The sequence below is a fragment of the Acomys minous genome (genome assembly GCF_964271855.1).
Source record: "Acomys minous genome assembly, chromosome: 15".
NCBI classification, from domain to species: domain Eukaryota; kingdom Metazoa; phylum Chordata; class Mammalia; order Rodentia; family Muridae; genus Acomys; species Acomys minous.
This window is the reverse complement of record NC_140497.1, coordinates 101,018,320-101,288,372: the sequence shown is the minus strand read 5'-3', so window position 1 is coordinate 101,288,372 and position 270,053 is coordinate 101,018,320. Positions and strand designations below refer to the sequence as shown.

At 56.8% G+C, this 270,053-nt stretch overlaps 17 protein-coding genes across 44 annotated transcripts in view; 6 read left to right on the top strand and 11 right to left on the bottom strand.

Annotated features, from left to right (window-relative positions):
* The window catches only part of KCNN1 (potassium calcium-activated channel subfamily N member 1), a 19,337-nt gene extending 3,568 nt beyond the window's left edge, over positions 1-15,769 (bottom strand). Inside the window, exons 1-7 of one of the 6 annotated variants that reach the window (XM_084760632.1) lie at positions 15,685-15,769; positions 13,294-13,375; positions 7,211-7,660; positions 6,731-6,826; positions 5,402-5,820; positions 3,444-3,585; positions 960-1,070 (exon numbers count right to left, since the gene is read on the bottom strand). In XM_084760632.1, the coding sequence (XP_084616758.1) occupies positions 960-1,070; positions 3,444-3,585; positions 5,402-5,820; positions 6,731-6,826; positions 7,211-7,579 (1,137 nt within the window). In that variant the 5' untranslated portion in view covers positions 7,580-7,660; positions 13,294-13,375; positions 15,685-15,769. Of the gene's footprint in view, positions 1-959; positions 1,071-3,443; positions 3,586-5,401; positions 5,821-6,730; positions 6,827-7,210; positions 7,661-9,083; positions 9,107-9,171; positions 9,279-13,293; positions 13,376-14,804; positions 15,342-15,684 lie in introns of those variants that run through there. The other 5 variants (XM_084760630.1, XM_084760629.1, XM_084760631.1 and 2 more) reach the window with 5 other exon arrangements.
* A 4,483-nt stretch (positions 15,770-20,252) lies between these two features.
* CCDC124 (coiled-coil domain containing 124) lies at positions 20,253-25,222 on the bottom strand. 2 transcript variants are annotated; one of them, XM_084759630.1, is made up of 5 exons: positions 25,176-25,222; positions 21,834-22,003; positions 20,943-21,117; positions 20,748-20,862; positions 20,253-20,674 (listed from the first exon to the last, which is right to left on the bottom strand). In XM_084759630.1, the coding sequence occupies exons 2-5, from the start codon at positions 21,990-21,992 to the stop codon at positions 20,470-20,472; spliced, it is 654 nt and encodes a 217-aa protein (XP_084615756.1). In that variant the 5' UTR covers positions 21,993-22,003; positions 25,176-25,222; the 3' UTR covers positions 20,253-20,469. The 2 variants fall into 2 exon arrangements, with proteins under 2 accessions (XP_084615756.1, XP_084615757.1); XM_084759631.1 differs by lacking the exon at positions 25,176-25,222 and adding an exon at positions 24,284-24,825.
* An 11,655-nt stretch (positions 25,223-36,877) lies between these two features.
* On the bottom strand, positions 36,878-48,064 carry SLC5A5 (solute carrier family 5 member 5). Its single transcript, XM_084760421.1, has 15 exons — positions 47,631-48,064; positions 47,009-47,074; positions 46,680-46,731; positions 46,508-46,575; positions 45,260-45,414; positions 44,689-44,829; positions 44,469-44,598; positions 44,037-44,125; positions 43,709-43,821; positions 43,564-43,634; positions 43,165-43,251; positions 42,906-43,087; positions 40,333-40,457; positions 38,985-39,100; positions 36,878-38,007 (listed from the first exon to the last, which is right to left on the bottom strand). Exons 1-15 carry the CDS (start codon positions 47,985-47,987, stop codon positions 37,903-37,905), a joined length of 1,857 nt encoding a protein of 618 aa, XP_084616547.1. The 5' UTR covers positions 47,988-48,064; the 3' UTR covers positions 36,878-37,902.
* A 2,309-nt stretch (positions 48,065-50,373) lies between these two features.
* Positions 50,374-52,828, bottom strand: RPL18A (ribosomal protein L18a). Its single transcript, XM_084760637.1, has 5 exons — positions 52,672-52,828; positions 51,119-51,298; positions 50,906-51,035; positions 50,592-50,701; positions 50,374-50,501 (listed from the first exon to the last, which is right to left on the bottom strand). Exons 1-5 carry the CDS (start codon positions 52,687-52,689, stop codon positions 50,409-50,411), a joined length of 531 nt encoding a protein of 176 aa, XP_084616763.1. The 5' UTR covers positions 52,690-52,828; the 3' UTR covers positions 50,374-50,408.
* A 14,063-nt stretch (positions 52,829-66,891) lies between these two features.
* On the top strand, positions 66,892-75,766 carry MAP1S (microtubule associated protein 1S). The gene is made up of 7 exons (XM_084760748.1): positions 66,892-67,071; positions 69,439-69,543; positions 70,211-70,293; positions 70,908-71,048; positions 71,221-73,327; positions 74,687-74,910; positions 75,315-75,766. Exons 1-7 carry the CDS (start codon positions 66,948-66,950, stop codon positions 75,468-75,470), a joined length of 2,940 nt encoding a protein of 979 aa, XP_084616874.1. The 5' UTR covers positions 66,892-66,947; the 3' UTR covers positions 75,471-75,766.
* A 5,900-nt stretch (positions 75,767-81,666) lies between these two features.
* FCHO1 (FCH and mu domain containing endocytic adaptor 1) lies at positions 81,667-99,715 on the top strand. Of its 4 annotated transcripts, none has more exons than XM_084760099.1 (28): positions 81,667-81,735; positions 85,325-85,365; positions 85,927-86,001; positions 89,130-89,221; positions 90,252-90,326; positions 90,467-90,608; positions 90,797-90,949; positions 91,072-91,176; positions 92,226-92,324; positions 92,432-92,528; positions 93,153-93,197; positions 93,303-93,375; positions 93,807-93,831; positions 94,061-94,118; positions 94,864-95,042; positions 95,134-95,158; positions 95,428-95,479; positions 95,814-95,908; positions 96,007-96,249; positions 96,933-97,039; positions 97,134-97,221; positions 97,322-97,430; positions 97,880-98,035; positions 98,233-98,365; positions 98,555-98,754; positions 98,954-99,009; positions 99,219-99,383; positions 99,486-99,715. In XM_084760099.1, exons 3-28 carry the CDS (start codon positions 85,975-85,977, stop codon positions 99,506-99,508), a joined length of 2,622 nt encoding a protein of 873 aa, XP_084616225.1. In that variant the 5' UTR covers positions 81,667-81,735; positions 85,325-85,365; positions 85,927-85,974; the 3' UTR covers positions 99,509-99,715. The 4 variants fall into 4 exon arrangements, with proteins under 4 accessions (XP_084616225.1, XP_084616223.1, XP_084616224.1 ...); XM_084760097.1 differs by having other exon boundaries at positions 97,880-98,107; XM_084760098.1 differs by lacking the exon at positions 81,667-81,735 and adding an exon at positions 82,102-85,057 and having other exon boundaries at positions 97,880-98,107.
* A 4,492-nt stretch (positions 99,716-104,207) lies between these two features.
* Positions 104,208-110,231, top strand: B3GNT3 (UDP-GlcNAc:betaGal beta-1,3-N-acetylglucosaminyltransferase 3). Its single transcript, XM_084759455.1, has 4 exons — positions 104,208-104,226; positions 107,036-107,096; positions 107,377-107,964; positions 108,113-110,231. The coding sequence occupies exons 3-4, from the start codon at positions 107,398-107,400 to the stop codon at positions 108,662-108,664; spliced, it is 1,119 nt and encodes a 372-aa protein (XP_084615581.1). The 5' UTR covers positions 104,208-104,226; positions 107,036-107,096; positions 107,377-107,397; the 3' UTR covers positions 108,665-110,231.
* A 242-nt stretch (positions 110,232-110,473) lies between these two features.
* INSL3 (insulin like 3) lies at positions 110,474-112,544 on the bottom strand. Its single transcript, XM_084758078.1, has 2 exons — positions 112,307-112,544; positions 110,474-111,498 (listed from the first exon to the last, which is right to left on the bottom strand). The coding sequence occupies exons 1-2, from the start codon at positions 112,506-112,508 to the stop codon at positions 111,305-111,307; spliced, it is 396 nt and encodes a 131-aa protein (XP_084614204.1). The 5' UTR covers positions 112,509-112,544; the 3' UTR covers positions 110,474-111,304.
* Positions 112,545-113,241: 697 nt separating this feature from the next.
* JAK3 (Janus kinase 3) lies at positions 113,242-125,967 on the bottom strand. 3 transcript variants are annotated; one of them, XM_084758442.1, is made up of 25 exons: positions 125,586-125,967; positions 123,529-123,721; positions 123,062-123,185; positions 122,806-122,917; positions 122,528-122,673; positions 122,047-122,332; positions 121,502-121,624; positions 121,250-121,407; positions 121,034-121,145; positions 119,976-120,162; positions 119,338-119,462; positions 119,111-119,242; positions 118,573-118,657; positions 118,133-118,260; positions 117,520-117,652; positions 117,244-117,395; positions 116,981-117,131; positions 116,299-116,438; positions 116,029-116,218; positions 115,760-115,884; positions 115,502-115,674; positions 115,114-115,231; positions 114,820-114,930; positions 113,634-113,751; positions 113,242-113,514 (listed from the first exon to the last, which is right to left on the bottom strand). In XM_084758442.1, the coding sequence occupies exons 1-24, from the start codon at positions 125,676-125,678 to the stop codon at positions 113,644-113,646; spliced, it is 3,405 nt and encodes a 1,134-aa protein (XP_084614568.1). In that variant the 5' UTR covers positions 125,679-125,967; the 3' UTR covers positions 113,242-113,514; positions 113,634-113,643. The 3 variants fall into 3 exon arrangements, with proteins under 3 accessions (XP_084614568.1, XP_084614567.1, XP_084614569.1); XM_084758441.1 differs by having other exon boundaries at positions 113,242-113,751; XM_084758443.1 differs by having other exon boundaries at positions 113,242-113,751; positions 125,471-125,606.
* A 3,923-nt stretch (positions 125,968-129,890) lies between these two features.
* On the top strand, positions 129,891-179,375 carry UNC13A (unc-13 homolog A). 8 transcript variants are annotated; one of them, XM_084759091.1, is made up of 43 exons: positions 129,891-130,026; positions 135,646-135,675; positions 136,235-136,334; positions 138,057-138,174; positions 139,181-139,304; positions 139,525-139,598; positions 139,870-139,924; positions 140,855-140,887; positions 142,084-142,291; positions 144,141-144,692; positions 144,836-144,944; positions 146,390-146,436; positions 146,681-146,759; positions 147,252-147,323; positions 147,426-147,645; positions 148,846-149,073; positions 149,703-149,844; positions 149,968-150,137; positions 150,281-150,396; positions 151,090-151,253; positions 151,864-152,014; positions 152,616-152,684; positions 152,925-153,014; positions 153,737-153,871; positions 155,053-155,186; positions 156,808-156,893; positions 157,227-157,353; positions 157,823-157,919; positions 158,115-158,258; positions 163,544-163,624; positions 164,455-164,532; positions 164,707-164,795; positions 165,280-165,432; positions 166,568-166,691; positions 168,584-168,622; positions 170,242-170,271; positions 171,474-171,530; positions 171,742-171,822; positions 172,207-172,354; positions 173,235-173,291; positions 175,113-175,205; positions 175,466-175,625; positions 176,449-179,375. In XM_084759091.1, the coding sequence occupies exons 1-43, from the start codon at positions 130,005-130,007 to the stop codon at positions 176,747-176,749; spliced, it is 5,187 nt and encodes a 1,728-aa protein (XP_084615217.1). In that variant the 5' UTR covers positions 129,891-130,004; the 3' UTR covers positions 176,750-179,375. The 8 variants fall into 8 exon arrangements, with proteins under 8 accessions (XP_084615217.1, XP_084615216.1, XP_084615219.1 ...); XM_084759090.1 differs by having other exon boundaries at positions 163,544-163,627; XM_084759093.1 differs by lacking the exon at positions 173,235-173,291.
* Positions 179,376-180,671: 1,296 nt separating this feature from the next.
* On the bottom strand, positions 180,672-195,399 carry COLGALT1 (collagen beta(1-O)galactosyltransferase 1). Its single transcript, XM_084759164.1, has 12 exons — positions 195,073-195,399; positions 194,262-194,372; positions 193,451-193,568; positions 187,340-187,474; positions 186,727-186,931; positions 185,620-185,739; positions 184,834-184,910; positions 184,647-184,753; positions 183,829-183,961; positions 182,954-183,081; positions 182,225-182,431; positions 180,672-182,046 (listed from the first exon to the last, which is right to left on the bottom strand). Exons 1-12 carry the CDS (start codon positions 195,315-195,317, stop codon positions 181,779-181,781), a joined length of 1,854 nt encoding a protein of 617 aa, XP_084615290.1. The 5' UTR covers positions 195,318-195,399; the 3' UTR covers positions 180,672-181,778.
* A 10,181-nt stretch (positions 195,400-205,580) lies between these two features.
* NIBAN3 (niban apoptosis regulator 3) lies at positions 205,581-218,238 on the bottom strand. 4 transcript variants are annotated; one of them, XM_084759153.1, is made up of 15 exons: positions 217,841-218,238; positions 216,651-216,781; positions 215,275-215,400; positions 214,856-214,970; positions 213,394-213,561; positions 213,176-213,291; positions 212,986-213,090; positions 212,723-212,885; positions 211,972-212,162; positions 210,493-210,651; positions 209,068-209,184; positions 208,886-208,993; positions 208,225-208,336; positions 206,731-206,814; positions 205,581-205,913 (listed from the first exon to the last, which is right to left on the bottom strand). In XM_084759153.1, exons 1-15 carry the CDS (start codon positions 217,893-217,895, stop codon positions 205,888-205,890), a joined length of 1,776 nt encoding a protein of 591 aa, XP_084615279.1. In that variant the 5' UTR covers positions 217,896-218,238; the 3' UTR covers positions 205,581-205,887. The 4 variants fall into 4 exon arrangements, with proteins under 4 accessions (XP_084615279.1, XP_084615278.1, XP_084615277.1 ...); XM_084759152.1 differs by having other exon boundaries at positions 213,176-213,561; XM_084759151.1 differs by lacking the exons at positions 205,581-205,913; positions 206,731-206,814 and having other exon boundaries at positions 207,830-208,336.
* Positions 218,239-219,151: 913 nt separating this feature from the next.
* PGLS (6-phosphogluconolactonase) lies at positions 219,152-222,456 on the bottom strand. Its single transcript, XM_084759223.1, has 5 exons — positions 221,992-222,456; positions 220,755-220,862; positions 220,277-220,378; positions 219,787-219,927; positions 219,152-219,344 (listed from the first exon to the last, which is right to left on the bottom strand). Exons 1-5 carry the CDS (start codon positions 222,277-222,279, stop codon positions 219,210-219,212), a joined length of 774 nt encoding a protein of 257 aa, XP_084615349.1. The 5' UTR covers positions 222,280-222,456; the 3' UTR covers positions 219,152-219,209.
* Positions 222,457-225,949: 3,493 nt separating this feature from the next.
* Positions 225,950-240,536, bottom strand: SLC27A1 (solute carrier family 27 member 1). 6 transcript variants are annotated; one of them, XM_084759163.1, is made up of 13 exons: positions 239,949-240,536; positions 238,098-238,265; positions 231,031-231,425; positions 230,767-230,928; positions 230,621-230,690; positions 230,151-230,242; positions 229,970-230,079; positions 229,118-229,327; positions 228,870-228,996; positions 228,646-228,783; positions 228,411-228,575; positions 227,962-228,108; positions 225,950-227,068 (listed from the first exon to the last, which is right to left on the bottom strand). In XM_084759163.1, exons 2-13 carry the CDS (start codon positions 238,262-238,264, stop codon positions 226,911-226,913), a joined length of 1,941 nt encoding a protein of 646 aa, XP_084615289.1. In that variant the 5' UTR covers position 238,265; positions 239,949-240,536; the 3' UTR covers positions 225,950-226,910. The 6 variants fall into 6 exon arrangements, with proteins under 6 accessions (XP_084615289.1, XP_084615288.1, XP_084615286.1 ...); XM_084759162.1 differs by lacking the exons at positions 225,950-227,068; positions 227,962-228,108; positions 239,949-240,536 and adding an exon at positions 239,241-239,262 and having other exon boundaries at positions 228,133-228,575; XM_084759160.1 differs by lacking the exons at positions 225,950-227,068; positions 227,962-228,108; positions 239,949-240,536 and adding an exon at positions 239,109-239,208 and having other exon boundaries at positions 228,133-228,575.
* Positions 240,537-242,366: 1,830 nt separating this feature from the next.
* On the top strand, positions 242,367-246,891 carry NXNL1 (nucleoredoxin like 1). Its single transcript, XM_084759233.1, has 2 exons — positions 242,367-243,227; positions 246,323-246,891. Exons 1-2 carry the CDS (start codon positions 242,902-242,904, stop codon positions 246,648-246,650), a joined length of 654 nt encoding a protein of 217 aa, XP_084615359.1. The 5' UTR covers positions 242,367-242,901; the 3' UTR covers positions 246,651-246,891.
* A 5,009-nt stretch (positions 246,892-251,900) lies between these two features.
* TMEM221 (transmembrane protein 221) lies at positions 251,901-256,980 on the top strand. 2 transcript variants are annotated; one of them, XM_084759218.1, is made up of 4 exons: positions 251,901-252,444; positions 252,943-253,028; positions 255,027-255,257; positions 255,858-256,980. In XM_084759218.1, exons 1-4 carry the CDS (start codon positions 252,125-252,127, stop codon positions 255,911-255,913), a joined length of 693 nt encoding a protein of 230 aa, XP_084615344.1. In that variant the 5' UTR covers positions 251,901-252,124; the 3' UTR covers positions 255,914-256,980. The 2 variants fall into 2 exon arrangements, with proteins under 2 accessions (XP_084615344.1, XP_084615343.1); XM_084759217.1 differs by lacking the exon at positions 255,858-256,980 and having other exon boundaries at positions 255,027-255,705.
* Positions 256,981-261,818: 4,838 nt separating this feature from the next.
* Positions 261,819-266,719, bottom strand: MVB12A (multivesicular body subunit 12A). The gene is made up of 9 exons (XM_084759221.1): positions 266,561-266,719; positions 266,388-266,486; positions 266,133-266,229; positions 264,329-264,455; positions 264,000-264,119; positions 263,814-263,920; positions 262,891-262,952; positions 262,289-262,345; positions 261,819-262,086 (listed from the first exon to the last, which is right to left on the bottom strand). Exons 1-9 carry the CDS (start codon positions 266,642-266,644, stop codon positions 262,024-262,026), a joined length of 816 nt encoding a protein of 271 aa, XP_084615347.1. The 5' UTR covers positions 266,645-266,719; the 3' UTR covers positions 261,819-262,023.
* Positions 266,720-270,053: the final 3,334 nt, after the last annotated feature.

Below are 270,053 nucleotides of genomic sequence, written 5' to 3'. Positions count from 1 at the left end.
GGTCATTATCAGGGGATCGAAACTTCTGCTGATTTCTAGAAAGCTCTGGAAATCCACAAACTGCCTGTCCGGGAGTCTCTGCACTGTGGGCACAGAGGCGTGGTTGCAGCCCCTTAGCTATTCAACACGGGTACTGATCGGTCCACATGAAAATGAAAAAATTCGCGACTCTGCACAAGCTATCTTCTGTAATAACTGTGGTTCTCAGCCTGTGGGTTGCGACTGCTTTGGAGGTCAAATGATCCCTTCATAAGGGTCACCTAAGACCATTGGAAAACACAGCAAAATTACAGTTATAAAGTGGCAACAAAAATAATTTTATGGTGGGGGCGGGGTCACCACAACATGAGGGACTATACTAAAGGGCTGCAGCACTGAGAAGGTTGAGAACCACAGTTTTACAGGGTTTTATATATGTAGCCCAGGCTAGCTTCAGACTCACTATGTAGCAGAGGCTGGCTCAAGTACTGGGATGACAGGCATGCAGCACCATGCCTGGCTCATGTGGTGCTGGGAACAAACACCGTGCTCTGTGCGCGGCAGGCAGCGCTCTGCAAACTGAGCCAGCCCCACATTCATTTACATATGAAGAAACCAAGGCACAGAAAGGGCAGTGGGTCCATGCTGAAGGGAGCGGGATGCGGTGGCGCACACCTGTAATCCCAGCACTCAGGGAGGCAGAGACAAGCCGATCTCTGTGAATTTGAGGCCAGCCTGGTCAGCAAGGGCTCCACAGAGAAACCCGGTCTCGTAAAACCAAATACTAAAAGCAACCAACCAACCAACCAACAACAGCAAAAGACAACCTAAGAAAACTCTGAGGCGTTTATGGTGTTGCCCTTAGCGGCTCGGTCCAGAGTGAACTGTGAAAACGGGGACACTGGGATGAGCCTGGGGCTGCTTTGGGGACCCACAGAGACAGGGATGCGCCCTGCAGGGGCTGGCACACGGGGCCTCACCCGCTTGGTGAGCTGCGTGTCCATCATGAAGTTGTGAACGTGTTTCTCAGCCTTGGTGAGCTCCAACTTCCTGGCCACGACGGCCACCACGAGTGCAGTGCAGCCTGCTCCCTGTGTGTGGGGTGGGTGCGCGTCAGAATCCCAATGCCAGGCACACCCCCCTCCAGGCAGCCCTCCCTGTGTCCCGGCCCCTCTGCGACAGCGGGAGGGGGACATGAGAACTTATATAGGAAAGGAGGGGGGAATCTGCCACAGCAAAACAGGGCACCTCCAACACCCAAGGACATCAGGCCGGGGACGCGGGAGACAGGCGCTGAGCCCAGGCATAGTGGGTGCAGCGCAGTGACTGCCCTCGAGAGCCTGTCTCCTTTCTTGTCGGGATTAGGGCCTTTAAGGACTCAGAAGCCTCTTTTCGGGAAAAGCCATATTGATAAGGTCAAAACGACTTGCTGGAAAATTCTGGAGGGAATGCTACAGGAGAAAGAGTGGGGTGTTGGGGGGGGGGCACGCAGAAGCACAAAGAAACACACGGCCATGTCTGCCCCCCAAAAAGTCAGTCCGGGAAGCCTCAGATTCAAGGAGAAAATGATGGCTGCTGGAAATGAGAAAGCCCAAAGTGTGACTGTCTGTGCTCAGAAAGGGAAACAGAGTGACAGGAAAGGGGGCGGAGAGGAGAGAGCTGCAAGCCATGCAGCGGAGAGTGCCAGCTATGCAGGGAGCAGAAGCAGGAAAATCGAGGGAGCCCAGTTAATCAGTTGCTGGGGGCGTGGCTCAGGGGTGGAGCCCCTGCCTAGAACCCCCCGAGGGAGGGGCTGGGGGCGTGGCTCAGGGGTGGAGCCTCTGCCTAGAACCCCCCCAGGGAGGGGCTGGGGGCGTGGCTCAGGGGTGGAGCCCCTGCCTAGAACCCCCCAGTGAGGGGCTGGGGGTGTGGCTCAGGGGTGGAGCCCCTGCCTAGGATCCCCCAGTGAGGGGCTGGGGGCGTGGCTCAGGGGTGGAGCCCCTGCCTAGAATCCCCCCAGGGAGGGGCTGGGGTCGTGGCTCAGGGGTGGAGCCCCTGCCTAGGATCCCCCAGTGAGGGGCTGGGGGCGTGTCTCAGGGGTGGAGCCCCTGCCTAGAACCCCCCCAGGGAGGGGCTGGGGGCGTGGCTCAGGGGTGGAGCCCCTGCCTAGAATCCCCCAGTGAGGGGCTGGGGCATGGTTCAAGCTAGTGATTAGAATTTTTTGGAAGAAGTCATAATTTTTTATTTTTTGGTTTTTCGAGACAAGGCTTCTCTGTGTAGCCTTGGCTGTCCTGGACTCACTTTGTAGACCAGGCTGGCCTTGAATTTACAGTCATCTGCATGCCCCTGCCTCCCAAGTGTTGGATTAAAGGTGTGTGCCACCACACCCAATTTAGGAGTCATACTTTTAAAGCTGTATCCATTAGCTGGGAGGTGGTGGGGCACGCTTTTAATCCCAGCACTCGGGAGTCTTGAAAAACCAAAACAAAATAAAGACAAAAATTTTAAAAAGCTGTGTTCATTGAGGCACTATGTTAGGGAATGTAGTTTTGTATTCCCTCCAGGGTTCAGCTCAGGGCCCTGGGACAGTGGGCCAGGGCCCTTCCTTACTGTTCCCTTTCTCCTGGTAGAACAGCCAGGTGAATTAGCCACAATGCCACGAAGCTGTTTAGGGAGAAAGGAAATGTGAGCTGGGCCTGGGTGATGGGGAAAAAAATTTTTTTTTAGATTATACATATAAGTGGTCTAGTTTTGTTTGTTTGTTTTTTTAAAGATTTGCTTATTTTATTTATTGCATATGAGTGCTTTATCTGCAGAAGAGGGTATCAGATCTCATAGATGGTTGTGAGCCACCATGTGGTTGCTGGGAATTGAACTCAGGACCTTTGGAAGAGCAGGCGGCGCTCTTAACCACTGAGCCATCTCTCCATCCTGAAAACCTTTTTATATTAGTTTAATTCTGTTCTGAGATAACATCTCATGTGGTAGCCCAAAGTGGCCTGGAAGCTGCCATCCTCCTGTCTCAGCTTCTCAAGTTCTGGGAATACAGGCGTGTGCTAGCGTGCCTGGCAGATGATCCTGTTTTTTGCAAAAGTACTGTGCTTCAACAAGAAAGGCGAGCCGGGCGGTGGTGGTGGCACATGCCTTTAATCCCAGCACTCAGAGGCTGAGGCGGGAGTGAGTTCAGAGCCAGCTAGGGGTACATAGTGACACTGTCCCAAACAACCAAACAAAAGACAACTGTATCTCAAATCAGGGGGGAAAAGAGCCTGATGTCCCAAGCAGGCACCAACCGTGAGAGCACTGAGGGCTTTTCTGCATGGCTTCGAGTGTCACTACAGACAACCCTTAGAGGCACCAGTGAGCCACGCGGGCTCCCCTGAAATCATATCTGGGGTCAGCTGGGACCTCTAGGCATGGGCGTGGCACCCCCAGAATCCATTAGAGAAATGCTTGCCACGTTAGAGCAAGGCGTGAGCACTCACCATGATGCCTGTGAGCAGACACACGCCCTTCCCACAGTAGGTGTGCGGCACCATGTCCCCATAGCCGATGGACAAGAAGGTGATGGAGATGAGCCACATCGCTCCCAGGAAGTTGCTGGTCACTTCCTGCTTGTCATGGTACCTGGTGTCGAGGGAAGGACAGACAGACAGGGCTCAGTCAGCCCACACTGTCCTCACTCACCACAGCCCTAGGGGTAAGGACAGGACTCTGGGGCATGTGTTTCCCTGGATGCTGAGGTGATGAAGGCCTGGGTGCAGGCTGGGATGGGGGCCCCTGCCCTCCGCTGCCTTGGTCCTTCCCTGACACCTGTGCTGTGACCGCCATGACAGTACTGAGGGTGGCCTAAAGGCACAGCCACACAGGCAGGATGAGGAGCATGTAGAGTAGACACACTACAAAGAGCTTCCCACATCACAGCCAGTGAGGCCTGAGGAAAGGGGACTGTGGGTGACAGTAGTGGCTGGCATGTCAGGAGAGCAGAGGGATGCTGGAGGAGGTGTCAGGCGGGGTACAAGAGGGACATGCCGTCCTCAGCCTGAGGCCTTGGGTGTGGGAAGGAGAGGGCGCTGGCTTTCCTTCCAGCAGAGCTGGATTTTGGCTTCTGCGGGAAAGGCAGCCTGAGGCCTCACCTACTAGAGCTGTGGAGACCGAGCCCTCTGACTGTGTGGGGGTGGGGCCAAGACTACTCAGGCAGTGGGGAAGAGCCTTACCCACAATCCCTAGCTTTTCAGAGATGCTTTTGCAGTTATTTTGCTTGTTATGGCTTTTCGAGACAGGGTTTCTCTGCGTAGCCTTGGCTGTCCTGGCCTCGCTTTATAGACCAGGCTGGCCTCTAACTCACAGCCATCCTCCTGCCTCTGCCTCCCCAGTGCTGGGATGACAGATGTCATCCCTATGCTGGACTATGGCTACAGGGTGCTTTGGGGTGACCCAAGTACAGAGATGGGGACATGCAGGGACAGGGCTGTGGGGGTGGCAGCAAGGCAAAGTGGCGAGTAGCCCTCTCCTGGGCTCCCATCCCAGAGGGGAGCTGCGAGGAGGGTCCTGAGGTCCCCGCTTTGACCAGTAGCAGTGGGCACAACAGACCCCTAGAGGGACGGGAAGATGCAGAGGGCATGGCTCTCCCACCAAGGCCTTTCCTGACTAGGGAGAGGGCAGGTGGCCCTCACTGTCACCAAGGCACTCCTGGGTCAGTGAGGCCCAGCTATATCTGCCTCTGGTCATCACCGGAGGCCCCAGGTAAGTCCTACAATCCTTGAGGACCCTGGTCGCCTCCTCTGAGGTGTCAGGGTGGGGGAATGACAACATTCCCTCCCTCACTCCACACCCCCAGCCAGGCCCATGGGTGACCTGAGTCTCTTGGCCTCTAGAGCTGACACAGACTCCGGGTGTCCCTTCCTCCCAGCCAGGCCCATTCTGGTGGCCAGTTCCCCGCCCCCCCCAGGGGAAGGTAGCTGGGTGGCTGGGTCCTGAGGGGGGTGGTGGGGCTGGAGGCAGCCGTGCTGAGGGTGGGTCTGGAAGCCAGAGATGGGGGAGGGGAGAGTTAACATTAAACTTGAGCCTGTACCTGGTGGCTCCAGCCCTGAGTTCTATATCAGCCCCCCAGAAACAAGAATGTGGGAGCATAAGTGTAGGGACCAAGATGGAGGGCAGCAGCTCTGAGCCTCTGGCCCCTTCTTCTGGGCTGAAGTCAGAGGCCAGTAGGGGAGCCTGAGGAAGGCTAAGAACTGAGCGATGGGTCTCCCGGGGTACAGCGGAGACTGAGGACACAGGCAGGGACAGACACCGTGGCCAGGCAGAGATGCTGAGGTCCACCCTGTGGGCTCCTGTGGGCTCACGGGTGGACAGAAAGGCTGTCTGGGTGTGAGCAGAGTGAGGTGGGGACCTGGGGTCTGGGTTCAAGGACAGGAGGGTGGCGGCGGCGGTCGGCAGTCACCTCTCGCACACGCGCACTGTCCAGGCAGCGACGATCCAGGAGGAGATGCTGAAGACCAGCAGCACGGTGCCGGGGCAGATGGTCATGAGCGTCTTGGTGACAAAGCGTGTGTTGAAGGTGACGCGGTTGAGGGCCCCGATGCTCCGGCTGGAGGCGTCGGTGAAGATGCGGCTGTGTAGCAGCATCACCCGAGCCAGCAGGTAGAGGCGCAGGAACATGGGGATGGAGAGGAGCACGTCCAGGTCCGCCTCGGCCGCCGACGGTGCCAGCGAGAAGGCCAGCCGCGCCGTCCACGTGAAGCGGTAGTGGCCGGGCACCGGGTGGATGGCGCACACAGCCAGCTCCAGCGAGATCAGGGACATGCGCTCCCACGTCATGGCGATGCGCCAGTCGTCCGCACCATTGTCCACCAGGAACAGCTGCAGGGACGCGTGTGAGGGTGGCTGAGTGGGTCCCCTGGGCATACGGCCACCCCGCAGTGGGAGCCCTGGCCTGGGCCTCAGACTCACCTGCCTCAGGATTTTAGACAAAGATTATTTCTGTTTGTGTGCTTTGGAGAGAGGGGCTCGTGTAGCCCAGGCTAGCCCTGAGCTCCTATGTAGGCAAGGATGACCCTGAAGTCCTGATCCTAACACATCAGCCTGCTGAATGTTTGATGATTGGTGTAAAACACCCCATCTGCCTGGTTTTGTTTTCTTTGTTGTTTGCTTTGTCTTTTTGAGAGAGGGTCTTATTATGCAGGCTGGCCTTAGACTATCAGCAATCCTCCTGCCTCAGCCTCTCAAATGCTAGGATGATGGGGTGCCGTGCAGGACACTTGGTTTCTCAGTTTCAGCCATAACTCAAAGCCAATCAAAAGCACTTGCCAGCAAGCCTGAGGACCTGGGTTCAAGTTCTGGAACTCAAAGAAACGACCTCCACATGTGCACATGCACAAAATAAAAGGGAGAAAAAGGAGGTGTTGGGAGCTGGGCTCTGCGGGAGAGTGCTTGCCTAGTTGTCCTGGGTCTGATCTCTGGACCGCAGTGGACACCTTTTCCAGTTTTAATTAATTTTTATCCTGCCCTGGCTGGAGACATGGCCTGACCCTGTCTCCTGATGCAGCAGTGATGGCAGTCCCCAGGCAGCCTCCCTGTCATCAGGAGGGGAGCCCCCCCCCTCAACTCTGCAGGGTGACGCCTCCTCCATGGCCCACCCGCCAGCCAACTTCTCCATTCTGGAACCTTCTGGGCAATGCAGACCTACACCTGTGGCTTTGGGTGACCCTCAGCTTCCATCCCAGAGGCCCCCCCAGGGCTGGGTCACGCCTCCACAGGGGTGAGTACCAACCTGGATCTCTCGGGCGTGGTAGAGGATGACAAGACCAAGCAAGATGACAGTGGACAGGCTGATGAGGCATTTCAGGGCAAACGAGTACAGTGACTCCTGCACACAGAGAAGGGACGCTGCAGGTCCCCGGCACTGCCACCCAGGCACCAGCTAAGTTGGGTCAGCCGCTGCCCAAACAGGGGCTGGTCCTGTGGCTTTCTCCACCCCAAGTCTCAGCTCCTAAGACTCCCATGCAGGGACAGAGAATGTCTTGTTGTCACGCACCCCTGTGGCTCTCGGCATTGCTTGCCTCCTCCCCCTCCTCCTCCTCCTCCCCCTCCTCCCACTCCTCCTCCTCCTCCTCCTCCCCATTTCCCTCCCCCTCCTCCCATTCCTCCTCCTTTTCTTCCTCCCACTTTCCCCCTCCTGCACCCCTTGCCCTTGCCCGTGGGGCTCAGCTGAGACCCCGAAGCCCAGGCTGAGCAGATGGGGGAGACCTACCTTGGTGTACACACCCCAGGACAGCTCTGTTTCTGTCACCATGACAACGATCCCAAACATGCCGAAGATGAGTGCGTAGTCACTGAGTCGTTTGCGTTTCTCGAAGAGGGCCCTCCGGTGGCCCAGGCGGTGGCTGACCGTCGAGGGCTTCCCTGAGCCCGGCCTGGCCTCCTCTTCTTCTTCCTCTTCTTCCTCCTGCTCCTGGGGGTGGCCCCTGGAGCCAGCAGGGGACAGCCGGGCAGGCTGACCCTCGGCCACCATCTGCAGGCCTGGGCCTTGGGCGAGCTGCAGGGGACGGCCTGCCTCGGGGTCCACAGGCTCCCAGCCCAGAGGCCGCCCCACACTGCCATTGTGGCTGCGGCTACTCATGGCCTCCTGTCTCCTTGGGCTGGTCTTGCAGCAGGCCCGTGGGGGCCCGGCATGGCTCAGCAGCGTGGCTCCCGGACAGACCTGTGCAGACAGAAAAGACTGAACATTATCACGGCCATTCCAGAACATTCCAAGGCTCCAGAGAATCCAGACAGCATTGAGCATCTGTAAAGAGTTCAAGTCAGTATATAGCTTCTCCTTCTCCCAAGTCCATCTCTGACCTCACAGACACCGGCAGGCCCCAGAACCGCCCCAGCTGGCCCACGAGCGCCACCCCACCCCCCACCCCCGTCCCTTCCAGCTGTACAGGCAGCAGGTGATGGCATGGTCTGTGGGTCGGCAAGGCGCAATGCACACCACTCTCTGTACCCGTGTGTGACTCAGCTGCCCAAGCACGTGTTAAGCGCAGCCCAGGAGCTGCCATGTTTGTCACCCTGAGATAGCCTCCTCCTGGGCAGCCTGGGCTAGCAGAGGGAATCCACCCTGGTGGTGACCAGGCCTGGACTCATCCTGCATTTTGAGCCTCCAGTTAAAAGGACTGTCTGTTGCCCCAGGCACCAGGGGGAACTCCCAATCTGGGTTTATAAAGAGTCAAGCCAAGGGAAGTCAGGGCAGCCTGCTGGGTTCTCAGCCAGCACCTTGCCAGGTGGTGGCTCGGGGCAGGACCTGCGGCCATGAGATGGAACCTGCCTGACCCTGCTCCTGAGAGGCTGTAATCTGGGGACACCGGGCTGGTGACTAACCAATGCTGTCCTTCACCTGGGCTGGGACACCAACTCAGCCCATTCCCTTCCAGTGTCCTCTGTGGTTTTATTTATTTACTTTAGAGACAGGTTCTCAGTCTATAGCCCAGGTTGTTGGCCTTGAGTTTGTGACACACACCGCGTGCTGGGATGACAGGTGTGAGTCACCAGGCCAAGTGCAGTGATTCACAGCTATCACGTAAGCAAGCGGTGAGGCTGAGGCAGGGCACGCTGAACTTCAGGACCAGCCTGCGCTATAGACCGAGTTTGAGGCCAACCTGGCCTATGCAAGACTCTGCTTCAAAATAAAATAAAACAAAACAAAACAAAACAAAACTAGATCAATAGGTGTCTCTTGCTGTGAGTCTCAAGGAGGGACCCACCTCCCCACACCTCTTCAGAGACCACAGTGAGAACAGCCCGTGACACCAGACCCCTGTGGGGTGACCTCCCCAGCAGGCAGAGGGCGGATGGGGCAGGGAAGGGCCCCAGACCCCCCCTCCTCAGCAGGCTCACTGGCTCCTTAGGGTGACCGGCTCTGCTTGCCCTTTGCCCACGGGCTGCCAGGGAACTTACTGGGCCAGTCTGTCAGCCCAGGCGCTGTCACTGAGTACCTTGACCCCGGTTCAGGGTGGCGGGCGAGCGCGTGCCCATGTCACCGCTGTGCTACCTCCACCCTTGTGCACGGACTTTGAGAACTCAGCATCTCCCACTCGCAACCTTCCCTCACCGGGGGATGGGGGGTGGGGGGAGACGCGCACCCACTCTTCTGTGTCCCTGACCCTGACCCTGTGGCGACAGCATCCCCAGCCGCGCGCCCAAACGCATGGCCCAGGGACTCGCGATTACCGGCCTCCCGCTTCCTCACGCCAGTACCTGCGGGCGACGGCGGGGACCTGGACCCGCGTGTCAGCGCGTCCCCGCCGCGGCTGGCCGGGGAGGGGGGCAGCTCCGCCCCAGAGGAGCGACGTCTCGGATTGGCTGAGCGCGCCAGGCCCCGCCTCTGTGACCCCGCAGGCCCCGCCCACGCTTAAAGCTCCCTCCTGGGCGCTCTGCAAGACCGGGAACACCAGCCTTGGACAGCTGTGCACCGGCTGTTGCAGGGCGTGCTGCACACTGGGAACCTCATCTCTGGGGACAGACAAGCTCACCACGGGAACTCCCAGTCCTGAACTTCAGCAGCCTTGCGGACAGGAAGAGCTCCAGGGAGGTGGACTCTTCAGGGCTGGGGAAACCCCCAAACCTGCTGTCCCCCTAGCGCACAAGCCAGCCCTACAAGGAGCTTGCTGGTGCAAGTTTTTGTCTTGAGTCGGGATCTCATGTAGCCTAGGCTGGCCTCAAATTCACTGTGAAGTGCAGGTTGCCCTAAAACTTACCAGGTAGCCCAGGTAGCCTTGAACTGGCTTTGTAGCCAAGGCTGACCTTGAACTCCTTCCCCGTCTGTGTTCTGGGCACTGGGACAGGCTTGGTCCATCCTTCCCAGCTCATACAACGTTTTTTTGTGGTCTTGTGGGGGTTGTTGTTGTTGTTTGTTTGTTTGTTTGTTTGGTTTTGGACAGGGTCCCACTCTGTACCCAAGGCTGATCTCAAACTCACTCACTGAAATCCTCCTGCCTCAGCCTCACCCTAGGGCGCTGGAGTGACAGGTGTCTCCTAAGACATCTGGGGACCAAAGGATAGGCCTGTTCTTACCCCCCTGCCCCAAAGTCATGCCATCGCTGAAAAGCTGGGGAGGTTGTCCAGGTTTGTGTGTGGCCTTGGATCCTGCGTGGGGCAGCGGTCCCTCCCAGCTCCTACTCGCTGCCTCCTGGCCCACTGTCTCTATGCAGCTCAGAGCTGCGGAAGTGGCTCGGGAGCCGGTGACAGTGCTGAGCCCCAGCAGAGCCACCGGGCACAGGGACAGTCCAGGTGTTGGGAGTTACTGCCACATGGGCACTATCCACACAGGTGGAGCCAGATACGACCAGCCCCGGGGTGACAGACATAAGTGTTCCAAGAGACACCACAGAGTGACAGGCCTTTACCACCCTGGTGGGGCCCAAGGACGCCATGTTCCATCGCCAGCCCCAAGCCTGGTGGGCCACCCCATCCTTGCAGGCACTGACCCTTCTTACTAGCTGGACCACCCAGGAATCTGGGTTTTGTTTTTTTTTTTTTCTAGACAGGGTTTCTCTGTGTAGCCTTGGCTGTCCTGGACTTGCTTTGTAGACCAGGATGGCCTCGAACTCACAGCGATCCACCTGCCTCTGCCTCCCGAGTGCTGGGATTAAAGGCGTGCGCCACCACGCCCGGCTGCTTTATTTTTTTTAATCTGGGCTGGAACTCACTATGTAGCTGAGGGTGGTCCTCCTGTCTCTCCCTGTTGGGTCCTGGGGTGACGGGCATGTGCCCCCAGTGATGATGCTAGAACCCAGGGCTCCCTGCATGACAGAGAAGCCCTCTACCCACTGAGCTTTAAGCCCTGAACCACGTGGTACCCACCTTCAGCCCCGCTACCACACACTGACTGAACAAGCCCCCCCCCCCGCCATGGCTTGTTGATGGGGGCCATCCCCCTGTGTCACTCCTGCTCACTGACCTAGCTAGCCCTCCTTGGGGTCTCTGTCTCAATATACACCCACCTCCAACGTGCCCATGGCCACAGTCAAGTCCAACAACGGAATTTACAGCCACAGCCACTTCCGCCTCTGAGATGCACCCCTTGACTTGCCGTCCAGAGCCCCTCATGGAGGTATCCTAGCAACCATGTGGGGTGGCCCTGAGGCCTATGGGAACCTCAGTCCTGGGGACCGATGAGGCTGGTGGTGTTAGCGAGTGAGCGAACAGACTGCGCCTTCATCCTAGGCATGGGCTTCAGAGGCTGTGGGGGCTGCAAGGGAGCCGAGGAGCCACAGATACACTCGGGACAACACTGGACTCCTGTGACAGGAAACGGCCTTGCAAGCCTGTCCTCCAGAGACTGCTGGACAGAAGGCCATCCCCTAGGGCCTGAGCCACCAGCCCTGGGCAGTGCCTGCAGGACACTGGGGATCCCTTTCAGGCCTGGTGGCCTGGTCACACACACACTCTCCTCTTTCCTCCACTGCCCCCCGTGGACCACTCTTCAAACTCGGACATCAGCCAGGCATGGTGGGACACACCTGTTACCCCAGCACTTGGGAGGTAGAGACAGGAGGGCCAGAAGATAAAGGCCAGCCTTCCCTACATAAGGGAGCTAGCCTGGGCTACAGCCCTGTCTCAAAATGAAAAGCAAGCAGAAACATTAAGAGGGTGTGCGGGAGGAAAGAATATGTCACAAGGCGACTGAGGGTGCATATCCTGGGGACTAACTCTGGCCTGGGTTACCTGGCCTCAGAGGTCTTGGGCGCCCCCACTAGCGTGCCTTGAGCCTCCTATATGCATAGCTTGTGTTCTCAGGGCCCCCAACAAGCCTGACCTCAAGTGCGGGAGAAGCAGCCCCTATCCTATGCTGGAAGTAGCACCCCAAGTAATAAGCAAGGTGTCCTAGTCAAGCTCCCGGGGAGGGTGCTGGAGGCCCAGTCCACTCACTCTGCAGCCAGCAGCCTCCATTTGTCCCCAGACTTTCACGATGTGACCTCTTGGCACTGGCTGTCCACCCCCGCTGGGCAGACAGAGCTGGAGGCTCTCACCAGCCACGGCTGTTGCTCTCACTACACTGCGACTGGTCCTGGGCCTTGGTCCTTAAGCTTTGGGAGTTTCTGCTATTGTTATAGGTTTTATTTTGCTTTCTCCTTGTTTTCTTTGTTTGTTTGCTTGCTTGTTTGTTTGTTTTGTGTTCTTCTTTCAAGGCAGGGTCTCAGGTAGCCCAGCTCAACCTCAAACTCACTGTGTAGCCAAAGGTAACCTTAACCATCAGATCTTCCCTTGGTATCGCACATGCCTCGCTTTTTCAGTGCTGGGACGGGAAGCCAGGGCGTGGCGTGGGCCAGGCAACCGCTCTACCAACTGAGCAGCAGCCCCGGCGCGTAGATACAGACTCAAAGGCCGGGCGTGGTGGCGCACACCTTAGATCTCAGCACTCGAGAGGCAGAGGCAGGTGGATCACTATGAGTTTGAGGCCAGCCTGGTCTACAAAGTGAGTCCAGGACAGCCAGGGTTACACAGAGAGACTTTCTCGAAAAAGAAAAACATTGAATTAAATTCAAACTTTTCTGTGTGTTTTGTTTATAGTGACAGGGTTTCAAGACACCTGGTCTCAAACTCACAATAGAGACAGGGCACCAGCTGAGCGCTCTGTATCTGAGACTTCAGGCCATACTGGCTTTATTTGTTTTTTATTAATCATTTTGTGTGTGTGTTTGTGCGTGTTTGTGTCTCTGTCTCTATGTGTCTGTTTCTCTCTCTCTCTCTCTCTCTCTCTCTCTCTCTCTCTCTCTGTGTGTGTGTGTGTGTGTGTGTGTGTGTGTGTGTGCATGTGGTGTCTCTGAGCAGGCCAGGGAGTGTCAGATGTGTGTGGCTCACTCTTAGATTTATTCTCTGGAGCCTGAGTCTCCCTGAGCCTGGAGCTGGCATTCTTGAAGCCTGCCATCCCCCTGCCTCCACCCTGTATAGTGATGAGATTACAGGCATGGCCACACCCTACTCTTCCTCTGTCTGCTGTGGATCTACAAACTCAGCCCCTCAGGCTTGCAGAGGGCCCCCTCTCACCACCAAGCCCCAGCCCTGTCCTCCCTCACCCCTGAGCCAGGGCCTTGTCCTCCCCACCCATCACCCAGCCAGGCTCTGTCCTCCCGGACCTCTGAGCCACTGCAGGGTCCTGCTTTTTTTGTTGCCATTTTCTGAGACAAAGTGTTGCTCTGTAGCCCAGGCTGCCCCCCTACACACACACACATACACACACACACACACACACACACACACACAGTCTTTCTGACTCCACCTCCCAAGCGCCCATAACCCAGGCCTGGCTGTCACTAACCCAGAGGGGTCCAAGGGGCTCTGGAAACCAACCTGAGACCCTTTGCTCTTCGCCCCTTCCAAACTGCGCTCAGCACCGAGACAACGCTGCCTGTGGCTCTTTTCTTCTCAGCACCTGTAAGGACCAGACATGGGGTTTGCTTTGCTTTGCTTTTGGTTTCTGAGAGAGTGTCTTCGTGCGGCTGTCCTGGAACTCCTTTTCTAAGACCAGGCTGGCCCAGAACTCCCTGAGATGCCCCTGCCTTTGCCTCCGTAGTGCTGGGGTTAAAGGCACCGCTGTGACCACTGTGGACCACAGTGCACTTTAAGGTTACCGGCTTTAGTAACTGGGCCCAGCATCTGAGGCAGGAGGCTCTCAGGACCCAGAACAGCCTGAGATTTACAGTAAGATATTGTCTTATAAAAGCCAAAGAAACAAAAAATTAAACCAAACAAACAAACAGGCTGAACAAGGTGGCCCACACTTTCAGGCGGAGGAAGGTGAGCCTCGGATTCAAAGCCAGCTAGGGCTGTGGAGCGACACTTTTCCGAAAATACAATGAAATGCTTCATTTGACAATGAGGCCTTGGGTGCCCCCCCCCCCAAGCTACCCCGGGCCCTTGCTGGAGGCCCCATCCCTGCCCCGCGCCCCCCCCCCCCATCCCTGGCCCTGCACACTGCTGTCCTCCGCTCCCCTTTCCCCCTCCACCTCCTGGTGTCTCCTCTCGCTGCTGTGAACTTGAATGTGACACTTCTCTTTTCCCAGGACGTGAGCAAGGGGCGGGGTGTGTGTGTGTGGTGGGGAGCTCTGTTTTAGGTTTCTTGGACCTGACATTGGCTGGGGAGGGCAGGGGCTGCCAAGGTCACTCTGCCCGCCTCTTCCCGGCACCTGCCCCTTGGGCAGCTTCCTTGAGTGACAAGATGTGGGACTGGGCCAGGCCCTCCCTGCTCCATCGTGGGCCTGAAGTGAGCCCTGGTTAAGGCTAACTCAATCCCCCCCCAAGTTCTTGGGCACTAGGTTGAGGGCCGTCGCACCCCACGCTCAGGGATGAAGCAAAAAAGCCCAGACAGGATCCCCCCCGCCCCGGGATGCTGGGTTCGGGACTGCTCTGGCCCCTGCCTTGTTAGGTGACCTTGGGTTGAGTACTAGCCTCCTCCGGACGTCCCAGCTACCCACCGCAGGGGGTGACCACAGAGAAAAAGCCCGAGGGTCTGGAAGGTCAGCTCGAGGCTCCCACCCGCCGCCGCTGAGGGGAATCCCCGCCAGATGTGAGGGCCAATGCCAGAGGAAGGGGCTGTGGGGAGTCTCGAGGGGAGCCGTGGGGAGTCTCGAGGAGGACTGCCACCCTGGGTGACTGCCTCATCTGGAGCTGAGCCCCTTTCTTCCAGGGACTTGGGGCTTGTTCTGGGATAGATGTCTCAGCTCCCATTTGTCTGGGGAAGATGAAGGGATACCCCGTGGTTCCCGCCGGTCTCCCAAGCATCGGTAGACTTAAGGGAGCCGGGCAACCCCCCCCCCACTACCCTAGCCTCCCACTCCCCCCTCTTATGTCTGTCCACTCACCAGCAGACTCCGGACGCGGCTGTGGAGCCCCTGCGTCCCGGCCCGAGAGCAAAACCAAGTGAACAAGCTCCCGGCAAGGGCGTGGGAACTGAGGTGCGCGCGCCGCCGCAGCGCGGACCCCCGCCCGCGGCCCGCTGGGGAGGGTCAGGTGTCCCCTCCACAGCTCCCAGCGCGCTCCCCACCGAGGTCGAGGACAGCGACCCAGCACACTCCAAGGATTAGGGCGACCCTCGGTGGCCGGTAGCTTCACGCGCGCAGTTTTTGCAGACAGGGAAACCGAGGCAGCGACAGGAACCGGGAATCCCTGCCCCTCACTCCAGTCAGGCACAGCAACCGTCGCCTCCCCCTGGGGACTGCATTCTAGGGAGAAGCTGAGGCCTGGGGCCCCCGGGGAGGGTCGGGTCGAGGGGAGAGACACCGGGAGGTTCCCGCAGCTGGTGACGCGGCCCAGGCTAGAAGGTCCCAATTAGGAGTGTGTGTAGGGGTCTAAGTGACCAAGATGCAGGCGGAGTAAACTTCTCCTTCCCTGTGTCTGGCTGGGAGGCGCCGCCCACGCAGTCGGGGTCCCCCCTGCGCCCCTAACGGCGGATGCCGGGGTGGCGGGACCGTGAAGGTCAAACCACCCTGCCAGAACAACGAGCCTCCTGGGGTCTGGAGTGCTAAAGGGAAACAGAGCCTGGGGCTGGAGAGAGACCAAGCCCGTTACGGTGATCTCGGCCGGATCCAAGCCTCAGTTTCCTCAGCCCACTCCTGTGGGCGGCGCTCCAAAACTGAGATGTGGGCCCCTCGCTTTGTCCTGCTTTGTCCTCTCAGTGTCGACCCCCACCCAGCCACTCTCGCAGCCCCTCCCTTCTTGCCCCACCCCTGAGCACCCACCCACCTTCTGCCACGGTCTGAGGCAGGGGGATTTCCTCCTGGCCGCCCGAAGGCTTCTAAGAGCCTCCATTATTTTCCGTTGTTGTTATTTTGGATTTTGTAATTTTTTCCCTCCCTTTTCTTCCATATGTTCTAAAAATAGCCGCTCCCCTCTCGCCAGTCCCCCAGCCCGCAGCATGTCGTGAGCTGCGCCGCGCTCCCGCGGTGGCCGGGGATTCCTCGCACGGGCGGGGCTGGGATGCGCCGGGGACACGCGCGGGTTGCGAGCGCCCCTCCCACCGCGGAGCGGCGGGCGGGCAGGGAGAGACCGCACAGAAAGGAAAGGGGGGACTTCGGGGTCTGCAGGACTGAGCTCGCCGGAGGGCCGCAGACTCAGGAGGCGTCGGGGACAAAGGACTCCTACCGTTTGTGGGAAACCGAGTGGAGTCCCCGAGGCGCAGCTCGTGGACCCCGTACAACCCCTGCCTCATGAAACACCTTGATGGCCTGGTGACAGGTCACATTCCCGTCCCGCATGTCTCCAACTCTCTCTCTCCTTGCAAAGGAGGAGAGCGCCATTGTCTCTTTCCCAGACCCCTGGGTGACACCTAGCCAACACCAGGGTCCCTTGGAAGCCGTCCAGCCTCGGGATCTTAGCATTCGGACCCTTTTGCCAGCTCCGCCCTGTGCCAACTGCTCCCATTCCTCTTCCAAAGTCTGAAGGTGACCGCTCCCTACCAGCGCCTCGGTTTCAGGTCCCCAGGGCCCTCCACTCCCGATTTTCCCATCCTCCTTCCCGAGCAGAAAGACGATGCAGAAGGCCACTCAGGGGGCGGGAGGAAACTGCATCTGGGGAGACTCTGCCTCAAATAAAGGGAAGGGGGCTATGCAGAGACATGGAGGACATTGGCGCTGCGTCCAAAGGCCCTTCCCAGGTGTCTGCATAGGCCTCCTTTGGGACCTGCCCGAAACGTCAGTAACGCACTGGGCTGCCCCGCCGCTGGGACCTGACCCCCCTTGGGGATCACTCTCCCCGTAGCCCCGTCTGTCACACACCCTTCCCACAAACAGAGCAGCAGGCATGGGGGAAAAAAAGGAAACTTTGTGCAGAGGACAAAGGCGCAAGGAAGGCGTGTGCACCCTAAAGAGAGGGTGCCCCGACCCAGGACAGGAGACTGCCCCTCTGCGCACTGCCAAGAGCATCTGGATGGTGCGGACGAAGGGAAACAGTCAGGGCCCCGGGTCCCCGAGGACACCAAAGGCGCAGCCCCAGGGCCAGGCACCGAGTTGAGGGGCGCGGAGTTAGGCGAGGGCGCCAATCGTTGCACATTCATGTACTCTGGGCTAGAATTCTAGGCCCGGGAATGGGGAGAAGCTGGGGACGTGGGGAAGAGGAGGAGGTACGGGGAGAGGCTGGGGGAAGAATTTGGGGAGATAGTTGAGGATGGGAAAGCCCACCGGAGGGGAGAGGGGGAGGTGAGGAGCCAAACTATGGCTGGCAGGCTCTATGCCCTGTGATCTATTTTTAATTTTTAGACCAGGTCTCACGGGAACCACATTAGCCCCGAACTCCTAATTCTCCAGCCTCCTCTAAGCGCCGGGATGACAGGTGTGGCCGCTGTGCGGGGCCGTCCCTGCTGTCCTCTACATCAGCGCGCGGGTCCCTTTGTCCCCGTCGCCTCTGCAAGGTCCCCGCGCTGAGGGGGAAACCCCGGCCCCGGCGGCGCACGCGCACACCCGCCCGGCTTCCCCACAGCCCTTCGTCTTCGGCCCCCGCACGGTTGCCATGGCAACCGCGAGGGCGGGAACACGGGGAAGACCCCGCCGGCAGCCCGCCCCCGCCGCCCTCGCCAGGAGCTCCAACTCTGGTTTGAGCCGGTTTCCCCGGACCGCGTGGGCGTTGGGGCGGTGAAGGATTCCCCTCGTCCCCTGGGAGGCGCAGCGGATAGCGCATGCGCGCGGGGCGTGCCCCCCGCCCCCCAACACACGCAGGGAAAGCCCAGGTGAGAGGAACAAAGCACTCCGCGCTTGCGCCCTGCGTGACTATTAGGCTCTCCTGGTCTCCTTGGCAACGGCGCGGAACTCCCCTCCCGCACCCCTCCCGAGGCCAGGGATTTCCCCGCCGCTAGTGCGCAGGCGCGGCCCGGGATTCCGGGCGACCGGGCTTTTCTACAGAACAAAGGCTGTCGCCTTGCCTTTTCCGCGCCTGTCGGCGTCATTTTTATTTTGACACAGTGTCTTAGTATGTGGCTCAGCCTGGCAATGCTCCTGCCTCAGACTCCACATTGTTGGGGTGCCCTCACTCTGCAGGGACTCGCTCTGCAATGCGGACCTGGGGCCCCTGCCCCTCCTGCTGGCTTTCTCCTTCTGTCCCCGGGAGGTCCCCGGTGCGTGCGCCCTACCCAGCGACGCCTCCCCGCTCCGCGTGGTGTCTCCAGTTCCCTGTCGTTAGTGGAAGGGACTTAAACGACCGTAGTCCCCGGAAGCTGGGTGTGGCGGGGCATCCGGGTGCCAGCAGAAGGGAGGCGCAGGGAGAATGGTTCAAGGTCAACCTTTGCCGCATCAGACTGTCTCAAACTGCGAGGTTTCGTTTTCACTGTTTATGTGTAAAGTGTTTTGTCTGGACACACACGTACGTACATATGTTCGTGCACTACGTGTGTATCTGGTGCCCTGGAGAGATCAAAGTGGTCACCGGAGCCCCTAGGCCTGGACTAACAGCCGTGAAGTCCCAGAGCCTACGGAGGCAACTCTCCAGCTCCCTGAATTCTTTCCTTCTTTCTTTTCTTTTCTTTTCTTTTTTTTCTTTGAGACAGGGTTTCCCTGTGTAGACTTGACCTTCCTGGACTCACTTTGTAGACCAGGCTGGCCTCGAACTCACAGTGATCCGCCTGCCTCCCGAGCACTGGGATTAAAGGCGTGCATCACCACTAGCCCGGCTTCCTTCCTTCTTTCTTTCTTTCTTTTTTTAAAGAGATGTTTTGTACCCCAGGCTGGCCTTGAACACCTGTCAGCCCCAAGAACGCAACCAAGATAACCTTACCTAAGTTTTAGCTGGTTGGATATAAACACCCCCTCACCCCCAAGACATGATTTCTCTGTGTAGCCATGGCTGTCCTGGACTCCCTTGTAAACCAGGCTGGCCTTTGAACTCACAGAGATCCACCTGCCTCTGCCTCCTGACTAAAGGCTTGCCCAATCACACCCGGCCAGGGACCTGTTTTCTAACTGAGGTACCTGGAGCCGCAAGCACGGTGGGTCCTTAGCCTCTCTGTCCCTGCTGCATAGTCACTGCAAGGGGGGAGAACCGCACAGTGGGGAGGGTGGGGGGTGGAGTGGGGGATGGCACCTGTGCAGGTGCAAGAGCTTCGGGCTGCTGCCTGGCGCCCCCCACCCACCCATCCCCCCCAACCCTCACTAAAGCTCCCTGCACACTGCAGTCCTGGTCTCCCCGCCGGCTTAGCGCACCACAGGACTGTCCAGCTTGGTAGCCTTTCTCCCCACAGGGCCTTCAGGATCTTGCGGCTCAAACTGGCCACAGAGTCACGGTAGAATGTGCCCATGACCTCCTGAGTGTTTTTTGACTTTCCAGTTGTGGCCTGCAGCCCAGGCCACACATGCTAGCCAAGCGCTGTCACTCAGCTGTGCATGGGCCCATCCTGAAACGCTGCTTACTGCCGCAGGCTATTTTTTCCGTCCTGTCCAGGGAGCAGTGTGCCTCTCCCTCCGCGGCTCTCTTGATTAGCAGAACTCTCACACAACCTTCAGAGCCTGCCTCCACTTGACCAAACTAACCCACTTCGTCCCAGCCCTGGCCCTTGAGAGCTGGGGACAAGAAACTAAGAGGACAGGTCTTGAGGGTGACACAGTTACTCTGTTGGGAGAAACCAAGAAAAAAACTAGAAGCAAGTGACAACTTTGTGTATGCTGATAAATTCCCCCACTTGCCCCACCCTTGTGTTGGGGTTCCCCGCGGCAGGCCTGTAGCCAGGGCCAGGAGTACAGATTGCTTGCTGACTGTGTGACTGCTTTTCCTATCCAACCTTTTTGTTTTGTTTTGACTTTTTGAGACAGGGTTTCTGTGTGTAGCCTTGGATGGCCTGGAACTTATTCTGTCCTCTGCCTCCCAAATGCTGGGATTAAAGGCTTGTGCCGCCACCACCACCTGTCCTATGCAGCCATCTTCAGATAGGGGCATGGCCCGGGTGCAAGCCAACTTTCTACACACAGTGACAAGCAGTGTGTGCTGCCCACGGGTTTCTGGGTCTCTCCCAGGCCGATGCAACTAGAGAAAACAGTTCTGGGTTCAAATCCCATATCTACTCCCCCCCACGACCCATGGCCTCAGCCAGCCCAGCAAACTCATGTTCCCTGTGCCTCAGGTGGGAGAAACCCACCGCGGGGAACCGGCCTTGCCGCTCAGACTCAAGGTGGGGACAGTCTGCCGCTTCCCGGCTATGTGACCCCAAGCCTCAGCCACCTCTTTGCCCTGCTATCCAGGGGGGCTGTCAAGTCAGAACCGGTGGATGGGGCATGGTCACCACACAGCCGCTTCCCTTACCCACGGTCCCCACCACACAGGCAGACATGGGCCTCAGGCAGCCTCGCCACAGACTTTATTGGGCGGGTGCTCAGCCAGGCTCCGCAGGGCACACAGGGGCTGGGATGTTGCTCGGAGCAGGGACCCTCTGGGTTGTTGGACCTATGTCACAGCAGGGAGAGCCCCAGGCCTGGAACTCTACGGATCCCCCGGCAGGCCTGGCTGGAGGGGCACAGCTGACTCGGGCAAGCTGGACTCCGCCTGGTTCCGTCACTTGGGCGCGTTGAAGGGCAGCGCACGCTGGTTCATCGGGTTGTCCGGGGAGCGCAACCACTCTTTCTTCAGCAGCTGCTTCAGCTGCGACAGCCGCATGTTGGGGTTCTCCTGCTTCAACCGTGGCAGATGCACCTCTTCGAATGCGGTGAAGGCTGCGCGCATGCGGCGCTCTGGGTGCCGGTCCGCGTCCTCTGCAACACTGCAGGCCAAGGAGTCAGGCCCCGCCCCCACCGCCCAGGCCCCGCCCCCAACCCTCCGCCGGCCCCGCCCACCTGAGCACAGCTATGGCGTCTTCTACAGTGCGCGCCTCCACGCTGCCCTCATCCTGCAGGCGCCGGTTCAGGTTCTCCTCCAGCGGCACCTCCAGGTGGCTCTTGGCCTTCTCCACTGCGGGGGACAGGGGTGCGATGTGAGCGTGCGGCCGTGGGCCAAGTCTCGGGGATCCCCGCTTGGGGCCCAGTGCGCACCTGGTTCCGCGCGCTGCTCCCGGCGCAGCGAGTCCTCGATCTGCGCGCGTGTGACCTTGGCGGGCGCCACCCGCGGGGCCTTGCCGCCCTTGAGGCGTGAGTCCTCCTCCTCCAGCAGGCGCTGCGTCTCCTTCTTGCGCTCCAGCTGCTCCAGGCGTCGCTTCTCCTTCTCCTCCTGCAGCAGCAACAGGGTCTCCATGGGAGGCTCCGCGGTCACACGCTGGCTGCGGCCCCGGGGTGGGACCCCGGTTCCCTCCTTCCCGACCACCCAGGGCACTAGTGTGTGGAAGGACCTGTGCAGCTAGTGTTTCACAGGGGTACGCTGTGTGTCTTCGCCCCAGGCACGGGGCAGGAGGGCCTGCCTGGGGTCTAAGTCAAAGGTATTTGACGGCGGCTAAGAGTCAGCCTCAGTTTCTCCGTTAGCCCGAGGCAGCTTCCTGAGGCTCCTCCGCCCCAGCCCTGTCCCACCACAGGGCCTTTGCACCGCAGCCTGCCCTGTGGGGTCCCTCCACAGTCTCTGAGCATCCCATTCCCAGTCTTGAGGATCTCTTCTGTCCCGGGGCGGAAGGCCCTGAAGGAACTCCGAGCTGCGGAGGAGGCTGAGGCAGCGGCGCCTGAGCGCAGGCCGTCCCGGTCCATAAACCCTAGAGGCAAAGGAAGCTGCTACCCGGCATCTCTGCGGCCAGCGGGGCAGTGACCCGCGGAGGGGACCGGGATCTCTGCCGCCACCTAGCGGGCTGCCCTGGCAGCACCTGCCCCAGGCCACTCCATGGACCCTGTAGGCCCCAGGGGCTCAAAGGTAGACAGACCTCTGACAGGCAGCCCCACCCCAGCCAGCCACCACGCGTCCCTCCAAGGCTACCCAGAGCCCCACGACACTGTCCCACCTACCTTGCGCTGCTCCTTCCGCATCACGTGTTTGTCCTCATCCTTCCAGTAAGCATCTTCCAGCTCCTTCTGTTTCTTGGCATCAGCTGCCGCCTTGGCTTCAGCCCTCCGCGCTCGGGCAGCTGCCGACTTACTGTTCTCGCCCTGGAACTTCTTGGGCATCCCTCAGCAGGCTGCAGGGGGACACCCAGGAGGGCTGCACTGCGACTGGGGCCCAACCCTCTCCACGATTTACACACCACACACAAAACTCAGTTTTGGTTTTTCGAGACAGGGTTTCTCTGTGTAGCCTTGGCTGTCCTGGACTCGCTCTGTAGACTAGGCTGGCCTCAAACTCACAGCGATCCGCCTGTCTCTGCCTCCCGAGCGCTGGGATTAAAGGTGTGCGCCATCACACCTGGCTACAAAAGCCATTTTTTAGACACGGTCTCTCTATGTATGCCAGATTGGGCTGACAACACAATCCTGTCTGACTCATGGCAGCCACTGGGATGGCAAGGGGCAACATGTCCCTCTGGTCAGCATTTCCTCCCATTTTAGGATATGTAACCCTGCACCCACAAAGCCTCAGCCACACCCCAGCCCCTCACTGGGGGATTCTAGGCAGGGGTGCTACTGTTGAGTCTCTCCAGAGCTTTTTGTGATTATTTTTTATTTTTTGGTTTTTTTTTCAAGACAGGGTTTCTCTGTGTAGCCTTGGCTGTCCTGGACTCGCTTTGTAGACCAGGCTGGCCTCGAACTCACAGGGATCCACCTGCCTCTGCCTCCTAAGTGCTGGGCTTAAAGGCGTGCACCACCATACCTGGATCGTGATAATTTTTTACAACTACAATCACAGTGATGTATGGTGACCACCACTGCCTAGTCCAAAAGGGCCCTTTCGTCTCAGCTGTCACTTCTGTCCCCTGCCACAGCCCCTGATCTACTTCCCCTGACTGTCTCTGGAGGCATTACTGTGTTGTGTCATCTTCTGTGCTGTACAATGCTCCGCAGTAGCCGTGCTGTGCAGCTTTATCTAACATCCACTGACACCACAGTGCCCTGCACAGTGCCTCCCGCCACCACCTGGTGTCCTAGTGTAGACTGTGCACAGAGCTCCTTCACTGTCTCCTGGTTCAGAATCTGTGCAGATTGGGGGATACCATGCGGCCTGTGAGCCTAACCCCGGATCACTGCAGATCCGTTGGGGAGACACTCCATAGACTAACTCAACTGGAGGGCCCAGCACCTTAACTGGGGTAGCCAGCCACTCGCAGTGTAAGTGACAGACTGCGGAGTCAGACCTGCTGGTGAGGCAGAGGCCATGCTGCTAGGCTGTCAGGGGCACCCCTCTTCTCGTTAGTGTGCTGAGGTGTGCCTGTGATCCAAACCCTGGAGAGGCTGAGGCATGAGGAGCGACAGTTTCCGGCCATCTTAGCTACACATGAGACCGTATTAAAAAGCCCAAAACGCACCTGCACAGGCCTGTAGCAGGCCGGCTCATCTGCAACTGCCTCTGCCTTCCCCACACCTCCAGCTCAGTGCCCCCAAATTAGGGTGACAGTCCCAAGTGGCCCAGGACCACCAGGACACCACCACCCTCAAGCCCTCTCCATGTAAGTTCCCCTCTCTGGTCCTACTGAAACCCCCATGCATCTGCAGCCACACACGGGGGAGGTTCCCACGGCGTGGAGCATGTAAGGCCCTGGGGCTGGAATAAGGCCGTGTTGACAGGGTCCTCGGAGGCTTCCGTGGGTAAGTGAGGAGAGAAGGGTGGCAGGGCTGGGGACACATTCTTTTTTGTTGTTGTTTGTTTTGGTTTCTCTATGTAGTACTGGCTGTCTTGGGCTCGTTTTGTAGTCCAGGCCGGCCTCGAACTCTCAGCGATCCACCTGCCTCTGTCTCCCGAGTGCTGGGACTAACGGTGTGCGCCACCACTCCCAGCTTGGGGACACACTCTTATCTGCCTTATAAGGCACCACTCAGCAGCTGTGGGTGAGGGCTGGGCTGGCTGCTGTGGGACCCACGCGGGCAGGGGTCCTGAGAGCTGGCTACATTGTCAAAGCCATCCATTCCTAGCAGTCTTGAGGGCACCGCCTTACTGGCCAGTGGTGACATGAGGCAGGTTCTTGCAGGGAAGTTGTACCCTGAGCTCCGCCCACCCGAACTGGAAACGGATCAACAGACAGGGGCAGGGCAAGGGGTGCACGGGGGCAGCTTGGCTCCCGGCGCTTGCTCTGTCCCTGTGGCCAAGTCACTCCTGTGTGCCTCGGTTTCCTGATCAGGGACACAGTGTGGATTCTGACTCCAGCTGGACCCCAGACAGTTCCCCCTGAACCCCTAGCTCCTCACTGGGCCGACAGCTTGGCTCGCCTGCAGAAGCCCCGAGCATTCTCTTCCCTGCTGCAGCCTCACCTGCCTCGGTTTGAGCCTTAAACCCAACCACCAGCCCTCAGCCCTGCCCTCCTCTTTACCCCTGGCCTGGAACTTTCCATCCTCCTGCCTCAGCAGGGCTGGGACGACAGGTGAGTATCTGGTTTGCCAGGTTTCCGTTCCTCTTCTGGCCCAGTAAACGCCAGTTAGAACGGCAGGCTGGGCCAGCAGAGGCAGGTGGACACCTCCGAGCTCCAGACCAGGCGAGTCTACACAGTGAGAGCCTGCCTTGGGAGTCACCCCAGCTCAGGTGCGGGCACGGCGAACGCCGACCGGAGCTCCCGGTCTTTCCCAGAGGCACATTAGTAGGGGTGTGTGTTGGGGCGGAGGCGGCACTTGGAACTGTTTTTCTCCGGTCGGGGCCCCGGCGTCTTGCCAGGCTGGGCAGGGCTCACACCCGTCCTGCCTGAGTGGCGACTGCACACTTATCACGTTATCGTTATCCCTAGGAAGCCGCGAGCACTGAAAGGGCCCTCACCACCTCCGCCTCCCGACCTACGAACCACAACCACCAGCAAAGACATTCCTATGCCGGACATCGCGGGCGCCCGCCTCTGATCCCAGCACCTGGCTAAGCTGAGGCAGGAGGATTACAACGAGAACGAGGCAGCCTAGGCCAAAAACTGAGCCCATAATTCCAAATAACCCCCTTCCAAAAGGTGTCCGCAGGGTTCCCCGCGGCTGCCAAGCTGCGCGGCAGGAGGAAAATCGCGGAAAACGCCGCCGCCTCCTCCAGGAAGCCCACCCGGCTCGACTCGGGCCCGGAAACGGGCTCGGCTTCCCGCGAGCCGCTGCGCCTGCGCGCTGGGAGCGCCCCACCACCGGGCACCCCACCTCCGGTTCCACCCTCCCGCCGGCGGGACCCCCGGCCCGAGCCGCGCCCGCCCAGCGTGCCCCACGGCCCGGCTCCGCCCGCGCCGCGGCCGCTCCTACCTCTTCCCCCGGCACCAGCCCGGTCGCGTGACGATGACGTCGACGCGCCTGCGTACTAACCTGTCGGCGGCGCGCCGCTCATGACGTCCCAGGTGCCGCCATCTTGGTAGAGGCAGTTCCAACCAATTTTTCTTTAAACCAAAGCACTCAGCCAATGCTGCCAAGCTCTTCGTCTCTTTTCCAAGCAAAATGTATCCTGAAATATCACGTCACGTGCCCATTTCAGATACTGATGAGCAAAGACGGAAGACGAAAGCTACAATCTAAATCGTGACCTTCCCAAGCTGGCCGCTGCCCAGAGAAAAGATGGCGTCGCCGGCGCCACGCCGGCCGACGGCCCGTACTGCGTAGCTGGGCCGCCAGGGGGCGTCGGTGGCCCGCGCAGGTGCCGGCCTGGTGGCTCCTGCGCACTTTTCTTGGCTAAGGGCTCCCGCAGCGCAGGGCGGAGAAACTGAGGCTCAGAGGGACTAGAAATGGAATTGTATTAACATGCGGCCGACCTAGCAGGGCATGGCATCATTCGTCCAGCACGGTGGGGCCCGAGGCAGGACGGCAAGCCTAGGCCGAGAGAGACAAACGACTTGCTAAGTGGGTCGCAGCTGCTCGGCGCCCTCCCTGCCGCCAAGGCCGACGATGGTCACTGTTTATTCTCTTCGCTTTTTCTTTTTCTTTTTGTTTGCTGGTTGTTGTTATTTTGGTTTTTCGAGACAGGGTTTCTCTGTGTCGACTTGGCTGCCCTGGACTCGCTTTGTAGACCAGGCTGGCCTCGAACTCACAGCGATCCACCTGCCTCTGCCTCCCGAGTGCTGGGATCACAGGCGCGCGCCACCACGCCTGGCGTCCCTCTTTGTTTTTTCTGTACTCACCTCCAGCTACGTCCTCTTTTTGGCCCTTCTGTTCCATCATTGGCAATTGAATCCATCTTCGTCTGCCACACTAAAGCTGTAGTGCGTCTCTGTCACAACCTGAGTCACCCCCGCTGGGTCCTGAGTCACCCCCGCGGGTGCCCCTGCTCTGCCGCCCACCGCGCGCCCCTTGGTCTTCCTCCACCGCCTCCTCCGAGCCAGCTTTCCTCACTTCCCCTCAGCCCAGCCCCTGCAGCCGCCTTCACAAAATTACCAGCCCGGGTTGTGCCTGCTGCTGCTTCCCCATGGCTGTGACGCTGGCATGAGGGAACCTGCGGCACAGGGTGGTGTTTGGCATCTGGAAAGCGGGAGGCACAGGGCAGGAGAGGGGCAGGGCTGGAAGGGGGTGCAGCTCCCCACTGTGCCCCGAAGCCCAGGAACTCCTGATTCATCCAAAGAACTTGACGTGGGTTAAAAAAACAAACAAACAAAAAAACCCGAGGTCCAAATCTACGCGGAGGAGCTCTTCAGGGTGAGCCCCTGTGACTAGGCTTAGAGGTTCACAACCAAAGTGAGAGGCCCACTGGGGTCACAGGCGAGGATTTCCAGGCAAGAGCCGCGCTTTGATAAAAAGACATTTACGTTTGTTTGTTTGTTTGTTTGTTTTGTTATTCGAGACAGGGTTTCTCTGTGTAGCTGTCCTGGACACATTCTGTAGACCAGGCTGGCTTCGAACTCACAGAACTCCGCCACCTCCCGGCGACATGTACGTTTTGAAGGTTCCATTTTCCAGCACTCGGGAGGCAGAGGCAGGTGGATTGCTATGAGTTCGAGGCCAGCCTGGTCTACAAAAGGGAGTCCAGGACAGCCAAGGCTACACAGAGAGACCCTGTCTCGGAAAACAAAAGAAAAAGAAAGAAAACAGAAGGTGAGGCGTCTATTGCTGTGAGAGGGAAAGATGGCCAAGTGGGACTAGGTGCCCCACACGCTGACCACAGCGGAAGCTGGCTCCGGACCCGTGTGGTGGAAGTTATGAAGGACGCGAAGGAAGGAGACACAACTGTCAAGACGGCAGTGTAGTCTGTGTAACACTAACGTCAGACCCCAGAGGGGACAGCCAAGCTGCGGGGTCCCGGCCCGGCACACAGTATTTCTGTTCTACGACACACTCAATTTGTCTGAGATCCACAGAAAAATAGTAGCTGACCAGTACCTGGTGTGGTAGCATTTGGTGGCCCTGGGAAGGCTGAGGCAGGACAATGATCAGTCTGAGACCAGCCTGTGCTGAATAGTACGATATGTGTATATAAAAAAAGTGGGTGCTGGGGCTAAGTGGATAGAGTACTTTTAGCTCAGTTGTTAGAGTACTTGGGGCTCAGTGGGTAGAGTGCTTGCACAGACAAAGCTTGAGCTCATAGCTAGACATGATGGCACCCCCTCTTTTTTTGTTTTATTTATTTACTAGGTTGGGCGCGTTGGTGTACGCCTTTAATCCCAGCACTTGGGAGGCAGAGGCAAGTGGATCTCTGTGAGTTCGAGGCCAGCCTGGTCTACAGAGTGAGTCCAGGACAGCCAAGGCTACACAGAGAAGTCTTGTCTCAAAAAAAAAAAACACGAACAAAAGAAAGAAAAATACTATGTTTGCTTCCTTGAGTGACAGGAGGAAAGGCTGGGCTCCATGACAGACAACAGTACCTTAGGGACCTAAAGAGAAATGCAAACGTTTGTTCCTGATAATTCATAGCCTGTGTTTGTTATCAAACCTATTCATTTTATCTAAATGGCAAAGTTCATATGTGACATTGGTTTGGCTCCATGATAAATTTGCACTTTGTTTGGAGACAGAAACTCAAGTTGCCATACTGACCTCTTCTTGCTGATGTTGAGACAGATCCGTGTGTGGGGCAGACTGATCTCCAACTAAAGGATTTGCTGCCTCAGCCTCCTGCGTGTTGAGAGTAAAACTGTGAGCAGCACCCTGTGTGTGTTGGGCATGGAACCCAGTGCTTCATGCATGCTAGGTAAGCACCCTACCAACGGGGCTACCATCACTCCATGCACTGAGCAACTACCACTCCATGCACTGAGCTAATAACACTCCATGTACTGAGCTAATAGCACTCCATATACTGAGCTAATAATAGCACTCCAAGTACTGAGCTAATAGCACTCCATGTACTGAGCTAATAGCACTTAATAGCACTCCATGTACTGAGCTACCAGTACTCCATGCACTGAGCTAATAGCACTCCATGTACTGAGCTAATAGCACTCCATGTACTGAGCTACCAGTACTCCATGCACTGAGCTAATAGCACTCCATGCACGAAGCTAATAGCACTCCATGCACTGAGCTCATAGCACTCCATGCACTGAGCTACCAGCACTTCATGCACTGAGGTAATAGCACTCCATGTACTGAGGTAATAGCACTCCATGCACTGAGCTAATAGCACTCCATGCACTGAGCCAATAGCACTCCATGCACTGAGTTAGAAGCACTCTATCCACTGAGCTACCAGCACTCCATGCACTGAGCTAATAGCACTCCATGCACTAGGCTACCAGCTCTCTACCAACTGAGCTGCTGCCCCAGGCACTAGAACTTTCTATGAAGTAGATCTGGCTATATAGGCCAGGCTGTCCTCCAGTCCTGATGTTTCATCTGCCAACGCAGGGACTGGCAGGAGGGGGCTCGTTCCTGGCTCTAAGTCAGTCAGGGACACAGCACCTCAAAGAGCACCTCACCCAGTGAGCCACCAGCACTCAGGAATAGGAAGAGGATCAGGGAGATCTCAATGCCCTTGTTCTAAGCCTTTTCCTCTGACACACCTTGGAAAACACCTTGAAGAACTTTCTATATGCTCCTCCCAAAAGGTACATTTTTCACACGCTTGCAAAACTCATCTGCTCAGGACCAGGCTGTAATCTTCTGCAAAAGAAATACTTCTGAGGTCACACCACCTCAGCCAGCAAGCTCGGGTCAGCCATCACAGCCAGAGTAAACTGTTCACACCCGGGACTACACTGAAGAGAGGGTGAAAGTGAAGCTCAGAAGTGGAGCCCCTGCCTAGAATCCCCCAGGGAGGGGCTGGGGTGTGGCTCAGGGGTGGAGCCCCTGCCTAGAATCCCCCAGTGAGGGGCTGGGGGCGTGGCTCAGGGGTGGAGCCCCTGCCTAGGATCTCCCAGTGAGGGGCTGGGGTGTGGCTCAGGGGTGGAGCCCCTGCCTAGAATCCCCCAGTGAGGGGCCGAGGGCGTGGCTCAGGGGTGGAGCCCCTGCCTAGAATCCCCTAGTGAGAGGCTGGGGCGTGGCTTAGGGGTGGAGCCCCTGCCTAGAGTCCCCTAGTGAGAGGCTGGGGCGTGGCTTAGGGGTGGGACATCTGCCTAGAATCCCCCAGGGAGGGGCTGGGGCGTGGCTCAGGGGTGGGGGCTAGGGACTATTCTTCGTTCTGTCCCAAGCAGTGGACATAAAAGAAAAACAAAATTAATGTGTTGGGAGAAAATGGTGTCAGTTCGGGTAAAATGAAATCCAAATCCAGTTTCGCATCACACAGTTAATGGCAGGAGACTCGTTGTGGCTTTGTCACCAAGCCAGCACCACTATACGAGAAGGGATCTCTGAGATCCCTGGGCTGCCCAGCCCCTCCTGCCACCCTGAGACCCAGAGGGAGGGCTTGCGTCCCTCCTTGCCTCACTGCTTCTGCTTTCTTTCTCTTCTTTCTTTCTTTCTTTTTTCTGTCTTTCTTTCTTTCGTTCTTTCTCTCAGAATTCAGGTAAAACACCCCAAACAGGATGAATCCCTATGATTTGAAATTTTCTTCATTTGAGTTTAGAGGCAGGTCTCTCTTGGCAGCCCAGGCTGACCTGGAACTTGCAGCAATCCTTCTGCCTCCACTTGGCCGTTGTGACTGCCTTGATTTTAGTTTTGTTGTTGCTGTGTTCTTGTGTGTCTCTGAGTTATTTGTTTATTCCTGTGTGTGTGCACCACGTGGGGCCCTAAGGATGGCGCTCGGGGGTCTTGGGACTCTTTCTTCTTTTCCTGAGGCAGGCTTTCTCACCGAACCGGAGGTCCCCGCTGTGCTGGATTGGCCAGCTAGTGAGTTCCCTGAGCGTTCTCTTGTCTCTATGGCCCCACGGCTGAGATGCCAGTGGCATGCCTGGTAGATTTTGTTTCTTTAAATTTAATGTGTATAATAGTTGTGCCTGCCGGTCTGTCTGCACAGAGAGAGAAGAGGGCACTAGGTCCCCTCAGCTGGAATTACAGACAGCTGTGAGCTGCCGCTGTGGTGCTGGGAGTCGAACCCAGGTCCTCTGCAGGAGCCCCGGGTGCTCTGTGCTGCTGAGCTGTCTCTTCAGCCCTCTTGTCTCATTTATTTGATCAAAGTTCATGTAAAATGAGACTCCAGTCCACGGGCCCTTGGTTTCTTCTCCTCAGAGGACCTCCCACCTCTGTCAAGTCTCAGAATGTTCCACTGCCAAACTGTTGCCAGTCACGCCGGCCCCTCCCCCACACTGTCCTGTCCTGGACCTTTCAAGTCAGTGCAGTGTGTCACTGAGGGGACTGTGTCACCTGTCCCCCGAGGAGCTTGTGTATCGGTTTCCTCCCAGAGCCTGGGATGGGACTGGCTGCAGATTCCTGCTCCGTGGCCTGACGCTGCACCACGTGCTGGTCCCACCTCAGGCCTCAGGACCACAGTGGCCGCAGATTCTCATCTGCCCCGGGGGCTTGTGCAGCTGCAGCCCAGCCGGGGCCCTCCCCCGTGAACTGCCCTGTCTGTGACTCACCTGCAGGCATCTTGTCTCAAAACAAATGTTTGAGAAAGGACCAAATCCAGCAATGGCCCTGCAGCCTAATGGGAGGTGGGTGGCCGGGCGGGCACGAAGCCCAGCATGTGACGGGGCCCCTGGGGACAAAGCGGAGGCCATGGCCTGTTTGCTTTCTGGAGTTGACCCCTCTCCTCCTCTCTTGCCACAGTTTGCTGTGCTGGATAACGTGGGCTGTGTAGCACTGATGCGGGGACAATCTGCAGACTTTTTGCCTACATCAAACATGGGCCAACAGCTGCCCGTTGGGGGCTGTTCTTGTGACAGGCACAGCTCCGGGGGGGAACTGAACCCGAACCCACATTCTTCCTTCCTTTTTCCTCCCCCTGCCCCTGCCCCCGCCATGTTTGTTCAAGATAGAGTCTTACTATGTGGCTCTGGCAGTCCTGGAACTCCCTCCGTACCAGGCTGGCCTTGAACTCACACACCATCCTGCCTCTGCCGGGGTTAAAGGGGTGCGCCGCCTTGTCCAGCTCAACAAATATAAATCTTGTTGATACTTGATTTTTTTCTTTTTAAAAAATATAAATTGTGTTATAGGTAATTATGTGCATGTGTGTGCCTGGCGCGGCAGGGGTCAGAGGTGGGCACCGGATTCCCTGGAGCTGTGAGACACCCGGTGTGGGTGCTGGGAACTGAGCCTGGATCCTCTGCAGGAGTGGCTCAGGCTCTTAGCTCCCAAGCCACCTCTCCAGACTGGTGGGGCTGATCTGGAGTTCCGAGGTGTTCCAGTGTCAGCTGCTTGCCCCACCCCCTACCCCACCCCACCCCCCAAATCCTTGTCCTGTGGACAAATTCTCATGCATTCAGGATGACTCGGTGTGAACCTTCCTCCCAAACTGTCCCTGACTGGAAAATAAAAGCAGCTTCCAAACCTATAGAGATGAGAGGGTTTTGTTTTGTTTTTCTTTTCAAATTTACCACTTGAGGCTGGGCGGTGGTGCACGCCTTTAATACCAGCACTTAGGAGGCAGAGGCAGGTGGATCTCTGTAAGTTTGAGACCAGCCTGGAAGATAGCGTGTGTTCCAGGACAGCCAGAGCTCAGAGAAACCCTGTCTCGAAAAACAAAACAAATTTACCGCTTGCGTCCTTTGTCCATCTCACGCTGTGTCCAGTGCGCCCTGCTTGCCCCTCCCCTCAGCCTTGTGCTCCCTTCTTTCTACTCCTCCCCCCCCCCCGAGATTTTTCACAGGAAATCATGATGCAACACGCCCAGCACATGAAGATTTTATACACTTTAGCTTCATGAGAACTTGTTCAAAACCCTACAAAGATTATCTTGAAAAGATGACTCAAAGGTTAAGATTGCTTGCTGATCGTCCTGGTAGAGGTGTGTGTGGGTGTGTGTGTGGTCTCTGGGAAGACTTGCACTCATTTGCACAGAAAAACACGCTTATACACATAACTAAAAAAATAATAATTTTATTTATTTTTCAAGATAGACTTTCTCTGTGTAGCCCTGGCTATCCTGGACTTGCTTTGTAGACCAGGCTGGCCTTGAACTCACATCGGCCCGCCTGCCTCTGCCTCCTGAGTGCTGGAATTAAAGGTGTGCCCCAACACGCCGAGCTAAATAATAATTCTTTTTAAGATTTATTTGCCGGGCGTGGAGAGAAACCCTGTCTTGAAAAGAATTTTATTTATTTTATATGTATATGAGTGCTCTATCTGCATGTACACCTGCAGGTCAGAAGAGGGCATCACCAAGTATAGATGGTTGTGAGCCACCATGTGGTTGCTGGGGATTGAATTTAGGACCTCTGGAAGAGCAGACAGTGTTCTTAACTGCTGGGCCATCTCCAAAATAATACTTTTTTTTTTTTAATTAAGCAAGCCTGTGGTGCTGCACACCTTTGATCCCAGCACTAGGGAGGCGGAAGCAGGCAGATCTCTGAGCTGGAGGCCAGCCTGGTCTACAGAGTGAGTCCCAAGACATCCACAGCTACACAGAGAAACCCTGTCTTGAAAAACCAATGATAACAACAAATAAAATTCATAGGCACAGAAATAAGGCTTCTCCAGAGGTTGGTGCTCCCACTGGGCTTATATCCCACAATAAGAAAAAGCCAAAGGCACGTAGGCTCACAATACATGTGTGTGGCCTCCTTAGCACTTAGCTTCTTAACTATGAGGCCGTATCTTGTGTGTTGTATGTTGTGTGTGGTAGCTGTTGAGAGCCGAACTCTGATAAAACAGGGTAAGCAAATCCTCAATAGTTCCTGCTTTGGAATTAAACCTATCAGATATACTGAGCCAGAAGGCTGAAAATGATGCCCCAACATTATAGAGAGATATTGGGTGACTGTCCAGGGGGCAAACTGTCTCTTTTTTATTTTTCTTGGAAGCTGCTTGCCTGTACTTCCTGCTTACTGAGGTAACAGTTTTATTCCTTCTCAAGTCTTTGATGGAGTTGAAAACTAGGTGGTTACAGTTTTACTATTAAGCTTAGTTGTTTAGGACTTAAGTTGCTTTTAGGAACTGGTTTGTTGTAATGCAGGAAAAAAAAAGATGTTTTTAGGCCTAGATAGATGTTTTTAAGTTGATAGAGATGAGATATGAGAGCGACTGATTTAGGTTCAGAACTTTAGACTCAGCAAGATAGGTGAACGAGATGTTTTCTTCAAGTTTGCCAAATACCAGTAAGCTAAACACTGTAAATATAACTTTTATAAATGGTTTTCCTGATTGCTTCATAAGTGTTCTGTTTTGTTTTGTTTTGTTTTGTTTCCTTTTTTTTTTCCAAGACAGGGTTTCTCTGTGTAGCCCTGGCTGTCCTGGACTCACTTTTAGACCAGGCCTGCCTCTGCCTTCTGAGTGCTGGGATTAAAGGTGTGCGCCACCACTGCCTGACTTTTTTTTTTTTAAATATTTTATTTAATTTTGATTTATGTGCGTTGGTGTGAGGGTGTCAGATCTTGGAGTTACAGACAGTTGTGAGCTGTCATGTGGGTGCTGGGAATTGAAACCGGGTCCTTTGGAAGAGCAGGCGGTGCTCTTAACCACTGAGCCATCTCTCCAGCCCTGCCCTTTTGTTTTTATTACAGAAGAAATGCTGGGATTGTTCTTGAAGTTTATTAAAAGTTCCAAAACCCTGGGCTCACAACCCATGTTGGATGAAACCAAAAAAATATCAACTCAGTGACGCCGTGTCCATCACTGGCTTGGGGCTGAGGGGGGTCGGGCCTTCAGGCGCCAGGCTGACACCCTCTTAAGCCCCACTCTAACTAGCTCCTGTCGGCCCTCAGGCCTTGTTTGTTCGTCCTGTCTCCTCAGCAGCTGCCTGGGGTCCCCTGCTGACCTCCCCGGAGTGCCATCTCAGTCGTGGGGAGTTCAGTGGGTGCTGAGCTCACACAGCCACCTACTGCCCTCCTCTCGCATTCTCTCTCACTCCCGGCTTGTTTGTCAGCCTCTGGCGGCTGAGGCTTGTCTGGAGCTGCACCCCGGGCAAGACTCAGACCCTACCGCAGTGTCAGCTCCGCACACAAGACCGGCAAGTGCTCTACAGCCGAGCCAAGCTGCAGGACTTCTTTCAGAAAAGCATTGTGTAGAATCTGCTGTGTTGCTAGGGCAACTGCACTCGAGCCCCTGCAGTGGAGCCCATTGGCCGGCCAGGTCATGGCGAGAACACAGTGTGGAGAGGTGCGACCCGAGGAGGAGGCTGCAGCGCTGGGGTTCTGTTTTAGCCGGTGATGTGGTGTGCTGGGCGCTGCATCTGAGGAGCCCTAGGTCTGAGGGAGGCCCCCCCAATTCTTCTTGCGCTGTGGGCAGGCCTTGAAGGCTGACTTTGTTCGTGGTGGCTCTACTCTTTGGGGGCTTGGGGCAGGCTCAGGTAGTCCAGGCTGGCTCTGTACTCACCCTGAAGCCAAGGATGACACCTCGGGCTACAGGCCCTCCCACCTCCACCTCCCGAGTGCTAGGATGATGGGTGTGTCCCACCCCAGCGGAGTGCTCCTTGGGTTCTTCAGGGCAGGTGTCCCTGGAGCCAGCCAAGCCTTACGCTGACTCAGCCAAAGGAACTTAACTGTTTCCTGCCTGGTGCGGGCTCTGCTCCTCCTGGCTTCCTGACAGGACCCCTGCTGCCCCAGAGCCAACAGGAATGTTCTCCTGAGCCTTGGATGCCGAGATCGGCAGGGAGCTGGACACAGCCATTGGCCCTGTTGGGGAGGTCGCACCTGGCGCCTCGGGAGGATTAGCGGGGGGGGGGGGGGGGGGGGGGAGGGGGCGCCGTGCTTTGTAGGGGAGGGCAGCAGGCTGCTCTTAGAGAGGGGCTGGAGAGTCTTGGGTGACTCAGCAGGTGGAGCTTCTAAAATTCCTGCTCACAGCCCCCGAGGCTAGAGCTGGGGAGAACAGTCGGGGGCCTGTGCGTGCAAAAATGCTAAAAACAATACTGGGAGACTGAAGTCAGCTGCTCTGTGAAAGGCGCCATACTGAGGGCTCGAAGCGCTTTCACCCCAGGGACCAGAGGGCCTGGAACATTCAAACACAAGAGGAAGAAAAGTTCCCAAAGAGCAGAGCACACGGAGGAGCTGATAACATGCGACAGCCTTTGTGCTAAGTGAGGAACCGGGGAAATCGGGCTGCTCCGAGCCAGGGCAGCACCTCATGATTGTGGGTGAGGCTGCGCTGCGCCTCCCTGCCTGGCCTCTAACGCTGCTGCGGAGATGTTTGCTGTTGAGATATGAAAAAAGAATAGAGGCCAGAGTGAAACAGAAAAGAGGGACAGGAGAGACAGCTCAGTAGGTAAAGGAGTTGCTGCCAAGCCTGAGAGCGTGAGATTGATCCTCCAGTCTCAGTGGAAAAAAAAGAAACAACTCCTGGAGCGTGGTGTCGCTGGCCTTTAATCTCAGCACCGGAGGCAGAGGCAGGCGGATCACTGTGAGTTCGAGGCCAGCCTGGTCTACAAAGTGAGTCCAGGACAGCCAAGGCTACACAGAGAAACCCTGTCTCAAAAAACAAAAAACAAACAAACAAACAAACAAAAAAGAACCAACTCCAGCAAGCTGTCCTTGGCTTCCACATGCCCTGCAGTGATGTGCATCTGCAAACAAACACATACAAGGCATCGACCTTAAAAAAAGAAAATAAGGGCCGGGCGTGGTGGCACACGCCTTTAATCCTAGCACTTGGAAGGCAGAGGCAGGTAGATCTCTGAGTTCAAGGCCAGCCTGGTCTATAGATGGAGGTCCAGGACAGGCAGAGTTACTCTGAGAAACTCTGTCTCCAAACAAACAAACAAACAAAAAAAAACCCCAAAAAAACCCATTAAATATTAATTGATTAATTTAAAAATAAGGGTAGGTGGGTTGCAGGAGGAGAGGGCACGGGAGGGTTCCCAAGCTTCTTGCTTGACAAACTGAGCACTGGGGATGCAGAGGCAGGAGGATCAGGCATTCAAGGTCATTCTGAGCTATAGAGCAAGTGGGAGGCCAGCCTGGGCTACATACAAATTTGTAACAGTCCTGACCCCTAAATTAAACATGCTGTGGCCATAGGAGCCAGCCAGGTCTCCATCACCCAAGAAATGAATTCCCCAAGAGAAATGGAAGTGTGGTGGCATACGGGGGGCGTGGCATATGGGGGCGTGGCATGCAGGGGCGTGGCTTCCAGGACCCCACACATCATACTGTGTTTGCACAGAGCCACTGGTGTTCTAGACTTCTCTGTTTGTACTGTGTGAGGACAGAGCCTCTGGCACACTCAGCAAAGTCTCCAGGTCACGACCCCAGCTGTCCACGTATTCGTTTGTTGTCCTGTTGTTTCAGACAGGAGAACACTCCATAGCCTGGATGAGTCTGGAACTCCTAGCATCCCCCTGTCTCAACTTTCTGAGGCCACTGCACCTGGCCTGCTCCTGGAGCGTCTGTAACAGGGTAGATGCATCTCTCTGTAGAATTTTCTTATACTATTTGTCTAGGGACCCATCAGTCTGAACTAAGGCCATAAATCTTCAATAAGAAAATAATTCTTTTTCAAATATTTTCCATCTATGGGTTCATGGAACACGGACAGCCAACTGATTAGGCCATACCCTATTGCACGTGAACACACACACAGCAGTTTTATTTGTTGTACTCAAAAGCTGAAAGCAATCTAGCAATCCACCTACTGGGAAAGGACATTGTGGCGTGTCCTTGCAATGGAATACTACTTGGCAGTGAAAAAGAACGAACTGTTGATATACACAAAAGCTTGGGGAGAAAGCTAGACAGCAGCCAGACTGCCTTAAGACCCTGTGTCTAAAAGAAAAAGAAAAGTAGAAATGGATGTCTGGGTGTGTAGTGCAGTGGTAGAGCGGATGCCTAGCACACACAAAGCCAGGGTGTGAAGGAGCAGAGCGGGGAAGTGCTGTCTACCCGGCCTCCTGAAAGCCGCAGTGAATTAGCAGAGGCCAGGTGGCTGATTGTAAAAGAACCATATTCCCCGATGGTCTGAAAACCGCAAATCCAAACTCAAGGAATCACCTCGTCCAGTGAGGGCTCGGAGAATCACTTCCCGGAAGCTCCAGCAATCCCTGGGGCTCTGTGTCCTGCAGTCACCCCATTTCTCCCTCTGCCTTGGTTTCCCCTGTGTCTAGGTCCCTTGTACTATTTTTTAAAATTCTTTCGTGTTGGTGGGGGTGACTGTGTGCCTGGCAAGCCCTTTATCGCCGAGCCACGCTGCCAGCCCAGATTACCAATATTTGTGTGTTTTGGCACAGGGTCTACTGTAGCCCAGGTTGGCCTCAAATACACTACATTGCGGAGATTGACCTTGAAGTCCCGAGCCTCCTGTCTCCACCTCCTTCGTGCTGGGGTGACGGCCCTCGGTTCCTCTGCCTGTTAAATGGGGAAAACCTCACGGTTCTCAGTCGCCAACCGCAGCTCTATAAGGTCCCGCAGGTTTCCCTTCGTGGACGTGGACGGAAAACCATCCCCTCCTAGTTTGGGTGCGGGTGGGAAACGCAGGGACGGCAGGGGCGGGGCCTGTGTCAGTCAAGCTTGTTTCGCACTCGTGTCCAGCCAACCAGGGAGGAAGCTGCTGGCCCGCGGCCTGCGATTGGTCGTCTGGGGCACCGCCCTCAGAGGTTGGTCTCGAGATCGCACCCCGGGGACAGCGGGTGGGCCTCGTCGCCTGGCCGGAGGCCAAGGGGCTTCTTGGTCGCAGCAGGGATGTCTTCCGGACCCTGGGAGAAAGGGGAGAACATCACATACCCGGTCCAGAGTTGGTCCCTGAGGACTAGCTCGGCTACGTGCAGGGTGGCCCAGCACCCTTCCACCAGCTCAGCCACTGCCCAGGCTAGCCTGGTAGCCTGGTCATCCTCTGCATCACCTCCCCGGGGCTGCGCACGCACTCCTGTCCCAGCTCTGTTTCGTTCTTTTTTTTTTTTTTTTTTTTGAGACTGGGTCTCAATTTGTATCCCAGTGTAGCCTCAAACTGGCAGTGATCCTCCTGCCTCAGTGCCGGGATCACCACCTGCCTACGCCCAGGTTCATTTTATTTTTATGTTAAGAGCCTGATTTGCCTGCGTGTGCAACCAGGTGCTTGGTGCCTCAGATTCCGGGGAACTGGAGTGTGACAGTTGTGCACACCATGTGGTGCTGGGACCGGACCGGGTTCACTGCGGGCACAGCGGTGCCTCCATCCCCCTTACTGTTGCTTGAAACAGGCTCTCCTGGGGCCCAGGCAGCCTTCAGGCCTGTTCATAGCTCAGGTTGGCCTCAAACTCCTGGCCCCGCATGCCACATTCCTGACTTTTGTGTCACACGCTGGAAAGCCTCTTCTTTCTTTGTGTCACCCTTTCTTTGTGTCAAGAGACCCGAGGTGATAGGGTTTCCCACTTTCAGGTCATAGGCTCTGCAGTACCCAGCCCAGCCCCACCCCCCACCCCCACCCGCCCCAGCTCCTTATGTAATTCTGAATTAAGTAACATTATCTTCAGAATATTCGTAAGTGTCTCTTTCGAGGGGAAACCAGTTTCCCCCGCCACAGGCAGGAAATACTTGTTTAAAAAAACAGAGAAGATAAAAATAAACAGTGCTCATGTGTGCTGGCCCCTGGGAAAGGGACAGCTTCAACCATGGAGAGGAATCTGCCGGCCCCCGAGGCCACACCCGCCAGGTCCCACAGCCTTGGCGCCCGGTGACCCCAGCTGGATCTGACCTTCATCAGGCTGTCCTCCAGGGTGATGGCGTCCTCCTTTGGGGCCACAGATGCTGTCTGCCGAGCGAGGTCCCACCACAGCAGTCCGGGGCCCAGAGAGCTACGTTTGGTGGGGCCTGAGAGACAGGAAAGACGGGGACTCGGGTTGGGTGCCCTCCCAGCCCTGATGCCAGCCATGGCTGCCCACCCAGTCCTCCTGAGTTGCTTTACCCGCCGCGTGAGGAGTCGAGTTGGTTTTAGTTTTTGTTTATTTTTCTCTTTTGAGACAGGGTCTCCAGCTATAGCCCAATCTGTCCTGGACCTTCCAGCAATCCTACTGCCTCTGCCTCCTGAGTGTTGGCATCACGGGTTGGCACCTCATCTGGCTGGAATGTCCAGCGTTCTGCCCACTCACTGTTTCTTTTCTTTCTTTCTTTCTTTCTTTTTTTTTTTTTTTTTTTTTTGAGACAGGGTCTCTCTGTTTAGCCTTGGCTGTCCTGGACTTGCTTTGTAGACCAGGCTGGCCTCGAACTCACAGCGATCTGCCTGCCTCTACCTCCCAAGTGCTGGGATTAAAGGCGTGCACCACCATACCCGGCTTTCACTCACTGTTTCAACCCTAATGTCAAGTCGCTAGATCAGAGGAGCAAGCCAGGCTGGGCTGTGGGTTGGTTTTCGAAGGGCTCTGGCTTGGGGGTAGAGAGCGTGCTTTGTATGGCACCCTTACTTCCGCCCCCAACACCACATAAGCCAAGTGGAGAGCGGAGATACACCCAGGGGCAGTTAAGCGGGGGATCCCAAGTCCAAGGTCTGCCTCAGCTACGTAAGGAGTTCGAGGCCAGCCTGGGCTACGTGAGATCCTGTTTCAAGTGGAAATACATGACTGAAAGAGAAGTTTAGCATCTGTTGAGTGTGGTGATGCCCACGTGCCACCAAAGCCCTTGTAAAGTTGAGGCAGGAGAATCTTCATGAATTTGAGGGTCAGCCTGTGCTACAGAGTGAGACCTCCATCTTATTAAACACAAGCCACGGGGCTTCCTAGAGCCCTGGAGCCTCCACAGGCTGAACTTCTGCTTCAGGACAGCGGACAGCACCCCACGTGCCTGCCCCCCCACCCCCCACCCCCTCAGGCTGCAGCACCGCCTCTCCTAAAGAACAAACCTACCTGCCTCCAGTTCCCAAATCTGCAAAAGACAGAACCGGCCTTGTGAAACTCGGGCGCCTCGAGGATGACTCGACTGTGCCAGCTCACAGGCCAAGGGGAGCCTCTTCCAGCTCCCCCTTTGGCGAGTCGGGGGGGGTGTGTGGAGGTGGAGGCAGGAGGACTAAAGGCGGACCCCAAGGAAGACCGCCCCCCCCCCGCACTTACCGGTTAGATAGCTGATAAGAGCGCCGCAAAGCACAGTGGTCAGCGTCCCCAGAGCCCCGTAATACAGATAGGAAATGGCGTAGAAGGTGTCAGCGAGCGCAGGGCGGCCCTCGTCCATTTCAGAGCTGGGGCGGGAGAGGAGGGCGTGAGATGCCTTCCTGCCCCCCACCCCCACCCCCACCCCCACCCCCGTCACCTGTCCACCCATCGACTGTGTCAGATGGGCCCTGCTTCGGCCATGCCTCAGCGGTGTGCAGTAGCCAGCTCATTCCGCCCACCCTGGCTGCCTATATTTACTGCAATTAAATTCACCTGAATGCTTAGAAAGAAACCTGGTCACGGCCTCCATGGCTGCGCACGAGGAAGAGGGGCCTGGATGCGCCCTCTGCAGCAGAGGCATGCTCAGAAAAAATGTCAGTGGGACCTCGTCAGAGAGTCTCAGAAGAGCATGGAGCTTTGTTTTAGTATTTCCTCCTCTTTCTAGAAGGATCCCAGGAGGTCTCCCCTGCTGGGAAAGTGTTCAACCACCGAGCCACATCCCAGCACAGGCCTCTTTTTGGGACAGGTATAGCTAAGTTGCCAGGAATGCCTTGAAGTCCTAGGCTCCTGAGTGCTAGGACGAGAAGCCTGCACACACTCGGCCTTGTGCCTGCACACACTCGGCCTTGTGCCTGCACACACTCGGCCTTGCGCCTGCACACACTCGGGCCTTGTGCCTGCACACACTCGGCCTTGTGCCTGCACACACTCGGGCCTTGTGCCTGCACACACTCGGCCTTGCGCCTGCACACACTCGGCCTTGTGCCTGCACACACTCGGCCTTGCGCCTGCACACACTCGGGCCTTGTGCCTGCACACACTCGGCCTTGTGCCTGCACACACTCGGCCTTGTGCCTGCACACACTCGGGCCTTGTGCCTGCACACACTCGGCCTTGTGCCTGCACACACTCGGCCTTGCGCCTGCACACACTCGGCCTTGCGCCTGCACACACTCGGGCCTTGCGCCTGCACACACTCGGGCCTTGCGCCTGCACACACTCGGCCTTGCGCCTGCACACACTCGGCCTTGTGCCTGCACACACTCGGCCTTGTGCCTGCACACACTCGGCCTTGTGCCTGCACACACTCGGCCTTGTGCCTGCACACACTCGGCCTTGCGCACAAAGCTGTTTATTGAGATTCTGCTCACAACAGCTCCAACTGGGATACCACCCACATGTCCATCAACCGATGAGCAGTTACACACAAGCGGTATGTCCATTCAATGGAGTATTACTCAGCCATGAAAAGCAAAGGAGCAATGGTGTGTCCTTCAATCGCAGACAAACATGGATGTACTTTCGAAACAAGGCGCGACCCAAAGCATAGTCTAAGATTTCTGTTCACAGAAAGCACCCAGTAGAGGTGGGTACTTAGAACATGGGTCCTCCCAGAAGCTGAGAGAGTTAAAAATAACAACAACAACAACAAGGAATTTATTAATGTAGCCTAAATTGTCTTCAAATTTACTCTGTAGCCAAATGCAGTCTACGGTTTTGCTTGCTGCCTCCGTCTCTAAGGTGCTGGGAAGACAGGTGTGTGCCTCTATACCCAGCTACACCTAAGTTGTTGTTGTTGTTGTTGTTTTAAAGATGTTATTTATTTATTATTTATACAGAATTCTGCCCCCATGTGTGTGTGCATGTCAGAAGAGGGCACCAGATCTCATTATAGATGGTTGTGAGCCACCATGTGGTTGCTGGGAATTGAACTCAGGACCTTTGGAAGAGCAGGCAGTGCTCTTAACCTCTGAGCCATCTCTCCAAGCCCCAAGTTATTGGGCTTTTTTAATAATTTTTTTAATGTGCATTGTATGTCTGTGGGTGTCAGATGTTAGAGTTACAGACAGTTGTGAGCTGCCATGTGGGTGCTGGGAAGTGAACTCGGGTCCTCCGGAAGAACAGTCAGTGCCCCCAACCACTGACCCATCTCTCCAGCCCTACACCTAAGTTTTTATGGTTAGTTGTGTAGCATGTGAATTACATCCCCAATAAAAATAAAATAATTTAAAAAGACAGATCTGTGTGAGTTCGAAGCCAGCCTAGTCTATAAAACGAGTTCCAGAACAAGCAGGGCTGCACAGAGAAAGCCTGTCTCAAAAAACAAAACGGGGGGGGGGGGGTGAGAGAGAGAGAGAGAGAGAGAGAGAGAGAGAGAGAGAGAGAGAGAGAGAGAGAGAGAGAGAGAGGGCGAGATGGGGACATGTTGGAGCACATCTGTCATCCCAGCTGGCAGCAGGTACAGGCAGGAGGATCAGCAGTTTGTTCAGGGTCCTCTTTGGCTACATAGAGAGTTCTGGGGCCAGCCTGGGCTACATGAGATTCTATCTCAAAGTACTAAATAAATAAATAAAAGCAAAAGTAAGTCAATTCCTCTGCCTTTGGCCTTTCTACTCTCCGTAAGCTCTGAACTTGAACGTGGCCTTTGCACAGACTGTGTTTTTTGTCCCCTAGGAATTCTCTTTTACTGGCTCCCAGTCCCTTCCGGTTAACACCCTGACATTACACCCGAACCCTGAACTCAGGCTGCTCACCTGGGGACCCCGCTGGAGGCATTGGTGACTCCGGATGGGCCCAGGAGGACCGAGGCGTTGGTGCAGCCGAAGGCTGAGGTAGGCAGCACCCCCATGGTCTGCTCTCCAGGCGGGTACAGTGTGGCACCCACGGCCACCCACAGGGATACAGCCAAGCCCGCTGCCAGTCCGGAGAGGACTCCCTGGGGGCGGAGTCACAGTGAGGGGCGGGGTCTCCTCACTGGCCACCCACAGGCCACCCACCGCCCTCAGCACTCACCGGCGTGTTGCAGGCTGGGAGCAGCACGCCCAGCGTGAAGGCTCCTAGCAGAGGTCCACTAATGACGCCCATCACGGTGAAGGAGCCCTGCGAGGCAGGTGGGGAAGGGTTGGGCTTAGCCAGCACCTTTAGGGACTCAATTTACCCTATGAAATCCCACTACTGCCCTTGAGACTGCTCTGTGCCCAATTTCCTCAATTCTGTTTCTTCCCCAAGGCTGATGATAGACAGAGACAGTGCGCCCTTGATCTCTCTATGTACGTAGCTAAGGCTGGCTTTGAACCCCTCCTCTGCCGGACTCGGCGGCAAGTCCCCCACCACCAATGTCCCCAGTGGCCCGAGCATCTCCGGGAGGCTGGGACTGATTTTCAGGGTGCAGGGCAGGGTTGGGAGTCTCACCTGGAGCACACCGCCTCCCAGCAGGGAGGACAGAGCAGCCACGGTGAGGCAGGCTGAGCCATAGATGAATGCTGTGGGGGGTTGGGCGTGGCACAGTCAGTGTTGGGTACCACCCTGGTGCCAAACCCCAATGTCCCAAACTTACAGAGCCCTTTAGAGATGAAAACTAGCTTTCGAGGTGCCAGGTGAGGCATCCTTGGCTTGACGAGGTCTTCCACGGTGACGGCTGCCATGGCGTTGATGCTGGTGGACGCGGTGCTTTGCGTTGGGGAGAAACGGGTGTAGAGCTTCAGGGCACAGCTCAGGCGGCGGAAGCGCACGCCCTCTGCCCGGCGCCACCCCTCATAACTGATGAGCGCGGCCAAAACGTGGCATCCTCTCAGGGGGTCATGGCCAGTCAGTAAAGAGCAGAGCCCCTGGGGGCTGAGCTGCAGGTGGGGGACAGGGGGGCTGGCGGGGAGCAGGGTGCTCACCTGAGGGTTCCACTGTAGGCACAGGCCAGAAAGAGCCCGGGGACTCCGGGGAGGTCCTCAAAAATGTCCAACACGAGCAGCGGCATGTACTGCGGGAGACACGAGGGATGAGGGTGCTGCTTTCTTTTTTCTTTTTTTTTTGTTTTTGTTTTTGGTGTATTGGGCAGGTGGCCCTCGGCTACACAACCCCTCACCCCCTCAACAGGAAGAGTCCTGTCATGGTGGCCTGAGGTTTCATCTCTCCTTAATGTCGTCAGGGGTATTTTTGTGACCCATAGTACAAATGTCCCTCTTGCCTGTTCACACCCCCCCACTATGGCTCCCCACCCAACGCTCCCCACCAATCACCGCCCCATCCTCCCAGCCTGTCCTCAGGATGTTTGCAGGGGCTGTGCCTTCTATAAGAGGGAGGGCTTGATCTGGTGAGCTCACCTGGTCTGGGGCTGAGATGCGGCCTGTGAGGAGGGGGTCACAGTCTTTGTAGTAGGCAAACATGATGATGCCACAGCAAGCTGCACTGGCCACAATCAGGAAGAGGCCCAGCTGGTTGACAAGCAGGGCCCTGGGGGGATGAGGTGGCCTTAGGAGTGTGTGGAAAGGCGCCAGCCTTGTCCCGGAAGCCTCTGCGTGGGTCCCTCACCTGCATACTCACAGCTTGGCCTTCCTCTCCGTGTGGCAGGCCACATAGCGCTGTACCTGGGCTTGGTTCACACCATACATGGAGAGCCACACCATTGTGCCACCTACTATGAAAGTCCACAAGGTGTAGCGTCTCCGAGGATCAGGGTCAAAGCTGGGTAGGGAAAGAGGCAGGTTAGCAACCGTGTGAGGCTGTCACCCTCCCCAGACCATCCATGGTGATTCTAGATTCTAAGGGGACATTTGCAGTGGGTTTTGACATATAAGTAGGAGTTTTCTATGTAGAGGGGTTTTTTTTGGTTTGGTTTGGTTTTGGTTTTTCGAGACAGGGTTTCTCTGTGTAGCCCTGGCTGTCCTAGACTCACTTTGTAGTCCAGGCTGGCCTTGAACTCACTACTATCTGCCTGCTTCTGCCTCTCCAGTGCTGGGATTAAAGGCGTGCGCCTCTATGTAGAGTTTTGTCCCCCTCTGAGACACCTGCGTGTGAGGACTCAAAAGCTACCATCCCATCACCACAATGCCGGGGAGGCTGAGGGCCAGATATGGGGCTAGCCTGGGCTGCAGAGCGAGGCCCCGTCTCTCACTCCATCAGGTTGATCCGGGAATGGTTCTGAGCGAGACTGAGCACGTTCCCGGGCCCTCCCATGAGCATGGCGCCTCGGGCCAGGATCACCCAGAAGCCGAGGAGCATCACCACAACCTGGAACACATCGGTCCAGACCACAGCCTTCATACCACCCTGTGTGGGAAAGGAGACACAGTCACAGGGCTGCTGGGACGGGGCTGAGCGGGGGGTGGGGGCGGGGCAGCGGGGGTGTGTGTTGGAGACGGAAGACCTGCCCCAGCTCACCCAGCCTGGCTTCCCCTGTAAAATAAGGTTAGGGTACCTTCCCATGCTTGGATGCAGGGCTAAGCGAGATAACAGATGAAAAGGGTGGGCTGGGGCTGGAGCGATGGCTCAGTGGTTAAGAGCACTGCCTGTTCTTCCTAAAGGACCCGGGTTCAATTCCCAGCACCCACATGGCAGCTCACAACTGTGTTTAACTCTAAGACCTGACACCCTCACACCAATGCGCATAAATTAAAAATAAATAAAATATTAAAAAAAGAAAAAAAAAAGAAAGAAAGAAAAGGGTGAGCTGGCCCTGGCCGGCAAACATGCCAACATCTATTATGATCTTTTTTATTTATTATTTGCCCTGTGTAGCCCAGGCTGGCTTAGAACTAACAAGCCTCCAGCCTAGGCCTCCCCAGCGCTGCTGTGACTGGAGCCGGCAGCTATGTCTAGTTTTCACATGTCGTGAGTTCTCCCCACCTTTTCCTGCCATTCACAGAAAGCTGAGCCCGCAGTGCCAGGAACAGCAACACGCCAGCCCCTCAGGTGGCACAGCCAATCATGGGACCAGGAGAAAAAAGCGGGCATAAACTGGGCGAGGTGGCGCATGTCTTTAATCCCAGCACTTGGGAGGCAGAGGCAGGCGGATCAATGTAAGTTCGAGGCCAGCCTGGTCTACAAAGTGAGTCCAGGACAGCCAAGGCTACACAGAGAAACCCTGTCTCAAAAAAAAAAAAAAAAAAAAAAAAAAAAAAAAAGGAAAAGGCAGGGCAGAGTCTCAGCCAGCTCCAGCTGAAACCAGTTAGCCGCTGGGTAGGAGCCAGGAACGGCACAGGCTTGCTGATATCTTGGGAAGGCAAAGCCCGGCAGGCCAGGATGCTGGATCCAGCCACACCTGACGCTGGCCCGTCCGCAGTCCCTACCTCGGGAGCCGGGAAGCTGGAATGGTGCTGCCCGCCCGGGGTCTCCCGTGCGTCAGTGGCCACCACCCACTCACCACGGTGGTGTACAAGGTGCAGATGATTCCCGTGGACAGAAGTGACGCCCAGATGTCCAACCCGGTCACTGCAAAACACACCTCCTGTCAGGCCTCCCTCACCCTGCCTGTTCACTTGGGGTATAGCCTGGGCTCCTGTGTTCCCGGCCCCTCCCCTACACGCCAGTCAGACCTTGGTTCAGGATGAGAGCAGGAGCGTAGATCACGATGCCTGTGTACAGCATCTGTGGGTGGGGAGGGCCGTGAGCACAGGGGCGGGGCCAAAAGGAAGAGGGCGGGCCACACAGAAAAGGGGCGGAGCCAGGATACAAGAGGGCGATTTTAGGTGGGATTTGGGTAGAGCTGGACTGCAGGACGAGCGCCGAGGTGTGGGCGTGGTCCCGGTAGGACCCACGGGAAGCCGAGCGGGGTCTGGCAGGATTGGGGTGTGGCGTGAAGTCAGGTTGGGGCGGGCCGTGAGCGCGGCTGGTATGGGTGTGGTTGGGCAGGCAGCTCGCTTACCGTGGCCACCAGGTATTGCAGCGTCCCGCAGAGCCGCACCGCTCGGCTGAAGCGCAGCTCTAGGTACTGCAGAGGGAGCGAAGGACTAGATGTCACCGGACAAATGACGCCTCAGCCACCTTTCCCGGGTGCCTAACTGCGCTAACAGAGTCAGGGTCTCTCTGTAGGCCAAGCCGGCTTTGGGACCCGCTAGCACTGAGTTGTCTGGCATGTTCCTTCAAACTGTCACTACCCTTGTTGGACGGTTGCGGGGTGCCCAGTTGTACCCACAGACTTGAGATTGGGCTCTCTCTAGTGAGTCCAAGCTGGCCTGGATCTCCTGGCAATCCTCCTGCCTCAACCTCCCTAGCGCTGAGACTAAAACCATCCCGTTTTCACTACAGTCGTTGAATGGTTGGGAAATCCTGCGGGGCCCTGCGCCTTGCTGCAGACGTTTGAACCGTGTGCGGGTGAGAGTGGGTGGTTGGTTAGTCGGGGCGCACACGGGGACAGGTGTCAGCGTGAGGCCACCGACCCGAGGCTGCTCCAAGCTGCGGGACCCGGAGTCTCGCTTCCTCCTTCCTGGCTGTGACTGGTGCCCGCGGCTTCTTCCCGGAATATTCCAGCGGGACCGGTCCCCTACCTGGTAGGTGCTGGTGAGGCCCAGGCGGTAGAAGATCGGCAAGAAGAGAAAGGCGGTGAGCAGCGAGTTGAGCAGCTGGCCCGCGCACATCCACAGGAATTTGAGGCCATAGCGCGCTGCCTCAGCGGGGACCCCGAGCACCTGCACAGCGGACATGAAGCTGGCGGCCAGCGACAGCCCCACTGGCACAGCTGCCAGCCGCCGGCCCCCAGTGAAGAAGTCGTCGGCGCTGCGCTGGCCGCCGCGGGCCAGGCCGACCCACAGCCCGATGCCCGTGGACACGAGCAGCATGGTCGCGAACACGCCGTAGTCCCAGGCACCGAAGCTGGCGCGCGCCCTGGCCTCCGCGCCATCCATGGAGACAGGTGACTCGGCGCGGGGAGGATGCGGAGGACGTCGGGGACCCTCTGAGCGTCGCAGTGCGTGTACCTGAAGGGCCGTCGGTCCCCTCGCTCTGCGCGGGGCGGATTTATTGGGCTCCCGGGTCAGTGCGGCTCCGCCCCCCCGTCTGGGAGGCGGGCGCGACCCGCACCCTTTATGTCCTGGGGCGAGCCGGCCTGCAGAGGTGCGGGCGGCGGGGCGACGCTCGGGTCTCCAGACATTTTCGCCCACATCCAGGGCTTGTCCCGTGTAGGGTTATGGACAGACGGGGAGGACCACGGAGGGTTCAGACCCGCGCTGACACATTCTGCAAGGCCTTGGTACCGGAGCTACGAAGAACCTAGCATTGGGGTTCACTTTGGGGGGGGGCCTTCCGGGATCCGTAAGGAAAAGTGAGGGACCCGCTCCCCTCCCGTAACGGGCGTCTACCTCTCTCCCTGTGTGGGAGAGGGAACTGTCCAACCTTGCCCTCCAGCTAACCCGCTGGGAGACATCTACCACCACTTGAAGAATTTCTTCCTTTTGTTTAGGACTCAGTTTCCCCATCTGTACAAGGGCAATCTGGACCTATCGTGTGCAGCTCAGGATGCCAGGGAGTCCTGACCTTGCCTGGGCCTACCCGGCAGGGACAGGGACACTGCACCACACCTGGCCTGGCCCTCCTCCCCTTCCCTCCCCACAGGCTGGCTTCGAAGCTGTAGCAATCCTCCTGCCTCAGCTTCCCTAATGCTGGGATGACAAATGTGGCCCCCCTGCCTACAAGCTTTCACTCGTTTTCTCCCAAGTGCTAGTACTTTGAAGAACTGGGTCCAGAACACGAGTTTGCTGGTAGTGGCTTTCAAGGGACCCAGGACTTGACCGGGGCCTGGGGCGGTGCAGAAGTGTCACCGGGGGACCCTCCCCTGGTGAAGTAGTTCTGGGGTATCCATGGTTGATTCGTGGTAGAGCCCCCGGTTTGCGGGCCTGGCCCGCAAACCTGAAGCTCGCGCCCTCTAGTGGCCTCATAGGCTCTAGACCAGCATGAAAACCACCACAGCAGGGGGCCCAGGGCATGGGCCTGGTGGCGGGAGCTCGAACGGAGAGCTTGCAGGTTTGTGAAATGCTTCAGAACGGGTACAAGAGATGGGATGGGCACGAGGCTCCCGGCGCCACGGGGAGCAGAAGGAGCAGCCTGGCACAGGAGGGAAGTGGAAGGCTGCAGCCGACCTGCCGCTTGTGCTCCACACTTGCAGTCATGCCCAGTGAGGAGCAGCCAAGTCCTGCGCCCAGCATTCCAGGACCAGGTAGTTGGGGCTGGTTGTGCAGCCTTGGCTGAACTGGGCAGCTCAGTAGCCAGGCGCATGTGTGCCTGGGCATGCTGGACTGCAGGTGTGCACCACTGCTTGCTGTACTCACTGATGTGGATGCAGGCGCCTGCAGAAACCAGAGGCATTGAGAGCCCTGAGGCAGGAGCTACAGATGTGGGCCTAACGCAGGTGCTGCGGACCAAGCCGGGTCCTTCACCAGAGCATCTCAGCAGGTTTCCTCAGGGTCCAAGCTCCAAGTGGAACTCAGACCACTGCACCCACCCTCACCTTGTCCACAGGGAACCTACTGCCTCAGAGTTTGGGGGGCGGGGCAGTCACATCAGAATCAGTCACTACTAGACAGGGGCAAGAGAATACAGCTAAAAAATTTTTGGAGGTTAAGGAATGGGGCCATGACCAAAAAAGACAAGCAGCTCTCAGAAGGGTCCCCAGCACTCGCAGTGCAGGCCCAGGGTACCAGAAGCCCTCTCCTGGTCTCCTGTACACACACAACTTTATTTTCTGATAGTGTCTCACAGTAGCTGCCACTGGATGGCCTGAACTCAGGAGACCCATCTGCAGTGGTGGGATCAAAAGGGTTCGTATGCGGGCAGACCACCTTCCCCAGAGCTAGCAACCACGGCTGTCTGGAAGCTCAGCACTGTCCTGACTGGCTTCCATAGCAGCCCTCCTCCATGAGACTGGCAGATTCCAGGACAGCAGCCAGCGGGGTGTCCCCAGATGGTGCTATGGCTGACACTAACCCGCCACACCTTACACTCCAAGATCCACCCCCGACACTCCCGGCTCCCTAGCACACTCCTGTGTAAAGCCTGAAGGCTCAAGGACCCCCCTGGGCTTGGCTGGTCTCCTCCCACCCAGAAGAGGCTTAGGGCCAGCAGGATAAAGGGCTCAACCAGGCCCTGGACTCGGATTATGTTCATGCCTGGAATTCTCAGGCCTGAGCCAGCGGCACAGCCAGCAACCTCAGTGTCACACACAGGGCGGACAACCATAGAAGAGGCCAGCGTGTAGCCACCAGGGAGCTACTCAGGGACACAAGCACACAAGCAGGAGGCGCGCTAGCGTTTTATTCAGTGCGTCTCTGGGTCTAGAAGAAGGTGTTGGGCCTCTTGGTGGTGAAGCGCGGCTTGTGCTGGCGCCGCAGCACGCGGTGGGGCAGCGGGAACTTGATCTTGGAGTCCTGTGGGGAGAAGAGGGATGAATGTCCAGGGACCATCCATGCGCAACCACCCCCCGCAGGCCTGCGTCAGCCCCCACACGGGCCACTCACGTGGAACTGCTTGACGGCAGGCCGGCGGCACTTGCCAGCTGCAATCTCCTCCACCTTCATGATCTGGATGGAGTGCGCGCGGGCACGGTGCCGGGCACCCATGTCGCGGTCTGTGGAAAGAGAAAAAGGTCAACCCCAGCCACACAGAGCGCCCTCAGAAGTGTAGAACCTTCTGATTCACTCTGGGGGGCACTGCACAGCCCCCCAAAGGCGACGAAGCCCCTTTGCTGTGGGCACCACTGCTGAACAGCCGCTACAGGCAGCGGCAGTTCTTGGGATGGGTGCCAGAGGTGGGCCAAGGGCTGCAGACTCACAGCACTGGGTGACGGCGCCAGCGGTGGTCAGGTCCCGGTACTCCCGGTACATGTTGTGCGTGCCACTGCGGGAGTCGTAGCGCAGCCAGATGCCGAAGTTCTTTACACGGAGCGGGGACTTTTCAAACACCTGTGGGTCATAGGGAGGCCGTGAGGTGTGCTGTCCTAGCTCCATGGTGCCCAGGGACTGTCCCGTGGGGCCCCAGGCCGTACCTGCCCGCAGTACACTATCTCCCCGGACGACTTCTTCATCTTTTTCAGCTGCGACACGAAGTACCAGAAGCGGGACTTGGCCACCACATGGTTGGGCGCAAAGATGCGCATTCGGTACAGTGGTGGCGTATGGCATTTCGGGGTGGGCAGGCAGCGCCCCACCACCTTGTACTCCCGAAGCTGAAAAGGCATGTCAGGGAGAGGCGGTCGCTGGGGGAGGGAACTGTCTGGGGCTCATCACCACTCCCAAGCGGCCACCCTCACCTCACCCATGGCAGCCACTTCAGAATTCACCTGCCCTGCTGTGGAGCTGCCTCGGTTTCCCCAGCTCCACAACCTAGTTCACATGGGGGGGGGGCGGGGGGGAGACAGGACACTACCCTCCCCGAAAACTGCAGGCTGTGCCGGCACATGCCTTTAAAGCCGGGCGTGGTGGCGCACGCCTTTAATCCCAGCACTCGGGGGGCAGAGGCAGGTGGATCGCTGTGAGTTCGAGGCCAGCCTGGTCTACAATGTGAGTCCAGGACAGCCAAGGCTAACACAGAGAGACTTTGTCTCGAAAAAAAAAAAAAAAAGAAGAAGAAGAAGAAGAAGAAAAGAAGAAGAAGAAGAAGAAAAGAAGAAAAGAAGAAGAGAAGAAGAAGAGAAGAAGAAGAGAAGAAGAAGAGAAGAAGAAAAGAAGAAGAAGAAAAGAAAAGAAGAAGAAAAGAAGAAGAAGAAGAAGAAGAAGAAGAAGAAGAAGAAGAAGAAGAAGAAGAAGAAGAAGAAGAGGAGTAGCCGACCGTAGAGTTTCAGGGCGCAGGGAAACCCTGTCTTTGGGGGGAGGCGACAAGGATAATGGCTTCTGAGGACGGCGGCCCTGCTCTGGTGCCTCCAACAGACAAGCAGCCTGGGCAGCAATCCCGCCCACGGGGCTAGCCTGAGATGCTACACCTCAGTTTACAGTTTGTTTTTCTGTCCTTCCTAAGCGTCTGGCAGCCGGGCCTGTCCTCCAATTTGGAGGAGGCTGAGGATGACAAGCGACGGGTTATGTCTCTGCGTCAAGCTCCAGGCGTTCGGTGCTGGGAACAGGGCGCAGCTCGTGCTTGCCAATGCTCTCTACACCGAGGCACAGGTCCGCCTCCGCTTCCAGGGTACCCCAGGGTAGCTTCGAATTGGGGGGGGGCTGCCTCACGCTCCTGATCTCTCCAGGCCGTATTTCTCCTGTTCCTGGACACAGCGCCTTTTTCTACACTGCTAGAACTCGCGATAATCCTCCTGCCCCAGCTTGCCAGGAGCTGCCTGCACTGCGTGCGGCACGTCCTCGGGGAATGTCTTCCCTCTCTCGGGCAGGAGGACCGTGATCGGTCGGGGAAGCTCCTGCCTGGGCTGCCCGGGATGCACGCGGCGGCCGCCATGCTGGCCATCCCGGAGGCCCTGCGCGCGCGGAGAGCTGCCCGCGGGCGGTGAGCGCGCCCCGGCCGCCGCACACGCCGCCATCCCGGCACACGCAGACAGCCCGCAGGGCCCCGTCCCCCCTCCGCCGCGCCCCGGCCGCACCGCGGCCGCCTTACCGTGCCCGACGCCTTCATGGCGGTCCGTCCTGCTTCGCCGCCACTCACAAAAGGAAGTGTGGCTCTCCGCGCAGGCTCTCACCATGCACGCTGACGGAAGTCCCGCCCCCCGACGCCGTGCGTCCATTGGACACGTACACCAGCGCTCTGAGTTGTTATTGGCTGTATTGGCTGCAGATCAGTAGGTAGCGCCCTGACGCCCCTCCCGGTCAGACTACAATTCCCATGAGGGAGCGCGACGGGCGCTTACAAGTTCCTCCGGGGTCATGACCCTGCGTCTCCGCGCGGGGGGTGCTGGGAATGTAGGGGCTATGAGGGCTCTAATTCGAGTCCCGCGTTCTTTCTTCCTTCTTTTCTTCTTTTTCTTTCTCTCTCTATCATTTGTTTTCTACCCATCTTTTTCGGAAATTGTTGTATTAGTTCTTATTTTAGGCGAGTGCGTGTTTTGCCTGCGTGTACATCTTGTGCTTACGGAGGCCGGAAGAGGGCGCCGGGTCCCGTGGGGTTAGATGGGCGCGAGCGGCGCTGTGCCTGCCGGGTAATCGGACCCTGGTCAGTGCGCTTAGTTGCTGCTTTTTTCCTTCAGCCCCATCTATCTTCCTCCCCCCGCTCCCCGGTTTTTTCAAGACAGGGTGTCTCTGTGTAGCCCTGGCTGTTCGCTTTGTAGACCCGGCTGGCCTCGAACTCACAGCGATCCTCCTGCCTCTGCCTCCCGAGTGCTGGGATTAAAGGCGTGCGCCACCACGCCCGTCCTTTTTTTTTTTTTTTTTTAATTTTTAAATTTTATTTTATTAATTTATTCTTATTACATCTCGATGATTATCCCATCCCTTGTATCCTTCCATTCCTCCCTCCCTCCCGTTTTCCCCTTACTCCCCTCCCCTATGACTGTGACTGAAGGGGACCTCCTCCCCCTGTATATGCTCATAGGGTATCAAGTCTCTTCTTGGTAACCACCGCCCGTCCTTCTCTTACTTTTTGTTAAGACAGGATTCATGTTCCCAAATTAGCCTGTAACTCACTGTAATTCTCCTGCCTCATGTTCCTGATTGTTAAAATGCAGGAGTGTGCCACCCGCCGGCCCTCGTAAGCAGCTCTTTTCATAGGATCGAATCACAATTGTGTCCACTGTCTTCTCAACTTTGTCCTTTTCCTGACCAGGGTCCCTTACTTGCCGGAAAGCGGCCGCTTTATTCACAGTGTCTCCGCTAGCGGCCTCTAGGTGGCGCGCGCCTCCCTCTGCCTCAGCAGCCAGGGTGGGGGGGTGGCTTACCTGGTCTCTGCGCTGCTAGGTCCCCCACTCCCATAGAGCACAGGCACAGAAAGGTGTGGGGCCTCAGTTTCCCCAGCCATACTGACACTCCTCGGTCCACAGGATAGTTGTAAGATCTAGAAATCGGACGTGGTGGTGCATGCCTGAGGTCTTACAAACGGGAAACTGAGGCAGGAGGCCATTTTACAACTCCCATCCCGAGCCCCACCCCGCTCCCCGGCAGGCACACATCGCGAACTAAACAGCATATGAACATCACGCTGTGCTGAAGTAGACATTCTGTAAGACGCAGGACAGATCCTGGGGTGCAAGCTGTACCCTGAGAGAGCACCAGAGGGAGTAGAGAGACAGGAGCGGGAGGAAGGAGGTGGCGTCATATACTGGCCTTGAGCAGGGCCTTGGTGTGAGTTCCCGTCTACAAGGCCACAGCTGGAGACGGGACAGGGTGCTGTAGTTCTACCATGTTTGGCAGGTGACCCTTTGACTTCTCCTGAGTGGTGACAGACAGGCTCCAGCCTTCATGGACCCCCCTCTCCAGCTGGGCCCCCTGTTGGTGTGAGTTTGTCACACATTCCTGTGACCACAGGTGTCAGTATTCTGGACTTGAAGGCTGCTGACTGGCCTGTCCCCTCTGCCTCTGTCCTTGTACAGTGAGTACAGCCTGTTAATCTGGGATCTCAGGCACCCCACTTTGATCCCTAGGTCATCAGGCAGAGGTGTCCCCGCTGGGTTCACTCCAGTCCCTGCGCCTTGCAGGATTCTGCAGCCAGCCCTCAGAGCCCCAGGGGCCTTTAGGTTACTGCTTGGAGCACCCACTTGAGACCGAGGAGGTTGAGCTATTGGCCAAGTCTAGGAAAGCAGGCTGTTAACCTTGCTGTCCAGGCCACGTGGGGCGACCCCTCCGGGCTCTATAACACACATTCCAGGGAGCGCCTGGCCACGCCTGGCCACGGTGAGTCGCTGCTGCACTCTGCAGTTGATTTGAAGTGAAATAGACTCAGAGCAGAGGTAAAGTCAAGGAGTTCCGGGGAAAATGTCGCCTTGGGTATGTATTTGAAACTTCCAGGCCATGGTCTGAGTAGTCAGAGGAGAGGAGTGCGCTGGTCTTCGCTACTTTGTGGGTTCTTCTTTCTTCCATCCTTTCAACCCCCAACACTGGACAGGGGAGAAAAAAGGATGGACAGGAAAAGAGATCCCTGAATAAATTCGGGGGTCAGGAAAGGAGCACCTTTTTTGGGAGGGGTTTCAAGACAGGGTTTCTCTGTGTAGCCTCAGCTGTCCTGGACTCGCTTTGTAGACCAGGCTGGCCTCGAACTCACAGTGATCCACCTGCCTCTGCCTCCCAAGTGCTGGGATTAAAGGCGTGCGCCACCACGCCTGGCTGGGAGCATCTTATCATTAGACCACTTCCCACCGACTTGGGGGATTGCGTTCCTTGGAGCAAGTTTGAGCCTCGCTATCAGGAAATCTAATTTCTTCCTGTATTTGATTCTTCTTTGCACATGGCTCCTTAACAAACTGCAACCAACCAGCAACCCCACCTCTCGGGGCACTAGCGTTTATATACTCTCTGAAAAGTCCCCAGAACTCCGAACATCACACACTCGTAGAAACAATCTGCAGCTGGCAAAACCGCCCCAGGCAAACCATAGTCGGCTGCTGCGAAGTAGCTGCATGCCTGGGATTAATACAGAAGTAGAATCTTATAATATTTCTGTTTATTTGTTTTGTTTTGTTTTTTCTTTTTCTTTTTCTTTTGTTTTTCAAGACAGGGTTTCTCTGTGTAACAGCTCCGGCTGTCCTGGACTCATTCTGTAGACCAGGCTGGCCTTGAACTCATGGAGATCCACCTACTTCTGCCTCCTGAGTGTTGGGATTAAAGGCGAGCGCCACCACCGCCTACCCCACCACTGCCTGCCTATTTTTGTCTTTTTTCAAGACACCTCTCCAGACCCAAATTATGAACTTCTGAAGTCTTAGTATAATAACAGTATAGAGAGGGAAAGAGATCGGAAACGATTTCCCATCATTCTGTCTCAGCATTTCTGTGCCTTAAGTCATTTTTAAATCCTCATAACTTAGATTTTTACATTCTGAGATCATAAAACATGTTCTTAGACCTTTATAGCTTGTATTTACATATCTTTACATATTTTTGTTTGTTTTGTTTTGGTTTTCTAGAAAGGGTTTCTTTCTGTAGCCTTAACTGTCCTGGACTCACTCTGTAGACCAGGCTGGCCTCGAACTCTCAGAGATCCACCTGTCTCTGCCTTCTGAGTGCTGGGATCAAAGATGTGCACTGCCATGCCCAGATATTAAAATATTTTCTTAAAAATATTTAGGGGCTGCTGAGATGGCTTAGAGGTTAAGTACACTGGTTGCTCTTCCAGATGTCCTGAGTTCAATTCGCAGCAACCGATTGGTGGTTCACAACCGTCTATCTATGAAGGGATTGATGCCCTCTTCTGGCCTGCAGGTGTACATGCAGGCAAAGCACTCCTGTATTTACAAATAATAAATAAATAGATAAGAAACTTTAGCCAGGTGTGGTGGCACACGACCCTAACAATAGCTTTCATATCCTCCGCACTTTTCAACTTGAATTTATAAGCCTTACAAGGTTTTCCCAGTTGTCATGACTTCAGGCCTTTGTAACTTGGAGAGTGGGAAAGGCTGGGGGCGGAGAGTGGAGGTGGCTGGTCCACCAGTCACAGATCTGGGTTAGTTTATGAGAAGGCCTTTCGCAGAGACAACGGCAGCACTAGCGGAGTGAGGTGCTGGGCCAGGTGGCAGGTTTTGCTGAGTGTTGTAGGATGGAGAGGTGGGGCCCTAAAAGCAGACAGAAGGAAGGGGCTGGATGCGTGGATGGAGGCCTCGGCGGCGGAGTGAGGTGTGGGGGGCTGGGGTTTGGAGATGCAGGCAGAAGGGGCTCTGGGTGTAATAGAAAGAGGCTAATGGGGGCTGGAAACACAGCTCAGCGGTTCCGAGCGCTGGCCGATCTTCCAGGGGACCCAGGTTCAATTCCCTGCACCCACATGGCGGCTCACAACTGTCTGTGACCTCAGTTCCAGGATCTGACACCCTCACACAGACATACATGGAGGCAAAACACAGTGCACATGATTTAAAAAGAACATTTTTTAAAAAGAAGAAAGAGGTTTATGACGTGCAGTGGGGGAAAGAGAGGTGGGACTGGCTAAGGAAGTAGGGATGGGAGCCCAGGTTTTGGGACTTCAGAGAGTGAAAGGGCGGGGCAGGGAGGGGTGAGTGAGGGAGAGCTCGTGGGAGCTGTTGTTTGGGTAGAAGGCAAAATTCATGAGCAAGGGAGTAAGGAGAGGCACAGAGGAAAGAGAAGGAACAAGGTAGGGGTGGGGCTGGAGGGGTCAGCAAGGTAGGGGTGGGGCTGGAGGGGGTCTGCAAGGTAGGGTGGGGCTGGAGGGGTCTGCAAGGTAGGGTGGGGCTGGAGGGGTCTACAAGGTAGGGGTGGGGCTGGAGGGGTCAGCAAGGTAGGGTGGGGCTGGAGGGGTCAGCAAGGTAGGGGTGGGGCTGGAGGGGTAAGCAAGGTAGGGGTGGGGCTGGAGGGGTCTGCAAGGTAGGGTGGGGCTGGAGGGGTCTACAAGGTAGGGGTGGGGCTGGAGGGGTCTGCAAGGTAGGGGTGGGGCTGGAGGGGTCTGCAAGGCAGGGGTGGGGCTGGAGGGGTCTGCAAGGTAGGGGTGGGGCTGGAGGGGTCTGCAAGGCAGGGGTGGGGCTGGAGGGGTCTGCAAGGTAGGGTGGGGCTGGAGGGGTCTGCAAGGTAGAGTGGGGCTGGAGGGGTCTGCAAGGCAGGGGTGGGGCTGGAGGGGTCTGCAAGGCAGGGGTGGGGCTGGAGGGGTCAGCAAGACTGGGTGCAGGAGAGGAGTGAAGGTGATGAGGTGACCTGACCCTAGAAGTGAGACCCTAGGCTTCTGTAGACCGAGCCGCGTGGGTTTAGGCAGCTCAGTCAAGGTCATCAGAGATGTGAGAAGGACGAGCAGTGACAGCAGGAGGCGTGACCTGCACACCCCTCGGTCTTCTTTGGAGACCTTAGCGCTCTCGTTAGGAAGGGACAAACCTATCATGGGGCACTTAAACATTTTAAACGTCACTTAGATTTTTGAAGAGTCTGAGGATCATCTATTACGTAAGTTCAGGCTTAACCTTGAAAACTCACAGAGGAGGCCTAATAAACCTGTCATTAGACGAATTGCACAGCCGAGAGCAGAAGGGAACAGGTGGGAGCAAAGGAAGATCACGGGCGGAGAGAACGTGCGCTGGGACAGCAGGCGGGACTGCAGCAACTGGGGGGCGGGGCTGGGAAGTGGGGGCGGGGGAGTGAGGGCAGGGGCGGGGAGGGGGACAGTCGCCCCGTCAGGCCCTCTCCGGGCTCTCCTATTTTTATCCTCTCAAGAGTTCCCAGAATTCCAAATGTAAACTTTCTGCAGCTGGCAAAAAAAAAAAAAAGAAAAAAAAAGAAAAAAAGAAAAAGAAAAAGAAAAAAAAAAAGAAAAAAATCACACCCCTGCTAGATCACGAGTCAATCATAGTCAGCTGCTGTGGACAGTCGGCAGCAGCCCCACATCCCTACCCCTGGGATTAAGACAAAAACATAGTCACATAACATAACTGGGGTTTTATTGTTTTATTTTTGGTTTTTCATACACACACACACACACACACACACACACATTTGGTACCTCGAGACAGGGTCTCTCTGTGTAGCCTTGACTGTCCAGGACTCACCTTGTAGACCAGGCTGGCCTCAAACTCACAAAGATCCGCCTGCCTCTGCCTCCCGAGTGCTGGGAATAAAGGCGTGCGCCCGGCCATCATAACAGGTTTTAAAGAAACCAAAATTCTCACTGTAGGAAAGGGAGCCAGTGAGTATATCTTTAGTGTAGCAGGTCAGAGCAGAGATGTTAGGGTGTGCCTGTGTGCGGGGGTGGGGGGGGTCTGGGGGCTGTAGAAGTATCTGGGAGGTGGGAATCATTTCTGGCGTAGACAAGGAGCACACGGGTGGGAGATATGGCTGAGAAGGAGGACTTTAGAAGCAAATTCGGTGGGTGGCAAAAGCCAGCAGAAACAAACGACCTGTATATTCCTTAGGGGAGTCAGTTTGGCAGCTTGATTCTCAGTGGCCTGGAGGGTGCGGACCTTGCAGGTGGGCAGGCTGGGTGGCCCGGTGGCCCAGTGGCTCGGGTGGCCTGGTGGCTCGGGTGGCTCAGGTGACCCCAGTGGCTCAGGTGGCCCAGGTGGCCCGGGTGGCCTGGGTGGCCCGGCCAGAAGAAACAGAGTGAGAGGAGCTGAGGAGGGCAGAGGCAGAGACGGCTGGGAGAGTCCCTAATGGACCTGAGCTAGGCTACGCCAGGAATGGGGGGAGGAGCCGCCGACCATGAGGGGCGTCTGACCAAGATGGGGGAGGGTGGGGGGCTGGAGGAGGGAGGGAAAGATTAAAGATGAGGAACTTGGCTTTCTTAGGGGAGGGAGCCGGCGCAGCTGGGACAGCTGTGTGGAGACCCTGGAGACTGGCCCACAGCACCTGCCCGCAGTCAGTCAGGGAAACAGAAAGGCAGTGGAAGGCTTGGATCAGAGGTGGAGGCAGGCTTTGGCAATTCCAGAGAGGGGAACGGGGTACCTCCTTCCATCCTTCTGTGCCCACAAAAATTGTAAAGGTCTCTTTCTTTCTTTCTTTCTTTTTTTTTTTTTTGTTTTTCGAGACAGGGTCTCTCTGTGTTAGCCTTGGCTGTCCTGGACTCCCTTTGTAGACCAGGCTGGCCTCGAACTCACAGTGATCCACCTGCCTCTGCCTCCCGAGTGCTGGGGTTAAAGGTGTGCGCCACCACCGCCCGGCTAAAGGTCTCTTTCTTTTGTTTGCTATCTAGGGGTTAGAAAGGCCATCTCGGTTAGGAGACATCCCAGAGGTGTATCAGCCGGGATGTGGGGATCAAGAGCCACTGGCGTCCCTGGTCGGGGAGGGGCCCCAGTGGCCTATGGGGAGGTCTCTGGGGGGAAGGAGGTGTCATCACCCCAAGTTCAGTCACCTAGAGAGAGACGCTGTGGGTTGAGGAGAATCTGGGGACCTGTCACCAGGAGTTTTAGATGGTTAGGAATGGACACTGGTTTCCGCTGGAGCACCAACAAAGCAAAAGGAAAGCCAACAACCAAGCTGAACAGAAGGGAATGTGTCTGCCTACCCCACGTGACAGCAGGGATGGCACACCCTCCAGGGTCACCGCCCAGTGTCCTGGGGAATGTTTAGGGCTGCTGTTGGAGGGAGCAGGCGTTGGTGGTCTAGAAAGTGTGAGAACCGGATTGGGGTGGGGGTTGGGGGGTTGGGGTGGGGGGCAGGGAATGGGGCGCTGTAGACCTATCTGAGTCACAATCCAGTAGCCACATCAAATCAAGGGGCTTGGGGAGTCCGCACAGAACACACACAGACAGCAAATCCTTAGCCAAAGGACATTTATTTATCCTGAGGGGCAGGTTGGGTGGGGGTGCCTCTGGATCCTGCAAAGACAGCAGCAAGTGTCTCTCACAAGTGGGTTTTAAGGAGAGAGGGGTAGGGTGGTGAGCCCCCATAGGACACGTGCGGACCTTGGAGTTTTAGTCAGGCATAAGGAAGTGGCCAAATGAGGGGACAGACCTTGCTGGCTAGCTTTAGGAATGTAATCTAAAGGATTAAGGATCGGGCAGGGGAGAGGCCAGGCCTGCTGCACTGTGCTTGCAATGTCTGGCCCTGTCACAGCCCTTCCCTGCGTGTGCTGGGCCAGGGCACGTGTTTTGCCAGCCTGCCCATTCTGCTCTGCGGAGGCTGCGGAGGTCTCATCGCTCTTGTTTTTTGAGACAGGGCCTCCCTAATACAGTCCAGGTTGGCCAAGAGCTCTCCATCTCCTCACCTTCTGCATGCTGGGGTCATAGGCCACCCACATTTACCAGAAAGCTTTTGTTTGTTTTTGTTTTGTTTTTCAACACAGGGTTTTTCTGTATAGCCCTGGCTGTCCTGGACTCACTTTGTAGACCAAGCTGGCATCAAACTCACAGAGATCCACCTGCCTCTGCCTCCTGAGTGCTGCGATTACAGGTGTGCGCCATCAGGCCGGGCCAAAGGACACTTTAAAAATATATTTATTTATTATGTATTCAGTGTTCTGCCTGCGTGTACACCTGCAGGCCAGAAGAGGGCATCAGATCCCATTATAGATGGTTGTGGGCCACCGTGTGGTTGCTGGGAATTGAACTCAGGACCTCTGGAAGAGCAGCCAGTGCTCTTAACCTCTGAGTCATCTCTCCATCTCCAAATTTATGGTTTGTTTGTTTTTTTGGGTTTTTTTTTTTTTTTTTTGGTTTTGGTTTTTGAGGGTCTAAGAAAGTGTTTAAATGTTGGTAAGTGCAAGTTATAAAAGTTAAAGGATCTTAAGAAAAGTTATAAGGTACATAAGTACAAGTTATAGATTTAAAACGAGATCAATGGTTATAATAAGCTGGTGAAGTACTGGCGGCTTATTAATCAGTCCCAAGCTCAAGCTTTTTTTTTTTTTTTAAAGATTTATTTATTTATTATGTATACAGTGCTCTGCCTGCATGTACACCTTCAGGCCAGAAGAGGGCATCACATCACACTACATTATAGATGGCTGTGAGCCACCATGTGGTTGCTGGGGATTGAACTCAGGACCTTTGGAAGAACAGGTGGTGCTCTTACCCACTGAGCCATCTCTCCAGCCCCAAGCTCAAGCTTTTAATTTCCCTTTGGTTATATTCTGAATATAGACTTAAGGGTGCTCCTCATCATGCGAATCTGTATTTCAAGTCTTCTGGACTGAGAAAAGAATGTTCATGCTTTTACTGGGTTTCAGAGGCATATGCTTACTCCAGCTGTCTTATAGACACAACTTTAACCTCGGCCCCTAGTCTGTATTTGTCTCAGCAGATTTTTACCTGGCTAATAGACTCCATCCAGAGCTGCTCTGCTGAGATCTGAACCTGCTGGAAGCTGATGTAAACCAGCCCCGCAGATATGACTACTCCCTGTCTTTTCAGCTGGATCGGCTAAACAGATGCTTTTGATGAGTGCCCCATTAGCCTTTTCAGCCCTTCTAGGCTCCGATAACAGCGCCCCTAATGTCAGCAGGAAGGAGTTACAGAAGAAAATGACTGCCTGTTTTCCCACTTTAAAGGCTGAAATGCTATGTCCAGGGCAGCTCTCTGGCATGAGGGACAAATGGCTATAAGAAAATAGAGCCTTAGTTCTGTTTAAACCAGTCATGCTTTGTGTCCTCCTTTATAGCAAGCAGAGAGTGGGTGCCATCCAGCTAATTAATAGTCATGAGGGCGCACGGAGTACCTGGCCCTACAACAGGCCAGCTCAGAGGAGTAAGTTTCAGGAATGGTGAGCCAAAAACAGGAGGCGGGGCCTTTTGAGACTTGGGATAGCTTTGCTCCACTTCGAGATGCTCCTAGAGAGAACAGCTCGAGGGAAGGCTTCAGGGCTCCGGCTGAGGTTCTGGGTTCTGGTTGCTCAGGTTCCAGCAGAAGAAATCCTGCTGATTACACCAGGAGAATCGTTCCTCAGGACTGATATCCTTACGGTTTCATTATTGTATTCTTTAATTTTTTTCTATTGTTTAGGTTAGTTGGGTTATAAGTGAGGTGCTCTCAGTTAATAAGTTCATAATGAGATATATTTGTTAAGAAAATTGAGCCTAAAAGGAAGACCCAATCATGGGTCTTCAATGAACCTGTCAGAGGGGGGAATGTAAGGGCAAATTCAATGCCATATTCTATATGTAATGTATATTCTGCAACTAATGTCGTGGGCTGTGAATGTTCTGTGAGAACTTGTCCTCCAGGCGACTTCACTTCTTCCTGTGTTCCGGAAATGACCACGCACTGCCATAAACTAGACCTGTCAGCATTCTCCAGAACTCGCCCAGTGATCCTCTGAGATAGAACAACTTCCCTAGAGATTCAGCCTCCTGGACCCAACCTGCCTGAAGGTGGACATTCCTGTGACCCACAACCCCGCTTACTGCTTTTTTCCTTACTTCCCTGTGACCCGAACCCCCAATTACAGTTCTTCCCCTTATAAGCCCACTGCCCTTGAAGCTCGGGGCCACTCTCCTCTCCTGCTGCGTCGTCAGGAAGGATTGTGATCTGAAGCTTCAGCCCTGTGTATGTTGCATCGGTATCGAGTCCTGGTGGTCATTTTGGGGGTCTCGCGATCTGGGTGATCTCGGTATTACACTGGGCGACCATAAATAAATCTTAAAAACTCATGTGTGCTCATGGGTTGTCAGATATTAAGATTATTTTTTAAAAGTCCTAAATGAAGGTGGGTAGGGGTGGTGCAGGCCTTTGTCCCAGCAGTAGGAGGAAGAGGCAGCTGGGTCTTTGCATAGTGCTTTGGGGCTGTGCATAGAGACCCTGTCTCGAACCCCCCTCAGTTGTTAAAAACAAAACAACCGAGTCCTGTTGACTGGTGACTGTCCGTGCGGGCCATTTGTATGTAGCTCGCTCACTTAACACTAGTAGATTTGAATCCAAACCCAGGAGGAATGTGGGGCGCAAAAATCAATCAGCCATTACAGCCTGTGAAATAAAGGGGGGAGGAGGGAGAATGATGGAGAGGCTCGTGGTTGGTGCAGACGGGAGGGGGCGTGGCCTAGGGAAGAGAGGCTCGCGGTTGGTGCAGACGGGAGGGGGCGTGGCCTAGGGAAGAGAGGCTCGCGGTTGGTGCAGACGGGAGGGGGCGTGTCCCAGTGAAGAGAGGCTCGCGGTTGGTGCAGACTGGAGGGGGCGTGGCCCTGACTCAGCTGAGCTATTCCTCGGCCGCGGACCGCAGGGGTCGCGTGGGGCTGATGGTGGCTTGGGTTGGAAAAGACCAGCGTGGGGTGTGGAGGTGCGGGTTGTGGGGGGGAGTGGAGACGGTTGTGGTAACGCTGTCAGAGCGACGGCAATTGCTCACAAAGCTCAACGGGGCTGGGCTTGGTGTCCCACGTCTGCCAGCCCATCTTTGGGAGATGAAAGCAGGAAGATTTTAAGTTCCATGGGATCTGGTTTACGCCTTCCGAAAACCCAGTGGCTCAGGCGCTGGGCTGGGGGCGTGGCTCAGGGGTAGAGTGACAGCCCCAGGGAGGGGCTGGGGCGTGGCTAGGAGTAGCTGGTCTTGTAGAGGCTGAGACCTGTCCCCAGCAGTGGAGAGGGCTGTCTGGCTAAACTGCTTGGGAGTCTGACTGCCCGAGGGCTTACTGGTTCCTCCACCACCCTCCTCCATCTCCGTAGGGACCAGACAGTTGATCCACTAGCTGGCTGGATCTAGGTGTGGACAGAGGTGAGGGACATGACCTGAGCCTTGCAGTCCCGACACCTGGACACCTGGACACCTTGGGGACAGAAAAAACTCAAGGACACTTTATTTTTTTGAGCACCTGGCAGAACACCTGAGTCACCGGCCCACAAAGGCAAACAGGAAACCTCTCCCCAGCTGCCTCATGGCAGAGATGTCCCTCACCGCTCCGGGCCCTCGGACAGCAGCAGATGATAACACCCACACCCACCACAGGTGTGACAGTGCAGGCCTGTCATGGCCACAGCCAAGCAAATGAGGCAGGAGAATTGCCAGTTTGTGGCCACTGTGGGATACAGTGGGAGATGGGAGAGGCTCTTTTGTTTAAAAGAGCCTTAGGCGGCCGAGAGAGCACAAACTTCAGCCAAGGGAACTGGGTTCAAATCCAGAGTCTGTGAACGTACGTGAGAAGACTGAGCAAAGGAAAGCGTGCAGAGCGGGCGAGTGGGCTGCGGGGTCTGGTCTGCAGATCTCTCAAGACCTGCTCAGTGTCCCCTGTGCGGAACAGAACCCAGAGGCACAAGCCCGCTGCTCTTCAGCTCTCTGGCGTTTGGGTAGGATCTCACTATGTAGCCCTGGCTGGCCGGAAACTGTCTACGGAGACCAGGCTGACCACATACCGAGAGCTGCCTGCCTCTGCCCGCCATGTGGTGGCATTAAAGGCTTGTCAACATGACTATCTTCTTTCGTTTTTAGAGATTTCTTTCTTTTTGTTTTTGTTTTTCGAGACAGGGTCTCTCTGTGTAGCCTTGGCTGTCCTGGACTCGCTTTGTACTCACAGAGATCCACCTGTCTCTGCCTCGATGAGTGTGCTGGGATTGAAGGCATGCGCCACCACACCCAGCTCTTTAGAGATGCCCTAGTGTTGGTGTGCACACGAATGCACCCATGGAGGCCAGAGGCGGCGACAGATTCCCTGGATCTGGAGAGTCCCTGGCAGTCTGGACCTGCGCTGTGGGTGTTGGGAATGGAACTTGGGTCCTCTGCAAGAGCAGTTCAGAGATTTTAGGAGCTGAGCTTTGCAGTCCCTTGTGTTGATTTTTAAAGACTACGGCTGCCTGGCCTGAGATTTGCTCTATAGTCCAGCTTAGTTTTGAATTCCCTTTGTAGCTGAGGCTGTGCTGGGGCTTTGCTCTGTAGCCCCACGTGGCCTCAAACTCTCCACGGTCGTCCTACCTCAGCCTTCTGTGATGTGTGTGGGATGGGGTGCATCGGCCATTCCACGCTTGATCTCAGCCAGAAGGCCGAGAATGGATCCAGCCCAGTGCTGTTTCCGTTATAACAACAGAGGAAATATCATAAGCCGCCAGCCTAGGCAGGCTGACGGGCCAAGGGGGAGGAGCCTTCCCAGGCCGGCTGGCCAAGAGGGAGGAGTCAGGATTCGGGAAGGATACTGGTATCCCCTCCCAAACAGGGAAATTGGTATCCAGGAACCTCAGACTGTGGCAGGAGGCCATGGCTGTTGCTACACACTGATCAAGGAGGAAGTTGGCTTGGAAAAGTGCGGGACAGAGCGTCAGTCAGCAGCAGGGACAGAGCGTCAGTTAGCAGCTGACACAGTTCTGCTGCCTGGTGCTTTACATCGGTCCTGATTTGCATTTTGCTTATTTTTCGTTTGCTTTGAAACAGTCTGCGTGGTCCTAGCTGTCCTGAAGTTCACTGGGTAGACCAGTGTTGGCCTTGAACTCACAAATGTTCTGCGGCCTCTGCTCTTGAGATTAAAGGGGCAGAGCAGCATTATTAGATCGTCGTTTTTGATACATGGTCTGATGTAGTCCAGGCTGGCCTCATAATTGCTAGGTAGTGGAAACTGACTGTGAACTTGTGATCCTCCTGCCTCAGCCTCCTTTGAGAATGCTGAAGCCCCTGACAGGGGGCCTCACTGCCGAGGAGCCAGCTGGTTCTTCTTGGGATGAACAGGATTTCAAATACTTAACAAGGAATGACCATAAAAGATGAAAGATTGCGGTGAGAGTGTTCCAGAAGGCCTGGATGGAGCCGCATGGGCAGGCAGTCTCCAGCCGACCACAGCCCAAGTGAGTCCCAAGCTGCCGGCTGGCTGTCCCGGGGTGGGGGTTAGCAGAGGCGGCAGGAGGCTCAGGGCTCTCCTGGGAAGCAGTAGCCACGGCCAGCGGAAAACGTGCCTGGTGTCAGGTAGACTCTGAAGCTGAGCAGCCCTGATGACGTCACCCCTCCAAAACGCCCTTTCTTCCAAAACGGCAGGAATGGTGCCCGCATCACTCATTGTCACATCTGTCTCCCTTGACCTCGGAATCCTATCTTAGGAAGCTTGCAGGACCCATGAGGCTCTGGTTCTGTGTGGAGCCACTGGGATGTGATGAGGTTCGGGGGGAGGGGGCAGAAATTCCAAAAGTGTCGCTGAGTGGATGGATGGATGGATGGATGGATGGATGGATGGATGAATGAATGAATGAATGAATGAATGGACATTTGGGAGGGACAACAGTTCCTTAGTTCGGGGCCACGGTCAGCCCTCTACGGTCTCCCAAGGCCTAGAAGGCGTTGACAGGGTGGCGGGGAGGAGGGGGCGCTTCCGGCCGGGGTCTCCGGTGCTTCCGGTACGCTCCTTGAAGGGGCGTGGCCAGCGGGGCGGGACGCTCAGAGCGTCGGGGCGGCGCGAAGATGGCGGCGGTGATGGCGGCGCCCGAGGCCGTGGAGGCGCCGAGCTCCCTGCTGCTGCTGGTGGTGGGCGGCGAGTGCGGCCACCCGGGGCTGCTGGCCTACGTCCTGGAGGAGTTGGAACGAGGTCGGTCCCCGGGAGCCGAGGGGCGAGGGCGGTGGGGCGGGGCGTCCGGGGCTGGGGGTTCCGGCGCGCGGAGGGCCGGGGTCCGGGTGGGGTGCGGGGTCCCCGGACGCAACGTTCCGGGGCGCGGTCCCGGTCCTTTGGGGGGTCCGCACGTGCCGGGAGGCCGCGTGGGCAAAACAGTGGCGTGGGTCACTGTGTCGGGTGGGCCGGGGCCGGCGGGGCTCCCCGTACCGCACGGCACGTAGGGCGTCGGATTCCGGGGGCACAGGGTTCATGGAGCGGCCTGGGGCTCCGGTGGTCGCTGCGTCCCTGGTTTTGGGGTTCCGGCGGGGTGCGGCCTTCCTCCTCCGGCCCCGCCCCTCGCCGGGCTCGCACGTTCCTGCGGCGCCCCGGGGCCTGCTTTCCCGGGCTGCTAATTGGCGCGTGGGTGGCGCGGAGCCCTGGGGATGCTTGGCACGAGGGGAGCTGACTCAGGAGCACCTGCCACATCGGGGCATCGGGGCGGGGCCGCATCGCCTGCCACGGGGCAGCGAATGCAGCGAAGTCCCCGGCCGGTCACCCCGGTAGTCGGGAGCTGAGGCCTGAGGCCGGAGGAGCACTGCCAGTTTCAGGCCAGCCTGGGCTAAAGGCAGCCTTCTCAAAAACAAGTGCAGGGGGGTTCCGATCCGTAGAGTCGCTGCCTGGCATGCACAACCCTGGGCTGCATTGGTAGCATCCTTCATCATCTCAGCATCTCAGAGATGGAGGTCGGATAAGTGGCCTGTCCTTAACTTCGTAGGGTATTTGCACTCAGACATGAGATCCTGTCTCAAAAAATAAAATCTCCAGAAGAACACAGAATGCCCATGGGCTGGAGAATGTTCCTGAACCTAAGTGTGACAGGCTCAGCACATAGCTGGCCTTCTGGGGAATGGTGGTGTGCTGGGGGGGGGGGTGAGGACCCCAAAACAAACCAGACTTCCCTGGGGTCGGGGGACTCAGGGATTCGCCCGGCCTAGAGCAGTGGTTCTCAGCCTGTGGGTCATGCTGACAGGGGTCTTCCCTCAGACATTTACAGTTTGCAACAGTAGCGAAATTACAGTTATGAAGTAGCAACAAAAATAATTTTACGGTTTGAGGGTCACCACAACATGAGGAAAGGTTAAAAGGCTTGCAGCATCAGGAAGGTCGAGACCCATTGGCTCAGGGGAAAGCCTGTCTTAGGGCCTGAAGGGGGGTGGGGACACACAGGGACTCTGATTATTGGAGATCAGCGCAGAGGGGTGCTTCTCAGGCGAGAACAGCCCGAGAGAGTCAGGTGTGTGCACACTTGTCATCTCAGCCCTTTGGAGTTGGAGGCGGGAAGGTGGTTGTGCAATCCAGCCAGTGCCAGTGAGAGACGCCCACCTCCAATCCGGTGGCTGAGATGCCTGAGGAGGTGGAACTGCTAAGCGCCTGCGTCTCATCAAAGCTGGCCTTGGCAGGAGGTGCCTGTAACCCAGCTCTGGAAACAGAGCAGGGTGGTCCCGGTGCCAGCAGCCAGCCTCACTCAACTGCATGAGGGATTCTGTCCCTGGGTGTAAGGAAGTTGAGGAAGACACCGAGTGCTGGCCTCTGGACTCCACATGCTCATGCACACACATAGACAGGGCCATGCATGTGCATATGCAGACCTGTGTGTGTGTTGATAAATCTAACTGGTCGCTTTAAAAAAGCAGAAATATTAGCTGGGCAGAGGTGGTACACATCTTTAATCGCAGCACTTAGGAGTCAATGGCAGGTAAATCTCTGAGTTGGAGGCCAGCCTGTTCTACAGAGTGACCTCCAGGACAGCTCGGGCTACACAGAGAAACCCTGTCTTGAAAAACCTTTAAAAAAAAAAAAGTAAAAATAAAGAAGAACCAGAAATATAAGAATGTGGTTTAGTTTTAATCCCAGGTGTGGGAATATGGGGCTGCTTCAAAGTAGCTGGCTATGATTTCCCTCGTGCTCTAGCAGAGGCGTGGTTTTACCAGCTGCAGATATGTTTTTTGCGATGTGACATTTGGAATTCTGGGGATTTTTCAGAGGGTTTATAAATGCTAGGGCCCTGATAAGAAGGAGTTGGTTGCAATTTGTTCATAGTCATGCTCAAAGAAAAAGGAAGAAAGAAATTAGGTTCATAGCTCTCCCCTCCCCCCATTCTTCTTTCTCTTCTATCTAGTTATAGGGGTGAAACTGGGGGGATAGGGGGTAGAAAAGAACCCACTATGTAGCTGAGGTCAGGGGTGTGGATAGGGCCTGGTCATCTTGCTGGTGAAGTGCTGAGGCGTGCCTGAGCCCCTCTGCTCCCCTGGGATCACGCGGAAGGGGGCGCTGGAGCTGAGCTCTGTCTCCCGCCACCTTCAGGTGTTCGCTCCTGGGACGATGTGGACCCTGCAGTCTGCAGCCTGGACGAACAGCTCAAGGCCTTTGTGTCGCGGCACTCGGCCACCTTCTCCAGCATTGTGAAAGGTGAGCTGGGCATGGAGTGGACGCCGCCGAGGCCTGCACAGTGCTACCCTGACCTGCAGGTGCTGCTCTGCTTTGGGGCAGCAGGAGCAGGGCGCATGCTCCGTCCCTGTTTACAGAAGGGTGCAGCAACGCTAAGGAGGGGCTGCTGTGGCCCAGAACCTACAGGGTGCTGTTAGCCAATAGGGATGTGGAGATGGGGTGCAGGGCAGGCTCCCTGAATGAGGGGTCGCAGAGCAGCCTGAGCAGCCCCTGGCCCCGCTGTAAGTGTTGCTGGTAGCCCGGCCCCTGGCCAGCGGGTTGAGTCACCACCTCCAGCCGCAGGAGGGGAAGGAAGTGTCCGTCTAGCTGCCCCTCTGGGTCACAGTGGCTTCCTGATCCTGGTGGGGTGGAGAAAAGCTGGAAATGCCACACACTATGGCCTACTGTGTGCTGCAGCCCCTTTGAAAGTCCCTTCTGGATGGCCACATGTTCTCCGGCTGGGGGTCCTGGAGCCCCAAGAGCTGCTTTGAGAGAAGGCCTGATGCTGCCCTGTCTGCTGCTGTGCTTGTGCGAGTGGCCAGTCCAGCACCTCTGGCTGCTTGAGGCCCCAGGGCACAGCTCCACCAGGTGCCTGTGGTACCTGAGGGTCCCCTGATCTGAATTGGGGCCTGGACCTGTCATCCCACAGGCCAGCGGAGCCTGCACCACCGTGGAGAGACCCTGGAGACCCTGGTCCTGCTCAACCCCTCAGACAGGTCCCTGTGCGATGAGGTAAGGAGCAGGCGCCCTGGGGACCTGCCCTGTCCTGTCCTTATACCTTCCCAGCAGTGTGCTTAACACTTGACCTCTGCTTCCTGCCTCGCAGGAAGCGGGTGTTGTGTGTCCAGCTGGAGGCAGTAGGAACTTGAGTGAGGCAGCGGCTGCAGCCTGACCTGAGAGCTGCCCTAGGTGGCTAGGAGTCCTGGCTTTGGCCAGTCTGCACCTTCCTCTCAGTCACAGGACAGCGGAGGGCCAGGCAGCTCTGGTACTCCCCGCTGCATGCCGCCAGTTGATCTGGAAATGTCCTAGGCCTGTTGTCCTGTAGCAGGAGGAGACAGAAGCAGGATTAGGAGGTGAAGGGTGCCCCGTGCTTTTGTAGAGGAAAGCACATGCTCTGGCTAAGAAAGCAAAGAAAGAGAAGGCTGTGTGCATCTCCTGAGTGCCATGGTGGAGGAGCCGAGCCAGCTGCACAGGCAGATGCAGCTGGTGCTGGGAAGCTGAGGGCTGCGGGGTGCGCAGCGGGCGGCTCTGCTCTCGCTTACCTCCACAAGTGAGTTCAGAGCTGGGGCATGGCCCAGCACTGCTCACAAGGAGCTCACCCCACCCCCCCACCCCTCACCCCACAGCTGCGGAACCTCCTGATGGACCCCGCTCCTTACAAACTGCTGGTACTGGCAGGGCCTTGCCTGGAGGAGACCGGGGAGCTGCTGCTACAGACTGGGGGCTTCTCAGCCCACCACTTCCTGCAGGTGTTGGGGGACAAAGAGGTGAGCTGCCCCCTCTGCGCGGTCCTTTCCGGAGCATTGAGTAGAGAGCTTGGACAGAATAGGGGTGACTACCCCGGAGAACTGGGTGGGCCTGGGGTGACCAGCGAAGTTTGGGGATTAGGGGGAGTGCCGCCAGCCCTCTGGTCCAGGTGATTCTGTGCTGGTCCTACAGGTCCAGGATGCGCTGGCCTCAGCACCCGCTGCCCCTCCGGTCCTCACCCTGACCTGCCCGACCTTCGGGGACTGGGCTCGGCTGGGCCCCGCGCCCGGGCTGCAGCTGCGGCTGAACCCACCGGCACGGCTGCCGGCCTCCGAGGGCCTGCGTGTCTTCCTGGAATATGTGGCCGAGTCACTAGAGCCACCGTCACCCTTCGATCTGCTGGAGCCCCCAGCCGCGGGCGGCTTCCTGCGCCTGGCGCGGCCCTGCTGCTACGTGTTCCCGGGCGGCCTGGGCGACGCTGCCTTCTTTGCAGTCAACGGCTTCACGGTGCTGGTGAACGGTGGCTCCAACCCCAAGTCGAGCTTCTGGAAGTTGGTGCGCCACCTGGACCGCGTGGATGCTGTGCTGGTAACCCACGCGGGCGCTGACAGCCTGCCGGGCCTCAACAGCCTGCTGCGCCGCAAGCTGGCCGAGCGGGAAGCGGCCGCGGGGCCGCAGGGACAGCGTGAGGAGCGGCTGCGCCGCCTGTTGTCCCCGGCGCTGGGTGTGGTGTTCCTGAACGCGCGCGAGGCCGTGTCGAGGCTGCGTGGAGGCGAGGATGAGGCCGTGTGCGCGCGGAGCCTGCTGCGGAGCCTGGGCATCGTGCCTCTGCCTCTGCAGCGTGGCCCGCAGCCCGCGCGCCCCACCGTGCTCTTCGAGAAGCTGGGCGTAGGCCGCCTAGAGCTGTTTGTGCTGCACCCACCGCCCGGGGACCCCGCCGCACCTGCCTGTGCCCTGCTGGTGTGGCAGCCCGCAGCGCCCGGCGACAAGGTGGTGCGTGTGCTGTTCCCGGGCCGCACACCACCTGCGCGCCTGCTGGACGGGCTGCAGCGCCTGCAGCACCTGCCGTGCCTGCGCCGACCCGTGGTCACTGCGCGCGATTTGGACTCGCCTGCGAGGGCCGACAGCCAGGACAGCCTGGCCTCGCGTGACAGCGCACGCAAGGAACCCGCCCGCAGCGCTGTTGGCTGCGCACCCAGCAGGAGCACAGTGAGAAAGGAGCCTGCCCCGGCCACACAACACCCAAAGAAGGACACAAAACCTGGGCCCACGCGGCCTACAGCTCGCGACACTCGCCGCTCTGGACCTGGTGTCACCAACACGAAGACCCGCACCTTACAGAATGGGCCTCGTGCCCCGATTTTGGCAGGGCCACCAACATCCTGTGTGCCGCAGTGCCCGGGAGAATCGGGGAACAGCGTGGAGCCTGAGCGGCCACCTGCCCCATCCCCAACCCTGTCCCCAGCTCCATCCCCACCACCTAAGGCACCTGGCAACAGCCCTGAGCGCCTGTCCCTCAGCCCGCTACGGCCGGAGCCCGCCCCTGACGCCTCACCCTCGGCCACAACACCCACTGCCACGACGCCCACGCTGACCACGCCCTCTCTGCCAGCGGAGCTGGGCTCACCACACTCAACCGAGGTGGACGAGTCGCTCTCTGTGTCCTTTGAGCAGGTGCTGCCAGCAGGCGAGTCAGGGCTTAGCCTTCCCTTACGCCTAGCGCGGCGCTCCACGTCCCCACACGACGTGGACCTGTGCCTCGTGTCACCCTGTGAGTTTGCGCACCGCAAGCCACCTCCTCCTGCCTCCCCGGGCAGCTCAGACAGCAGTGCTCGTTCCCAGGAGCGGCCACCCGAGACACCACCCACGTCGGTGAGCGAGTCCCTGCCCACACTGTCTGACTCTGACCCCGTGCCAGTCGCAGACTCCGATGATGACGCCGGCAGTGAGAGTGCGGCCAGGGATCCGCTGCCCACGCCTCGTGTGCCACCACCGCTGCCCGACGCGCCTGGCATCTGCATGGTGGATCCCGAGGCCTTGCCGCCCCGTGTCCGGCAGCCTCCCAACCCCACCAGCTCCAGCCGTAGTCGCAAGGCCCCTGCAAGGCCCAGCTCTGCCTCTGCCGCCTCCAAAGCTGCAACCGTAACTGCCAAGACCAAGGGCCCTGCGGGGGACCGGGCCCGGCCACTCAGTGCCCGCAGTGAACCCGCAGACAAGCCAGGCCGTGTGCCCCTCACCAGGAAGCCCTCAGTCCCCAAGACTGTTTCCAAGACGGCCTCCTCCACGAGGCTCTCTTCGGGTGAGTCCCTCCCGCCCACCTTTCTGCTCTGGCTGTAGCCGGCTGCTGCCTCTGAGCCTTGTTCCTGCTCGGGGACTGCCTTGCTGGGAGGGAGCAGCCGGTTGAAGTGCTTCCCTACCCTGTACTTCCTGCCCTCAGAAGTCTTCTGCTCTGGCTTTCCCTGTTTGCTTTCATTGTTGGGATGATGGTATTTGAGGCACTTCTGTCTTGGTCCCAGAGTGGCCCCTGCTGGGCCCGGGTGTTGCTGACAGGGTGTGGTGAGGTCCGCCTTCTCTAGTCCTCGCCTGCCAGAGGTGCACTTGCCTGGTGTTTTGAGATGGCTGTATGCAGAAGGAAGCCTTGAGAGGCTGAGAGGCCGGGCTGTCTGCCAGGCTTGGCTCTTTTAGGGGTTTTGAGCAGGTTTGCCAGGCGTGGTAGTGCAACCTTTTAATGTCAGCATTCGGGAGGCAGAGGCAGGTAGTTTGAGGCCAGTGGAGAAAGACCCTGTCTCTGCAACAGACTGAGAGCGTTTTGCACTTTAGCCCAGGCTGACCTAGAATTCTGACTTGACAGGTGAGCACCTGGCCTTGGTCTTGCATGTGGGTTCCAAGGACACCTGGACCCCCAGGCAGGCGGTACCAAGGCCATCTCTGGGCCTGTCCCCAGCAGGGCTCTGGCCTTAGGCACTGCTGCAGGCTACAGGTTGTGGCTGGGGGTTTAGGTGACTGGGAGACTCAGCTCTCTCTACCCAGAGTGGCTCCTAGTGACCCCACTGGGTAGGCCACACCGAGGACAGTGCACAGCTAACCACGGCACCAGCCCTGTTGATGCCAGATCTGGGCAGGCATGGCATTTGTAGCTTGTCAGGCCTCACACATACCCAGTATGGCCTAGGCTCAGAAGTGCCTTGCAGTGTCAGCGACACTGGTCTGCCCTGTCCCTCTGTAGACCTCAGTGCCAGGGGGACCCCAGTGTCCCCAGCAGGGCAATATGTCCTACGGCAGGGCTTCTGTTGGCTATACTAAGGCAGCTGTGGGCATCTCTGGTCCTCCATCCCTCAGGTCTGCATCCTCTGCTGTCCTGGCTCCCTGTTACCTGGGAGTGGGAGCAGGCCTTTGTGTCTCAAGTCACAAGCTGTGAGCACCCTCAGTTGTGTGTGCCCTGGGTCTCGCAGGCTGCTCTTGTTCTCTGAGCACCTACCTCCATGGGCCAGGAGGGGTGGCCTGCACTGGCCCCTTGAGCTATAGCCACACAGGCAGAGTCCCAGGAATACAGGGTACAGGGATCTGGGGTGTCTGTCCCTAGTGGAAGGGAAGAGCCACTTATTAAAGAGGTGCCCTACAGCCACATGATGCCACCACCAACCTGTACCTCCCACAGGGCCCAGCGCCCGCCCCTCCCCGCCCGCTGCTGGCTCCCCTGTCTACCTGGACCTGGCCTACCTGCCCGGGGGCGGTGCGGGCCACCTGGACCAGGACTTCTTCCTGCGTGTGCGCGCTCTCTGCTATGTCATCAGTGGGCAGGGCCAGCGCCAGGAGGAGGGCCTACGCGCCGTGCTGGACGCCCTGCTGGCTGGCAAACAGCAGTGGGACCTGGACCTGCAGGTGGGTGAGGACTCAGGTCTCACTTTTTTCTAGGACCCCAGGGCATGGGGCCTAGGTGCCCTGTCGCCTGCAGGACAGCTCTGTGGAACAGGGCGTGCCCGTGCAGCTGAGAGGTGTCAGCAGAGGGTGGGTGCTCCCCAAAGCCGGGAGCACGGCAGGGTGTGGAGGCACACCACACACCCAAGCAGGTGCCCCCCAGAACACTGTCTGCTTTGGGAACAGTGGGAATAAAGGTCCCACGACGCAGCTGCTCTAGTGTGACAGAGGCCGCAGCCCCAGGGACATGTGCATGGAGTGGCAGGCCAGCCTGGCCACGTGCTGACCCTGGGTTACAAAGAGGTTTGGGTACTGCAGGGGTGATCGGCCATTGGAGAGGACTCACCTGTCTGCCTGTTGTCCCCCAGGTCACACTGATCCCCACCTTCGACTCTGTGGTGATGCACAGATGGTATGAGGAGACGCATGAGCAGCACCAGGCGCTGGGCATCAGGGTGCTGGGCAGCGGCAGCATGGTGTCCATGCAGGACGAGGCCTTTCCTGCCTGCAAAGTGGAGTTCTAGCCCTGCACCGCAGTGCACCCTGGGAACAGTTCCTGCGGTGGGCTCTGTGCTCCACGCAACAGCCACACACCATGCTAGAGTGAGCCACTGTGTGACACCCCAGCTTCCACCCCCAGCAACAGTGCCGCTGCTGTCACGCGCTGACGCCTCGTCACGTGCAGGCCCAACTGTCCACGCGCTCCATCCCAGCACTCAGGGTGCAGAGGCAGGAGGATTGGTGTGGGTTCCAGGCCAGCCTGGTCTACACAGTGAATCCTTTCAAAAACCACAGAGAATAAAGCAGGTGGGCGACTCTGGTTCGGCTTCTGCTGCAGTGTAAGCGCCGCGGCATGAGCAGCTGGGGAGAACCCCGGCTTGTCCCCGCCGTTGCTCAGCCCGCTTTCTTCCACAGCCGGCTGGCCTGCTGCAGGCATCCCCTTCATCCGTGTTTCCTCTTCCCAGCCGGCTCTAGCCATCACTCACCCTTGGGGAGAACCTAATAGGAGTGAAGGCTGGCGTGCATAGTTTAATGTCCACTTGAGACAAGCTAGCCTTGTCCGAGAGGAGGGAGCCTCAGCTGAGAAAAGGCTTCCTGAGGATCAGGCTGTGGGGCGTTTTCTTAACTAGGGATTGAAGGGGGAGGGCCCAGCCCCCTGAGGGTGGTGCCTTCCCTGAGCTGGTGCTCCTGGGTTCTGTGAGAAAGCCGAGCAAACCCTGAGGAGCAAGCCCCAAGCGGCACCCTCCATGGAAGCGTAAACCTAGCAAACCCTTTCCTCTCCAGGCTGCTTTTGGTCCTGGGTTGATCACAGCGCTGGTGCCCTAGCTAAGCGTGGGTGTGGCCAGCTTTGGCTTGTGGGAACACCCGACATCATGGTGTTTCACGCAGTGGTGCCCATGTCCACGGCAGTGAGATTGGCACCCACTCTGCAGAGCCTTGGTTCTGGCCTCACATCTCCAGACTAAGCCTGTTTGAAGCAGACACGGGCATTGTTGTGTGCCACCTACAGGCAGCTTTAGTGAAGGCTCTGGTGGCACAGGCCATCTGCAGTCCAAGCCTCTGCCACCACACAAGGCCCTACAAGTGTGTTCCATGGGGTAGTTCATACATAGTCCACAGGAGTGCGCTAAGGAGCTACAGCCCCCTTTAAGTCCAACTGCTCCCCTGACGCACTGTCCCCTGCAGACTTACCCTTCCAAGGTGACACCTACCTGTCAACCTTCACTGATGACAGGAGCCACTGTCCCAGGACCCACTCAGACAACAACTTGGAAGGATGGCGCTCCTCCGGCTGCCATATAGGTCCAAGGATTGAACTCAGGTTTTCAGGTTTGGTTGTAAGCACCTTTACCAGCTGATCCGTCTCACTGGACCATTTTGAGGAGGTGGGTTAAAGCCCGGGCTGACGGGGGAGACAGTCACGTGGCATGGTGATGAGCCACCCTGTAGGCCTCTCCAAGAGCAGCCTGTGCTCCTTACGCACCAGCCCTCGGACTCTCCTTGCTGCTGTGGTTTCTGGGCCTCACTCCCTGTGGCTGTCAGGTTCTCAGTCAGCGTGGAGTCTGTGGAGCTGGCGGTTGCAGGCTGGACTACAGTGGCCTTGGTGTCAGCAACCAGGCCATCACCTGGCCCAGGGACTGCCCCGTTCCATGGGCAGCAGAGCTTGGAGGGGCGTGTGGCCCCGCAGGGACCGCAGGTCAGGAGTCCTGGATGAACCCTGATAAGCCACGCGTGTAGATCCGGCGTCCGGCACCCGAGCTTGGCAGTGCAGCTGTCAGCGCTTGGGCAGGCCATCACAGCCGCCACCTCCCAGCTACTGCAAAGACAGGCAGTGTGAGTGACAGGAAGGGGCATCCACAGAGCCTCCCAAGCACTGGCAGCAGCTGCCGAGCTGTGAGCAGGTGGTGACCTCACTAGAGACAAGGACACTGCACCTGGTAACTCCTCCCAAGGCGAGGCCCAGAGCAGGTGGGGAGCCCTGGCTGGCCTGGGACCCGGCTGACCCTGAGCTCAGAGATCTGCCTGCCTCCGCCTCCTGAGTGCCACCAGGCCCACTTTAAGTGCATCCCAGCACTTCGGAGGCAGAGGGAGGTGGATCTTTGCATTGAGGGCCTCAGGCCTGCACAGAGAGCACCTGTCTCAAAACAAAAAGTAAACAACAAACCAGGAGGTCTGCCACTCTGGTGTGCTGGTGCAGTGCTTGGGGCTGAACGGACCCGTTCTATAGCCCTGACTTCTCTGCCGACAGGGACCCTCCTGCCTCTGCCTCCCAAGTACAGGGTATTTTCCTCCGGCTGTGTGGTCACTCTGCCCAGCACCCGTCAGTGGTCAGCGCTCCAGTGACTGGCCAGCCTTCTGCAGAGACTCGGCGTGGCACGGCCAAGGCCAGCAGGCTTTGTCTAACCGCCTAGAGCCCCAGCCAGACCCTGGGGCCAAGGAGACCGATGAGTGGGTGCTCTGTCAGTCCTAGGCCACGGCCTGGCTTCCGCCCTCACAGCAGGTCCTCGCCCCCGGCTTACCCTCCCCTTCCCTCCGCGCTGGCACGGCCCACCCAATATGGCTGAAACACCACAGCCCCCAGCTACATCCACGTCTGCTCAGCAGGGGCTCAGGACCCAGGGGGCTGCTAGGCCAGGCTGATAGCCCAGGGCACCAGGGGATCCGGGTGAATGGGGTGGGGGTGGGGCAGGCAGGGCCATGCATAGCATGGGGCACTGAGGGGTGCTGGGAGAGACTGACACGGAAGGGGGACTGGAGGGGTGGGGAGGGGGACAGTGACCAACATGGAGTCTCAGCCAGGGGTCAGGGTCAGGTGCCTTCACAGTGCCCAGGAGGGTGAGGCAGGAGGATGTTGACATTGAGGTCAGCATGGGACACGCAGTGAGACTGTCTTAAAACAAAAAACAAACAGACCCCAAGAGCGTCTTTTGTGGACTGGTGCTCAGTGAGTAAAGTGCTTTTTTTTTTTTTTTTTTTTTCATGCCTGAGGACCTGAGTTCAATTTCCAGAACGCCTTTAAAAAGCTACTCTCAGCCGGGCATGGTGGCACACGCCTTTAATCCCAGCACTCGGGAGGCAGAGGCAGGCGGATCACTGAGTTCGAGGCCAGCCTGGTCTACAAAGCGAGTCTAGGACAGCCAGGGCTACACAGAGAAACCCTGTCTCGAAAAACAAAACAAAACAAAAACAAAAAAAGCTACTCTAGCTAACACTGAGGGAGGTGGAGGGAGACAGGAGGATGCCCAGGATTCTGGTCCCCAGGTTCAGCAAGAGACCCTGTGTAGGTGCATGGGCGCGAGCTGGGTGGGAGCCTTCAGGGGACTCGCGCTGCCGCCTGGGGCTGTACCTTCCCCGCCTTGGAGTTCCCCAGGCTGCAGCGAGCGAGTCTCGCTTCCTCTCTAGCTCGCCGCTAGCCTAGGGTTGAAAGAAGGGTGGGGTGTGGGAATGCGGGTCACACTTCGCCTGTGTGAGCTGCCACATTCCCTGGGGTTCCCGGCCTGGAGGGAAGGACAGAAGCCACACCAGGTACCCAGGCGGCTTTGGAAAATCCGGAAGAGCTAAAGACGAGAAAATGACTAATCAGAAGGGGACCTGGCAGGTGGGGGCGTGGCTCGGCGTCGCACAGCAGCTGAGTGTGCGCAGACACCCCAATCTCACCTTATACTCCAAAAGAAAAGAAAAACAGTGCAAGAGCAGCCACCCTGAGGCGGGAGGGACGTGAAAGAGACTGGGCTGGGCCCGACGTGGGTCCAGTGTTGAGGCCAGATTCACCTAGTTTGCCAGCCCCTGTCGTAGCGGAGCATCATGGGAGAGCAAAGCTGCTCATTTCACTGAGCCCAGGAAGGGGAGCTGGGGTGACCCCTCCCTCCAATTGAAGCCCCGCCTGCTAATGTGTCAGTCATTTCCCAGCCCCTTAACTGGACGTTATTGGTAGATGGTGAGTGATGGCCAAATCCTCAGGACCAACCAGATGCCTCCCAGAAGTGCTGGGATCCAGGCTGGAAGTACTAGGTAGTCTGGGGTACCCTCTTCACTGCTGCATGCGGTGAATGTTCGAAACACATCCAAACCTGTTCCCACTCAGGGCCAATTGCATTGTGATGAACGTAAAGCAATTGGGGGCTGTAGTCCCTCGTGAAGGAAGTCAGGCCAGTGGCTCAGCAGGAGCTGGTGCAGAGCCATGGAGGGTGCTGCTTACTGGCTTGCTCAGCCTGTTTTCTTTCTTTCTTTAGATTCATTCATTCCTTTATTTATTTCATATACAGAGTTTTCCCTTCATGTACGCCTGAAGGCCAGAAGAGGGCACCAGATCTCATCCTAGATGATAGTGAGCCACCACGTGGTTGCTGGGAATTGAACTCAAGACCTTTGGAAGAGCAGCCAGCGCTCTTAATTAACCTCTGAGCCATCTCTCCAGCCCTCAGCTTGCTTTCTTAACCCCGGACCACCTGCTCAGGGGATGGCACCGCCCACAATGGGCTGGGCATTTCCTCATCAATCACTAATTAAGAAAATGCCTTACTGGTTGGGAGTGGTGGCTCAGGCCTTTAGTCCCAGCACTCGGGAGGCAGAGGCAGGCGGATCTCTGAGAGTTCAAGGCCTACAAAGAGAGTCCATGACAGCCAAGGCTACACAGAGAACCCCCTCCCCCAAAAAAAAGAAAAAAAAAAGAAAAAGAAAATGTCCTATAGCTGGATCTCATGGAGGCATTTCCTCAACTGAAGCTCCTTCCTTTCTGATGTGTGTATAAGTGGTGTACACACACACACACACACACACACACACACACACCATGACTTCATAGGCTGGGATGAAAATCATGTAGAGAATACAGGGCCGGTGGGGGAGCTGTAGGGGCACACCCCCCTGGGAGCCCAAACACCAAGGCTTGGTGTTCCAGGCCAGCACGCGCATCAACAATCAGTCAACGGCGGGTGAGATCGAAGCACGTTCCATCCCACTCCAATGACCCTGACTTCAGGCCCTGGAACCCACACCCACGCCACCTCTGGGCACAAGCAATGGGATATGTGCTCACGTGCACGTGCATGCACGCACACAGACTAGTATAATTTTACTAAAATGACACCTTTCAGGACTGAATGTCACAAGGGCCCGTGGAGCAGCAAAAAGACACTTGGAAAATGTGAGCAGTGTCGGTGCACACATGGAGAGCGAGGCCCTTCTACCGCTAGCTGGCTGCGCACGGGGCCTCTTAGGATTCCCATGAGCACCCCGCTGCCAACTAGCTCTCAAGCCAAATGTGTGACCTTTATTGTTTTGATTGATTGGTAACTATTGCGCACATGCCACAGGCCGGAGGACTTGCAGGACTCCCTCCTCTCCCACCGTGTGGAGACAAACCCAGGCTTTGCCACAAGCGTCTTTGCCCACTGAGCCATCTCAGTGGCCCTAAAGCGGGTGTTGAGAGGTACATGGTTGCCATGGGAACCCAGCATCATCTGGGTTCAAGTAAGAAGTGAGGACAGGCTGGAATGGGTCTGGATTTGATCCCCAGCTAGAGGAAAATGCTCAGACTGAGGGTGTCTGAGGCCCAAGTCTGTAGGTCCGAGACTGGGCATGAAGGGCATTTGGTTTTTTGGGCGTCCCCAGGCTGGTGGTCCTGCCTCCTTGGAAGTGCTTCCGGGGCAGAGGGTGGAAGACTCAGTAGTCCTGAGGGCCTTCAATCAGCCATGTGTCCCTGAATGGAAGGTTAAAAGGAGCCCAGGCCAGGGAGTTGTGAGTCTCTCAGTGTTGTCAGCCCTGGCCCGGCCTGGGTTCATCATCAGCACACACAGCCTGAATAAATAAGAGAATGAGGTGTAGTGACCTCCAAAGCAACTTCCAGCTCTCTCTGTTCTTCAGCGCCTTTGGTTGTGAAATGAGGATTATTATTATTATTATTATTATTATTATTATTATTATTATTATTATTATTATTATTATTATTATTATTATTTAACCTCACCGGCAGTATCGGGGGAGATCTCCAATGAGCCATACACGCAGTTGGTACTCAAAAAATGGTGCTCCCTCCATCCGTCCCTCCCTCCCTCCCCGCCCGACTGACAGGTGCAGAGAGCTAGGAGCTTCTCCTTTCGCTTTAAAATATGCAAATAGCCTGCGGGTGAGTGGCGCGGATCAGCCAACCAGCGCACGGGTTGTGAAGCACCGCGGGGCGGAGCTCCCCTGACCACACCCCGTGGGCGGGGCCAGCAGCGCGCTCCGCAGCGCGCGGGGAGGGCGGGGCGCGGGTCCGGAGCGCGCAGGTGGCGGCGGCGCGAGGTGGTGAGTGTCCCCGGGCGCGGGGCGCGGGGCGCGGAGCTGGGGCCGGGGGCGCAGCCTCCATCCTGACCCGACCCGAGCGCAGGTGTCGCCTGCAGAAAGGCGGCGCGCCGCTCCGCTGCATCCTTCAATCCGGGGCTGGGAGGCAGCGACCCCCCCAGGACCCCCAAATCCCTCCTCTGGGTCTCCAGCATGCAGCTCCCTGGCCCTAAGGCGGGGGGGGGCCGCCTCCCTCACTGCCCGTGTGATCTCCCCATCCTCGCCTGTGAGCCGGGGTCCCCTCCCTCTCATTGCACCCGCCCTGGGTTTGACAGGCAGGTGGGGGCTCTGCGGGGCGAGTGCGGTGGGGCCGCGGGGGGGGTTGGGGTGTGGAACATGGGGTCCCCTCCCTGACGAGCGGGGCCTGGCGAGGCCTGGAGCCCGCACCGGGGACTCCCGCGCTCTGTGAGGGGGGCGGCCGCATCTGCTCCCAGGGACAGAATTAGTCTAGGTGAGTGAAGATGGGGTGCGGAGGAGGAGGTGGGGGGTGGCCGCCCCTTCACTTGCTGGCAGCATCGAGGCACCTGCTTCATGGTGACCTTGGGCAGGTGACAGCACCTCCCTGACCCTCGCTCGGTCTCCTCTTTGAAATGTAGAGGTTGAAGGGGCCAAACCGTCTGTCTTAGATTCCCAACACTAGGGCCCCGTTTTTTTGCCAGATGAGGACCGAAGGTTTTGGCCGAAGGTTAGCAGAGTCTCAGTTAGCCTGGTCATTCCAGTCCTCGGGAGGCTGAGGCCAGAAAGGCTGCAGCTTGAGGCCAGCCTGGGCTACATAGCCAGACTCTGCCTCATTTAAAAAAAAAAAAGCATAAACAAAAACAAACCGTGATACTGACTGATGGGCGCAGTCTGGCCTTGGTGGTGCTGGGGAGACCTTGCGGCCAGGAGGAGACAGTTCCCGCCTGCAGCAAGACAGGGATTCTGTCACGCTGGTCCCACTGGTGTGGCTGCCCGGGTTACACCCTGACCCACATTCCATCACCTACGCAGGGGCCCAGCCAGTTCCTGGGCGGGGTCCCAGGTGGGTGGTCAGACTCTTAATAATCCCTGCCCTTTGCAGGACAGTGGGGTGACTCCTAGGCAGGAAGCCTGACACCCCCAAATTTGTGTGCTTGGACTGGACTCGGTGAGCCTTCTGTCAGATGGGCCAAAACCCTGTGGGAAGATCAGAGGTGGCTGTGGGAGTGAGGGTGTGCTGTAAATATTATTTATGATATTAATTATGATATTGTACTCATTAAACGGGGTCACAGCTAACGAGGAAGTGGGATGTCTTTGAAGGGTGTGACCAGAGTCATCAGCACCCATGGCCTGGGGTACACAGTAGGTGCTCAAGGTGCATGTGGTGAATGACAGGGCTCAGGCGAAGGCTGTCACAGGGGCCTCAGTTTCCCCATGGAGTGCTGGCTGATTATGTGGGGGGCAGGCGTGAAGGTCACGCAGCAAGGGGCTATGGGCTGCGGGCACAGCCAGCCTGCATCCAACACCCAGACCCAGCTCTGGTCTGGTCTTGCCTGATACCCAGGCATTGGTCACACACCCGAGCCACAGGTTCTGGAGAATTAGTATCATGGGGTGGAGTGCTGTGTGACACCCAGCAAGTGTCTGTCGGTCTCTGGGCCTTGTTCTAGTGTTGCAGAGGCCAGGAAGCCGTGGGTCTCACTAGCTGAACTATCTCAGGCCAAACTATTTTTAGGGGCCTCTGGTGATATTTTAATCTCTTTTCAAATCACATAGGTCATAACAAACAAAAACCCCATGTAGCATTTGGTATTTGCATATCGAAGCTGGACCCCAGCACCCAGAGGAGGAAGCAGGGGAAATCAAAACTTTGAGATCATCCTCTGCTATGTAGTTAATTTGGGGCCAGCCTGGACTACATGAGACCTTGCCTGAAAACAAACTTTACTCTGTGGCTCCTAAAGTAGCTATAAATAATATCTGAGTTTCCCTTTCTGAGCAGAAGGCGTCGCCCATCTCCAAGCCTTGGTTTCCCCTCATGAGCATCTTGGCCCAGCTTGGGCCAACATAGGGGCTCTGTGGGAGGACGCCCTCTGGTAATGATCAGTCACCCCCCAGCCTGCTCCCTCAGCTCCCCGACTTGTGCGGCCGCCCTGTGGCTGTGGGGAGGTCCCAGGGGTGCTCGGCGGGGAGGTGACGGTTGGGTGGCAGGCAGGGCGGGCCAGGCTTCCTGTCCTACCCAAGAGACACCGAGGCCTCCCGTCAGCGCTGGAGGAAGTGTCCCGGGCCCTGGCCTCCCCCCCACCCCAGCCCCTCTCGGTGAGTTTGACCCCAGCACCCATTTTGGTCAGCCTAGAACAGGAAGGCAACCCACAGCTGTGAGCTCCGTTGTGGAGCCAGTGGTAGCTATCACTTCCTGGGCCAGGTGGCAGTATCAAGGCCTATCGTTGGTGCCACCTCCTGCCACCCTTCCCCAAGTCGGCCCTGACCGGGGTACAGATTGTGGTCCATCAAGGGCTGCTGGCTGGAATAACGGGCAGTCATGGCTCTGAGAGCTGGGTGGGGTGGGATGAAGTGTGACCCCGTAGCGCAGCTTGTATGTGCCTTGTAACATGAGCTCTGGTGACATTGATGGCTTCCGGACACCGGCACCCAAGAGTCTTTTGAACCTGGCAGAAGTTTATCTGGCCTGATGCAGACGGCCGCCACCTCCCTATCGTGGTCCCCAAGTATGTGTGTGTGTGGGCTTGGCCCGCGAGGGAGATGGATGAAGTTGCCACATGGGTCAGGTCCCCTGTACTTCAGCACACTTTAGGGGGCTTAGATAAGCCACCTGGTCCCAACCAGGCACCCGGGTACCAGCCTGTTACCCCAGTACTTGGGAGACTGAGGCAGGGGGACGGCCCTGAGTTAAGTAAGACCCTGCTTCACAAGTCAAGCAAAAATCCTCACCACGTGGGCATTTGGGGCTTTCGTCCCTGGAGTGCCGGCTTGTTTCACAAGGGAGGCATTGCCTAACCCGAGGCTGGAGGGCATACATTTGAATATAAAATCTCTTTTGCCCAGTGGACGCGACTTGAGGACCTCAGCTGCCAGACCCTCCCATTGGACCTGGCACCCCAGTGTCCTCTTTTTATCTGGGACACACTGCCTCTCCATACCTGGCCGGGAGGAGAAAGGGGGGAACGGGACGTGTGTCCAGCCCCCTTCTCCTCAGCAGCTCCCACCAGGCACAAAGACAGGCAGGCAGCTCAAGCCCCTGCAGGGCCTGAGACAGGAGGAGCCCTGAGCGGAAGTCAAAGGGGACAGCTCATTTCAATGTTAGGTAAACTGAGGCTAAGGGCTAAGTGGGCCCTCTCCCAGTGGGGCCCGGATGGTCTGGTCCTCGGTCTGGCGTTGGGCCTCCTGGGCTCCAGCTGTCGCAACCGTGCAGCCGGGCAGCTCATGGATTATGTATGAAGGCACGGGCTCCTGTGACAGGGGCCTCGGTGTGCTGAGGAGGCCCTGCATGTCCCTGGTCTCTCCCGTGCTCCTGGCTCCGCCCCTGTGCACAGTGACCTGCAGTCTCTTCTGGGTTTTCTGTCTCCTACAGATGGAGAAACTGAGGCACAGAGCTGAGTGACGTGGAGCCAGGTGAACAGTGGCTTCTGAGGGGTGGTTGGTACTCGTGGGACCCCAGGTGTGGGGAGGAACTGGCCGTGACCCCTCAGGGGACCCTGACCCTCCAGGCTCATCTACCCAGCCCTGTCCCACAGAGACCGCCCAGCTATTTGAGACATCACAGCCACTGTCCCTTCCTGCCATTTGACCTTGCTAAGCAGCTTCCCCTCTTGGGAAGTGACTCAGTTTCCCTAAATCTGAAATGACCTAGAACCATTCTGTCTAGAACTCAATTCACTACTACTCTGGCCCTTACCCACAAACTCGTATCCATACTTAGAAACCCTACCTGCCATGCCCCCCTCCATCCCAGCTCCTGACCTACCCATGCCAAGGCCTGTGAGACTGGGGCATGTGTATCCCTGTTGCCTACGGCATCAGGACCAAGGCCGAGGCCTCTTGGGGGCCTGGCCTGCTCCTGGCCTTGGGCCTTCACTTCCTTAGTCCTCAATGCAACAGGGAAGGTAGGTGGTTGGAATTTCCCTGTTCGAGCCCGTGTGGTTATGACTCAGCTCCTCAAACCTCTCTCTTCAGACATACACAGGACTGAGGCCAGCAGGGGTCTCCACAGAGGCCACCAGGATGTCATATTTTGGGGAACACTTTTGGGTAAGACCCACTACTTCTTCTGTTTCTTTTTCATTTTGTTCTTTGTTGCTTTTATTTTGGTGGAGGCTCATAAAGATCTACAGGGACTTTTATGGTGCAGGGGGGACTGGACAGATAGACGGTACGATGTAATGTCTTGACCCAGGGAAAGGAACAGATTGTAGCACTGAGAATCGGGAGGGAACAGCGTGTGTAGTTGAGGATTGCACAGTACAACAGTACTATGCTGGGAGTCGGGGTCCACACCTGGGATCCCAGACTCAGGGAGGCTGAGGCAGGAGAATGGCAGTTCTAAGCCAGTAATGTGTTTCCAACGATAACATGTCAGAAAACATGGCCTTGCCCGCCGCCGCCCCCCCCCCCCGGCCCCCACCCCCCACAGGCCAGGCTGAACTCCCCAGATTTGGGCCAGTCCAGCCCGGGAAATTCCATGGTCTTTTTTTTTTTTTCTTTCTTTCTTTCTTTCTAACAATCTTGGGGAGTTTGGGGATTTTTTTTTGTAGGGGATTGATCCCCTCTGACCTCTGCACGGTTGGCCATCTAGGCCTGCTGCAAACCAGGTTTGGGGATGAGCGACTATCACAAAGCCATAGCTGAGCCCTGAGAGAGGAGCATCCATTGTTGGGGACACAGAGACAAGCAGATCCTACAGCTCAGCCATTCTCGGGGCTCCCCCGGCCCAGTTTGCTGAGGCCCCTGAAGGCTGCCTTTCCGGGGTGTGCAAAGGCCATTACAAAGCCAGGAAATATCCCGAGTCCACCTCAGAGGTGTGACGCTGGGTGGCAGTCAAGGACGGAGGGCTCCTCCTTGGTTGGTTGCGCCTGGGAACTGGGGAGCCACCGAGGATGCAGCAGCAGCCCGGGATGGGAACCTAGAATCAGGAAGGCACCAGGCTGAAAGGCCCCTTCCTCCCCAGTAGGCCCACGGCTTGCAAACTGGTAGCTGGTTGCTAGGCAACCGGTTGCCCCTAGCAACAAGCCCCACTCCCTCTCCAGCTGGGGCTCCTCTTACTTGCCTCGCTTTCTTAAAGGGCCCCCTATCCCTTGCCACCTGCAGGGCTCAGGCTTCTCCTTAAGGCTCCGGTTCTCCCAGGGCCTCTGAATGACTGTGTGACCCCCTGGAGGTGTCCTCTGGGCTGTCATAGAACCTCTGTCCAGCAGCGGCAGTCCAAAAGACACCCACATGAGTGAGCACTCGCAGCAGCTCCTACGTGGATTGTCAGTGTTTTATATTCCATGAGGTGTGAAAATGGGGGGGAGGAGATGTCAATGAGCGAAGAGAAAAATAGAAGCCACCCCAACTTCCCTCCCATGCACACCCCAAGATAGCATGGCTGCGAGGTGCTCAGACCTTTGGTTCAGGATCCCACTGACTCAGGTTTTCCGCAGGAAGGGGTTGGCCAACCAGCCTCAGTTTCCCCAGGTGGGACACTAAGTGAATGAGCCTTGTGTCTTCTGGGACATGGGTTCTGGCTCCTTTTCTGTTTTTCCTCTGCTATGGCCAGAGCCCAGGGCCTCACATGTAATAGGCAAGGGCCTCACCCCTGAGCCACGCCCCAGCCCCTCACTGGGGGATTCTAGGCAGAGGTTCCACCCCTGAGCCACGCCCCCAGCCCCTCACTGGGGGACTCTAGGCAGAGGTTCCACCCCTGAGCCACGCACCCAGCCCCTCACTGGGGGACTCTAGGCAGAGGTTCCACCTCTGAGCCACGCCCCAGCCCCTCACTGGGGGATTCTAGGCAGGGGCCCCACCCCTGAGTCACGCCTCCAGCCCCTCACTGGGGAATCCTAAGCAAAGGCTCCACCCCTAAGCCACGCCCCCAGCACCTCACTGGGGGATTCTAGGCGGGGCCCCACCCCTGAGCCACGCCCCTAGCCCCTCACTGGGAATTCTAGGCAGAGGTTCCGCCCCTGAGCCACACCCACAGCTCATCTTTAGGAGCTCAGTTGCTTACTGGTATTAGAGGTGCCCCAGTTTCTTTGAGGTGAGTCAGGGTCAGAAGCCTGGAGAGCCCTGGGGATCCTCAGCACATGTGTGAGCAGTAGAGGGGTATCAAATCGTGTTAGAACCCCTTTGGCTGTCACCCCGGGGGTTCTGACCAGAGATACATGCTCTGGCTGTCCCTCCTCGGACCCTCACTGCCCACCCACTTAGGCTGAGGCAGACAGTGCTGAGGGCTTGCCAGGTCTGGGAAACAGGCCAGTGGTTGGCTCTGTGTTGGCCTCAGATAATGGCCTGGGCGGCAGTGCCTGGTGCAGCCTCGCCCGCGGCTCCCCAGCCATGGCTCAGTGGGAGCTGTGTGTGGAGCGCTCGCTATTACCCAGAAGGGCGTTGTGTCTAGCAGGGTGCCAGACACATCTCACCCATAAAGCCATTGTGTGGTGGCCGTCACCACCATTTTTCATACGAGAGAACTAGGGCTATGTGAAATGCAGCCACCACCCCAAGTGGCCCAGTTGGAAGAGAGAAAATATGGGATGGAGGGACAAACCGTTGACCCCGTGGGAGGCTGGGGCTCTGAGTAGCTGCAGAACCGTGGAGTGGCCGGTAGGGACGCTGGCCGGGGCGGGAGGAAGCTGTAAGGTGGGGTGCAGGAATGCACTGTGGACTTTCGGGGTGTTGGCAGCTGACCACCAGTAGGGAGCCACTGAGAGCAAAGGCCCTACAGTGAGGGGTGGTGGCCGAGGCTGGGACTTTTGGGCACCAGGCTGGCCTGCGTTTGCCCATCCTTCGCTTTGGTTGTAAAAGTTCTTGTCATTGAAAGAATTAGGGTTTGGGTTCAAGCCCTCAGCAGCCATGTAAGAAGCTGGTGTGCCGGACACGTCTATAACCCTCCACCGAGGCCGTGGAGGCCAGAGGACGATACAGGAAGACCCATGAAGTCGACCTCTGGCCACAGAGAGATCCAGGAGGTGATGGCCTCAGGGCTACAATCAAGTCCCAGGCTTCTCTCTGCAGAAGCCAATCTCTGTGGCCAACGGAAAAGGGCAGCTGATCCAGTTAGCTCTCACCCCATCTCTGGAGCCATTTGGTTCCTCGGTCTCCAAGGCCTGTCCCTGTTGCTAGGCAACCTGGATGCCATGCCTTTCTCTGCGCCGTCTACATCTCTTCTCTCATATCCCTTACAGGGTGACAAAAACCATGGCTTTGAGGTCCTCTACCACTGTGTGAAGCAGGGTCCCGTAGCCACCAAGGAGCTGGCTGACTTCATTAGGGAAAGGTGAGGGCCAGGCCACGCCCACTCGGAGGCTCGCTCACTTAGGACACGCCCATCCAGGGACCTGCCCACCAAGCATCGTCTCCCTCAAAGGTTCTTCCTTGGTACTCACGGAAGGATCAAGAAAGCGGGTCTCCTGGGGTTCCAGGAAGCAAATGATTTAGGCACCTCAAGTCCTCCAATCCCACGGGCCCATTTCTGCCTCAAACCACTCTTTGTTGATTTTCATTTTATTTTCTGTTTTGAGCCTATCTATGTGGAGGGGGCGGTGCTCTTGCCATGACTTACTCGTGAAGAGCAGCTGGCGGGCAGCTCAGGGTTGGTTCAGTTCTACCACCATGCGGGTCTGGGGATTGAACTAGGGTCACCGGGTGTGGCTGCCAGTGCATTTATCCACTGGGTCGTCTCATTGGTCTGCAGGATCCTTCAAATCCATGTACCAGGGTCTGATGCTGCTTCTACTGAAAATCAGATCAGGCACTCACACGGGGCAGTTACGATCCCCAGAAGTGAAAACATGTATGCTGCAGGCACAGTGATGGTGCACTCCCATGATCCCAGCACTGGAGATAGTTGAGACCGGAGAATTACCACGAGTTTGAAGCCCGCTTGGCCACATAGCCAGACCTTGTCTCAAAAAAAAAAAAAAGAAAAGAAAAGAAAAAAGAAAAAAAAAAGAAAAAGAAAAAAAAAAAAAGAAAAAAAGGCAAAGCATCTAAATAAAGTAAAAATATTACTTAGATTACCCACATGAGACCCAGGCATGTTGTCACACGCCTTTAAATCCCAGCACTCGGGGAGGCAGAGGCAGGCAGATAGCTGTGAGTTCGAGGCCAACCTGGTCTACAAAGTGAGTCCAGGACAGCCAAGGCTACACAGAGAAACCCTTACTCAAAAAAAGCAATTAAAGAAAATTACCCACAGCAAATACATATATGTAATTAGATTCCAAAACTCCTTTTTGAGAGTAAGAGAGAAAAGGCCTTTCTCGGGTACCATAGTCTGCTTAATCTTTGCCCCTCCTCTGACCCAGGGCCAGCATCGAGGAAACATACTCGAAGGCCATGGCCAAACTGTCCCGGCTGGCCAGCAACGGGACCCCCATGGGGTGAGTGCAGCTGCTTGTGTAGGTGGGGGGCACCCAAATGACCTCAGTCTGGGACGTGGTGGACACAGCTGCCAAGTTCCGTATCAGCAATGACAGCTGTGCTGTGGGTATCAGACGCACTGGACGCTGCCTGTCCTTAGGACCTTCGCCCCGCTCTGGGAGGTCTTCCGTGTGTCCTCGGACAAGCTGGCACTGTGCCACCTGGAGCTGACTCGGAAGCTGCACGACCTCCTCAAGGATGTGCTGCGTTACGGCGAGGAGCAGCTCAAGACCCACAAGAAGGTAGCGGGCCGCCCCAGTAGGCACGCAGGGGCAGTGGGGCACCCGGGACCGCAGATGAGTCTACGTGTACGCTGCAGCTTAGAGTGTGCGTGGGTGAGCCCACGCACCAGCCCCTCACTGGGGGATCCTAGGCGGGGTCTCCGCCCCTGAGCCACGCTCCTTCTCCCACCCCTGCCCCCCTCCCCCAGTGCAAGGAGGAAGTTCTTGGCACTGTGGATGCAGTGCAGGTGTTGGCAGGCGTGGGTCAGCTCCTGCCAAAGTCTCGGGAGAATTACCTGAGCCGCTGCATGGACCTGGAGCGGCTGCGCAGAGAGAGCACCAGCCAGAAGGAGATGGACAAGGTTTGTTGGCATGGTAACCAGAGACTGTGCCTCACGGTGCTGGGCACTAACCCTCCTGGCTGTCAGAGGTGGTTTGGCAGGGTGGTAGAGCCATTTGACTGTCCCCTGTCTATGATTCCCAGGCAGAAACCAAAAGCAAGAAGGCAGCCGACAGCCTGCGGCGATCCGTGGAGAAGTACAACTCAGCCCGCGCTGACTTCGAGATCAAGATGCTGGACTCAGCCCTGGTGCGAACCCCACCTTGTGGGTGCGGCACTCCCTGCCTGGGCTGCTCTGTCCTTGGAGGAGCCTGTCTCCCAGCTCTGGGAGCCCTAGGGTCGTAGGCTGGGAAGCCAGGCATGGTGGCACACACCTGTTATCACAGCACCAGGGCCAAGGCAGAGGATCAGGAGTTCCAGGTCTTCCTGAGAGTTACATACATACATACATACGTACATATGTACATCATATGTATATGGACAGCCTGGGCATTCTGAGAAAAAAAGCAGAAATCATCACTTAAACCAATTTATCTAGGTCAGTGGGCACAGTGGCGTAAGGCGTGATCCAGGCATTCCAAAGGGGTCCTTAGGAATCTCTGTGGCTGGTCGCGGGTTTCTAGGAACTTGTAGGCTGACAGGATATTCTGCGTGTGCAAAGCGTAGCCATATATAATCCAGCGGGGCCATTCTTCTTTTCTTTCTTATTTATTTATTATGTAAAGATATTTATTATGTATAGTTTTAAATTTTTTATTATGTAGTGTTCCGCCTGCATTGCATGTGCACCTGCAGGCCAGAAGAGGGCATCAGATCTCACTATAGATGGTTGTGAGCCACCATGTGGTTGCTGGGAATTGAACTCAGGACCTCGGAAGAGCAGCTCTTAACCTCTGAGCCATCTCTCCAGCCACACCATTCTTCTTTTCTTCAGAAGAGTTTCACTATGTAGACCAGGCTGGTCTCAGAGATGCCTCTGCCTGGGATCGAAGGCTGGCGCACGGCAGGGGGTGGAGTAGCACTTAGGTCAAGAATCCTAGGCTAGAGCCACCATGGTGGCGCACTCCTATAGCCCAGCACTCGGGAGGCAGAGGCAGGTGGATCGCTGTGAGTTCGAGGCCAGCCTGGTCTACAAAGCGAGTCCAGGACAGCCAAGGCTACACAGAGAAATCCTGTCTTGGAGAAAAAAAAAAAAAATCCTAGGCCAGAATCCCCTTGGTTCTCCGTAACCTAGTGAGAGTGAACAGGAGCTGGGCTGATCTGATTGGTCAGCCTGAGTCATGCCCCTCCCACCTCAGCGCTTTCAGGCCATGGAGGAGGCGCACTTGCAGCACATGAAGGCCTTGCTGGGCTCCTACGCACACTCCGTGGAGGACACCCATGTGCAGATTGGGCAGGTGAGCACTGGCCTGTGCAGCCGCAACAGACGTAAGCTGGGAAAGCCAGAGGCCCCGCCCACGCCCCGCCCACAAAGGCCCCGCCCCTTATACCCCTCCTCACTCAGGTGCACGAGGAGTTCAAGCAGAACGTGGAAAATGTGACCGTGGACATGCTCCTCAGAAAGTTTGCGGAGAGCAAGGGCACCGGCCGCGAGAAGCCTGGTGAGTGACAGCAGGATTTCCCTGACCCTGGGTTTCTTCTTTGGAAAAATGGGCAGGTGGCAATTTCACATCCCCCCCCCCCAAGGCATCTGATGGCTGATCTCAAGGATCCTAAAGGGGTCATGAAGGGTCAACTCAGAGTCTGGCTATTTCTCTGCGCCACAGCCTAAGGAGCCATTGAGGGTGCTGAACGCCTTTGTTGAGTGCCAGGGTTTTATAGCCAGGCTGGGTTTGGGGGTCTTTTCTTTTTTTGTTATTTTGAGACAGGGTTTCTCTGTGTAGCCCTGGCTGCTCTGGACTCCCTTTGTAAACCAGTCTGGCCTTGAACTCACAGAGATCTTCTTGCCTCTGACTGGGATTACAGGCGTGCAACACCGCAGCCAGCTTTGGGGTTCTTTCTTCATGCTTGCTGTGTGACCTTAGTCACATCTCTTAACTTCTCTGAGCCTGTTCCCTCAATCCCCTAAATGCTGGGATGGTGTCTGCCCAGGTCCGGGTGACCAGGGAAGCCATGTTCTCCTTGCTGTCTCCTGTTGTCAGCCCGTGGTCTGCCATGTCTAGGTCCCTTCTCAGACCTGGCAGGCCTGGTTTTGTCCTCAGACTTTCTCATCCTTTTTGTCCCAGGGCCTTTGGACTTTGATGCATACAGCTCAGCTGCCCTGCAGGAAGGCACGTACGTCTGGGCCTGGATGCCCAGGCTAGATCCCGGGGGTGTGGCAGGGGGAGCTGACTAGAGAGGGAAGACCCAGCTCAGCTGCCATCCTCTGCCAACAGCAATGAAACGTCTCCGGGGAGCCAAGGCCTTCCGCCTTCCAGGACTGAGCCGGAGGGAGCCCCGTGCATCTGTGTGAGGAAGTGCCCCACCCTGGCCCAGGCTAGCCCAAAATCCTGCCCATGCTAGCACAAAAAGTCCCCTATGTAACTCTTCCTACCTTAGGCTGGCCCAGCATCGCCTCTGCCTGGGCCAACTCAGAAAGACATCCCAGGCTAGCCCAGTAGGGCCACTCCCCAAGCTAGTCTAGAACTCCTGTTTTTACCTAGGCTGGGCTGGAAGCTGCTTGGCCCATGGTGGCCTAGGCTGGCCATGATCCCTTCCTTTGCCTAAGGCTAGCTCTTCACCTACTCTACCATTTGAAATATCTCTGACCCAGCTCCCTCTGCCCCCCCCCACCCACAGCCTCAAGGAAGCCCAAGGGTACCTATGGGCTAGCTTGGGGTATTATGGTGGGCACCCCCTCTGGGGCCTCTGGCCACTCATCCCTGTTCCTTTGTCCCCAGTGACTTCCTGGAGTCTGATTCTGGGGTGAGTACTGTGGGGGAGGCGGGCAGTAAGTGAGCTTGAAAAGAGGGCCTCCCCCCCCGCCCCCCACCCCAGGAGGCTCAGACTAAAGTCTCACTTCTGTGGCCCCCATGTGTGGGACTGAGAGCTCTGCTGTGCCTCAGTTTCCCCCCTTGGATTTTCCTACATGCCTGGAGTGTATTCCAGCTCCTGGAGTAAGCAAGGTGAGGGAGCCTGACCCCCACTTCCCCAGGTACCTCCTGAGGTGGATGAAGAAGGCTTCACTGTGCGCCCAGATGTGTCTCAGAGCAATATCCTTTCTGTGACTCTATGTCCCCAGCAGGCGGGGGAGGGGCCTGGGCCTCGAGATGGTAAAGATGTGCAGTGGTGAGAGGCCCTTTAACCCTGCAAGGGAGGCAGAGGCAAGCTGGTCTCTGAGTGTGAGCGCAGACTGCGAGTTCCAGGCAACCAGGGCTGTGTAGAGAGATCCTGTCTCAGAACAAAGACAGACAGACAGACACAACAGATGGACTTTTTAAAAAATTTATTATTATTATTTTAAAATATATTTTATTAATTTATTCATATTACATCTCAATTGTTATCCCATCCTCTGTACCCCCTATTCCTCCCTCCCTCCCATTTTCCCCTTACTCCCCTCCCCTATGACTGTGACTGAGGGGGACCTTCTCCCCCTGTATATGCTCATAGGGCATCAAGTCTCTTCTTGGTTATTATTATTTTTTGAAACAGGGTCTCTCTGTGTAGCCTTGGCTGTCCCGGACTCGCTTTGTAGACCAGGCTGGCCACGAACTCACAGTGATCCCCCTGCCTCTGCCTCCCGAGTGCTGGGATCAAAGGTGTGCGCCACCACCACCCTGCACCAGGTGGACTTTTATGGCGGGATATCCAGGGGCGGGGCCTCCCTGATGGAAGAACACCAGTGTTGGGGTTTGGTAGTTGAACAGAAACTCTCCCGTTAGCCTCCTGAGCATGAGGAGCTCTGGGAGGGAGGGGTGGGGGCAGACCCACGGTTGCTCCTTGACAGCGGCCCACGCGCAGCCGAGCCCCCACGCTTCTCCTCTAGCGACTCTGACTTTGACGACGAGGAGCCTAGAAAGTTCTACGTCCACATCAAGCCCGCCCCCACCCGTGCTGTGGCCTGCAGCTCCGAGGCTGCGGCTGCCCAGCTCAGGGCCACAGCTGGCAGCCTTATCCTCCCTCCAGGGCCAGGGGTAAGGGGGGGGGGCGGCGGCATGTGGGGCGCCGGGACCAGCCGGATACTACTGAGCCTGACTTTGCTTGGTTTTCTGCTTTTTTCCGCAGGGCACCATGAAACGTCACTCATCGCGTGAGTTGCTGGCCAGCCGGGGGTTTAAGGGGCCTGGGAGGGGTACTGTCTGTGAACGCCGCCTAGAGTGGGTGAGAGTTGCTTGGAGATCGTCGGACAAAGCTGCAAGGGCAGTGGAGACTTATGCCCTGGCAGGGGCAGGGTTTTGAGCTAGGCCAGGGCAGGACACGTCCTCCCGCAGATGCATGAGGCTCCCATTAGTCCCTCTGGCCGCTTTGCTGGTCATCTTGGGCCTCTGGAACAGAAACTCAAGGCTCTGTCTGTCCTAGGAGACGCATCTGGGAAGCCTCAGAGACCCCGGTCAGCCCCACGCACCGGCAGGTGGGTCTTGTGGGGACAGGTCCTTCACCCTGGCCTAAGGCCTATTGGACACTTATTAAGCGTCTGCTGTATACTTGTGCTGCGCTGGGTCTGGGAGGCTTGTGGACAAGAGTCAAACTTCCTGAAAGCATGGTCTTAGCACAGCCATACAAGGGACTCTGAGAGGGAAACAGGGCTGCGATGGGTGGGCGGGGCCCTGAAGGCGTGAGTAACGCCGATCCCTGAAAGGCAGAGGAGTTGCACCCGTGGAACCGTATGCTGGGGGCAGGAACAGCCTGTGGGGAAAGCCTCAGGTGCCAGGCTCTGACCCATCCCTGTCTGTCGTTGTCCCCAGCTGCCCGGAGAAGCCGCTGGCCTCTGAGGAGCCGCTGTCCAAGAGCCTCTTCGGGCCGCCGCTAGAGTCCGCTTTTGACCACGAGGACTTTACAGGTAGAGGGGGTGTGCGCTGCAGGGGGCCCGGGACTTGGGAGCTGACGGCTGGGCGTGGACTACGCTGACCACGCCCCTGACCGGCTCCTCCCTCCTAGGCTCCAGCAGCCTGGGCTTCACGTCCAGCCCGTCCCCTTTCTCATCCTCTTCCCCTGAGAATGTGGAAGACTCTGGCCTGGACTCTCCGTCGCACGCTGCCCCTGGCCCATCCCCTGAGTCCTGGGTCCCCCGGCCGGGTACCCCGCAGAGTCCACCCACCTACAGGGCGCAGCACCCTGAAGCCAGGGGCCCAATGCCCCGTGTGCCCTCCCCAGGTCCTTGGGGGCCAGAGGCAGGCGCAGGTGAGCTAGAGCCCACCGGGTGTCCCCGGGCAGGTGTCCCGGGCAGGCTGGGCACAGGTGGAAGCCTTCCTAGGTGGGACCGTCTGATGGCGGAGTGAAGGGCCCTGGGTGGGAGGTCACAGTGTGGTGCTGGAGTTGCCCGGGCCATGAAGCTGGGGGTGAGCTGCAGCCTAAGACAACTGTATTGAAGGCGGATGGGTGGACCCTGTGGGCACTGAGTGAGGATGTCACGGGAGTGGGAGTCTGGGCTGAGTGAGGATGTCACGGGAGTGGGAGTCTGGGCTGAGTGAGGATGTCACGGGAGTGGGAGTCTGGGCTGAGTGAGGATGTCACGGGAGTGGGAGTCTGGGCTGAGTGAGGATGTCACGGGAGTGGGAGTCTGGCCCAGGCAGCTAGCCTGGGAAAGACTTCGGTTCCTGGCAGAGTTAACTAAGTGACTGAGGCTGGGCTGATACCGGGGACTCTCACCCTCTGGAGATGGAGGTCCCCAAATCACCAAATCTGTGGCTTACCACCTCCTAAGCCTTCAGTCCTTCCTTATACAGGCCCAAGTGTGATGCCCCCTTTCCTACCCACCTGCCTGTCTGGGGCCCAAGGTGTTACTCAGAAGCCCTGGGAACACTGTCTCCTCTTGAGGGCTCCAAGCCCTGGTGAGTCTCAGCCCAGTGTTGTCCTGACTCTAGACTCCATGACGCCCGCTGACTCCATCAGGGAGGGGCTGGCTGCGCCACCAAGGAAACCTCGGTCCAGGAAAGTGTCCTGTCCCCTCACCAGGAGCAATGGCGACCTGGTGGGTGACATATTGGCGAGGCAGTATGGGGAAGGGGCTGCCCCTGCCGGGCGCTCTGGGCGGTTCTCAGCCCCTATTCTCCTGTGCCCTACAGTGCCGGTCACTCAGCCCTTCCCCGCTGGCATCTTCTGCCCCCAACATCACCTCAGATCGGCCCAGCTTCTCCACCCAGATGGGACACGGTTTGTGGGGGCCTTTGGGGCCTTAGATTCCCCTTCCCTGCCTGGGAAGGTGGCTAAGTGGGTGAGAGCTACCCTGTTTCTGACCTGATCCCCCCCACAGGCATCTCCCGCGGCCCCAGCCCTGTGGTCCTGGGATCCCAGGACACCCTGCCCGTGGCCACGGCCTTCACTGAATACGTCCACGCCTATTTCCGAGGCCACAGCCCCAGGTAGGCGGTCACAGGGACATCCCTGCCAAGTGCAGGGTCAACCAGACGGTATGTGAGTGAGGCTAGTCTAAGGAGGCCATGGTCATTGAGCCGAAGGGACTTGGGGTAGAGACAGGTCAGGGTTGAACTGGGGACCCTGAAGCTGGCTTGCCATCTATGGGGTTGACATCTACAAGATGACCCCGAGCCGGGGGTGTTCAAAACTCCAAATTTATTCTGGTTTGAGGTTCCTGGTGGCCCAGGAGAAAAGGGAACTAGGAAAGATAGTTTCCTTAGTACTAAGCCCAGGCTCTGGCAGAGGGGTTGGGGGGAGTCATCTTGGGGAGAGGTGCTGGAAACCATCGGACCCCCTTGAGAGCTTTGGGCTGCAAGTGGGACCAGGCATCCTCAGGCACGCTGCCAGGCAGAGAGAGCCCTGATCCCACAGCCAGTCTGTCCCTGCTCCCCAGCTGCCTGGCTCGAGTTACCGGGGAGTTGACCATGACCTTTCCTGCGGGCATTGTGCGTGTGTTCAGTGGGACCCCACCCCCACCCGTCCTCAGCTTCCGCCTGGTGCACACCGCCCCTGTGGAACACTTCCAGCCCAACGCTGATCTGATCTTCAGGTGCCTTGCACGGGCGGTGAGGGGCCCAGATGCAGGCGGGACCCAGGGCCTTAAATGCCTCCAACGTCTCCTGCTAGTTACCATGTGGTATGGGGCAGGTGGCTTTCCTTCTCTGGACCTACCCCCCCAGGGCAGCCCAGGCTGGAGTGGGAGGGCGTCTCCTGAAGGGTAAGGATGCTCTGTCCCCGCCTCTGCAGTGACCCCTCCCAGAGTGATCCGGAGACCAAAGACTTCTGGCTGAACATGGCGGCGCTGACAGAAGCCCTGCAGCACCAGGCGGAGCAGAATCCCACCGCCTCCTACTACAACCTGGTGCTCCTTCGGTACCAGGTGGGTTGGGCTCGGCACGCCTGGGCCTCTTTGCGCTCCCCTGCCCTCTGCTGGCCGCGCGGGGTACTGAGTGTGGTCCTGGTTCTAGCACTCGGTTTGGACCCGGGTGGGTGGGGGGTTGGCGGCTGCGTAGCCCACGTGATGGGAACAGGACGATGTCGCTCAGCCATCTGTCTTCTCACTCCTAAGTTCTCCCGACCTGGACCCGAGTCAGTGCCCCTGCAAATGAGCGCCCACTGGCAGTGCGGGCCCACGCTTACGCGGGTCTCGGTGGAGTACAGCTACCGTGCGGGCGCCACCGCCGTGTCCACGCCGCTCACTAACGTCCAGATCCTCCTGCCCGTGGGGGAGCCAGTGACCAGCGTGCGGCTCCAGCCTGCCGCCACCTGGTGAGTCACCCAGCCTTGCTGCGTGACACAAGCCAGCAAACAACAACTGCTTTCCAAGCTCTGGGGCAGCTGTGCCACTCTCTACACGGGTTGGGGAAACTGAGGCTCGGCTGAGAAGTTGGCTTGCATGGGCCACACTGGTAACTCACTGCCAGAGTCTTCTCCATTGAAAGTCTGACCCTGTTTCTCTTGCCCCCAGGAACACAGAGGAAAAAAGGTTCACGTGGAAGCTGCCAGATGTGTGTGAGGCCGGGGGTGAGTCACTTCTGTGATAAGGGCTGCTACATGAGAGAAGTTGCGAGTGGGCAGCACTTGTTAAAACTCTTGCGCATGGGACCTGACGAAACGCAGAGTAGGAGTGTCAGGGGGCAGGACTGGCCTGTGCAAAGGAGCCTGGGTCAAGGGGAGGGGTGTGGGCTTGGAAGATCTGATTTAGCCGAGGCTAATCCCCCGGGCCCCCGCAGGCTCGGGCCACCTTTCCGCCAGCTGGCAGCCGCAGTCGGGGCCCAGCACCCCCAGCCCCGTAGCTGCTCAGTTCACCAGCGAGGGCGCCACGCTGTCCGGCCTGGACCTGGAGCTGCTGGGCGGCGGCTACCGCATGTCCCTGGTGAAGCGGAGGTTCGCCACAGGTAGTTGCAGGGAGCTGGGGGCCCGGTGTGTGTGGAGGGAGGTAGGGATGGGGTGTCGGGGGCGGGGAGCCCACGCGAGGCGCCGCTGCTCTGTCCCCGCAGGAATGTACCTTGCCAGCTGCTGAGGTGCTTGGGTCGCCTGCCCTCCTGCCACTGCTCCCGGGCTGGACTGTGTGGACAGGGCCCCCATCCCAGCCTGGCTGAGCCAACTCCTCCATCCTTCCGTCCTCCCGTCCAGTCCGTCCGTCGGGTCTGTCCGTCCGTCCGTTCGTCCATCCGCAAGCAGGCTCTGGCCTTTTAGTATTCTTTAAATAAACAGTTTTCTAACAAAATACAGAGGAATCCTCTTGCCGGGTCTGTTTTCCAAAGCCAGCCCAGGAAGGAAGGGATGGGGACGGTGGGGGGCGGGGGGAGAGGGTGCTGGTACCCACAGCGCCTTCTATCTGCCGGGACCTCTGACTCACAGCTGGGGTACAGGGAGGGGAGCGGCTCTCCACCCTCCTAACGCTGTGACCCTTTAACACAGTTCCTCATGCTGTGGTGACTCCCAGCCACAAAACTCTTTCGCGCCTACTTCATAACTGTAGGTTTGCTACTGTTGCGAATCGCACTGTAAACATCTGATATGCAGAATGTGTGATGTGCTGCCTCCAAGGGGGTCGCGACCCACACGTTGAGAACCTCTTCCCTCGAGGCTTCTGAGGTATACACAGGAGTGTGTAAACTCCTGGAAAGACATTCCAGGGAGCTGTGGGCTCGGTGAGGAAGCATCAACAAACCCAGGCACTGACGGAGCCTGGGAAGTAGGCTAAAGCTCCTGGTAGCTGGAGCTGGTGAGCAGGCTCAGTAAAGAGCCAGGACTGAGGCCAGGTGCAGTGGCGACGCCTGTAATCCCAGCATTTGGGGAGGCAGAGGTGGGCAGATTTCTGTGAGTTTGAGGCCAGCCTGGTCTACAAACTGAGTCCAGGACAGCCAAGGCTACACAGAGAACCCCTGTCTGCAAAAACATAACCAAACCAAATCAAACCAAACCAAAAAAAAAGAGCCAGGCCTGGATTGTGTTCCCAGCACCCTCAGTGCCAAGGGATCCTGCGCCCTCTTCTGGCCTCTGCAGGTACTGCACCCGCGTGGATATAGACCCCCCACAGACACACAATTAAAGTAGAACAGTTAATCTTAACAGACAGAGCAGTTCTTGGAAGCCACAGGGGCTAGAATGACAGGATCGACTCCGGTCTCTAGTTTGCCTGCGCCTGGCTAGTCAGAGTCTGTGGGGAGGCTGCGCACTTGGCATATGTACAAGAGAAGGCCGGATGCCATCCTAGTCAGGGGTGACGCCAGCTTCCGAGGTAGATTGTGGGTCTCAAAGGACATGTGGGGACTTCTGATTCAACCCCGTGGCTCTGAAGACCCCTGGCCAAGCCTGGATTGCTGATCCAGAAGCTAGAAGCTGTGGCCGTGGCTCTGGGGTGGGGCCCCCGCCTGGTGTTATGGACAATAAAAAGGAAGGCTGTGGCTTGAAACCCTCTGGTCCTCTGGCCTTCCCATCTTTGTTTGTTTGTTTGGTTGGTTTTTTGAGACAGGTTCTCTCTGTGTAGCCTTGGCTGTCCTGGACTCGCTTTGTAGACCAGGCTGGCCTCGAACTCACAGTGATCCACCTGCCTCTGCCTCCCGAGTGCTGGGACTAAAGGCGTGCGCCACCACGCCTGGCTTGTTTGTTTGTTTTTTGAGACTGGTTGCTCTGTGTAACCTTGGCTGTCCTGGAACTCTCTCTGTGGACCAGGCTGGCCTCGAGCTCAGAGATCCACCTGCCTCTGCCTCCGGGCTGCTGGGATTGAGGGCCTGTGCCACTGCCCGGCACTGGCCTGGGTTGCCCTGGTCTATCTTGAAAACTGTTACTCATACCTCAGAGTCCACTTGTGTCCTCCCTTCCTCAGCTTCTGGAAAGTGGGTTCGCAGCAGGTGCCACCAGGCTCGACCCTCACCCCTTCTCATGTGTGCTTGCAGCTCGGTGGCTGGTACATGTCAGCGTCTCTGCGTGCGGGGTACACTGGCACGCCACGTGGCAGGTCACATCAGTGCCCTATGCCTGGGGTCACCAGCACCACCCCGCACGCAGCACAGGTTTATCTGGCCTGGGCCTCACTGCCCTGCGATAAGTCCTGAGAACGCGGCACCTCCTGGTGGCTTTAATTTGCTCTCCTCGGGGGGTGCGGGAAGGCAGGGCACCTTTAAAAACACAAGAGTCCTTTTTCTCACGCCTGGCTTTTCACAGCCGGCCCCCTAGAGCCAGAGGGTGTGTCCCAGCAGGCAGGGCACGGCTCTGGGCGGGGTGTCGTTGCCTGTTTATGATGCTGTGGTCATTTCCATCACAGTGACATCCCCACCCCCCAACTGTGCCTCGGGGTGGTACGCAACAGGTAGCTGCAGGCTGAGTCACTGGCATACTGATCAGGTGTCACAGGAGGTTTTCAGTAACAGGGAACTGAAGTGACAGAAAACAGATGTTTCCCAAGCTGACAGTGTAGTGAATGGCACTTGGCATGACTTTCTCCCACCCCCCCACCCCACCCCCCCACCCTCCACAAGGCAGCCACCCCTCCTGTTTCTCCCAGAAGACCATCCTTCCTTGGCCCTGGCAGCCCCTGATCTGCTTCCTCCTTGTCTGTGGATTTTTCTGCCCTGTGACTTTCTTGTGAGTCCACCACACACCCGATGCTGCAGCCACTCAATGACACGGAAGCTCTGTTCCCTTTTCACGGTTGACTAATATCCCAGCGCCCATGAGTAGGGCTGCTGTGACCTCCCGGCACAAGGGCCTGGCCAGGGTTTGAATTCTCTGGGTGTTGCCATCAGGGAGGGACTGCTATGTCATTTGACAATAGGTTCTGAATTCCACGCTGGAGCTGCCTGCTGTGTCCTGGTCCGGGGAGCCAGCATCTGGAGGGTTCCGTTTCCAGTTTCAGGATTTCCTGCCTCTCCCTCCAGCAGGCTACTAGGGCTGCAGATTCAGAGTTTAAGACCCACTAGTTTGGGGGGTAAACCATAAGGGGGGGTGCATGGGGACTCTCCCAGGGATTGACACGTGATCCTGGTGTTTAGGACTCTGAGGAACTACCAGCAGGTTTTAAGATTCTGCACTCAGCTGAGCGGTGGTGGCACTCAGGAGGCAGAGGCAGGTGGATCGCTGTGAGTTCGAGGCCAGCCTGGTCTACAAAGCGATTCCAGGACAGCCAAGGCTACACAGAGGAACCCTGTCCCAAAAAACAAAACAAAACAAAACAAAACAAAAAAAAGATTCTGGACTCTTCTAAGTGTCTGGGTTCACGCTCTTCCCGGATAAATGTTTCTTCAGGCTGCAGGGGCTGAGCTGGGGGAGGCTTGCACAGCGCAGAGCTGGGAAGCTCCTGACCCCTCACAGTGGGGTGGGAGAGGGGTGGAACAGAGACCCTAAGTGAGGGACAGAGCTAGGCCCGGGGGAGGGAAAGGTAGGACCTGAAAGGGGTCTGGGTCCGTTCCGCATGGAGGTTCCCCAGGAGGGAAGGGCGGGGCCAAGAAAGAGGAGTGGTCGGAGTCGGGGGGTGGGGGTCCAGGTGCAGATGCGGAATCTGGGGGGATATGGGGCGTAGAGGGAGGGGCCTCATCACAGTCCGGGTGTGAGGAGAGGTGAGGAAGGAAGAGCCCACAACGGAGAATAGAACCGACAGGGAGAGGCGAGGTAAAAAAGCCAGAGGTACTGGGGGGAGCGGGGAAGGGAAGGGGCACCTTCTCCTCGGGCCACGCAGGATTTAGTTTGGCAGGAGGAAGGAGCCCCCGCGGGCGGGTGTTGGGTGAGGACAGGAAAGAGGCGGAAGGAGGCGAGTGGCCAAGTGCCAGGGCGGGGCGGTCGTCCAGGTGAAATCCTGTAGCCTCCTGGACTGTCCGGAGCGGCGCCCGCGGTGAGTGCCCTGGGTCCTGGGTGGGCCTGGGGCGAGGTTGGGTCTGGGGTGAGGATGGGTCTGGGGTGCTCTCTAGCCGGGTGGCACTGAAGATGCTCTGCAGCCCCAGCCGGGGGGCCGACCCAGCACCCCCACATTCCGGGGTCAGGAGCCCGCGCTTCTCACCAGTTCGTGTTCCCGGCTACGAGCGCGATTCAGTTTTTCCTGTTTTGTTTTGGTGTGTGTGTGTGTGTGTGTGTGTGTGTGTGTGTGTGTGTGTATGTGTATGTGTGTGTTCTGCCTCTATGTATGTCTGTGTGATCGGTGTCAAATCCCCTGGAAGTGGAAATACAGACAGTTGTGAAGTGCCATGTGGGGTGCTGGGATTTGAACCCGGGTCCTTTGGAAGAACAGCAGGTGCTCTTAACTACTGAGCCATCTCTCCAGCCCCGGGATTTTTTTTTCCCCCTCTCCTCACGGTGATACCGGGAAGCTCGGGTGAGAAGCGTTAGTGCTGCAAACCTCAGTTTCCCTCTACAGGCGTGAGACTGCGGTGAGGATCAGTTATGAGGCGCGGTGGCCACTCGGTGGGCAGTCACCTGTCACCATAGCTAACTTGAGAGACTGTGTTGCTAACTAAGGTTCTGACGCTTTGGGGTAAATTTCCTTTTTCTTTCTTCTCTCCTCCCCCCGCCCCTTCCCTCCCTTCTTTTCTGAGACTGGACCCCCAGTTTCACTTCCTCACCCTGGCCTGTCATTTCCCTTGGAGTCAGGAAGCGAAGGAGTGGCCGTCGAGAGGACATTAGTTGGTCCCCATCTGGCTCTGGTGTTTGCGCAGCCCGCCCAGGCCGGATCCCCTCCCCCCCCCCCCGCCGTGCCGTTTCCCCTCTACGCTGAGGCTGCGAGGATCCCGCAGGGGCCCTCAGGTGACTTCCCTGGGGCCCCTTGCGAGGTCCGGAGCCCGCGGGCCTTGGCTCCCCGCCCCTCACGCGAGGACCAGCCGGGGTCCAGGTCTCTTGGCTGAGCTCACCCCCCTGCCAGGGGTCCCCTCTGGAGGCGCTAACAGCCCAGCAGGGGTGTGGCCTCTGAGCGGGGTGTGTCCGGTGTGTTTACTTTAATTTGATTACTCCGATCTTTTTTTCTGTGACATTTATCTTTGCTTGAGAAAATGAAAGATATTATTGTAACTCTGACATAAAAGGCACCGGAAGAGGGAAGAGGGCTTGGGCCCCGCCCTGGAGGGTGAGGAACTAGGGTGACCCCAGGCCACTCTGCTAATTGGAATGGACAAAGATACGGGCCACACTTTAACAGCCTCAGTTTCCCCGTCTGGGAAGTGGGCCGGGCTGGGCTGGTGCTCGCTATCCTGGCTTCTTTCTTACGGGTTCCAGGGACGCGGGTGAGGGGGTGAGGGGTGAGTGGGCTGGGCGACAGAGGCTCGAAGGCCACTGACTGGGAAGCTGGCGTGGGAAGGTGGGGCACGGCCTCCACAGTATTATCTTTATAGGAATTCTCTTTGTTCATAAAAATCCTGGCTCCTCATAAAAGAAACTTGCCCAACGTTAAAAGGGAAGACAAGCTGGTACAAGCCAGAGGAACCCACCCTGGGATCAGGTGACCAGCTTGCTCCTGCCAGCCTTGTGCTGGGTGACCCTGGCTCACCGTCATGTGGACCCCATGCTGGGCCAGGGCACCCAGAAAGGGCTTTCCCAGAAGCTTCCAGCGTCCTCTGCGCCCCTCACTCTATGGGAATATTCCAGAATGTCCGAGCATGTGCCCATCCACCCTGATGCCTCCTTGAGCCTCTGTGTCATTCCCCTGCCTCAGTGGCCTTATGAAGGTTGCAGCCAGGTCAGGGCCAAGGGCAGGAGGCCATTGCCAAGGAGATCAGGAGAGCCAGGGGGCTCATGAATATTCATGACGTAGTAGCACAGCCCAGCATTAAGATGCAGTGTTTGAGCCACAAATAGTAATGAGTATTCAACAGTTCATCAATATTAATGAAACTTATTAATATTAAGATAAAGCTCGTTAATATTAAAATAGATCCATTAATATCAAGACTAAACTCATTAATACTAAAATTGAAGTAGTTAGTATTAAGATTAACTCATTAGCTGGGCATGGTGGCGCATGCCTTTAATCTCAGCAGGCAGATCGCTGTGAGTTCAAGGCCAGCCTGGTCTACAAAGCCTGGTCTGCAAAGTGAGTCTAGGACAGCCGAGGCTAGACAGAGAAAACCTGTCTCAAAAAAAAAAATTAACTCATTAATATTTACAGCATCACTATGTAGCATGGGTTCTACACAGCCAGGTCTTGGTCTTGGATACAAAGGTGCAGGCAGCTCAATAATCAGGTCATTGGCTGTCCATGCACACGTGTCAGCCAGTGCAGCACTGAGTTCAGGTTTGATACTTTTATTAGCTGGTACCTCTTAATATTCAAATGGCCTTTCATTAGTAAGCAGCATTTTCTTTATGCTTTAACATTTGATGGGTTTGTAGTTAGTGACCACTAATACTGATGGAATCCTGGTGTCTGTGTAGAGGGTGTCTGGGAACTGTGACATTCGTAAGGACAATACTGTCAGCATCCGCCAGGCTCCTTGGTCCTGCGGGAGCTCAGCCCCGAGGGAGAGTTCTGTGCGCTGTTTCCTGGCTACTTAGTTATGTTTAGCTCTAGCTTCTTGGGCAAGGTGACGCAGCTGCTGCGAGTCACTCGGGTTTAGGGACCATTCAGATATTTGGGGATTTGTCATGGTGTCTGTGGAGCACACATGTGGCTTTTTATGTTTTTGTGTTTTGGCTTTTGTTTGTCTTTGGTTTTCCAGACAGGGTTTCTCTGTGTAGCCTGGCTGACGTGGAACTCGCTCTGTAGACTAGGCTGGCCTGGACCTGAGCGATCCCCCTGCCTCTGCCTCCTGAGTGCTGGCATTCCAGGCGTGCGCCACCACTGCACCCAGGAAATGCAGTTTTTATTTCTTCAGGCCACCGGATGAGATGAGAGCTGCACCCAAGTGTTTCTATCTAAGCACCCCTAGCTAGGCCTGGGCCTGGAAGCTTCTAGTCTCCCTGCAATCCAGTCTTCTGCAAGCCGAGACCTTGAAGGCTTGTTTTTTCAAGACAGGGTTTTTCCATGTAGCTTGTCCCTTTGTAGACCAGGCTGACCTCACACTCCCAGACGTCTGCCTCCCCGGGCATCCCCAAGTGCTAGGACCAAGGGCCGGCCCGGCTCCCTGCGCCAACTTGCCCGGCTCCCTGCACTGCCTTTAAGTAGTTTGTCACTCCTGTCTGTTCTCATGAGAATTGGGTGACTCATTCTGTCAAATCTTTCTCTGATTTGTCACTTCATCTGCTTAAACCTCATTGTTAGAGATTAAGGAGGTGTGCTAAGGGCGTGGCTGTATTGCAGCAAGAGCCAGGTCTTTAGCTGTGATGGTGGCTGCACATAGACTCTGTCCAGAGCCAGGGAGGAGAGTGCAGCGGACAAAGCGTTTCCTGTGCGAGGAAGGGTTTTTACAAATCAGTAACAGTCTGTGCAGGAGACTTCCGTGGTACAAGGGGTCCCTCTTGGTTTACTTGGAGGTTCAGAGAGGTCAAGCCACTGGGTTAAGGTCACACAGCATTACCTGGGGCACAGAACCAGGAAGGCACCTTAGTCCAGGCACTAGCCTTGCAGGTTTGCTTGAGGCCTAGAGTCTCAAGGACATTTGTTAACCGCACATCATGGTTCCAGGTGCCACTGGGGAGACCAAAAAACATCCTGGCTCAGCGCAGAAACCCCAAGACAGACGGAGGTAAGGGGCAAGGCTCAATAGTCATTCAACAAACACTCGTTGCTGGAAATGCTTTGTGTGCTGCGACGAGGGGTGACATAATATCCCTTCTGTACCAGCAGATGTCAAGGGCAGGGCAGGTGGGGCACACAACCAGGGGGCGGGGGGCGGGGCCTGGCCTCCAGGGGTGAATGTGTGCTTCTGGGACAGATCTGGGTTAAAGTCCAGCGAGAGTCATTGAGGGGTCGGGAGGGAGGGGGGACTGGAGGACGTGATAGCCCCGTGACCTTCCTTGCTCTAGGGTCCCCCTCACCCCCATGCCATGCGGCTGCTGCGACTGCGCCCCGAGGTGAGCCTCGTCCTGGCTTTGGCCGCCCTGCTGTTGCTGCTGCTGTTCCTGATCCGTGTGTCGCCGCCTGGCTGCCCTGTCCCCGAGGAGCCCACGGAGCCGGAGGATGAGTCCACGTGGCCCCTGGCACCCTCGCGCGCGCCCCCTGCCCGGTGCCGGGCCAACCTGTCAATGAGCGCGCATCCAGACTTCGTGAAGCTGCCCGCGCACGTGCGCGACTTCATGCTCTACCGCCACTGCCGCGACTTCCGGGCGCTGAGGGAGCCGCCCGCGGCCAAGTGCGCGCGGCCGGTGTTCCTGTTGTTAGCCATCAAGTCCTCTCCTGCCAACTACGGGCGCCGCCAGGTGCTGCGCGCGACGTGGGCGCGCGAGCGGCGGGTGCGCGGGGCGTCGCTGCGCCGCCTCTTCCTCGTGGGCTCCGACCGCGACCCTCATCAGGCGCGCAAGCTCAACCGGCTGCTGGAGATGGAGGCGCGGATGTACGGCGACATTCTCCAGTGGGACTTCCACGACTCCTTCTTCAATCTGACGCTTAAGCAGGTGGGCGCGGCGTGGGGGAGGGCGCGGTGGGTGGGGGTTTGAAGTCTGCGTATGATACCCACCCTGAGAAAGCAGGGAAAGGTTTGCATAGGTGCGTTGCCGGCCTGGAGGGAACTCACAAGACCTCGTGTACCCCCTCCCCCCGCAGGTCCTTTTCCTGGAGTGGCAGCGAACCCGCTGCTCCGACGCCAGCTTCGTGCTCAACGGGGACGACGACGTGTTCGCGCATACGGACAACATGGTCACCTACCTGCAGAGCCACGACCCTAACCGCCACCTCTTCGTGGGGCACCTGATCCAGAATGTGGGTCCCATCCGGGTGCCCTGGAGCAAATACTTCATCCCGACGCTGCTGGAGGCCGGGGACAGGTACCCGCCCTATTGTGGCGGCGGCGGCTTCCTGCTGTCGCGCTTCACGGTGGCCGCGCTGCGTCGCGCCGCGCGCGTCCTCCCCGTGTTCCCCATCGACGACGTGTTCCTGGGCATGTGTCTGCGGCAGCAGGGGCTGGCGCCGGCCTCCCACAGCGGGGTGCGCACGGCGGGGGTGTTTTCTCCCAGCCCGCGTGTGTCCTCCTTCGACCCCTGCTTCTACCGGGACCTGCTCCTGGTGCACCGCTTCCTGCCCTTCGAGATGCTGCTGATGTGGGACGCGCTGAGCCGGCCCCAGCTCGCCTGCGGCAGGCAGGGCCAGGCCTACTGACAGGTTCCTGTCCCCGCTCGCCGGCGAAGGGGCCACTGACGGACAGGATTGATGTGGGGAGCAGCAGGGCGAGTCTGGGGAGCCTATAGGTTGAACTCCTGAGTATGCTTTGTTTTGGGAGGGGGGCTTGGTTTTTTTTTCGAGACAGGGTTTCTCTGTGTAGCCTTGGCTACCCCGACTCGCTTTTATTTTATTTTATTTTGGTATTTCGATACAGAGTTTCTCTGTGTAGCCTTGGCTGTCCTAGACTCGCTTTGTAGAACAGGCTGGCCTCGAACTCACACCCATACGCCTGCCTCTGCCTCCCAAGTGCTGGCTGGACTCGCTTTTGAACCCTCTTGGTACTGTTCACAGCCGGTGCTCTGGATCAAGCCAGATGTGAGCTGGTCCTTGGAGTGGCCGCTAAGTGAGAGGTGCTGCTGGCCAAGCCCTAAGGCCCCCAAGGAAGTGGGGCAGGGGAGAGAGGTGGATTCCAAACTGGGGACCCTCAGAGATCTTGACTTAACCCCCTCTGGTGTCCCCAAGAACTCAGAGAATTGTATAGAGGTAGGAGGGGTCCTGGGTCCCGCAGATACGGGTGGCAGGAAATAAAGCCTGTGGAAGGCGGAAGGTGCTGTTTCACAGTGGGGGGCAGGGGCGTGACATAACCTGGCTCCGCCCCTTTTCATCAAATTAGAATTATTGTTCTATGGTGTATGCCATGGCCCTGGGCGGTGGTCAGAGGAAGCAGGGAGCTGGATCCACATGGCTCTTGGGGCTTGAACTCATATCCTCAGGCTTGGTGGCAAACATTTCTACTCCCGGACCCCTCTTGACAGCCCCCTGTCATTTTTTCAGCACCACTCACGTGTTAACAGCAGCTGCTCTACCCCACGTTTCCTGAACTGGTAATATTTTATTAACACACAAAATCAAGCATCACTGTGACATCTCCACGTGGACAACACTGCAGTACTCGGTCACGGGGACAACACTGCAGTACTGGGTCACATGGACAACACTGCTACACTGGGCTCGAGTCCCTCTTGTTCTCTCTCTCTCTCTCTCTCTCTCTCTCTCTCTCTCTCTCTCTCTCTGTTCTTTTCCAAAGTTTGTGGTGGACACAGTGTGGCGAATCCGGCCACATCTTGACTCTTCCCACCCAGGCTCTTGCACTCTCTGGGGCCCCTTATGCCTCAACTTGTGGAACAGGGAACCTTCCAGAGCCATCTGGTCTCCCCACTTGGCTGCCTCAGCCCTGGGTGACCCCAGTTCTGACCCTATGACACCTTCTGCCTTGCAGTTAGTTGTTCATTTGCTTGCTTGCTTGTTTGTTTTTCCTTTAGAGACAGACTGTATGTAGCCCAGGTTGGCCCTGAGTTCCTCCTATAGCCAAGGATAACCTTGAACTTCTGGTCCCCCTGCTTCCCACCCTCCCCAAGCTGGGATGACACTGTGCTGTGCCACACCTGCTGTGTTTGACACTGAGCGGGAACCCTCAGGAGTGCCAGGCCCCAGCCCTGGTGGAACTGTCTGTCTGTTGCCTACTGTGTATCTCACAGGCTTGGGAAGGGCTCCTGACACCTCAGAGGTGATAGGGGAGGTGAAAGCTCAAGGGGGCAGTGGGGTGGGGCAGGAGGAAGGAGGAGGCTCATGTCCTCAGTGTGCTGCCTGTGTAAGCGATGTGGGGCAGAGGGGAGGGTTGAGTGAGCAGGTTCAAGGAAGGGGGCAGGTCACTGGGGAGGGGAGGGAGGTGGCAGGAGGAAGGGGGAGAGCCACAGGGTTCAGGAGTCACATGGGAGAACTTGACAGAGGAGTGAGGGTGGGCACTGCTCCCAGTCTTGAGCTCTCTCTCTGGCTCCCTATTGCCCACATGGAGATACCCAGCCCAGACCTACTTGGGACCTCGGTTGTTGCTGGCACAGCCCCAGGCTCTGCCACACACTGTGAAATGCTCACAGAAGCCTGAGGTTACATCTACAGCTGAGCTCGGCCCACCATGTCCATCAGAGCCCTAGCCCAGAGCCTGAGGTTAATTCCCATGGAGAGGATTCAAACCCGCCTGATTTTCCAAAGAAGCAAGGCCCCAGCCTCAGCCTCCCCAGTGAATCCGGGTGGCACCTCAGGTCTATGTGTGACCCCGTCAGAGTCCCAGCCTGCTGTCCCCTCCTCAGTCTGTGTGTGACCTCATCAGAGTCCCAGCCTGCTGTCCCCTCCTCAGTCTGTGTGTGACCTCGTCAGAGTCCCAGCCTGCTGTCCCCTCCTCAGTCTGTGTGTGACCCCGTCAGAGTCCCAGCCTGCTGTCCCCTCCTCAGTCTGTGTGTGACCCCGTCAGAGTCCCAGCCTGCTGTCCCCTCCTCAGTCTGTGTGTGACCCCGTCAGAGTCCCAGCCTGCTGTCCCCTCCTCAGTCTGTGTGTGACCCCGTCAGAGTCTCAGCCTGCTGCTGCTCCCCTCTGTGATGTTTCTTTTCCCAGGCAAAAATGTATGAAGTTGCTTTTTTATTTAGACTTTGGGGGACTCAGGGAGGAGGGGCATAAGCTCGATTTCTGGCATCTATGAATAACTGGGGATCCTCCAAGGCAAACCGGGGTGTTGCATTTGCACAGGCCAGGAGGAGGTGGGCAGCAATCAAGGACGCACCGCCTGGGCCCCTTGCCGCTTCAGTGGGGACACAGGCTGTGCAGTTCTTGCTGGGTGCAGCCAGTGAGACAGCAGCGGTGCACAGCGTTGGTGGCCTGGCTGCGGCGCTGGCGCTGAGGAGCCTGGTGAGGAAGCTCCGGGTCCAGCGCAGGGTCCGTGTCAGCCACAAGCGCATGCAGGAGCTGCCGCTGCTCCAGCCACTGCAGCAGCTCCCCTGCGGGGTGAGCAGAAGTCAGCGTAAGTCCCTCCCACATGCCCCGCGCACATTAATTGTGTGCCTAAGAAAAAGCACATATATGGTGCCTGCTGATACTAAGTAGCTCTTAGTAATACTATGTACTGCTCATCTGCCAGCTGGGGGCCCCAGTGTCTGGCCATGGGAGGGTGGGGGTCCCTAGAATTGCAAGCTGACCTGGGTTCACCTTGTGGCCTCCTGAGCGGCACCCCCCAGTGTCAGGAGGGGGCCACAGATTCCTGCAGGCACCACCCACGGTTGTACTCAGGGACCTCTCCACATCCCAATGGTCCCAGCACTGAGGATGCCGAGGCAGGAGGATCCCTGTGACTTAAAGTCACTTTTAAGTTTGTAGTGAAAGTTGTCTTAATAGACAATCAACGAAATGGCTCATGTCATTCATATAAAGACGAAAGCCCAAGGCAGGAAGTTCAAGGTTATCACCGACTAAATTGGGAGTTTGAGTCCAGCTTGAGCTATGTGAGACCCTGTCCCAAAAATCCAAACAGAGGAGGTGGCACACACCTTTAATCCCAGCACTCGGGAGGCAGAGGCAGGTTGAGTTCCAGGCCAGCCTGGTCTACAAAGTGAGTCCAGGACAGCAAGACTACACAGAGAAACCCTGTCTAAAAAACAAACAAACAAACAAAAACAAACCCAAACCAACCCAAAACATAAAAAGCCATGGGGGTTCCAGTCTTCGTTTATCAGGAGGGGGCACCTCCGTGCTTATATCTCTCCTCTTGGTTATCCGCGTGTCCACCCGCCCTGCTGTCCCCCCACTCACGGTCGCTGGCGTCCACGGGCTGCGTGGCATCCGGGGACCAGCGCGGGCCGCCGCACACCCGCACCAGCGCGCGCACCAGGTGGTGGCCACAGAGCTTCGCGCGCACCTCGGGAGGCTGCTGGGGGCGCAGTGCGGACCCCAGAGCGGGGAGCAACAGCAGCAGCAGCAGCAGCAGCATTGGCAGCATTAGCAGCACGCGCATGGTGGCGGGAGGCGGCACGCAGGGACACCCCTTATAGCCGCCTCGCGCCGCCCAAGGGCCTTGGCGGGAACACGGCGAGCATCACCGAGAAGGCCGAGAAGGCCGAGGCTCGGGTCACGGCCAGGGGCTGTGTGTTCAGCTCGGGACGCTGAAGTCCCTCCTCTCCCAGATGGAGCACTATGCCAGGAGATGCCCCCAACACTTTAAAACAAGCCAAGCGTCCCTCCTGTTGTAAGGGTGGCGCCCACATGTCTGGCTGGCACTGCAAAAGCTGAAGCAGGAGAATTGCTGTGAGTTCGAGGCAGTTTGGGCTGTGAAGGAGCTGGGAGGCGGGATTTATGGCCTAGTCTCGTCAAAAAAGGAAACTAAGGCTGGGAGAGGGGAGGATAAAGCCCAAAAGACCCCTTCCCCTGTTCCTATACCTTGGGGGCTCTTGTGGGTGACTGCGGAGCCCACGGGGCTGGCTCTGCAGCTCCGGGCCTTGGCCTCTGACTGCCCCTCCCATCGCCCCTGCTGGGAACCAGCTCCCCTACCGAGAGCCAAGGACCGCAGCTGGGCAGGAGGGGAGGGGCTGTCCTTGGGGTCTGGTCAAGGCCTCTCCTCTGTCAGCTGTACCCCCCCCCCCCAGGCTCACACTTGCCCCTCCCCCTCCCCCGTGAGCCTGAACTACACTCTGTAAGTCAGTTCTCGGACACCCGCAACTCCAGTCACAAACCATCTTTTTTCTACTGACTTTATTTATTCATTCAACAAACACTCCCGGAGCACAATCTGCAAAGAGGTCATGTTGAAGCCTCACACGCCCAGGAGCCCGCGGACAGGGGGGCAGGGGACTGGACACAGATGCTGGGGTCAGGACTTTGGGGGTAAGGCTGGGTTTCTGGCCAAGGTTGGGATGGTGTTGGGACGTGGGCTTTCGAGGGTCCCTGAGTTCTGCAGGAGGAGGACGGGCCAAGAAAGCATTCGCAGAGGCGAGAGCCTGAGATCATATATTAACATCCTCGTTCTGGGAGGAAAGAAAGGGAAGGTGGGAAGAGGAAACAGAGGGGGCCAGGGGGCCCAGAGAGGGACAGTTCTCTGCCTGAGGTCGTACAGCCAGCCCATGGGAACCGGGCTCGCGCTCACCCCCTGGCTGCTATCCGGGGCTTCCGCGCCACAGCGCGTCCAGCTGTGGACTCAGGGTGCCAAAGGCCGGCCGGTCCTGCGGGCTGGGTGCCCAGCACAGCTGCATGAGCTCCTGAACCTGAAGTGGGGGAAGCGAGGTGGGCGGGGCCTGTGCTGAAGGGCGTGGCTTCTGCTCACAGGAAGCCAGCTCACTCTGCCACACAGCTCTCCATGGCTCCTTATGGATCTCAGAACCGAAACTAAGTCAGCCCGTTGCCATCCCCTTGTCTATCTCTGGACACAGGGTCTCAGTAACCTTGGCTGGCCTCGAACTCGTGGCAGCCTTCCTGCTTCAGCCTCCAGATTGCTGGGGTGACAGGCACGTATCCCATACCTCGCCCAGGGTTTGCTTCTGTGTATCACCCCATCCCGCCCTACGGCCCTGTGTTCTACTGGGAACAACTTCTCCCAGCTACTCCAACAGATGTCATTCACACCCGGGAGAGACCTGTGAACCCCCTAAAAACATAGTAGTGTGGGGCGCTTGGTAGCTCAGTGGTGGGCACTTGCCTAGCGTGTGTGTGTGTGCGCGCGCTTGCGCAGCCCTGGCTTCAGTTCTCAGCACTGTTAAAAATAAATAAGTAAGCTGGGCGTGGTGGCACACACCTTTAATCCCAGCACTTGGGAGGCAGAGGCAGGGGGATCGCTGTGAGTTCAAGGCCAGCCTGGTCTACAACGCGAGAAAAAAATCTAAAAAAACTAAAAAAAAAATTTTTTTTTTGAAATCCGGATCCAGAAGCGGTCACGTATGTGGCACACGTTTTTGCTTTCTCAGTACGTGGGCAGGAAGATGTCAAGTTCCAGGCCAGCCGATACTACATAGCAAGACCTTATCTCAACAAACTTTGAAGCCACCGTTTATGATGCACCGATCCTGTGAAACAGTGGCATTCCCAGCCAAGACCCCTGCTGTCAATCAAGAATGAGATGGCTCAACGGTTAAGAGCGCTATCTGCTCTTCCAGAGGTCCTGAATTCAATTTCTGGCAACCACACGGTGGCTCACAAGCATCTATAATGTGATCTATAATAGCCCTCTTCTGGTGTGGAGGTGCACACGCAAATAGAGCAATCATATACATAAAATAAATAAATAAATAAAATTAAAAAAATAATGAAGACTGGGAAATCGAGTCGACCTCCCTCACCTTGGGAGGGCAGGTGGGTGGCGGCGGGAGGCGGCGGCCCTCGGCCAGTAGCTCCAGGAGTCGGCAGAGCGCAGACCCGTCATGGTCGGGCCCCATCATGCGTAGGAACTCCTGCGGGAGAGGGGCAAGTGTGACAGGGCAGAGGGGAGGGCTGGAGGAAGCCAGAGGGGCTGGTAGCCAGCAGAAGAGAGCTGGGGGTCAGGAGGAAGAGCTGAGGACAGGAGAGAGGACTGAGGTCAGCGGGAAGGGCTAGGGGTAGGAGAGGGGCTGCAGGGGGCGGGACAGGCGACGCACAGCAGAGGGGCTGCAGCGTTTGTCGCTGTAGGTGAAGAGCTCGTACAACACCACCCCGAAGCTCCACACGTCAGACTGGCGGGAGAAGACGTTGTCAGACAGGGACTCGGGGGCGTACCTGCGGGCGGGACAGGGGCGTGGTCGTCAGGCTGGCACAGGCTGCCTGGCGAGGGCGCGGTTAAGTGTGGGGTGTGGTCAAGCTGGGTCTAGGAAAGGATGCATCTACAGAGCCGTGGGCCTGGCCTCGTGGGGGGCGTGGCTACAGGGCGGAGTTTTTGCTGTGGGCGGGGCCTCTACGAGGGCAGGGCTAGAGAGGTGGGGCTGGGCCTGGGCCGGTCTGACGGGCATGCTCTCAGTGGGCGTGCCGTCCGGGGTCTCCGCCTCGCACCAGAAGATGGGGCTCTGGCCCGGTTCGCGGACCACGTAGTAGTCCTTTCCGTGCGGCAGCAGCTTGGCGAGGCCGAAGTCCGCGATCTTCACATGCGACTCGCTCTCCACCAGGATGTTGCGCGCAGCCAGGTCGCGGTGCACGCAGCGGCGCGCGCCCAGATACTCCATGCCCTGCAGGAGGCCGTGAGAGCACGTAGGCCCTGGATCTCTGAACCCAGAACCCCCTCCCCATCCCCGACCTCGGCGGTGGTCGCACCTTGCAGATCTGCCAGGCGAACAGCAGCAGGCGGCCAGTGTGAAGGCGCGCGCGGTGGCGCTGCAGGAAGTCCCTCAGGCAGCCGCTGGGCAGATACTCCATCACCAGCCGCAGGCTCTGGCGACCTGTGTGGACAGTTCAAGGCCCAACTATGGAAGCTGAGGCTTAGAGGGTGCGGGGGTGGGTTAATGGCCCATCTCAACTCAGCCCTAATGGGAAGGGGTAAAAGTGGGATTCGAACCCGCTTCCGGGCCGCTGCCCCCGCTCACCCGGCCCATAGCTGACTCCCCGGTACTTGACGATGAAGTCACTGTGCAGAGCCTTGAGGATCTGAATCTCGCGCTGGAAGTCCCTCTGCTGGTCTGGCCCGCTGTGCTGTAGTTGCTTCACTGCCACCAGGGGTCCTGTATTGTCCCCCAGAGGGTCGTAGCGGCACAGCTCAACGCTGCCGAAGTTGCCCTATGGGAGGGTGGGAGGGCAGCTGGCACGCGTCCGGCTCCGCAGGCCGTGTCCACGCCCACCCCGCCCCGCCCACTCACCTTGCCTAACAGAGAGATGTATTTAAGGTGTCGCTCCTCGAAGATGGCCGGGTCCTGGCAGGCATAGAGCTGGGCGCCACCGCACAGCTCATCTCGGGGACTCGGGCTGCCGGGTGTGGGGTCTGATAGGAGCTCGTAATCTGGGGTGGCGCAGTCACGTGAGTTAGTGGGATCTCTCTCTCTCTGTCTCACCCCCGGACTGACTTGTTGTGTGACCTCCACCTGAGCATTGCCCTCTCTGTGCATTACGACTCGCCCACGGGTACCTCGTGGGGAGCGGGAATGACCACTACCTGGAAAAAAGCACACTCTGCGGGACCCCAATGGCTACAGACACAAAGGGGACCCGAGGGACTGTCGCCCGGATGCCCTCAGATGAGAACATGGTGCTGACAAAAATGTAAGTTAATAATACCAAATCCCAGCACCCAGGAAGGTGAGGTAGAGAGAGCTCCAGTTTGAGAGGCTAGCCTGGGCTACACTGTAAAACAAATGCAGATTGAGTCTTAGTCAAGGGGCCTGATTGTTAAAGTAGCTGTTTTAGCTCTTGCTGACTGCTGGAGACCTCCCTGCACTCAGTTCGGCAGACCCTTCTCCCCTCCCCGTTCCTCACCCTCCAGAGATCCTCTCCGCCCCCAGGTGACTCTCCCATCCCCCGGGGGACAATCCCCGCTCCCGGTACCTGAGGTAATGAGGCCGTTGAGGTCCCTGAGGATGGCGCGGAAGGAGGGGCGCCGGCCAGGGTCATACTCCATGCACTGCGCGATGAGCCCCGCCAGTTCCGTCCACTTCAGGGCTGGCAGCTGCCGGCGTTCCTCGTAGAACTTCAGCTTCTGAGAGACGAGGGAGACGTCAGTCACGTGGTCTAACCTTACTACGACTCTTCCCCTCACCCTCAAGCCCCCCCGCCCCCCCCCCCAGGGCCCTGCAGGCTGATGCTCTGACCTTGGAGGGCTCCAGCGAGGTGATGTGGGCGGGTCCACCACTGAACACCTCCCACGCGGTGGCGCCAAAGCCCCACTTGTCAGCCTCCAAGCCGAGCGTCTGGGCTTCCTGGAGACACTCGGGGGCCACCCAGGGGATCCTGTCGGTGAGCACTAGAGGACATGGGATTGGGAATGGTCACCTAGATCACCACCCCCTTGCACGCACAGCGCAGTGTGCGTGTGAGTGCCGACAGAGGACACAGGGTACAGCCAGGTAAGGCTAGCCTGTACTCACTCTCCAGGCTCAACACGGTAGGGCTCACACCAGGGTCACTCAACTTGATGAAAGGTGGACTCCCATCAACCCCCTCACGAGCCAGGAGCACCTTCCGGGCTGAGACGTTGCCGTGAGGGAGGCCCTTGTCCTCCTAAGTGTTGCAGGCATAGGAAAGTGTGGGGAGCGGTTGATGAATGGAGTTAGGCGAACTCCTCTGCGTCCTTCAAAGCCTATGTGATGCTCGCTGCCCAGACAGAGCAGCCTGTGGCTACCGCTGTAGGTCCCTGACGTCACGTCTTGTAGCCCCGCCCCTCCCCTCCCCTTATACTGATCCGACCAGACGCTCTTCTAACAGCTGTCCCTCCTGTGACCTTCCCACGGCTTTAGGGACCATCAAAGCCCCTCAGCCTGCCACTTAACACCTGCCTCTTCTCACCACTTCCCCGCTCCCCCCCTCAAGCCTGTCTTCACCACTCGTTGCTTTGCTTGACACCCGTGGGTGCGCTTGTTCTCTCTCAGCCCTCCGAGCCTGCTCATGTCCTGCTGTGGCATTCTGGATGGCCACTCTTGTGTTCTTACCAAACTCCTTTCCACCTTACAGAGCCTCCCTAGGGACACAGGGGACACTCACCAAGTAGTTGAGGGCATAGGCCAGCTGCTTGGTCACCTGCAGCTTCCAGCTGGCCGGCACCAGGTGGCCACGCTTGCGCAGATATGTGTCAATTGCTCCTAGGTACACAAATTCCTGCACCATGATGCCTGGGGACAGGGGGAGAGAAGAGTTGGTGTTGTGACACTGGTGACACCATGCTCGGGTGGCTCTGCCCCCCCCCCCCCGCATCCGCCCTCTGCTCTTAGCCTAAGATGGATGTTACTATCCGCTAGTTGAATATAATACAGCCAAGATTCAGAGTGGATGTGCGAGAGGTGCAGGGTTGCACAGCAGCTAGCCAGCAAGGGGGAAAAAGAAAGAGGTCTCTGGGGGTGGGTCGGGGCCGTGAGGTGGGGGGAGCATGTCAGAGGCGCCATGCGGGTCCAGTGAGGTGGGGGAGGGGCTGGGGCTGGGCTCACTGTCTCCAGCCATGCAGACGCCATGCAGCAACACCAGGTGCGGGTACGATACTTGGCTCATCAAGCTGGCGGCTTCCAGAAAGGACTGGGGAGGGAAGAGCAAAATGGTGCATTGGGGTGGTCCCCAGTGGGGTGCTCAGCAGCTCCCGTCGGGCCCAGAGTGGGTCTGAAGTCCTGCTAGAAGCTACCTCAAATCTCTCACGATAGGATGGGGTTGGAGAAGAGCTGATGTCTCACCATCCCTGGATCGTGCCCTTGGAGATGTCATGTCCCCTGTCAATCAGTCACCTTCCCTCCTTCCCCTCCAGCCCTGCCTCAGGACTTCAGCATGTTGTGTCTGCAGCTGCTGTTTACCGCCTGGCTCAGTGTGGCGCTCTATTCCACTTTGGCTTGATGGAGCCTGGCTAAATCCCTTAGTCTTGCACTTCTAGGTTCCAGCGATCCTCCTGCCTCAGTGACCCCCCCTCCCCAAGTGCTAGGACAACAGGTTGCAGCTCCATGCATGTCACATGGCCTTCTGCTCCGGTCCCCGACACACCTCCGTGCAGTTGCGGTGTCTGGCATCCATGACTTTCAGGAGGACTTCCGTGTCATGGGTCTCGCCGTCCACGGCCTCCCGCCGGCAGCCACGGTAGATCTTGGTGAAAGACCCGTGGCCCAGGTTCTCATACTGCGGGACAGAGGACCAAAGCAGCGGCATTGACAACAGCCCCCATGTCCCCGCAGGAGGGCGCTGGCCCCCAGTTCCCACCCCGGGACCCTCACCCACTCCAGGCTGTCCGCGGGGATCGTGTGGAAGCTTAGCTGCGTCAGCGCGCTGCAGGACAGGGAGCGGCTGGGCGCAGGTGTGGGGGTGCAGCCCCTTCGCACCACGATCAAATTGGACTTTTCTGTGGGGGAGGGGGGGAGGCAAGAAAGCAGAGATCAGAGGAAAGGTTTCCATATTTAGACTCCTTCGACTTAGCCTGGGGAGCCCCCAGAAGTCACTCCGGAGGTGCGGACTCTGGGCTGATTTGAAAGTGCGGGCCAAACCAGGCTGCGGTGGCGCACGCCTGTAATCCCAGCACTCGGGAGGCAGAGGCAGGCGGATCGCTGTGAGTTCGAGGCCAGCCTGGTCTACAAAAGTGACTCCAGGACAGCCTAGGTTAACACAGAGAGACCTTGTCTCGAAAAAGAAAAAGAAAAAAAAGAAAAGAAAAGAAAAGGTCACCAACGTCTATATCAACAGCAGGGCTTCGCCTCAGCGACTTTCGCTCACAGAAAAAAGTGAGGAAAAGGAGAGCAACTGAGAAGAAGGGACTTTGTGCCCGAAGACTGTGGTTTCTGTCCTAATCCCCTTGCTCCTTGGTTTCTGCCACCACCCAAGAGCTGCTGGGATGGTGAGGGAAGGAAGACAGGCTCACCCTTCGGTCTCGGGGCACAGCAGGATGTGAGGTTGAGGGCAGCGCCATCCACGTGTAGCCCAGAATGCAAGCAGGCTGTGAGCAGCTCCCTAAGGCTTCTGTGGGGGTGGTTCAGGCCAACCAGGGAGAAAGCCCCACTCGGGTCCCGGCGGATGAGGCAGCCCTTGTAGTCCGGGCCAAGGTGGGTCTGCAAGGCAGAAATGAGCTAGGTGAGGAAGCAGAGGGTCCCGCCCCTTCCGTTTTCCTTAAGGACTGTAGCCGCTGCTACTCCAGATGCTGGAAATGTGTTCCCTGAGCTTTTTTTAAAAATTACATTTATTTGTGTGCATTTCTGTGTAGATGTGTGCCACTATGCACATGTTGAGGTCAGAGAGCAACTCATGGGTGTTGGCTCTGTCCTTTCACCACGAGAGTACCAGGCACCCAACTCTAATCCTCAGGCATGATGGGGAAAAAACCCTTTCCCCCGGGGCTGGAGAGATGGCTTAGAAGTTAAGAACACTAGCTGCTTTTCGAAAGGTCCTGAGTTCAATTCCCAGCAACCACATGGCAGCTCCTATCTATAATGTGATCTGGTGCCCTCTTCTGGTGTGCAGGTGTACATGCAGGCTGAACAGTGTATAGATAATAACAAACAAATAACTCTTTATAAAAACAAAACCTTTCCCCCATGTAACAATGTATTTATTATTATTACACACACAGTGCTCTGCCTGCACGTACACCTGCACACCAGAAGAGGGCACCAGATCACATTATAGATGGTTTTGAGCTACCATGTGGTTGCTGGGAATTGAACTCAGGACCTCTGGAGGAGCAGCCAGTGCTCTTAACCTCTGAGCCATCTCTCCAGCCCCCCCTCCCCACAGTTTTTTGATGCATAATCTCTCTCTGGGTAGCCCAGGCTGGCCTGTAATTTTGATCCTCCTGCCTCAGCCTCTTAAAATCTACGACTACAGATCAATGCTCTTCAAGGAAAAAACGGACAGTCCTTATTCTGCCGCAGCTAAGGTGTCACCTCCTTCAGGAAGCCATCCTGGCACCAGCAGGGAACCAACCTGGACGCAGACGGTAAGAAGAAAGCTGTCATAGTCCTGCGGGCTGCGGCGGAGAATGTAGGAGCCCGGGAGAGAGCCGGCGGCCTTCAGCTTGTGGATGGCAAAGTCTAACCTAGGCAGGGACAGAAGCCAGGTCAGACCCGGACAACCCCTGCCGCCCAGCCACGCCCCCGCTGTGACCCCTTCCTCCAGCCCCCCCCCCAGCCCGCTCCTCACGTGATGGGTCCGTGGCACAGCTCCGCTTCCTCCTCCAGCAGCCGCGCGGGCGCCACCTCCTTGCAGAAGTAATGCCTGGAGTCGCAGGTCAGGCGGAAGTAGCCATCCACCAGGGCCACGAAGGACAGTGCCTCGGGCAGCCCTGGGAACTCCGCTTCCTGCGCGGGAGAACTCTTCAGCGACGAACGGAGCCCCCACGGCGCCCACCCGGCTCCCAGGGTCGGCACCAGAGCAGCGGGTCCCAAGACCCACCAGGATGTGGCTGTCCATCCTGGTGATGGTGACCAGGCGGTGTTCTCCTGCTGGACCCACGCGTGGGGCTTGCTTGATGCTGACATCCACGATTTCGGGAAAGTCACAGAAGGTCTGGAAAAGCTGAGGAAGAGAGGTCGGGCAGAGGCCGGGGGATTACCGTTTGGATCCAGCCCGACCTCCTTCCCACCCTCATCTCCCAGAGAGGGACTGAGACTGGCCGGGATAGGCTGCGCCCAACGACTCAATCCAGACCATCACCTGTCTGACCCCACCCCCTATATAGTCCCGCCCCCACGTCCCCGGGACCGCCTCTAGTTATCTCCAACTCCGTGGTGCGGCCAGTCCCGCCCCGATTGAGCCACGCCCATTCAATTGCCCCGCCCCTGGATCAGTCCAGGTAGCCCCGCCCCGACTGGCCCCTTTCCTAATTGATTCCATCCCATTGGTTCCACCCTACCCGATTGGCTTCTCCCTGGTTGGCTTCTTTACTGACCGCCCCGCCTCCCCGAGGCCCCCGCCCACCAAGGCCCCGCCCCCAGCACCTCCTGGTCCCCGGGGCTCCAGGCGATGCCGCTGCCGCCGGCCACGCGCAGAAGCCCTGGCTCCTCCTGGGCGCCCGGGAGCCCCACGCGGAAGGTCTCGGCGGCGGCCGCCGGGTGCAGCCGCTCCAGGTCCAGGATGTACTTGGCCATGAGCACGTAGCGGTCGGCCTGGCAGGCGACCACGCGTTGCAGCGCCTGGAGCACCGTCCTGCGGATGCGCCTGCGCGTCACGAAGCTCAGGTCCTGGATTAGGTCGCGCAGGCTGGGCGGCAGGCAGGCCTTATAGCTGTGGGTAGGGGGCACGCCGGGCACTCAGGGTGGGAGGGGACCCGAAGGACACACGAGACAGACATCGGGCACCTTTCGGCGGAGGCAGGCTGAGGGAGAGGGTAGCTGTAGGAGTCAGCATTGGGAAGGAGGTGTGTTTTTGGTATGGGCTGCAACCATAGGAGCCCGGGAAGAGGTGGCCCGAGGCTCTCACCTGACGGTCTTCAGCAGCGCGCCTGGCCGCTGGGCCTGCTGACGAGCCATTTGGGCCAGATCCAGCACCGCCAGGCTCAGGAACTCTCCCTGCTCTTTCAGGCTGAGGCCCACTGGGAAGCGGCCACTCACCAGGTCACTGCGGTGCTAGAGCGGCCACAGGAGTGTATGTGGTCAGGTGAGGTCCTGATCAGCCTGGAGCTGCCTTGGTGCCTCCCCCATCCCCCCCCACCCCTCCCCCGTCCCCGGGTTGAGCTTTCCCTACCGAAGACTACCAACCTGGGCAAAGAGGTGTTCTAAAACGTGTAAGTCAAGGATGGCGCTGGTCAAATCTTTGCGCAGCCCAAACCGGTAACACGTCTCCGTCCAAAACCAGTCGGGGAAATAAAAGCTGTGGGTTCCACAATGGGGTGGCACACTCAGCTCTGGCTTCAGTGATGTGCTGTGTGACCTACAGCAAACAGCCCACCCTCTCTGGTCTCAAGAGCCTCTACCATAGACTGAATAGGTGAGCCCCTCCGGGTTCACTCCCTACCGGAGCCTGTAGACCAAGACTTGAGTGTCCATGTCCTCCACGGAGAAGATGTGGCTTGGGGGGAACCAGCAAGACAAGTCCTCGGTGGCCAGAGCGAAGAGGGAGTGATAAACAGGCAGGATGCCTGAAGAGATGGGCCCAGGTCACCCAAGGGAAGGCAGGCGTGATCCTCCCTCACCAAACTTCTTTTTTTTAAAAAAATATTTTATTTAATCTTAATTTATGTGCATTGGTGTAGGGGTGTTAGATCTTGGAGTTACAGACAGGTGTGAGCTGCCATGTGGGTGCTGGGAATCGAACCCGGGCCCCCTGGAAGAATAGGCAGTGCTCTTAACCACTGAGCCATCTCTCCAGCCCCACCAAACTTCTATACGTCCTTCAATGCCCCAGCGTCAATGCCGACCTTCTCTCAACAAGTGCCTTTCTCAGCCCTACTAAGTGGCCCAGTCACCTAGGGAACCACTCACCAGAGGCCTTGGCAGCCCTCACACAGAGGTCCTCGGCCAAGTAGTCCCCAAAAGAGAACGACAGTCGCTTGGGAGGCCCAGGTCCCCGGGAAGGAAGGACCACGTGCAGGGCTCCTGCCTCTGAGGATGAGAGGCTGCAAGAGCGCTGAGAGATCAGAGGTGTCTCCTCATTTGGAGGCGCCATGAGTGTATCCTGGCGAGACAGAGAAGGGGTTTTGACTGAAAGACAGAAGAGGCGCCACAATCCCCCCTGCCCCCGCAAGTGACAAGACAGATGTCTTCTGGTTGTGTGTGAACAGCCCTCTCATGCTGCTCTGCACTCAGGGCAGACATCTCCAATTGATCCACAAGCCTCAACATCCCATCCTAGGCAGCCAAGCCAGGCAGGCATGAGCAATCAATGGCCGATACAGAAACAAGTCTGAACAGGAAGCAGAAGGGGTTTAGAGAGATGAGGACAACTGTCATATTCTCTGTGGGTCTTCAGGTCGCAGCACCACCTGAGTCGGGACCAGAGGCTTCCGTGACTGGCGCCCTGTGCGCGAGTCTGTGGCTAACCATTCAGGGGCCTGTGCTGTCTCCAACACATTTTGGTCTCTCTTTACCCTACTTAATTCCTCTTTGGTCCCCACAGCCAGGATGCTCACTGCATTGGCCTGGGTGAGAAAAACACCTTCCCACCCCTTGAAGCTGGTGAGGGCAAGGGGCGGGGCTACCCCGTGAGATAAAACACAGAACAGATGCTCAGACCACAGCCCTACAAACCTCAGGGCCAGGAAGGTGGCTCACAGCCAAGCCTTCCATCTCCGATGCTCACATGGTGGAAGAGGCCCGCTGACTACACAGAGTTGCCCTCTGACCTCCGCGTGTGTGGCCCTCCCATAAAAAAAGACAACAAAATCGAGCATGGTGGCGTACTTGTTACCACAAAACTCAAGAGGTGGAGACAGAATGCTACAAGTCCAAAGCCAGCCTGGGTTGCGTGAGACTGTATTTCAAAAAACAAACAAACAAAAACATAGATCCAGGCATGGTGGCACGCACATTTAATCCCAGCACTCGGGAGGCAGGGACAGGGCCAGCCTGGTCTACAGAGTGAGTTCCAGGACAGCCAAGGCTACATAGAGTGACCCTGTCTCGAAAACCAAACAAGACCAAAAGACATAAGTAGATAAATGAATAGAGAGCTGGAGGCGCAGCTCCGCGGCTGAGAGCACCGGCCCCGGCAGCTCGCAGCTGCCTGTCACTCTTGCGCTTGTGGATCCAGCGCCCTCTTCTGGCCTCTGCGGGCACCTCACTCAGAAGCTTATGTTCCCACAAACCAGGGGAGGCGGCTCCCCTCCTTTAACCTCAGCACTCAAGATACAGGTAGGAGGATCTCTGTGAATTCGAGGCCAGCCTGGTTGACAGTGAATTCCAGGACAGCCAGGGTCACACAGAAAAACCCTGTCTCAAACCAAGAAAATAAAGAAAAAAGTTATTAACCTGTTACTGGAGTTGGTGGGACACAACTGTAATTACACGTTTAAGGTCAGGCCCTGTCTCAAGAAACAAATTAGGGCTGACAAGGTGGCTTAGCTGGGAAAGGCGCTTGCCGCCAAGCCTGACAGTCCGCAGGGCCCACGTGGTGAAAGGAGAAAACCCACTCTGGCAGGCTGACCTCTGACCTCCGAACGCTCGCAAAGCGCATACACGCACACAGAATAAAACTAATAAAAATATTGTAAAAATATATAAAGATGAAAGTATACTCATCTTCCCCAACTCTTGTTCCTGCATAGGCTGCAGGAGGATTGCTGTAAGTTTCAGTGTACAAAGGGAGAGCCAGACTCAAAATACAAAATGAAAGACATAAAGCAACAAAGCGGATACGAATCTTAAAGGAGTATGAGCTTTTACCAAAGGGAAAGTTCGGAGCCCTCTCCCCTCCCGCGCCTGGTACCTGAGAGTGGGGGCGGGGAGTCCGAGGCGCATGCGCGCTGCTGCGGCCGCCAGTGCGGTGTCCAGGCTGCGCCCCGCGCCCCGCGCCCCCCGCCCCTCGCGCCCCGCGTTCCTACCTGCAGCCGTGCCGGGGCAAGGGCAGTCGGGGCTGCGACAGGAAAGTCCCCGTTCCTTCCTGTGCGGCCCCTGAGCTTCCTGGCCGCCGTCATTTACGGAAAGTCAGAGCGCCCTGGGGGCGGGGCGGGACAGGAGGCCCCGGGGTGGGAGACTAGAAACCTGTGCGACCGGGCCACCCTGCGGTGGTAGGAGCCTGGTGAAGAGCTGGGACAGGAAGGCCGGGGTGCTGCTGGGGACCTCAGTGCACAGAGCCCCCACCCCCACCCGGTCCCAGGCTTCCGTACGTCAGTGTCCTTAGGGCATCCGGGGCCAGCCCGGGCCAGGACCTGCTGCAGGCAGAGCACAGGCTTCGGACTTAAGTGTCCACTCCGCCCCCAACCTTTAACCTCAAAAAGGACACTCTGAGCAATGTTAAAAACACGGGGGGGGGGGGCGGGGGGCGGGGGGCGGGGAGGAGGTGTGTGTGTGTGGCAAACCTTCTGGCTCCTTAGTCCTAATGAGCTAAGAGGGGCCCCGCTCCTTGGGGACCCCACCCGCGGCCTGGGCAGGCTCACACTTCCTCTGAGAACCTGGCCTTCTATCTATCGTTGTCCTGTCCTGCTCAAAAGCTATGAAGCCTGCAAGACAGCTGGGTCCCGTCCCTGGGAACCACAGGCACAGCCTGGAGGTTTCTGAAAAGAACTTATCAGGCCGCAGAGGATAATGGCAGGAGCCTGGCCTCGTGTCCTCCATGCCTGACTCTGCTGACACCCTAACTTGCTATCAGGCTGTGGACCCACTTGTGGCCTGCACCCCAGTGCCTCCCTTTATTCCATCTGTTGCCGGGGGGGGGGGGGCGGGGGGGGCTGCTGCGTGGGGGCAGAACTGAGAGTGAATCTCGCGGGAGGGAACTGCGCAGCTTTGTGCAGCAGGAGCTGGTTCCCCTAAAGCACGCCAAGTTCTGTTCTCAGACGGCTCTCCTGAAGCCTCAGACCCAGAGCACCAGCAGCTCCTGAAACACCACGCCCAGCAGGCTAGGCTTCTTGGCTTGCGGATATGTCTGGGAGAGGCGGAAGTGAGGAACCAGGCATTGGGAATGGAAACATGAAGAGAGAGCAGGTGTGACATGGAGGATGAGGTAGAAGATTGACAGAACAAACCAAGATGTGCCACACAGCTCACTGGTGGAGCTTCTGCCTGGAATCCCCCAGTGAGGGGTGGGGGCGTGGCTAAGGGGTGGAGCCCCTGCCTAGAATCCCCCAATGAGGGACTGGGGGCGTGGCTAAGGGGTGGAGCCCCTGCCTAGAATCCCCCAGTGAGGGGCTGGGGGCATGACTCAGGGGTGGAGTCCCTGACTAGAATCCCCCAATGACGGGCTGGGGGCGTGGCTCAGGGATGGAGCCCCTGCCTAGAATCCCCAGTGAGGGGCTGGGGGTGTGGTTCAGGGGTGGAGCACTTGTTGGCCATCAGCATAGCTCCAGGCAATGAGATATCCTGTCTGTAGGGAAGAAGGTGGAGAGTGACACAGCAGGACAGAGGAGGATGTCTCTGTCCTCCACACTCATAAATATAGGATATGAGGAAGGCTACAGTGCTATTGTCACTGCGTGGTAGCATATGCGTGAAATCTCGGCGCTCAGGAGGTCAAGCAAGGCGAGATTGATTGCTGCAAGGCTGAACCTATCCTGACCCACATGGTAAGTTTCAGGCCAATTAGGCTACATAACTAAAACGTCTTTAAAAAACAAACAAACAAACAAACAAACAAACCATGCTGGGCTTGGTGGTGCACGCCTTTAATCTCAGCACTAGGGAAACAGAGGTAGGTGATCTCTGTGAGTTCAAGTCCAGCCTGGTCTACAAAGTGTGTCTAGGACAGCCAAGGCTACACAGAGAAACCCTGTCTTGAAAAATCAAAATCAAGCAAGCCAACAAAAAAAGTCATTAAGAATAGAAAGAGGGGGCTGGAGAGATGGCTCGGAGGTTAAGAGCACTGGCTGCTCTTCCAGAGGTCCTGAGTTCAATTCCAAGCAACTACCTGGTGGGTCACAGCCATCTATAGTGAGATCTGGTGACCTCAATAAATCTTTTTAAAAAGATATGCTTTATTAAAAAGAAAAGAGAGAGAATTGGATCCCTTAGGATTCCTGAGTTCTTCAGGTTTTAACCCAAATAAATGAGTTGTTGCAAAAAACACAAGGTCTGGGGGCTGAAGAGATGGCTCAGAGGTTAAGAGCACTGGCTGCTCTTTGACAGGTCCTGAGTTAAAAAAAAAAAAAGAAAAGAAAGAAAGAAAGAACAGTCCCGAGTTCAATTCCCAGCAACCACATGGTGGCTCACAACTATCTATAATGAGTTCTGGTGCCCTTTTCTGGCCTGGGGCATACGTGAAGGCAGAGCACTGTATAAATAAAAAATAAATCTGAAAAAAAAACCCCACAAGGTCCATTTGTTATGCTCCCTCTTCTCAAGGTGGAGAAACTGAGACGCCAAGTGTTGGGTGATACTTTAGAATATAGGGGGGCCTGGGACACTCTGCAAGCCAGGCCCCTCGCCCCTCGCAGGGGGGTCCTAGCCAGGGGTCGGTGTGGGTTTGCATAACAATGGCTCCATAGGCTTGTCACCAGGAGGAGGCACCATTGGAAGCTGTGGCCTCCTTAGAGGAAGTGTGTCACCAGGAGTTGGGCCTTGTGGTTTCAAATGCTCAAGCCAGGGCCAGTGGCACTCTCTTCCTGCTCTCCGAGGATGCCCAGGGAGGACTCTCAGCTCCTTCCCCTGCCCCATGCTGTTTGCACACCACCAAGCTTCCCGCCATGACGGTAATGGACTAAACCTCTGAAACTGGAAGCTAGCCCCAATGAAATGTTTTCCTCTGTAAGAGTTTTTGTTGTTGTTGTTTTGTTTATTTGTTTTTTTTTGTTGTTGTTTTTTGGCCGTGGTGTCTCTTCACAGCAATAGAACACTGACTAAGGCAGGGTCTGCCCCTGAGCCACAACCCCATCCCTCACAGGGGTTTCCTGGGCGGGGCCTGAATGAGGCTCCTATTCCAACCACACCCTGCTCAGAGAAACTGCCACATCGTCCTGGGACGGAGAGTCCATGAGCTCAGCCTGGCATTGCATAGATTTTTCAAGGCCCCAAAAGCAGAGCCCGGTAGGTCGCATGGAGGTAACTGGTCATAGCAGCACTGCAGTCAGGAGCCAAGCACACACAGCGAAGCCTCTCAGGCTGGACTGAGAAAGCTCTGAGGTGGCTGTGGGCCTGTACTGCAGCCACTCAGGAGGCCATCCCGGGCAGTGGGGGCCACACACATAAAAAGTGAGGTGGATTCTGGAACGTGCCCTGACATATAGTCATGCATGTGTATAAAACGTGAAGTGACCAGGAGGACAAAGAGAGTAGGGCGGGTGGGGGACTGTGGGGTGTGGTAGCTCCTCCAGAGGTCCTGAGTTTGATTCCAGGCACCCACATAGTGGCTCACTGCCACCTGCAGTCCCAGTCCCAGCCACCTGACACCCTCTCCTGGCCTCCCTGGGCACCAGGCACACAAGCGAAACACCCCCACACAGGCCAGCCTGAGTAAGCAGGGAGCCCCAGGCTTGTCAGACACTGCCAACAACCACCACCACAACAACAATAAATAGGTGACCTGTGCATGAGGGACAGCAGCCGAGGCTGTCTTCTGGGCTTACATGCACAGGTGTGTATGCAAACTAACACACAGACACATACACACAGACACACACACACACACAGACGCAGACACACACACACACACATACACACACACACACACACACACACACACACACACACACACACACACACACACACACACCACCAGTGAGTCCGTGCACGATGACTCAGTGAGCCCTTCCAGACAAGCCTGAGGACTCGCATTGCATTCCAGGAACTCACATAGTGAGGGAAAAACAGCTATGGGAAATTACCCTCTGACATCCACATGCGCGCTGTGATACATGCGTGTTCACTCCCATACACATACATGATGTAATTTTTAAATTTTAGATTGATTTTATTTTCTGTGCATTTTCGGGAGGCATTGAAGATTGGGATTTGACAATTAAATAGGAGTTTTATCACCCACGAGAATGTAAAAGAAGAGCACAGGTTAGGTGGTTCCAAGAGAGAAATAGACGCGGAGACTAGACAGGTGACCCGTTGAGGCTAAGCCTGGGACAGAGAGCGATGGAGCTGGAGAAGCGACCTGGCTTGGGCTCCCGGGCGCTCCCGGGCCCTTTAAGGCGTCCGCCCGGCCCCGCCCCGTCACGCGTCCCCGGCCCCGCCCACGCCGCAGCGTCAGCGCGCGTCAGGCGCTGTCCGCGCCCCCGGTGCTGAAGCGACATGGCCGGCGGCCGGGCCCCGGCGTGAGCCCCGAGCCCCACGCCGCGCCCGCCGCGCTCTGACTGCCCGGAGTCATGTCTCTGCTGTGCGTGGGAGGTAGGAGCTGCGTGGACGCGGGCAAGGTGTAGGGTCCGCGTGGATGAGCCAGGCCGGGCTGCATTGAGGAGGGGACCCCCGGTGTGCGCCGCAGGGCGCGCACGGATCAGCTGTAGGGGTCCTGTCTGTCGCACACACGCGTGGATGCGGGGCTCGGGGCGCCTGGGTAGACGCAGTGTAGGCGCTGGTAGGGGCCGAGCAGTCGCGGGAGGGTGGGGGGACATGGGGGCTGTGGGTCCGGCCTAGGCGTGGGGACAAGCCCTCCGGTCCCTAGTGTCCCTCAAACAGTGCAGTGGGCTTCGCGGAAGCTCGTGGTTCCCTCTCCGCCTCACCCCTAGGGCTGGAGGGAGAGAATGAGACGTGGGGGGGGGCAGCTATTTTGGGGCCAAAACGCCATCTGCACCGAGGCCCACGCCCAGGCCCGCGCTCCGCGTTTGAGGGGGAGGGCGGGAACCACGGGAGAGGTGTGACCCCTGCATCCCTCGAAGCACCAAACGGGGCCAGGCTCAGCTGCGGGGTAACTCTGCTGCGGGAGACCTTGGGCGGCTGGCTGGCCACGTAGGGGTGCGTGAGGGCTGAGTCTGTGGGGGGTTGGGGGGCCCCCTGCACCCTGTCCCCTTCCCACCTCCAGGAGGCTGTGTGGGGCGGAGGGCGAGTCTCCATTTGCCTCTGATCTCAGGCTGCGGGAGACCTTGGGCGGTGGATGTGCAGATTTGATCTCCGCGGCTGCGTGGCCCCAGATGGCCCCGCCCCTCTGCCCCTCCCCCTCGCCCCCCCCCCCGCAAGCCCCCCCCCCGCACGCCGCTCCATTCACAAACCCGGCCCCGCCCGCCCGCGCCCCACGGTGCACCGCTGGAGTCTAGTGGACGCGGGTGTTCTTAAAGGCGCAGGAACCCTTTTCTCGGAGTACGTCCGGAAGGGTTCGGGCCACCCAGGGTCACCGAGCAGCCCTGGCCTCCAGGCACAGGAAGTAACTGGAGCTGAACGTGAAGGGGACCCTCTCTCTGGGCAGCCCCCCACAGATCCAGCCATAAATGGAAGGGGACCTCGTCCTCAGTTGCTCCCTGCACTCGGCGTCCTCCCATCCTGCCTCACGTGGGGGGGGGTCACCCCAACTCTGACGCAAACCGGAGGCTTGGCTGCGGGGGTGGAGGGCGGGCAGCGTCACAAATGAGACTTCCAGAAAGCCTGGCCTGGGCGGGCGACGTTTGTACACCGGACGCCATGGTGGGGAGATCTGGGGGTGAAAAGCAGAGCTTTGGGGAAAGGAAGCTGACAGGGAGGTGCAGGTGGGGCTCGCAGCGGGGAAGGGCCGGGCCTGGTCAAAGCTGCGCGTGGAGGCGTCCAGTGCATGTGAGCTCAGACTCACAGAGGGGGATACCCTCGTGGCAACTACCCTCCGCCCTTCCCTGCGGTCGGGTATTCTGGGGCTCCAGTCTCCCCCGCAATCGAAGCTGCCGTGCTGCAGATACAGATCGGGACTGTGCACACCGGATGATTAGGGATGTTTAGGATATACACATAGAGGGGCAGGGGCTGACACACCCGGTGTGCGGGGTGCTTGCCGCTCAATTAGTAAAGTGCTTATAATAATGCTTGCAGCACAGTTGGTACAGTGCTTATAGCTCAGCACAGTGTTCCCAGTTCAGTTGGCACAGTGCTTGCAGCTCAGTTGGCACAGTGCTTGCAGCTCAGTTGGCACAGTGTTTGCAGCTCGGTTGGTACAGTGCTTGCAGCTCGGTTGGCACAGTGTTTGCAGCTCAGTTGGCACAGTGCTTATAGCTCAGTTGACACAATGGTTGTAGCTCAGTTGGCACAGTGCTTATAGCTCAGTAGGCACAGTGCTTATAGCTCAGTTGGTACAGTGCTTATGGCTCAGTTGGTACAGTGCTTATGGCTCAGTTGGTACAGTGCTTATGGCTCAGTTGGTACAGTGCTGATAGCTCAGTTGGCACAGTGCTTGCAGCTCACTTAGCACAGTACTGCCCACATGTACAAAGGCCTGGATTTCATCCCTAGCACCACAGAAGCTAGGCCTGGTGGCCCATGCCAGTCATCCGAGCATCTGGGGGCAGCGGCAGGAGTTCAGGAAGGAGTTTGAGGTCATTCTCAGCTACACAATGAATTCGAGGCCAGCCTGGGTTATGTGGGCCCTGTCACAAACAGAAGGAAGGTCCCCTCCCATGACCACAGCTCCCAAACCATATTCGTTGGCAGGCAGATAGCTGCACCAAGTGTGTCTCCTTCCTGTGACCTCACCTGACCAGCAGGAAACCATGTATGTGCCTATGTGGCGATCAAAAGACAATATTGGACAGCCAGCCTTCCCCTCCCACCACCCAGATCCCAGTCTGTTGAGACAGCCGCTCTGGAACTCTCTGATTGGCCGCGGGACCCCAGATCTGCTTCTCTCTGCTTCCTGAGAGCTGGGGTTACAGTGGTCAACACTCAGGCTCCCTCTTTCCAGGGACCTGGGGGTCTTGAAGTTTTAGTTCTTGTGTGGCAGACCCACGAGCTAGCTCCCGGCTTCTTCCTCCACTTTCTGAAAGAAAAAAAGAAAGAAAGAAAGAAAGAAAGAAAGAAAGAAAGAAAGAAAGCCATATTTTAGCTGGGTGCACATCTTTAATCCCCACCCCCCCAAACCCAAACCAAAATGACAACAATAAAACAAAACAGAGAGACAGACAGATAGGGGAGTGCACCCCCAAATGGCTGGACCTTCTCCAGCGCCACCCTTAAGCACCATTTTTAGTTTCACTGTGAGCAGAGGCTGGCTTTGAACTCCTGGAGTGCTCAGATGAGAAGTGTATGTCTTTAAGGCTATATAAATATTTCACAAGGATGGACAGAGGAGGGTGGGTGTGTTCATGTGCCCGCACATGTATGTGTGAAGTCTGAGCATGAAAAATACAAGAGTTGAACCTGTCTGTCCACTTCATCCCACTTCACAGATGAGGAAAACTGAGCCCCAGAGAGGTTCATCCGTTTGCCTAAGACCACACAGCAGGGAGGAGCTGAGGACTGCCAGGCTGGCTGTGTACTGGGGAGGAAAGTTAGGTCAGGGTCTGTTTCCTTCTCATTTCCCAGAATCCTTTGCAAAACTGTCGACTACAGCCAGCAACAGGGACCTACACCCTGCGACTGTCTGTGCTGCCTCCTTTACAAGGAGATAGAGGGTGACAGCAGGATTTGCAGGCTGTTGTCATCCATGGCTCACGGAAGGTCTGTTAGCCTGCCTTGGTACGCCCTGTTGCCTTTCAGAGGCTCCCCAGTGGCCAGGTTCCCCACCCCGCCCTCTGGACCTGGACAAGTCTCCCCAAGAGGGCAGCCTTTAATCAGAAAATGGATCTGAACATCCGAGGCTGCCACAGAGAATAAAAATAGTGCGGGGTGGGGGGAGGGTAAGGGACCCCAGGGAGAGGCAGCTCCACCCTCAACTAGGTGGGGAAACTGAGGCCATGGAAGGTTGCAGGCACTTGAATCACCTGCGGCCTCGCCGAGGGCTATAAATAGCTGAGCGGACGAGGCGCTTCCGCCACTAACCCAAGCACGGCTTTGGGAGGTGGCGGGATGTGACGAGGCGGTGACTGGGGACGTGATGGGACACACGCGCGCGCGCGCACAGCAGCTGCTCTACCCTAACCCCACCCTCTACTCCCTAGACACCCTATGCCGGAACCGTAGACCTTCCTCCTGCTCTGACATCCCCGCCCCCCCCCCCCCACCGTGCCCCGAACTCTCCCCCTCCGGGACACTCTTCCGCTCCCCAGCTCTGATGCACTCTCCCTCCCCACTGCTCCCAGATGCCCTCCCCCAAGACACACCCGCAGACACCTCTATTCTTTCCCTAGACACATGGACTCCTTACAGAGACACCTCAAATCCTCTTCTCAACACCTCCGCCTTCGCCCCCTTTCAGACTCCGTTCCTCGCCCCGGAACTCCCACACCAGGCTCTGCTCCAGACCACACTCCTACCCACTCCCCTCTAGGCTCCGCCTCCGCCATGGCTGCCCCCCAAGCCCCTCCCCTCTACAGGCTTTTCCCCCACCGACGTCCTGGGTCTCCTGGGTCTTGGCTCTGACTGAGTGTGGCCCTGGGCTGTCAGAGAGGCGGGTGCTCCACGCAGCATGGGGGTCGGTGGACCCCACTAGCCTTCACCCTCCAGCCACAGAGGCTGCAGCGTAGGGGCTGAGGATCACGGAGGAAGAGAGGGGACATGACAGAGAGGTGGAGGAAGAGGGGGAGACAGCAGCCAGGAGGCCCCGGAAACTACGAGAAAAGCGAGCAGAGACCTCGTTCGCAAGCTGCTGGCCACACAGTACTAGGATGTGAACACAGCGTTCCTCAATCTAGGCTGAATCCCTCTCCCTCCCCCCCCCCCGCCCCCTCTCCCTCCCCCCCCCGCCCCGCCCCCCGGGCGTTCTGTTCTTCATTCATGCTACTCCGTACCCCCAAGTGTGCTGGGCAAATTGACAAACTCATTGCCATTTTAAAAAATGAGTTTTAAGCCGGGCGGTGGTGGCGCACGCCTTTAATGCCAGCACTCGGGGAGGCAGAGACAGGCGGATTGCTGTGAGTTCGAGGCCAGCCTGGTCTACAAAGTTAGTCCAGGACACCCAAGGCTACACAGAGAGACCCTGTCTACAAACAAACAAACAAACAAACAAGTAAAAAGAGTTTTTCGGCCTGGAGAGATGGCTCAGAGGTTAAGAGCACTGGGTGTTCTTCCAAAGGTCCTGAGTTCAATTCCCTGCAACCACATGGTGGCTCATAACCATCTATACTGAGATCTGGTGCCCTCTTCTGGTGTGCAGGTGTATGTGCAGGCAGAATAATAACTAAATCTTTTTTTTTTTTTTAATGAGTTTTCCCTCTAGGGCTTGGTGATGGCCTAGGAACTCACATACTGAGGACCTCCTGGTCTGGTTCGGGGGTGTGGTGCTATTTGTAGAGTACAAATCACTCCTGTGTACAAGATAGCGTCTCATGAACTGTCCCCAGTGTCCCCAGCAGCTGTGTTGATGGCTTCTGGTAACAAGGGTGGCAGGGCCTAGGAGGACAGGAGAGCCTGGTCTTCTGAGTGTATTATCACTCCTTCTTTGGGTGTTCTCAGGTTCCTGTACTCTGTGTACACAGCCCTAGGGAGGGGAGGGAACCTCAGCTGGGATGCTGAAGAGAGGACAGAGGGGGCCCACAGGCTCAGCCTCCACCCGCCTCCGGAGGGTTCAACACTAAGCCCTGTGTGCCTTTGGACTGAGTGAGGTGACAACCGAGTCAGGGTCTCTGACCCTGCAGGTGACAGGGAATGTCCCTCACCAATCTGTCCATGACGTACTGGAAGGCTTCCTGCCACCTCCTCGGTTCCAGCTTTATTTGAGTTGGGGTGACGGGCCCACAGGGAGACGGGGGGGGGGGGGGGGAGGGGGAGGGGTCTGCCCACAGGCCAGATGCCTCATGCTCTGGGCCTACCTGATGGCCTGTTCCCTCCTCCTCCTCCTCCTCTCTGCCTCTGACCTCCTCTCTCTCTCTCTCTCTCTCTCTCTCTCTCTCTCTCTCCTCCTCCTCCTCCTCCTCCCCACAACACTCCTCGCTTGCTCCTCTGTCTCTCTCTTCACAGTCAAAAAAGCCAAGTTTGACGGTGCCCAAGGTAAGTGTCCTGTCCTGGCTGTCCTGCACTGTCCCCGTCAACTGTCGTCCTGTCTGTTCTTACCTGGTCTCCTGGGCCTGAGGAGGGACTTAGGCACCTGCTGCCATGCACAGGGCAGGTTCATCTCAGGAGTGAGCCTCATCCCCAAGCAGGCCAGAGGTCTTCCTGGGGAGGGACCCGGGGCAGGTAGCGCCTGAGACCAAGGGGAACCCAAAGCCTGCACACACACACACACACACACACACACACACACACACGGAAACTCCATCGTAGCCCCATCTATCTCTATTTTAAGATATGGTCTAGTTAAGCTGCCCAGGCTAGCTTGGAACTCATTCTGTAGCTAAGGCTGGCCTTGAACTCGCCATACTTCTGCATGGCCTCCTGGAGCCTCAGTTTCCCCGGCTGAAAACTGCTTCCATTCCCCCTGTGTAATTGTAAGAATGAATCATAACCAGTGGTTCTGGGACCCGGGCCCCCTGGTCCATCCTCGGGGGTTGAGGTGAGGACTCGGACTCGGAAGGGGACATCCGGCCATTGCCCCACTCTTCCGCTGCAGAGAAGTTCAACACATACGTGACGCTGAAGGTGCAGAACGTGAAGAGCACTACCATCGCTGTGCGTGGCAGCCAGCCAAGCTGGGAGCAGGACTTCATGTTGTGAGTGTGTAGCCCCGCCCTCCCCAGCCCCGCCCACCACAGCCTCTGAAAAGTTCCGCCCACCACTGCCCCACAATGACAGGCCCCGCCCACACAAATCCCCACGTCAGGAGAAGGCTCCGCCCACAGCAGGCCCCGCCCACGCTCTCCAGGCCAGCCCACAGAAGACTCCACCCATGCCCGACCCACCACAAACCCCACCCACCCACAATAATCCTGCCCATGTAGAACCTGCCCATCATACGCCATTTCAGACAGGACCCAACACCATTGCCCCGGACCCCTGTCCCCGTCAGTCCTGATCTCCCCATCTCACCCCAGTCCCCATGCACAGCGGACCCCACAGGTCACACCCCAGGACGTACCCCCACAGGCCCCGCCCGAACAAGCCCTACCTTAACAGGTCCCGACCCTGTCCTCACCCGAAACCCTACTCCCAAATAGGCTCTCCTCTTAAGCTCCTCCCCAAGCAGGCTCCGCCCACAGACTCCACACCGCTGGCCCAGTCCCCAATCCCTCACCCCACCCTACCCCGCCCCCACCCCGCCATTCTTCCTGCGGAAGCCATACCGGACACGCCCCCTCACTCACTACTCCACTCGCACCTGCCCTCACAGGCCACACTCAGCCCGCTGCCACGCCCCTCTGACCCAGCCCCGCACCCCAACCTCCCTTTACCCCGCCTAGCCTGCTCCCCAGGCCTAGCTCTGAAAGCCACCTCAGTGTCACTTGGAACGGTCACTGCTCCCCATGGCCCCGTCCAGCGGCTCCTTTACTTCCATGGCCTCAGCCTTTGCACCGTCCCTCTTCAGCTGGCCACCCCCTCCTGGACGCCTTCCCTGACTTCCCTACTTCACTACTGAGGGGTTCGACACCCCTCTCTTGTTCAGCTCCTGGCCTCCGCCATAAAGAGGGTGAGAGTCCAGGGTGACCTCAGAGGGTACACCGCACAGGAAAGGGGTGGGGGGCGCAGGACAAATACCTGCTGCCGATACCTGTACCCTCCCGTCACCCCCAGCCAGGCAGGGCAGAGTCCACTTTTACAAAACAGTCTCTCCACTAGGCTCTGTTTTATTTCGAAGGGGCAGGATCTTACGTGTCCCAGGCTAGCCTCACTGTATCACTAAAGACAACCTGATCCTCCTGCCTCAGTCTCCCCAGTGCGGACGTCACAAGTGTGTGCCAACACACTGGTTCCTTGTCCCGTCTGTTCTGATACCCAGCGACCTGGGCTGCACCCTACTCTGCGATTTTTCATTCTTTTTAAAATCGACTGTGCGCATCACCCTGAGGGGTGTCGCTACGATGAGTTCCATTTTGTGGACAAGGAATAGTGTTTCGGAACCCCAAATTATACCCTGAGATGAGTCTGGCCAAGAACTGTCAGGGAAGTGTGTGTTTCTCGCCTGCCCAGTGCCATTGGGGCCTCATGACCCCACCAGGGTCTGGTTATAGGCGGAGGGTGCAGTGGTACCATTTCTTTCCACTTCTCTCCTGGATGCAACTCTGGCTGCCTGTGTGCCAACACACTGGTGATAGCCTGTGCTACATGCTCCTTCCTGTGGCCTCAGTTTACCCTCCATTGATGAATCAGTGTGTTTCCTTTCTCGGCACGGGCTCCTCCAGGCCTGGCTTCCTAGCGCTGTATGCTGGGTGTCTTCAGGGCAGTGCCCTAACCTCTGTGAGTCTGTCCTTTGCCGTCCCCACCCCCTGTGCACACAGTGAGATTAACCGCCTGGATCTGGGCCTGACAGTGGAGGTGTGGAACAAAGGTCTCATCTGGGATACGATGGTGGGCACCGTCTGGATCCCGCTTCGAACCATCCGCCAGTCCAATGAGGTGGGTGACGGGCTGAAGAAGAGGGAGGGCCTGGCAGTGGGCCAGGGGCAGAGGGAGGGCCTGGCAGCGGGCCAGGGGCAGAGGGAGGGCCTGGCAGCGGCCCAGAGGCAGAGGGAGGGCCTGGCAGTGGGCCAGGAGCAGAGGGCGGGCCTGGCAGCGGCCCAGGGGGCAGAGGGAGGGCCTGGCAGCGGCCCAGGGGCAGAGGGAGGCCCTGGCAGCGGCCCAGGGGCAGAGGGAGGGCCTGGCAGCGACCCAGGGGCAGAGGGAGGGCCTGGCAGCGGCCTAGGGGCAGAGGGAGGGCCTGGCAGCGGGCCAGGGGCAGAGGGAGGGCCTGGCAGCGGCCTAGGGGCAGAGGGAGGGCCTGGCAGCGGCCCAGGGGCTTGTAGAATAGAGAAAAGGAGACTTAGCCCACCTGCCCCGGCAGTGCTCAGTTTGGGCGACTACCTCGTGATTCAGAGCCGGCCACCGGAGGCTCCCCATAATGGCTGCATCCTGACCCCTGCCCCACGATTTATTCTCAGTTGTGGGCCCAACCTGCTCCTTGGGTCTTGGGATGTGTCATCCAGCTTTGTGTCTCCAGAGCCAGGCTAGTGACCAGGACCTCCTGGGGACCCCTAGCACCGCCCGGGTGGTGGTGGACCAGGCTTTGACAAGGCTCCAGTGTATGTTTGTTTTTTAATCACCAAATGAGAGAATGCAGAGAGAGAGAGAGAGAGAGAGAGAGAGAGAGACAGAGAGAGAGAGAGAGAGAGAGAATGCGACTTCCATGAAAGCCAGAGCTGGCGGCAGCTGAAGGGGACTCTCGAAGTTCTCAGTGGCCCAAGGTGTGACAGCAACCAGGTCCCCTGGACGCAGTGTGTGTACTGAGGGACTGACAGACCTTTGCTGTCTGGTGACGGGGGAGGAGGGCACCTCACGAGAGGCCTGCCTGTGTGCAGCCAGTGTTTGGGGCCAGCCCTTTCCCTGGGGGTCCTGACCCCTATCCCGTGCCTTCGCCCATGTCCAGGAGGGTCCAGGAGAGTGGCTCACACTGGACTCTCAGGCCATCATGGCGGACAGTGAAATCTGTGGGACCAAGGACCCCACCTTCCACCGCATCCTCCTGGACGCACATTTTGAGCTGCCTTTGGGTGAGTCCCAGGGTGACGACTCAGGTCACAGGGCCCGCTTGGGGGCTGAGCTGGAGGGGAGGTCTGTGGTCTTCAGGCCCTCATAATCCCTTCTGGAGCCCCTCCCCCCACCCCCTCCACCTCCATCTGTTCCTGGGGTTTCCCAGGCCACCAAGCCAGGGCCCGAGGGAAGGAGGCCAGGGGTCTCCGAAGTCCCAGGACATGGCGGCTCTGCTTGCAGACATCCCAGAAGAGGAGGCGCGCTACTGGGCCAAGAAGCTGGAGCAGCTGAACGCCATGCGTGACCAGGACGAGGTGGGTGGGTCGGCCCTCAGCACCTGTCTGCTCCCTGCAGCCGCCTTCCTGACCCAAACCTCTCCAGGGACACATAGGAAAGAGACCCACGCGGTGTTCTGGGTGGGGAGAGGTGGGAGGGGACACAGCAGAGGGCGCCCAGTCATGCCTGCTCCTCCTTGGCTGCCTTCTGTCTCCCCATCCGGCTTCATGGCTGTGCAAAGTCGGGCTTGGTGGGCTTGTCAGGGTGAGCCCTGTCCCCACTGTCCCTGACACACCGTCTCCTCCCCAGTACTCCTTCCAGGACCAGCCGGACAAGCCACTACCCGTGCCCAGCAGCCAGTGCTGTGAGTGACTCTTGTCCCTGAGACACTACGGTCACCATGTCTAGAGGGTCCCGCTCTGAGGCCTGGCCAAGGGCACACAGGAGGTGGTGGCAGATTTCAGCAGAGCACCCTAAGTCTGGTGTGACCCAGCCTGGCCTGAGCTCTGGCTATCCTCCTGCCCCAGCTTTCTGAGCAGCAGTAAGCCATGCTGTACCCTGTGCCTGTTCATTGCTGAGGTAGCTCTTTGCCCTGCCCGGTCCAAGCTGGTTGGAGAGCCCAAGAGCCAGTGAGGGACCCCATTCAGTGCCTCAAGCCTGGAGGGGGAGGGGCAATGCACGACCCCTGTGGGCTTTTTTCTTTCTTTCTTTCTTTTTCTTTTCTTTTCTTTTCTTTTTTTTTTTTTTGAGACAAAGTTTCTCTGTGTAGCCTCGGCTGTCCTGGACTTACTTTGTAGACCAGGCTGGCCTCGAACTCACAGCGATTTACCTGCCTCTGCTTCCGGAGTGGCCCCTGTGATTAAAAAAAAACTCTATGCTGGAGTTGATGTGGGTATATGAGGGCACGCTGACCTGGGTGGACAGTCTGAAGGCTGCCACCACCCCAAGGTGGCAGAGTGGAACCCTGAGAGCCTGCCATAGCAGGGGCCCGGGTGGAGGCTAGCATGGGGGTGGAGGCTGATGTGGGGGTGGAGGCTGATGTGGGGGTGGAGGCTGATGTGGGGGTGGAGGCTGATGTGGGGGTGGAGGCTGATGTGGGGGTGGAGGCTGCGTGGGGGTGGAGGCTGGCGTCGGGGTGGAGGCTGCGTGGGGGTGGAGGCTGGCGTCGGGGTGGAGGCTGCGTGGGGGTGGAGGCTGGCGTCGGGGTGGAGGCTGCGTGGGGGTGGAGGCTGGCGTCGGGGTGGAGGCTGGCGTGGGCGCACGGCTGGAGCTCACTGTGTCTGTTCTCTCATAGGCAACTGGAATTACTTTGGCTGGGGAGAACAGAGTAAGTAACACACGCAGAGGCTCTCGGGGATGCAGACACCTTGGGGTCCCCGAGGCCCCTCATTGCCCACATGTCCCTGTCTCTGTTCCCCTTGGCACCCTGGAAGTGACCCCATGTCACACACATGCGGGAGACTGGGGCCAGGTGCCTAACAGCAGCCAGACAGAGACCCCCTGGCTGTGTCCTTGAGGGAACACTAGTTCCCTAAGCCATCCCCACCCTTCTTGTCCCCTAACACCGGGCAATGTGACGACAGCGCCAGCTGTGCAAGCTGATACTTTTGGTCAAAGCTTCAGTCTGGGTGGGTCAAGGGGAAGCTAATGGATCCCAGAGCAGATGATGCTCTCAAATCCAAAGTGGCTGAAATGGTGCAGGCACATATACAGGCAGTTTGGCCGGAAGTCATAGGTTGGGGCAGAGAGATGGCTCAGTGGGTAAAGACAAGTAAACTCCACCTGTGTTTGATCCCCGGCACCCACAGGTAGACAACCGACTGCTACAATCAATAAATGGTCTTGGTTTTGGTTTTTAATATTTTGGTGCAGCCCTGGCTGGCCTCGAACTCACAGTGATCCACCTACCTCTGCCTCCCAAGTGCTGGGACCAAAGATGTACATCACCATGCCCTGCGTAATATAATAATCTTATATACAATTGATAGAAAGCAGATACTTCATTTGGAATGGCTTTCCTGTTCAAAATAATGTGTTGTTTTAAAAAAAAAAAGTCATAGTTTGCTGAACATGCACGACTTGAGCTGAGAACATTTGAACCAGTCTAGGGCAGTTTAGGTAAAAGAATGTCGCTTTGGCCAAAAGCAAAAGCCACATAGTGAAGGGACCTGTTTGGCACCCGCAAAGATCCTGAGTGTCGGGGACGTTTGTCTAGGGGCCGCCAGAGGGCGCGCTCCGCTAGGAAGTGGGCGCGAGCGGCTCAGTGAGCCCCTAGTCTCCTTCAAGGCACAACTGGGTCCCGGTCCTCCCAGGTGGCACACCTGAGTCCCTGTCCTCCCAGGTGGCACAGCTGGGTCTCCGTCCTCCCCAATGGCACAGCTAGGTCCTCGTCTTCCCAAGAGGCACGGCGGAGCTTCCGCCCTCCGTCCTGCGGTGATAGCAGAGGATGAGGACGCCGCAGTGGGAGGTTAGGTTAGCCTCACCGTGTGCTCTCTCCTGTCCCCACCCTCCTCTCCCCTGCAGACGACGACCCCGACAGTGCGGTCGATGACCGGGACAGTGACTATCGGAGTGAGACGAGCAACAGCATCCCGCCGCCTTACTACACGACGTCCCAGCCCAACGCCTCGGTGCACCAGTACTCCGTGCGCCCGCCCCCTCTGGGGTCCCGGGAGTCCTACAGCGACTCCATGCACAGCTATGAGGAGTTCTCCGAGCCGCGGGCGCTCAGGTGGCTGTGGGGCCGGGGAGTGGCCGGGACTGCGCGAGTTCACCTAGCTCAAGTCAGGCCCATCTCACAGAACATTTTTATAATTACATTTGTTTATTTTGTTTTGGGGGCATGTGTGTTATGCCGTGGTGTGTGTGTGACAACTTGTTGAGTCCTGCTACTTAGTGGGTCACCTGTACACACTGAGCCCGATAGCTGGTTCTTGGTGCTTTCTTGTCACACTGGAGCCTCTCGTTTAAGATGGAGGCAGGGGATTAGGAGTTATAGCTCTTTCAGTTATGGAGAGAGTTGGAGGCTAGCCTGGGCTACGTAAGATCCTATTTTATACAAACAAAACAAAAACAAGGCTTAACTGCCAGTTCTCACCTGCGGACCAGCCTTTTAAAGCTCTAGCGCCAGGTCTTTCTGGCCCTCACTCCCACACGTGGCAGTGACAGGCGTGCACGCCACGCCAGGGATGGAAGCCAAGGCGTCACGCGTGCTAACGAGGCACTCCACCCCCTGAGCGCGAGCACTCGCGCTTTCCGCACGTCTCTGGTGATGTCTTGGGAGGGCCCATAGTGGGACAGGGTAAGAGAGACCCCTGCGCTTGGCTGTGGGGAGGCTGCCTGTGTGCTGACACCGGCCTCGAGCCCTGACGCACTGCCTGTCGCAGCCAGTGCTGGCTCATTTAGCTGCAGAAGACACGAGCAGACCCGAACCTGCTGTGGGGTCCGGCTGGAGACAGGGACATTAGGGGTGGCTTTCTGGAGCATGGCGCTGGGATCGGCCCCTCAAAGGCAAGCAAGGCTTCTATCAAAGCCCGGAGATCCTGGCAGGGAGGCAGGGGCCCCGGATCTATTGGAATGGATTCAGATTCAGCCTATGGGAGCCAGTGGGGAAGGATCAAGCCTCACCCCAGCAAGCAGAGGAACCCAAACCTGGGGTGGTGGGCTCCAGCCTTGCCTGCCCGGCGGTGCAGTTTGGAACCTCACCACGAGGGGGCGTGTGAGCATCGCCCCTGGTTGACATCCAAATGCCATGTGGCAGACACATCCAATTGACAAATAAAGCTTTGAGGGCGGTCCCTTACTGCAATGCCGCTCCACGGGATAGCTAGGGAAGAGGCCCCAGCAGTGTTTAAGATGGGGAGCAATCCCAGGTAACGTCTGGGATGATTGGGGTGGGGGTGGGGGACATTAGGAGCTTCTAATGGATGGCTGGACATGGCAGAGTGTCGGGGCTGCAGGAAAGGGAGGGGGTTCTGAGGCCGGGATTGTGGAGATGGCTGAGGCTGTACCAGTAGCGGAAGGTGTGTTTCAGTCAAGCCAGTTATTCTTTCTTGTTTTGTTTGTTTATTTGTTTTTTGAGACAGGGTCTCTCTGTGTAGCCTTGGCTGGCCTAGACTTGCTTTGTAGACCAGGCTGGCCTCGAACTCACAGAGATCTGCCTGCCTCTGCCTCCCAAGCGCAGGGAGTAAAGGTGTGTGCCACCACGCCCGGCAAGCCAGTTATTCTTGGTGCATGGACAGCAGCAGCAAGCACACAGTAGGTGCTCACTTCATGCCGAGCAGATGCCTGGCTCCTGTGCCCCGTGTTCCTGGTGTCTAGAGCTGGAACACACACGTACTAGGTGCTTAACCCAGGATAAGTGTGTCGGGTCTCCAGTAAGGTGCTCTACCGATGATGAGCAGATGTGTGGCCCGTGTTCCAGCAGCAAGCACACCACACGCACTCAATCCGTGCTGATTACATGCCCGGGTGATGCACCCTCGTTCCTGGTCTCTTGAGCAGGAGCGAGCACATAGTAGGCGCCCTGGTTGTGCGTGCAGGGTTGGTGGCACGCCTGAGGGCTGACTGCTTCCTCGCAGCCCCACAGGCAGCAGCCGCTATGCGTCCTCGGGGGAGCTGAGCCAGGGCAGCTCCCAGCTGAGTGAGGACTTCGACCCGGATGAGCACAGCCTGCAAGGTTCAGAGCTGGACGGCGAACGGGACCGCGACTCCTACCACTCCTGTCACAGCTCCGTGAGCTACCACAAAGACTCACCCCGGTGGGACCAGGATGATGAGGACTTGGAGGACTTGGAAGATGAGGAGCTGCCGGAGGAGGAGGAGGAGCTAGAAGAGGAGGAGCTGGAGGAGGAAGAGGAACTGGAGGAGGAGGAGGAGGAGCTGGAGGAGGAGGAGGAGATACCGGATGACCTGGCTAGCTATGCCCAGCAGGAGGACTCCACCGTGGCCGAGCCCAAAGAGTTCAAGAGGGTCAGCCTTCCACCGGCCACACCTCAGAAGGATGACAAGGTTCCAGCTGTGCCCACAGAGGCCCCCGACGTGGCCAAGGGCATCCCCAAAGCGGCCACGCCTGAAGAGATGGCAGCTGCCGAGCATGCACAGGAAGCTGAGCCCCCCAAGTCTGAGGAGAGGTATCTGGAGGGACTGAGGTGCAGGGGGTCGTTAGAGAGCTCTGTGGGCTTCGGGCAGCAGCATGTGGCATAGGCAGAGCAGGAGAGGGAGGCTGGGGTCCCACAGAGCCGTTCTGAGCTTCTGCCTGCCGTCCCTGGCTTAGTTTCAGGCCTCGAGAGGATGAGGAGGTCCAGGAAGGTCAGGATGCCATGTCCAGGGCCAAAGCCAACTGGTTGCGAGCCTTCAACAAGGTGCGCATGCAGCTGCAGGAGGTGAGTGACGCGTCAGTCCGTGGCCACGCCCATCTACGTCCACCATGGAGGCCACGCCCACCAAGAACTGCCCATCATCCCACACACCAGGAAGACCGCACTCAAACCCCACCCCTCCTCAAATCATGCCCGTCATTTCACCCATACTCATCACCCTCCCCCACACAGAAAGAACCCACCCAGTGAGACCACACTGACACCCAGCAAAGGCTACGCCCACCAATACCCAGCGAGACCACACCCACTCGCACCCAGGAAAGTCCACCCCTCCCATCCAGTAAGACCTCATCCATCACCACACCCAACAAGATCACATCCAGCAAGATCACACCCAGCAAGACCTTGTTTATCACCCAACAAAGGCCACGCCCATCCCAAGAAAGACCACGCCCACCCACACCCCAAACTCAGCTAGCTCTATGGCCCCTTTGCAGACAGATGTGAGGGTACCACCTCATCTCTCCTGACACTGTGGCTCCATCCGCTGGTCCTACTGGCCCAGCCTCAGCCTCCTTGACGGAAGTGTGGACTTTCCAAATCTGTAGTGATCAGAATTGGAGGCCGGAGACAGGCGGAGGCTTGTGAATTTCAGAGGTCAGCGTTAGAACTGGCGTTGTTTAGCAGGTGCAGTCACCACCACCTGCAGGAAGAGTGACACGATGAAGTTGGAGGTCCCAGTGAGTCTTCAGTAGGCTCCTTAACCCCAGCTGAGCACTGAGGCGTGTTGATATTGGGGTGACCATGCACACTGGGCTGGGGTGTCGGGAAGTAGGGTGCTAGGAGCATCCAATGTCGCAGCACAGCCATTCCAGTGCAGACTTCCTTGCCCGTTGAAAAGCATCTGGCTGCTCTCACAGAACACCTCCCAGCACCCACATGGCAGCTCACAACTGTCTATAACTCCAGTGCCAAGGGACCCAACGCCCTCTTTTGGTCTCTGTGGGCACCAGGCACACATGTGGTGCACAGACACACATGCAGGCAAAACATTCCTACACATCCACACAATCATAATAAAAAAAATTTTTTTTTAAAGATTAGATGTATTCGGTTGGATGTGATGGCACAAGGCTGCCATCCCAGCACTCCAGAGGCTGAGGCAGAGGGATTGCAGGTCAAGGCCAGCTGGGGCTACGTAGCAAGATCTAGTCAAAAATAAAGTTAAACTTAACAACAACAACAACAACAGAGTCCAGCAAGACTGTATAGGGGAAATGATGTCAGGTGTTCAGATTGACAGAGGAAGTTTGATTGACAGCTGCATCTGCCACTTGCAGCCTGTGTTCCAGGCCAGGGCCCAGAACCCCAGAGGGGCACAGGGAGGTGTAGGACCTGGGTTTCCTGATTCCTCACCCACACGGGAGGCAGAGGCGGGTGTACAGCTTGCCCTGGGAGTAGAGAGGTGACCAGGATGTCTGTCTTATGTCTGTCTGTCTGTCCTGCAGGCACGGGGAGAAGGAGAGATGTCCAAGTCTCTATGGTTCAAAGGCGGGTGAGTAGAGCATCCCTGTTACCCTGGGGGATATTTTAAAGCCAGAGCTTAGGGTTGGTTCATGCCTATCACTCTTGAGGGGAGAATGTGCGTCTTTCTCCTGACAGTTGAACTCCTCAGCCCGCGGGGAGGGCAGGGCTCCTGCCTCTCCCTTGGGTGATGGGTGTAAGGCTGGGAGCGTAGGCCCAGGACCCTCAGCTGGGAGCGCAGGCCCGGAGCCTCAGTGTCCCCCTGTGTCTTGCAGTCCTGGCGGTGGCCTCATCATCATTGACAGCATGCCAGACATCCGGAAACGGAAACCCATTCCCCTCGTGAGCGACCTGGTGAGCTGCTCCATGCTCCTACCCTGAGGGCGACTGCTGGGAGCGGTGTGCAAGCTGCACAACTGCCTGCGGCGGCCCTGAGGCTGGGGGCTGCCCAGGCGGCAGTCCTTGGGACTAATGTACCCTGGTTTCCACCCCCATGCATCCTGGACCTTAGGCTATGGTGAGTGATGGTGAGCATGTGTGTCTCCCCAGACACCCTCCTTTGGGTGGATCTTTCAGCTGTGCCCCTTGTGTGGGTTCCAAGGCTCTCGAGTGGGAAAGCAGGTGTTCTCACGCTTGGAGCTACCTTGATTCATGCCCGGCTGAGAGTTTTGCTCAGTGGATGTCTCCCAAGTCCTGCCTTTGGGGTGTGGGAAATTCACCTCCCAAGATTCCTTCTAACCTAGTCCCCTTGCCACTGCCCCTTCCACCCCTGTCCCCCCATCCCCGCCCCGGGCACTACAACCTCCCCTGTGCGGCCGGCACTCACTGGCGACCTTCCTGCCACAGTCACTGGTCCAGTCGCGGAAGGCGGGCATCACCTCGGCCTTGGCCTCCAGCACGTTAAACAATGAGGAGCTGGTGAGTCAGGGGTCTCTGGAAGTGGCCCCGTGACGATATAGGAGCGGGGGTAGGGTGGGGTGTCCGGGACACCCTTGTCCCACGCGGCCCTCATTCCCTCAGAAAAACCATGTTTACAAGAAGACCTTGCAAGCCTTAATCTACCCCATCTCCTGCACCACGCCGCACAACTTCGAGGTGTGGACGGCCACCACGCCCACCTACTGCTACGAGTGCGAGGGGCTGCTGTGGGGCATCGCGCGGCAGGGCATGCGCTGCACGGAGTGCGGCGTGAAGTGCCACGAGAAGTGCCAGGACCTGCTCAACGCGGACTGCCTGCAGCGTGAGGGGCGGAGCCAGGGTGGGAGGGGCGTGGCCGAGACGGGTGGGCGTGGCCGGACTTCACCAGACCTCTCACTATGTGAGGTGCAGGTGGGGGCCCCCAGACAGGAGGGGAAGGGCCAGGCTGGAGTGGGCCAGGGCTGAGCAGTGTGGTCAGCTTGGGTGGGTGAGCTGAGGGGGCGTGTCGGGGCTGGCTGCAGAAGCTTAATGGGGTGGGATGCCACAGGGATAATAGCCAGAGGCAAGGCAACGGGCATGGTTATGTGGGCGGGGCTTAGGCTAGGGGCGCGGCTCCTCACGGTTTGTGCGTAGCAGTTCTCAACGCGTGTGCCATGATCCCTTTGGGGGACACAAATCAGATATCCTGCATGCTTACCGTACGATTCGTAAGAGTAGAAAGATTACAGTTATGAAATATCAACGAAACACCTTTATGGTTGGGGTCACCACACCGTGAGGAACTGTATTATAGGGGGTCGCTGCATTGGGAATGTGAGAATATTAAGTCCTGGGACAGGAGAAGGGGCCTTAGAAGGGGCCTTAGTTAGAGGAGCTGAGGCGGTAGAGGCAGAGGGTGCTGGTCTGTGCAGGGCCTTTCAGGTGAGAAAGACATGTCTGCCCTACAACTCTGCCTTAGAGAAACGAGGCCCTCAGGAGGGGAGGGGACCGAGGGATAGCAAAGTGCTGGTGCTCTAACAGGGCGGACCTTAGAAAGGAAGGACGCTCACCTGACTGGAAGGCTGTGGGTGAACAGGCTCAGACACCGTGATTGGTCATTGACAGGAGAGAGAGGGAGGAAGAGAGGGCTCGGAGGAGGCGGGGCCTCGCTAAGGGTGTGGCCCAGAGGGCGGGGCCTAGAGGGGGCGTGTCTCGTAGGATGTGCCCTCAGACACTACGATTTGTAGGTAGGCGGAGACTTCGTGTAGGCGTGACTCCTCGTGAGGCCTGTGGGCCAGACTCAGTGGGCAGGGAATTCAGAATACGACAGAGAGGGAGCTGCTTAGAGTGGAGGCCGGAGGTGGGCGGGGACTCGGGGTCCCAGAGGCTCAAAGGATTGGGTTCTGGGAAGGTGGGAGACTTTGGGGCCCTGGCCAGGCCGGAGCAGCCTCAGAGGTCTTGGCTTAGCCAGAACCCTGTGGGAACCGGCCTGGGATGGAGCCTTGGAGGCAAGCACCAAGGCTAGGTGCATCTGCGACGGCAGGGGCTGCGGAGAAGAGTTCCAAGCATGGCGCGGAGGACCGCACGCAGAACATCATCATGGTACTGAAGGACCGCATGAAGATCCGCGAGCGCAACAAACCTGAGATCTTCGAGCTGATCCAGGAGATCTTCGCTGTCACCAAGAGCTCGCACACGCAGCAGATGAAGGCCGTCAAGCAGAGCGTGCTGGACGGCACGTCCAAGTGGTCCGCCAAAATCAGCATCACGGGTGCGTGTGCGCAGACAGCCCCCGGTGTGGGGGGTTGGGGAGAGAACCGAGGGGTGCATGGAACTGAGGGAGCGCGCTCCGGCTTGAGGACCTTAGGGCATGCCAGAATGGTCCCACCTATGGTGCATAAGTGGGTGGATGGGTGAGTGGGTTGATGGATGGGGCCTGAAGGCTTGGATGTGTGAATGGATGGATGACAAGCCTTAGATGGATGGGTGGGTGGGTGAGAGGGTGGGCGAATGGGTAGGGGGGCCAGATGCTAGGCTAGATATATCGAGAGGAGAGTGGGTGGGTGGGTGGAAGGATGGGTGGGTGCAGGCTTAGAGGGATGGGTGGGTAGGTGGCAGATGGAAAACAGCAGAGAGGAGTGGATGGGTGGATGCATGCATGGATGGGTGAATGGTTGATGGGTAGGTAGATGAATAGGTGGGTAGGTGGGTGGGTGACAGGAGAGATAGATAAATGGGTGGACTCGTGAGAAGGTAGGTGTAGCAGCTCAGGAGCCCTGCGGCAAGGCTCTGGCAAGACTAGCTGGGCTGTGTCTGTGGCTGCCCCACGTCACTTGCTAGTGGCCGCTTTTGGTGAGTTCACCCTTTTGAACACACGTTTGTGTGGTGTGTGTCTTTCAGTGGTCTGTGCCCAGGGCTTGCAGGCCAAGGACAAGACAGGCTCCAGTGATCCTTATGTCACCGTCCAGGTTGGGAAGACCAAGAAAAGGACAAAAACCATCTACGGGAACCTCAACCCGGTGTGGGAAGAGAACTTCCACTTGTGAGTCGCTGACTGGTTCCCGGCTCCAACCTAGGCTCGCTTGCGGGTCAAGCTTACAGGGGCCCCTGCAGCTGGACGCTGGGCAGCCCCCTGACACCTGCCCCTTCAATCTCCCCCACACAGTGAGTGTCACAACTCCTCCGACCGGATCAAAGTGCGCGTCTGGGATGAAGATGACGACATCAAATCCCGCGTGAAACAGAGGTTTAAGAGGGAGTCCGATGACTTCCTGGGTCAGACGATCATCGAGGTGCGAACGCTGAGCGGCGAGATGGACGTGTGGTACAATCTGGGTGAGTGCGGGGAGGCCTCAGGGAGGGTCGAAATTGGAGAGAGATGTGACCCAGGAAATGCAGCACAAGAGACCCTGGGGTCAGGCCGCAGAGCTTCGTACGCTGCCCTGGAACCTTCTAACGCCATGTCTCACAACGCACAGACAAGAGAACGGACAAGTCCGCGGTGTCGGGGGCCATTCGGCTTCATATCAGTGTGGAGATCAAAGGGGAGGAGAAGGTGGCGCCCTACCATGTCCAGTACACCTGTCTGCACGAGGTAAGGCCCTCAGTGCCAAGCACAGTCAGCTCCTTCATCACCGTGTCCTGTGCAACCATGCACCTCAGGTGGTTCCCCACTCGGTCCCCTCCCCCTGAGAAACGACTATGCGTGTACCAAGGACCCTCTCGTGGGCCTCCAGGCCAGCTCTCAAGGCTGCACTCCTGCCTGGCCTTCTGGGGAGAATGCTGTCCCCGAGTGGCGCTTCCCAAATGAGTGTGGCCCAGTGACGACTAAACAGAGGGACAAAGAATAAGATCAACATTCTTGGGGGTGACCGGGGCGTGGCCAAGGGAGTGGGTGGGTGACACAGGGTGGGGGATGCAGAGTTAAGTGATCTCTAGTGATCTCCAGAAATAAACGGAGTGCTTGGGGGGCTCTGGGGGGAGTCGGATACACAGAAAAGTGAACAATGGATGGATGGGGGGTGTGTTCAGGCAGTGGATAAGATATGTGGGATAGTCAGATGGGTGGGTGGACGGACGGATGGATGGACAGATGGGGGTTGTGGGTGGGTGAGTGGTGTGTGTGTGTGTGTGTGTGTGTGTGTGTGTGTGTGTGTGTGTGTGTGAAACCCGGTGCTGCGGAGGATGATGGATGACAGCCGGTGGATGAGTGGCTGGAAGGAGGGGTGATGTGAGCCTGTCCTCCAGGCCCCCTCCTCACTGCCAGTGACGTGTCTCTCCGATGCAGAACCTGTTCCACTTCGTGACAGACGTGCAGAACAACGGCGTGGTGAAGATCCCTGATGCGAAGGGCGATGACGCGTGGAAGGTTTACTATGACGAGACCGCCCAGGAGATTGTGGATGAATTCGCCATGCGCTACGGCGTGGAGTCCATCTACCAAGCCATGACGTGAGGGCGCAGTCGGCGGGCGGGAGCCTGGGCTGACCCTGGCAGGCCTGGGGAAGGGGGTGCGCGTCACATCCCCAGGAGATTATCAGGGTGCTGCTGCTATAGGCGGGTGGGGACCAGGGAGCCAGTGAGGGGCGGAGAGAAGCAGCAGCCGAGACAGACGGAGATGGGTCAGAGGGTGGCACGCACCTGCGACATCACCGCTCGGGGCCACGGCAGAAAGATCATCCTTCGCTAAATACTGGATTTGAAACTAGCCTGGGTTACATGAGATTCTGTCTCAAGAAACAGAATTTAAAAATGCGGGAGATCCCAGCACTGGGGAGGCAGAGGCAGGTGGATTTCTGTGAGTTCAAGGACAGCCTGGTCTACAAAGTGAGTCCAGGACAGTCAAGGCTACATAGAGAAACCTTGTCTCGAAGAACAAAAACAAACAAACAAAAAAATGTGGAAGAAAGGGCATGGGATTCACAGAGGTAATCAGAGGACTGAGCCAGGCCAAGGGAAAGGAGATCAGGAACAGGGGCCATCTCCCAGGTGGTGTCTTGGAGTTCTGGGGACCCCACAATCTTGGTCCCTAGACCCAGTGCCTCCTGCTCCCGCCCGCCAGCCACTTTGCCTGCCTCTCCTCCAAGTACATGTGCCCTGGGGTACCCGCTGTCATGAGCACCCTGCTTGCCAACATCAACGCCTACTACGCTCACACCACCGCCTCCACCAACGTGTCTGCCTCCGACCGCTTCGCTGCCTCCAACTTCGGGGTCAGTCTGAGGGCCCAGGGTTGGACAGACTTCCTTAGTCCATAGCAGCATGTCTGTGTGCCTCTGCCCCAGCGTCTGCCTGTCTCAGAGCCTCAGTTTGCTCAGCCGTAGAATGGAGTCTGACATTAAGAGTGGGTAGAGTGGCCAGGAGGTGGTGGTGCACGCTTTTAATCCCAACACCTGGGAGGCAGAGGCAGGCGAATCTCTGAGTTCAAGGCCAGCCTGGTGTACAGAACCAGTCCCAGGACAGCCAAGGTTATACAGAGAAACCCTGTTTTGAGAAACCAACTCCTTCCCCCAAGGTAGAGTTGGTAGAATGCTTGAAGCTCTTCTGTAGGATAACTAAGGCCTCAGTTCACTCCTCACACCACGTGACCCAGTTATGGCGACTTACATGCTTGTAGCCTCAGGAGGCTGAGGCAGGACGACCTTCAGTTCCTGGCCAGCCTGAGCTACAGAGACCCTGTGTCAAAAGGATAGAAAGATATGGGGTGTGGTTGGGTGGCGGTTCTTGGTTAGGGAGCACCCAGCCAATTAGCAGCCATCATTCAGTGACGTCACCGCAGCCCTGACCCTCCACCCTCCCCCATCTTCCACTTAGAAAGAGCGCTTTGTGAAACTCCTGGACCAGCTCCACAACTCGCTGCGAATCGACCTGTCCATGTACCGGGTGAGAGGCGCTTGTGCCTGAGTCTGCTCCCTGGAGCTTGTGTCCCTGTGGGGGACAGTCGCCCAGAGCAGAGAGAGGGCCAGGGACCCAGGGCAGCCTGCACATGCTCCTGTGTCCCCACGTGCGGAAGCTGGGGACTGTTTGCTCCAACGCAGCACGGGGCACTGTCATGTCATCCCCGTCCCCCGTCCCCCCACCCCCCACCCGCCTCCGTCTCTCATCACCTGCCTGATCCGACAGAACAACTTCCCGGCCAGCAGCCCGGAGCGGCTACAGGACCTCAAATCCACTGTGGACCTTCTCACCAGCATCACCTTCTTCCGCATGAAGGTGGGTGTCCCCCAAGGTGTGCCCTGCCTGTCCTCACCCAGCCGTGGGAAGAATTCTAGTGGCTCGACCGTGGCCACTGCTACAGTGCGTCCTTAACCACATAGCAGGGGCTGGCAACGTGGTGCAGTGGCTAACGGTGCTCGCCATGGAACCTGGCTATGCAAGTTCCATCCCCTGGACCCACATGGCAGAAGCAGAGAGCTGACTCCGACAGGCTGTCCTCTGGCCTCCAAATGCACTTGTGCACACGCACGCACACACACATACACACAACATGCACACACAGGTGCTAAAAATGTATATGATCAAAAACTCGGAAAAATGGGCTGGTGAGATGGCTCAGTAGTTTTAGCTGACCTTCCAGAGATCCTAAGTTCAACTCCCAGCAACCACATGGTGGCTCACAGCCATCTGTAATGGGATCTGACACCCTCATCTGGTGTGCATGAAGACAATATACTCATATACATAAAAAATAAATTAATTAACAACAACAAGCCAGGAAAATCATTTAGATGTGGTAGCACACACTTTTACTCCCAGCCCTCAGGAAGCAGAATTGAGCCTTTTCTAGGAGTTTGGGGCCAGCCTGGTCTACATGGTGAGACAAATAAATAATAGACAATAGAAGCACTGTGGGAAAACCGGTCAATCAACAGGTAGCACCTAACACCCCCGCCCTGCGAGGCCCCGCCCCCTTACCCAGCCCGCCATGCTTTCAGGTTCAGGAACTGCAGAGCCCGCCGCGTGCCAGCCAGGTGGTGAAGGACTGCGTGAAGGCCTGCCTCAACTCCACCTACGAGTACATCTTCAACAACTGCCATGAGCTGTACGGCCGGGAGTACCAGACAGACCCGGTGAGGCCTGGAGCGTCACCTGCCCAGGCGCCTGGGGACACGTGCTTGGTTCTGAGTCCAGGGCTTAGGGACCACACGTCAGGGCTGGGGAACAATCTCAATAAGAAAAGAGTGGTTAGCCGGGCGTGGTGGTGCATGCCTTTAATCCCAGCACTCGGGAGGCAGAGGCGGGCGGATCACTGTGAGTTCGAGGCCAGCCTGGTCGACAAAGTAAGTCCAGGACAGCCAAGGCTACAGAGAGACCCTGTCTCGAAAAAAAAAAAAAAAAAAAAAAAAAAAAAAAAAAAAGAAAAAAAGAAAAGAGTGGTTGGTGCCTTCAGTGGAGGACTTAGCACCGAGTACTCGACAGGCACTCAAAAATGAACTTGTCAGCCAGGCGTGATGACTCCTGCCTTTAATCCCAGCACTCGACAAGCAGAGGCAGGTGGATCGCTGTGCATTCGAGGCCAGCCTGGTCTACAGAGTGAGTCCAGGACAGCCAAGGCTACACAGAGAAACCCTGTCTCGAAAAACAAAACAAAAAAAATTTTTTAGATGTGCATGTTGGGTTTGAGGTAAAGCTTCAAGACTAGGGGAGAGTCTCTACTTTGCAAAGGTTCAGTGAGTCAAGCTGGGGAGGCCGCTCAGGGTTAAGAGTCCTGACTGCTCTTCCAGAGTTCCCGAGTTTGGTTCCCGGCACCCACCCGGCGGCCCAGGGCAGCTATAACTGCCGTGCCTCTGGCCTCCTTGGGTACCCACATACCTACAGTGTACTACAGATGAGCAGAAATGCATGTAAAATTAAAAAGGAAAAGAACGGGAGGGCGGGCTGTGGGGAGGGCGGGCTGTGGGGAGGGCGTGGGCTTGCCGCCAAGCCTGCTTATCTGTGGCTCAGCCCTGGGACCCACCTGGTGGAAGACGACAGCCCATCCCCCTCGTCCTGGCCCTCGGGACAGTGAGACATCAGGAGGGAGCGTTCCTGGCCAGCCTGAACCACATCTTGAGTCTCCAACTCAGGAAAGAAGCCAGCGGTTTAGGCTGGCCTGAGGCTGGCACCGCAGTCTGGAGCGGGGAGGTGGGGGGGGGGCAGCTGCTGTCTCTGTGCCTTCGCCACTCACCAGGCTCCTGCGGCCGGCGCCCTGCACCAGGCTTCCCGCCCTCTCCACCCCATGTGGAAACATTGTCTCCTCTGTGTCTTTCAGGCCAGGAAGGGCGAGGTGCCCCCGGAGGAGCAGGGCCCCAGCATCAAGAACCTGGATTTCTGGTCCAAGCTGATCACACTCATCGTGTCCATCATCGAGGAGGACAAGAACTCCTACACGCCCTGCCTCAACCAGTGAGCGCCACGCGGGGCCGGCGGCAGGCGGCCTGCTCCCTATGTCACAGAATGGCCGTCTCTGGAAGCTGCGAATGTGTGTGTGCGCGTGTGTATGTGTGTGTGTGCGTGTGCGTATGTGTGCATACATGTGTGCGTATACGTGCATGTGTGTGTATGTGTGTGTGCATGTGTGTGTGTGGTCCTATTGGCTGGCTTTTTATTTTGTGGTTGAGTCTCCGTAAAGCTCCTCACTCTAACTCACTCTGTAGCCCAGGTTGGCCCTTAGCTTGAAATCTTCCTGCCTCGGTTTCCTGAGAAGCTGGGAAGACAGGCCTGAACCACAGGTCCACCTGTGGAAGTTAGAGTCGGACTACAGGAGTTTGAGTGTGTGTTTACAACTGGGGCATGAACTTTAAATTTTGTATTAATTAACATTTATTTTACTTTATTTTTTAAAGTATGTATTATGTTATGAGTTTGGGTGTTGTGCCTGCATGCTTGGTACCTACAGAGGACAGCAGGGGGCGTTAGAGGCCCTGGAACTGCGGTTATAGATGTGTCTGTCTGTGTGCATGTATGTGTGTGCACATGTGTATGTGTTGTGTGTGTGTGCACGTGTGTCTGTGTGTGTCTCTGTGGTGTGTGTGTGTGGCAGGCACAGGACAGCTTATGGGAGTCAGTCTCTCCCTTCACCATGTGGATGATCCTAGGGACTGAACCCAGGCCTTCAGGCTTGGTGGTGTAAGACTGAGACCTCCAGAGAGATCTCTAGTCTGTACCCGGAGTCCCCAGAGAGAAATGGAGTCCGATGTCGATGCAATACACACAGGAATTTCATTGTATCGATGCGCACTGCGGTCTGACAAGCTCTTTCAAGCTGCAGAAAGTAGCTACCCCTGAAAGCAGGCACAAGCGGTTTTTATATCTTTTTGTAAAAGCAGAATTTAGCAGGCTAGCTAGGAGGGGTAAGTACATTCCAGGGGTAGGGGCAGTGGAATATTTTTAGATACAGCTGGACCCCCAGCGTAGGCTGGCTGGCCTTGAGTCAAGCTGGACCCTACAAGGGGCCAAACAGCTACAGAACACACATAGTGATTTGATATTGATACCTTGGTTCAGTATCAATATTGCTTTCTGGCCCCTCCAGTGGCAAGCGCCTCTACCCACTGGCCTAGAAATAAACCGGAGTATAGACTGCTGGACTGGCTGGGCCGCACACCTGCTGTCCCAGCTGCTCGTCATGCTACAGGAGGGGCTCGGAGGGTGGCCTTGGCAACGCGGAGGGACCCCATCCCAGCCCTGCGCAGTGTGCAGTGCTGTGCGGCGTGCGACTGTGGGGACGCGGCCTCTTACGGATTGGCCTCTGTGCGATACTTAACAAATAGCTGAAGGAGCCACTGAATCGGTTTCTTTCAAAGTGAGCACTGGAGTGAGGGTGGGAGCGTCAACCCTGACACCTCATGGTGACGTAGGTGTGGGCTTAAGACAGGTACTTACAGAGGCCGCTGCATCCCGACGGGCAGGCGACTGGATGCGCTGGCGGCTGATGGGCTAGCCTGGCCTTCAGGCCGTCTGCCCTGCAGCAGGAGGTCCGAGTGCAGCCGTCCATCCTAGCTCCGGGTTCCGTGTCTTTTCCCAGGTTTCCACAGGAGCTGAACGTGGGGAAGATCAGCGCTGAGGTGATGTGGAGCCTCTTTGCCCAAGACATGAAGTACGCCATGGAGGGTGAGTCTCTGAGCCCACGCGGGCGGGGTGCCGGTGGGTGCTGACGGGGTGCTGCCGTGAGCTTAGGGGTGTGCTGGCGGGGTGCCGGCGGGGTGATGGGGGGTGCCAGTGGGATGCCGGCGGGTGCTGCCGTGAGCTTAGGGGTGTGCTGGCGGGGTGATGGGGGATGCCAGTGAGATGCTGGCGGGGTGCTGCCGTGGGCGAAGGGGTGATGGCGGGTGATGGTGGGGTGCCGGTAGGATGCTGGCGGGGTGCTGCCGTGGGCGGAGGGGAGTGCCTGCGGGGTGCTGGAGGCGCCAGGCCTCCGGGTTGAGCCTGTGTCCCTCCTGGCAGAGCATGACAAACACCGGCTGTGCAAGAGCGCCGACTACATGAACCTGCACTTCAAGGTCAAGTGGCTGTACAACGAGTACGTGGCCGAGCTGCCCGCCTTCAAGGACCGCGTGCCTGAGTACCCTGCGTAAGTCCCCGAGGCCCGCCCGCAGGAGGGTCACCAGACCCCGGGAGGCTTGCAGGGCCTAGGGTGCCGGGCCCACCTCCCTGACAGCGGACCCAGCATCCGCATCGCGTGGGTCAGGGTGAGAAGGAAGCCATCGTGTTGAGACAGAAGCGGTCACTGCAATATTTTCCCTCTGCGAAAGCTGAAAGCTCCTTCCTCTGCCTCCCCCATCCTCTTCCTCAAACTCTTCCTTCTTCCGAGTCGTCCTGGGGTACATAGTGAGTCTGAGGGTAGCCTGGGCTACGTCAACTCCTTATTTAAGAGAAACTCTAAGCAAACTGAAACCACAGGGGGACAACAGGCGGGGGCAGAGCCTCAGTCACCAGGTCCCGAGAGCTCAGACTGAAGCCTGCACCCCTGCTCCAGGTCAGAAGCGGGTCCAGCAGGCAGCGGTGGGCGGGCGGGGCGCAGCTCATCTGTCCCTTTTCAGGTGGTTTGAACCCTTTGTCATCCAGTGGTTGGACGAGAACGAGGAGGTGTCGCGAGACTTCCTGCACGGTGCGCTGGAGCGGGACAAGAAGGACGGGGTAAGGAGGCCGAGGGTGGTGGCCATGGACTGTCGGTGTGACTGTCTGGATGCCCCACTTGTGGGTGCTCTCCTCTGGGCATTCGGCGGCGGCGGGCGATGAGCTATGGCGGCTTCATCCAGCCCTCGGCTTCCGCCCTCCTGCGGCCTGGGCCTCCCCAGCGCGCCCCAGCCTGCTGCTGTCCTCTCCCTGCAGTTCCAGCAGACGTCGGAGCACGCCCTGTTCTCCTGCTCAGTGGTGGACGTCTTCTCCCAGCTCAACCAGAGCTTCGAGATCATCAAAAAGCTGGAGTGTCCCGACCCCCAGATCGTGGGCCACTACATGAGGCGCTTCGCCAAGGTTCGGCCTTGGGAGGGGTGAGGCGGGATGGGTGGTGGGGCCGAGGCTGGGTGTGGAACGCAGCTGGAGCGGTGGTGGAGGTGAGGCAAGGCGGAGTTGGGTGCTCTCAGCCCTGGAGATGAGCTGCACACGGGGTGGTTGGAGTTGATATGGAAGGTGAGGAGTGGGGACCCAGTTTAGCAGGGAAGCACTGGCCAAGGCCCTGGAACACCCTCAGCACCTCAAAAAGAAAAGCAAAAGGGGCAAAAATGAGGCTTTCCTAGTAACCCGAGGAAAAACGAAAGGCTGAGAAGGGTCAGTGAGATGGCTCAGTGGGTGAGGGGGCACCGGGACCCACAGAGTGGTAGGAGAGAATTGACTCCTATACAGGCACACACACACACACACACACACACACACACACACACACACACACACACGCACACACACATACACACACACACACGCACACACACATACACACACACACACACACGCACACACGCACACACACATACACACACACACATATACGCACACGCACACACGCTCACACCCACTCACCCACCCACCCCAACAAACTAATTAAATTTTAGCTGGGCCCAGTGGCGCATGCCTGTAATCCAGCACTCTGAGAGGCAGAGGTAGGGGGATCTCTGTGAGTTCAAGGCCATCCTGGTCTACAACTGTGAGTTCAGGACAGCCAAGGCTACATAGAGAAACACTGTCTCAAAAAACCAAAAATAAATAAAAAAGTAAAATAATAATAATAAATGATGATGATGATGGCTTAATTTATTACTTTTTTTTTGGTTTTTTTTGTTTTTTTGTTTTTTGAGACACGGTTTCTCTATGTAGCCTTGGCTGTCCTGGACTCACTTTGTAGACCAGGCTGGCCTCGAACTTACAGTGATCCACCTGCCTCTGCCTCTTGAGTGCTGAGATTAAAGACATGTGCCACCACAACTGGCCCATTAATTACATTTTAAAAATCTATGTTTGGGAGGTGGGGGTTGAAAGACTGGGCATGTAGCTCCGTGGTGGAGAACTTGCCTTAGGTGCAAGGTCCAGGGTCTCATCCCCAGCATGACACAAAGAAAAGTTAAACAAAACAGAAGTAGACAAAACACAAAGGCAATTATCAACTCCAAGGAAATCATAAAGTGAGGAGGTGAGTGTTCTGACTTGGGGCTGCAGGCTGGGTTCTGAGTTGCATGAGGATCCACAGTATGGGGTGCACGCAGGCAGAGCTGAGGCTAAAGGCTGGCGTCTGGATTCCACGTGGGGTCAGGTCACGCTGGACACCAGGGGTAGGTTAGTGTCACGATTAGTTCCTTCAAAGCAGAGCAGGGTGTGTGGGGCATAGAGGACTTGCATTTAATCTTTGCACTGGGAGGCCAAGGCCAACCTTGGCTACATAACTAGACCTTGTGTTTAAAGAAGGAGTTAGTGTAGCTGGTCTTTGCTACGTTGTTGGGTCTTTTCCGACCCTTCATCCCTCACTTTCACCCCCATCACTAGATAGGAGAGAAGTGAGGAGAGAGGAGAGAGGGGAATTGGGAAAATTCCTGAATCTAGTTTCTTTCCTTTTGTTTCTTCTTTGACCACAGCTTCTAACAAAGCACAACCAACCTCCCTAAGCAGCCAGCAACTATCAACCCTGTCTATCAGGGCTCCAGCACTTATATATCCTCTGAAAAGTTCCCAGAATTCCAAAGTCACACAATTGCAGAAACTATCTGCAGCTGGCAAAACCACGCCTCTGCTAGAGCAGGAGGCAAACCACAGCCAGCTGCTGCACAGTCTACAGCAGCCCCACATCCAACTCCTGGGAGTAAAACAAACACATTTTTAATATTTCTCTGATTTTTTTCCTGTTTTTTGTTTTGTTTTGTTTTGTTTTGTTTTTGAGACAAGGTTTATCTGTGTAGCCTTGGCTGTCCTGGACTCACTCTGTAGACCAGGCTGGCTTCAAACTCACAGTGATTCACCTGCCTCTGCCTCCCAAGTGTTGGGATTAAAGGTGTGCGCCACGAACACCTGGCTTTATTTCTGTGTTGTTGTGGGATTTTTTGTTTGTTTTTTGTTTTTTTGTTTTTTTAAAGATTTATTTATTATTATGTATACAGTGTTCTGTCTGCATGTACACCTGCACACCAGAAGACGGCATTAGATCACATTATAGATGATTGGGAACCACCAGGTGGTTGCTGGCAATTGAACTCAGGACCTTTGGAATAACAGGCGGCACTCTTAACCGCTGAGCCATCTCTCCAGCCCCCCCCCCTTTTAAACAAAATTGTTACTACATTTTCCTCCTTGTATTTGAAACTTTTAATTATGCTGGGCGTGGCAGGAAATCATGAACACAGACATCTTCAATGAAAGAAATGGTTTTCTGGTCAGTGGCCAGGGTTTTGGGCCTGGCTCTTTCCCCTGGGGCAGCTTTGCCTTCGACCATCAGCTGAGCAACCCCACCACCTGCCCTGCACTGCATCTCTCTTCTTTCATAGGCCATAATTTTAATTTGTCTTTTTTGAAACCATCACCTACATCCCTGGATGCACAGTGGGTCCCTGGGGAGTCCGTCCAACCCTTCTCAAGGTCATCCCTACTGTCCCTGAGGGCCAAGGACAGAGTAAGGTGTTTACCTGTGGCCCGCGGTCGCGCGTGTATTAAGTCTGCAATGCCTGCTTGACTTCTTCTTCCTGCTTGTTGTTTCCCGCCTGACAAAAGGCAAACAGCTTGTGATTTTTGCTGAGGCCACCAAGGCCATTTCCCAACAGTAAGAAATTACTTGCATATCTCTTTTGGATCTGCACTCAGTTGTGACCTTTGCTGCACTGAATACACACCTACCGATACCTAGGCCTTCTTTCTGTTTGACATGTAGAAAAATGATTCTCCTTAGAGATGCCGAGTCCACATTTTTGTTGCAGATGACTACATTTTCCACAATTAAAGCCCTGGAGATTTTTGAGATCTGAGACTTTTAGCAGCTTGGTCACAGCCTCCTTGCAAATGGCCATACTTCCTTCAAATGGATCACTGGGCGTTTTGATATCGGAGACCTCCAGCTATAGCTTGACCTATGATATTAGCCTGGTACACATTAGAATCGATATTGGCCGTATCCCTTACGCACACGTTCATAGGTGCTGCTCGCACCTCTAATGGCCTCATAACCTTTTTACATTCTGTGTTTGCATTTTCATATGCCAAGGTCTCTCTCAACACCCACCTTGCATCAGCGTCTGATACAGCCTTGTTCACTGCTGAGACTAATCTTGTTTAAAAACAAAAAAAAGTCAGTGAAGGAGCCTTGTGTAATCTTTGCAAATAAGGTGGACTTCCCCCCCGCTCTGCCCCCACCTCCACCCTAGGCTCCTCAGCTTCGTCCCAAGCTCTTAAAGCCACTAAATGGCATTGTCCTATAGTAATGTTACCAAATTAAATCTGTTCTTTTATATCACAGTACTGCCCTTCACTCACCGACTGAGCTGTTACTATATTCACTCCCCTCACTATTTTGCTGTTCAGTATTCACAGGTCCCTCCCTCCACCGTGTCCGCGATCGCAATTGCAGACCTGCTGCTAGTACAGGTGTCACCAAGCCCTTACAGCCCCGGGGAATAATTCTATTTTGAGTAGCCCAGTTATTTAGAATTTGTTTCACGTAAGTCAAGTGCATCCCATATGAAATCACGGCCTCTCTAAATAAAATGCCTCAGAGCTACCATTTCTAGTAGGATGCTGTCCTATCTCACCATGACCTTGTTCCACGCAGCTAGCAGACATACGCTTTATGACTTCTGAGAAAGCTGATGGTGATGAAGCTGATGATGTCGTAACCCTGGGCTGCTCCCCCTGGTAGCACAGTTGGTTCAACATTAACCCCCCCCCCCTTTTTTTAAACAGTCTGTCTCAGTCAGATTGTCCTCCCACTTTTTCGGCTTTTCTCTGACCCGTCCACCAACTGGCACAGTTTCTTTCTCTCTTTCCTTCTGCAGGGTACTCCTGCTCTCTTGCTCAGTCACCAAGACTGATGCCTTTTGGTGTCTTTTTCCAGTGCTCCCGGCTTCCCATGTCCTTAACCTCCTCCCACAGGCTCTCCAGTTGTAGAGCCAACCCTACAACCCTTTCAAAAATGAGAGAGCAGATGACCCATTTTGTTTTCATATTTCAGCTATTTTTTCCCTCAGACCCATCCATTTCCACCTGTAATTTTTTTCCAACTGCTCTGCCAGTTTTCATCCGTTTTTTTTTTTGAAACAGAATATACGAAAAAAAAAAAAAAGATAAAGAAAAAAAACCAGAAATCTCCCCCCTCCCACTCCCAGACAGTAAATCAGGGAATAGCCCACCAGTAACAGCCACAACTAATTTTTTTATTGGCCTCTTGAAAAAAAAATCTATTCTTTTGTCCCCTGCCATTTCCTCTGTGGCTTTTGAAATAAATATTTCCATTTTTTCCCCTTAACTTTTGAGTCCCATATTGGACGCCAAATGTAGCTGGCCCTAGCTACATTGTGGGTTTTTATTTTTCCCACCCTTTAGCCCTACTCCTCACTTTCACCCTCTAATACTAGATAGAAGAGAAGCAAGGATAGAGGGGAGAGAGGAATTGGGAAAACCCTTCAGTCTAGTTTCTTTCTTTTTGCTTTTTCTTTGAGCATGGCCACTAATAAGCCACAGCCAAGCCCCACCTATCCAGGCTCCAGCATTTATATATCCTCTGAAAAGTTCCCAGAATTCCAAATGTCACACAATCGCAGCAATTATCTGCAGCTGGCAAAACCACGCCTCTGCTAGAGCACGAGGAAAACCATAGTCAGCTGCTGCAGATAGTCTACAGCAGCCCCACATCCCTGCCCCTGTGATAAAACAAAAATATGTTCTTCTTCTTTTTTGTTTGTCTGTTTTGTTTTCAAGACAGGGTTTCTCTGTGTAGCCTTGGCTGTCCTAGAACTCTCTCTGTAGACCAGGCTGGCCTCGAACTCAGAAACCTGCCTATTCCTTCCTAGTGTGTGATTAAAGGCACGTGCCTCCACTGACTGGCCATATTCTTATAATATTTCTGAGTTTTAAAGAAACCGAAATCCTAGAGTTGTCACTACAAGTTGTGTATGGAAAACAATCCTCTCACGGTGCGGTGCCTTCTCTGTGGGATGGGTGATCCCGTCCCAGCCTGATGTCCACCCCACACACTGCAGCACAAAGTCACCATAGTGTCTGCAGTGGACGGTGGTGGCGGTGACCAGGGTCACCCAGGGTTCAGCCTTCTCTCCCCTTCTGTGTCTTCTCAGACCATCAGCAATGTGCTGCTCCAATATGCTGACATTGTCTCCAAGGACTTCGCCTCCTACTGCTCGAAGGAGAAGGAGAAAGTGGTGACCTGGGGGCGCCTGCCCCTCCCAATTTTACCCCTTCTGGCCCCACTCAGCTCCCCTTAGGGTCCAGGGCTCCCCTCCTGCCCCAAACTCCACTGAGGGGACATGCATCTTCAGGGCCATGTGTGATTGTGTGTGCGTTGTATTGATCTGTCTGACTGTCCATATGTCTGTCTGACTGTCTGTCTGTCTTTGATTGTATGGGATTTATTGTTGGTGGTGGCTACTTGTTTGCATTTTTGAGGCAAGCTCCCAAAATGGAGCTCAGACTGGCTTTGAGCTACCCATGTAATCCAGATTAGCCTGTCTTACTGTGTAGACCAAAGTGGCCTCCAATTCACTGTGTAGCCCAAACTGGCCTTGAACTTGCTATGTATCACAGGCTCAATACCAGCTAGCTATGTAGCCCCAGCAGCTTCCAATGACTATGTAGCCCAAGCTGGCCTTGCCTTCCTGACCTCCTGTCTCTGACTTCTGACTTCTGAGCTGTGTTCCTCTGTGCACAACTATCTCACTGTTATGATATAGCTGTGTTGAGGGCTGGGTCTCAAGCCTGTTCCTGTCTGTGTGACTGAGCCTGTGAGTCTGGGAGAGTCCTGTGTGTGCACACGAGGGCAAGGACATGCTTCCCTGGGTGTCAGGCCTCAGCATCGCCACCCCAGCGGGTATTCCTGCATGCCTCCCCTGTCCGGCCCAAGGGACCCTCTGCCCGGCTCAGGCATGTCCAGGGCTATTGCCTGCCCCTCCCCCATTCGCTAGGGGAACCCTAGATCCCTGATCCCCAGGAGCTGGTGGGGAGTCACCAGCCCGACCCTTGCTCTTTGCAGCCCTGCATCCTCATGAACAACACACAGCAGCTCCGGGTGCAGCTGGAGAAGATGTTTGAGGCGATGGGCGGGAAGGAGGTGAGTGCCAGGTGCCCCCCCTACACCGCGGAAAGGAGGTGAGTGCCAGGTGCCCCCCCTACACCGCGGAAAGGAGGTGAGTGCCAGGGGGGCGCGGCTGCCTGTGCCTCAGGTGCCTCCTCAGCCCCATAGACACTTTCCTGGGGACAGGTGTTAATGGCCTTTCTCCCTCAGCTGGATGCCGAGGCCAGTGGCACCCTGAAGGAGCTGCAGGTGAAACTCAACAACGTCCTGGATGAGCTCAGCCATGTGTTTGCCACCAGGTGGGGGCCATCTCTGGGCGGGACAGACGAGCAGGGGTGACTCTGAGCCTGGGGCATCTCATGCTAGGCTCACACCAAGGCGGGGGGGGGGGGGGGGGGAGGAGGGGGGAGGCAGGCGGGAGGTGGGGGGGGGTTAAGTTAGGTGACTTGGGAGCCCAGACACAGCTGCCCCAGGCCTGGAGCCGGTGAGTGCCTTTCCACTCTGTGCCTCAGTGGGCAGATGTGATGATGCCAGCAGTCCAGTATAGGAATTCTGGCGCTGAAATGTTCACCTAGGGAGTCTTAGGAGAAAGTGTCTGCCACCTTGGCTCAGTCCGTGCCATCGCTCCTGGTGCTGAGGACGCAGGCCACGGAGCCTGGGTTGAGGTGCCCAGGTTGAGCGCCTTTCCCTTTGGTGCCCGGGTCAAGCGCCTTTCCCTGTGGTGCCTGGGTTGAGGTGCCCGGGTTGAGGTCCCAGGTTGAGCGCCTTCCCCTGTGCCGGCAGCTTCCAGCCGCACATCGAGGAGTGTGTGAAGCAGATGGGTGACATCCTGAGCCAGGTGAAGGGCACAGGCAATGTGCCTGCCAGCGCCTGCAGTAGCGTGGCCCAGGATGCAGACAACGTGCTGCAGCCCATAATGGACCTGCTGGACAGCAAGTGAGGGTGGAGAGATGGGGGAGGGCATGGGGGAGGGGCAGGGGGAGGAGAAGAAGGCCAGGCGGGTGTGGCGGTTGCTGTTCCTGTGGGTGGAAGGTGGCACAATAGACTGATGGCATGAGGGTGAGACCGGCTGTGTCACAAAATACTCACAAGGGAGGATGGAGGGCGATGCTTAACATATGGCGGGCAGGTCCTTGGAAGGCAGGTGGGTGGTATAGATGACTGGATGGACAGATGGATGGATGGATGGATGGATGGACAGATGGACAGGTGGAGAAATAGGTGGATGGACAGATGGGTGGATGGATGGATGGGTAGGTGGATAGATGGGTGGATGGGTAGATGGATGGGCGGATGGACAGAAGGACAGCTGTAGAAATGGGTGGATGGACAGATGGGTGGATGATGGATGGGTAGGTGGATAGATGGGTGAACTAGTAGATGGATGGGCAGATGGACAGAAGGACAGCTGTAGAAATGGGTGGATGAGTGGGTAGATGGGTGAATGGATGGACAGATGGGGATGGATGGATGGACAGATGGACAGGTGGAGAAATGGGTAGGTGGAGGGATGGATGGATGGGTGGGTGGGTGGATGGGTGAATGGATGGACAGATGGATGGGTAAGTGGATGGATGGGTTGGATGGGTGAGTGGACAAATGGACAGATGGATGGTGGGTAGGTGATTGGACGGTGCATTGATAACTGGGTGGGTTTGGGGATAATGCTGGTGAATTTGGGGCTGTGATTGGTAGGTGAGAGATCAGCTGGGAAATGCTCGCTGCAGATTGTCCCCTTCTGTCAACTCACTCACGTCACATCCGGGATGTCAGCCTTTTACTCTCCTCATCTGCCCTCTTGCCCATCCTGTCTGGGTCCTTGGCTATGACCCCCTCAGCCCCTTGGGTACTCTGGTCTCCAGACCTCTCATCTGACCTGACTGCCCAGTGTTCTTCCATATTGAATATTTTGGTGTGTGGCTGCCTCAGCTTCCCCACGCTCACCGTGAGGACCAGGTGTTTTGTCTGCCTTCCTTGCACACTCCATGCGTGGTCACCATGCCGGGCCAAAGCTGTGCGGGGAGGGAAGGGGCCTGGGTGGCCCCCTCACTGACCTTGGCCTTACCCCCAGCCTCACCCTGTTCGCCAAGATCTGTGAAAAGACGGTTCTGAAGCGAGTGCTGAAGGAGCTGTGGAAGCTGGTGATGAACACCATGGAAAAGACCATTGTTCTGCCGCCGCTGACTGACCAAACGGTGAGGCCTGTGTCCTGGCCAAGCGGCCATCGCTGTGAGGGAAGCGCAGGTGCCGCCAAGAGAGGGGGTCAGGACCATGGCACTGGGGTTCGAGGAGGTCACGCAGGTGTATCCGAAGGACAACTGGAAAGCCAGAGAGGGCATCAAAGCCCATAGCCATCTCAAGCCAGATTTCCAGTCAGGGAGCTTGGGGGCATGTGAGAAGGAGAACCCACCATGGCTGCCAGGGAAACTTGAGACACTGATGATACAGGCCAAGGGCCCAGGGCTGGTGCTGGCTGCCTCTGGGTGGGCGCCCAGGTGACGGAGGGTGGAGAGGCCTCATCTGGGTGCCTGTGGCTGGGAGCTAAAGACTGATCCTCTGGGCAGGGCCAGGGCTGGGATGTCATTGCCTCAGTGTCCACCCAGGGCCACTCACAGTGACTTGTTCCCTTTCCCCACCCTGCCCCCATTCCGGCTGGCAGATGATTGTAAGTAGAGACCCCTTTGTCCGTCTGTCTGTCCGTCGTCGTCGTCCGTTCGATGTGTGTCTGGACTGGGGCCGCCCCCACCCTCCCAGTGCCCCCCTCCTCCCCTCCTCCTGACTTTGTATCTGTGTGCTGGTGGGTGGGGCATTGAGATGGGTGGGGCTTGGAGGCCACACCCCCAGCCTCAGAAGCAGGGCCTACATCCACACTGTCAGCCTACTCATGTCCTGTCTCTTGAATGGAAGCTGCTCAGTCTCAGAGGTGGAAGGAGGCAAGGGTGGGGGTAGGGGGTCGGCTTTCCTCTCCCATGCAGCTGTGCTGTGTGCTCAGTGCGTCCCCATGAGTCCCCTAGTGCCACACGCACACGCCAGCATGCTGGGAAGCTCAGCTGTCAGGCAGCCTGGGTGTCACCAATTAGCCCACACTTGGGAGAATCATTTCACCTCCCACCCTCAGTTTCCCAAAATGGAAAAGAAATGGGGTTCCCCACCAGCATTCTCTGAGCTGCCACCGTGAAAGTGGACATCGAATGCTCACCAGCCACCTGCAGACCCCTCAGTAAAACCGTCCCCCACAACCCGCTGTGGGTCAGGAGAGGCCACGGTGACGCTTTACTTTGTCCTAAGCTCACTTGCCCAGAGAGCACATCCTGGGTCTCTGTAGGCACCTGGTGGCATCGTGCCCAGTGCCCAGGTCCTAGTTGTAGGCAGAGCATAAAGGAACACGTGCCGCTGACGGCTTTCCAACGGCCAGTGTCTGTCACAGCGCACTTAGGACCGCCTGCTGAGGGAGGTCTCAATGCAGCCAATCTGATGAGGAAGCCGGGGCTGGGAGGAGGCTCCTGGTTCAGGCTCGGGTTCACATCAGTGTCAGTGTGGAGTGGGGGTGCTTCTGCTAACCTGGGATCCAGTGGGTGTCTTTGTTCACCAAATGTAAATGGCTTATATTTTGGCAGTGGCTTTTACCTTGGGCTTTCTCTGGCTCTGGTTCTCTTTTCTCCTCCTCTTTCTCCCCCCTCCCCTGCCTTCATCTCCCTCCTCCTTCCCCCCCTCCTCCGCTTCCTCCTGTCTTTCCCTCCTCTTCCCTGCTTCTCCACACGCCGCCCACCCCCACCCCATGGCTGTCTCTCCTCTTCCTTCCTCCCCATCCTCCCTCCCCCCATGCCCCCTCCCCCCTGCCCCCTCTCCCCATGCCCCTCCTCCCCTCCCCTCCTCCCCATGTCCCCTCTCCCCATGCCCCTCCTCCCCTCCCCTCCTCCCTTTTCTCTCCTTCTGGATCATACACCTCCCCCCAGCCCCCATAAGAGGGAGCCCCTACAGTTCCCCAGCATCCCCCAATCCCCAGACAATGCAGCCCCCTCCCCTCCCTCTATGTGGGGCTGTGACACTCCTGGGTCCTGACCTCGCTGTGACATTGTCTCTGCAGGGTACCCTCTTGAGAAAACATGGCAAGGGACTAGAAAAGGTAATGAGGACCGCGGCTTGCGGGGTCCCGGGAGTCCGGGCGTGAGTGTTCCTACGGTTCCTGCTTGGGTAGGAAGGTCAGCCAGGGCCACAGGGGGAGCTGGGTAGGAAGGTCAGCCGGGGCCACAGGGGGAGCTGGGTAGGAAGGCCAGCCAGGGCCACAGGGGGAGCTGGGTAGGAAGGCCAGCCGGGGCCACAGGGGGAGCTGGGTAGGAAGGCCAGCCGGGGCCACAGGGGGAGCTGGGTAGGAAGGTCAGCCGGGGCCACAGGGGGAGCTGGGTAGGAAGGCCAGCCGGGGCCACAGGGGGAGCTGGGTAGGAAGGTCAGCCAGGGCCACAGGGGGAGCTGGGTAGGAAGGTCAGCCAGGGCCACAGGGGGAGCTGGGTAGGAAGGCCAGCCGGGGCCACAGGGGGAGCTGGGTAGGAAGGTCAGCCGGGGCCACAGGGGGAGCTGGGTAGGAAGGTCAGCCGGGGCCACAGGGGGAGCTGGGTAGGAAGGTCAGCCCAGGCCACAGGGGGAGATGGCTCTTGATCTGGTTGCAAGGACCCTGAAGCTAGAACTCAGATCCCTCTCCTGAGTCCAGGGAGTGTGGGCACAGCCCTTTCTCGGCTGCTGTCAGTGGCCTCCTCTGAGGGCCTCACTCTGGACGGCCCTGCACTGAGGCATGGGTTTTTGTTGCATTAATGAATGTTTATTGAAAGGAGCTGCGGCTGTGACTGAATGTGGGCGGTTGCTTGATTGTGCACTTGTGTGAGAATACATTGGATCTCTCTGTGCCCTAAATGGGTCTCAGTGTTACGACTGGAGCGTAGGGCATTCCCACACCCCAGCCAGCCTTCCAGGGGGTGCTGGGCATCCAGGCGAGGCCAAGGCTGTGTGAGTCTTCACGTGAACATGCAAAGCATACTGTGGGTTCTGGCCTGTGGGGCTCCCGTGTATGTGATTTCATCATATGTGATGATTTTGAGTGTCTGCAGGATTCATCTGCAGGTATAGAGTGTGTCTCTATGTGTGCATGCATGTGCTTGCCTGTGTGTGTATGTATGTATGTGTGTGTGAGAGAGAGAGAGCATGTGTGTGCATGTGTGAATGTGTGAGCGTGTGTGCATGTGTGAGCGTGTGTGCATGCATGTGCTTGCCTGTGTGTGTGTGTGTGAACGTGTGTGCAGGTGTGCATATGTGTGTGTCTGTGCTCGTGCATATATATATGTGTGTGTGTGTGTATGCATGTGTGAGTGTCATGTGTGCGTGTCTACACTGAAGGCTTGGAGCTTGCAGGGCTAATGAGGACATTTTCTATGGCCTGCCCTCCCTGACACTGGCTTGGGGCGCATTGGCGCAGAGACCTGGAGCCCTCTCTCTCCTTGGCTTCTCACCAACCCCCACAAGGCCCTGTAGCCAGGTTTGCAGCTTTCTGGGGGCCCCAGCATGTGCTGTAGTGGAAGAGTCTACACTCAGAGACAAGGGCCTCAGCTGGGGGAAGTTAGTACCCGTTTCAGTAACTGGGGTGGGGGGGAGATCACGCTGCGATTCCAGGGCTCAGGGAAGTCCCACTGAGTACCCCCCCCTCAGCGCCCACCAGAACTCTGACCTCTGACCTCCGCCTGGTTCTCTCCACAGGGCAGGGTGAAACTGCCGAGCCACTCAGACGTAAGCCCGGCCTCTCACTGTCTGTCTGGCTCCCACCCCACCCCCTTCCTCCCTGCCCCTTCCACTCTGTGCTCCGTGCGTGCGTCGGGGGCGTCCTGTGGCCCTGTCTGTTATTTCTTCTTCCTCTGTCTGTCTGGCTTGCTTGTTGGTGGGTAGGGAAGGGAGGTGTGGCCGGTCTTAGGAGGGGCCCCTGCTCCTCACAGGAGCCCAGGCGGGTGCAACAGGGGAAACAGGCCCAGGCAACTGGGCTCCGCTAACTCCGGCACTCGCAACCTCTGGGAGCCCTGAGACTATGGGGCTGAGGGGGTGTGTGTGGCACAGCTGAAGAGAGTCTGCTGAGCACTTGCAGGACCATGTGAGGTCCGGGTTTCCATTCCCAGCAGGACAGACTAACATAGCAATAGTGACAGCCAGGGGTTGCAAAGACAGTAACAGTTTCCAAACATCTGCCTGTAAACAGTCCAGCCAGAACCCACTGGGGCCATCTTGGCTGGTGGGGCCAGCCCTTCCACAAGCTGCTAATAGCATGGAGAGGTCAAGCCCAGAGAGGGCAAGGCACCTGCCTGAGGCCGCCCAGCTCAGCCGTGGCTTTCAGGCTGGGACCCAGTCTGCCCCGCGTTGCCTGTGATGAGACCAAACTGCAAACAAGTCAGCAGAGACCATCAAATTCCTTCAAGGCTGCAGGGCAGCTGGGATCCTGGCTAAAGGGGAACAGGCTGAGAGGGGCTAACTCACCTGTCGGGGCTGCAGTTGGCATCTGGTGGGCGAGAGGGGGAGTATATGCAGATGCCAGTGTGTGAGGAGTCTTCCTGATGCCCAGAGGGGTGACCAGGGGAAAGGAAATTCCCCAAGGCTGGGCCCCTATAAGCCCAGCCTGGCCCATGGCGCATGGTCACTAACAAGCTCATTTGTGTCCTCCCCTCTCCTCACCACCCACGGGTGGGCTGCCAGCTGGTGCGTTTCCCTTGTCTTCCATTTTTCGGGGGCAGGTGGACGTGAGAGGTGGCCAGTGTCCTTATATAACCGGGCATCTCCAGAGACAAGGTGCCCCTTGATCTCACTGGGGCTCCCCACCCCTCTGTCCATGGGACTCAGGCACCGTGGACAGGAACCAAGGCGGCTGACAGGCCTGGATCGCTCAGGATGGGGGAAGCATTTAGAAGGCGCACACCCTCACCCCGCCGCCTTCCACTTTCCCACAGGGGACACAGATGATCTTCAATGCTGCGAAGGAGCTGGGCCAGCTGTCCAAACTTAAGGTGAGGGGCCAGAGGATCTCAAGGTGAGGGACAGATCAAGAGCCAAGATCCCTGTTCCCGGACCCGACCGCCACCTAAAACTGTCTTGAGTATGTTGGAAAGAGGCGTTGATCTTCCACTGGATCGAGGATACAGATGGTTTGATTCTCAACACGGAAAGTAAAGGCCCAGAAATGCCAAAGCCCACTTGCTCTTTCTGCCGTCCCCACAGGATCACATGGTGCGAGAGGAAGCCAAGAGCTTGACGCCGAAGCAGTGCGCCGTGGTGGAACTGGCCCTGGACACCATCAAGGTAAGGGAGGGGCCACAGAGGGCTTTAAAAGAGGGACGAGGAATGCATAAGAGTTTACAGTGTTAGCCGGGTGTGGTGGCGCACACCTGTAATCCCAGCACTCGGGAGGCAGAGGCAGGTGGATCACTGTGAGTTCGAGGCCAGCCTGGTCTACAAATTGAGTCCAGGACAGCCAAGACTACACAGAAAAACCCTGTCTCGAAAAAAAAAAAGAGTTTACAATGTATAGTATGCGGATAGTGGTCAGGGAGAGCCTTTCCCTGAGCGCAGTCAGTACTAAGGTCCTGGGGCAGCTGTGGCCTGGGGAGGCTGGGGAGGGTGAGAGGCGAGCACGTTAGCGGAGGTGCTGGGAGCCATCAGCAACCTCACCCTGTCCACCCGCAGCAATACTTCCACGCGGGGGGCGTGGGCCTCAAGAAGACCTTTTTGGAGAAGAGCCCTGACCTCCAGTCCCTGCGCTATGCCCTGTCGCTCTACACGCAGGCCACCGACCTGCTCATCAAAACTTTCGTGCAGACTCAGTCCGCGCAGGGTAAGGGCTCACAGCTGCGGGCTCCGCCCCTGAGTGATTGACAGAGCACAGTGGGGGCGGAGCACCCGACATCGAAGCGCCAAAGGCGATTCTCTCTGGGCAAAGAAACACCGTGGAGTGATTGACAGCTATGGGAGGGGACAGGAATTGATACCTTCTAGGGCAACATCTAGTGATTGTCATCAAGGGGCGGGACCTGGTTGGCACCCTGGGGCGGGACCTCGGGGTACCTTTAGAATAAGGGATGATTGACAGTTCCAGGTGAAATCTGATGTCAGGAATCCAAGGCGCGGTGGCCTCCTTAGGGGCGGGGCCTCTGAACTGTGCCCGAGATGTAGAATGATTGACAGGTCTAAGAGGCCGGAGGACCTGGACCTGGGAGGTGTGGGGACCTGGGAGGTGCTGGGCCTCAGATCCCCCCACCTCTCTCTCTCTGTCTGTGTGTTGCTTCTGTCCCCGTCCCTCTGAGCTCTCATGCAGCAGCTGGGGCCACATGACAGGGCTCCAAGGTCCTAGCACCTCTCCCTGGGCAAAAGTTGGTGGCCTCAGGCTTTGTCCTCGTGCTGGGAAGGGGAAAGTTGTCATCTACCCACCCTCAGGCACAGCGGGTGGAGCCTAACCTCAGTTTCCCCTCCTGTTCTTGTTGCTTTTGGTGTCCCTGGTGTTCCCGGAGTGGGAGGCTGTCTGTCTGTCCGTCCGTCTGCACTGACGTTTCTTTCTTTCTCTCTCCCCGTCTCTCTCTCTCTCTCTCTCTCTCTCTCTCTCTCTCTCATATTCTCTCTCGTTCTCCCTGTCACTCGCTGTCCCCTTTCTGCGCCTCCCCCGCCCCCGCCACGCACACCCCTTCCTCCTCTCCTCCCTCCCCGTCCACCCTGGTCAGTCCACGGTGGAAAGGGGACTAGGTTTACCCTTAGTGAAGACGTTTGTCCTGAGATGGGTATGTGCCTGCGCCGCCCGCCACCCGCACGCGGTGCCCGGTGCCTGCGCCCTCCCCCCTGCCCGGCTAGTAAGACCCCGGCCTCCCCGCACCCGCCGGGCGCTGCGTCCCCGCACACGGGGAAGGGCGGCTTGCTGGCTCCACCTGGGGTAGCAGGCTGGGCCGGCAGCTCCAATTCCCAGCAAAGCACAAAAACCTAAGGGATAAAGTGTGCTCAGATCCTGAGTCAGCCTTTCTGCAGTCAGCCTCCCCCCTCCCCCACTGTTCTGTCACCTAGAAAACTAGGACAGTCTAGACCGACATTTCCAGGCACAGGCTTGTGGTCCCTGTCCGTGGGAGGCTGAGGCAGGAGGACCACGTGTTCCTGCTAGCCTTGGCCAAACACCCAACCCAGCTTTCCCGTGGGCAACTGAGGTTTCCTGTGCCTTCCTCCTTCCCCTGTCAGGAGCCCCCGTCATGGGGGGAGGGTAGTGTGTGTGACAGCCCCTTCCTGGTGGAGCCAGCAAACCTGGGGCGGGGCCAGCACTGCCCCCTTCTCCCTTCTTACTAGCCTGGGCCTTGGTCCGACCTCTTATATAACCCATTGCGTCTAACCTCCCAGCACCCCACCTCTGGCCCGGACTGAGCTTGCTGAAGCATTGGCCTGGGGGGGGAGGGGGCTGAGCATGTGACTGGGGAGGTATCTGAGATGATCTGGGTGGCCGCCTGGGGTGGACAGTGCTGGGGCTATGTGACCCCCTTCAGGGGCGGCTGGAGGAGCCTCCTGGCCCCTCTGTCCCCTGACCGTCCAGCACAGGTAACCTGGACGGACTTTTGACTGGCCCGATGCCCTTCCTTCCACACTCTCCTTGCCATGCCCTGCATGGGGTGTCCCAGGAGTAGGGAGGTGCCTGGGGATGGGGGCAGTCGGGTGGGGTGCTGGCGGTCACAGGTCCACAGGCCCCGCGGACATGCTTTGAGCCACAGGTATGGGTGGTTGGAGCAGCAGTTTTTAAGTTAGCCCCTCATGGGGCCCCATCACGACCAGCGTGACACGCAAGGGTGATTGGTCAATTGGTCTCCTTGGAGACCTTTGTGGCCAATTTACAAAGTCCGGAAGTGAGTTTTTATTAGCCTAGCCTGTCAGAGTTTGATGCGCTTCCCAGTGGGAATTGAAGTTTGCCTGAAGATTCAGGAGAGGGGCTACAGAACCTGACTCTTGGCGTCAGAGGGGCGGGGCAGTCCCGGAGAGTTCCGAGTGCTGGGAGGAGCCTGCGGGCGGGCGCAGCCCTGCGAGGGGCCGGAAGGACGCGCTTGCAGAGCGAGATGGGACCCACTGGAGGCTCTTGAGCTGGGGCCTGCTAGACCGTTTCTGAGAGGGAGGAGAGACAGATCAGGGTAAAGCGCCCCGCAACAGTCCATGTCGCGCGGCGGGAGCTGGACCAGGTCCAGGCATAGCCACACCGTTAGACTCCCCATGAGCTCTGAAGGCAGCGCAGTCAGTTTTCTGTGTCCCAGCGCGCAGGGCCAGGCATTTGGGTGGGCACACAGAGAAGCAGAGAGGGAGAAAAGTGACTCGTCGAAGCAGGCTCAGCAGGCCAGGAGAAGCGGGGGAAGAACAGGGCAGGTGCTCTGGGCTCAGGTTAAGAGACCTCTGTCAACTCACACGGCGAGGCTCGGAACTCCACAACCTAGGGCTCTTGGCTTGTTGGTGGCACCTGCCACTCAGTGCCTCGGTGACCTGGTGCCGCCAGCACGCGGTGGGGGAGGTGACTGACGTCACTCCTGGTGGGAGGGGCAAGAACACAGCTCATATCCCGCATCTTCCCCTGTCCCGCCCAGGCTCGGGTGTGGAAGACCCTGTAGGTGAAGTATCTGTTCACGTGGAGCTACTCACACATCCGGGAACTGGGGAACAGAAGGTCACAGTGAAGGGTGAGTGGCCCGAGGAGGGAGGGAACCAAATTCAGACTCATTGAAGCCAAGGGGGCAGGGAGTTGTTTTTCCTCTGATAGTGGTTTAGAAAATGGAGAGATCCTGAGGCAAAGCCTCTTCAGGCATGGCTGCACCCAGGAGTTCCAACGGGATCCCAGGACTTAGTCCCTTTTCCCAGTCTCGCAGCGTGGATTCCTTCCTGTCAAATATCGTTCTGTCACGCGGGGACCTAACTGGATTTCCCCACTACTCCCCAACAGTGGTGGCCGCCAATGACCTAAAGTGGCAGACTTCTGGCATCTTCCGGCCGTTCATCGAGGTCAACATCGTTGGACCTCAGCTCAGTGACAAGAAACGCAAGTTCGCCACCAAATCAAAAAACAACAGCTGGGCGCCCAAGTACAATGAGAGCTTCCAGTTGTGAGTCGGGTGCTCCTAGAATGGGGGTGGGGCGCCCTCGAGGGGACATTGGGGCCAGCGGGTGACAGGGATGGAGGGCGCAGAGTGGGACTTAGAGGTTACGGTCCCCTTCTGAGACAGGCAGGTAGGTCCTTGGAGAGGCGATGAGCTTGGGGTTGAGGTGGGATGGATGGGGGGCGGGGTGGCGGGGGTGGAGAGTGGACAAGAGGGTCCTGGGCGCCTGAGATAGGTCACAAGGATCAGGGACTGAGAACAGCCAGCCTGTTCCTGCCGATGGTTTTGTCATTTAGCTTAGTCGGTTCTGAGTGTGGTGAAGGGTGGGATGGCCGCCACACCGGCAGAAGTGGGTACTGGGGAGGTGAGAGTGTAGTCGCGCGGAGGGCGGGGGTGAGGGAGGCGGGAAGTGGGCCACAGGAGGCCAGCAGGTGGGGCCCAGAGGACAGAGGGAAAGGCTGCTGCAGGACCAGGAAAGGGGCATGGTCAGGAAGGCGGGGAGAGAAAGCAAGAGAGGGTGAGTGTGGCCCGCCAGGGCCTGAGCAGGCGGGAGGTGTGGCCGGGGCCCCTGTGGAGCACCCCTGGGCCGTAGGGTCCCTCAGTCGCCCGCCCCACGGGCAGATCCAGCCGTGGTTTCCCTGGTGGGCCTGGCCTAGTTGGCGGGCTTTGAGTGGGAGTGGCCCGGCGCGGGTGGAAGGGGCTCACAGCGGGCACTAACTGCTGCCGTGCGTGGCAGTGCGCTGTGAGTGGCTCGCTGGGGTCTCCCGTGGGCGTGGCGGCGGGGGCCGGGCTCACGGTTGGCTCTGCTGAGCCGGTCCTTTTCCCACAGCTCCCTGAGCGCGGACGCGGGCCCCGAGTGCTACGAGCTGCAGGTGTGCGTCAAGGACTACTGCTTTGCACGCGAGGACCGTACGGTGGGGCTGGCGGTGCTGCAGCTGCGGGAGCTGGCCCAGCGCGGGAGCGCCGCGTGCTGGCTGCCGCTTGGCCGCCGCATCCACATGGACGACACGGGGCTCACGGTGCTGCGCATCCTGTCGCAGCGCAGCAACGACGAGGTGGCCAAAGAGTTTGTCAAGCTCAAGTCGGACACGCGGTCGGCCGAGGAGGGCGGTGCCGCTCCTGCTCCCTAGCGTGCGTGGGAGCGGGGCGGGACCTAGGAGCGGCTGAGGCCCCCGCCCTCTGTATCCCCGCCCTCTCCAGAGGCCACGCCCCTCCACCTCAGTGGCCTTGGCTGGGGAGGCCTTGCCTCCTGGCCCTGGAAAAGCCATAGAGGGTCCGGTTCCCAGGGCCTGGGTTGGGCAGGGCTGCCTGGGAGGCGAGGACGCAGCCTGTGGTGTCTGCAAAAACCAGTGCGGGATGGGCTCTTAAAAGCACATGCGCCCTTGGCGCAACAGGGCTGAGGGTGTCCTTCCCCGCGGACCCTGCCCTCAGCGGAGCACCCACTGGCAGCTGGCGACCCCCATGCTCGTGCCACACACGGTGGGCTGAGCCCTGACAGATGGCCCAGCCCACATCGCTGCTAAATACCCTTCTCCCCAATTCTTCCCCGAGGGACCCCAGGCCAGGGCCCCACTGAAGCCTCAGGCTGCCCTGTCCTTGCCTGTCCTCCTGGAACATTGGTCCGAACCTGCCTAGAACCTACCGTCATGTCAAAGAAGGGATTTAGGGTTTCCCCAGAGCCAGGCGACCCCACCCCTGCTGTCCTTTCTCCAAACCCAGGCAGGAAAGGACCGAAAGGGACGAGCGACTAGGGAGGAGAGAGCGAGCGAGAATATGGATGTACACTTCGAGTGTCCTGTGCTTGTGGTGACAGACGGGTGACTCTTCTAATTGGCTTGGAATCGAAGCATGTCCCTTGAATTCAATCACGCGCAACGACGGGGTAGAATGCAGAGGCTCACCGAGAATCCGGGCTCCACTCAGGTCCAGGGGAGCTTAGAGACTGCATTCCATACCTTGAGGGAGAGTGCCCCACCGTGCTGGAGCTCAGGAGGGTGTGGCTTACACTTTAGGGCATCAAATATGGCTACAGGGGCGGTGGTCTGGCCAGAGACCAACCATAGGAAGTTTCTAGATTGCTGGCAAGAATGTGAATGGGGGTTTGTGTGAGCCACGCTGGTTCTGGCGATGTCTGTGTGTGGGGGCGCTGTCTGGCCCCAGGCTATTGAGGGAACTACAGGGAGTGTTTGTGGAGTGGATTGTTCTGATTTCCAGGCTAGGACTGTTTGAAATTTCCTCTTTTATTTACCCGCTTACTTCAACACCCATCACAAAAATCTCCTGTACAAAGGCATTTCTCAAGGACTTCCCCGTTAGCCTTTCCTTTCTCTGATTTGGCCCTGAGAGCATGAGCCTGGAGCCTGGGCCGCCTCTGTTTCTCCTAAACCGCAGCCTGACAAGCTTCCCCAGGTCACAGGAACTGAAGGAAGGTCGCGCTGACCTGAATATTATGTGTTGAGAGTGGTTGAGGGGTCTGCATGTGACCCCACATTCACAGCATGTTTGTCATTACAATCTCAACCCCCCCGCGCGAGCCCCCGCCCCACAGGTCACCATTTCTGCCGTGGGAGGTGTCCAAGCTGAGCCCCAGGACACAATGGAGGGACATAGCAGAGGGATTGGGCTCTGCTCTCAGGGCAGCCCGGACATAGCAGTGTCCCGTCCTGAGGTCCAGCCCTGGTGGACCTGGGCTGCGGGCCACTGCTGGGGCTTGATGCGCCCCAGTGGCTGCAGCTCCAGACTCCATAGGGGTGGTTGGAGAAGGGCTCGCCTGGCCTGCAGCAGGCTGGAGAGAGCCACCGCCTCATCCACAGGAGACATAGGGCTAAGGGCCGCAGATGCCAGGGGGCGAGGAAGGCTACAGTGTGAGCCATAGAGGGAAACAGGGAAGAGCAGGTAGAGGGGTCTCGGATCCAGGCTCATCTATATCCTCTTAGAATTGCCCCGTGAGGGGGCTGGGGCGTGGCTCAGCACCGGCCAATCATGCACTGTTCTGGGTTCCTTCGCTAACAGCGGCAAATTAAAAAGACGCTGCCGTCAGCTCACCTTGTCTGGACGAGTCAGCCCTGGAAGGAGCGACCTTTGCACCTCAGTCCCTCTCGGGCCCCAGGGCTGTCGCCTCACCTGCCCCCATCAGACATGCAAAAAATCAACTCCTGGGGACTTCCCTCAGCCTGGACCGTAGACCCATCAGGTCCCAAGGGCGGCCCTACTGGGGGTGGGGCAAGGGGCGGGGCTGCTATGGCCCCGCCCGCCCCTGAGCATCTTTCAGGACCAAAGCTGGCTCTGCAGACCCCTCCTTCTCTTTGCCTTTTGTTGTTTTAAAGAGCGTATCGTTTGGCTGAGCTGCTGGGTCCAACCCCTCTCAGCCACAGATGCTTTGGTGGTGCAGGTGAGGGTCCCCTGCGGCCCAGAAAGTTCCTAACCCCCAACCCTGCCAAGCAGCCCAGGGAACCCCTCCACTCGCCTTTCTTAGCATGTGACTGCAAATGTAGAATCCAAGCGTTGCTATTTGTTTTTGTTTTTCTTTCCTTTTTTTTTTCTTGAGGGTTTTTTTAGGCTCACCCTGTTAGTCCAGCATCTTCCAAGATGCCCTCATTTCTCAATCGACACGTGACTTGGGACACATGTTCAAAATACCCGGGGAGTATTCATGAGTGCATGGCGTTGAGATGTTTTGCACTATTCTGAATTTTTGGTCTCTGTAAAAAATATTTTATTAACATTAAAAAAGAAAAAAAGAGAAGGAAAAGCACAGAGGCTTGGGTGCCGCCTGAGTTCTTGTGTTCCTTTTGAAAAAACCTCAGCTAGGGTCGGGCAAGAAGGCCAGGTAGGCAAGGGTGCTTGCTGCCAAGCCGAAGGCTGAGTTTGACCTGGGGGCCCACGTGGTGCTATGAGGACTCCCAGAAATTGTTCTTCCACCCCTCGCATGTGCCACTCCCACGCACCCACGAAGTTTAAAACTACAGCGAGGGAGGGGGGTAGACATGTGCAGACCAGGCTGCCTCTGAACCGAACAGGGTTTTCTTGTCCCAGAACAGCAGAACATCCCGCCCGGACGGCAAGCACAGCAGCGGGCAGCCCAGGCCTGCTGGGAGGGGCGGGGCCTACTGTTGGACGCCTGCCTTGAGTACAGGAAGCCCCGAGCTCTGTCCCCAACACCCTGTGAGCCAGGCATGGCTGAGCATGCTTGTCATCACAACCCCTGGCAGGTAAAGGCAGGGGCATCTGAGATTCGAGGTCATTTTTGGTACAGTTGGGGGACAGCCTACATGAGAGCCTGCCTACAGCAATAGGACCCCGGGAAAGCGGTCTGCACGTTCTAAGCAGGCCCTCTGCCACGTGAGAGAAGACCAGCGAACCACGGTGTTGGAGCGACAGTGCCGTCCCCGGGGCGCACTTTTCCAGCAGTGTGGTGGAGCCTGGCCTGAGGCTGTGGATAGCTCACGTGTTGGCTTATAAAAAGCAGGGCGCACTCCCCCGCTGGAGCCCTGTGATCCTGGGAACTGGTGTGAATTTGTCCCAGAAAGCCGCCTCATTCCAGCTGCCAGCGCCACACAGCTGACACCATCCGGATGGTCCGTGTCTCTTGGCCACTTTGATTGATGCCTGACACTGAGGACCATCCCGCTGTGGACCGCACCGTCCCTGAGCAGCGTGGCTAGGACTGAGAGGCCAGAAGCCGCCAGCCAGTAGGTTGCTCAGGGTTCTGGCCTGGCTTTGGCCTGGCTCTTCAGACAGGAACTGAGACCAGCAACCCTGTCTCCCAGGGGCCCCCCGTACCTGCTCACTGTCACCTAGTGGTGGGCTCCTTCCCTGAACCCTGATAACAGAACCCACATGTCCTCGAGTCTGTCTCCTTGAACACAGGCTGTGATGGACCATCTGCCCCCCAGGTGCTTTATGGGATGAGCATGGGATTCCCAACACATCCTCATGCCCGTTCCCTTAAGTGTCCAGTGCTCTGCACAACGCATGCCTGCAAGCCCCACTGCCCCCCCCCCCAAATCTTGACTCGTGAGCTCAAGGACGTGAAGCAACAAAACCACAGACTTTGGTGAAAACCAACCAGGAGTATTTAATACAAATGTGAGCAAGTTTCCAAGACCTGAGCGGGCAAGCAGTCATCCCCCAGGAGGTGGCACCTGCTGGCCAGTCGACATTCAATTTGACTTTCAAGGTGTGGCGACCCCCTGGCCCTACTGGCAAACACTGCTCAGGCCAAGAGGAGCAGCCCAAAGCAGCTGGGCCCCCCCGAAGGCCCCAAACACATGAGCAAGCAGGGGACGCCTGGGACAGGGGCAGGAAGAAGCTGTGGAAGCCAGGGGTAGGCAAGGGAGCCCCAGGTCCCATCTGCACCCCCTCCAGGGGGGCTTGTAAGGCCATGAGTACCCTGAAACCCAGCCGTTGACCACGTGGACGGACAGCAAGCCTCTATTCTGGACAGGGTGGATGCTGTCCTTTCACAGACCCAACTGGGAGTCCTCGAGGTCTGACACACTATAGGTGCTCAATAAACGCTCGTCACATGAAGAAACCAGTTTTGTTCTCTGTCCCTCTACGCAGCACGAGGGAGAGAGGGTGCATAAAGCTGATTCCACTGTGAGCACACTGTGCGCACTAAAGGGATGAGTACCACTGGGACTGCTACCCCCAGCACCTAGCGAATGACACACAGTAGGCACTCAAGTCATCAGTGTTTCCCAAGACCTGGGACATAGCAGGTGCTTGGCATGGTGAATTTTTTCTTATCTCACTATTCCCAGAGCTAAGAATGGTGCCCAACATACAGTATGCCCTCAATAAAGACTCAAACAATTTAGAAATGAGCATGTATCCCTAATCAATAAACACCTGATGATCAAATCAGTCATTGATAAGGGGAAGTCATTAGGCCTCTTTCGTTGCTGTAACAAGAAACCTCCCTTCAAACCACAGACTGGGCTTGCTCCTGGCTATCTCCTGGTGCCCAGCCCTGTTCCTGGCATACAGTAAGCACTCCATAAATGCCGCCTCTATGCAAGTGGCTGCTGAACAAGAAAACACGGAGACCACCTGCTTGTAGAGCCCTCTGAGGTCTGCCTAGGTGACCCTACAGTCCCAGGCAAGCACATGAAGTTCAGACCCCCTGGCAGTGGCTTTGACTTTTTGCCAGCTGCCTTAGAGCTCATCACGGGCAGCGCTGTCCAGAGGGGACTGCAGCACATCGGAGTTCTTGGCCTCGCGGCTCAGTGCCTGCTGCTCCCGCATCTTCTGGGACTTGGCTCGGTCCCAGTCAGTCTTAACCTGCTCGTTATTCCATACGACTGAGGTTTCTGTGTCACTCACGTAGCCATCGTCCCCCGTGTAGTGTGTCGGGTAGATTAGGAGAGGCTCTACCGAGAAGGCACGGAGGTTGCGGGGAGAGAAGTGACTCTTGTATTCGGACCTATGGAGACAGGGCAGATGGAGACCAAAGGTTCAGAAAGAGACTCTTTTTTGAGTCCACTAGGATTCACCCCACCACCCCCTCGCTCCAGAGTCCAACAGTCTCTTGAGTCTTGCAGGACTCAAAGACCCCACCTTGCCACCCAACCCCCTTAAATGACCCGTAACAGCCCCCTTACACTGGGTGTTTGTCGAACATGACAGGCAGAAACTCATCGACAGGTAGCATTTTGGCCAACGGCTTGGCACTAAGCAACTTGTGAGCGCCTTGCAGGGAGATCACATAGGCTAGCGTCCAGTAGGAGTAATCAGCCTCCACCAAGTTCCTCACGCGGGGTACAGCCTTTTCGGGGTGCTCTACCTGCATGCGCTTCCGGCCCACGTAGCTGGGGTACAGAATCAGACACTTGTTACATGCTCACCACCTGCCAGAGAATGCTACAGGGGCGCGGTACAGGGCTGGGCACAGGGAAACTGGGCAGGAACCGAGTCAACCCAACAGACAGCAAAGTTCTGAAGTCCTCTGGGCTCCAGAGTTATTCTGCCCCTAAGCCCAGGCTCTGCCTCTGAGCCTTGGTCCTGCCCAGGCCGGTACACAAGGCTGGCTTCCCGCCCCCACCGCCTCCACCACCTCCACCGCCTCCACCGCCTCCCCCGCCCCCACCGCCTCCACCGCCTCCACCGCCCCCACCGCCTCCCCCGCCCCCACCGCCTCCACCGCCTCCACCGCCCCCACCGCCTCCACCGCCTCCCCCGCCCCCACCGCCTCCACCACCTCCACCGCCTCCCCCGCCCCCACCGCCTCCACCACCTCCACCGCCTCCACCGCCTCCCCCGCCCCCACCTCCACCGCCTCCCCCGCCCCCACCGCCCCCACCGCCTCCACCGCCTCCCCCGCCCCCACTCACATGAGGTCCCAGTCCAGCCCCTCACGCTCCACATCCCGCATGAGGTTCATCAAACGTCTCTTGAAGAAGATCTCGAAACGCAGATCATCCTCAAACACGAGTGATTTCTGTAGTCCCCGGTCCACCACCTGAGGGAAAGCGCCTGGACCAGGTCACAGAGACCCAACCCCAGGCTGCGTCCCAACCTTCTGCACCCAGCTGTTTCCCACCATGTCTCTATTCTCCCACCTGCCTGGGCTCTTTCTGCCCAGGTGCTGTGCCTGTGTTCTGTCTGTGAGGCTAAGAAGCCTCCTCCCGGCAACAACAGGCAGGCTTCTTTCACCCTTCCTCCTTGGCTCCATGCCTCCGGTCTAGGAGGCTTTGCTGTCATCCAGCGGAGCTAACAGACTGCCTGTGATGAGCTTCAGGAAAGGAGGGTGTCCCACGTGACCACTTCCCATACCTCTGCTTCCTATACCTCGCCATCTGGAGCCAACAGCCCACCCATCCAGCCTCCATTTTGCAGGTCCCAAGTCTGGTTCTTGTGTGACACCATGGCACACCACCAGCTGTCATATTAATGCCAGAGGTCATCATTTCGATAAAAAACAGTGATCAGAGTCAGGTTGTGGGGCAAGGAGGTTCCATTTGGAGATCATAGCCCCGAATTTCACCTGTGGTCCCCCTGAATCCCCAGGCCCATTTTCTGCATCTACACACTGCAAGGGCAGTGGCCACCCATTCAGAGGTATCAGGGCCAACATGAAGCCAGTCATGTGACAAAAATGGAACCATAGATTCCATGGCAGGTGGCAGCACGGGGACCATGGTCCTTCCCTGGACCCTGGACCTGACCAAGGACTGTGTGCTAGGCCTCCTCCACGCCAGACACCCACCTCCTTCCAGATGTTATAGTGGCTGAGAAAGCAGCCCAGCTCTCCCTTGGTGAGGGGTCGCCCATGGTAGGGGTCCCGGTAGCCAGGCAGCATCTGGATGCCCAAGGCCTCCACCTGGCTGGTGTTCATGGCTCTGTGGGGGCACAGGAGAGAGGATGGTAGCAAAAAGACAAAGAGGATGAAGGAGGGGAGGAGGGAGAGGAGGACGTGAAGAGGGAGAAGAGGATGAAGAGGAGGGAGAGGACGATAGGGAGGAGTAACAGGAGGATGGGGAGGAGAGAGAGGAGGATGGGGAAGAAGGAAAGGAGGATGGGGAGGAGGGAGAGGAGGATGGGGAGGAGGGAGAGGATGGGGAGAATAAGGAGGATGGGGAGGAGGAGAGTAAAAAGGATGGGGAGGGGGTAGGAAAGAAGGAGTATGGGGAGGAAGGTGAGGATGGAAAGAGGGAGAGGAGCATGGAGAGGAGAAGGATGGGAGGAAGGGGAAGAGGGTGGGGAGGGGGAGAAGATACGGAGGGGTGAGGTAAGAGGTTCGGCAGAAGCAGCTGTGTCTACTGGTCCAGCTCTGCTGCCCTGTGAATGACCCCCACTGCTGTGCCCCCACCCCTCCCCAGCTCTGTATGAGAGCCATAACATCATATCCCAGGATGGTTCCTGCTTTCCTGGCTGTGGACTCATCAATCACTCTACCACGTCTGCACCGAGGGGTCTGCCACAGTTGGCTCCATCCCCTCTATGCCACCAGATGTCCATGGGTACAGGCACATGGGCGGGCACGCATACACACGCCCAGGGCACGCCCACGCACTCGGCACATACTTGCCATCCACAGCCTCCACCAGGCGGCAGGCGATCTCCTGCTCCTGCAGCGCGCGCAGCATGCGTTCCCGCCGGTCCCGCCTTCGCTTCAGGTTGATCATGAAGACCTGCGGCCAGAGCCTGGGTGAGGTGGGGTCCGGCGCTGCCCCGACCCCACCAGGGAGGCCCCACCCCCCACCCCGCTCACCTCGTCAAAGCCCATCTTGTCTGCAGTCTTGCTGGGTGCTGAGATGAATCGTGACAGCTGCACTGGCGGATGCTTCACTGAGGGCAAGAAGCAGGGGTCGCAGGGGTCGCAGGACCCACCCATCTAAACCCCCAGTATGACTCTGCTGTGCTCCTGTCTCAGCTGTGACACCCTGGGGGCAGTCACGAGCCTCCAGACCCCTCGGACTGGTCAGGCTCCTTTTCTGGCCGCGACAGTGTCAAGCTTTGGCCATCAAGGCACCGTCTTGCTTTCCTAACTGCATCTACCATGTTGGCAGGGCTGTGGGGTCTGTCCACTCCCAGTGCCCAGCACAGAGCCTGGTATACAGCAGGTGCTCAATGGCTGCAGAGGAGTTATCCCAGCCGTGCACGTGTGATGATGTGAGTGAGCCAGCCACTCTCAGGCCTTCACAGACACGCAATGTGACCCTCCAGTTGTGTCCCCCTAAAGCCACATGAGTATACCAGCCCTCAGAAACACTGGGTGACTTCACTTTAAAACAGGATCAGTCTTTTTAGCTGAGGTCTCAAGCTGTAGGCCAGGCTAGCCTGCAACCAGCCATCCCTCAGCCCCGAGAGTGCCAAGTTCACAGGCGTGCACCACAGATGACACCGGCACACTGTGCTGACCCTGTGGCCACTGCAGAACTCTGCAGTTCCAGGGACTATGGTCTCCCCCAGTCACACCCCGAGCAGAGGGATGGTCGCCCAGCAGCACCACTTAGCTCGTGGGATGCATCAGGACGGCCGAGGTGATGGCACTCACCCATGACCTCCAACTGCACGTGCATGAAGCTCTCCGCCTCGTCCTGCAGGCTGCTGTGTGCACGCAGCGGCACGGGCAGGAAGCCGTACACCTCCTTATTGCACACGAACATCTGCACCTCTGGGGGCGAGGACAAGACGCAAGGCCATGGTGAGCCTGGGCGGCATGGTTGTCTCAAGCAGAAGCTGCTGTTCTTCACTTCAGATTCTGACCTCAAAAATGTTCCTCAAAAATGCAAAAACTGACTTTGGTTTGTAGGCGCTCAAAAGCAGAATAGGGTCGGCCTCTCAGTCAGGGCGGCAAATTCTGGTTTTGGGTAACTTATGGTAAGCCTGCTCTTTTCTTTCTCTCTTTTTCTTTTCTTTCTTTCCCTCTCCTCCTTCCTTGTGTGTGTGTGTGTGTGTGTGTGTGTGTGTGTGTGTGTGTGTGTGTGTGTATATGTGTGTGTATGTTTCAAGACAGGGTTTCTCTGTGTAGCCTTGGCTGTCCTGGACTCATTTTGTAGACCAGGCTGGCCTCGAACTCACAGCGATCCGCCTGCCTCTGCCTCCTGAGTGCACACCCATGCCCTGTGTGCTGTTTTCTTGAAAACACGCACCCTGGGGTTTCCTGCCTCCCTCTTCTTTGAGTTTCCCTTTCTCTGGCTTTAGTTCCTTTTAGTAAATGGAAATCATTCAATGCAAAATCCCACGGCCATTGGGACAACTCAGCTGGCCAGGGCCCTGCAACCAAGCCCAAAGACCCGAGTTCAATACCCGGGACCACAGCAGAAGGTGGGAACTGATTCCCGCAAGCTGACACCTCCATGTGTACCGTGGTGTGAGCTCACAAAAAATAAGTAACTACGGTGCAGACTGAGGAGGAAGACACCTGATTCTGACTGCTGGTCTCCACCCACTGCATGCTCCTGCACACACACCCTACAGGTTTGCTGTAGGATCTCCCTGCGTGTGTCACAAACTTACCATCCCCCTGATGACCAGGTCTTAAGGAGCTGGGGGGTGAGGTCACAGCTGACCCTCCCCAGCACAGCACGGCCCAAGGCCCGCCTGCGGCCTGCATTTCTGCCCTTTGTACGTGCTCAGCTCAGAACCCGGCCTTGCTCACCTGCCTGCTTGCAGGAGAAAGCGAAAACGATGATGTCATCAAAAGACCAGGTGTAATCGGGGTGCGGCGGGTAGAAGGCCAGGTTCCTGGACGCGGCCTTCCGCAGGTCGATGAGGAAGGTGGAGTGCACCATGGGAACCGCAAAGCAGCCCCGCCGGTCCCGTTTTCGGATGGGGATGTAGGCGGGGGTGCGCTTGTAGTAGCCCTGCAGGAGAGCGGGGAGCCCACGGTGAGAAGCCTAAGAGCTTCAGAGGCGAGAAGGGGATGGATGCTGTGATGCCCACTGAGCAATGCGGTCTCCAGTGCAGCCTCTGTGTCTACCCAGTCAGAGCGGGCGTGGCATGTGGGCGGGTCCGTCTTCTGGCTTTGGGATTCCCGGGTCACGCCATGCCTGAAGGCGCCTCCTGCCACTGCTGCTTCCTAGCTGTAGCTCTGTGCATTTGGGCCAGTTTCTTTTTTCCCTCCCTCTCTCCCTCTTTCCCTCTCTCCCTCCCTCTCCCTCTCTCTTGTTGCTTCAACCTCAGGAATGAAGGGGTTGGGGACCCCTGCAGGCCCCGCCCCTCTGCTCGTTTGCGGAGCACCCCGATGGTGCCTGTCCCAGTCCACACCCTACCTGGGTGGTCATCCCACACCAGAAGTTGGAGTACGCTGCGCGGGAGTCTAGCATCGGCGCCACCACCGTCTTGTTCTCAGCAATGAGCAGGCTCAGGGTGTCGGGGTTGGTGATCAGGTTGTCGCTGTCCATGAACTGTGAAAGGGTTGCTTGCTGTCAGCCTGGCCAGGCCCTGTGGGGGCGCGCCATGGGGACCTGAGTTCTCGCAATGCTCTGGGGCTGGTGGGACGGCTCAGGGGTTAAGGGCACTGGCTACTCTTGCAGAGGCCCAGGGTTCAGTTCTCAGCACCCACAAGCAGCTCCAATCCCAGTTCTAGGGGATCTAACGCCCTCCTCTGGCCCCTATGGGCACCGGGCAGGTATGTGGTACACAGACATGCACGCAAATTCATTTATACACATAAAAGAAGAATAAAAAGACCTGAGTTGTGAGGCCAGGGCTCAGTGGGGTAAAGCTGTTGCCACATACAGAGGTGCCTGAGTGGCAGGCACACCCAGCACCCGTGCAGAATGCGGTGTCCCACACGCAGGGACCCCAGCACCATGGACATGGTGGCAGGAGCAGGGCCAGTGGGCACCAGCTTCACCGAGTCCCTGACTCAGGGACCAACACACAAATAAGTACAGTTTTTTTTCCTATTATTTAAAGACAAAACCTTGGCCATTAGGGCTGGGGGCGTGGCTGGTAGCCAGGCCTGGGCTTCACCCCAGCCTACTGCAAGTGACAGCAGCCATGCCTGTTATTACACATATGCAAACCCAGCCCCACCCCTACACTATGTATGCAGCCTGCACAGAGGGCAGACCTGGCCAGAGCCACATGAATCTATTTCCTCTGTGTAATTTCTAGAACACTGGGGTCGACTGCCACCTGCCACTCAGGGCCAGGCTCCATAGGCCAGTGATGTCCCCAGCTGGGGAGACTACTGCCTCTTGGAAGCTTTGGGGTCCCCTGTCCAGCCCCGGCAAACACTGTTATCTTGTGTGTACCCCTCCTAAAGTTAGAAAGATACAATTTAACTTTCCATCCCAGGAGACAAAAGATGAACTAGACCCTGCTGAGTGGACGGAGGCCGCGGTTCAGAATGCTATTACTTAGCCACTAAAAAGACACACAATAAGTGGACGGGCTGGCAGACAGTGTTGTGCCACACAGTGTGTGGTTCCAGGGCAGAAAAAGTCCTGAACAGGCCCAGCACTCAGAAGGCAGAGGCTGGAGGATTGCTGTGAGTTCGAGGCCAGCCTGGGCTACAAAGGGAATCCAGGACAGCAAAGGTTACTCAGAGAAACCCTGTATGGAAAAACCAAAACCGAAAGAAAACCAAAGTCCTGAACAAGCAAACGCAGTCACTGGAGAAGTGGATCCGGAGCTGCCGGAGGCTGAGGGTGGCAGAGTGCATCCCAGAGGTGGGACATTCTAAAGAGTGTGATGGTTAAATCCCACAGAACCACACACATTAAAAGGTTGATTTGCTGTTAGGTAAACTGCAGCTCAAGAAAACCAAACAGAGCCAGGCGTGATGGCCCACACCAGTAATCCCAGCACTGAGGAGGCAGAGGCAGGTAGATCTCGGGGGATTCCAGGCCAGCCTGGTCTACAGAGAGAGTCCAGGACAACCAGAGTGACACAGAAACACTGTCTCAAAAAAACCAAACAACAACAAAAAAACCCAAACAGCTACAAAGTAACCTGAAGGAGCTCTTTCTCTCTAAGCAATTTTTCCTCCTTCTTCTCCTCAACCCCCACCCCCAGACAAGGTCTCTCTGTGTAACAGAGCCCCTGCCTGTCCTGGGGTCATTATAGACCAGGCTGGCCTTGAATTCACAGAGCTCCACCTGCCTCTGCCCCCTGAGTGCTGGGATTAAAGGTGTGTGCCACCACCGCCACCTGGCTCTAAGGCACTTTTGTCCCCAACCCCCAACCCCATTCCCTGCACATAACATCCATAGCTTCTGTAGCAAGAAGGCAGAGGCAGGCGGATCACTGTGAGTTCGAGGCCAGCCTGGTCTACAAAGTGAGTCCAGGACAGCCAAGGCTACACAGAGAGACCCTGTCTAAGAAGTGATTTCATAGTGCAGTGCCACGCTCCTCAGTCAAAGCAGTACAAGAAGCTGCTTTGCGTTGCCATCATGGCGACCTCCAGTCAGGCTGCTGAGGGGGAACTGAGGGTAAACTGAGGGGGGGGGTATGAACTCAGGGGGAACTGGTGGGGAACTGAGAGGGAATTGGGGGGAGCTGGGGGGAACTAAGGGGAATGGGGGGCTGTGAAACCACAAAAGCTAACAGGAGGGACCAGGACATGGCATCTGTTCTGGAAGGCTCCAAAATGTTCCGGGAGCTTCTAGAAGCCCCCGAAACATTCCAGATCCATACCAGTCTCTTCTCCTACCCTGAGCATCTACTTTCTCATCTCTGAAATGAGCTAAGGAGCTGGATCACCTTCTTCCTTCTGACGTCTCCCTCCATCCCATCCATCCCAGCTCTATCCATCCCAGGCATCCCAGCTCTATCCATCCCAGGCGTCCCAGCTCTATCCATCCCAGGCGTCCCAGCTCTATCCATCCCAGGCATCCCAGCCGCATCCATCCCAGGCATCCCAGCTCTATCCATCCCAGGCATCCCAGCTCTATCCATCCCAGGCATCCCAGCCGCATCCATCCCAGCCATCCCAGCTCTATCCATCCCGGCCATCCCAGCTCTATCCATCCCAGGCATCCCAGCCGCATCCATCCCAGGCATCCCAGCTCTATCCATCCCAGCCATCCCAGCTCTATCCATCCCAGGCATCCCAGCTCTATCCATCCCAGGCATCCCAGCCGCATCCATCCCAGGCATCCCAGCTCTATCCATCCCAGGCATCCCAGCTCTATCCATCCCAGGCATCCCAGCTCTATCCATCCCAGGCATCCCAGCTCTATCCATCCCATCCATCCCAGCTCTATCCATCCCATCCATCCCAGCTCTATCCATCCCGGCCATCCCAGCTCTATCCATCCCAGGCATCCCAGCCGCATCCATCCCAGGCATCCCAGCTCTATCCATCCCAGCCATCCCAGCTCTATCCATCCCATCCATCCCAGCTCTATCCATCCCATCCATCCCAGCTCTATCCATCCCATCCATCCCAGCTCTATCCATCCCAGGCATCCCAGCCACATCCATCCCAGGCATCCCAGCTCTATCCATCCCAGGCATCCCAGCTCTATCCATCCCATCCATCCCAGCCGCATCCATCCCAGGCATCCCAGCTCTATCCATCCCATCCATCCCAGCTCTATCCATCCCAGGCATCCCAGCTCTATCCATCCCAGGCATCCCAGCTCTATCCATCCCAGGCATCCCAGCCACATCCATCCCAGGCATCCCAGCTCTATCCATCCCAGGCATCCCAGCTCTATCCATCCCATCCATCCCAGCCGCATCCATCCCAGGCATCCCAGCTCTATCCATCCCATCCATCCCAGCTCTATCCATCCCAGGCATCCCAGCCGCATCCATCCCAGGCATCCCAGCTCTATCCATCCCAGGCATCCCAGCTCTATCCATCCCAGGCATCCCAGCTCTATCCATCCCAGGCATCCCAGCTCTATCCATCCCATCCATCCCAGCCGCATCCATCCCAGGCATCCCAGCTCTATCCATCCCAGGCATCCCAGCTCTATCCATCCCAGGCATCCCAGCTCTATCCATCCCAGGCATCCCAGCTCTATCCATCCCAGGCATCCCAGCTCTATCATCCACCAAGCCTGACAGCCTGAGTTCACCCCTGAACTCACAGGGTGAAGGAGAGGACAGACACCCTTGAGTTGTCCTCAATCTCCACAAGGTTGTGACTGTGACCACCCACAAATAAAAAAATAAATAAACAGTATAACCAAGAAAGCAAAACAGCAACACAACTCTGCTGCCCATGCAGGTGGAAGGGAGAACATCAGAAAATCACCAAGCACCACACAGCCCTGCCATGCTCACAGAGCCCCCCATGGCTCCCCTGTGCCTGCGGAGCTGGGCATTATCTGCCTGCTATATCCCTTGACTGAGTTCCCTGCAGGCGCGACAATGGCGCTGTCCCGAGTCAGACAGTGACACCCAGGCTCTGACCTCCCTCACTGGGCTACAGTGCCCTGCCCTGCCCAGCACACACATTCCCCGATGGGGTTCATGTCGGCACCCAGGTAAGGGAGAGGCCACATGCCAGTCAGCTCAGGACCTGGGAGGCTGAGGCGAGGGGAGGACAGAAAGTGGCCCAGCACGGATTTACAGCAAGCCTTCAGTCAGTCAATCAGCAAAGCGAACTGAGGAGACCCTGAAAGCCACCTGCAGCCACAGCAATCACCATGCACCCCGATGCAAGCCAGACTCAGTGGCAGCCACATCCCTGACCCCAGTGACTGAGCAGAGCGGCCCCAGGCTGGTCAGGACAGGGCACAGACACCCATGGACACTCAGCCTGATGCATGTGTGCTTGCTCCCAGCACCCCCATGGCTGCCCAGTCATCTGTGACTCCAATTCCAGATGCTCCGACGCCCTCTGACCTCTGTGAGCACGGGGTATGTATATGCTGCATAAATACGCAGGCAGGCAAGACACCCATCAAATAAAATTAATAATCTAGCTGGCTGTGGTGGCTCACACCTTTAACCCCACAACTCAGAGGACAGGAAACTCTCTGAGTCTGAGCCAGCATGGTCTATGTGGGGATTAAAGCCATGCACCACCACCCTTCAGCTCATAATTTTGTTTGGCTGGATGGTTGGCCACAAAGGGTTTCTCTGTGTGTCCCTGGCTGGCCTCGAACTCACAGCGATCCGCCTGCCTCTGCCTCCGGAGCGCTGGGATTAAAGGCTCATCATTTTTTGACAAAAACATTTTTGCAACTAAGGCACGTGCGTGGGTGTGTGGGGTCATGAGAGTGCAGTCCCCCACAGACCAGAAAGGTCATGGGGTCCCCAGGACCTGGGGTGACAGGCGGCTGTGGGCTGACCCTGAAAGAACAATCTTCTTACCCATGAGCCAGCTCTCTGGCCCCATCATACTTCAGGACAGGAACGCTCCGTCCCCCAGGCTGGCCTGTAATTCTTCACCCCCTGCCTCAGGGTGCCAGAGCACGGTTACCTCAGCACTCCCGGCACTCCAGCCTCAGCTGCTTCCTCCTTAGAGGCCACTGCAGGCCAGGGAACAGGAAGTGGAGGTCAGGGCCTCGTAGGTTCCCCCTCACTTATAGGCCCCTAGCTTGTAACCCCTGCTGCTCACAACTGAGCCACAAAAGTTCTGTCCCCAGGGCCTGCTGCCTCGAACGCCCCTCACACACGAGTAAATAATGCTATTTAAAAACAGGTGTTAAAAGCAGGGCATGGTGGCACACGCCTTTAATCCCAGCACTCGGGAGGCGAAGGCAGGTGGATCACTGTGAGTTCAAGGCCAGCCTGGTCTACAAAGTGAGTCCAGGACAGCCAAGGCTACACAGAGAGACCCTGTCTTAAAAAACGAAAACAAAACCAAAATAAACTAACAAAAAAATGAGTATTAAAAACACACACTCTCAGCCAAGCAGTGGTGGCGCACACCTTTAATCCCAGCACTTGGGAGGCAGAGGCAGGTGGATCACTGTGAGTTCGAGGCCAGCCTGGTCTACAGAGCGAGTCCAGGACAGCCAAGGCTACACAGAGAAACCCTGTCTCGAAAAACCAAAACACACACACACACACACACACACACACTCTCTAGTGCCCAACCCTAAGGGGATACAAAGGCCCACTTGTTCCGTATTTGGGGGCTTGGGATGGAACCCAGAGCCTCAAGTATGCTCAACAAGTACTCTACACAAAGCTACAGCCATAGTCCCCTCCCCCTCCTTTTTTGGGGGGTGGGGAGTTCAAGAGAGAGTTTCTCTGTGTAACCTGGACTGTCCTGGAATTCATTCCGAGGACCAGGCTGGTCTCCACCTGCCTCTGCCTCCCTAGTGCTAGGACTAAAAGTGTGCGCCATCAGCTGGCTTCCTCTTCCCTTTCTGATCCTCAGTTTACCCTTCTGAAAAAGGCCCCTATATCCCCTCTCCCCCCTTCTACCCTCCCTCTGGATAACCAGACTCTCCCACTCAGAGACTCACCAGGATGTAGTCAGCCCACATGTCCCGAGCCGACTTCAGGGCTGCTTGGCGCAACTTCATGACGTGCTCGTAGCGGGAGTCAGACCAGTGTTTGGGGCCCTCCTCATCTGGGTAGGAGCTGCGGAGGACTAGCTGTGATGCAGGGATCGTGGGGGGCGCTACAGGGACCCAGAGAGCACCCGGCACATCTGCAGGGGGGGTTGTTCACAGAGGAGGAGGCAGGCGAGCAGGTCTGAAGGCCTCCAAGCAGAGCATCGGGCATAAGGGTGCAGGGTACAGCATGCGCAAGGGTCCAGAGACACAAAAGCTGCCGGCAAGCTCAGGACCAAGGAAAGGTGTCGTCGTCGTCGTCGTGTCGTGTCCCCCCCCCCCGCCCACCCCCCCCACCCCCCGCTAAGAGACCCGGGGCCACCCAGGTGCCTCTGAGCTCACATCACAGGTGCAGCCCTACAGGCTCCGAGTCTGATCCCGGAGTGCAAGGTGGCAGGCACTTGTGATTCCAGCACTCGGGAGGCTGAGGCAGGAGGATGGCAAGTGCAAGGCCAGCCTGGACTACTACACAGCAAGAGAGGCTCGTGGTAAAGTTAAAACAGCAGAGATCCCAGCCGGGAACGCGGCAGCAAACAGATAACGGAATTCCGCCACAGAGGTGTGTCCAAGGCCAGACAATGGAGCGGAGGACGGTGAGGGCACAGGTCGGCTGGAGGGATGGGGGGGATGGGGATCTGACGGGGGAGGCTGAGAGTGGGGGTTGGGCCTGCTAGCCCCTAGCTTGCCAAGCTTGGGTCCTCCAACCGGGCCTCAGGCTCACCTGGGATCCTCCGCGGGTCGCCACTCCACGGAGTGATAGAAACCTTTCACGGCCACCAGCCACTCTCGAAGTATGGCTGAAGTGTTGTCAGTGTTGTGATCCGTGGCCACCCTGTGAGCACAGACGGGGACAGGAGGATGGCACCAGGGGCTCCTCCCCATGCTGCCCCAGTCCCCACCAGCCACAATATTATGCAGTTGGCCGTCCAGGGAGGAGGACAACGGCCAGCTCACAGGTATACAGCTGAATGAAACCTGTTACTTTGGAAAGGACAAAGAAAAACTATGCAAAAGGAAATTGGTCAGGAAGTCGGAAGTTCCCAAGCCAGGGGCCTCGTCATAGCTGCCTTGTCCCCTTGTGGAAAGGGTCCATTTCTCCCCATAGCCTTGAGGTCACACAGGTCTGACAGGGGCTGGGAACCTGTTAAGTTCACTGGTTTTGTTAGCGTGGGACGCCGGCCCGAGCCTGGGAAAACTGATTTAGAAGCTGCACGGTGCGCTACAGGTCAGGAAGCACCGACCCGGCCCCTTCTGAGGGAATCTGGGGTCCCGGGGACGCAGCTCGCTGTGAGGGGCTGGCAGCAACCCAGAACAGATTCCTGTGTCCCTGGAGGGAGGGAGGGGGGCAGCAGCCCGGGGTCCCAAGAGGCAGTGGGGACGATGCCGGGAACTTCGGGTACACAGCCGAGTCCCCCCACCCCGCCCCACCCCGTGCAAACCCCAAGTTCCCTCGGGAGCATAACCGAGACCCCACAGCGCACGGACAGCCGAGTGCCCGGGTGCCCCGCGTAGCCTCGGAGCTCGCCGCTCACCACAGCGCCGTGCGCTCCCGCGGGTGGCGCAGCCGCTCCAGGGCCCCCAGCGTGGCGGGCAGCGCGGGCGCCGCGTTCCGCGCCAGCAGCGCGATGAGCACGCGCGGCGCCTGCAGCGGGGACTCCGGGCTCCAGCGCTCCTCCGGGAAGTAGCCGTCCACGCCGCGCGGGCCGCCCAGCGGCGGCGGCAGCAGCAGCAGGAGCAGCCACGGCAGCCCGCGCGCCGCGCCGGCCCACGCCGCCATCGCGCCACGCGTCGCCTTTAAGCCGCGTTTCTGCCGGAGGACAAGGGCCGCGCCTTAAGGGAGGCCGGATGGGGGGGCTGGCGGGATGGGGGGGGGGAAGTGTCCTCCAGGTCCCGCCCCTGACGCGCTCCTTAAAGGGAAGTGGCGCACGGGCCGGGCCGCGAGTCCTGGGGAAGTCGGCCCGCACGGGCCATGCCTTTAAAAGTCCGCTTTTCCGCCGACCCCGGCGGCCCCTCGCGTGACGTCACCCGCAGGGCGGCTCCGGAAGCCCCGCCCCTAGCCCCGGGAGGCGGGGCCGCTCTGTAGCCCCGCCCTGGGCGTGATGGCTGTTTGGTGAGCGCTCCCTACCCGGGCGGCTGGTTAGGACCAGGTCAGTCTTCCCGGTTGTTTTCCGTGTGCTTGTTGCTTCTGATTCACATGCCAGGAGCCAGCGAACCGGCCCAGGGTGTGAAAGCGCTTGCTGCCATTGCAGGTCGCCCTGAGTTGGATGCTCAGGTCCCCACCTGGTGTGTTGTGCGCTGTGTATTCAGATGCTGCATTCTGTGCCCCAAGATCTGGTTGCAGTCAGGACGTAGGCTTTGGCAGTTCTAGGAACAATCTCTTGTGTCAGGGTTGTGTAAAAATTACACAGGCCCCGATATCATATTCAGGCCTGCCATCTGAGGTCAACAGCAGAGAAACTGGTCCACAGAGCTATTAAAAGCCCAGATACCGGCGACTGGGGCGATGGATCAGCGCGTAGGAGCATTTTCTGCTCTTTCGGAGGACCTGGGTTCAATTCCCAGCTGCCACATGGCAGCTCACAACTGTCCCTAACTCAAGTTCCAGTGGATCCGACTCCCGCACACAGACACTTATGTAGGCCAAACACTAAATATATTTAAAAATAAATAAATAAAAATTATTTGTTTATTTTTTTCAAGACAGGGTTTCTCTGTGTAGCCCTGTCTGTCCTGGACTCACTCTGTAGACCAGGCTGGCCTCAAACTCACAGAGATCCGCCTGCCTCTGCCTCCTGAGTGCTGGGATTAAAGACGTGTGCCATCATACCCAGCTAAATAAAAATTCATTGTTGTTGTTGTTGTTGTTGTTGTTGTTATTATTATTATTATTATTATTATTATTATTATTATTATTATTATTATTATTTAAAGAGCCCAGATACCAAAGTCAGAGCAGCTTCAGAAAATAAAACAGAAGACCCGGGAGAGACCAGAACGCAAGCACATTGGCAAACCCCTATAGATGATCAGAGGCCAAAGTAAAAATATTTACAAATAATGTTAAAATTTGAAGGAATGGTAGACACTGAAGCACATGTAACAATAATCTCGCCACAATTTTGGCTCCCAGACTGGCCTCTTCAGGAGGTAGATACTCAATTTCAACGGGTTGGAATTTTATCCCAGGTAAAAGCAGAGTATAAAATGGCTTAAATGTATAGGGCCAGAAGGCCAAATTGGAAAACTAAGGCCATACATAGCTGATGTAGCCATGAATTTATGGGGAAGAGACCTATTACAACAACGGAAGCAGGGATTAGCGTCCCTCCATCTTTAGGGACAAGCTGTCAAACAGATGCTACTGATAAGGAAATATTAAAATGTTGTCCAAGAGAGTTGCAGGCTGTCCAGGCTGCCCATAAACAGTGTGCAGCAGAGGCGGACTCTTGAGCATTGTATTGAAGAGCCATTGCTGATAAGATACCACTGGCCTTACCGCTGCCATGGTTACCTGCCGAACCTGTTTAATAGAGCAATGGCCCTGACAAAGGAAAAACTGCAGCTGCCACCAGAACAGCTTGTCCAAAAGCAGCTGGAAGCTCATGTAAAGAAGAGTTCACAGCCCTCGGAATTTCCCGGTATTTGTCATTAAAAAGAAACCTGGCAAATGGAGGATGTTGACAGATCTGAGAGCAATTAATGAAATTATTCAGCCAATGGGGTCTTTACATCCTGGACTCCCATCCTTGTTATTAAGGCGTGGCCTATTACGGGGATTAATTTAAAAGACTGCTTTTTCACCATCGCTTTACAAGAAGACAGAGAAAGGTTTGCTTTCTCATTACATACTTATAATAATAGTTGTAAAAAAAAGATATCACTGGATTTGGTTTTTTAGTTTTTTAATTTTTTAATTTTTTTTTTTTTTTTTGATTTTTGAGACAGAGTTTCTTTGTGTAGCCTTGGCTGTCCTGGACTCACTTTGTAGACCAGGCTGGCCTCGAACTCACAGCGATCCACCTGCCTCTGCCTCCCGAGTGCTAGGATTAAACACGTGCACCACCACGCCCGACTTATAACTGAATTATTAAAGAAACCAAAACTCTCGCTATATTCCCCCTTTTAGTATAAAAAAATTGGCTTTATCTCTAACATTAATGAGACTTGCTGCTGCTTTCTTAATAGGGGATTATCAACAAACCAAGCTCTTTTTGGATCAAGTTTCCTTTATAACCTGGTAACTCTCTGCTGCTCTTGTCTGGAGTGGCTGGACTTCCTGCTGCTCGGCCCCTGAGCGGGGACGCCACAGCTGCTTCCGAACAGCACGAGGTACCGGTACCTCGCAAGTCCCTCTTGGACCCGCACTCGCCAGCACAATGACGCATTTTACCACAGCATCTACAAACCCAGGGAGGCTTAGGCATTCTTGCTGAGAACCCAGGGTTGCCAAAAACGGCGCGTTTGTCAGTGTCAATGCACCGGCTGTTTTGAGCTCTTAGGCACTTAGCAACTTGCTCACAATTTCTTTTCAAATGACCGAATTGACTGAAGTTGAAACACTGAGCATTTTGGTTTCTAAGGCTTTTGGCCACTCTGTCTGCTCAAGATTAACCCGTTTTCCTCAAAACAGGCTGTTTCTCTCTTACCCTTTCATCCTGTACAGTCCCCTGCTCCTCCCGGCTCCCAGCCCTCCCAGGGGCTTTGAGAACTTGACACCAAAACCACAAGGAGCAAGTGGAGTAGCAATTCCAGCAAACTCTGGCTCCCAGGTACCAGCTCTGAACCCCCGTTCTCCCTTTCCCAGCGGCGCTAGTCGCTTCCCCGGTGCCTCCATCTCTACCCACAAACTCTCTGGTTGCACAGCCAACTCTGCGATCCTTTCAAAAATGAGAGAATTGAGTGACACTTCTGGTTTTCCCGTTTCATCCATTTTTGTTGTTGTTGTTGTTTGTTTGTTTGTTTCCCAGATTCCTCCGTATTCACTCAGACCTTTAACAGTTGTTCAACCCTTCTCCCTCCCAACCTTTTTTGACATGGACACTGGAAGAAGACTAAGCAAAAACAGAAAATCTCCCCCGGGAGCGAAGTGGGAGAGAACCCAGCGGCGGCAGCTGCGGGAAAGCTTTTGCTGACGTCCTGAATCAGTGTATTCATTCCTTTGTACCCTGCCGTCTCCTTATGGCACTAGAAGCTAGATTTTTCCGTTATTCCAAGTCTTACATCTGGGCATAATTTTATCCACTTTACTTGGGTTTTCTTATACCTCTACCTCGCTTCTCCACCCCTAATCCCTGCCAGCACCCCAACGCCAGGTAGGAGAGAAAGAAGGTTACTGTGGGAAGGGCGTAGGTCTCTTTATCACTTCCCGCTGGATAGGGTCGTTGGATTCCTTGGGGCAAGCCCAATCTTCATTTCAGGATATCTCCAACATTTTCTGGTCAAAGTGCATCAACAGCACCGAGGAGCAGCAGGGGGAGTACCAGCAGCCTTCTCACTCTCTCTGCAGAGTCCTGAGAAGGAAACTCTCTGCAGCTGGCAAAGATCACGCCCAGCCCAGCGCCTGCCCCAGGCAAACAGTCTGCTGCTGCGGACAGTTGGAGCAGCCCCATATCCCACACCTGGGATTAAAACTGAAATATGTTTACATAATACACCTGAGACTTTAAAGATAGCAAAAGGTTTGCTCCAGGTAATTAAGACTTCCAGAGATTGGGCTGGAGAGATGGCTCAGCGGTTAAGAGCACCGTCTGCTCTTTCAGAGGTCCCGAGTTCAATTCCCAGCACCCACACGGTGGCTCACAACCATCTATCATGAGATCTGGTGCCCTCTTCTGGTGTGCAGGTGTACATGCAGGCAGAACACTGTATATGTAATAAATAAATAAATCTTTTTAAAAAAAGACTCCCAGACATTGATTACATAATAAATGTTTTATGAACTTTAAATTTTTATTTTATTTTATTAAATTTATTTATTTATTTTGGTTATTCGAGACAGAGTTTCTCTGTGTAGCCTTGGCTGTCCTGGACTCACTTTGTAGACCAGGCTGGCCGCAAACTCACAGCAATCCACCTGCCTCTGCCTCCCAAGTGCTGGGATTAAAGGTGTGCGCCACCACACCCAGTTGAACTTTAAAATTTTAAATACTAATGAACAAAAAAAAACAGCTGCTGAGAGACACTGGAATATGGAAAAAACTGCTGAGCTAAATAAATAAGGCTGTCTATTTTAAGGATGCCTAAACTTCGGGATGGAAGGCAGGAAATGTGTCACATTACAGAAGAGGTTTTGAATTCGTTTCAACAGGAGAAGAAAATTTATGGATTTCACCAAGTCAATAAAAACCAGATATGACTGTGGGAGACCCCAAAGATCTTGATTGCGAAACAGAAAGAAATCAAGAAGACCCACAAAGCAGATAGCATGAACTGCTGCTCCCTGCACGGGGGAACAGCTCTGAGACTGACTGGGATACGAAAATGTCTCCAGCCAGGACATCAGCTCTGCACGGCTACAGAGGCCTCGTGCCAGCCGTCCATATGGTGAAATCTTAAATCACTGTTTCATTGTACAGTCCAGAGTAATGTATAAAGACAGATGCCGTTCACCTGCTCACGAGAATCACCTTTAGCTGATCTGTGCACACCGCACATTTCACACATACGTTAATACAAAAAAGTGTGTTACTTTCAAAGTTTATATTTACAGAACAGAAGTTAAGGTGGCCCTGACACTGCACCCTCGAGGATGCTGAGGAGGATGCTGAGATGCTGAGAGGATGGTGAGACATGTTTATTCCGGCATCCTGCTTGGTTCAGCCTCACAGACTACTTCAATAGCTGTTTCCTCAAAACTCTGCATCCAGGACAAATTTAAGATGTCTAGACAGAATGTCCAGCATCACAGACTGTTCCAGCCAGGACTTCCGAGATGCCCCGCACTGTCCCAGCACACAGAGACTGGACAACAGGCGACACAGCCAGCTCTCCTAGGACTTGACCATTATCTCAGTTTTCTTAGGGCCCTCAAAAGAAGGTCGCCCCAAAACAGCAGGGTGCAATATTAAAATAACACAACACCCCATTCTCAGAGGTGGGGTGGGTGCTTTTGGTGGTCTGGTGAGCAATGGAAGTTTGTCCTCATGTAAGGGGGCTTGGTTACAAATTGTTATGGTCTTGGTCAGGGAGGAAACAAAGTATCAGCGGTTAGACTCAGGGCCTTTTCACTTTCTATCCTCCTTTCTCTCCTGTCTAGTGCTAAGGGGACAAATGGAAAGAAGGGAAGAAAAGAACAAAGGAAATACAGGAATGCTAGGAGAAAAGTGTAGATATTGAATCTACTTTTTAACTAAAAACCAACTACTAGTCTCAGATATTTTTACTTTTGAGGACTGGAGAGGTGGCTCAGAGGTTAAGAGCACTGGCTGCTCTTCCAGAGGTCCTGTGTTCAGTTCTCAGCAACCACATGGTGGCTCACAACCATCTATAATGAGATATGATGCCCTCTTCTGGCCTGCAGGTGTACATGCAGGCAGAGCACTGTATACATGATAAATAAAATTTTAAAAATATTTTTATTTTGGTATAGATTATAATACTTGTGATACAAATTTAAGGTTATATATATATATATGTGTGTGTGTGTGTGTGTGTGTGTGTCTGTGTCATATGTGTGTGTGTGCATGTGTGTGCATGTGTGGATTTTTTTAGGTTGATAAATACAAGCTGTGATAGGAAATGATTTAAGTACTGAACTCTGAACTCACCAAGGACAGATAGTGGAGCACTTTCTCCCCAGTTCCCAGACACAAATGGACCAGGAATTGTGAATGTAATTGTTACATGATAGTTTTCGTAACTGTTTCCTATTTGTTACAAAGAGCCTTTTATTGGACTAAAAAGGGGAGATGTTGGGGGATGTGTATTTGGATGCTGATGTCTGTGCCCCCACGGTCTAGCTGCAGTCCAGGTGTAGGCATGGTCATTTCTACGAAGAATCCCATCTCAATGTTGCAGGAAAAATTACTCCCCAATTATCTCTGGTTGGTTAATGAAGAAGCTGACAGGCAGTGACTGGGCAGAGGAAATAGGAAGGTTGGACTTGTAATCCCAGAGAGGAGGGGGGAGGGGTTAAGAAGGAGGAAGAGAAGGAGGAGGAGGAAGGAGGAGGAGGAGGATGTGCTGGTGGTGGTGGCGGCCAGGAGGAGGACAGAGAGCTACTGCAGAAGGCCACGGCAATGCTGAGGTGGTAAAAAGGCAGGTGGCTGAGAGGTAGGCAGACTAGCTAATTGGGTTAGAATAGATGAATTATCTACCCAGTTATAGAGCTTAAGCTTATTGAATAAACCTGTGTCTCTGTGTTGATTTGGGCAGGTATTAGAACAGGGCCCCTAGTAATAAATCAGCAATGGTGGAAGGAGCCAACAACCCCCTAATCTTGTTGTCCTCTGGCCTTCATAAGGGTGCAGTGCTTGGCCGGGTGGTGTTAGTGGCGCACACCTTTATTAATCCCAGCACTCGGGAGGCAGAGGCAGGCGGATCGCTGTGAGTTCGAGGCCAGCCTGGTCTACAGAGTGAGTCCAGGACAGCCAAGGCTACACAGAGAAACCCTGTCTTGAAAAACAAAAATAAATAAATAAGTAAAGGAGTGCAGTGCTTGTGTGTGCCACTTCCTGTTTGAATTCTTTTCAATGTCAGTGTGTGAGTGTTTTGCCTGCATGCACCGTGTGTGTGTCAAGTGTCCAGGGAGGTCAGAAGGGGGCGTCAGATCCACTAGAACTTAGAGTTACAGATGGTTGTGAACCACTGTGTGGTGTTGGGAATCGAACCCGGGTCCTTGGGAGAGCACAAGTGGTTTTTACTGAAGAGCCATCTGTCCATAGAAATCCTAAATGTATTTTTTCCTTCTAAGGTTGATTTATCTGTGAGTGGGGGTGGGTGGGGGTGGGTGGGGGTGGCCATCAGAGGATGACCAGGGGATCAGACTTAGCCTGAGCGCCTTTGCCAGCTGCGTCATCTCAGCAGCCCATTCTTTTTCTGGTTGTCTAGGGTCTTACCAGGTGAGCCCTGACCGGCCATGCTGGAACTCACGGCACAGTGATCCTTCTGCCTCAGCCTCCTGACTTAGGGAACAGACATGCACCCCCAGGCCAGCAGAGGGGTCCCTGGCCTCTCAGAGGAGCAGCTGAACTTGGACCCTGGGGTCCACAGACCACCTCCAAACCCAGCCCCGCCCCCACGTCCTTCTGTTAAGTGACATCAGAGGCGTCCTCACAGTGTGAGGTTGAAGCCAGAACAGTAGAGGTTTTGCTTGTTTGATAGGTTTTCTGGAGACGCTGCCCATGTTTCTATGGAAACACTGCTAGCCTTTTCAGTTCGGTTCTGTTTTTTAAGACAGAGTTCTCTGTGTCGCCCAGGCTGTTCTAGAACCTGTTCTGTAGACCAGGCTGCCCAGACTCAGGGATCCCCAGCTTCTGCCTCTCCGGTGCCACTACCGCCATTTGGTTGGTTGTTTGGTTGGGTTTTTTTTGAGACAGGGATTCTCTGTGTAACCTTGGCTGTCCTGGACTCACTTTGTAGACCAGGCTGGCCTTGAACTAACAGCGATCCACCTGCCCCTGCTTCCCAAGTGCTGGGATTAAAGGCGTGCGCCACCACAGCTGTCGGGAGCCGGCGCTGGTTCCCTGTCTCCTGGAAGCCCCCCTTGTGGCCAGTGCGCATGCGCAATGACGTCACCTGCTTACGCAACAATATGCTAATTGGGTGTTCTCTGGAGCACCAATGACAAGAGGACACGCCCCTATACGCCCCTGAATTCCCTATATAAGCAGCGGGTTTTCTGGGGCAGGGTCCTTTTTCTCCGTCTGCCATCAAGAAGAGCTGTAACAATAAAATCACCGTCAGAAGAATCCTGAGTTGCTGCGTCTCCTTTGTCGGCGAAGGCTGCGCGAGACACACAGCCCTGTCCTTCTAGGGTTTATTTGCCAACTTATCATGCTAACAGCATTTCTAAACTGTGGCTCAGCCAGTGCCGGCTAACCTGTCACTCCATCCCCAGCTACACAAACAGGTCCAGCCTGGGCTACATGAGACTACATTTAAACTAACACCAACCCGAATCAAACACAAGAACATGATTTAACTTCTCCCCAGGTTTGGGGTTACTCACCTAAAATCCCACTGCTCAGCAAGCTGAGACAGGAGGGGCTCCTGGATTTGGAGGCCAGCATGGGTTACAAACTATCCAGACCTATTATCAAAGGAATGTGTGGTATTGCCCCAGGTAAGGTCTGCTTTTGGGTGTTTCTGGGTGGCAGGGCCAGCTTGGTTGATGTTGGAGTACACACAGGGGTGTCAGTTTGAATGCATGTTTGAAATCTTTCATTTAAAAAAAATATTGAAAAGAGGAACTCTATACCCTGTGGATTTCATGAAATCTCACACCAAGAAAGTAAACTACAGCGACAGGGGCTGCTTCCTAAGAGAAGGACTTGGCTGAGGCAGCCAACAGCTGCTCTCAAAGACGGGACGCTGTGTCCAGAATCAGTGTTGCATTCTAGCCTGGGCCGCAGTGGACTTCCGCCGCAGCCGAGATGCAAGACAAAGCCGTTAAATTACATTTAAAATTAAAACATCGTGGTGCTGAGCCAGGGGCTGACACAGCTGGACCGCCTGGGTCTCCCTCTGTCCGTCTGAGTGTCCCCTGCACCCCTCCCTTGCAGGAGCGTCAAGGGGATCTTCCCGCCCCCCCTCTCCCCCACCCCCCCCCACTTCCCCCCATCCCTCCCCCTCCCACGCCACCGGAAGCAGCTGCGGAGGAGGTGACCCAAGGTAAGGGAGAGGAAGGCAGTGCTGGCCCTGAAGCCAGGACAGCGGATCCACGCTGGGGGCGGGGCTTCAACCATGGCACTGGCCAATCAAGCTCGCAGGCCTTGGCGTTTTAAAGCTCAATTTAGACAGGACAGGCAGTAGTGGCACAGGCCTTTAATCCCAGCACTCGGGGAGACGAGGCAGGTGGATCACTGTGAGTTCAAGGCCAGCCTGGTCTACAAAGCGAGTCTAGGACAGTCAACACTACACAGAGAAACCCTGTCTCAAAATAAATAAATAATAAATAAATAAATCTCAATTTAGTCATTCTTGCAGTTAGAAATCAAGTACAAAGGAAGCCGGGCTCGGTGGCGCACACCTGTAATCCCAGCCGAGCCAGGATGATCTCTGTGAGTTCGAGCCCATCCTGGTCCACAGAGTGAGTTTCAGGACAGCAAAACCTACACAGAGCGACCCTATGGGGAGGAGGGAGGAAGTAAAAAAACAAAACAAAAAAGCAAAAACAAAACAAAAAACCACAAGGGCCAGCAAGGTGGCTAAGAGGGTAAAGGTGCCATGCCAAGTTTGATGACCTGAGTTTGAGGCTGAAGACCCACTAGATGGAAAGAGAAAACCCAACTCCTATGAATTGCCTGTGACCTACATATGCCAAGCATGTGTGCACGCGCGCGCACACACAAACACAAACACACCCACACCCACACACACACACACACACACACACGCACACGCGCGCACACACACACACACAGAGCTGGGAACAAGCGAAAGAAACTTATTTACCATTTCGTTTTCAATCTCCATTTAGCCACAGGGAGAAACTAAGTCAAGTCTCCTGGCCCTAGGGGAGCTGAGGACGCCCCAGGAGCTGACCGGCTTCTGTTGTCAGGAGACAGCTGCCAGAGCCCACACACCTCAAGACCAGCGTCTCCTATTTGGACTGACGGCAACGCCCCACGCTGCAGCCGCCCTGCGCCCCCTCGCTTTATGGTTTCATCCTTTGAATGTGCTGTGCAAAGTCCCTTCAGGGTCGCAGTTCAGCTCCTGAGTCTGTTCTTCGGCCCTGATACTCAGTAGAGGCTTGATCACAATAAATTTTTGTCACCTGCATTGACTTGGGTTTTGTTGGATTTAAGTGGATCCCACAACAACAGCAACAACAACAACAACACACACACACACAAAAAAATAAACAAATTTAAAAAGAAACTCTAAGAAACATGGATTTTTAAAAAGTAAAAACTAATAAAAATAAAAATGGAATGAATGGGGTTACATGTATCAAATCAACAGAGGGTTTGGGTTGTGTTTTAGAGACAGTGTCTTATTATGGTAGCCCAGGCTAGCTCAGAACTTGAGTGTACAAATCCTAGCAGAAAGGTACCATCTGTGATGCTTTGTTGGCGTGAAGCAGTTACAAAGTCGGCATCCACACTGGGCCCAGAGGCGGGTGGGTAAAGACGCGATCTGGAAGGTTCTTGGAAGCAATGGAGGGTGGGGTGGAGTCTCTCCGTCTCTCAGACCTGAGGCTCAGCCTCCTCATCTGTGAAATGGCAACAGTCACCTGGATCCTTCCCAGTCTTCCCAGGCGTAGGCATGTCACGTGTCACAGTCGGGTTTGGGGCTGGGAGGATCCACACACGTAAGGAGGCGGGAGCAGGGACAGGGCTCACAACGAGCTGTGACACAGGAGACTGGCCAGGTGGGTGGCAGTGTGGGGGACGCCCTGGAGACCCCTGTAGATATGCCTCTCCACACCCCAAGGTCCCCACGGGGATTAACCCATAGGCTGGATGTGCATGAAAGGGAAGGTGTCAGGTTCACCCCTGGATGGAGGCACACTCATGCGCCTTGTTTATAAACATCTGACCATGCAAGGGTCTTTCCACAGCTCTTCCCTTTCTGTGATATCATGTGAATACATGATTGTGGAAACTAACTAGGTCCTCATCAAGGTCAGTGCGTCACAGTCCGCACTAGCTGTGTAACAAGTGAGCCCAAGTCACCTTGCCTCAAAGTGCCTTTGCTGATGGCAAGCCATAATCACTATCTTCCCTTCCAGTACTGATAATAGGAAGTAACTACTAAGAGACCCCTCTGGATCCAGGCCGCAGGAACTAGGACTCAACCCTGCCTCCATCTCCTCCCGTGTGTGTGTGTGTGTGTGTGTGTGTGTGTGTGTGTGTGTGAGTGTGTGTGTGTGTAGTTGGTGGCTTCTCCACTGCTCACCATGACGTTCCTGGCTACTTCAGGAAATGAAGTCCATTCTTGTCCATCCACTTCACCTTGCCACACTTGCAAATACCCTTCCAAAGCCAGGGCCTTTCCTTGCCATGGCCCAGAACCTGTGAGATCCTCACCTGCGCCTTCCTGGTCCCACTGTGGTACTGAGCTGTCATCTGGACTGCAGGTTCTGTCACTGGCACCAAGAATCTTTTTCAACTCTAGAATAAGAGATAAACGCCGGATCCATCTGAGAAAGCCCAGCTTTGGCTCTCAGAAACTTCTTTCCAGGCTTCGCCAAGGGCAGACATTGCTAGTCGATACCTGCACTCCATCTAGCCAGGAGAGCAGCAGCCCACCCAACACTGGTGCTCTGTGCAGACATCACAAATCAATTGCAGGTGGAATTCTTCTAAGCTCTGGGGTCAGAAGCTCATCCAGACCCCCATTTCTGGACTTAGTTTGGAGCCAATTAAAACTTCTACTCTTGGAAGAAGATGGCTTTGCAATTAAGAGCACTGGCCACAAGCCAGACATGCCTATAACCCCAGCACTTGGGGAAGCAGAGGCAGGCAGATCTCTGTGAGTTCAAGGCCAGCCTGGTCTACAAAGTGAGTCTAGCCAAGGCTACAGAGAAAAACCCTGTCTCAAAAACAAAAACAAAAAGAAAAATAAAACAAAGCAAAACAAAAAGAAAGAACATTTGTCATAAAAAAATTTTTTTAAGCACTGGCTGTTCTTCTGGATGACCTGGGTTCAATTCCCAGCCCTCCCATGGTAGCTCACAACTGTCTGCAACTCCAGATCTACAAAATATGACACTTTCACACAGACACACATGCAGGCAAAACACCAATACACATCAAATAAAAATAAATCATTAAAAGCCAGTAAATGAATAAGTCATTAAAAAACAGAAAATAAAAATAACTTGCACTCTCCTGTGCATGTGGGCTCAGGAACTCAGGAGGCTGAGACAGGAGGATGGCTTGGATGGCAGGCCTGCATCATGACCTCAGCTCTATTTTTCTTGTTTGGGGGCTTTGCAAGGTGCTCCTGAGTGGCGTTCCAGCCCTAACCCTCTGCTACCAGGGAGTCTTTGTCAAATGAATACATTTTTATTTTATTTTATTATTTATTATTTATTATTATGTATACAGCACTCTGCCTGCAGGCCAGAAGAGGGCATCAGATCACCTTATAGATGGTTGTGTGCAACAATATGGTTGCTGGGAATTGAACTCAGGACCTTTAGGAAGAGCAGTCAGTGCTTTTAACCTCTGAGCCATCTCTCCAGCCCATGAATACATTTTTAAAAAAAAGATTTATTTATTTACTGTGTATACAGTGTTCTGCCTGCATGTACACCTGCAGGCCAGTAGAGGGCATCCGATCTCATTCTAGATGGTTGTGAGCCATCATGTGGTTGCTGGGAATTGAACTCGGGACCTCTGGAAGAGCAGGCAGTGCTCTTATCCTCTCGGCCATCTTATTGACAACCGACTCGCTCATCTTCCTGAAAAACTTCAACATAACCCTGAAACCCTCATTCCGGGGAGCCCAGTCCACCCAGGTCCCCTCTAGATCTGTGCCAGCGCCCACAGGAAAGGACAACAGGCCCCCCAGCTCACCTCCATCAATTCTCGTCAGCAAGAGGCCCTGGATGACATCCCTGCAGACGCCCTCAGTGGTCAGAACCTGGCCGCCCATGGCCAGGACGTCCCCATCCGCCTCAGGCTGCTCCTAGGACCACATGGTGAGGGGCGCAGCTGGAGGCAGGGCCTGTGCTCTCCCAGCCCTGGCCTGGCTTGCTTCCCTCTCTTTACAGATGCGCTTACCCACAGTCCCATGCTCCAGAGTAGGTGTCACAGAATCAAAAGTAGACTAAGGCCCACACCGTCATCCTGCCTTCCAAATGTCTCAGTTGGGACCTAGCCACAGTTGCCGCCCTGGAGAGTCACCCCCATACTTGGTGGCCCTGACCTTTAGGTAGCCAGATGGCTGGGCCCTTCCTACCCACACCCTCACCTCTGTTTCTTCTCTCAACTCCAGCCCCAATTAACTGGGCTCTGACCCTTAACACACTAGGCCCAGTCCTACCCCAGGACCTTTGCACAGGTGGTTCTCACCTATAAACTTAGACCCACGGGAGCTCACACATGCTCAGCACAGCTGGGACGGAACCCTGGGAGTGTGGGTGGGGATCAGGCACCCCAGATAGAACCAAGATTTCCAAGAAAGCCCCCAGCCAGCCTGGGGAGCACTCTGTCACCTCCAGACAGATCTACTCACCAAGTTACAGCTCACCCCGAGCTGGCTCCACACGAAGGGCCAGGTGATTCCCAGCATCCACTCCCGGGTGAACCTCCGCCGAGCGCTCTCACTGTCCGAGGTGAACTTCTGCGGGGGTCACAGGCAGCCTGTGTGGCGGCCCGCAGCCCCCCGGGCCCTGGGGCCCCTCCCGCGCACCTCACCTTCAGCACAAGGCCCTTGACTTTCCCCAGCTGCTCCGCGGCCTGGCTGCAGTCCAGAGCCGATGTCAGACACTGGTCGGCCAGCTGCAGGAAGGTGGTGACTGCGGCCGCCATGAGCTGTGAAGAAGATGCCCTGATGACCCCACACCCCAGCACCAATGCTCTGGCCTTGGGGTCCCAAACCCTGGTGCTGCCCCAGCAGCTGCACTGGGCTCCTGTCCCACGCCTAATCCTCTAGGCTTTAGTCTCAGGGAGGATCTCCCTCCATCAGGAAGACTGGCCACCCTGGGGAGCACGCTGGTGCAGTGCACAGACTGGACAACTGTGCCAGGCACAGGGTGACCTGTCTGCTCCTCCTTTGTGCCCCACGTGCATGGCAGGGTCCAGTCCCTCAGCCTGCAAAGCTCACCAATTTCTCTGTCTGAGACAGGTCCGCACATAACCTACACTGGCCTCAAAGTCACTGAGAAGCTAAGGATAACTCTGACTACCTGATCCTCCTGTCTCCACCTCATACACGTTGGCACAGGCCTCACCACCACACCCCATGTGGATCAGGGCTTCTCCCAGTGGCCTCCACTCCTGTCCTGCCCTTTAAAGACAGAGCTCCCGACCGCAGACAGCCATGCTCTGACACACACAGCCATGCTAGACTACAGACAGCCATGCTCTGACACACACAGTCATCCTCTGACACAGACAGACATGCTATGGCACACACAGGCATGCTCTGACATACACAGCCATGCTCTGACACACACAGCCATGCTCTGACACACACAGCCATGCTCTGACATACACAGCCACGCTCTGACACACACAGCCACGCTCTGACACACACAGCCACGCTCTGACACACACAGCCGTGCCCTGACACACACAGTCACGCTCTGACACACACAGCCGTGCCCTGACACACACAGCCACGCTCTGACACACACAGCCGTGCCCTGACACACACAGCCACGCTCTAACACACACAGCCAAGCTCTGACATACACAGCCACGCTCTGACACACACAGTCACGCTCTGACACACACAGCCGTGCCCTGACACACACAGTCACGCTCTGACACACACAGCCGTGCCCTGACACACACAGCCACGCTCTGACACACACAGCCGTGCCCTGACACACACAGCCACGCCCTGACACACACAGCCACGCCCTGACACACACAGCCACACTCTGACACACACAGCCACGCTCTGACACACACAGCCACGCTCTGACACACACAGCTGTGCTCCTGTTCCTGCTCGTGCTCACACACCTTCTGAGGCTTCCTACTGCCCTTCCCAGACTCTGCACTCTCTCCAGGCTCTGCCTACCTACCAGCTGGGCCCATTCCTTTTCTATAAATGCACGCTTCTCTCTCTCTACCCCGATATGCCCAAAGTGCCTTCCTATTCACTCTCCTCACCTGTTGTGCAAGGTCCTGGGCCCCAAACACCAGACTCCGCATTCCCAGGAAGCCAAAGGGTTCTGCCAGCTGGGCCAGGTGGCTGCGGTTCCTTTCTGCCTCCCCATAGCAGGCCTGCATCAGCTCTGGGTCCCACGGTATCTCCCCAAATTCATAAACCTATGTGTGAATACCAGTAAGATGAAAAGACACCATGGGCTTCTATTACAGACAGGACCAGGTGAACAAGCGCTACTGCAGGGCCTTCTGCTAACCTCCCACTGTGGGGCCCTGCTAACCTCCCACTGTGGGGCCCTGCTAACCTCCCACTGTGGGGCCCTATGCTAACCTCCCACTGTGGAGCCCTATGCTAACCTCCCACTGTGGGGCCCTATGCTAACCTCCCACTGTGGGGCCCTGCTAACCTCCCACTGTGGGGCCCTGCACTAACCTCCCACTGTGGGGCCCTGCTAACCTCCCACTGTGGGGCCCTATGCTAACCTCCCACTGTGGGGCCCTATGCTAACCTCCCACTGTGGGGCCCTATGCTAACCTCCCACTGTGGGGCCCTGCTAACCTCCCACTGTGGGGCCCTATGCTAACCTCCCACTGTGGGGCCCTATGCTAACCTCCCACTGTGGGGCCCTATGCTAACCTCCCACTGTGGGGCCCTGCTAACCTCCCACTGTGGGGCCCTGCACTAACCTCCCACTGTGGGGCCCTGCTAACCTCCCACTGTGGGGCCCTATGCTAACCTCCCACTGTGGGGCCCTGCGCTGACCTCCCACTGTGGGGCCCTGCGCTGACCTCCCACTGCGGGGCCCTGTTAACCTCCCACTGTGGGGCCCTGCTAACCTCCCACTGTGGGGCCCTATGCTAACCTCCCACTGTGGGGCCCTGCGCTAACCTCCCACTGCGGGGCCCTGTTAACCTCCCACTGTGGGGCCCTGCTAACCTCCCACTGTGGGGCCCTGCTAACCTCCCACTGTGGGGCCCTATGCTAACCTCCCACTGTGGGGCCCTGCGCTAACCTCCCACTGTGGGGCCCTGTGCTAACCTCCCACTTGTGGGGCCCTGCGCTAACCTCCCACTGTGGGGCCCTGTGCTAACCTCCCACTGTGGGGCCCTATGCTAACCTCCCACTGTGGGGCCCTGCACTAACCTCCCACTGCGGGGCCCTGCGCTGACCTCCCACTGTGGGGCCCTATGCTAACCTCCCACTGTGGGGCCCTATGCTAACCTCCCACTGTGGGGCCCTGCGCTAACCTCCCACTGTGGGGCCCTGTGCTAACCTCCCACTGTGGGGCCCTGCGCTAACCTTCCACTGTGGGGCCCTGCGCTAACCTCCCACTGTGGGGCCCTGCGCTAACCTCCCACTGTGGGGCCCTGTGCTAACCTCCCACTGTGGGGCCCTGCACTAACCTCCCACTGTGGGGCCCTGCGCTGACCTCCCACTGTGGGGCCCTGCGCTGACCTCCCACTGTGGGGCCCTATGCTAACCTCCCTTCGGAGCCGAGCGCCTGAAGGGTTCTTGCGCAGGCGGTTGGACAGCCGGTCCATCCCCCGGATGAGGAGGGTCCGAACAGCTCGGAGCGTGGCTTCCACAGGGCTCAGCAGCGCGAGGGTAAGCTGGGGCAGTTGTGGGTCCACGGTGCGGCAGAGGCACACCTCCAGCGCATCCCTGATATCGGCTGTGGGGAGAGATGGGCCTAGTGTTTTCTCGGCCAGGCACTCAGCATTGGAGCAGGAACCTCAGCCAGGCCAGCTGGATACCCACTTTACAGCTGAGGAAACTGAGGCTTGGAGCAGTGAGACCTGGCCTAAAGGCGCAGGCCGAGGAAGCAGAGGGGGATGCAAACCCAGGTCTTGATGATCAGAGCAGACCCTGCAAAGCCACCACCACTTCCTGCCTCCTTAGCTGGCCCACAAATTAATGGGCCTGGGTAGCCCCATCAGCGGCTCCCCTAAACCCATTTCCCAGGCTCCGCCCCGCCCCACTAGGCTCCGCCTCCTATCAGCCAGACACCGCCCCCTCAGGCAAGTGCCATCCTCCCTGCTAGCTCCACCTTGATTCCACCAAGGCCAGACCCTCGCCCCGTAGCCTTCTCACCGACCGGGCAGCCTTCAGGCCCACGCCCTCTAGCTCCTGGCTCCGCCTCTCGCCCGGCCCCACCAACCACGCAACCTCCCGCACCTCTCACCTGTGGCCCCGCCCCTTAACACAGGCCCCGCCCCTGGCCACGCTGCTCACCCTCCAGTCTCCGGGCCCTGTGCGCACGCTGCTGCAGGATCTGCTCCAGGTCAGCACGCACCATCCTCTCTAATGCTGCCAGCAGCGCATCCTTTTCTGGCTGGAAGGCGCGTAGCCCCACCGATACCCGGGCCAGGACAGCCGTGTGCACAACGTCGAGGAACTGCAGAGTCGAGGGTAGCGTGGGCGAGCAGGTGTGCTGGGGCGGTCCCCCTCCCTCCCTCCCTTTTCTCCCTCTCCCTTCGCCATGCCCTGCTCCACACCTCCGCACAGGCCCGGGCTCGGGTTCGTCCCGCACCGCACAGGCTTCGGAGCGTCTGTGCGCGCAGCGTAGGCAACAGCTCCCTCATCAGCTCCGCGCTCAGCACCTGCAGGGGAGGTGTGGGGATATTGTGCAGCGGGCGGGGGGGCGGGCGGGGTGAAACCCACCTGGGCCTGCGGGACACCGCTCACCTCGGCGTCTGAGCCCAGCGTTGCGTCATCGCCACCCGCGCAGCCTCGACGTCGTCGATAGAGCCGCACGGCATCCAGGAAGGCGCAGGCTGCAGGTGCCCGGCTGCGCTGCAGGACTGAGGGCGCAGTCAACCATGCGCTGCGTCCCGGCTCCCCAGGGAGCCCCGCACCTACTCCCACCCTCTCCCGCCCGCCCCGACCTGTGCCCCGCGACGCACCGGTGGCTCTCAGACGGATAGCACCCTGCAGGCCGAGCCTCCAGGCTCGCTGGGCCCCCTGAGTGCGCGCGCAGAAACAGAGATGAGCCCGGAATGGGTGCACGAGGAAGAGAGCGAAGCTCACCGGCTCCTCCAGCACCCCCAGTGGTTCCTCCTGGGCGAGGTCCCCTGAAAGCAAAAGGAGCCTTTGGTCATTCCCTAGGACAGCACCCTGAAAGAGCCGGGTGTAGGATGGCCTGCCACAGTATTGTGTCTTCCAGGGCAGTCCGGGAACCTGAAAAACCTTGTCTCAAAAACTACACACAATGGGAGGATACAGGGATGGGATAAGAATTTAGATGTAATATGAATAAATTAATAAAATATGTTTTTAAAAAACTACACACAGCAGAAGCCCTAACGCTATGTGGCCCCGGCAATATCGACTGTTCTCTGTATCTTGTTGAGACTGGTGAACAGGGACACAGTGGGAGAAACTCAAAGCCCAGAACCCCAGCTGTCCTGTGCACACTGGCCCAAGCCTGCACACTGCTTCCCACCGTGTCTGTCTCCTTGCACGGTTACTGACATTATGTTTTATAGGTTTCTTAATTTTTAGTTGGGGGGGGGGGTATCTGCAGGCACATGCTTGCAGGAGCCTGAGGTCAGAGCATCAGACCAGCTGGAACAGGAGTTCAGGCGGCTGTGAGCATCCTGGTGTAGGGGCCTGGATCACACTCTGACCCCCTGAGCCACCTTTCCAGCCCCAACTTTATTGTATTGTTTTGTTACTTTATTACTTCATTCTTTCTTGTTTTGTTTTTGTTGGGGTCTCTCTGTGTAGCCCTGGGTGTCACTCTGTAGACTAAGTTGGCCTGGAACTGATATTCACCTACCTACCTCTGCCTCCCCAGTGTTGGGATTAAAGGCCTGTGCCACCATACCTGGATTTTCTTTAATTAAAGTTTTTTTAAAATTTAGATTTATTTACTTTATGCGCAGGAGTGTTCTCCCAATATGTATATATGTATATACACGAAGGACATGCAATGGTTGTGAACAACCATGTAGGTGATCAGGGTCACATCAGGTAGCCTTGGCTCACTGTGTAGACCAGGCTGGCCTAGAACTCACCCTGCCTCAGCCTCCCGAGTGCTGGGAGTAAAGCTGTGTTCCGCCAGCGTTCCTCTTGTTCCTTAGACAGTTTGCTATTTGGATTTGCTCCATTGACTGACGTCCTCTAAAGGACGGTGGGCACTTTTTTTTTTCCTTCCCAAAGCAAGAGCACGCCCTCAAGTACCAATGCCACCCACCAAGGCACAAGTGGCAACATCTGCACTTTGGGAGTCACACTGTGGGTAGGAAGATGCTATTGGCAACAGGTGAAGGAAGCCCAAGTCCGCCTGGCCAAGTGCACAGGGAAGGTGGGATGCTACAGGACTGGGAGGGAGGGAACCGACTGCGGGGATCCAGAGGTCCTTACTGGAGGAGCTGGGGCAGAGGTCATCCAACAGGCAGAGGTATTCACGCTGGGAAGTGAGCAGTGTATACCCCGTCAGGGCTGCAGAGCCCAAGGGGCGGCCCCCAGACTCATACTCCTGTGACAGACAAAGACATCGGACCAGACTAATCATCACCTCCCAGTACATACACAGCTCCCAGCACATTCCCACCCCTCTGTGGGCCATCTGTTCAACTCGGGACCTTTCATGTTATTGTCCACAGCGCCATCCCTGAGCCACGCCCCCAGCCCCTCCCTGGGGGGTTTCAGGCAGGGGCTCCACCCCTGAGCCACGCCCCCAGCCCCTCCCTGGGGGATTCTAGGCAGGGGCTCCACCCCTGAGCTATGTCCACAGCCCTTCACTGGGGGATTCTAGGCACGGGCTCTGGTTGTTCACTCACCTCCTTGTGACTGAACCATTCCAAACGTCCATCCCCACGCAGAACACAGAAGGTGGGTTGCCACTGTGGCGGATGGCCCCACAGCAGGGTCAAGGGCCCTTGGTGCTCCCGGACTCGAGGTAGCTTCTGCAAGGGGATGCTGGCTATGGTTGGAGACTAGAGCAGGTTTGTGGGTCGTCTGAACTCTTCCTGAGTTCACCCCAAATGCAGCACACTCAGGGTTTTTTGTTGTTGTTGTTGTTTTGTTTTGTTTTTTTAACATTTAAATGATTGAGACATGACCGGGATGTTGGGAGGGGCACACTAACTGTTGGGTTCCAGTGACCCTCCTGTCCCAGTTTGTTGTTTTTGTTTTGTTTTGGTTTGTTTTGGTTTGGTTTTTCAAGACAGGGTTTCTCTGTGTCTTGGCTATCCTGGACTCACTTTGTAGACCAGGCTGGCCTCAAACTCACAGTGATCCACCTACCTCTGTGTGTGCCACCATACCTGGCCTGTCCTAGGTTTTCAAGTAGCCTATAGGCAGCTACGAGACCCAAGGAAAAACAAGTGACATAGAGACTTGGTCACATACCGGCCATACTCCCGAAGCTCAAAGGCAGCAGCAGCTACCCAGAGTCTGTCAGCCCAACCCCTGGAAGGCTACTGCAGGAGAGTCAGGAGTTCAAGGTCAGCCTCAGCTACATAGCAAGTTTGAGACTAGCCCAGGCAGACCTACTGTCTCAGATAAAACAAAATTGTAGACGCTATGGGCGATGCCCTGGGTGGGACAGGGAGAGTCCCCAGAGGTGAGGCCTCCCTCCACAGAGCTTTGCCTCAGAAGGAGGAAGAGGAACCAGCGGGGAATCCCAGGTTCCAATTGCACCTGCGCTGTGTGGCCTTCAGGCGCACACTCTACCTCTCTGGTCCTGAGTTTGCAGTCAAGGACTCTCCCAGGCTAGGGACAGGTGGAGGCCTGGGAGCCTCTTACTGGCTGCAGCTCCAGGGTGTTTAATCTCAGTAACAAACCGTGAGCGGCCAAGGGCAGGAAGCTGACAGTCAGAGGGCCAAGGGGGCAAGAAACATGGGGTCCTACAGAGGAGCGTTTGCCTGGTGCTGTGGTGGCTACAGACTGGGCAGGCACACACAGAAGCTGGAGGCCCCCCACTCACATCCACCTCAGGGCCTCTGCTCATGCCGTGCCACCTGCAGGGCACCCACTTCCCCAAGCCGCCTCCACTTGCCTCCACCTCCAGAGCTTCCTGGCCCACCTGTGCGATGGCCCTGAGCCCAGCAACCCCAGCCCCCCCAAACCCAGAATAGGAGGGGACAAGCATATCTGGGTCCCCAAGCGCCCTGAGGGGTGCCTGGCAGGGAGCCTCATCCTTGGTGGCACGCACTTTGGTGTGGGACAGCTGACACCTGGCTGGCTCCTGGGGTCCCAGCTCCTGGGAGATGTGCCTGAGCAGGGCTGCAGCCAGCTGCCTGCGGTAACAGGGCAGGAAGGTCCTCAGCAGGCCATCCACCTGACCTGTGGGGGAGAGGGACAGCTGCCTGTCATCCCAGCGCAGGCTGGCTAGCCGGGTTAGCCAGAATTGGTGAGCCCCTGCATAGGTGAGAGACTCTGCTGCAGTGAGTAAGGTGCAAGAGGACAGCTGGTGTTCATCATTGGCACACACAGACACGCACGCATGCACGCACGCACGCACGCATGCACGCATGCACACCCTCATCTAACTGCGCTGTTGCATCTTGGGAGACTGAGGACCTGAGGCGGGAGTTCACCCACCCAGTGGCACTCAGTCCTGGGGGAGAGATGACTGGCAGCAGTGCTAGGCTTTGCATGGGCTGCTCCCCTTCCCAAATGCTGTTCCCACACTCACCACCAACCACACACCCTCCTCCAGCCTGGCCTAGCTACCTCCCCCAAGCCCAGGTGTAGGACAGTGCAGGGAGCCGGAACCCAGCCCGACCAAGGTTTCTTTCTCCCATGAGAGCGGAGTGTGGGCCAGTCCCGGTGTCCATGCAGGCAGGACCTCGGCACTGAAGACTGTCTGGGATGAGGTGGGGACGGCCCCACCTGCCTGTGGCCACCACCCCCACCCTCAGTGGGCCCTAGATTCCCCTAACAAATAAAAACTGTCACATTTCACTTTTCATTTTGAGACAGGGTCTTGTGTAGCCCAGGCTGTCCTCGAACTCACTGTGTAGACCAGGCTGGTCTTGAACTCATAGAGATCCACCTGCCTCTGCCTCCTGAGTGCTGGAGTGACAGGTGTGCAACGCTATATGCAGCTACTTGAATTTCATTTAAATCTGGAATCTTCCAACACCAGGCTTAGTGACACACACCTTTAATCCCAGCATTCGGGAGGCAGAGGCAAACGGATCACTGTGAGTTCAAGGCCAGCCTGGTCTACAAAGTGAGTCCAGGGCAGCTAGGGCTACACAGAGAGACAAACAGTCTTTAGACTCTTCCCTCAGAGCCCGCCCAGGCAAGAAAAGAGGCAGCTACAAGAAGCCACACGTTTGGCACGGAGCCCATGCCAGCATGGCCTGCCGATCGGCACCCGCCGAGACCCCTGCTCACCCCTTAGCTGCTGCTGCTGCCGTTTACTCAAGGGGCTGGAGGGCCGCGCCCCCATCCTGCCGCTGTGAGAGCCGTCCTAGGTCCCTCTGCTCACGGTGCTGGGTGGCAGCGGAGTGGCCCAAGTGCCAGGAGAGCACTGCACTCAGGAACCCAGCCCCTCCTGTCTGCACCTGCCTCCTCCTGCCCCTGGGGACAGGCCGGACCAAGACTGGTGGTTTCGGTGGGGAGCAGTGGGGACAGCCCCAAGGGAGTGTGGGAAAAAACAAATGTCTGGGCACAGATGGGTGGGGTGGCACATTTCTGCCATCCCAGAATTCAGAAAACAGCAGGGAATCAAGACTTTAGGTCATGAAGGCCAGCCTGGGCTACATGAAGTACTGTCTCAGAAAGCAAATGAATGAACACGACCCCTGCATGTCCATCGTCACATATCTGCCCCCGAGGAAGGTGCTTCCTTAGGCGATTTCGCTTTCTTTTCCTTTCCAGTGGCTGGAACTCGGGCATAAGCAGCCACCTTGTTGCTATGCATCACTAGCGAAGTGCTGCAGTCCCCTTGAGTCCGGGAAACTGGAAATGGTACACGCCCCATGCTGCTCACACGGGTCCTTCCCGGGCGGCTCAGCCTCTGCCCTGGCTGCTCTTGTAGAGGACCCCAGCAGGGCGGCTTCCTTACACAGTCCTCAGCTGGCTTATGTCCCAGCTCATCCCACTTCCTCACTGTCACGAGGCCTCAGGGACCCGACATGTGACGTGGTTCAGCCCCCACCTGCTGCTCTACCTGCCACGCTGGCTCCGGGGGTTTCAATTCCCACCTCATGCCTGGTTGTGTGACCTTCCTGGGGATGCGCCCTTCTGACTCCTGCTCAGCCAGGGCAGCAGCCTCCTCAGCTAGGTCCCGGGGACGGGCAGGGGAAGGACACAGGTGGCCATTGCTACACTGAGCTGCATCGTGCTCCAAAGTGGCTGCTGGAGCTCCAGCCATTGTATCCACATCCCAGTCTCTGCAGAGAAAATACGAGTCACCCCCCCACACCTCTCTCATTGCTACGTGACCCTGTGGCGTCAGGCCTGCTGGAGGGCCTGAAGGCGCTGACTGAGATGCCAGCTGAGCCGTGGCATGTTCCCGCAGGGCTCACGTCCCTTTCACTCTAGTTGTGCGACACAAGCAGCCACTGGAGCCTCGGGGCTGAGAACGTGACCCGACAGGCAGCCGAGGTGCGTCACTGCTGGGGTCCCCAGGTGCTCGCTCAGCCACCCGGGGGTCCGCCCCGCCCCGCCCCGCCCTCCCCACAAGAACCACCAGCACCAGCGTTCCCTCGGGCAACACGTTTAATCCCCAGCCGCCGCTCCCGGTCCCGCTCTCCCGGGCCTACAGCGTGGAATGCTTCTCGAAGGGCACCGACAGCAGCCGCGCGGCCGCCTCGTCCAGGAACCAGCAGAGGGCGCCCGTGCGTGGCCGCACCATGGCGGCGGGTAGCGCGCCGTCCTCGTCCTCCAGGATGCGCTGTGTGCGAGACAGGGGACACCTCAGACCCCGAGCTGAGATAGGGGATGCCTCAGACGCCGAGCCCGGGAGCAGGGCACTCGGCTTGTGGGGACCGTGCACCCGTGGGGGTCCCGCTCTGCGCTCCGCAGACGGGGTTTGTTTCTTGTTTTGAGGAGGAGGAGGCGGGGCCTCACGTAGCCCAGGCTGGCCCTGGTGTCCTGCTCTATGGCCCGCCACCTTATTCCCTTGAAACCGCAACCCCACTGGACCTGCAGCTGGTCCGCGGCCACAAGGCCCACCCTTCCTGTCCTAGGAAGGCTTACACACTTACACACTTAAATACACACACACACACACGCATGGTCACACCCTGCGTGCCCTGTGGTCTCCTCTCAGGTTCTGGAACCTCGTTGTGGCCCCAAGCCCAGGACCATCCCTGGCTGACCCGTCCGTCCATTACCTTCAGCACAGCTGCCTTGCCAGCCCCCGTGGCCACGAATATGACACTTTGGGCTGCGTTCAGCACCGGGAGGGTCAGGGTCACCCTCTTCGGTGGTGGCTTTGGGGAGTCACTGATGGGAGCCACGATCTTCTCTCGCTCCTGGGGGAAGAAGACCAGGTGGGGACAGGTTATTGCTACCCTTCTGGTGTGTGTGTGGCGCTGGGATGGAACCCGCCTCCCCCCAGGCCCTGGCCAAGCTACAGGTTTACAGCGCCAACAGGATTTCCTGGTAGTCTTTGGGGTTTTTGAGACAGGGCCTTACTCAGTGACCAGGCTGCCCTCAGCAGCACAGCACGTGCTGGGAGGACAGGGGTGTGCCAGTGTGCCCTTGTGCCTGAGGGAGCTGACACTCTGCAGGGCTGGCCTTGGAAGGCAAGGCCACTTGGGTACTCGGGAGCCTGACACAGGCCCAGGCTGGTCTGGGTTGGGAGGGGGTCCCCACACTCACCTGTAGGAGGGGATGGCCAGGGAAGAGTGAACAGGTGTGGCCATCGGGGCCCACTCCCAGGATCAGCAAGTCAAACACAGGGACCGCGTCTCCTTGGAAGGCCTGATGGGGGGACGGTGGGTCAGGGCGTGTGCTCAGCTCAGGGGTGACACAGAAAGACGGAGCCAGGGTTCTATCTCAGCTTCAACAACCTTCCACTGAGAAGGTGTCACTGGGCAGGGGCCTGCCTGTCACATCCCCTACACCGTAGCAAGGCCTCCCCAGCACGCAGCTGCTATAGCATGGTGTGAGGTCTCCCACAAGGTGGGGTCCAGACTGACCCAGCCTGGAGGCTGGTTTCTCTTTCAATGGCTAAGACAGGTGTCCGTGAGATGTGAGGCCCCGCAATGGGCCAACTCCTCAGGCCCATAGCCCATGTCCCCAAGCAGCCACTGCAGCGGCGGACGTCTATAGCTTCCCCACCCGTTCTGGGACCCACCTGCCTCAGTTTCTTGGCATAGTCCTCTGCAGCATCTTCCACGGGCAGGGCAGGGTTGATGGTGAGGACTTGGCTGTCTGGGATGGGCAGCTGTGAGAGCAAGTGCGTCTGCGGAAGGGGACGACGGGGTGGTCAGCGAGTAACACAGCTGACCTATCAGACGCCTGGCATAGCACTGCCCAAGCAAAGCCAGGAACCCTGAGTCACACTGGGTCCCGCTCTGCGGCCTGGCCAGCTCCTCGGGGTGCCACATCTGCCTGGGGGGTCCCCCAGTCAGGGACCAGCCTGGCTGCACCCAGCTGGCACCTGGCTGTACAGTGGTGGGCTCCCTAGGACAAGGGTCCGTCCTCACTGATCTGCTCTGAGGACTGGCCAGCCACCCAGCCCGTGTCCCCATGTCTGCTTCCTGGATTAAGTCCAGGCAGGGAGAGGCTGGAAGTACAAATGTCAAAACGCCACGGTGTCTGCGCCCTGTAACAGCCAGTGGAACACATGGCTGCAGACGGAGGGTTACAGGAAGGCTTGGGAGCCAGGAAGGAGAGTTGGGTTGGCTCCTGTCTCAGCCCACAGGGCAGCCTCTGTGCAAGACACACCTACTGCTATGGGGGGTGGGGTGGGGGAGGTGTCATAGAGATCCTTGCTTTATTGGTCTTGGATAGGCAGCATCAAAATGGTATCAGCTACGGATCGCTCTACCAACTTGGGGGGGCAGACACCGTGTTCAAAGTGGTGCAGTTTCAAAACTGAGGTCCCTAGATGGGGGCCCGTGTAGACCTAAGCCTGCGCTGGCCTCAGTTTCCCTACCTTGAAGTGAGAGTGGTGGGCTCTGCCTCAGGGCCCATGACACTGAGAGTTTCCCCCCTAGAGGGCGGTGGCCGACTTGCAAACACCCAGCGGTGCTCAGAGCTCGGCCCTCCGTGCCTCAGTTTCCCTGTGTGTGAAGCAGGGCGCTCTAGACCCCATAGGGCCTCAGTGGCCGTCAGACCCCAGACTGCTCGGAAGCGATGGCAGAAGGCTGGGATTAGAGATGAGGAAACTGAGGCCCGGGACACCACAGGCAGGCTGAGCAAACAGCCACGACTATCGAAGGTCCCAGAGCCGGGCTCCGGTGGACGTCACTGCTCATTCAGCAAGACCCAGGGCGGCCCGTAGCCCGCGCGCGCGCGTTCAAAACAGCTCCTGGGCGTCTCCTCGGCGTGGCCCGCCGCGGCCCCCGTAGCCCGGGCGCTGCGCTCACCCGGTAGAGGCCGTACGTGCTCTCGGCGTGCTCGAACGGCACGAGGCGCTCGTCGCAGAAGCCGAGCGTCCAGCGCGCAAGGCTGGCGGGCCCGGCGGGAGCGGCGGCGGCGGGCAGGTCTCGCGCCAGCATGGACACCAGGCTGCCGCCCGACAGGCCAAGCGCGAAGCGGCCGCGGTCCCCTTCCAGGCAGCTCGCGGCCCGCTGCGCCACCAGCTGCGCCAGCGACGCGCCCAGCTCCTGCGGGCTGGAGAAGACCGAGATGAGCCCCGGCGCGGGTGCGGCCATGGCGGCGGCGGGGAGGCGGGGAGGCGGCGGCGCTCCCGGCGGACGCCAGCGCGCACGCGCGACGGCGAACGGCCCTGCGTCGTCCGAGCGCTCTTAGCCGAGGCGCTAGACGCATGCGCAGTTGCGCAGATGAAGCTTCGCCCGAGTCGGGCGGGCTCTTTGAGTTGTTTCGAAAATCCCTGCGCCCCAACAAGAGACTTGACACCCTATGAGCATATAAAGGGGGAGGAAGGCCCCCTCAGTCACAGTCATAGGGGAGGGGAGTAAGGGGAAAATGGGAGGATACAAAGGATGGGATAACCATTGAGATGTAATAAGAATAAATTAATAAAATAAAATTTTAAAAATTTTTTAAAAAGAACAAAACAAAACAGAATCCTTACGCGCGCAGAGCTTTGGTGGACGGGAAGTCCACGGTGCCTCCATGAGCGGGGCACGCCTTGCTGAGCAGATTTCTGGCGTTTTCTTTAGTTTTGGGGGCGGAGTCATGTAGCTCTGGCTGGCCCTATGCCCGGATCGTTCTTCCTCACTTCTAGGGTGACCGCGGTGCGGCCGGATGCAGCCTCATTAGGTCAGTAAGCCAGGCGGGCTGCCTTACACTCAGGTGATAAGGGCCGCGAGGCTAGGTTGGGTTAAGGAGTGGGATCCTGACACACGCACCCGTGACATCCACGTGCATGCACCGCTCTCCCCACCTTCGCCAATCCCAACCGGATGCACCTTTTCTGTGCAGCGGATGCTGTGGTTTGTAAGGCCCTCTGCTCACAGCTGCCCTCAGCAGAAGAGAAGACTGCGCAACGGTTGAACATCCTGTTGCTTTTGGATGTGAAACTAACTCGTGTGCTTGAACAAGTGGCTCCCAGCTGCCCGTGCTATTTTAGGACAATGCAGAGCCTTCGGGACTGTTAAGGGCGTTAACCCGAGTAGATCAGCAGGAGTGTGGACCTTGAAGGTAACAGCTGCTTCTACCATGAAGACCTAAATAAACCTCCTCTGGTTCCTGCTCTCAACTTCCCCCGTTATTCTTGCTTAATTCATTTTTTAAATGTGCACAGCTCTTTAGCCCTCATAGTTATCTCTGTACCACATGCGTGGCTTGTACCTGCAGAGACCGGGAGAGGGTGTGGGATACCCCGGAACTGAGTAAGACAGTTGTGATCCTCAGTGTGGATGGTGGAAAGTTAACTCCTCTTCACAAGCCGAACCGGTGCTCTTAACCACAGAGCCATTACGACCAGAAGAGTGATTGGTACTGTGTGACCCAAGCACTCAGTCCCTGTACAGGGAAGGAGCCCCGGCCTAGAATCCCCCTCGCTGGGGACGTGGCTCAGGGGTGGAGCCCCTGCCTGGAATCCCCCAGTGAGGGGCTGGGGACATGGCTCAGGGGTGGAGCCCCTGCCTAGGATCCCCCAGTGAGGGGCTGGGGACATGGCTCAGGGGTGGAGCCCCTGCCTAGGATCCCCCAGTGAGGGGCTGGGGGCATGGCTCAGGGGTGGAGCCCCTGCCTGGAATCCCCCAGTGAGGGGCTGGGGACGTGGCTCAGGGGTGGAGCCCCTGCCTAGGATCCCCCAGTGAAGGGCTTGGGGCGTGGCTCAGGAGGTGGGAGCCCCTGCCTAGAATCCCCCAGTGAGGGGCTTGGGGCGTGGCTCAACCACAGTGCACCTCCTTATGTGCATGAGTCCCAGAGTTCCATCCTGGAAGACAGAAAAGGAAAGGAAAAAAGAGGCAGTGACCCCTAGAACCTAGAGGCATGAATAACATACCGATTGGTTCACAGGGCTGCCCCCTTCATGAGAGTTAAGAATGGACAACACAGAACCTGGCATGGTGGCACTCGCCTTTAATCCCAGCACTTTGGAAGCAGAGGCAGGTGGATTGCTGTGAGTTCCATGCCAGCCTGGTCTACAAAGTGAGTTGAGGACAGCCAGGGCTACAGAGAAACCTTGTCTTGAAAAATAGAACCAACAATTGTTGGCGTTTTCTTCTGGCTGTTTGATGTGGGATGCTGCTGTGGGGCCCAGGTTGACCTGGGACTCAGCCTCCTGGCATCTCCATCTCCCAAGGGCTTTGCTGACAGGTGTCTTTGCTCCCAGCTGACTATGCCTTTTTTTATTTTGCTTGTTTTGTTCTGTTCTTAAAAGGCATCTCACTGTGCAGCCTTGGCTGGCTGGAAGCGATTGTTCCTTCTAAAACACAGGTTCAAACAGTGTCATGCGTTGAGACAGCAGACACACGTTTGGGCCTGTTTCTCACTAGCTGTGCCATTTTGTCAGGTGTGCAGTGGGTGCTGTGCAGATCCCATAGCTAGGCTCATTGTCAGCTGGCCGCATTGCCAGAACCAGGCCCTTGTTCAGCACTTGCTGGTCCCCAGACAGATGCATCGCCCTGTCCAGGGGCACCAAGGGGGTATGCAGAGGCTGGGGGGATGCCAGCTTAATGCCTGCTTGCTGCCCCTCCCTGAAGCTCCCCTGGTGTGTATAGGTCAGCCTGGAGGCCAGGCTCCTGTTGCTGCCAGAATGATTTCCCCAAATCCGTGCACACACCCACATAGCCTTGCTAATGGTGTGCAGAAAGGAGGAATGGGGCCTTCGAGACGCCTCCCTGCCAAGCGTCATCCTTGGAGCTACACAGTGGGAGAGAACTGATAGTGTCCTCTGCTGTGACACACACACACATGCACACACACATACAGTGGAAAGCTAGTCCCACTACAGTGTTTAAAGCTGGGGCACCAGGGATGCAACTGAACGTGGCAAATGACACCCCAACCCCCAAAACTGAGCTACACAGCCTCTGCTCTCTGTAAAGCCCTAGCCTCAGGTCGCAGCCATCAGAACTCTGAAAGGTGGCTTCATCCAACTGCAGGTCTCTTTCATGCTTTTCTAATTTATGTTTTTAGATGTATTTTTAGTTTATGCCTCTTATGCTTGCATTGTGTACTGTGCATGCCAGATCCCAGCAGAGGTAAAAGGGGTCAGGACTCCACGGTGCTTGTTAGCCAAGCCCAGGTCCTCTGAAAGAGCAACGGGGCTCCCAGCTGCCGAGCCGGCTCTACGACCCCCATCTTTTCTAAATTTTTTTTTCTTTTCTAATTTTTCTTTGCTTTTTTTCTACATTTAGAGACAGGGCTTCTCAGTGCAGTCCTGGTTGTCCTAGAAATCACTATGTAGACCAGGTTGGCCTTGAACTCACAGAGACCTTCCTGCCTCTGCTCCCTGAGTACTGGGGTTAAAGGTGGGTGACACCACGCCCGACTTGGGTAGGCTAGTTTTTATGTCAACTTGATACAAGCCAGGGTTACTCAGGGAAAAGAAACCTCAACTGAGAAAATGGCCCAGGAGTTGGCCTTTGGCAAGCCTGCAGTGCATTTTCTTGGAGGAGGGCCCAGCCCACTGTGGGGGGTGGTGCCATGCCTCCTGGGCAGGTGGTCCTGGGTTCTGTAAGCAAACAGGCTGAGCAAGCTGCGGGGAGCAGCGCCCTCCATGGCCTCTGCGTCAGCTCCTGCCTTGGCTTCCCTCAGTGGACTATGACTCAGGATGTGTTGCTTTGGTCATGGTGTCTTGTCACAGCAGTAGTGACCCTGGCTAGGTCCCCTGCTGCAGTCTGCTCAGGTGTGACCTACAAGAGCCTGGGCCTCAGACAGACCAGGGCCAATGCATTCTGCCAGGTGTCCAGGCTCAGCACGTTTATTTTTTAAAACCAACAACATAATGACGTGTGTGTGGATGCCTGTGGCACTGCTCTGTCCACGCCCTTCACAGGGCTGGGCCCTTGCAAATGAAGGAGAGCAGATGTCTGGCTGGGTGACTAAGTCACCAGTGATCCCAGTGGGGACCACAGAAGCCAGAAGGGCAGCCCTGCAGGGAAGCACGTCCTAGGCTGCCACCAGGGGGCGCCCAGGGGAACACTACAGCAACCTGTGGCTCTCCAGCTGTGATGTGCCTGGGGACCCCTGAACTGACACATGTGGGCAAGACCAGCACTAGCCACATCCAAGTGGTCAAGAGTCAGTTCTGGAAGCTTCTGGACATGAGGTGTAAGTGGGGCCTAGGAAGACCCGTCAGAGACAATAGTGCCTACATGTCATCAGTCTGGGACGGTAGGTGATGCACTCTGCAGGCAGAGGCAGCAGGGTGGCGAGTCTGAGGCCGGGGTGGCCTCCACGGTGGCACCCCATCTCAAAACAAAAATAATAAAATTTCCAGTTGACTGGGAGTCAGTGGGAGACTGCAGATGTGGCCCAGTTGACTTGACGGTACATTACCGACCCGGGCCCCCACTTGCTCCATAGGGGAACCCTGGACGGATTCCTAAGGCACAATAGGGAAGGGAGGTGGGCACCAGGCTGGGTCACGGCCGGCAGCCTGGACCCCTGGACACCAGTCCCACTGCAGGACACAGCACCCAGCATGTGTTTGTGGGGTTCCTGGTGAGTAGGGAGAAAAAAGATGGAGAAGAGAGAAAAGCGGAGGCCAGCCAAATGCATCCTGGGAAGTGGGAGAGGGACACCTGGGTGCTCAGGTCTCTGGTTCCGACCCCTACAGTGCTGCTGGCCAGGGCCGGGCAGGAGCGCCTGAGCAGGGCTGTCAGGTGCGGGGTGCAGGAGTCCGGGCCCATCCCACCAGCCAGGTTCAGAGAGAGAAGTCGCCGGCGCAGATGCGGGCGTGGACCCCCTCGTCCAGGGGCAGGTAGCGGCCCTGCTTCAGGTCCAGAAAGAAGAGCTGGTCTGAGGTCTGGTGGGGGTCGAAGCCTTCACGCTGCAGCCGGGTCTTCTGGATCTTGAAGGTCCCTGGAGGTGAGAGAGGAGAGAGGTGGCTCCCCGCACAGGCTCCTGTCAGCAGGGGACACCTCCCTGGCTTCACACCCTCTGGGTCCTAAGACCCACGCTCTCAGCTGCTTCACGCTATGGTCTCGGAGGTGAGCCACGATATCTGAAGCTGTACCCTCAAAGCCCAAAAGGGGTCTCTTGGGGTTTTGTTGTTGTTCTTATTTTCTTGGAAACGGGGTCTCACTCTGCAGCCCATACTGGCCTCAAACTCAAGGTGACCCTCCTGCCTCAGCCACTTGAGCACAAGGATTATATGGAGGAGCCACCACACTCATCTGAAAACATATTATCTTGTCTACCAAGAAAAGGGCTGGGGGCTGGAGTGACGGCTCAGCGATTAAGAGCATGGGCTGTTCTTCCAGAGGACCCAGGTTCAATTTCTGGAGCCCACATGGCAGCTCACAGCTGTCTGTAAGTCCAGTTCCAGGGACACCCTCACACAGACAGATGCAGGCAAACAGCAATCAATGCTTATAAAATAGAAGCAAACAATTATTTAAAAAGAAAAGAAAGCTGGATGTGGTGGCACACATTTTGAATCCTAGCACTGGGGATGAAGAGGCAGGCAGATCACTGTGAGTTTAAGGTCAACCTGGTCTACAAAGTGAGTCCAGGACAGCCAAGGCTACACAGAGAAACCCTGTCTTGAAAACAAAAAGAAAAGACTGGGAGCCAGGCAGTGGTGGCGCACGCCTTTAATCCCAGGACTCAGGAGGCAAAGGCAGGTGGATCGCTGTGAGTTCGAGGCCAGCCTGGTCTACAGAGAGAGCTAAGAACCCCCCAGGGCAGGTGGCTCTGGGCCTCATTCACACAGGGGACCAGGAGCCTCTATTACAGCAGAGAAGGAAATGTACCTGTGGTGTCCACCTGGGGCAGAAGGCGCAAGAAGATGGGCCGCGCATAGGATGCCAGGACCTTCTGCAGCTCCTGGTACATGGAGTTAGGGTCCAGCTGGCCGTGCGGATCTGCAATGGCTGCCATGCCGGCTTTCCCCTCCACGCCTGCAAAGGGCGTCAGCTGAGGCCATCCTGCCCACCTGGTTAGCCCTGGTCTACTGTGTGACTTCCCAACTGGGAAAACATTAGTCCATCCATTTTATAAGAGGCCCTGTTTCCAGCCTTCTGGTCCTGAGAAAGGGCCCCCAAGCCGAAGCTCAGTATTAGGAATGTGAACGGATTCACCATCCAGTCCGCAGCAGGTCTCCAGGGTGTGTGTGGCCCAAGGGTACTACTGTGCCTGCAGTGCTTTCTGGAAGGACCCGTGGGGCCCCTGCACCCCACAACCACCCGTGCCCCCTGCTTGCCTGGCACAGCCACCCCGTACACAGCCACATCCGTCTGGCCCAGCAGGCGGCTCAGCACGGCTTCTACTTCTGTGGTGGACACGTTCTCCCCGCGCCAGCGGAAGGTGTCCCCGCTGCGGTCGCGAAAATACATGTAGCCCAGCTCGTCCATCACCAGCACATCACCTGCAGGGGAGAGGGGTAGGTGGGACCGCGCTTGGCATCCTGATAGCCAGCTGGGCCGAGAGTTCCGCACCTGAGAGGTAGGCACTGTCTCCCTTGCGGAACACGCTGTGAGCGATCTTCTTGCTGGTGGCACTGTCACTAACGTAGCCATCGAAGCGACGCAGAGGGTCCTGCTGGTTGATCTGGCCGACAAGAAGGCCAGGCTCCCCTGGAGGAGGTGACACTTAGGCTGAGTCGGGGCGGGAGCCGTGGGGATCCCAGCTCCCCAAGGCACAGGGCAGGGGCCGTGCTCACCCGGCTGGCAGGGGATGCAGAGGCCCTGGGCATCGCGCAGTGGCTCCATCGTGTCCTCGTTGACCTTGACCAGGCGGATGGGGTACACGTGCGTGAGGATGCGGCTGTTAAAGCCGCAGGAGCCGACCTGAGGAGGATACGGCGCTGAGCGGCCCGGGGTGGCACTGCAGCCCACACACGCGGTGACTTCAAGGTACGCGCATCGTGGGAGACTGTCGGGAGTTAGCCCACACTACACAGCCGCGAACCTTGCCGTCCATGTTGGCGATGCTGCAGTTGCACTCGGTGGCGCCATAGAATTCACCGATCTGCCGCACGCCGAAGCGCTGAGTGAACTCCTCCCAGATGGCCGGCCGCAGCCCGTTGCCCATGGCCAGACGCACGCGGTGGCGCCGCTCCACATCCCGCACGGGCTGCCTCAGCAGGTAGCGGCAGATCTCACCGATGTACTGCACTACCTGCGGGTGGCCGAGGCGGGCCCAGGCAAGGCTCAATCAGGGCAGGGCCCGGTGTGAAGGAGCTCGGGGCCCGGTGTGAAGGAGCTCGGGGCCCGGTGTGAAGGAGCTCGGGGCCCGGTGTGAAGGAGCTCGGGGTCCGGTGTGAGGGAGCTCGGGGCCAGTGTGAAGGATGGGACTTGGTGGCCAGAGGGACAAGGGATTATCCTGGTACAGCAGGGACAGAGAACTGGCCTTGAAGGAGGCTCCTTGGTTGCATGAGTGGGGTGGGGTCTAAGTGAGAGGCAGGGCCTAGGCAACTGGGTGGAATTGGCTAGGCAAGGCGTGACCCAGGCCAGGCCGAGCATGCCTGAGCAGGAGGGGCGGGGCTTGGTAAGTCAGGGGACCACAAAGCAGTCTGGCCCGGCAGCCCTAGGTTACACTCTTCTGGGTGCAACAGAAGAGTGACACAAGGTGGAGCCAGAGCAAGAAGGGCATGCCCTGAAGCAGGTACTGAGCCCACATGGGGTCAGCCATGCAGAAAGGACATGGCCAGAGCAGGAAAAGCGTGCCCTGACCCAGCCAGAGCCCAGAACGCTGCGGAGCGCAGGGGCGGTGGGCGGGCGCAGGGTGTGGCGGGCGGGGCCAGGGAGGGGCGGGGCCTACCGTGCAGTTGTACTTGACACAGTCATCCCAGAAGCGGCTGGCGGAGAACTTTTTGCGCAGCACTACTGTCAGCCCGTAGATGATACACTGTCCCACGCCCATGATGTTCCCTAGAGGAAGGGTGGCTGTGAGGCTGCCTGCGTGATCCCGCCCACGCCCCTGGGCCCCCCCACCCCCGTACCTGCGGAGTGGTAGAGCGGCAGGCAGTCGTAAAGGACGTCAGCAGGCCGCATGCTGTAGGAATGGTGGCCGAAAGCTGCGATGCGGTAGTACCTGTAGGGAGAGGCAGTGACTGGCGGAGGTCTAGAGGTGACACATCTGGGGAGAGAGGACCCTGAGCCCCAGGGGAAGGCTGCCGGAGAGTGGCGCGCGTTCCAAGGCTTAAAGGGGCGTGGTTGGCTGGAGGAAGAGCTGGGGACCAGAGAGGACCAAAGCCATGGCATGACTCAGAAGGGCCAAAGCAGAAAAACCCCGGGATTTAGGATGTGAAACCCTCAAGGATAAAGGCCAAAGCTGGGTGGGGGGAGGGGAGGGGTGGGGGTCTGCAGGAGGCTGAGCAGGAAATGAGTGGGGCTTAGCCCTAGCAGAGGGAGGAGGAAAAAAGACACTAGGGGCCAGGTGGCAGCTAGGCAGGCTGTGGGCCCTGCTCACCTGCTGTGCACCACAATGGCCGCCTTAGGAAGCCCGGTGGTCCCGGAAGTGTAGATGTAAAACAGCCGGTCTGTGGGAGAAGCAGGCATTGGGCACCGGAAGAACCGAGGACACAGGGGAGAGATGGCAGGGGCCCCTCCACTCACCATCCATGCCCTTGCCTGGGGCTTGTGCCAGGGGTGTGGTGGGCGCCTCACTGAGCATGGGGTCCAGGAGCTGTGTGTCGGGCAGGATGCTCTCAGGCCCCAGGTCTCCAGAGCAAAACTTGAGCAGGCTCTTCCCCAGCTGCTCACTCACTTCCGCCACCGCTGTGATGACACAGGTCAGTTAAGAAGCACCCCTGCCTGCCAGCATCTCCCTATTCCTGAGGTCCCTAGGTCCCCACCCTTCTGGTATCCACCAGGTCTCACCCGCTGCCATCTCCCCGCCATAAATGAGGGCCTTGGCAGCGGAAGTGCCCAGGCAGAAGGCCAGGGGCTCCCGCCTCAGGTTGACATTGAGCAGCGCAGCCACCACACCGGCCTTGGCCAGGCCCAGCCACAACCCCACGAACTCCGGCCGGCCCTCCAGGAACACGGCCACCACATCGCCTGGGGCAAAGCCCAGCTGGCGGAACAGGTTGGCCACGGCATTGGAGTAGGTGTCCAGCTGTGCAAAGGTCCAGCAGACACCAGTGCTGGCGTCCACCAGCGCGAGGCGCTCTGGCTGTCGTTGGGCCACAGCCTGGAAGATGCGCGGGATCGTGTCTCCTGCTCGCCGGTGTCGCCGCAGCTCCAGCCGCACACGAATCAGAACAGAGAGGCCACTGCAGAGAAGGGGACAGGATCACTGTCCAAAGCTGCCTCCAGCCTCAATGCCCCTATTAGGGAGCCCAGGACACTGGGGGTCCAGTATGCTTAGTCCTTTAATAGGTGATAGCTTAGGCAGGAAGTTATGAATCCACTAAGCCAGCCTGTCTACTTCGTGAGTATTAGTCACCATGTACTCTTCCCTGCATGGCCTCATGCCCCGAGCATCGGTATCAAACGCCCCTTTGTGCTCTGTTATGTTGCAGCTGAACACAGGTCAACGCACACAGTTAGCAAGCGAACTCCTACCAGGCCCCAGTCTCTCACTGGGTGGGCGTGTCGGGGGGGGGCGGGGAAGAAGAGGTGGGGAAGAGTTCTAGGCAGGGGCTCCACCCATGAGCCACGCCCACAGCCCCTCACTGGGGGATTCCAAGCAGAGCGCCTTTGCCGAGCCACGCCCCCATCCCTCATTGGAGAAGTCTAGGTAGGAGCTCCATCCCCGAGCCACACCCCACAGCCCTCTTTTATTTTTATTTTTTATTTTTGTCAGGTCGCTAACCGGCCTGCAGCCTGAAGCTTGCACTCTCCTGCCGCAGCATCTGGAGTACCTGGGCTGATAGGCCTGGCTATTAGGAAGGTCTCAGATCTCATCCTTGCTGCTCTCTCTGGGAATGTCCCTTCAGTACCCGCCCCACCCCATCGTCAGAGCACAGAGGATAGCCCGAGATGTGACCACAGGCCAGCCGAGAGGAGACACCACACCTGCCAGTGCCTGGACTCCCACTTGATAGCTCCTGGCTCTCCCAGGCTGGCCCTGACCTCATGGCAACCTGCCTCACGCTACAGAGCCCCACAACTTCCTGCACTCTGTCCTTCCTCCTCTCATCTGTCAGGAGCACCAGGCAGAACTATGGTGAAGGGGAAGGGTGGCAACAGTGGAAATGGGGGCTCAGGACAGTGGGGACAGCGGAAGGAGACAGGTGGCTTCCATACAGTTGGTGCGAAGGCCGTGAGGAAGGTGCCAGTAAGCTCAGTTTATGTGGCTAGAGACGGAGGAGGACACGCCAGGCGAGCACTCTACAAACTGAGCCTCCAATTCTTTTGTTTCTTCCCAAATGGCTAACACCGCCTGGTACCTGGGTAAGACTCAGAAGGGATGAAGAAAAATGCCCTGGGCCGGGTGTGGTGGTGCACGCCTTTAATCCCAGCACTCGGGAGGCAGAGGCAGGCAGATCGCTGTGAGTTCGAGGCCAGCCTGGTCTACAAAGCTAGCCCAGGACAGCCAAGGCTACACAGAGAGACTCTGTCTCAAGAAACAAAAACAAAACAAACAAAAAACAAAAAAACAAGGGGGCCTGGAGAGATGTCTCAGAGGTTAAGAGCACTGGCTGTTCTTCCAAAGGTCCTGAGTTCAGTCCCCTGAAACCACATGGTGGCTCACAGCCATCTATAATGAGATCTTCTGAAATGCAGGTGTACATGCTGGCAAAATACTATATACATAAAAAAATAAATAAAACTTTAAAAAAAATAAAGGGGCCAGGTGTGGTGGCGCACGCCTTTAATCCCGGCACTTGGGAGGCAGAGGCAGGTGGAACACTGTGAGTTCGAGGCCAGCCTGGTCTACAAAGCAAAGTCCAGGACAGCCAAGGTTACACAGAGAAACCCTGTCTCAAAAATAAAAAATGAATAAAAAACAAACAAACAAAGAAGAGGTGAGGGGCGGAGAGGGGAAGGAAGACAGGGAAGCATTTGAGGAGGTGGTCTGAGGCCCAAGGCTGGCCCTCTTGGCTCAGCCCTGCCACATAATCCCCAGTGCTTGGGTGGCAGGTCAGCCAGGACCCCTGCTGCCACACGTGCCCATGCCCAGGGTGGAGGTGTGGTCAGTGGGGAAGGCAGGGCTGAGGTGACGCCAGAATGTCAAGGTGGGACCTTAGAGGTTCAACTGGACAGGGACTTGGGCCCTAAGAGCTGATGAGTGTCATCAGTAAGGAGGAAGTCATGAGCTGAAAGCCAGCCTGGGCTACGAAGTGATTGTGAGACTAGCCTGGGCTAAGGAGACACAGAAAAAAATGTTAATATAATGTTTAAAAGTTTTTAAACTTTAAACTGTCTGGGAACTTGCTCTGTAGTCCAGGCTGGCTACCTACAGAGAGTTGCCTGTCTCTGCCTCACAAATGATGGGATTAAAGTGTGCAAGCCATCCTCCCACTTCCACACATGCACACACGTGCTCACACGGGGACACCCACACAATAATTAATGTAAGGCAGCCACCGTGTGTACTGACTTGACTCGCACGACACACTTACCCTTGTCACTGTGGGGCCACCTGTGATGGGACACGCAAACATGCTGTGAGCCCAGCGTCACCATCTCTGGCTGATTGCGAAATGAGAGCTTTCAGTTTTAGATTTTGGTGTGTCTTGGTTTTTCTTTTCTTTTTTTTCAAGATGGGTTTTCTCTGTGTGCGTAGCCTTGGCCATGCTGAAACTCTCTCTGGAGACCAGGCTGACTTCAAACCTACAGCTGCCTCCTGACTGCTGGGACTAAAGGCGTGTACTACCACACCTGGGTAGTTTTATATTTTTAAAATTTTTATTAATGAATTCACCGTGTGTGTGAAGAGGAGAGGCTGGCTGACTTGTGGGAGCCAGTTGTCTCCATCCACCAAGCGGGGCCTGGGGACGGAAGGCAGGCAGGTCATCAGGCCCGGGGTGAGCCTCTTGACCTCCTCCTCCAGAAGAGTGGCGTCAGAGTCACTGGCGCCTGGGCGAAGGTGCATGTTCCCTCAAGAGGTTAAGAGAAGCCACCATCTTCCTGCTGCAGCTCAGCACTGTGCACCGCATTCCGTCTGCTTCCTTGGGCCTATGTCTGTCGCAGCTGTGCGCTCCTGCATGGTGACCATGTGCTGAACAGCAGACCCAGACACACTGTCTGGGAGGACACTGTGGTCCTTGCTGAATGCAGACAAATTGCCAAAACATGGTGGCTGCCCTGGGGCTTGGCTCACCGTGGCCAGTGTGCAATGAGCAAGGCGCGTATAAAGAGAGAACGAGCTACCAGCCACGAGGAGCACAAACAGACGCCCTGAGCTTGGCTGCTGGCCCACAGCTGCAGTCCCGTACAGTGCAGGGCCAGAGGTTCCAGGCCTGCCTGAACTACACAGCAAGACCCTGCCTCAAGGCAAAATTGGGGGCTGGGGAGACAGCTCAGTGGTTCTCAGCACCCACACAGTGGCCCACAAGCGTCTGTACCTCCAGTTCCAAGACACACATGACACCTTCTGGCCCCTGTGGGGCACCAGGAATGTATGGGGTGCGTGTGGTGAGCAGGAAACACCTACTTACATAATAAGACAACAATTCAGGGGCTGGAGAGATGGCTCAGTGGTTAAGAGCACTGCCTGCTTTTCCAAAGGACCCAGGTTCAATTCTCAGCACCCACATGGCAGCTCACAACTGTCTGTAACTCCAAGATTCTGACACCCTCACACCAACACACATAAATTAAAATTAAATAAAATATTAAAAAAAAAAGACAACAATTCAAAACCTAGCTTTTTGGGCCAGGCACGGTGACACACGCCTTTAATCCCAGCACTCGGGAGGCAGAGGCAGGCAGATCACTGTGAGTTCAACGCCAGCCTGGTCTACAAAGTGAGTCCAGGACAGCCAAGGCTACACAGAGAAACCCTGTCTTGAAAAAACAAAAACAGAAACAAAACAAAACAAAACAAAAAAAATCCTGGCTTTCCCTGCTCATCTTGTGGTCAGAGCCTGATAGGCTGGGCTCAAGGCCTTGTCCTCTCGGTGTTTCTGGAGGTGGAGTCTGGGCCTCACAGCGGGTTCCTGACGTGAGATCTCTGGGCGAGGACCACCATCAACAGAGGGCAGTGAGCCCACGGCCAGAACAGAGCACCGCTAATGAACAGAGTAAGAAAAGCAAACCTCACTGCCAACAGTAAAAGCAAGGTGGCCCAGGCAAAGACATTTGGCCCCAGCATTTACTAAACACCTAGTGTATATCAAGCACCGTGCTCTGCCTACAGCTGCCCTTCATGGTTAGGTTGTCACCACCCAACTGGGATTGGATGGATCAACTGATGGCTCAGAGACGTGAGTTACCACAGGTGAGGCCACAGAGCCAGAGAATGACTCAGAACTGAGCAATGCTCCCACAATCCTCCACAGGCTTCCCACAGTACACGTGTGGGCGATGCACAGAGCAAGTGCTCCATGCATGCACCTCAAAGAAAGCACTGCTCAGAGGTCTAACTCAGAAATCAGAGGACCACCTGCGGTCCACAGGCAGAGCCTGGGCTTTGACCTCCACCACTGTGCAGTCAGCACGCATGCCTTAAGTGCCTCCCGCGTGACCGCTGGCTTTGCCTCGATGGACCCATGAAGATGGGGGTTGTCATCTGAGGAGACAGGACTGTGCCTGCAGGAGACTCTCCTTCTGGAAGGTGCAAATGGGAACCAGACCACAGGTGGCGGCTGTGCAAGGCAGGCCAGGCTCCAGCAGCACTCTGGGCCTGTCAGGGCCGTTCCCTCTCCCATCATCGGGCCCACGCCAGCAGGCTGGGATCCGGTGCTTTGTCCTGACCACATGCTCTGGCACCCAGGCTGGAGGCTGCCCAAGCCACCCCCTCACTGAGCACAAAGACAGCTCTGTCCAGCCCGGCCCTTCCCAGGGCCTCCCCCGCACCCAGCTTCTTTCATCCAGAACCCCAGGACTCCAGCCAGCAGCAGAGCAGGCCCCTTGGAGACCCGGCAGCGCTTGGCAGATGTTCCTGACAGCAGGTGAACTGAGCACAGCTGGGTGGGGGGGTGTCCAGCTCTACAAGGCTGAGACTGGGGTCAAGAGTTCAAGGCCAGCCTGAGCTCCAATGAGACCATTTCAAAAACATCACACACAGACACACAAAGACAAAGAGGGCTGGAGAGAGGAGTCAAGCATTAGACACGCTGGCTGTCCTTGCATAGGACCTAGGTTCAATTCCCAGCACCCACATGGCAGCTACAACTATCTGTAATACCAGGCCCATGGGACCTCACACCCTTACACAGACATACATGCAGGCAAAACACCAATGCACATAAAAATAAATAAAGTCTTAAAACAGAACAACAAAGACAAAAGAAAAGAAGAAGATTCCAAAAGCAAAAGCTATTCACAGTGGCCAGCCAGGTATGGAGTCACACTGCTCGAGCCTGCCAATGGGCACCTGTGTGACACTGAGTGCATTATACACCCACGCTCTGATTCACTCTGCTCGTTAAAAGCCGAGGTATTATTATTATTATTATTATTATTATTATTATTATTATTATTATTATTATTATTATTATTATTATTATTATTATTATTATTATATTTTTGTGCAAGAGAGGGCCTGCGTGTATCTGTGCACACATGGGTGCAGGAACCCGCAGTGGCCAGAAGGTGGCAGTAGATCACCTGGAAAAACCCAGGCCCTCTGAAGATCCCCGGTGAGCCGGCTCCCCAGCGGCCCACTCTTTCTAAGATTACCACCTGCCTGTTACCCCAGAGGCTGAGGTAGGAGGATGTCCAGTTTCAGGCAGCCTGGGCAAGAAAGACAAGACAGGGTGGGGGTGGGGGAGAAAAGGAAAAGAAAGAATACTGAAAGCTGAACCCGTAAGAGCCCAGATCAAAAGGTCAGACAAAGGCTGTGCCCTGGGCTCAGCAGGCAGCCCTTGCTCCACACTGCAGCACCCAGCTGAGGTGACACAAGCTTGTCACCCCAGTGCAAGGGAGGTGAAGGCAGAGGCTTATCCTCCACTCTGTGAAGAGTTCAAGGCCAGCTTGACTCTAAAATCAAGCCCGAGTGCCTCATGCGCCAGTGGCTCGCACTCTTCACCGACTTCCCTGACCACTGTACTAATTTGTTCCGAATGAAGTTTCTTCGATACTTTGAGAGAAGAAAAACAGAAAGAAAAAGTCCAGGGGGCAGAAGGCAGGTGAGAGCCACTGAAGAGACACCTCCTCCGCCCTGTTAGCGTGGGAGGCCCCATTCCCAGACGGTTCGGCTCTCCCCCAAAAACCTGTTTCCTCACCCTCAGCGATGAATGCTGGCTGAGTCTGCCTCTCTGAAGGTGCCCATGGACCCACAAGGGTTGACCCGAGACTCCGAATGCCAGCAACACTAAGGCTACCGCAGAACGACCCCCAGCTCTCTTCAGCAGAACCCTGGGAAAATCCCAGAGCCGCCAGGGTCCCTGCACACCGTGAATCCCCGGAGAACCTCACCTCTGGAGACTCCCTGGTATATACAGTGACCTTAGACTCCCTTTAGACCCCTTTAGACTCCCCTCAAGACGGTCCTTCACCCCAAACCTATTCATTCCAAGAATCTGGACAGTGGGTCACCTCTCAGTCTCCACCGCGCCACTGGAACCCCCAGCTCTCTCAACACCCACCAGTTACCAGTTACTCTAACGGTGGCCGCCTACCACCCTAACAGCACACCATGTCCCGATTGCGTACTCAAATCCCTCCAGACGCCCCCTTTCGGTCTCCTGCAGGACCCGGTAGAGCCCTCCAATCAGTCGCTCCACCTTCAGACCCCGTCCCCAGCCTACAAAACCAACCCCAGGCCACTAGGGGACCCTCACACCACCCTGCAAGCATGCAGGACCTCTGAGCTTTCAACCCCACCTACTTACAAGAGGTCCCGCCTCGCCGTCTTGCAGACGATGCGCAGGAAGCGCCAGCCGCCGCCGCCCACGTACACACCGAACGCCGCCGCGGCGCTCCAGGTCCACGGAAGTCCCAGCAACCAAAGCAGCGCCAGTGAGGCCACCGAGGCCGTTCCCGCTCCCGGAACCCGCATCCTGCGGGGCACACAGCTGAGGTCGCTGACCCCGCCCAGGGCGCATCCCTGGCTACCCACTGTCCCAACAGGCTGTAGCCTAAACCCAAAGGCGTTTACTAGGAGCCTGGCCCCGCCCCCAGCACATACCTAGGAACCGGGCCCCGCCCCACTGCTCTGAGTTAGGCTCCGGGGAAGCCTCAAGCCAACCAGTTTCCTTAACTCGCCCCGCCTCAAGGCCTAGGATTGGCCCCACGCCTGTCAATCATTGCCATCCCGCCCTCTCCCGGCCCCAGAATTTCTACGTCAATCAACGCAGGACCCCGCCCCATGCTTTGACCATGTGGCTAGACACCCCCACCGCCAAGCTCCACCCCTGTACTTCAACCATCCAAGCCTAGGGGAAGCCTTTGTACCCCTCACACACCTGGCCCCTTGGCGGCCAATGGTTCCGGCAGCGCCCTAATGTTGCCTCACCCCTGTCCTGTGTCCCAAAATTCACATACCGTCCTCAAGCTTATCCTGCCTGGGAGCCTGGGAGTTCCTATTGGGGCCGCCTCTATGTCCTACCTAGACCCGGGTCATTAGGCCACGCCCCCCGATGAGGCCTCTGCCTCCGCCCACAAGTGCGAGCCTCAAATCACAGCCCGCCCCCCTGATCGGGGCCCCGCCCCCCAGGGTGCACGCGCTCACTGCCCCCCACCCCAAGTCCCTCTTACACGTGAGACCTACGGCCCCGCCCCAAGACAGGCCCCGCCCCTAGCCCGCCCAGGCCCCGCCCCAGGTGAAGCCTATGGCCCCGCCCCCCGGACGTGGGCCCGCCCCCAGGCCCTAGTGTCTCTGACATTCTGGACCCAGATTCTACCTGAGGTTCCCGCGCCGCCTCCAGGCCTTGTCAGTCACCGGCCACGGAGAGGCCCGGTCTGCGCGGCCCACCCAGCGCCTGGCTCCGCCCCACGCCCCTCGGTCCCGCCGCCTAACGCTCCCGGCCCCTCACCCTGCTCCGCACCGGCTGACCCCCTTCCGGAGGCCTGCACCATAGAGAGGACATGCTGGCCAGAGAGCCCATGGCCCAACGAGACGCGCGAGCTAGAGCGACAGGCCCAGGCTACCCTACGAGTCTCCACGGCAACGAAGCGAAGGCCTAGCTCTCCGCCCCAGCGTGCGGTGAAGACTCGCAGGTGCTGAGGGCGGGACCGTGGCTGCAGGGGGCGCGGCTCTGTCCCGCCCAAACCCAGAACACATCCAAGATCTCCAAACCACACGCCTGAGGCACCCCGCTCCTGCCCAGGGCTCGCCTGTGCCGGAGCTTGCCTGATCCATCTTGTCCTAAATACAAGCCCTGAGGCTTCTCAGCATTCCAGACTCCCGAGAGTCGAAATTCACACCCTTGGGGCCCCAGAGGCCTCAGTCTTGGAGATTAGGAGCCCCCACACCCCCAGTTCTACCTCCCCCAAACCTTAACAAGTCACATTCCAGAATCGCAGGGCAGGCAGGCGCACATCAGGTCCCCAACCTTCCTTCTTGCACCCCCTCACGAGACTCGACCGCACCCCAGGATCCCTTGGTGCTTGCTCCCTAAGGGGCAGGGCCCCGCCTCGAGCCCTGTTTGCACCCTCCCCCCCAGGGTCCTAAGCGCCCATCCAGAGGCGCCCCTACCCCTAGCCTCCTGCTGACGTGCCCTGAGCCGGGTGTCAAGGCTAACCTGCTCAGGCTTGCAGACCCCCCGGCCCTCGCTGCTCCCTCGCGGGTTCTCGCAGAAGCTACAGCAGTTGGCCTGGCCAGGGAACTTCTTCTGGTTGGTGGGTCCCTTCAGGAGAGGAGCCCTTTGCAGAGTGGCTTCTCACTCACAGCGCCCCAGCGTGCCTCTGCCCTGTTCCTCCCTCCCAGGAACCCTCCCACGCCCCCTGCCCACCCTGCGGGCTTGCTTGTTTTCTGCCCCGCTTGGCCGACCTTCCCACAGCTCTCCTTGGGAGGAGGCCAGCCAGGGCCGGCTTCCAGCGCCACTAGAAGGCCAGGGCTGGGCAGGCGCGGCCCCAACCCCGCCCGCAGCTGCCATTGGTCTCAAGGAGGTGGGTGGGTGGGATGGGGGGGCGGCTGACGAACTCGAAAACTGCACTCAGCCGGCCACGGGTCAACAAAAACCCGTCTCTAGAGCCCCCTCTTTCCTATTGCGATCACACCGTTTTACAGGTGATGGTTCCGAGTGCTGCAGCCGGGTTCAGCCCTGCCGCCTGCCTTCCTCCTTGCTCATGGCTTCCTCCTGTTTCCATATTCCTGGAACATCTCCTGTGCCCTTTGCCCCACTTCCTCCTCTCGCCAGCCCGTGCCCCGCCCCTTCCTCTTTCTTCTCCTTTCCCTAGTCGGCTTCTCCAAGTCTATAGAGAGCGGAGTGTTAGCATCGGGCTCTTGACCCCTCATTAGATTTTCTGCACCTGCTCCCCAGTTCTCGGCCCCCAAAATCGGAAAGGTTGATGGCAGGCTGGCGAGATGGCTCCGCGGGTAAGGGTGCTTGCCGCCAAGCCTGAGGGCCTCGGTTTGATCCTCGGGATCAACTTGATGGAAGAGAAATTCCAAAAGTTATTCTCCAACCTCCAGGCATATGACACACAATACAGACAGACAGACAGACAAATAAAGGATAGTGGCTTGCCTCTAATTCCAGTGTTCGGGAGAGCAAGGACGGAGGCTTCTGAGGCGGAGGCAGTCTGGACTATAAACTTAGAAAGTCCCCGTTTGGAAGAGCTAAAGGCGTGGTAGAGGGCTTGCCTAGCGTGTAGGAAGCCCTGGGTTTGTGTGCGCCTTTAGGCCATAAACAAGGCACGGGGATGGGAAGTCGGGGTCACCCTTAGCTACGTAACAACTCAAGACTGCAATGGAAAGAGAGGAAAGCCTCCTGCCACTGCCACTAGCAAACCTAGCACAGTCGCAGTCGGTGACCGACCAGGGAGATGGCGCACCCTCAGCATGTCCTTTGTCGTCTGCTTGAAATTGATCGGGAGAAAGCTGAGTGCGCCCAGAAGCTTCCTGTCTGTCACTTACATCTTTGATTTTTCAGCTGAGCCCACCCACCCGCTTCATTTCTATCTTTGTAAACAATCACATTCAACTGAACATGCTCAGGGCTGACCAGAGGTGCTTGCCACCAAGCCTGATGACCTCGGCTCGATCCTCAGCACACAGCGGAAGTAGAGAAGCAAGTCTCTCACGCTGTCCCTCGCGTTGTCCTCTGCTCTCCATAGGTGCACTGTGTGGCCTCCTGTAAAAACAACTAAACCTGCCCGGGCGGGGGGGGGGGGGGGGCTCCTGAACAAGTCCTCGGGGGTCCACAACACCTTGCTTTGGAAATGACACCTGTGTCACTTCCTGTGGCAACAGTAAAATTTATCTAGTCTTTGCTCTTCACTGAGCTGTTTTGTCTTTGCAGACACGAGGATTCACACCGTTATTACAGCAGGAAGATCAGGGTCAACCTTGACTACATAGGGAATCTGAGGACGGCCTGGGCTGCAAGAAACCTCTTCTCAAACACAAAAACAAAGCTGAGTGCTGGTAGTAGACATCAATTCCAGCACTCAGGAGGCAGAGGCAGAGGCAGGCGGATCTCTGTGAGTTCGTGGCCAGCCTGGTCTACTGAGTGAGTTCCAGGGCAGCCAGGGCTACACAGAGAAACCCTGTATCAAAAAAAAAAAAAAGCAAAAGACAAAAATCAAACCAAAAAAGGTTTATTTGAGCTCTATCAGAGCATTCCAAACCCAGAGCACAGACTACAGCTGCCTTGAGTGACACACTCACCTTGGAAGAGTTTATCTGGGTTTTGATAGTTAAGCAGGGGGTAGGGAGTGCTAGAAATCTTTGTTTCCACATGTAGTCTGGGTGATGAGAAGGGACAGAGAAGAGGGAGCCTGTAGCATTTAGGTTTTATTTTTTTAATCTTTTTCTTTATTTATTAATTTTTATTTATTTATTTATTTATTTTTTTCTTTTAACACAAAGCCTTGGCTGTTCTGGACACTGTAGATCAGGCTGCCTCAAACTCACATAGATCCGCATGCCTCTGCCTCCCGAGTGCTAGTGCTGGGAATAAAGGCGTGCACCACCATGCCCAGCCAGCTTATCCCTTCATTGCTGCAGTTTACTGTTTTGTTTGCTTTTCTATGTTGCACATGATAGAAGGCAGGCCCTGTGCCACGCCCCCAGCCCCTCACAGGGGGATTCTAGGCAGAGGCTCCACCCCTGAGCCATGCCCCCAGCTCCTCACTGGGGGATTCTAGGCAGGGGATCCACCCCTGAGCCACGCCCCCAGCCCTTCACTGGGAGATTCTAGGCAGGGGCTCTATTTCTAGTAACGCCCCCAGCCCTTCTCTTTTTTGTCATGTGTCCCAGGGTGTCCCTCCTGCATCAGTACTGGGCTCACAGGTTCTCTGTTTCGTTAACACCTTGCAGCAGCTTGGCCCCGTTGAAGGGCTGTGAGGCTTCCCTGGCCCCTTAAACCAACTCTGCTTCTGTAAAGGTCAACCTATGGTACGATTAGTGGCTAATCTGGCTTCTGAGGTTTCTATTCTTGAGGTTGGTGGGTGGGGGCGGGGCACAGTCAGCAGGCGCCAGGCCACACGGGATCCTCCTCCCCTGTCCCCAGCCCCTCACGTGCTGTTACCATGGTATCCCTCTTCTCTGGCCGCATCCTGATCAGGAACAACAGCGACCAGGATGAAGTGGAGACTGAGGCGGAGCTGAGCCGCCGGCTGGAGAATCGGCTGGTGCTGCTGTTCTTCGGTGCCGGGGCTTGTCCCGAGTGCCAGGCCTTCGCCGCAGTCCTCAAAGACTTCTTCGTGCGCCTCACTGATGAGTTCTATGTGCTGCGGGCGGCACAGTTGGCCCTGGTCTATGTGTCCCAGGACCCGACGGAGGAGCAACAGGACCTGTTCCTCAGGGACATGCCTGAGAAGTGGCTCTTCCTGCCGTTCCATGATGACCTGAGAAGGTGAGGCCCAGGGAAGGCCAGGGAGGGCTTCCTGGAGGAGGTGTTTACTGTCCCAGTACTAGAAGCTAGTGCAGAAAGAGATGTCCCAGGCCGGGCGTGTTGGTGCACGCCTTTAATCCCAGCACTCAGGAGGCGGAGGCAGGCCGATCTCTGTGAGTTCAAGGCCAGCCTGGTCTATAAAGAGAGTCCAGACCAACCAAGGCTACACCCAGAAACCCTGTCTGGGAAAAAAAAAAAAAAGAAGAAGAAGAAGAAGAAAGAAAGAAAAGGAAAAAGAAAGACAGAGGGGGCAGGGGTCACTGCATGGGCAGGGGTCACTGCGAAAGCAGGTGCCTGGTAGAGGACTTTACAGCCTGCGCCTATTTTAGAACTTCCAATTTTCTGGTTAAGCGGAGCTACTGTGTGGCAGGGTCTCATGTAGCCCATGCTGGCTTCCCACTTGCTGTGTAGCCAAGGCTAGCCCTGAACCCCCATCCTCCTGTCTGTGCTTCCCAAGTGCTGAGACGACAGTCACCACACCTGGCATTTATATATATATATATTTGTGTGTGTGTGTGTGTGTGTGTGTGTGTCTATATGCACTGCCCATGTGCAGCACATGCCATTGTGTATTCTCTGGATCTCTCACAGGAACCCGGAGCTGGCAGGCAGGGCTGGTCTAGCAGCTGGCAAGCTCCAGGGGTCCCTCAGTGACCACACTCAGCCAGCACTTGGGTTATTGGGACCAGCATTCCAGTCCTTATCCTTGGACAGCAAGTGCTTGACCCTCTGAGACTTCTCCTAACCTTTCTTGGTCTACTGAGTTGGAACTCACAGCAATCCCCCTGCCTCAGCTCCCTAAGTGCTGAATGACAAGCAGGCACCACCCCACCCAGCTTCTTTTGCTACCAGCAATAAACATCCAAGGAGGCTGTGGCTCGAGGCTCTGAGTTCCATGCCAGTTCTGAGAAAGCCTCAGTGCGGCAACATCTGAACGCCCTACCTCCCAAAGCCCACAGGGTTCCAGATGTGCCCCCCTCAGGGCGGGGGTGGGTGAGCTGGGGAGTCTGTCAGGAGCAGCCAGCGTCCTGACCTTTCGCCCATTTCCATGTCTTTCTTGCACAAGTTCAAGGCTCCTGGTCACGAGGGCCCCATTCCACCCGTCGGGATCAGAGTCGGGACACCCACTCGCTGTGCAGCCTCGTGGCTTCCACCCCACACATGAACAGCATTTCTGTCCCCAGGGAAGAAATACCAGCTAAGAGGGACAAAGTTCACACACCCCGATCCTGGATCCTGGGATGATGTGCAAGCCTCTCATTCCAGCATGGGGGGGGGGGAGGTGTTAACCTGGGAAGATCAGCAGTTCAAAGTCACTATTTTCTATATAAGTAGTGGAGGCCAGCCTGGGCTACAAGAATAAACAACACCAACAAACTAAGCAAGAATCAAAGGTTAAGAACTTTGGCTGAAGCCAGGCAGTGGTGGTGGTGCACCCCTTTGATCCCAGCACTCAGGACGCAGAGGCAGGTGGATCTCTGTGAGTTCGAGACCAGCCTGGTTTACAAAATGAGTCTAGGATGGTCAAGGCTATACTCAGAGAAACTCTGTCTCAAAAAAACCAAACAACAAAAAAAAACCCAACAACTTGGGGTGAGCTAGGGGGTGGTGACATTTGCATTTAATCCCAGCAGGCTGATCTCTCTGAGATTTCAGACTGCATAGTGAGTTCCAGGGCATAGCTTCCTAATAAAAATCCATCCGTGAGCGTGGAGGGCACAAAGGGCGTGAACTCCGGCCTCGATGTGAGTGGAGGTCCAGGGTCCCCTAGAGATGCTGACAGATTCTTGGTGGCCTTAGAACACTGAAATCCCTGTCTTTGCCTGTGGTGTGGGAATGCTTTAGGCCAGTGCTTGACCCTGTGGCCTTTCTGGGAATAGGAGAGGATATTTTAAAAAGCCAGCAGAGGGCCGGGCGTGGCGTGCACGCCTCTAATCCTAACACTCGCGAGGCAGAGGCAGGTGGATCACTGTGAGTTCGAGGCCAGCCTGGTCTACAAAGTGAGTCCAGGACAGCCAGGGTGACACAGAGAAACCCTGTTTCAAAAAACAAAAACAAAACAAACAAACAAAAAAAGCCAGCAGAGGCCCGAAGAGATTGAACAGAGTTGGAGTAGAGTCCGAGACTAGGGTTAGAGAAGAGAGTTGGTGCAGGAAGAAAGAAGAGAGAGCAGGGCTAGAGAGAGCAGGAAAAATGAGATGGGGCAGAGTGAAATTAGGAGAAGGCTGAAAGTGAGCGGCCAGCAGAGCTAGTGACAGTGGAGCCGGGAGAGGCACATTGTTGGGGGACTTTGAAGGGCTGGGCTGGAGACTGGGGGGCAGGGCTGGCAGGGAGTGAAGAGAACCAGTAAAGAAAACATAAAATATAAGAAAAACAAAATAAAGCCGGGCGTGGTGGCACATGTCTATAATCCCAGCCCTTGGGAGACAGAAGCAGGTGGATCGCTGTGAGTTCGAGGCCAGCCTGGTCTACAAAGCGAGTCCAGGACAGCCAAGGCTACACAGAGAAACCCTGTCTCGAAAAACCAAAAAGAAAGAAAGAAAGAAAAACAAAACAAAAAACAAACATTTTACGGCTGCCCATTCAGAGCCCGAGTGAGATGCCGGCTGTACCCAGCCAGGGTCTCCCCGCGGGCCTTTGCACGTACCCTATCTCGAAGGAACACTGTGCCAGTTCTTCCGCGCCCCCCGCCCCCGCCCCCGTCACCCCCATCCATAAGATTTCCGTTCAAACTTCACCTCCACAGAGAGGCTGTCTTTGCTCAGCTTCAGGGTCCTTGATAGCCTTTCGCAGTCTGCATTCATTCATTGCACACGTTTCCCGGCCATTCCTCCGCCCGCCTCGCTGTCTGAAATCCTTGCTCCGAGGCGCTTCTTCACACACAATTTACCCAAGATGGACACCAAAAGGGGAGAGAAGGCCAGCGGAGAGGGAGGGTGTGAAAGGCGGGTCCTCGAGCGTCCCGCCATGCGGGGAGGGGGCGGGAGACAGCGCGCGGGAGGGACGGAGCGGAGGAGGGGTCGCCACGGCGGGGCTGACGCGCGCGCTCCCTGCAGGGACCTCGGGCGCCGGTTCTCAGTGCGACGCCTGCCTGCGGTCGTGGTACTCAAGCCGGGCGGGGATGTGCTGACGAACGACGCGACGGACGAGATCCAGCGCCTGGGGCCCGCCTGCTTCGCCAACTGGCAGGAGGCGGCTGAGCTGCTGGACCGCAACTTCCTGCAGCCGGAGGACCTGGACGAGCCCGCGCGGCGCAGCTTCACCGAGCCTCTGCGCCGTCGCAAGTACCGCGTGGATCGGGATGCCAGCCGGGGGCGGGGCCGGAGTGGCTGCGACTCTGGTGACCCGCAAGGGAACCCGGGTGCGGGGGCGCAGCTCTGGTGACCCCTTCCCAGGGGAACCCGGGTGCAGGGGCGCAGCTCTAGTGACCCCCGCAGGGGAGCCCGGGTGCAGGGGCGCAGCTCTGGTGACCCCACCCCAGGGGACCCCGGGTGCAGAGACGCCCCTCTGGTGACCCCCGCAGGGGAACCCGGGTGCAGGGGCGCAGCTCTGGTGACCCCTCCCCAGGGGAACCCGGGTGCAGGGGCGCAGCTCTGGTGACCCCTCCCCAGGGGAACCCGGGTGCAGGGGCGCAGCTCTGGTGACCCCTCCCCAGGGGAACCCGGGTGCAGGGGCGCAGCTCTGGTGACCCCTCCCCAGGGGAACCTGGGTGCAGGGGCACAGCTCTGGTGACCCCACCCCAGGGGAACCCGGGTGCAGGGGCGTTCACGTCTTCCAAGTTCAGTGCTGTCTGGGACAGCAGCCCAGACAGGCCTTGACTCACACCTCCTCGGCCATGCCAGCTAACAAGAGTTTTCTCTCCTAGTCCTCGAAAGAACGTGGATTCCCCACGAAAAGATGTTGGGCAAAGTACCCAGGTCTTAATGCCCGCTAAGCAAGCTTTCTACCCACAGAACCCTTAGCCTCAAAACTCCTGCCCAAAACCAACCGAAGAAACAAACAAACTCTCCTGCCAGGTGCGCTTTGTGGTGCGGGTCTGTCATTCAGCGCTCTGGGCGCGGGACAGGGCCCGTGAGCTGTCCCAATGCGGAATGGCGCTCGCTGTCGCCTTGACAACCGGAGACCAATCCCCGGAACCCACAAGGTAGAAGGGAAAACCGACTCCCACAAGTTGTTGACCGCCTCACGCTGATGATGGTATGCGCATGCCCAGAAACAAATGACTAAATCTAACAATCTAACAAAGTAGTGGGGTTTGTTCTTTTTTTTTTCTTTTTCTTTTTTTTTCTTTTTGGTTTTTGGTTTTTGGTTTTTAGAGACAGGGATTCTCTGTATAGCCTTGGCTGTCTTGGACTCGCTTTGTAGATCAGGCTAGCCTCGAACTCACAGCGATCCACCTGCCCCTGCTTCCCAAGTGCTGGGATTAAAGGCATGCGCAACCACCACCCGGCTTGCTCTTTGTTTTTTCGAGACAGGGTTTCTCAGTGTAGCCCTGCCTGACCTGAAACTCACTCTATAACTTAGGCTGGCCTCGAACTTAGAGATCTGTCGGCCTCTGCCTCCCGAGTGCTGGGATTAAAGGCGTGCGCCACCACCGCCTTCGCAAATGGCTTTTTTTAAAAGTGTGTGCAAAGCAACAAAAGAAAAGAAAAAAGAAAACAAAGAGGTGTGTGCGCAGAAGGATGCGGAGTGTAAGGCCATTCGTGGCTACGCGGAGACCTCTAGGGCAGCCAGGGCTGCAGGAGACTGGTGACTAGAGCCATTCCCGGGCTCGGAGGCTTCGGGACAGCGCCGGGGGGGAGTGCGAGTTTTGGCTTTGCCTGCGGCGCCCCCTAGCGGTGCGGTGGGGATGGTGCGTGCGAGAGAGCGCGCCCACAGCCTGACGTCCTGGACCAAGGCTGAGTAGATGAAGGAAAAAGGCTGCTGACCCGAGGAGTTGGACCCTAAAGCATCTCACCCGCCTCCATTCCCAACTCTGAGCAGTGGGGGAAACTGAGGCTCAAGACTGAGTACATCCTAAGAATGCCTGCTGGCCACCAAGCCTGACTACCTGAACTCAGAGAAAAAGGATGGAGGGGAAAGGGAAGCGCTCCCCGAGTACAGTCAGCGCTCGGAAACGGGGTGAGGTTGCCATTAGCCTACTTCCTGCTGCTTCCGGATGTGGAGCTTCTTGGGCCAAGTTCGATCTTTCCATCAGACTATCTGGTTTCTTCTTGTTGTCGTTTCTTCTTTGTGCACAGCTACTTAACAAACCATGACCAAGGACAACCAGCAACCCCACCTCTCGGGGCCCTAGCACTTATATATTCTCGGAAAAGTTTCCAGAATTGCAAATATCACACACTCACAGAAACTATCTGCAGCTGGCAAAGCCATGCCTCTGCTAGAGCACGAGGTAAAACACGCGTGCTCTGTGCTGCTCTGAAGAGCCCCATAGCCCACACCTGGGATTAAAACAAAGACATTCCTATAATATTCCATGTTGGGGAGATTGTTTGGTTAGGTTTTGTTTGGTTGGTTTTTGGTTTTTTTGAGACAGGGTTTCGCTGGGTAATAGCCCTGGCTATCCTGGAACTCTCTTTGTAGCCCAGGCTGGCCTCGAACTCAGAGAACTGCCTGCCTTTGCCTCCTGAGTGGTGGAATTAAAGGCATGTGCCAGCACACCCAGCTTATTCTGTGTTTTTTAAAGAAACCAAAATCCCAAAATTCTCACTGCAGTCTGTCCTTCACAAGGAGTAATAAGTGGGGAATTTAAAATGTATTATTACTGTTATTTTGTTTTTCAAGACAGGGTTTCTCTGTGTAGTGGCTGTCCTGGATTCCCTCTGTAGACCAGGCTGGCCTTGAACTCACAGAGACCTCTTGCCTCTGTCTTCTGAGTGCTGAGATAAAAGTCATATGCCACCACCATCTGCCTGGAAATTTAAAATATTAATTAAAATAGATTAATTAATTAAAACAGGCATGCATGGTAGTGCATGCCTTTAATCCCAGCACTCCAGAGGCAGAGGCAGGTGGAGTGCTGTGAGTTCGAAGCCAGCCTGGTCTACAAAGTGAGTCCAGGACAGCCAAGGCTACACAGAAAAACCCTGTCTCGAAAGAAAGAGAGAAAGAAAGGAAGGAAGGAAGAAAGAAAAAATTAGTACTCCTCATTCACCTTGTATTGGAATGTAAATATTGTGCAGTTGCTATGGGACGCTGCCCCCCTTTTAAGATGTATTATTTAGGGGGCTGGAGAGATGGCTCAGTGGTTAAGAGCACTGCCTGCTCTTCCAAAGGACCCGGGTTCACTTCCCAGCACCCACATGGCAGCTCACAACTGTCTGTAACTCCAAGATCTGACACTCTCACACCAATGCACATAAATTAAAATTAAATAAAATATTTTTAAAAATGTATTATGTATATGGTATTCTGTCTGCACATACCCCTACAGGCCAGAAGAGGGCGCCAGATCTCATTATAGATGGTTGTGAGCCACCATATGGTTTCTGGGAACTGAACTCAGGACCTTTGAGCCATGTCTCCATTTCTGGGAACCGTTTTGTAGTTCCATGAACCATAAAGTGGAGTTGGCACAGGGACCAGCAATTTGACTCATAGACCTTCGCCGCTGGAGGCGGGATTTCCACACGTGCATATGCCAGCCTCTAGCATCGTAACTGACACTTGCCAAAAGGCAGCTGCGCCCCAGATGCCCACCAGCAGACCAGTGGACCGACCTGCGGTGTGCCCAGGGTGGAGTGGTGCTCAGCCACCAACAGAAAGCACTCACAGGCTGCCACACAAGGTGTGAGTGACCGCAGCCAGACACAGCCGGCTTCATCTGGCAGGAAATGTCCCTAATGGGGACAACCACAAACAGGGCTGCCAGGGCGATGAGGAAAGTGGGGAGCTATTGCCAGGAAGGGGCTCTTTTTTGTTTGTTTGGTTTGGTTTGGTTTTTTTCCCCCCCTTTGGTTTGGTTTTTCAAGACAGGGTCTCTCTATTTTAGCCTTGGCTGTCCTGGACTCGCTTTATAGACCAGGCTGGCCTCAAACTCACAGAGATCCTCCTGCCTCTGCCTCCCCAGTGCTGGGTGGGATTAAAGGGGTGCGCCACCACGCTCAGCTGGGGCTCTCTTAAAGAGATAATGTTCCCAAACTAGACAGAGGTGGGGCTGCATAAAACCACTGAGAGGGCGGGGGTGGGGGGGTGGGCGGGGGAGGACACTTACACGCAAGTTTCATCTCAGTTTGTTAAAAGTAACTATTCCAAATGTGTCTGTCAAGGGCCCGCGGAAGAGGCCCAGGAAGCAGGTGTCCAGGGCAGGGAATGGACAGAGATCACAGGTAGCAGCAGCACAAACCTGCAAAAACGAGTTGTTCTGTTTGAGGCAGGGTCTCGCTCCACAGTCCTGACTGTCCTGGGCTCGTTCTGTAGACCAGGCTGGCCTCCAACTCAGTGATCCGCCTGCTTCTGTCTCCCCGAGTGCTGGGATTACAGGCGTGCGCCACCGCCGCTGGGCCTGATATTTTATTTCATTCTGTGTCTGGGGCAGTGTCCACTCGGCTGATGAAGGCGAGGCTTGACGGGGGTATAGGGCCCTCTGGCTCTGGTGTTGCACGCAGTTGTGAACCGTGACAGGGATGCTGGGAACAGAACTCTTAACCAAGGAGCCATCTCTCCAGCAGCACCCCGCTGCTCTTGCAGAGGATGGAGGTTCAGTTCCTAGCACCCACAACCTTCTGTAACTCCTTCCTGGTCTCCACAGGTCCCTAGCACGCACATCATGCACAGACATACAAGTAGACAACACATTCATACACATAAAATAAATATTTGTTTGTTTGTTTGTTTGTTTGGTGGTAAAGAGGTACCAGAATCCCGGTGCTCAGGCCGACAGGGACATGCCTGTAAGCACCTGCGCGAGGGACTCGGAGGTCCAGCTTCCAGGCCCAGGCCACTCTGTGGGTCTAGATCTCTGTCCTTGAGCTTTCGTGACACCGCCCAAGTCCAAGCCGGACTCAGAGCTCCATCCCCTGCCGTCTTCTCGGCTCCCCTTCCACAATTTTTTTTTTTTGAAACGGTCTCTCTATGTAGCTCTGAGGGTCCTAGAACTAGCTATGTAGACCAGGGTGGGCACCGGAACTCACAATCGGCTAGCCTCTGACTCCTGGGCCCTGCTCACCTCCCCCTGCCCCAAGCTTCCAAACTCTGCCGCACCCCTCCAACCCACCCATTAGGGGTGGGTCAATCCACATAGCCCCGCCTCTGCCCCGGCCCTCCACTTCCTCTCCTTAGCCGCGTTTCCAGGCCCCTCCCCGACACCACCCCCAACTTGTGTTCCCCGCCCAACTAAACCCCACCTTCATCAGTACCTGTTGCAAGACTCCCTTTTCAGGCCCTTTTCCCTGGGGAGCCCCACCATCAGTGCCCCTGATCTCCGTCGTCCTCTTAAGCCCTGCTTTTAAGACAGTCTTCCTATAAAGTTACTCAAAGATTTTTTTTTTTAAAAGACAACCTTCTGGGTCCCGCCGTAGCCACGCCCCTCTTATCTTTGCCTATCCAGCCCCGCCCCTCATCTCCAACTCTTTGGTGGGACTAAGCCCCGCCTCGCCGGCTCTTCTAGCCGGGCCCCTCCTAGACCCACAGCCCCAAACCCCAGCTTCCCCCTCCCCTCGCACGCCCGGGAGAGTAGCCAGCGGCCGGCCCACAGTAGGAAACATTTTCTTCCAAGTTTTTTTGCGCAGCTTCCACGTCCTAGCTGGGACCAGCACTCGGGGCCAGTTCAGAGGTCCCCCGTAGCATTTACATCCTCACCCTAGGACCCCCGAACGCCTACTGTCGCCCTCCCTCCTCCACTCCAGGCCTGCGACATGGGCCGCTCCTACGGAGGCCGGGTGCTGGCCGCGATGACCCTACTGGGCATCCCCGCAGCGGTGCTGGTCGCGCTGTCTGCGCAGCTGTTGTTCCAGCTCCAGGCGGGTCGCGCCGAGCTGCGGGGTGTGCGCACCGACGGGCTGCACCCTGAGCTGGACCCCGACGCCGGGCTACCCGAAGCTGCGGCTGGGGCATTGCTGCCGCTGGCGACTGCGCTGGCCGCGCTGGCTCAGATCCTCGGGCTTTGCTGTTTGCTGCTCGCTGCGCTCTGCGGACACCTGGGCGCCGAGCTGGCGCGCGGGCCGGGGCCGGCCAGGTAGGACGCCATTGCCTCTACTTGCAGAGGGGGAAACTGAGGCTCCGAGAGCGCGCAAGTTCCGCGGGGTAATACTAACAGGGCCTCGGCGCGCCCTCCACCTTCCTGCGCTGGTGCTTGGGGTGCATCCCAGGGGGCACATGCCAACCATCGGAGATGCACCCCAACCTCGCGACTCTCCTCTCTGAAGCGTGTGGATCCGCAGCAAGCCGCAGCCCGGCCGAGGGGTCGTGGGGGTGCATCCGTATGCCTACTTTGTTCCAGCTTTGACTCTCTCCACTGTGAAGGGAGGTCGGATGATGGTTGGGCGTGGGTAGATTCAAGCTGATGCGTGGGTGGGGGATAGATGGAGTGGAGCGGTGGATGTGGGTACACAGTCGTGATGATGACGGTGGGAAGGTGGTTAGGAGGCAGGTGGAGGGCTGAGGACGGGCAGTCTCTAGACTTAGGTACCCAGAGTCACTGGGTTACTGTCTCTCTTCCTGTTACCCATCTCAGGTCGGACTGGTTCATGTATGACTGCCGCCTCCTCAGGCACTCGGCGCTCGGCCTGTTCTGCTGTGGGGTCTCTGTCTACTTAGCAGGTGTGTGCAGGGCAGAGAACCTGGGACAGGGTGCACACAGGTCCCTGGAGCGGTCAGCCGGAGTTCAGACAGTCGTCTCAACACTCTCTCGTGGATATTTTTCTGTGCCTCAGTTTCCCCATCAATACAAGAGTGATGAGGATCCCTGATGCTTAGAATGAACAAGGCATTCTCTAGTAATACTCAGTGTGTTTATCATGAAGGCGACCCTGGCCTTGTAGACAAGGCTGGGCCTTGAACCTCCCAATCCTTGGGAGACACGTGGAGGTGGTATCCACGTGTGCAGGGCCCACAGAGGCCAGAGCTGCAGCTGTACGCAGTTCTGAACTGCAGAGTGCTAGAAACCAACACCCAGTCCTCTGCAAGAGGAGCCAGCGACTGCTCTAACCTCTGAGCCATCTCTGGCTCCCAGGCCTTCTTGTTAGACTTGGCTGTCCTGGACTCGCTTTGTAGACCAGGCTGGCCTCGAACTCACAGCGATCCACCTGCCTCTGCCTCCCCAGTGCTGGTATTAAAGGCGTGCACTACCACCACACCCAGCTTTTCTGATTTTTGCTTTTGCTTATCTTTTTTTTTTTTTTTTTTAGATAGGGTCTCACATAACCCACGTTGGTTTCAAATCCTCTGTGTAGCCAAGGATGACCCTGAGCTCCTGGTCCTCCCAACTCCACAGTGCTGGAATGGCAGGCACCACCACACCCCGTTTGTTGGGCACAGGGGCCAGCATCCAGCCCTCAGGCATGCCAGGCAGGTGTGCTTCCCACTGAGTCCAGGTCCCGGAAGGGCTTAGCTTTGCCTGTCCTGCACCGTGGCTGGAAGCTGGAACTAGGGCACCACAGACAGGGGCTGAGCCACAAGGTTCACGGGCACAAGAGCCGGAGAGCTGGCTTGGTGGGTCAGAGTTCTAACTGCTCTTCCAAAGAACCAGAGTTCGGTTCCCACACCCAGGCCAGGCTGCTCACAATCGCCTGAGGTCCAGATTTGATACCTTCTTTTGGTCTCCGTGGACACTTGCACTTACACACCTGCACACACACTTGCACACTCCTCTACACACACCTGCACACACCTCTATACACACACACCTGCACTTGCACACGCTCGAGCTTGCGCGCACACTCGTACACACACACACAGTCAATAAATCTTTATTTATTTATTTTTGTTTTTTTGAGATAGGGTTTCTCTGTGTAGCCTTGTCTGTCCTAGACTCGCTCTGTAGACCAGGCTGGCCTCGAACTCACAGCGATCCGCCTGCCTCTGCCTCCCGAGTGCTGGGATTAAATGCGCGTGCCACCACGCCCGGCTCAATAAGTGTTTAAATAAGAAGCCTCGCCTTTAGGACTGGCTAACTGACGATGTCACTACAGTCCCCAGGACCCACGCTTCCAGAGAATCTGACCCTCAAGCTGTCCCTGGCTTCCACATGCCCACTGTGGCAGGTTGCACACACACAGTGAACAAACGCAGTAAAAATGCACAAAAGAAGTAAAAATCCCATCTTTGTCTTTTCCACGTTGCGTGGCTTTGGGCGTGTCCTCTGCCCACACTGTGTGGGTGTTCTGTCTGTCTGTCTGCCCCGAGCCTGATGCCTCAGAACAGCGCTAGATCCTCAGAACCGGGGCTCACAGGCACTCGGGAGCCACTGCGCAGGTGCTGGGAACCAAACCCAGGGACCTCTCAGCTGCTGGGCCATGTGTCCCGTCGCTTTTGCTGTTTGAGATGGGTTCTTACCGCGTAGCCCTGGCTGTCCTGAAATCCAGGCTGGCCTCAGCCTCCCAGAGGTTCTTTCACCTCAGCCTCCCCGAGTGCTGGGCTTGAAGGCGTGAGCTGCGCGCCTGTCGGGTTTGCTTCTTTGGAAGGGGCCAGGATGGTGACCAAAGCCTCGACAGTTGCCTCCGTGTGTTCTGGCCTCTGTGTTTCAAGGGATCTCCCCCGAGGGGCTGGAGAGCAAATGTTGGTTGAGTGAATAAGCGAGCCACTCCTTTCCTTCCTCAGCAATGGCCATTTACACCCTCCTGCTGTTTGAGATCGAGGCGGGCGCGGCAGCGGCGTCCATCCTGGGCTCAGGTGCCCTGGTCCTGGTGGCGATAATGACCCACACCCTGTTCCGGGCTGTTCGGGCCACTCGCCGTGGCCTCCACGAGCTGTCTCCACCATCATTTGACGATGAGCCAGCCCGGCGTTCAGAAGACTCCAAAACCGGCCGCAGAGTTCCGCCCCAGCAGGGTACCCACTGCCAGACCCTCTACGCCCCCTCCCGGGAGCCTGAGGAGCCTCCTGGGCTCAGGGTCACTGGTACCTCATCCACCGTCTTGGGAAGAGCCAGCGAGGGCAGCCTGCCTGCCTCTCACCCGCCCCAGACACTATTGGCTGGCCCGGGCCACTGGGCCGTGGTCGCTCATGAGATGCATAGCATGCTCACCCACAGGCCATTGGAAATGAGAAAGGAAGCCACACTGGTGTGAGCTGGGGATCAGGGGCAAGGTGACAAGATGACACCACAGAGATAGGCCCGGCTCAGCTACTGTAGCAGTGGGATTTCCTCCCGAGTTTAAGGAATCCTTGATTTATGGTGCAGAACAGCTGCCAGGGCTCCAGCCCTCTTTGCTAAGAGGGACAAAAAACGTCCAGGCATGGGTAGGTTTTCTCCAGGCCTTTGAGACCTCAAGACCTTATGCCTGCATCTCACTGGGCAGACACTGACACGTGACCTGACCTTGATACTGGGGAGGTTGAGGAATGTAAACAAACGAGGCTCTTCTATAGGTTGGTGGGGAGTGTTGGGCCTATGTTCTGACTCTCCGCGGTTCTCTGTCCATCCTACAGATGAGGAAACGGAGACCGAGATAGGGGCTGTGACTCACCAAGGGCCCCATTTCTGAGCACCAGAGCCTGGATTGGCCCCAGGCCCTGTCCTGATTCCACTCCCATATTCCTGGAAGAAGGCTCAAGTCTTAGACTTCAACTCCCTGGCACTCCCTGGGGCGCCGTGGACGGTTGAAACTTCTCGTGTTTGGAGCTCGGAGCAGCCCAAGGCCAGGAGCCTTCAGGGCTGGCTGCCGTTTGGCTGTAGGCCTCGTTGCTGGGCCAGTCTCCTCATCCGTAACATGGAGACAGGAGAAGAGGCCCAGGAAGCCGCACACGTCGGCCCACGACACAGACTAGCCGTGCGCCTTAGCTGTATTGTTGCTATGACAAAGTATTTGACAAATGCCCCATGTGGAAGAAAAGGGCTCGCTCTGGATCACAGTCCCGGGCTGAACCCCACTCCCTGTACCAACTGTCTGTCTTCCTCATTTTGTTTGTTGTCGATGAGATGAAACCCCTGACAGAAGCCACCTAAGGAAGCAAGGCTCGTGGCTCAAGGGTGGGGGCCATGCTGGTAGGGAAGGGGCATGAGGAACGGGACAGCCCCAGGAAAAAGGAGAGAGAGAGAGAGAGAGAGAGAGAGACCCAGAGGCCGTCCCCAAGGCGACTCTGCTTGGGTTGACAGTGCTAACCTGCTGTCGCTGGCCTGTGTGTGGAAGCAGGAGCTGAGGCTTTAGGGAACAACCGAGGCCCCCTAGCCCACAGAGGTCCCCACACACAACCACAGGAATAAACTCAGGTGGTGGCTTGCTTTGATTGTTCTTTTTTTCTTTTTAAAGACAGGGTCTCATATAGCCCAGGCTATCCTTGAACACTGTGTAGCCAAGGATGGCTTTGGACTCTTGATGCTGCTACCTACCCCTCCTACACCGCAGGGTGTTTCTCTTTCCCTCCCTCCCCCTCTCCCTCCCTGTCTCTCTCTCTCTGTGTCTCCCTCTCTGTCTCTTCCTCTCTCCCTCTCCCCCCCCCTTTCTCGACCAAGTTTGTAGATACTTTTTTAAAACTCTTTTTACTGATTCTTTGTGAATTTCACATCATGTGCCCCAATCCAACTCATCTCCGTCCCTTGCAGGCCTTGCAACCTTCCCATAAAATAAAATAAAATAAGAAAGAAAAAAAAAACCCTTGTCATGGAAGCTGTAGTGTGTCAGTGTGTCACATGGTATATATACCTCTTTGTCAACACATACTTGCAGCACTCTGGGCCCTGACCAGGCTCTCCCCTCCTCTGCTCCCCTCTTCTCTCGAGACCTTGAATTGAGGCCTGGAATTCCCCACGGCTGCGTCAGGAGATTGGGAGAGCTGCCTGAGGGCCATGGCCAAAACCCATCCTCCCAGCGGCTGCGAGCTGAGAGCTGAGCAGGGAGCCAGGAAGGCTCTATCTCTGCCTCCATCTTGAGACTGTCCAGGTCAGGTTAGAGCCAGGCTGCCGGGCAAGAGGCACCTGATCCGGGTGTGGCAGGAAGTGGCTGCCTCCATCGGCTCATGACCGAAACCTGGCTTTAAAGATTGTAATAGTTATTTATTTCATTCTCTTGGTTCTCTCTCTTTTCTTTCTGTCTTTTCCTTTTTGGTTTTTTGCTTGTTTATTTGTTTGTTTTATTTTGTTTTTGTGTGACAAGGTCTTACGCAGCCTACGCTGGACTGGATGTGGCTATGTAATTGAGGATAGCGTCACCTTCTGATCCTCCTGCCTCAACTTCTGGGTGCAGGTATGCCCTCCACACCTGGCAGTGCCCATAGGGTCACCTCATAGAGCCATCATGAAAGAGTCTGTAGCTAGGGGGCTGAGGCAGGAGGATGGCTGCGAGCTCTAGCCCAGCCTGGGCTACATAGTGAGACCCTGTCTGTAGCCCATGCTGGCTGAGCATGATAGCGCAGATTGTGACCCCAGCACTTCAGCAGGAGGATTGCTGTGTGTTCACAGACCGGGCTACTGTCTGGCCCCTAGAGGATGAGGCAGAACCGAGCAGGAATTCAAGGTCACACTTGGATACATAGTGAGTTCGAGGCCAGCCTGGGCTACACAAGACTCAAACAGATACACACACACACACACACACACACACACACACACACACACACACACACACACGATGTAGTGCCTCTGGCCACATGAGGTAGGGCCAGAGAAGTTTTTTGTTTTGTTTTGTTTTGTTTGGCTAAGATGGGGAAACAGGCACAGAGAGGTTAAACTCTGCCCCAGCAGGCACAGAGAGGTTAAACTCTGCCCCAGCAGGCACAGAGAGGTTAAACTCTGTCCCGGGCACCGGTTTCTGCAGGTTTTCTTTGCAGACCTGTTGGGGTTGGACCCAGACCATGCACTCCATACGGAGGGGTGCGGAAGACCCCTGGCTGCAGACACACAGAGCTGTGTGCCCCAGGCAGCCTGGTGGAATCTCACCAGCCCAGCGCCCTGCCCCAGATGCTATGTTCGGATGCTTGGCCAATGCCGTGGTGTGTGGTTCAGGACAGACTGGCTCCTTCTGACTCAAGGGCAAGCCCGGGGCACTGGAGGCCTCGGGTTACCCGCGGGTGCTCTGAAAACACGATCCCGGGCGGTTTCGGGGCAGCTGGGAAGGTAATCTGGGACAACAAATGGCTTTTGCTTCCCAGTGAGATCAGATTTGGTGGCTGGCGCCACTGCAGCCTGGGCGGGTCCTGGCAGCCCAGGTAGGAGCAGGACTGTCCCCAGATCCCTGTGTCCAGGGTGGCTTAGTGGCACCCCTCTGAGTGTCCTTGTTGACAGACTTCAAAGCATAGCTAGGCTCCCCTGAGATCCTTGGCCAGCCCTGACCGGCTCTGCTTGTACAGCTCTGTCCTCGTCCTGTCCCCGCCCCAGGAGAACAGGATGGGAGGGGCGGTGGGAGGGGCGATGGACACTTGCCTGAGAACCCCTCCCCTCTCCCCTCCCACGGTATGTACTCCGCCCAAGTCCCACACGCCCCGTTTCAGGACTGGGGTCCCTGGAGTGTGGAGAGTTAACTGGAGGGGACTCAGTCTATGCAGCTTTGGGGGTCATCAGTTCAGCAGGTTGACATTTCCCAGTGTCACGATTGTCTCGCCTGTACCTCACAGCCATGTACCGTAAGCCAGGTGAACTCACTGGCTCCCCAAGGCAGACTTTGCTAGAAAGGTTTGCTGTTGGTGTCCTAGCAGAGGGAGATAATCCTTCAAACACCTGCTGGAACTCGGGGTGATCCTTCTGCCTCAGCCTCTTAAGTACCCATTTTCCATCTGTGTTTATCTGAAGCCATGAGTGCTCATGGAAAAGTGTATTTGTACCCCAAACTTCTGGCAGGTTCTCTGCGACCTGGGACAACCTCCCTGAGGAGCTTGACCAAGCTTGTGCCATCGCTCTGTGAGCCTGTCCTCTGTGGGGTCCACACAGGGCTGACCCTCCAATTTGTGTGGTTTTTTTTTTAATCTATCTATCTATTGTGTACCTTTATTTATTTATTTATTTTGGTTTTTTTTTTTTGAGACAGGGTTTCTCTGTGTAGCCTTGGATGTTCTAGACTCACTTTGTAGACCAGGCTGACCTCGAACTCACAGAGATCCACTTGTCTCTGCCTCCCGAGTGCTGGGATTTTATTTTGTTTTTCTGTGTAGTCCTGGACTGTCCTGGACTCACTCTGTAGGCCAGGCTAGCCTCAAGCTCACAGCGATCCACCTGCCTCTGCCTCTTGGGTGCTGGGATTACAGGCGTGAGCCACCGCCACTACCACCACCGTGCCTGGCCCTAAATTGTTTCATTTTCTTATTGGGTTTTGAAACATAGTCTTTCTACAAAGCCCTGGCTGTCCTGGGACTATGTAGACCAGGCTATCCTTGAACTCACAGACGTACCTGTTCCTACCTCATAAGTGCTGTGGTTAAAGGCCTGTGCCACTACACCCAGCCTAATTGTTTATTTTTGAGGCAGGTTCTCAGGTAGCACAGGCTAGCCTATGGTGGTCAAGAATGGCACTGCACTCCTGATTCCCCTGCCTCCACCTTCCAAGTGTGTCTGCCTTCACGCTGCCCACTCAGCTGCAGGCGCCGCCGGTTTGCTGTCGCTGGTCCTCCTCACTGCACTCAGCAGTCCTAAGCCCAAAGACGCTGTGGGTACCTCTCCAACGTCACACAAAACCCGAGGGTTTACTTCCAAAGGCGACTCATGCTGGCATTGGTCTGGCTATAAATGTTAGGAGACACCCGGTCCTGTGATGCCCGCCGGCCTGGCTCTCCCCTCACCCTCGCTCCTCAGGCTGCCTCATGGGGGGGCCAGGCTGCCTTGTGGGGGGGGGCAGGCTGCAGGGGGGGGCAGGCTGCTTGGTGGGGGGGCCAGGCTGCCTCAGAGACGCACCTGTGAAACTTGAAAAGGAGCAGGCGTGAGACAGATGCACCAGTGTGGTCTTTGTTCAGAAAAAACCAAAAGCAGAGGGAAGGGCTGAGAGCGGATGTGGGCTGGAGGGCCAGCTCAGCCACGGGGCACTCGCTGCTGTCCCCAACACCTGTATCCAGTGCTGCACAGCGCCTGTCACTGAGCTCTATAGGGTCTGGTGCCTTCTGCCCACAAGGGCTCCGGTGTCTGTGTGTCTGTGTGTGTGTGAATCCAAGGCATGGTCTTGTTGGGGGACGTGTGTCACCGTGGGGTGGGCTCAAGCTCCGTGCAGTGTGTGACAGTCTCCTTCTGCTGCCTGAGGATCAGGATGTAGGATGCTTGGCTCCCCCACACCATGTCTGCCCATTCGCTGTGTGCTTCCCGTGTGGTAATAATGGACTAACACCTCTGAGCTGTAAGCCAGCCCCAACTACGTGTGCTTTTGCCAGGCGTGGTGGCGCACACCTTTAATCCCAGCACTCGGGAGGCAGAGGCAGGTGGATCGCTGAGTGCAAGGCCAGCCTGGTCTACAAAGAGAGTCCAGGACAGCCAGGGCTACACAGGGAAACACTGGGGGGGGGGGGGGCGGGGAGTTGTCTTTTATAAAAGAGCTGCCTTGGTCATGGTGTCTCTTCACAGCAGTGGAGGCTCTAAGACACCCCAGGATCCACACGGTGGTAGGTGTGTGACCCCATTTGGGGAACTGTAAACAAACTCCTACTCACCCCAAAGGGGTCAGCCACAGAGCAAAGTACCAACACCAACTTGGTGAACCACTGAGTTTTATTGGGGTTACTTACAGGAGCAGAAATGGCTCAAAGGCAGCTGCATCCCCACAGCCCACCCCGGCATGGGTGACAGCTCACACAGCTGAGGACCTGGAGGTCATTGCACGGCCCGCAGGCAGCGACTCTCAGCAGTCACTACTGCTTAGACATGCTTGGGAAGGGCCAGGCATAATACACCTGGTCAGTTTTAAGGACTTCCTGAGGTGACTGAGTAATTTCCTTCCTCCTTTAAGGACCTTCACTGTAGGATGGAGATTTACCGCAGAGATGGCCACACGACATGAGGGAACTGACTCCTGCAAACTGTCCTTGGACCTCCACACAGGACACTCAAGAGCGCCCCTTCCCAGACAAGCAAATAAAGCTGAGGCTGCAGCTGGGATTGTCAGAGTGCAAGCCTGGCATGCACAAATCCTTAGCCTTCATGCCTAGCACCACAAAAACAAGGTGTTGCAGAGCACGCCTGGAGGACCAGAGCTTTACCCTAGGCTATGCAGTGGCCAGCCTGGGCTACACAAGATCATGCCTCATAAATAGCATAAAGACCGTACAGGGAAGCTAAGTTCAGTCCCCAGCACCCGTATCAGGGGACTCACAATCACCTGGGATTCCAGCTCCAGAGAATCCAGTGCTTTCTTCTGGCCTCCAAGAGCACCAGCAGACAGACAGACAGACGGACAGACGGACAGACAGATGGACAACACACTCACATTCACTCATATAATTCAAAATAAATCTTAAAAAGAAAACAAAAGACACCACACAGTGGATACCAAGTAGTATTTAGTGCTGGCAACATGCGCAGCCTCTAGACAGACTTCTGAGGAGAGAAGGCGCCACACTGCCCAGGCCGCCCCTGCACCGCCATGCAGGAGACCCTGTCTCCAAGCAGGCGGGCTGAGAGGCGGCTGTCAATCAGCAATGTCTGTCAGTGCGGCTGCTGGAGTCCCGGCGGCACCTGAGGCTGCGACTAAGAGACGCTGGGGGGCAGGCGAGCAGCCGCTGTCTTCTCCACCACGAAGCCATAGTTATACTGGGGAGTGGACAGATGGGGACTGAAGAAAAGGACTGGGGGCGGGGGCGGGGCAGGGGGACAGTGGGAGGGACGGAGGCACAGGGACAGACCAGAGACAGCTGTCCAGCCCTGCGGAGCCCGGGTACCGGGAAAAGCCAAAGGTCTGGGGGCCTGAGGACACAGGGTAGGGGCCCAGCGAGTCATGCACCCCTGCACCTACCTCCTTTTCAATGTCGGCCAATGACTTAATCGTCAGGTCCCCAAAGGCAGACAAGCTCTAGCAGACAGAGTGGGGCTGTGAGGCCTAAGTCCCACTGACCCGTGGCGTGCGCAGCCCCCGCACACTCACCACGGCCTGCCTAGGAGGTCAAAGGTTAACTCCTAGGAATCCTGTGGGGCCCAGCGACTAAAACTAACTGAGGCGGGGTGGAAGTGCTTTGCCAGCTGACACGCCCCTAACTTCCCAGATGGCATCTCGTGTAGCCCAGGCTAGCCTCAAACTCACTAGGAAGCAAGGATGACCATGAACAACAGACACAGACACACACGCACACACACACACACATGCACACACACACACACACACACACACACACACACAGCTTAGCAGTGCCTGAGTCCTGGGTTGTCTGGCATGCACCAGCCCCACAAACATCAGCCCGTGTCTCCCCCCACTCCCACGCCCCTGCTCAGACCCTGTGGCCTCTATCCGTCTCCCACTCAGATCCCGGCCGCTGTGGCGGGTCATACAGAAGCAGGGATGTCTCAGCCCCGTGAACAGTGGCTGCTACAGCACCCAGATCCGGGCGGACGCTCACTCACCAAAGGCCCGCAGCTTTTGCCCTCAAATCTCGGGTGCAGTGTGAAGGGAACCCCATCCATGGCTGCAATAAAAGAGAACCCAGGGAGGCTGTGGAGGAAGACCCCAGACACCCTGTGGCCTCCCCGCGTGACCCTGCTCACCCAGGGAGCTGTGACTCCTTGTAAGTGACCGACCCTGGGATCGGGACTGCTGGCTGGTGATGGTTCCTCACAGAAGAGGGACCCTGTCCCACCTCCCTACCCCACCCTCTGCCACCCTACCCCCCCCCCCACCGCTGACGTCCAACCCAGGTATGAAATCCTTCCTTAATCTCACATGATGCGCTGAAGTCCACAGCATGTGGACAGTTAGCTGAAGGGGACCTATCTACGCAGCTGTGTGGGGTCACCAGCCCTTTCTGGTGTTGAAGCTGCTTTTGGGTTCCACACACTCCTGGAACTCACCCCATGAATGGCATGCCCAAACTCTAGCTCCCTGAGCTGGCCTCTGGCAGCAAGGGACTCAGGACTGCTGTTGGTGCCCTATCTAAGGCCTCCAAGGCAATGCACACACCTGGGGCACAGACACACAAGTAGGCAAACACACACACACACACACACACACACACACACACACACACACACACACACATAAAATAAAAAGAAATCTTGACAATTCAAATCCTGGGCTGGAGAGATGGCTCAGAAGCTAAGAGCACTGACTGCTCTCCCAGAGGTCCTGAGTTCAATTCCCAGAAACCACATGGTGGCTCACAGCCACCTATAATGAGATCTGGTGCCCTCTTCTGGAATACAGGCATACATGCAGGCAGAGCATATACATAACAAATCAAAAAAATTTTGAAAAAAATAAAAATAAATAAAAATCCTGTGGGGAGTCCTGCCTCCCACCCCAGGCCTCAGTTTCTCGGCTCTGTGCCTACCTGAGATGCCGTAGAGACTGGATGCCTCATAGATGGAGTCATTCCTCCGCAGAGTGGACGCCCGAGAGCCCAGCCTGGACAGCGTCCGCTCAGGGTGGCCGGCTTTGCTGGTGAGCAGGGGACAGTGACCTGAGTCAGGCTGAAGTCTCCCTGGCCCATCTGCCCACCGGAGTGTCTGAGCCTCACCTGGGCTGCCTGGGGGGGTCTAGTGAGAGCCCTCGCATGTCCTGGGTGAGAGTGCGGGGCTTGGGCACCGGCCTGGGGGCCTTGGATTTCTTGCACCAGATGGCGAAACCACCCATGTCCCTAGAGAGAGGGAGGACAGGAGGAAACCAGTGTCTGGCAGCCAGGGCTGGGAGAGCGGGCCTGTGTCTCCCTGTGGCTGCCATTTAGGGGGTATTTTCCTTTCAGCAACCTCACCCTTGTGCCCGTGAGATCCCCACCCCCACATGCAGAGAAGAGGGCAAAGCGGCAGGCAGGGCAGGAGTCCGAGGGCGGCGGACGCCCCTCCCTACCCCACTCGCAGGTATCCTGGCACGGTCTTGGTCTTCCCACTCAACTTCACATCACACACGACCATGTCAGCTGCCCCCAGGGCCATCAGCCTCACACACATGCGTTTCTTCTTGGACACAGAGGCCTCTGGGAGGGAGTGGGGGGCAGGGAAGTGAGAGAGGGGAGTGGGGTTGGGATGGGAACACTCAGAGATGCTTGCCACTACTGTTAGGGACAACACCAGGCAGTTGGTTAAATAATAAATGCCATAATCATAGGAGATTCACTAACTCATATGGGATCATTGAAACGGGCTGAAATTGTTAAATATTTGACAGGAGGAATCAATAGTAAAGCATCTGTTTCGGCACCCAATATCCTTTTCCCTGGTCCTATAACCCAGGGGCTCACAAAACCGCTCTTCAAAAAAAAAAAAAAAAATCCAGTCGGGCATGGTGGCGCACACCTTTAATCACAGCACTCAGGAGGCAGAGGCAGGTGGATCGCTGTGAGTTCGAGGCCAGCCTAGTCTACAAAAGTGAGTCCAGGACAGCCAGGACTGTTACGCAGAGAAACCCTGTCTCGGGAAAAAAAAAAAAATCCAACCCAAGGCTACTGTGTATGCTCCATGGGGTCAGAAGGGCTATTTTGTATTATATGCACTTATTTCTGTTTGTGAGCTAAGTCTCATGTAGCCCAGGCTAGCCCCAAAATCTCTATGTAGCCGTGGATGACCCTGAATGTCAGCTCTTGCCTTAGCCTTCAGAGGGCTGGATGGCCCCCTCTAGTTTATGGCACTGGGGATGGAGCCAGGCCTCGTGCACACTAGGTGAGAAGCTCACTGATTTAGGCATGGCCCCAGCCCTGGCTTTTGCAACAGGACCTTACTCTGCAGTCTAGGCCGCCCTGGAATTCGCCACATAGCCCGAAGGGGCTTTGAACTGGAAGCAAGCCTCCTGCCTCGGCCCCTCAAGTGCTGGGATGAGGAGCAGCAGGGCTCACACCTAGCAGGTTAGGTTATAAGGGGCTGGTCACTATGGCTCATGCCTGGGACCCCTCAAGGAGAGAGGACTGAAGTTCCAGGCCAGCTGGGGCTACACACTGAGACAACCCCCCCCCCCACCTGTTAAACACATAAGTCACGAGAACAGCTGCAAGCGGAGGACAGGAGAATTTGTGGACGCCTCCCTCGTCTGCACACTGACCTGACCCTGCACAGCAGCCCGCCAGCAGTCACTAAAGACAGCACCGTGAGAACCAAGCACCATCGGGGAGGTGGGCAGCTGGCTCAGGCAGGGGAGGGGGCAGAGGGGAAGCTGAGCTACGCAGAGGGCAGGGAAAGCCAGCTCCAGGCGGACTTGCCGTGCAAGAGCCTGGAAAGGAAAAGAGAACAGGAGAGGACTCGCTCCGCCACAGAAGCAGAGGGCAAGCAGAGTGACCCAGTGTCAGTTAGCAAGGCCGGCCAGGTTCCAAAAACATATGGGGTTGTTGTTTGTTGAGGAACACGCTTTCATGTAGCTCAGATCGGTGGCAGGTGTGCCCCGCCACGCTCAAATTCTTAGGAAAAGCTGAAGCAAGAGCTCACTCCGTAGCCCAGGTTAGACACTCGCTCACAGCCATCCTCCTGCCTCAGCCTGGTGTGTGTCAACTGTTTAATTTTGGGGAAGTGGGTTGAGACAAGGCCTCAGTGTAGCCCAGGCTGGCCTTGAACTCCCCATCATCCTCCTGCCTCAGCTTCCCAAGTTCTGCACGCACAGGTGGCGCCTCCCTGCCCAGCTAGCCGGTCCTGTGCCTGTAGTTCTCCCGTGGGCCCACGGATCTTACTGGTATCCAGAGGATCGTTGACTGTAGAGAAGCCTGGGGGTAGGGGGCCCTTGTCCATCACGATCTGCATGTCCACTACCACATTGTCCTGAGGGTTCTGGGAGGAAGGAGGCAGGGGCGGTCAGCAGGGAGGCAGAGGCGGTGGGCACGGATAGTGGGTGTCAGCGGGGAGGGTCAGGGGCGGCAGGGGCAGGGGGCAGGGGGCAGGGGGCAGGGGGCGTGGGGGCGTGGTGGGGCAGGCTCCGCGGTGCTCACCTCCAGGCTGCCCAGGGAGCTCAGGCACAGGTAGTAGCCGGCCTTCTGCGCGAAGCCGCGGCCAAAGTTGGCGGTCGCGCCCTCCACGGTGCAGGTGATCTGCGGGTCGCACGGGTCAGCGGGCTTTTTCCCGCCCCGGCCCGCCCCCGCTGCCTTTCCCAACCCCCACTCACCGCGGTGAAACCCGGAGGTGGCGGCGCCGAGGCCGATGACCAGACTAGACCGACCAGCGGCGCCGCGTCTGCCCCGGGATCCATCCTCCCTGGGAATTCAGAAGGCAGCTAACGCCCTCCGAGAGCCCGGAAGCGTGGACTACAACTCCCAGAGCACCATTGAAAGCGTGACGCGAGCAGCTAGTGCGCACGCGCGGACACTGCTGCCCAGTCCGGTGGAGCCACGCCCACTAGGTGTGCCCTTGAGACTCGTTTGCGGAAGGATTAGAACTTCCGTCCCTAAACACCACCCTGTCCACTAGGGGGCGGCTCAGCTCCCGGAACGGAAAGGACTACACTCCCCAGAATGCCATGCGGCATCACCCTCGGACCCTTTTTTTTGTTTTTTGTTTGTTTTTTGTTTTTTCGAGACAAGGTTTCTCTGTGTAGCCTTGCCTGTCCTGGACTAACTTTGTAGACCAGGCTGGCCTCGAACTCACAGCGATCCGCCTGCCTCTGCCTCCCGAGTGCTGGGATTAAAGGCGTGGGCCACCACCGCCCGGCTGGAAAGTGTTTAAATAAACCATCAATGTCATCAACATTTCATTGATATCGGTGCGTGAGTGGTTTGTGTGGCAAGTCTTGTACTACATCAGTAGGACAGAGTAACTCTGCAGGGCCAGCTCTGGTGAGAAGGCTCAACTTCATAGGGGCGAACAAGGGATGTATATACAGTTCTTGGGGGTGCAGGTGTCGGGGAGGGGTTCACTGGGGAGGTGTACACCGCTGGCTGGGGTGAACAAGGCATGTACACCCGGTTCTGTGGGTGGGGGAGGGGTTCCCTGGGGAGGTGTACACTGCTGGCTGGGGTGAACAAGGCATGTACACCCGGTTCTGTGGGTGGGGGAGGGGTTCCCTGGGGAGGTGTACACTGCTGGCTGGGGCTTCAGATGCCTGGAATGCTTTACATTCCAGAATCACAGATATTTATCCAGCAGGTTCTTATCCGGAAAAAGGAAGTTGAGCCTGCATTGTGCCGAGGGCTACCGTGATGCCCTCTTGGGTGAGAGTCAGGCTTAGCGACACTGTCTGGATCAATTGAGGCAGAGAGAAGGAAGCCCCTGCTGGGAAAGGGAGTCCATTCTGCACTGAGCGCTGGTGAGCTGTCCGGACATGGTGGACAGTGGCCTTAAACAGCAGCGTCTTCCAATAGCCGAACACATTCTAGGCCTAGCTATGGTTGTACAGATGCTAGAAACTCCAGGACTACGTTAGCAGGTGGAGGCTGTAAATCTCTGATACGGCAATTAATTTAGGCAAATAAAAGTTACTGTAACAATTTACCCCCATTATAAACTACTGGGGTGCATGAAGGAGCAGATCCTGCAGACCCAAAGCTGCAGGGTAACTGAGGAGTCCCCATGGGCATCCAGTGCTGACGGTGCATCAGAAGCCAGAGGCCCCACACCAGACCAGCAACTCACTGCAACGAACATAAGCAAGAAAAAAGAAGTCTGTACAAAAGTGTATACAGTGCGACACATTGTAATACATTACAGCTTCCACAGAAGATATTTATTTATTTTTTTGTTTGTTTGTTTTTGCCTTTTGGCTTTTATTTCTTTTAGTGGAGAGGTAGAGTGTTGTTGTAAAAAATGAAAATCTAAAACGTCCCATATTACTAATAAAGACCCAGGAGCCAGATGCTGGGGTGAAAACCTGCCAGCCCAGAGAAGCAGAGAAAGCACCCAGCTCATGACCAGAGAATAAGACCCAAAAGCCCAAAGCCCCAAACCCAAAGCTTGCTAGCTCAGCTGATCACCCAGAAGGAAAAGCCAAGAGCTAAAAGCCAGCAAGCTTGCTAGCTCAAAGCTCAAAAACTCTTCTTCTCCACACTGTCTTAAATAACCTTCACCTCCAAGGCGTTCCTCCTCTTTAGTCACTCTCAGCCGGTTTCTCGCTCCGCCGCCTCTTGACCTAGGGTTGACTTTATTAAATCCTGTGTACAGAAAGCATCTAGATTAAAGGTGCGTGCTAGGGCTGAGCCACGTCAAACAGGAAGCAGGTTTTTACAGTTTACAGTCTCGGGGTTCACAATAAGATGGAATATCCTGCAAAAGTGGAGGGGCACAGATATGAAAAGCCAGGGAGGTATATGGGATTGGGGTGCATAATGTTTAAAGGTAACAAATACATAAATGGAAATATGAACCACAGCAGGAGCAGAGCCTGGAGGCAGAGTGTCTGCCTGGGATGTGTGAGGCTCTGCACTCCACCCAAAGGCCCGCAGAGAAGGGGGTGCCTTGCTCTATAAGAATCATAAAACTGAGGCTGGAGAGATGGCTCAGTGGTTAAGAGCACCGCCTGCTCTTCCAAAGGTCCTGAGTTCAATTCCCAGCAACCACATGGTGGCTCACAACCATCTATAATGTAACTTGGTGCCTTCTTCTGGCCTGCAGGTAAACAAGCAGACAATACTGTATACATAATAATAAAATAAATCTTAAAAAAAAAAAAGAATCATAAAACTTACAGAAGCAGGTGGATCTCTGTAATTGCAGGCCAACCTGGTCTACATAGTGAGATCCAGAACATTCAGGGCTACCTAGACAGACCCTGCCTCAAAAACAAAACAAACAAAAATTAAAAAATAACCAAATGAACAGCACCAAAAATTCCTACCGTTGTTGTTTATTTACCAGTAGTATAACCTAATAATTTTTTTTTGGTTTTTCAAGACAGGGTTTCTCTGTGTAGCCTTGGCCATCCTGGACTCACTTTGTAGACCAGACTGGCCTCAAACTCACAGCGACCCGCCTGCCTCTGCCTCCCGAGTGCTGGGATTAAAGGCGTGTGCCACCACGCCCGGCTCCTAATAATGTTTATTATCAGGCCTGTAATTATTATTATTACAGCAATATAACCCGCTAGCAATCAATCAAGACACAGACACCTGTTATATTTTAAAATAGCCTTAGTTCACCTGGGGCAGGGCAGATATGAATCCCCTAAATTACTTCCCATGGTAGGGCAGGTATGGGATCCCCAATCCCATGCCATCTGCTTCTAATAATTTCTTTTTCAAAAAAATATTTTTATTTAATTTATGTGCGTTGGTGTGAGGTTGTCAGATCCTGGAGTTACAGACAGTTGTGAGCTGCCATGTGGGTGCTGGGAATTGAACCCAGGTCCCTTGGAAGAGCAGGCAGTGCTCTTAACCACTGAACCATCTCTCCAGCCCCGGTTCTAATAATTTCTATCAAGCTACCTCCCATCTGTAATTCCATACACTTGCTAATGTCCTTCCTCTGGGCCAAATCCTCCATCCAAGCCGGCCACCTGCTTCTCCTCCACCTAACCCACGGCGACCTCCTTTTTTCTCTCTTTTCCTCTAGTCTGTCTTCTTCCCAAGATTCTCCCAGTCTCCCTCAGGCCAAGAGCCTTAGCCACGCCCTGCCCAGGTGTAATGGCTTTTTTATTAATTAGCATCACAATGCACCAGACCAAGCCCCAG

Coding starts and splice junctions, on each gene's coding strand:
- INSL3 (XM_084758078.1), bottom strand. CDS start 112,508: ATGCGCGTGCTGCTAATGCTGCCAATGCTGCTGCTGCTGCTGCTGCTG. Junction 111,499..112,306: donor GCCCGTGGACGCCAGCGACC/GTGAGTGGGGGG, acceptor CTCACCCCGCAG/GGGAGCTGCTGCAGTGGCTG.
- MVB12A (XM_084759221.1), bottom strand. CDS start 266,644: ATGGATCCCGGGGCAGACGCGGCGCCGCTGGTCGGTCTAGTCTGGTCA. Junction 264,456..266,132: donor CAACGATCCTCTGGATACCA/GTAAGATCCGTG, acceptor ACTCCCTCCCAG/AGGCCTCTGTGTCCAAGAAG. Junction 262,087..262,288: donor TGGCCGACATTGAAAAGGAG/GTAGGTGCAGGG, acceptor TCCACTCCCCAG/TATAACTATGGCTTCGTGGT.
- PGLS (XM_084759223.1), bottom strand. CDS start 222,279: ATGGCCGCACCCGCGCCGGGGCTCATCTCGGTCTTCTCCAGCCCGCAG. Junction 220,863..221,991: donor GCACGTACGGCCTCTACCGG/GTGAGCGCAGCG, acceptor CCCCTTCCGCAG/ACGCACTTGCTCTCACAGCT. Junction 220,379..220,754: donor ATGCCAAGAAACTGAGGCAG/GTGGGTCCCAGA, acceptor TCCCCCCATCAG/GCCTTCCAAGGAGACGCGGT.
- COLGALT1 (XM_084759164.1), bottom strand. CDS start 195,317: ATGGCGGCGTGGGCCGGCGCGGCGCGCGGGCTGCCGTGGCTGCTCCTG. Junction 186,932..187,339: donor GGTGTGGGATGACCACCCAG/GTAGGGTGTGGA, acceptor GCTCTCCTGCAG/GGCTACTACAAGCGCACCCC. Junction 185,740..186,726: donor TTTCTCCTGCAAGCAGGCAG/GTGAGCAAGGCC, acceptor CCTCGCCCCCAG/AGGTGCAGATGTTCGTGTGC.
- SLC5A5 (XM_084760421.1), bottom strand. CDS start 47,987: ATGGATGGCGCGGAGGCCAGGGCGCGCGCCAGCTTCGGTGCCTGGGAC. Junction 47,075..47,630: donor GCCTCACCAGCACCTACCAG/GTAGGGGACCGG, acceptor CTCCCTCTGCAG/TACCTAGAGCTGCGCTTCAG. Junction 43,822..44,036: donor GCCTACAGTGGAACCCTCAG/GTGAGCACCCTG, acceptor CCCAACGCAAAG/CACCGCGTCCACCAGCATCA.
- UNC13A (XM_084759090.1), top strand. CDS start 130,005: ATGTCTCTGCTGTGCGTGGGAG. Junction 156,894..157,226: donor CATGAAGTACGCCATGGAGG/GTGAGTCTCTGA, acceptor CCCTCCTGGCAG/AGCATGACAAACACCGGCTG. Junction 175,206..175,465: donor ACAGAAGGTCACAGTGAAGG/GTGAGTGGCCCG, acceptor ACTCCCCAACAG/TGGTGGCCGCCAATGACCTA.
- FCHO1 (XM_084760097.1), top strand. CDS start 85,975: ATGTCATATTTTGGGGAACACTTTTGG. Junction 91,177..92,225: donor AGATGCTGGACTCAGCCCTG/GTGCGAACCCCA, acceptor CTCCCACCTCAG/CGCTTTCAGGCCATGGAGGA. Junction 93,376..93,806: donor AGGGAGCCCCGTGCATCTGT/GTGAGGAAGTGC, acceptor CTTTGTCCCCAG/TGACTTCCTGGAGTCTGATT.
- NXNL1 (XM_084759233.1), top strand. CDS start 242,902: ATGGTATCCCTCTTCTCTGGCCGCATCCTGATCAGGAACAACAGCGAC. Junction 243,228..246,322: donor TTCCATGATGACCTGAGAAG/GTGAGGCCCAGG, acceptor CGCTCCCTGCAG/GGACCTCGGGCGCCGGTTCT.
- JAK3 (XM_084758441.1), bottom strand. CDS start 125,678: ATGACGGCGGCCAGGAAGCTCAGGGGCCGCACAGGAAGGAACGGGGAC. Junction 121,625..122,046: donor GGAGCCCCGGGGACCAGGAG/GTGCTGGGGGCG, acceptor TCTCTTCCTCAG/CTTTTCCAGACCTTCTGTGA. Junction 113,752..114,819: donor CACCCACCTGCCCTCCCAAG/GTGAGGGAGGTC, acceptor CCCCCACTTCAG/GTTCAGGAGCTCATGCAGCT.
- MAP1S (XM_084760748.1), top strand. CDS start 66,948: ATGGCGGCGGTGATGGCGGCGCCCGAGGCCGTGGAGGCGCCGAGCTCC. Junction 69,544..70,210: donor CTTCTCCAGCATTGTGAAAG/GTGAGCTGGGCA, acceptor GTCATCCCACAG/GCCAGCGGAGCCTGCACCAC. Junction 71,049..71,220: donor AGGTGTTGGGGGACAAAGAG/GTGAGCTGCCCC, acceptor CTGGTCCTACAG/GTCCAGGATGCGCTGGCCTC.
- B3GNT3 (XM_084759455.1), top strand. CDS start 107,398: ATGCGGCTGCTGCGACTGCGCCCCGAGGTGAGCCTCGTCCTGGCTTTG. Junction 107,965..108,112: donor TCAATCTGACGCTTAAGCAG/GTGGGCGCGGCG, acceptor CTCCCCCCGCAG/GTCCTTTTCCTGGAGTGGCA.
- SLC27A1 (XM_084759163.1), bottom strand. CDS start 238,264: ATGCGGGTTCCGGGAGCGGGAACGGCCTCGGTGGCCTCACTGGCGCTG. Junction 228,997..229,117: donor TCGCCAACATGGACGGCAAG/GTTCGCGGCTGT, acceptor TATCCTCCTCAG/GTCGGCTCCTGCGGCTTTAA. Junction 227,069..227,961: donor GCCCCAGGTGGACACCACAG/GTACATTTCCTT, acceptor TCTCACCTCCAG/GGACCTTCAAGATCCAGAAG.
- CCDC124 (XM_084759630.1), bottom strand. CDS start 21,992: ATGCCCAAGAAGTTCCAGGGCGAGAACAGTAAGTCGGCAGCTGCCCGA. Junction 21,118..21,833: donor TGCGGAAGGAGCAGCGCAAG/GTAGGTGGGACA, acceptor TTGCTGCTGCAG/GAGGAGAAGGAGAAGCGACG. Junction 20,863..20,942: donor GGAGCAGCGCGCGGAACCAG/GTGCGCACTGGG, acceptor TGTCCCCCGCAG/TGGAGAAGGCCAAGAGCCAC.
- TMEM221 (XM_084759217.1), top strand. CDS start 252,125: ATGGGCCGCTCCTACGGAGGCCGGGTGCTGGCCGCGATGACCCTACTG. Junction 252,445..252,942: donor CGCGGGCCGGGGCCGGCCAG/GTAGGACGCCAT, acceptor TACCCATCTCAG/GTCGGACTGGTTCATGTATG. Junction 253,029..255,026: donor GGTCTCTGTCTACTTAGCAG/GTGTGTGCAGGG, acceptor TTCCTTCCTCAG/CAATGGCCATTTACACCCTC.
- NIBAN3 (XM_084759151.1), bottom strand. CDS start 217,895: ATGGGGGCGCGGCCCTCCAGCCCCTTGAGTAAACGGCAGCAGCAGCAG. Junction 214,971..215,274: donor AATGGTTCAGTCACAAGGAG/GTGAGTGAACAA, acceptor TGTCTGTCACAG/GAGTATGAGTCTGGGGGCCG. Junction 213,562..214,855: donor CCTCTGCCCCAGCTCCTCCA/GTAAGGACCTCT, acceptor TTTTGCTTTCAG/GGGACCTCGCCCAGGAGGAA.
- RPL18A (XM_084760637.1), bottom strand. Junction 51,036..51,118: donor AGATAGTGTACTGCGGGCAG/GTACGGCCTGGG, acceptor TATGACCCACAG/GTGTTTGAAAAGTCCCCGCT. Junction 50,502..50,591: donor CTGCCGTCAAGCAGTTCCAC/GTGAGTGGCCCG, acceptor TTCTCCCCACAG/GACTCCAAGATCAAGTTCCC.